The sequence below is a fragment of the Dromaius novaehollandiae genome, chromosome 1 (assembly GCF_036370855.1).
Source record: "Dromaius novaehollandiae isolate bDroNov1 chromosome 1, bDroNov1.hap1, whole genome shotgun sequence".
Lineage (NCBI taxonomy): Eukaryota > Metazoa > Chordata > Aves > Casuariiformes > Dromaiidae > Dromaius > Dromaius novaehollandiae.
This window is the reverse complement of record NC_088098.1, coordinates 103,758,742-104,047,099: the sequence shown is the minus strand read 5'-3', so window position 1 is coordinate 104,047,099 and position 288,358 is coordinate 103,758,742. Positions and strand designations below refer to the sequence as shown.

Sequence of the window (288,358 nt, the reverse complement as noted above, 5' to 3'; positions counted from 1 at the left end):
CTGAACCCTGAAAAAAGATCTTCAACAGAAATGACTCTTTGCAACTCATTTTGAACCTGTAGTAAGTCTAATTACTTGATGTGCTTGTATGACAAAGGAGCATGCTGTAGTAGCAATACCATGGGATTCTGAAACTCCAGGAACATCTTTCAGATCTTAGTGACTTAGTTAAAGCGACCAGCTCATGAAGTAGAAAATAATTAAAATTCCAGGCAGATGCATTAGGGCGGAGAGAGAAGAGAGGGAAAGAATGAAAACTCTACCAAACAAATAACTAGATATCTAAATGGGAAAATAGACTGTAGAATGATGCCCAGTACTTATGCATCGAAGGCTGCCTAAGATATAGGTAAATGATAACAGGAATATACAGAACAGTACATATACCTTCAAGCAGGCATCTCAGCCTGGGCACAGTGACAGCTGCAGCAAATCCTCTAGTTGTGCAGGGAATGAGATGGCCATTATTGGTAGCCAAGAAATCAGAACAGATATTAACAGATATGGCCAGGTAGATCTCTCTCTCTTTCTCTCCAATTTTCATTATCAGGCCAAAAATCTGTCTTGCTGCTTCGCATGGTAAAACAGGGAGAGGATTTCAACCCGGTACATTAAATGGTGTTTTTCAGCCTGTTGATCATGGACTGCTGGTGGCTTATAAAACACCAGAAGGTGGTCTGTGAAATGCCTGCGAAATTAACCCTGCCCTGATACATTTTCATACATAGAAGCAAAGAAACATGCAAAACAGGGACAAATAAAAGTAAGTGAATATTCAAACTTCTGCATTATGTTTGCTTAGTTATAAGTGAACAGTGTGGAAAACTTGAAATATAGGTGTTTTCCAAAAGGTAAGCTAGTCTCCAGATTAAAAAACAGGAATAAAATATGAGGCATAATATTGTCCTTAAATGATGTCTTGTAGACTCACTGACTTCAGGTCTGGCAAGTGTCTGACAAACTATCTTCTCTCCAAGAAAAATGATCCAAAGAAAACCTTCCAAAAGTACCCCTCTCGTTAAAGTTTGCATTACCCTGCACTGCTGCACTCACATTTCACTGTCTGAGATAAGTGGAAATACAGTCTTTGCCCATGCAAAACTCCCATTGAAATCCACAGATGTTATTCTTAGTGGATTCAGAATTTGGGCTTCAGAAAATTAATTCTGGTGCAAAGCAACATGGACAAAATATGAATTAATCATTGACTGAAACTGACAGATTGTTTTTCTCCCCTCAGCTTAATCCCTGAAAGACCAAGTTGTTCCATTCCATTTCCTAATGGGCAGGTATCCAGATCGCAAACAAAAACTCATCATAATTAGTGCTGGCATTTTCACTGTTAACCTAAGCAAAGATCCAGAAGAGTAAAGCAAGTACGCAGGCCATGCTGAAGGCAGTCAGAGACCCTTCCAGAACATGGATGGAGTGTATCAAACAGAAAAATCTATGCTTACTTGTTCCTTCCCTTTCCAAAAAATTTTACGTTCCTAAGCATAGTACTTTTATTGGGAGACTACATGGATTAATGTGCAGAAATGGCTTTTAGAACTTCTCACATTCTCTATGGAAGTGCTTTTGGCCATGTGAGTTCGTGCCTCTGTCCTTCAGTTGCTCCCTCTCTGAAAAAGGACGTTAGTACTTAACCAACTTTAAGATCCCAGATGAAGAGCCATTTGAGAACAAAATGTTACTGTTTTCAGAGACAAAAAACTTGTTTAATATCTTCATTGATTTCCAGTAGGACACTTGCCTTTTACTAGGTTATTTTCATCATTAATATTTAATTACTGTTGGTAAGCAAACAACATATGACAGACAGGGAAAAACAACAGAAAATTCATGGATGGAACCCCTCAGTGGTTCTGAAACTTACAAGACGTATATACAAATAAACAAACTTTGCATGCAATGAAATCTAAAAGCATTTAAAGAAAATGCCAAAGCACCCTTCCTTCTTTCCCCCAACACACAGAACTCAAAGCACAAGTCAACAGTAGCATCTGTTCTTTACACTCTGGAAATGAAATCTGTTCCAGAAAAAGCTAAGGATACTTTGGCTGTTAAAAGGATTTTTTTTTCCAGTTACTTACAAAGTAGCAGAAGAGAGAAAACTGGAAATAGAGGCTGAGCTCTGTACTTCAGTCATATTTGAGACATACATTTCAGGTTGTATGCTCAGAAACATCAGCAAGATTGAAACTGTAGTTTCAAAAACTGCTGGGCTCATGGGAGAAGAGTTCCCATGGAAGTAGCATAAAGCTGTATTTTCAAATGCTGCAAATCCACTAGCTTTACATGAAGAAGCTGCAGCTACAAGCCCAGCAGCAGGGCCCCTACAAGTAGAAGAGGCCTTTAGAGTGCCTCTCTGTACACCTCTTAGGAGCTTGGCTGCTTTGTTTTCTTTTCCTCGGCCTCTGCTCCTCTTAACAGTGAGAAGGCAGCAAGTGGAGAAGATGAATACCGCCCACACAAGGTATTGTGTTCCAAAGCTACCATAATTTCACACCATTTGAGGTGAAGAGAAATGTTTTTTGGATTATTATTTTTTTAATTGTACTCTGTCAATGCCTTTCCTCCTTGGCAACACGGTGCTGTAGCTGACACTGACAGGGCAGTCCCTCTTTGAATGGTGAGTCATATCCATGCGGAGAGGATCAACATTGCTTTTGGAGAATCTACTAACATGTCTCTCAAAAGAATCAAAGTACTTTGTCTCTCCAGTAAGGTTTCACATACTTCACAATGCTTTCTCTTTTTTTCACCACTTTGCTTATTTCCTTCAATATTATTTACCTTGACTTCTTGTTCATTATTTCCATGAAAAAACTTCCATAGCACTCCTTTCTTAAGCTCCTTTCAAAGGTTCTCTTCACTGTATTCTTAGCTTCAATTAGGAAAATTTCCCTTTCTACATGTCTAGAAGTCTATCTACATTTTCTGTTTTCTAGAAATGAAATGCTCTTTCCTGTACCTTAGAACGTGAGCATGATGGTGGAACTGAGCAAAAGAACCCCCCCCCCCCCACAGATTTACCCCCTTCATTCTTATACAAATTATTTTTCTTAAATAATCAGCTTCAATACTATAATGATTTTCTCTTGAGTGAGTCTCCTTGAATTTTATGTATATGTGGGGGAGATGAATGACATCCGTTTTTATAGAAAAAGCTAGTAAGGTGAAAAAGCTAGTTAGGTAAATCTTCCAAGCTGAATTTTTTTCTTCAGCTGCTACTCACATCTGATGTATCTCTTTATTTTCCAAAATTAATCATCTTTGTAAGATGAAAAAAGGGAGTGGGTTTCTGCCTTTGTCTTGTTAAAAATGTGCTTATTAAGCTAGAAGACACATTAGTTTTCAGCACACTTGCAGCCTTCAAAATGCCCGGGTCTGGATATGCTGACTGCTAAGTTTGTTTAGCACCACATTAGTTGCCTTTACTTGTCAGGTCATGTCCTAGCAGGCCATCCTCTATAAACAGGAATAATCCTGCAGAGAAGTGTGTAACAGTTGATGCCAGATAATAAGCCTGCAGAATAACTTGTCACTCTTTATTTAATGAAAAGTAAGCTATACTGCCTCAAAATTAATCCTGATTTAATACCCGCAGCTGAAATCAAGACCAGTGTCAGCAACAGGTGTCTATCTGCAATCTTCTTCTGTGTGGGGCATAACAAAAAAAACAAAACAAATACAGTTAACTTCTCCATTTTGGAGTTTTGGAACTAGAGATTTTAAAAAAACAATTTTTCATTCTCTTGGAGGAGGAACGCAATGTTTATTCTTTCACTGCTCTCTTCATAAGCAGATTATCCTTGCTGGCTTCCCTCTCCAATTATGTGATTTTTTGCCCAACAGGCAACTAAGCCCTGTTTACATACCACAACCTTTAACCCTTCACTCAGTTCTTACTCTTTCCACAGTTTCCAGGGAAACAGCAGGTTACTCCAGGGCTTCCCATTAGACTGGTGACTCCAGCAGCCCATATGGTTCTGTAGCTATTTTAGAGTAACATTTCAGGAAAAGAACACATTTTTTATATATTTCTATCACAATAGCATGAGGGAGGAGTGTTGGTAGTAGTTTATAGGACTGGATTTTCTCTTACTGCTCTGCTAAAGCTTTCCTCACACTGTTGGACATTTCAGGTGAATGAATAAGAATTATTTATGTGTTTATTTTTGTTTCTATAGTTACGGCTTGTGGTAAAGACATGCTTCAATTTGGAGCGCCTCTTGCAGACCTCTCGACTGTTTGGCAGAATTGCCATACTCCAGGTATAGGTGCAATTCTTCAAGATGAAAGCTGAGTTTTCCTTACCCATAAGTGTGCCCCTTCCCACTTGAGAAGAAAAAAACACCTGTTATTTATCATAGTCTTTGGCTTACAAGTGCAGTCACTTCCCATATAATGGAACAAAGTTTGCACATTAGTGTTTTCTCAAAAAATAAAAGTGGTTTAAAATGCTGAGTACAAAAATAGAAGAAAACATTCTTCTGTCTATATTTTATAACTTATATTTTATATTGTACTTTTTGTTGTAGTCAACTATATTGAATAATAAATTAATTCAGAAGTACATGAAGTCAAATAAAACAAACTTTCTAAAGAGGAGTTTTTCACCGAAGCATCAAAAGTCTTTGCAAGATGCTTAATTGCTTCTTCTTTCACGTTTCTTGATGTTACCGTGTCTTTCAAGGGACTTATTTGTCAAATCTTTTTCAGACAACAATTTCATCCTGTCACAATGGCAAAGATATGTTCTGGCCTCTGGTTCCTATTGCACTAGTAATTTGGCTTGGTATCCTACACCGATACAAAACACTACATTCAAAGCATAAACAGCATGGTCAACGATGCAAAATCGTATGTGCATCTAGGAAGGAGAAGTCCCTTTCTGAGAAGAGCAGTTTTCACATCTGGTAGCATGAAATTCAGTTATGTATACTACTGATGCACACTGTCTTACAACTGTGACTTACCTGCAACAGAGAGTATATGTAAGTGTTCCCATCCAAAAAAAAAAAAAATTAAATTTATCCTACACCACTGAATACTACAAGATGACTATATGCTTTGTCAAAGACTATTTCCTCTCCTGCATTAAAAAGCACTGTGTTTCAAATTCACTCTCCTATGCAACAGGAAAAAACAGGAGGAGTTGAATAGTCCTTTCAAAAATGAAACTGCTTCAGTCAAGGTATAATCTAAGCCTCTTCCCTTTCTAGTCCAAGAATGCAGGATCTTATCCTTCACAAATACACTTGTCAAAGCCTCTGCTTCTCATTCTTTTACAATGGGTAGCACTGACTAAAAAAAGAACCATCATCCTCTGTTGAAACCTAGGATATAGTCTTGATCACATTGGTAAATATATCATGAATAATATCAGCTCACTGGCTTGTTAATATTCAGATTTTGGGGCAGAAATAATTTTGTCCTCCTTGTGATTGTTACTTTCTGTAGACATCTCCTACGCTGTTTTACTTGCCTTCAAGCAGCAAAACACACTGCTGGTTATTCATTTCCAACAAGCTCTTTGTGTCTAAACAAGCTGAGGTTGTATTTTGTTCGTTATATGACAGGTGTGTAAGTGCTACATGCTCAGGATGCAGGTATATCAATACCTGTCATTTTCCTTTATCTGCCTTTAATTATCTATGGTCTCAGAATCTGCACTGATTCAGTTTTGCTGCCTACCTTGAAACAGCAGCACATATTTTCCTTAGTCTGGTCGCCAACAGAAAGGAAAATATCCACCTTCCTAGCTCTCTAAAGACATTTTTAACAAGGCTGAACACATACTGAGCCATTTTTCTTGAGAGCTGTTTGTGACTAGTTAAGTTGCAGCAGTGACAGGACCAAACCCTTCTGGACTTTCCAAGTCATAGCTCTTAAGACAAACAGCTACTAATCACTGCTCCTTAGGATATACTGAAAACAGACACCAAAGTCAAGTAGAAAGTGCTATTTCCTCAACTCCTGGCAGGATAAATAGATGTACAGGTCAAGTAGCATCAATATTGTCATCTCTGTAGTCATGAAGAGGCCTGCCCAAATGCATGGAGGAACTGGAGACTGCAGAAGCCTAGAGTATACAGGTTTGTTCATTACTGTAGGAAGCAGGAGGCAATGTTCATTAGCTCATGGAGGCTTCACCAAGTAAAGGTCAGGTGTCTTCACCAAGGCAGTCACCTCACAGATTACCATTTGACTGGTAAAATGGAAGCCTTATCCTTAAGTAAGCAGGTTATTTCTTTAGTGGGGACAGATTAAAGGAAACAGACTTTGGATCTGGAAATGACAGATTAGGTTGGTTTAAATCTCCAAAACAAGTTTTACTTAGGTAGGAGAAGTTTTAGAAAGGTAGAAAAGTGAACACGATGCTTTTGTGTCTGCTAACATTTTTCTTAACTGCATACTTAAATTGTAGATTTGTAAAATGCTTAGTAAAAGAAGGCACAAATGCCAGTTTCTGTCTCTCTAGATGCTATTGTAAATAACATCAGCAGCAGCCAGGGACTGTCTCATAATCATTCTGTTTATTACATTAACAAGGTGATCCAACGATATTGCTTCCTGCCCTGCTTTTATGACAAAATTGCATTCAATTTTTCAGTATTTAGCTAAATCAAATCTAGGAGCATTCATGTAATCCTGAAGGAAGTTACTAATTTTATAGACTCCTCCCCAAGGAATTAACATATTACTTTAAATTATGCAAATCCTTTGCAATTCCTACCCACATTTTGCTGAGTATGTAAACTATGGGTAATACGCATCTCATACTTGGATCTTCTTTCCATACATCTGCAAATGGTTACTAGAAACTCACTGATTCTGAAATGCAACACAGTTAGGTTCTGCTTCTGAGCAATAAGTACAATATAATACAATGCAGAAGGTTGCGTAATAGCTTGCTACTGGTGAAGAATTGTGAATGGCAAATTATCTCTTTTGTGGGAAACCCAAACAAACCTTAGCAAAAACTTACAGGAATGTATTTTTGTTTGGCTTTGGTTGAGAATCAGAACTTTATCCTACTGCATTTGGATAAGGAAGTCTGTCTGAAAAGCCCAGTTCACTGGATCGAATAGAGACATGGGGCCCCCACACTTTAGTTCACACACAGTATAGGCGAATGGACCACATCAACCTATCTGGCAATAGGCAGATATGGTTTTAATTCAAACTGTGCCTCTCTGGCTGTAGGTTCAGATTCTGTGGAGAAAAAAAAAGAAAAAAGTGTTTTATTAATAGCTGATTAATATGAGTCATTTTATAGCATGATCTGTGCAATCAAAACCGCTGCAGAGTTTCTACCTTAAATGGTTGGAAAAATCTCCCCCGTCTCTTAATATACCTTGATCCGCAAAGTTATAGCATGCCAAGATAGCAATGCATAACCAAAAGAATGCAGATCATTTCTCTTAGGCTATGTTTTGTTTTACTTCTGTTCAGTCACTAGGGAAATACAGACATTTCAAAATACTTTTTTCTGCAAATCTTTCAAACACTGTTTTGTAATAGAAAAACAAGCTTTAAATGTGGACTCTTTCATAAGTTACATGACATTCTGATTATTCCTATTTTGATGTAATTACTCCTTCTATTTATGCTGCAAACCACCAACAGTGAAAATTATGAATTACATATTTGATTATAAAATTCAGAATTGGCATCTGCTCAGATTAATTTTTTTTGGCTCAAATGCAAGCATGTGAGCTAACCATTTATTTCAGTATTCACACATTTATTCAGTATTCAGTGTAAGAAAAAAAGAGAAAAAAAGAACCCCCCCCACACTTGAATTATGAAATGATCACCAAGCTATCAACCCAGATTTTAGCACTAGAGGATTCTTCTGTGCTGCGTTCCTGTCACTGCACAGACAGCAATGAAAACAGGCACAAGGATGTACTTTTTCACAATGCAAAAAAGAATTTTCTCAAATGGATAGCCCTTTTTTTAGCTTTTTTTTTTTTTTTTTTTTTTTTTGATAATGAAAGGCAACATCAGACTGAAAGTTTATTTTATAATGATATGTAAAGCTCTGCTCACAAATCTCTGGAACTTTGGATTTCTCATGCCATCCACCTCATTACAGATACAATCAGTACTACTGAAAACACAACCAAAACTTCCACATGTTTCCAGGACAACTCACGTTCTCAAAAAAGACACTGTTGGCCTTGCTAGCACATGGCCTTGCTAACAATAATTTCTGCTAAATTAATTATTCTGCTGACCTCTAAAATTGTTTGCTTATGTTTTCCCTTTAATGCACTACTACTGGTGAGTTTATTAAATGCGAATTAAATCAATTAACAGTCCCACCCTGCTGCCTAGAAGAAATATACTTCTATGGTCAGTACTACAACAGTATGGTATACTACTATTTTGTCAGTATCTTAAATAGGCATATTTCTGAAGCAAAAGACACTGTAAGGAGCAATGTGAACAAACTCATTTACCCCTCTTTAATATCATGCTGCATGTATTTATAGAGAAAGAGATTAAAAAAGAACAACATTATTCAAGAGTAAAACAAGTGAAAAAGCTGAACTACTGCTAAGGCATGCTGATCTATGTTCCCTGACATGGGGTTTAATTCAAATTATAACTATGTTTCTGTTACAGTTGATACACAGAACAGAGGAACTGACGTGTTAGGAGCCAGCCCTTCCACAGTTGCCTTCTGAGCTGGGCCACCAAGTGGTTGCGTGACTGGTCAAGCCAAGAAACAGGACTCTATCTATGCTTGGGTAAAATAGACAGTTGATGTTTTCCAGACAATTCCACATCCATCAGGGTATGGGAGAGGAAATAAAATCTCAATGTTAAAAGATTGTTACAGTCACAGAGTCAGGTGCTCAAAATCACAAAATGCTAGAATTCATGGAAATGTCATGCAACCTTAACTTTATGTGGTATAATACCACGTTCAGTTACACGCTTATACACTATTTTTCCACAACGTCTCTGCTCTCGTAAGTGCACAGAATATAAGTTAGTTACACACTGAGCACCTGTGGAAAAATTTGGTTTTCTCCTCACATTTCTTCCTTTGCCTTATTTACTGCAAAGTCCTCTGAATAGGAAAGTGGTTTCCCTTAGTTTCTTAAGTGCTTTGGGAGCTTTTGCTAAAGTTCTCTCCCTGAAAACGTAAGTTTCAGTCCAGTTTGGCATTAAATGCCAGGCTTGTTCTAACACATATTATAAAAGCAGTACTATTTTATGGTTTGGCTGGGGCAGTTTTTTTGCTTAAAATACCATAGCAAACAATCTTACCTAGGTAGGCTGAATGGCTTCTAAACATCATTGTTACGCACAGGTGGCAGGAATTATTCTTACCCCTTTACTGTAGATTATAACAGCTCTGTAGCGTTCTCAGTTTCATTTTTTTCTCTTATTTCTACACAGAGGTTTTTTAAACATATCTTCTGGCTAAGATGCTAAATTGGCTATGTTGCCTACTTCTCTACACTTAAAGACTATTTTAATAAGAATATTTTAAAGAACATTACTCAGGATTTAAATAGTGTGAATACAGAAGTGCTAGACTTTGCTGAGTATCTTATCCCTAGTAAGTGTCAAGCACAACATATTGTATGATTGGGGCAGGGGGAGGTACAGTGAGAAGGAGGAGAATATTTATGCAGTGTTTCAGAATATCAGGCTTCGTTTTTCTGCAGATCTTAAGGCTGCTACTGCTGTAGCTAAGAATTTTTTGGTCTTCTCATTAAAAGAAAAATAGCCGAGCCTTGTACTCCCAGATAGGTCTCCATGACAGCCATGCTATATTTTCATGCCTTTTATTGCTGCATATTCTTCTACTTTCAGCAGAGTTGAGGCGCTGCCCTTGCACCTCTCCGCAAGGGAGAAGGTGGTCTGCATTGAGGAGCCTGCTCCTTTGACAATTCAGTGTATGGCCATAGACATTCCAGAAAGCCAGGAAAGAGAAAGGATTGAAAGCCACCAGACTCGTTGCTGTACCATGCTAAAGACATGAGATGTGTCTGGGAGATCACAGGAGAAAGTAAGGATTGGAAAGCAGAAGGACAGACGAGCTGATACTGTGTTGCATCCCCAAAAGATCAAGAGATTGTAGCCCACTTCAAAAGATCACATAGGAGAAGCTCCTCTCACTCACGCATATATATGAGGACTGCATTTGAAGCTCCAGCTTTACTAGTTTTGCTAGGAAAGACTGCAGGCTATCTTGTGGCTGTTTTTTTCAGCCTCTTAAAAACAAATCTATGGTTTGAGTATTTCCTTCTTGTGCCAGAATTTTGACTCCATCGTTCTACACAGCCTGCATATATATTCATATAGATACTTACTGAACAAGCTTTCTTTCTGTACTACATATAGAAAATAATGCTTAAACCTATGGCAGGAGACACAACATGCCCCAGGGATGAAGTCAGAGAGGCTGAGCTATGTCAAAATCTTTACAGGCCAATTCTAAACAGATGTTTAAGTGCCTAAAGATACAGACATACAGACAATACAAGTAGGAGCCATGTGTGTCTAAAAAAAAAGACTGGAAGAAGAAAACAAGTTAGTCCACTAAAGTTAATTAGTGAACAAAACAAACCACCAACAACAAAAAAACTCAAAAAACCTGTCTTTGATTTACAAACAAATCTCCCTTTCCTGTCATTCAAGGGCCTGATAAAGCACCAGGCCAGTGAAAAAAATTCTCTCTTCTTGAGAATGTTGTCCTCCTACATAAAATCAGTGACATTGCACAAATGATTTGTTTTGGAGAGAAAAAAAGACAGGTAGAAACAGCAATCTTTAATCATAGAAATCCTATGTAAGTGGTTGTAACATCCTGAGTAAAAAAATTCTTTCAAGGATCTCCCAAAAAAATAACTTTATAAACATCATGAGTTACCTTCATGTCATTGATGAAAGGGTAACATATTATGGAATGATATGTTTGCTTTGAAGGTACAGATCACATTATGTAATTATGATCTTTGCTATTATTAAGGAAAACATCTTAGAACCCCTGTGCTTCTATATGGTCAAAACATATACCATCTCTGTGCACCTCAGAAACCCCAATGACTTATACCATGAGAAAGAACCACTTGCCTTGGACAAAGGATGACAAAAAAAGGCACAATTCTAAATTCCAAAGAGAATTAGTTGCTGAATGGCTGAATTAATAATCTCATAAACTAAAGACACCAATAACATACAACTGCAAAATACTCATGCTTGCACCATTTCCTCTGAGCACAGACCTTGACATCAATGGTGTTCTGCCTGCATGTTTCTAAGAAATAGACCTGTAAAGGAGAAGATGGGTCAGAGAATGAAAGGTAGATTACGGGTTACCCGATTGCAGCAGAGTGGGAAGACACACTCTGCTTTTCCTCATTCTGAGCAAAGGGGACCACGATGACTCTGTGATCCATTCAGAATATTTCCTCTCTTTCCTTTCCTGAGGCACTGTGTGGATTACCCCAACCCCAGGTTTGCTTTACCACTGTGGAGCTAGAACAGGAAAGGAGGAGATGCAATGCTTGCAAAGGGCTCCTTGGGAGTTCAAGGATTTGTGCCTGAGTCCTCCACCCCCAAGCAGCTACTGCCCCTTGAGGGCGCTTAGGGATGTTGCATATCTTCCTATCTAGCAGTTTTCAGGCTTAACAGCCAGTCAGGCAAGCAGAGCTGACATACACTGGAAAAGAAATGTTAATTAGATTCAATTTCCATGTAACAAAGGTTCCAGATGAGAAAGTTCCCGTACCTGCTATTGTCATGGCAGCCACCCCAGATTCTCCTTAAAGCTGACCCTCTGCAGCAAATCACCTATAGAGCACTTGCCCCACTGCAACTGTGGGCCATTCATGTGATTTTCTGCCTCAGTCACATTCAAGTGATTTTAGCAGTAAAATAAATTCTTTTTTTCAGAGCTGACCTTTTGGCAAATGATTCTGTACTCACTGTCCTCCTCTCATTAGCTAAAAGAATCACCTGCAGATGATATATCTGTATATTATGCTTTTATTCCAGGTGAACTTATTATTCTTCTACTTTGTTATGACATGACAGTTACCTATGCATAATGTATAGTTTCAAGATCTGCCTTTTATTCAGGAATCCACAGACACCTGTGGCTGTCACTTTCCTGTCCAGTTGTCAGGATGCTCTATTTGAAATGCAAAAGATATTTGAGCTTGTCTTTAAGAGTAGTTGGTAAGGAAGGATTCCTTAAAAATGTAAAGAGCAAAAGCTGCAAACAGCTAGAGGAGCCCAAAAGAGAAAAGAGGAAAAAGGAATTTGAGATGCTGATTGGTGCTTGGCCCCAGTCATGACAAGAAAATTTCAACCTATTGGAGAAATGAATGATGAACCTAGATGGTTCTAGGATGAAGTTGCATTTCTGGCAACCAGTTTCATACTTTCACACATGCATTCCTGAGTTTGCTCCACAGATTTAAGTATTTCTTCACCCAGGTCTGTACTACACTGGCTGCTGCAGTCTGGTTACCTTCCTCCACAAGCCTGATCCTGCTTTACACTTTCATACTGATGGATGCCCCAATCAAAATCATTCAGCAACAAAAGTAAGTTTTTCTTAGCAACAGTTTCCAGGCAATATTTGCGATCCAAACCCACCACAGAGACATTTTTTCAACTTGAATCAAAGGAATCACCAAACCTATCAATCAAGACACTTAATAGAAACCATGGTGAAAATCTCTCAGTCTCTCTGCCCTAACAACTGTAGCTCTCTTGGAGAAAAATTTTAACAGTGAGGCAAACAGGAAAGTAAATTTGCAGCACAGAAGGCCAGAGAACATACATTCAGTGGCCAGTGTCTGCCAGACAACCTGGGAAAAACACACAGATGTATTAGAAAACAGCAGCTCAGACAGGGAGAATGGAAGCTTTGAGCTGAGCCTTGGAAGGGCAGGATTCTTGATGTTAAAAAGTTCCCAGAGGATCTTAAACTACGTGTTTCCTGACATTTCCTTTCAAATACAAAGAGAAGAAATATTAAAAAAAATAGTGTGGCTACGGATACAAAACCCCAAAATACTGATGAAGAGAGCTAGAAGAGGAAATTTTGAGCTCAAGACCAAAGGGTTGTCAAGAAGAACAAGTTTCTTTATTCACATGGTAGGATAAGGGATAGGGAGAGGAAGTGCCTTTTTTTCAATCAGCCAGCTTTTATGTTTTTCATCTTTTTTTCAAACAAACCTAAATATGCTGAACACCAGCAATATAATACTAAAGCATTTATGATGAGACAGAGATATAATCACCATATACCAACACAGTCAAGTGAAATTGATCCCATTCTGAGCAAAAGATTTCTAATTGTTTTTAAACACAGTTGTGACAACAGAAAAATGTCACTGAAATGACTATAGTAGAGCTGGCACAAACATGATGATCTCCTTACACCACCTCCTGCTCTGTTTATGAATAGAGTAGTGTTGAAAGACAAGCTGGGAGGTGGGATGAGGGTCACTAGTGCAGTTTGAGGGGCAGCCAGTCAACTGCACAACCACACTTGTTTATGCTAGTAACCTTACCACAGATAAACAAATAAATGCTTAGAATTACACACAGACCTAAGCAGCACAGTTAACAGTAAAGACCCATGGGACATCATGCATCAAAGACCAGGCCGGAGGTGCATAACTGACATGAGCGGGCAGACCACCAAGACTTCACCACAGCAACACAAGATGCATTTAATATCCACTTTCCCCCTCCAAATACACTTCCTCTCCTGCATCTTCCACTCCCCACATCCCCAGGGCTCCATCCTGTCCTACCCATCATCACACATCTCCCTTACTCTCCTCTAAGAAATGTAATCTTGATTTTTCTTCTGGAAGAATTCTGCTTCAGGACGAGCTCCAGTGTAAGACTGGATTAAAGGAAGAAAAATTGAACATTTCAGACTGGGATACATGCACCCAGTGACTGATAAAAACATTTAACCTAAAACCTAAGATGAGAGCTTACCATCTGAAAGCAATTGAGGAGAAGGACCTGAGTGTCCTAAGGAATCAAAGACTGGCTCTGAGTCACATAATGGAGCTGTGAACAAGGCAGATCCTAGCATACATCAAGGACTATATGAGTGAAGGACTAACCAAGGACTTTTTTTCAGTGAAGGCAGGAAAACAGTGATACATTTCTAAAGCAGTAGACAAGACCTTAACTCTGGGGCAACACTTGTCACTCACATTTAAGAAAGATGAATTCAAGCAGGTAGGGGAAAGGGTTTGTAAGAAGATCTAAATAAAAAGTAGTAATAAAAAACTCATTCCAGAAGAGGCTAGACCAGTTTGGTCTGTTAGGCCGAACAAACTTAACAGTACTTGAAACCTCTAATGCTGCCAGCCAGAAAACCTTAGCTCTGATTTAGGCAATAACAACAAAGATCAACAAGAAGTGTGAGAATTCCAGGTCCAGTTGATATAAGGAGCTGGCCCTCACGTGCCCGTTGCATGGACTCAGCCTATGCTAATTGCAAGACAGAAACATGTCAGGTAATTTACCTTCTAGGTTATCTGCCAGAGTTGTTCCAGAACTGAGCACAAAGAAGTACTCATTTGCTGCAGATACAAGCTTCCTCGCAATAAACAACATAATCACAACAATATTTTAAGCAACACTGAAGAAATAAATTTAAGTTCATTTTAAATAATAGCCATCTATGAAGAAAAGAAACTTCTATATAGAGAGAGGAGCATAATCAAAAATAGCAGGAAAAAATCTGGGAAATGACAGTGCAAAGCGGGTAAATACAGTATAAAAAGACTCATTAGATTTGTATTCCTATTTTTCTCCAGGGTGAGGACCAGCCCAAGGAAGAACCATAATAACACAGATAATAGATTACACCGCAGTCCTCTCTTGCTATTCGTGTTTGTACCTTTACAGCAATGACTTATTTAACCTTTATAGCAATAACTTATATCTCTGGCTGCCATTATGTTCAATGACCTAGTTTCCTCACAAATTTCAGTGTAACTAGTCAGAACTTAATGAAGTTAGATATGTATAATTGGCTGCATTTCATTTGATTCACTTGAGGATCAAGGACTGTTGGAAGAAATGGGGTCCACCTGACCAAATGGCAAAAAAAGCATCTTTTCCAGCAGGCTGGCTAGCCTGGTCAGGAGAACTTTAGGCTAAGAATGACGGGGAGGGAGACGACAATCCACAGACAAGGGAGGAAATGGTGAACTGGGTTGGCAAGCCAGATATGCAGAGTAATGTGGAAAAGGAAGACCTTGAAAAGAAAAAAAACAGGGCTGAAGGGAGCCCGCCTCAAGCATATGCACACAAATAAGGGAATGCCTAGAGGACGGCATTATGGAGGAAGCTCTCATCTGGGACATTAGCATGACTGGATGCATCTCTGAAGTGCCTTTAAAGTAATGCATACTGCATGTGGCACAAACAAGAGGAATTAGAGGTCCTATTGCAATCACAGGGCTACAGTCTCACTGAGGTCACAGAGATATGGTGGGATAGCTCACATAACAGGAATGCCGCCATAGATGGGTACAGGCTGTTTAGAAAAGGCAGGGCAGGAAGACAAGGAGGGAGAGTCATGAATTATGTGAGAGAGCAGTGGGAATCCGTGGAGCTCTGCCTAAGGATGAGTAATGAGCCAGTTGAGACCTTCAGGGTCAGGATTAGCAGGCGGACCAACGTGAGTTGACATTGTGATGGGTGTCTGCTAGAGACCACCTGGTCAGGAAGAGGTAGATGAGGCATTTTTAACCACCTCGATATCTGCTGGAGGGACAACACAGCAGGGCACAAGCAATCCAGCATGTTTCTGGAGAGCACTGATGAAAACTTCCCGGCACAGGTGACTGAGGAGTTGACAAGAGGAGACACTCTGCTGGGCCTTATATCTAAAAACAAGGAAGAACTGGTCAGGGATGTGAAGGTCAGGGGCAGCCTTGGCTGCAGTGACTATGAGATGGTGAAGTTCAGGGTCCCAAGATAAGTAAACAAAACAAAATGCAAGATCACAACCCCAGATTTCAGGAGAGCAGACTTTGACCTGTTCAGAGATCTGCCTGGAAGATCTTATCCCATGGGATACAGCCTTGGAGAGAAGAGGGGTGCAGGAGAACGAGTTCATCTTCAAGGATCACTTCCTGCAAGCTCAAGAATGGTCCATCCCCACATGCAGGATGTCAAGCAGTGGCAGAAGGAGCCCTGCATGGATGAACAAGTTGCTCCTGACAAAACTCAATCATAAAAAAAAAGCATGCAAGAGATGGAAGCAGGGACAGGTGACCAAGAAGGAATATAGAGACACTGTCACTAAGGGGTGGGAGTTCAGAAAGCCAAAGTTCACCAGGAGTTGAATCTGGTGAGGGATGTGAAAGGCAACAAGAAAGGCTTCTACAGGTATGTATGGGAAAGTGCAGAAGAATGTCGAGGAGATAGACGATGGAAGCTAGCCAGACCATTCTGTGGGAAAAGGAGCATCAACAGGGCTTGTTGACCCATAGGCATGTAGTTGAGCCTGTGCCAGGGTGGCACTGCACCTGGGCTTTGAATCAAGAATAACAATGAGCTCAACATGCTTACTGCGCATGTGTATAGTACATAAAAACTTCATCTAGTGCCCCCCACCCCCACCCCGGTGTTCCTCACCCTGGATCGACGCTCAGCGGTGCCAGGGATCCCCCGCTTCATTATTGCCTTGATCGGGAAAACGCCGGGGAACCCCCGTTCAGACGCAGAGGTAATAAATGCTCCATATCGACCATCGTATGCCTTGTGTTTGTGTATCCGTCCTTGCCGGGAATCCAGGCGGTGCCCCCGCCTCACCCTTACATTTGGCGTAGTCGGCAGGATACACAAACAATGCCATGGCTGAGGAGAGCGAAGGGGGAAGGCGAGAGTCAAGAAGGGACTGCTCACCTGCGGCTGCCAGGATGGCCCCAGACTGAGCCATGGGGGCCAGCAGCAGCATTGCTTGCCATGCTGGCAGTCCCCGAGGACTGGCCAGAGTTGGCACAGGGGGAAAATGTTACCCCAAAGGCGGTTGAATCTCCTTTACAGGTTATGCCCTTCCACGGCGCTTTGGGAACAGCTTGGAAGCTGGCCAGATGATTAGGGTGGGCGCTGTTGACAGGCATTTGAGCCTTAGATAACAAGGTATTGTCTTTGCAGCAACGAGTAAAGGATCTGGAGAAGGAGACTGGAGATTTACATGATGCAAAGGCGGTAGCACAGGAGTTGATTATGACCCAAACTGAAAAGAGTCAGGAATTAACCCACAGGGTAGAGCAATTAGCTTTGCAGATGGCTAATAAGCGCTGCGGGTGTTATGGGAAGATGCCCGCTACTGTTTCTCAGGTGCGGGCAATTATAACTCGACCCTCCTGGGACCCAGAGGGGTGAGATGGCAATATTTGGAGTACTTCATCTGACTCGGAGATTGAATTTGCATTAGAAGGAGAGCTGACTACTCCCCAGGTCTGACCTCTTGTGCAATTGAAGGGGGGAGAGACAAATAGATAGGGATACTGTAGTCAAGGATTTATATGCCAAAAGAGTTATGTGAGTTTTTAACTACTTTCCAGCAGCAGCCCAGGGAGTCTTTGTTAGCCTGGTTAGTGAGAGCATGGCATGCAGGTGCTGGATCGCTTACTCTTGTAAGAGAGGAGCTGAATTTAATGAGCCCCTTATCAACTGATGCCGAACTACAATATTATCTTACCCAATTAACTTCTGCACGGGATGGGGCAGGAAATGTTATTGTAGCTCCAACATTATATCAATGGTTGTGCGCCGCTGTGGTAGGTGCTTACCCATCCACAGGTGAGTAAGCCGCTACAGTGGGGGCTTTGGTAAACAATATAAGGAATTTTGCACTTGATAGTCAACCGGATACTAAGCAAGTGAGAGCAGTTCAGAATTCCAAGACGAGAAGATTGGCAGGGACTACTAAACTGAGTGGAAAGCTAACGAGGTGACAGATGTGGACTGATTTGCTGCAGGTAGGGGTATTCCATGATGAGATAAATGGTCTTTCTAATGCTGACCTATTTAAGCAGCAGTTACCTGGTAATCAGCAATATCAGACACAGCCTACTGCCCCACCCGCTCCAGCCACAGCGTGGAAATTGCCAGCCAAAAAGACAATAAGGGGGAGGCAGGTCCCCTGCAACGTGAACATCTGTTGCGGCTTGGCATCCAGGGGACCAAAGCCCTTATGCACCCCTGCGAATTCGCTGGTGCTCTGGAGGAGAAATTGCTGTGCTTGCTTTAGTAGATACTGGGGCAGAAGTTACCATACTACATAGTGCAGTAGCTCCAGGGAGGCCACTATCCGTATAAGTGGGTTGGAAGGATCGGTCACCCCAGCGGTACAGGCAGTAGTTACGTTAATAATAGTAATCACCCCAGTTTTATTAGCACCAATTTGTGAGTACCTCTTGGGGATCGATGTGTTACGGGGCAGAGATATTCAGACCCTACAGGAGCAGGGGTGGGCTGTAAACCCTGAGAAGGTACAGGGGCCGGACATCAGTGTGCAATTCTTAGGGATAGTCTGGAGGCAGCAGACGAAAGCTATCCCTGAGAAAGTGCGCAATACTATACAACAATACCCTGTTACCACTGCTGTAAAACAGCTACAAGCTTTTGGGGTTCTGGCGGACCTTTATACCCCACTTAGCATATTTAATGTGGCCACTACAGCGTCTGACCAAAAATAAGGGTAGCCAGTGGCAATGGACTAAAGAGCAGCAGCAAGCCTTTGACCTGTGCAAGGAGGCGGTGGTCCAACGTTCCAAGCTATTAACTCCATATGAGGGACAACCTTTTGAGATGGAGGTAACAGTTATGGGGGATATGATGTCTTGGGGGTTGTGGCAGCAATGTGCCCATGCAAGGTGGGAACCTATAGGTTTCTGGTCCCGTTCCCTGCAAGGGACCACAGCAAATTACACACCTCTGGAAAAACAGCTTTTGGCTGTGGTGTGGGCTTTGCTCCCCCAATAGACCCATTACCTGTCCAAGAGGCCCCTCCTTTTGGGACATTATCTCCTGAGTGAGTACAAGCCAAACCGACCCAAGCAATCCCTGCTCGGGTATCTGTAATGGAAGGGGAGGTATTGCCCCCCAGGTACTCGCCTCCGGGGAGGTAGAATTCTGTACATCTGAGCAATTTAGGATTACTGAACAAAGAGTTATAAGCTTACATTTAAGACCTGACTGCCCTTCACAGTGTGTATGGCTGATTACACCTTTGATACCTGTTAAAATAGCCCCACTCTTATTGACTTCTTCTCAAGATTTGTCGTTCCAGGTATCTGCATCTGTGCCAGTAAATATTCCACAGGGAGCACCCATACTGCGAGGAATCCTGATCCACACTGCCGCAGTGCCCCAAGTTCAGCAAACACCCTCAGTGCACTCTTTAGCCAGCGTGTGGATACTAACTCCTCAAAAGGAAAAATAACGTGGCACTGTTTTAGCAGATGGTCCAGGAGCCACTGCTCTAGTTCTTCCTGATGGCGATACCATGCCTTTCTATCTTCCCATCAACAGGTTACCATGCTGGCATCTTACTGCGCATGTGTATAGTACATAAAAACTTCATCTAGTGCCCCTCCCCAGTGTTCCTCACCCTGGACCAATGCTCAGCAGTGCCAGGGATCCCCTGCTCCATTATTGCCTCAATCGGGAAAACACAGGGGAACCCCCATTCAGACGCAGAGGTAATAAATTCTCCATATCAACCATCGTATGCCTTGTGTTTGTGTATCCGTCCCTGCTGGGAGTCCAGGCAGTGTCCCCGCCTCACCTTTACAAGGTATATCAGCAGTAAAATGAAAACTAGGGAAGCTGTGGGCCTGCTGCTGAATGGAGCAGAGACCCTAGTGGCAAAGGACACAGAAGACAGGTACTTAGTGCCTTCTTCACCTTAGTCTTTACTAGTAGAACTGGCCTTCAGCAATTCCAGGCCCCTGAGGCCAGTGGGAAAGTCTGGGACAAGGATGACTTACCCTTTGTGGAGGAGAATCAGTTTAGGGGGATACTTAAACAAACTGAACATACACAAGTCCATAGGCCTTGACAGGATGCACCCATGAGTGCTGAGGGAGCTGGCTGATGCTACTGCAAGGCTGCTCTCAATTATCTTTGAAAGGTCATAGCAATCAGGAGAAGTTCCTGAAGACTGGAAGAAAGCAAATGTCACCCCTGTCTTGTGGGAGGTCAGGAAGAAGGATCCAGGGACCTACAGGCTAGTCAGCCTCTCCTTGATCCCTGGAAAGGTGATGGACCCTAATAATCCTGAAAACCATTTCTAAACATATGAAGGACAAGAAGGTGATTAGTATGGATTTACAAAGGGGAGATGATGTTTGACCAACTGGATGACTGGCTTAGGGGACAAGAGGAGAGCTGTGGATGTTGTCTACCTTGATTTTAGCGATGCTTTCAACACAGCATTTCACAACATCCTCATAGACAAGCTGATGACTAAGACAGACAGTGAGGTGGATTGAAAACAGGCTGAACTACCAGGCTCAAAGGGTTGTGATAGCAGCATGATGTTCAACTGGAGGGTAGTCACCTGCAGTGTAGCCCAAGGGTCAATAGCAGGGCCAATACTGTTTAGCATCTCCATTACTGACATGGATGATGGAACACAGTACACCCTCAGCAGGTTGGCAGATAATACATGACTGGGAGAAGTGGCTGATAGATCAGATGGTTGTGCTGTCCTTCAGAAGGACATAAACAGGCTGGAGAAATCAGCCCACAGGAACCTCATGAAGTTCAGCAAAAGGAAATGCCAAGTCCTCTATCTGGGGAGGAATAACCCCATGCACCTGTAAGAGTTGGGAACCAGCCAGCTGAAGAGCAGCTTTGCAATGAAGGACGTGGGGGTCCTGATGAAGAAGTTGACGATGGGCCAGTAATGTGCCATCATGGCAAAGGTGGCCAAAGGCATCCAGGGCTGCATTAGGAAGAGTGTCGCAAGCAGATTGAGGAAGGTGATCCTTTCCCTCTACTAAGCACCAGTGAGGCCTTATCTGGAGTGCTGGGTCCACTTCTGCAGTCCCTAGTACAAGAGAGACATAGACCTACTAGAGCAAGTCCAGTGAAGGGCCATAAGGATGATTAGAGGAGTGGAACACCTGATGCAAGGAGAGGCTGAGAAAGCTAGGATTGTTTAGCCTGAAGAAGAGAAGGCTCAGCAGGGACGTTATCAACATATATAAATACCTCACAAGGAGGAAATAAAGACAGAGGCAAACTCTTCTCTGTGGTATGCAGTGGAAGGATAGGAGGCAATGAGCACAAATTGAAATACAGGAAATTCCATTTAAAGAAAAAGAATAATAAAAAACTAAACGGAATAAGAAAAAATAAGAAATAAGAATAAGGAAACAACATAATAAGAAAAAGCTTTTTTTACTATCAGGGTGGTCAAACACTGGAACAGATTACTGAGAGACACTGGAGAGTCTCCATTTTTGGAGATATTCAAAACCCAACTGAACACATCACTGACCAACCTGCTCTAGTTGTCCCTAGTTTGAGCAGGGGTGTTGGACTGAACAATCCAAACAATCCTGAAGATCCTTTCCAACCTCAGCAATTCTGTGAGTAGCCAACAGAAGCCAGACCAGGGAGGCTTACAGCCAGTAAGGATAGCAGGGAGGAAGCAGCATTGTTTACTGCGAAGGACAGGTACAAGAGGTAGAGGCATAGACTGCACGAGACCAAGTTTAGATCAGATATTAAAACACAGTTCCCATCCAACCAAATAATAAGACTCTGAAACAACCTTATAGGTGAGATAAAGGGAGAAAAACAATTATTTGTTTAAGATAGAGCTTGACTAATTTAAGCTAGGTACTAGCTGAGTACTTATTTTGCAAAGGAGCAATAGCTATTTTTGCTTTAGCAGTTTGTATGGTGCAGTGTGGCAGGCAGGACCTCTGTAAGACTGCAAGTGAGTCTTTCCATCTGGACTGGGCCAGCAAGGACCAGTGCCCTTGGCAGCTGCAAACAAAGCCTCTTAGTATGCTCTGTAGACAGTCAGACACTCAGCTCAGCACCCATATCCAGGCCAATTGATATCTGTGTCTTTATCATAGACTAGCAAAACACAGAGGATCAAGGAGTAGACAGTGTTGAACAGTGGTACATGATTTTACATCAACACCTCTTGCAATATAGTAAATATCACCTAAAAAACAATGAGCAATCAATTCTGTTCTAAAGGCAACTCTTCAAAGTGGGAGTGTACCCTGATACCCTCATGACAGGCCATCAATAGAAACAGTGCAGTGTAAACTGCCTGCCACCTATCCCAGAGAATGCATACACTGAGATGGCGGGCAGCTTCAGGCAGAGGCCAAAAAGAGTATGGGAAAGTAATAGAAATGAGTCAGAAAAATGGCACAAATAAAAACAACACTATATTCCCTGAGGAACCTAAAGTGACCCTTCAGTTGTATGGAAGCCAGCAAGGAACTGAAAGGTAGCAAAGAGAAGTGGAGATCCTACCTGACTCTTTATATGGCACACTCTCTATATGGCTGTGGCGGACAGATGAGTGAACTTTTGCCTTAAACATTTCTTGGTACATAAGGTGCAAGCAAACCAAAACCCCGAACAAGCCATCTGTTCCCAGCGGAAACAGGACTGAGCTGCTGCGACCCCTGAAATGGTCTCCCTGCGACCATTCGGGACACACCGAGCCTGCGCTGAACCGGACCACGATCGGACAGAGACTTTGGGACCTGGACTGCAAATTACTGCCGCTTAGCACAACTTTTATAAAACTTGCTTAGCATGAGTAGCTAAATTTGCTGAAGCCTTAGGCCGCACTCCCTAGTTCAGTGAGAAAGGGCCCCAGAGCTGGTGCAGACTGGAAAGATAAGGGAGTTACAAGCAGTTTGCATCCCTATGCTTCACACTCCGGGAGGGAGGGTGTCAAGGCTTTGAAATAAGGCCTGCTTGGGCGCCAGGACCCTGGGAAACAAAGCCTCCCCTCACTGCTGAAACAGTGTTAATTAGGGGGGGGTCTGGATTATATCCTCTTCGTCGGGACCTTGGAAGATAACACCTACTGTCACTGCTGGGGCAGTGCTAATTGCTGGAACAACACCTGTTTGTCAGGGCCCTGAGAAAGAAGGGCAGAACCCGAGGAATCAAAACACATTTGTCAGCAGAAACCGCAACAGTAAAGATAAGGGAGAAAAGCAGCCTGCCTGGGAACAATGATGAGACCCAATAGGGAGCAGGAGACCCCAGACCCAAAAATTACTATTGGTCTGAACTACCACGTGAGGGGTGGGAAACTTAATTTGAAAAAGCTATAATTGCCCAGGGATTTCTTTGTTCAGGGTCCCTCTTTGGAGGCACCCAACTCGAGCTGTAACTACTGCACGCGTGTCATTACAATTTATTTATTTAATTTGCCTTGATTTGGCTCCGAACTTTTCAGCGGGAACCTAGGGTCAGACCCTGCTCGAGTTGTAATTACTGCACGCGCATCGCTAAAATTTACACCCAGGGTGAAGAGGACCAACGGGACGCCGCTGGATCCACGGGTGGTGATATCTCTTTCTCTCTCCCCCTTTTCTCTCTCTCTCTTTCTCTCTCTTTTCCCCTTTGCCTTTCCACACCTTTTCTCCCCACTCCGTGGAAAATAAACTTAAAAGGTTGTACGATATTTGACCGGTTTTAGGGTCTTAATCTCGTCCTTGGGATCGTAACGACCCCCCCCCCCCCCCCGATATTGGATCGGGACAATGGCTGACATTGCAAAAGTCCTTGATGATCCCAAGAGCTTTCTACTGGTGCCCACCAAGCTCACTAATATGCTAGGGGATGGGGTGGTGGTGAGGAACGCTACCTTGTTTGGTTCCTTTTTCCATATGCTAGTGTTTGGAGTGTGTCAGATGCACTTCATAAGCAGGTCTTCTAGTTTGATTTCATCTGAAAGGAATGTAGCTCACATACCTTGAGATATGAACCAAAGTGCAGTAGGTGTGGAAGACTGGAAGATTAACTTCAAAAGTATGCTACTGCTTCAAACTGAAATGTTAGTGTGGAGGCATCCACTGATTATGAGGATCCATCTAAGGCTTACATTCCTCCTAGAAATGGTCTGATTTTGAAGAGCCAAATACCTTCAGCTTCTACAAACCTTTTGTTTTACTGGTGCTGAATGTTTCTAAAACATCAAACCCTTTCTATCAAACAATGATTTTTTAGGGACTGAGTTTAAAACTATAGCCATTATGAAAAAAATATTTGGAACATACACAAACATGAGAATTTCTGAAGTTTCCCTCTTATCTCTGATTAAGCGTGATATCAGTATATTGTATCTACTGCCACAGTTCCCCATTAGAGACACTGCTCGCACATTAAACAAAACAAAAGAAAGTAACTGGAAACTGCAAATAAACTACATTGTGGTGAATTTACTCTCTTATGTCCACACATGCACATTAAAGCATTACCTCCCTGCTGCTGGAGTGAATATTATTTCGTTAGCACACAAAATTATTATATAATACATTTCTTGAAGTAAATTCACATAACTATCTAGCTTCTCAGATATTTCCAAGATCAGAGTCCCTGAGATTTAACCCTTTGTCTAGGTTCTTAAAAATCACAGCAAGACTCCAGTTACTATGTTGTTATTGTAACTTTCTGTTAATTTTACTCTTCCTTCTATTATACTTCTAAGAGACTATCTTGCAAGCATCTCTTTATATGTAGATAAGCATTTTGATGTTTAGATGGATGCAAAAGGAAAGTAATTAACAGGTTTAGCTGTAGAAGGGGAAGGCTTTTAGGGTCCTTGAATACTTCAGCATGGTTACTACAGCATGAGTTAAGACAATCTGGTAGAAATCGTGGTAGTGGACTACAGAACTGAACCAGTCCAGTTCAGGAGACCCTCTCCAGTCCTGTGCCTTGCTAATGTAAGGAACACAGCTGCAAGAATGTCTTTTTGAAGTAACGCAAGAATAATCAGAGAATCAGCTAAAAAGGCATTTAATGTCTGCCTTCTTTGTGAAACTACTTATTCTTCTCTTAGCACACCCTCATGAAAATACAGGCTTAATTGTTTATCCAGAAAGGAAAGATTAACACTGTATGGGTTTGCAGCTAGCAAAGTCTGAGTTTTACCAGCAAATAAATCAGTATCTTAATTCTCTTTATACTTTAACTAAGCCATAAAACGCAGATTTTGCCTATCCCTACAAGATCCTACAGGATTTATTTTAAATCTTTTCAAAATTTAGCTGTCCATAAAGCATGGAAAATGCATTGTTATTTTAACTGAGAGCATAAGCTTTTTTTTTCTTTTTGGTTAAAAAAAAAAGAATCAGGAGTATAAGGAAAAAAGCTTTTTTGGTAATTTCCAATTATATACATAAGAATTATTTACCACATTATCTGAAATTCACCATCACTCAGACAAAATATCAGGTTAATTTAATCACTGATATGCTCAGATAGGAGTTGTTGTGTGTCCTGTTATTCTTTAATAAGAAATTCCCACATCATAGGAATGAATCACAGAGAATGCTAGATTTAGGAAAAGTTATTTCATTATAAGACACAGGAAAGTGATAAACAAGCGTTAGTTTATATCTTCTACCTGGAACAGTATTTGTGGCCAACCTAGGGAAGAAAAATTACTATTTTCAGTTTGGCTGCCATGGTAACATGAAATGGTCCAATTTATTGCAGTTATCACAAATACTATTAATCCTAGGGATAACGATGGGGTGGCAATGAGCCATACCAAGCAGGATTATTTTCTCTGAGTTTCTGTCTAAGGGATTTGGGAAGAAATACAATAGCCAGTACTGAAAATGATAGCTGAGTCTCGTCAGTGAAAAATGAGTTAAAACCAAAATGCTAAGCAAGTTCTTTGTTCATATTGCTATGCTGACTGTCACTGATCATTGAAAAGGTGAGATAGAAGTCTGCTTGCTTTTGGTAGATGGAAACGAGTTGAGATTACTGTAGTTTCTCTTGCTGCTTAAGTACATAAAGAAACAGTTTTCCCAGCCTATAAGCTAGGTTCCAGGCATGTTCTTGCTTCCCATCAGGACAAGTGAGACCTTTTTAAACTTTCTTCTGCCACCTCCCCTTAAATTTTGAAAGGGAGAACATACCAATTTATATACCCTCACTCCCTCAAATACTAAGAAACCCAACCACACACCCAGATATTTGCGATAGGAGTTCTCTTTTTTTAGAATCATAGATAATTTAGGTTGAAAGGGCCTCTGGAGATCACCCAGTCATACCTCATGATCAAAGCAGGACTAACTTCAAAGTTGCACCAAGCTGCTCAGCCTCGTCCAGTTAAATCTTCAATACCTTCAAGGGCGGAGATGCGACAGCCTCCCTGAGCATCTGCTCCTGCATTTGACCTTCCTCAGGAGAATTCCTCCCCACCCCTCACCATCTCCACTTGGAATTTTCTTTGTGCAGCTCGTGAATGTCACCTCCTCTCCTTCCAGCACCTGCCACTGAGAAGTCTACGGTCATCTTCTCTGTAACACCCCTCAGGTAGCTGAAGGCAGCAGTTAAATGCCTTTTGAGCCCTCTGTTCTTCAAGATTTAGAAATCCAGTCTCAGAGCCCTGAGGGCACTAATGGGCCTCACTGGCCCTGCCCAGCCTCCCCTGGGACCTTTGCTCTGGCCCAAGTCCCCATTTCAGCCCAGCCCAGGGCTGTCAGTCCCTGCCCCAGTGACACTGTAGTGGAGCTGGACTCCAGCCCTCTCCCTGGCTCTGCCTCCTGGATAGACCTCAGACCTATGCTTGCAGCTGGGCCTCCAGCCCTGTCTCCAGTCCCATCTCCTTTGGCTCCTGGCTGGACCCCTAGATCCTCCCAGCCCTGGTTCACCCCCTTGGCCTGCCTGGGGCTCTGATGGACCCTGTTAGCAGCACTTGGTTCAGACCCTGTGGGGCTGTGCCCCTTTGGTGAAGCTCAGCTTGCACAGTGGTCACCCTTGGCTCCTAGCTCGTCCTCCTTTGTGAAGCAGCCTGGCTCTTGCTGCTCCCCAGCATGCGGATCTCTCAGCTTCACATGAAAACTTCAGTACATACATCTGTGTGTACATACATAATCCAGAATCAGGCTGAGTGTATGATTTAGTCTACAGTTTTCCATTTTTCCAGTAATAGGTGTAAATTGCTGCAATTAAAATCAGCTGATGCCTATTACAGGAACTGTCTCTCTTACATATATATGTATACCCTGCCCTTGCAAAACTTTTCCAAACAAATCTTATCAAAACACTGTGTTCTCGTAATTCCTTCCACTATACTGACATTTGTGGAGAGGAAAAAAACAAAAATACAGAAAAACACACTGAGGCAAAAAGACCTCTCTACTTCCCCTTCACTTGAGAGAAAGGCACTGTGTTTATTACTATGTTGCTAAAATGAGAGTTTCCAATACTGTTCATACAAGCAGTCTCTGACCAGTAGTAGCCTAAGATATTTTATTGACTCAAGAAAAAATTTAAGAAACACTTCAAGATAACTATCCTTATGGTAGATTGTTTTCGCGCTACATATAAAAGAGGTGTAATGATAAGAAAATTACTGCAAGATGTGTATTATCCAGGATAAAGTGAAAGTACAGTCATTATCAGAAGTCAAGTCTTGTAAGTAGCATGCTGTGCTCTTAAAGCCAGCAATATTATAGACTGCGGGAAACATAATTTATACCTTCTGCCCCATTACATTACAGAGCAGCAGAAACGTATACCTCAGAATTTGTAGGATCAGCTGAGGCACCTGTTAGCAGACCTTAGAAATTTCATCTCGAGACCCAGAGACAGCCCTCAAATCTCCGAGTAGAGATCTCAGCACTGCAGAGTACCTTCCTGACCAAGAAAGCTGCAATTTTCCAGGCACATAGCTATGGTGGGAGGCTCTCCCATCAGGCCTCTCCAACGTAAGAGTCACTGCCTCACTCCATATTCCCACTCCTTCATTTCGCACAGAAGGAAAAGTTCACTGGGGCCTTTGGAACCTGCTTCTCCCTGACATGTTGTCCCTTTTATGTGCAATCCACACAGAACCTCCTTTTCTTGAAGTCCTTGGTTGATGAAAGGTCTTTCATCATTGTTTCTTTGTTTAGCTACAAGTTAACTTAATTTGTCAGATGTCCCAGAGCTATGAGAGCTGAGCAGTATAAACAAAGAAGCAAAGAAACAAAAAGCATCCCAAAAGATAAGGAACAATTACAAACTGATGCATAAGGTAGGTATGTTTTACAGTCACTAATTAAGTGTACGATGCTTCCCAAGCGTAATACACAGGTTTACTATAGAATTATGCATTATCAGCATACATCATTGAATTAGTAGAATCATACATATTCAAGTATTTCAGTGTTAGGCTAATGATGCACTTGCAAAGTAAGCACTATATCCTCTGCAAGTGCATCATTAGCCTAACACTGAAATACTTGAATATGTATGATTCTACTAATTCAATGATGTTATTACCTGTTACCTGTAAAGAGTCAACGAGTTAAAAAAAAAAAAAAAAAAAAATAGCCAGAAACTAGCAGATGCATGAAGTCAAATTGAAGCAGTTAAGAGCACTCTACTGTTTGGAATGAGATATTCTTATGTTAATGATTCAGAATAGTGAAAAACTGTACAAAAATGGAAACATTATTCTAATACTGAAAAATAAAACATAGAAATGAAACTGCAAAAAGTTGGCACAAGAAATGAAAAAGATTCCTGTGAGGTATATTTTGACTTCTTATTAAACAGCAGAATTGATTAACTGTCTTTGAACAGATTATGTACTACAATCTCAATGTGAACAAAAATTTGTAGGGGGCAGTTGGAATTAAAAGATTTAACTGAAAATTCTAATAGAGATAATTGTTTTGTAAATAATTCACATTAACTGAAGGCTTTCCAAAGGTTAATAGTTACCATTAAGAGGTGATAATGAAGTAGGCATTTGTCACAATTTAATTTACCTTTAGAAAGTTATCTGGTGTTTAGGATTATAAAAAAAATCATACCCTCAAGACAAAAGGGGGATTACCAGCAGGTAAGCTTGCAGGAGGACATTTATCATTCAAAATTTTTAAAGAATTAATGAAAGATGATGCATTTCTACTAACTTTATATTACTTAATACTAGAGTTTAAATGACTTCAAATGCTAGGACATTTGTAGTATATATTTATGTCTGATTTCAACCAAAGCATTTCCTTTTCAGTCACCTGAAATAAAATGAAGCAAAAAATAAAGTGGTAGGTAGTAGCAGTTTTCTTTTCACCCTCAGTACTCACACTGAATGGAGAAGAATGTTAACTTGGGAGAAAGGGAAGTAGTCTGAACCAGAAATGACAGAACCACCAATCCTGTAATACCTCATATAAAAGCAGTTAAGCAATTTTCTTAGGAAGTGGAAACAGTAGTTTAAATCTGCTTATAGAAGGGGGTACTGAATATTAGTATTCCTCGTTATCCCTTATTAGGTGTGCCCTAAACCTTCAACTTCCAGTAAACTCATCTTTCCTAATTGAGACTGCTTGATAAGCATAACCTAAATTAATAGGTAGTTTTGTAATAGCTAAAGACTATGCTTTGCTGCTGCTAAGACTATTAGCTGAAAGAGAAGTTCCCAGCTCGATCTACAATGTTTATATGTACTTATGCAAATACACATCTGCAGAGCTTACATAAAAAGCCTTACATTTTTATGATAAGATTTTCTAAAGATTTGCAAATCTTTTCTTTTCCTTATGACCAACAATTTAAATCATTGGGACTGGTGCTATCCATATCATGTTGCTGCCTCAGGTTGAATTTTGGAGTGCAAATTTTCTCAAAAAAAAAAAAAAAAAAAGAGAGAGAGAGAGAAGAGGAGGAGTCAGACAATTTAGAAATAAAATCAGGAGAAAACAGTTGCAATTCTTTTAATAAGGATAAAATAATCTTTAATCAAAAAGCTCTCATATCTCCTTTAAAGCCATTTGAAACTTGGCCAGAAGAAAGGAGTATGCCCTCTGATGTTGGAAACATGCCATTGTTCAAATTTGGCAAATTATATGGCTTTCAAAACTCTCAAGCCATACGTATTAGACACTGTGAAAACAGAAGCTCATTTTCAGAAGCACCCAGCTGCACTAGACATGCTCCAGCCGTTCAGAGAATTTGCAGGCTGCCCTTTTTGCTATCCCGCAGCACAGTGAGCAGGGCCAAAGGGGACGGGCAGGTTTTTCCTATAACCTTTACAGATTTGGAAGCAGATGAAAGAACACGAATGTCATCTTATGTTGTTGATAAGCCCGCCATTTTTGAACCCCCACACTGCATGGAAAAAGGATGCCTTACTTTCATGAAGAGAGGAAGGATGGCAGAGCAGACGGATGGAAAAAAAACTGAAGACACATTGGTCTAGCCAAGGAGACAAAGCATGACATAGGTGGCTTAGGAAAGAGCCAGGTCGCCTGAGACACAGAAGGTGGGATTAATTTCACCTAGCTTTAGATGTTCAGCTGTGAGTTATTCACCCCTTTTTCTGAGGCAGGTGCTAGAATGCAAATCTACTGATATATTTTAGACATCATCTGTGGGAGATCAGTCTCATCCTACAGTCCTCTATTTCTTTCTGTTGACTATGCAAAGGAGCCCAGTGTTACGAGCTCAGATGTAAATGTCCACATTGCAAATGCCTACATTTAGTTAGACAGTCCTTTTTGGAGGAGGCAGGGCAGAGTGCTATGAGTTAAAATTAGGATTCTTACTCAACAGAAGAAGGCTAGGACTGGGAGCTTGGGGCAATAAAAGCAAGCTAGTTGAGAGAGTTTCTATTTTTTGATTGCTCAGCCTGAAATCAAAATCTCATTTGAGAGTAAAAAATATCACTGAGAGTATATAGAAGCTGCATTGTGAATATGAGAAATGTTATTTAGTAGTAACATCACTCAAGAAAGGCATCCTCAAGCAGGTACTGAAATCTAGCTGCATTTCTAATGTAATCTTCCATTTTTTCAGGCCCTCCTCTGTCAGACCGAGGCAGTATAACTTCCTCAACTCACCCCAGAGATGTGGAGAGGCTTTGTTCACGTCCGTGGCCAGTAATTCTCAGGGGAAGTTTCCAAAGCAGAGTTTGAACACTCTATGATAAATAAATCACTGAGCTATTTTTCATATGGCAGTAGTGGTCATTAAGCAAATACTCTCTAGTTTGAGCACTGAATAAGCTAGGAGTCCGATGGGTAAAAGATAACATATAATCATATAACTGAGGGTTATCATGATATACATATACCAGGAGTAAAAAAAAAAAAAAAAAAAAAAAAAAAAAAAAAAAAAAAGCATTTTCACATTTTCAGTGCATCTGTCTTCCTCTCCTTTTTTGGACCTAAGCTATTCACTGAAAATGTGAACAGTTTCATGTCTACAGAACTCTTCTCCAATGAATTACGATCTAATGAAAAAATTTCACCCAACTCTAATGATTCAAATTATAAGAGTCCACCACTAAGCCCTCTAAACAAAATACAGACAAGGTGGCTTCACTGATGGCCAATCAGATTAAATAGAATAATTTTTCCTTTCTCACAATGCTACATACTCCTATTAAATGGAGGTTAGCATATTTTAAAAACCTTGGCAGGAGAAACGGGGAGGAAAGGCACACTTGTTACAGTGTAAGAAAGGAGAGATTTCATTGTGCTTGAAGTGTTCTTTTTCCGAGGATGAGAGTTATGTAAGTTCTATTTGAGCTACAGGTGGAAACAAGATAGTGACACAGTTTTAGAGGCCTTTTCCTCCACAAACATTTAAAGGAGGTAGACTCGGTAGCTGCCTCCTAGCATCTGAGTTATTGACCAGCATTGAAGAGGGACAGGAGTAAAAGGAGATTAAAAAAAAAAATCTGATCACAGGTTACACAGATGTTCTCTCAGAAGCAAAGAAACTCCAGTTGATATCAATGGTGGTAAAATGTGGGTAATCGGATCAAGACATAGCCATTTATACTTCACCTAAATCTAAGATTACTTCAGCATGAGCACATCTCTAGTTGCTTTCTGCAAACCCTGCAACAGAAATTGCCATAAAATACCTACCTACCGTCTTCCTGTTCAGTGTTTAACTCTACCAACAAATACTATAAGAAGTGATGGTATTTGGTACTCTCAGCTCCTAGTCACTGCTTATATGGTAAGGACTAAGCTAACAGTTTCCTAAATGCTACAGGGGCTACAAAACCATGCAAGTGATAATTCAGTGGAGTAGTCTGTCATCACATCTAAGTGTTTATACATAGCCAAGAGGAGAACAAATTAACAAATTGTTTGCAAATGCTAATAGCTGCATCTGATTGATTTTGCTTAGCAGAAACTGTATCCTATCCCTTAAGTCAATGTGACTGCAAAATAAAATTTACTGCCACTTCAACATGTAAAATGCAGAACTTTTCTGTCTTCCCATTGTGATTCTACATTAAAAAAAATATTATCATAGAATCAGAATGCCTCATAGATATTGATATTTACTATTAAAAATGTTGCTACTGAGTTATGAATTCTCTTGATAGAGCTTACAGGAGTTGGATAATATTACTGCTAATATATTATCTAAATAACTCTATTAGAATGCTAATGTTTACATATCCTGCAATATACTTGTATGGGATCCTGGTAAAAAGCTCAGATCAGGACAAAAGCAAGAAGTCAGGCTATTTGTTCATGGCATCACATTCTAAGATTACTTAAATTATTGAAATAGATTTTCATATTTACAGATAACATTGTATAACTCAAGATTAAGAAAAGGGCTCAGAATTGATGGGACTAAATAGAAAAAAGACTGGATTCTATTTAGCTTTTCTCTGACGTTCTCTTTGCCATTTTAGATATAGCTTTGACATAGCAAAGTTTTCCCCTCAAATTTGCTGCCATCTCAGACAAATGCAAGATAATTCTGCTAAAATTATTATTGGTCTATGAAGCAGGTCAGGCCCCACACACTTCAGTTAACTAAGTCCATAATAGACCTTTCATGAAGTGACTAGTCTTTTATGATTCCTACTAGTTGGAAAGGGGAGATCTTTAATTTCTGCTAATGTAGTGATATTCCCTCTTTTATTGGAATTAGTCTTATGAAATGCTCTTTTGAGATTCTGGTTTCAGACGCAAACACTGAATCCAAGAATGATTCAGATGAACACTATCTTCCTTCTATCTTTCAAGTCCAGGAACTAAAATGCAATTTCAGTGGTTGAAAGGTCAACATATTTGGATCCTCCAAAACCTTTTACAAAAAATACAGCTACTTAAAACTGTTTACCAGACTTGAACACACTTTTCCCAAAGGAAAAAATAAGTCACAGACCATGTGATATCTAAGCTTCATTATACAAGAAGTTACTACTGACTTTCAGATAAACACCATTTTCTCCCCTCACTAATAAATACAAATCTCTGTCAGGTATGTTATATTCTCTATTAAGCCATTACTCTACACTGTTTATACACATCTTAAGTGGTTCTGCAACCTTCATATATTTAGAGTCAAACTGGCTTTATATAACAGAACACATTGGCCTCAGAGACGTGAACTTCAGCCAGATTATCGAGTGTACTAAAGTTATTGAATAGCATAACTGAGCAAATCACTTACCCTACACTATTTCATTAATTTATTAGCAGCAATTAGGACACAAACCAACTGCATAATTTAGTATAAGCTGACTAATTGCCAGCACTCTTGAGGAACATGGAAGCACCTCATTATAAAGACCATTAAGAACAAAATCTATTGCATGTACTTTAGGATAAATTTTCCTTCTGTTTCAGCCCTACACATTTCTTTTCTTTAACATTAGCCAAATCCTATTTCTTCTAGAGTTCTTGTATGTATGACTAAAAACAAATTATTCATTAAACATTATTGAAAATGAAATTTTGAAATGAAACAAAAAATTATTCATGTAAAACCTCTGGTCTAACCTCTTCAATCTATGCTCCTACAAAGGTATCTTCAGTCGTTTTATCTGCCAACATACCACTACATTTTTCCCCCTTTCCTTTACTATTCCTGTTTGACAAGCAGATGAGACTTTCCATGGATAGAGGCTTCTTTGTTTATGTATAGACATAAATCATGACAATGGACTGAATGTGCAATATATACAGTAATTTCAGTTTTGCTAATCCTGAAATAAATAACTGTATAGTTTATGTTGCCATATGCCAAGACTTGAACATTACAAAAGCCTCCAAGTTCTCTTCTCGCTGTAGGTACAAACAGTAAAAGTTATGAGGAAAGTTAATTTAACTTTGATTAAATTAACCAGTAAATTCAGACTAGAAAGCCCCTCTTCATTAGCACAGCTACAGTCAGTGTCTTAGTGCCAATATGCTAGGTCAGTACCAGGCAATTGCTGGCTATATGATATACAAGGGACAGATTTTTTTTTTTTTTTTTTTTACAAACCTGGATTAGCTCCTAGAATACCCTCTAGGCTAAAAGAGGTGGGTGGGAAATAACAGAAGAAACTTCTTGAAGTGACCCAGTTAAAATCATGCCCAAAGGGAATGTTAAAAGCTCTATAGGGGATCATTTTGGAAGCAATTGCAGCAATTGAAGAAGCTACTGCTCACAGCTGTTTTCAACCACCCCACTGCTAAGCTGCATCAGCAGATTACAAAATAACTCCATGTCACTTCATTCAGAATCAGATGGATTTGCTCAAATCACTGTGACTTGAACTACCCCCTCTGACCTTGGACTGCTGTAGACCAAGAGTGCTCATACAATCTGCAAACACAGCTCCGCAGAGGGGTGGGATTTGTATCAGGTGGGGAACTTCTTCAGTGGCTACAGCTAGAGCCTCAAGAAAACATCTGTCTGTCCCATCAAGATCAAATGAATCTGACATCCCTTGTCCTCAGGAATGAAGCAAGCCTAAAAACCAAAAAAGAAAAATCTATAGTCCATATTTCTTTACATTCCTCCCTCACCTCCACCCTCCCCCTGCCTTTTTTTTTAAGTGCTAGTTTACTTGTGCTGTATTAATGATTACAGTTAGGTTCACCTGAGGTCTGAATGGATTTGTTTAGGACATTCTTTAAGTGATCAGTAACTAACTGATACCTGGGCAAGTAATATACTGTCAAGGGTTTGTCTCTTGACAGGGTTCTTAATGCTAACAAAGATATTCCTGCTTGTTCAAGAGAAACTCTTCCAAATGACAGATGAACAGGATTTGACCTAATATTAATATAGTATCTTCCATTTTTGTCCTTCTGAAAACAAGAGATTTTGTATAAGAATATTGAGGAACACTGGCTATGCAGATAAATTTTTCTGTTTTACCTGCAATCTCAATCTTTCTCTTCATGCTGTTTCTAGCAAGGCTCTTAGCGTACTTTCCCTCGATAGATTACTTTTTCCCTCTAGTACTTCATATAGCAAAGCTATATATGGCCAATAATCCAGGCCAATTTGTTATGCCTTATTTAGCTGCATAAAATACATCTTGCGCATCATTTAATAGTATGTTTTATTTATGCAAGAATGCTTCATTGAGATTCGAAAAAAGCGAATTAACAAGCTGCAAGCAGTCATTGGCATACAAAATGCTATAATTTTGTCTCAATCTTCCTTTCAAATAAGAAGTATTAGCAAAAGCCCAAGTTGCAGTTTCACAGATCTTTAAAGAGCTAGATCCTGCTTGCTTTGCTCTCAAACAAGTATTACCTAACAAAATTCACAGGGTTACTTAACTGAGGAAATTGAATGTGAATCAGCTGTAGTTCATATAAATGAGGCACCCCATTCTTTTTTTTTCACTGTCACATTACTGACTGCAACAGCACTTTCATTACATCGATGTATGCTGTAGGAGCCATCATAATTTTGTTTAAAGCATTTTATCAGAGTCCTATTATTAAACACAGTAGTCTTCAGGCATAATTAATGAAAGGGAAAAAGAATATGCATTGAAAAATTTTGCAAGAAATTTCCACCAAATGGTACCACAAGTGTAATTTTGCATCCTAAATTAATGAACTGTTTAGTTTTACTCTAATTTTGAAAAACTGATTTCAATTTTGTGAAAGAAGGAAACACTTAGGGTCTAGCATTTACATTTATCATCTCAGTGCAGAAAAGGACATTCGGGCATATGAAGACCAGGTCTGTCTTACTGAATCTTTAGAACTCTACAGTAAAGGTAAATTCAAATACTTCCTATTTTCACACCCATATCATACTTCCTTGCAGCTAAGTTTGTGTGCGTACGTGCACATGTCTGTTTAAAATCTGATTCAACTTCAAGAAAATCCTCTGAGGTAACAGTCTTGGGGTCTTACATACCGAAGAGTTACAATAAATAAAATCTTTTCTCTTTGCAGTGTTCTTGTATTCAACAGCATCTGACTTCTAGATTAATAACACCAGCAAAGTTTCTTGATCATCCAACAGACTGGTTTGGTCACGGGTCAAGAGTAATAATACTCATCAATTGTTACAATAAATGGACTGTTTGTCTATGAGAAAATCTTGTGTTGCATCTACTACCATATGTGCCATAAGAGTTTTGAAAACAAGTCATGGAAAATCTTTAATTCTTCAAAAGGTCTCACTGAAGTAAAAGGCAATAAGAGTATTACAGAATGAAGGCAATATCCTAATAAGCACCAGTCATCCCCTCTCACACACCTTTTTCCATTCCAATTAATAAGCTTATTAGTAATTCATACATTCTTGTGAGAATGGACACCATAGAGATTTTCCTCAATAACTGGCCCATGATTAACTCCTACTCTAAAGGTGACTATTGGAGTTAAGAGAACTATAAAACAACACAAAATAAAGTTCACTGCATTGCTGTGGGAGAATTTAATTCTGATTTTTCTACTTTTTCCTTCACCACATTCCCTGCCTCCCACCCCTGAATCTTTTGAAGACCAGATTAGTTAAAAAATACTGTTTAATTTTAAATTGCTGAATTTAAGCTTCAGGTAGTATTTCCTAAAGAGGAAGAAGGTGTCCCTGCATGGGCCAAGAAATGCTGATGGAGCATAGAGAAAAGGAGGAAGAGCATATTACGACACACTGATCACAAAATGGGGAAATTATTGGAAAGGACACACTGGTCCTGAAATGCTGACCTTTCCAGAAATGCTGACCTTGAAGTCTAACCCCAAAAAAACAAGGAAGAACATAAAAAATAAGAGGAGGAGTTTAAGAGCTTGATGTGGGGGAACCCTGCCACAAAACACAACCATCAACCCTCAAAATAAGTTTTTGAAATTTGATTTAAAACAGATACTTCTCCATTCATAATCCAAAGACAGTAGGAATTTTCATATGCACATACACGAGGTGACTGGGATCACCATGGTAATACACCCAACTGAGACACTCAGTGAAAAGGAATGGACCATGAGCATTAATTAGATGAAACCAGAAGGATGATTTTATGACCATCTTGTCTCCAGCTGAAAATCAGTAAAGCCACTGATAGCTGCTTAATTTTTAGATTTTGCTCAAGTCTCACAGGAGTCAGCAAACCATAAGCTTAGTACATTTAGTGAAGTTAGCATCTACATCCAGAACAGTTTCACTAGGTTTTCATGTATAAAAATTCACCTTCCTGGTTACTCTTTGCTCCACTGCAGAAAGCTGATTTTCCATCATAGATGCATAATTATTCAGCTAATAACAAGAAAATACTTAGTACACATTACTGATCTCAATGCAAAGCCTCACAGTACTGCACCTTCCCTCACCTTAAACTCTTGGAATATCATATTTTTCTACAGCCATAGTTACCTACTTGCCCTTGCTGTAGTCATTTATATAAAACATCTGGCATTAGGAAAAACAGGTGACCACTGATTAACGGTTCATTGGCTCATACTTTCAGCAAGCCTTTTCTTCAGTAATGAAAGTTATTCACAGGCTTCTAGCTGTCTCTTCAGCTGTTACAGAAAACAGTTTTCAGTGTTATTTCTTGGCCGCTAAGAACTGCAAAAATAATAAAGCTTCGACAATTATTTTCTATATTATTTTTTAAAGAGAATATTATGTTAAATGACTAGCTAAAGTTATCCTGTAAATGCTGGAGTGAAAGGTAGGTTCTTCAGATTTTCATATACTCTTAGATTAAAATCACTTGCTCCTTAAACCATTTTCTTTTCTCTTCTTTTCTACATCCTATAGACAGAAATTAAGCTTCTGGGCTCTGAAAGCACAATTTGTGCAGTTAACAATACATTGCCATATACTTACCTTTCCTGTATGTATATATAGGCATGTGTTAGGGTGAGGAGGGTGTTAAGTATTTTGGAAGATAGTATTTCAAAATGAACTTGAAGATAAGCAGATGACATTTCAAATGCTAGGGCACTACCCCTAGCTATTGCATTGTGATATTTTTATCTACAAGTGATTGATTTCAGAAAATACCAAGTCTCCTGAAGACTATTAACTTACAGCATCATGTTGCCAGTCTTTGGACTTTAAATAGAGGATGAGCTGAACACAGAATTTAGTTTCAGATCTGAATCAGTACAGGTACTGACTTCAGGCTACAGGAAAGACATCCAGATTTTACAAACTGCTCTGGCAGATCCTTCCCGGCAATGCACACACATCACTTTTTTGTTTGTTTGTTTTGGCCAGGGGATAAAATAATATTTGAACACTGTGGAGTTCAGATTAAAAGAAAAAAAAAGAAAGAACCACATTTGTAAGTATTATGTTTGGCCATTTTTCTTTTCTGTATTCTCCTAATCAGAGGCCTTCCCCCTCCCCCCAAGAAGGGAAATTTTCCCCCCAGTCTCTCCTCTTGTACACAGCAAAGACAGTGATCTCTGGATATCACAGGCCCATGCTTTCTCCACAAGTAAATGGATTCTTCAACAACTATCAAAACCTAAAAACAATCCCAAACTTGGGATCAAGTGCCATGGAGCCTCCATTGCAAGCTGTTGTATTCCATTTGTACAGTCCTTTTCATTACAAAGTGCATTTGGAAATAGCTCTCAGGGTTTAACTTTGTAACAAGACAAGATGTAGTATTCAGCTCTTCTGATGAAGCAACCTCGTAATTACTTAAAGGCTCTTCCTCCTCCCCAGCCCCCCTCTATATACTTATCAACTCCCTCAGGTATTTGTAGTCACTTTGAGTTTCATTTTACCATAGCAATACAATTGCTTCAGATCTCATTGTCAAAACTCCAGGTATGTTTTCTTTGGTTTATCCTAGTGCATATATGTGGAGATGTTTTTCTAGATCTATGATCCGTTCAAGAGGAAAGTTATATTTGTACTATACAAGAGACAATCTCTTGTAGAGATTGGTCCATAAGAAAATAAAACCCCAAATAAAACCCAAAAGCTGAGAATAAGATATTCTGAAGGCTACACTAAAAAGCATAGAAATACATAAATTCTGAAGTAGAATTGGTTTCAATACCCATAATCAATATTTTGCCTCATTTTCTTGGCATGAATCAATTGCAATCTCAAGCCATACTGCTCCTGGTTCAGACACATATAGACACAAAAGTGGTTAGAGATTTTTTTTTTTTCATCTCAGCTTCTGATCCACAGATCACTCTTGATAACATGCGGCTCTCACTTCAGTTCCCTCTCCCACTGCCCTTGCCAGCTTTACCTGCACCTATTAGATGTCCAACGACACTGAGGTTCCAGTGACACCAGACTCCCCAGACTCTCTAGGCATGTTGGCAAAACATGGTGAAAGCGGGGAGCAAGCTTACAGTGGGTGATCTTTGTCTCCCAAGACATAAAAAAGAGCATGCTATCTGCTCTTCAGACTTCTGCCTTCCCAGACCAGCCCCAATCAAATTCTTTTCCAATAATCCCAGAAAATCAATTAGCTGCAAAAATTATTACCTTAATACTAATAGCTGCAGGGAATATCACAGCTTAAACTTGGAGAAAAGCCTGTTCTATAATTGAAAGTTTTCACCTGAACTACTTGATTGATTTTTTCCAAAGAATTTAATAGCAAAACCAGTCTTCTCATACACAAAACACATTATCTGGAGAGAAAAAAACAAAACAAAACTTTTCATTAAAACTCCTTCCTTCATATGCTTTTTTTCTTCTATTAGAAGAAAGAGGGATGATAAGGAATGCCAAGGAGAAAACAAACTCTCTTCCTTCCCTCCCCACTTGGATAACTGATTTGATTTTTCAAATTAAATGGAAACAGTGATGTAGTACAGCTTTCAAGATGTGATGAATATTTGGAAAACTTAAACTTAACCATAAGCTACTTTCACAGAGACTCAAAGATCACCCCAATTCTGGCCTATTGAATGAGCCAATTCATCAGACTGCTTATACACACACTTAACAGTAAGCAAAGAAACAGCCCTATGCAATCAAACTGTTTTTTTCAGAATAAGAGTAATCAAACTTTAGAGGGTTTTTTTTTTTTAGGGAAAAAATGGCATAAATTTTGAATAAGTGCTTCCATTTTGTTTAATACTAAGTTAAAAATCAAGCATTTTGTTTTAACCAATGTCTTGGCAGAGGACAGATGAAACCAATTTCTGTGCTTGTATTAGTCAGGTTAAGCTAGAACAGCCATCACAGAGGTGTCCTCTGTTATCACCAGACAGAACACTATTTGCAGCTTTCTGTTTTCTCTTTGGTGCAGAACCTGCTTTGCAGCAGTACAAATGCCTACCGTAGGAATTACATTATTGTAGTTAATTTGATGCAAGTGGATTTCTGATCAGAACTGCAAGTTTACTCTTCCTTTGCTCAGTGTTTTCTTGTCATAGATATTTATCAAGTACAATACAATTTGCATATGGACAGAACCAAAAAAGAAACCCAACAGGTCTTTGCTTTCAGATGTTTAAGCCTCTACATATGGCATGCAGACTATTAAAGGCAAATATCTGGCTTACATATAGCCATGTGCAAATCACTATCTTTTTTCCCATTCACCACTGTCAGCCACTAGGTGGTAATGTTCACTCTGCGGACATTACAAAAGAAAGACAAACCATAGGTGACATTCAAATAAGTTCTGTCCTCACTTACACTGGTGCAACCATGTAGTACCCAGAACTGAATTTGCCTTCATTTCTTTCATATCAACAATTTTATTTATTAACTGTACTGTGCTCTGCTTTATCCTAAGTCATAATTGAGCACAGAGAAGTGTGGCATGGGCCTGTCATGCATCGTTGCATCATACATCATCATGCAAACATGGCTGTTTCTCCTCATAGGTCTACACTACCCCAGAAGGAACTTGACCCACCAGAGACTGATTTTCTGCAGTGGCGATGTTCTAACAGGGCAGCTGCATGCTGTGTTGGCACCACTGAAGTTGATATAACGTATTTTCCTTGATTTCTATATGACATTAGAGCTAAGAGCTCATTTAGAAATGGGTGCAGTTTTTCTGCTCCCAGTAAGTTCAGAGTTTATGGTTTGCTAATAAAACATTACACAGAAGTTACAATGAAAAGCATACAGAAGAGGTCATACCTATTACACACTGAATTTAATGAAAACAATACTTCTCTTTGCATCCATATTCTTCTGTCCATTGAAGTATTTATGAGCAAACATGACAAAAAAAAGGAAGAAAAATGTATTCCAATATAAAATTCATATGCTTCAAAAATTACATAGAATGAAGATGAATATGGAAATATTAAGAGCACAAGACTGAAAAAGTAAGGCTCAGTTTCCATCCTAGTTATCAAGTCAGAGTATCTTCCTGATATTATCATTTCCCCTCTTCTCGCACCCGTCTTATGAAGTAGAAGAAAGGAGGTAACAGCCATAGTTACTTGCAACATTCTGTTCTTTTCCAGGGAAGGTGGAGGAACAGGGAAGAAAGGAAGATAAAATCATGTTTCCAGTTTGGCAGGGGCAGCAATTTAAATGAAAATATTTGTTAGGCTGATTGCAAGGGAAAAGAAAAAAAGTAAAGAACCTGGCTACGCTATTTTAGGGAGTATTTCCCGAAAGGCCTGCCACCCAAGCATTAGGTCTATGCCTGATTCAGAGCAGAGACACGAAGCTAAACCTCTCAACACATTGCAGGATGTCCTGCCTACAAGATCAGCAAGTCAGTCTCCCCTGCTCTCTGTGTTCGAATTATTGAATATTTGGAGGGCCAAACTGGAAAAGCTTCAGATAGCATGGATGTAAAACAGACAGGACTCACTCAGGAGGTAGGAGTTTGAACTTACTACTGTAAAACTAAAACAAGATGTGCATTAGGCAATGGCCACTCACTTCCAATCACCCTCATTGAAACCAATGGGAGTTTTCCTATGAGAAGGGACAGTCAGAAGTTGGACCAAAATAGTTCTCCATATTTCTGCTTAAGAAAAAGAAAAGTCACCACAGGAAGAGTAATTTTTTCCCCCCACTTCTAGCATCTAGTCCTCTTAAAAGCAGACAATACTTTGAGCAATCTGGAATTCTTGCAGAGGTGGCATTTTTACATAGTATTTCTATTTACTTCAGACCAAAACAGCATAAAACTTAAGAGGAGCCTGAATTCAATACACACTTGTATTCTGTATAAAGACATTCACAGTTATGCCTTGAACTGGAACTTATTATAGAAATCGTAACATAACACATGAAAATAACATTAAAGTTACAAAAGAATAGAGTTCAAGGTATTTTGTTAGATTTTTCTTTCTGAAGTTCCAATACAAAAGAGTCGTTAATATTGTGTTGATCTGTTATATGAAATAAAGTTTCATCTTAATGCATATATCCCTCAGGGACATTGAAAGTAGCAGGAAGCACTGAAACTGAAGAGAGGTCAACAATAAAGCTACTTTATCAAGGCAACATTTTCTTTAAAGAGCTTACACACATGGTTTTTAAGATGGCATTTCTTCTTCAAAGGTATCTTACAAATAGTGAGAACCTTAAAGAGGATAATATGCTTGAACACTAAGCAGCATGAACATAATGTAACCATGTCTATGGCTAGTTTAATCAAACTGGATCTCTCTTCCTGCTTTAACAAAGAAATAAAGTGATGTTAAAATTTTGGTAAATGCTTCAATAATTGATTACTAGAGAGACATTAATGAAAAAATCAAGAATTTTAGAAATTCTTTATGAATTTAAGAGAAAAGATTTGAAGGCATATATTGCCAAGCATCTATTTAAAAGAATAATGTTAACTATCAGGTAATTCTGATGATGATTTATGCAGGAAGGAACTGGGTTCCTGTAAGGCCTACCTGGTTAAGACTTCATAGCTTGTCATGATGATTTTTTTTTGATTCAAACAAATAGAAGTTTTCACTTATTAAGTAAAGAGACAATGAAGCCTTGTGACTGGAACATGGATCATAAGAATAGGCAGTTTTGACATCAAGAATTTTCATGAAACACTAATACAGTCACTACAGTTCTTAGGGGCTTTGTTAAAAAAAATGTGAGGGGGTTGTGACCCTAGCAGTGTTGCCAATATTAAAGGTGATCTGTTTAATCTGATAATAAATCAATCATATATATATAACAATAACAAATCGTATTTAAAAAGTAAATATATATATATATATATATACAGTAAATTCAAATGTACTGTAGCAAAGTTTGGATTTTCAAAGGGTACCATTACAAAATAGTTTTTAGCATTTTCCTCAAGGTTTAAACTTCTGTTAAACATCCTTTAACATATGTTGGTCATTTTACTCTAGCAGGCAAAGCAATAAAGAAAGAAAAATTCACTAAAAAAAATTCACCAAATTCACTAACAGTATGTTATCTCCCTCATAGCTCTAAGGGTACACTTAGTTTTTAATAAGAAAGAATATTACTTTGACATCTTGGTTTATGTCTGCAACTTTCTTTAGCACTTTTAGCGTGACAGATTCAGTCCTGGGAAAACAAACAAAAAAACAGTTAATTCATGGTGTCTAATCCCTGGGATAAGCCCTATGCAAGGAAGCTCGCAATGAGATACCCAGTCTCTCTGATGCTGAGAAACACACAGCTTCAGTGCTGGGAATTTCTCAGTTTGAGAGTGCAGCAGCAGGATGTGTTCTCAGTAGCACCTTATAGCTCATCCAACTGCTTTCTGGCTGAGGAATATTTTACAGCAAAACAGCCCGTACATCTGGCTACACCAGTGTAAATGCTCAAATAATGGTATACCTCCCTAACTGAAAAAACAACAGTCTCAAGATTTGATCTGGCATCTAAGTTATTACTCAGAGAAGAGTTAGCTTACTTAGTTACACAGACTTTTGGAGCTTATCTGCCACTGTAGCTTTCCAGAGAGAGGTCTAATAACTCTCTACGCCTTGCTGATTTCTTATTATATTCCTTCTCACGGTTATTGGTTGCCCATAATTGACTGCTACATTCAGATCCGATTTGATCGGTACCTTTATTGTCTGAGAAGACTTTGCTCACAGGATGATGGGTTCAGGAGAAAACACCTGACAGCGCCTTATGCTCTGCCAACGAGGGAAGTGATTGCAAACAAAGGCCAAACCTGATACACAACCCAAAGCTCAGCTTCCATTCAGTAAAGTCCCTACCGCGCCTGTGGTCACGTGTTAAAGCACAAGACGTGCTGCAGAGGCAGAGCTTTAAAATAAGATGGTAATGGAACAGCTTTTCAACCCTCAAATTTTAGGCTGCGGGGGGACCATGAGGCACCCCATCCCCAGCCAGCCCCATCCCGCAGCCACAGTGAGGGGAGCCGGGATGGGGAACACGACTGGCGGCGGCCGCAGTCTGGCCACCGTCAAGTGCCAACGCAGTTTTCCACATACTAGCAGGATTTGCCCTATCGTATTATCCAATAAGCTGGTTTGAGAAAACTTTGAAGTTTTTGCACTTTATTCTGTCCGAGCACACTGACTGGTGCAGGTGCCACGTAAAGGTGCCTTGCTTCCAAATGAAGCCAGGACATGACCCTAAATTAAAATCCAAAGTCAGTGTTGTCACAGGATATATACAGAACAAACTGAATACAAGCTGACAAATTAAAGGACAAGAAAAATGAATAAAGTACCATTTGTCACTGCCAGCCCTGCTGTCACCGATGCTCTCTTCAGAACAGACCTGATTGAAATGTCAGACTAATCAAATGATCTAGATGGCCTCACAGTTAAGAAATATTTGTCATTTATAACCAAATCAATTAAAGAGTAGGTGTGCAGCAACTTTACCTCAAAGAGGGCTACACGAAAGCTACTTTAAAAATAACTAAGAGGCCATCCAACCAGCAACACTGAAGACACTTCAAGTGGTAACACAATCTTTTCTTCGTTCATACAGCTGTGTTTAAAGCGAGGCTATCCTGTCTTCAACAACTACAGCTCATTAAAAAGTTTCCAAGCTTTTCTTTGAAAAGCAGAGACATTTCACTCAGATTTATTATCTCCCATTGTATGTTTAGCTCTCAAATCTCTACTTCATGCAGAGGTCTATGTTCAAATACCTCCAATTGTTTCCTACTCTCCTCTTTTCGTGATCCACCACACTGTGTGCCATTTCACTCTGCCCCTTTCCTCACCCCCAAAAAGTTTCAGTCTTTCTGTCCCATCATCTTTGGAGCTCACAAGCTTGCAAAAGTCCAAAACCAACATACAGTTGCATACCTGTTGTACTATATTTGGTCATAAGGGGTTATTTAAACAAATAATTGTACAGGTTGTATTGTGTTTTTATAAATGAAATAAATCAAAAGTTAATTAAATGAAATGCATCAGTTAGCTTCAACACTGAAGGAGAATCTCTTGTTTTGCAAGTTAGCGACCCCAAAGCAGAAAGACTGCTGTTGCCGGAGATAAATACATACATAGTTCTGTATTAGGTTATAATCTAAGCTACATTTACCAAGGAGCAAACATGGTGTGATTGTTATTATACATTTTCATGTGCTCCATTTAATTCTTTAGATATGCTGTGAAACTCTGCTACTCAAGTAAGATCAACCAAGATAAGTAACTCTAAGGAAAAAAAAGAAGTGTCAGTCTGAGAAGGCACTTCCTTGTGCAAGAAATTCTGAAGACCCTCTCACCACAGCGTCTATATGAGCTGTGCAAGTAAAGTAGCAGCATACAGCAGATTAGGTGAGGTTTTTAAATCTTGGATTCAAATACTGGATTATGCTTATATCCATTCTTTTTTTCCTGATGGCTAATGCTTAGAGCAATAGCCTGATATAAACTGAGGCCAATAGCACAGGTTATTTATACAGTAATCTCATAGACCTTTCATGTTAAAGCAAGCTCCATTAGTTCAGTCAAATCCCACAAAAGCTATGCTACATTATGTCATGTCATAGTGTGACAGGGCATAAAGTTACACAAATTACATTTATAGAAGTGCTCACTAGCAGCCATTCAGTTAAGTGAATGTCAACATTTCTTTCCCAGGTATAAGGGCCCTGAGAGCATCCCCATGGCTGTGGGGGAACGCTGCTCCATAGCACTGTGCTGCAAGGAGGCCACTGCCACTGGGTCTGATCTCAACTCAGATCTCCGCCAGGAGCAGCTTTCAGCTACCGGTCCCGTGCTTGGCCCCACCAGGCTGGGCCCCAGCCTGGCCTGCAAGGTCCCCCAGCCTGCCCGACACCTGGACCAGGGCTGCCCCAGCTGGCCCAGGTGCCCTGCTCCCTCTCGGGCAGTGGGATGGACCCAGGGAGCCACCAGCCCTCACTGCACCCTGACACCAGAAACCTCAATATTCACAAATGTACAACAAATTCTGTAAAATTAGTACTTGACAGAAACTTGGCATCTGATACAGAAGCTTGACGGCGGCGGGGGGGGGGGGGTTGTTGGTTTTTTTTTAATTTATATGCTCAAGAAAATTAGAAAGTCTGTCACTTACATCTTATACCATGTTCAGATGAGCAGACACTTACTGGCCAAAATTATCTCAGTCCAATCAAATTATTTAAAGCATCAATTCTCAGCACTGCAGATTAGATTAGTAACTGACTGGAAAAATTGCAGTCAGTTTTGTGTTGGCAAACCACAATAATATGAGTGGAGGAAAACTTTGCAGGATAACACAGTTATCCCAGTTACACAAATACACACACCTAATGCCCATCTTGGGTAACTTCCAAGACATTTTTCAGAAAACTAGTCCTTTTTTATTTTTTTCTGACAACTATTATTTCACAGAATCAATGCATTTTGATGAAAAGTGTCTGTGAAAGTAACATAAGAAAGTAACATGAGAAGAGAACAATAGCCTGGGTGTTCATCTGTTAGGCAGAAGGGACCCAGCCTAAAGCCCCTCCGCAGCTAGCTTTAGCCCAGAGACTAGAACATAAAACCTCCAATCCTAGGCTAGAGCAGGAGTAGGCTGGAGAGTCACTCTCTTATTTTGTCCCAATGAATAAATGCTGGCAACAATTCAAATCTGCCCAGATTGACTCCAAACACTGCGTTATGCCAGGTGAGAGCCTTGTTACTGGGGACATGCAGCTGTCAAGCAGCTCAAGTGTAGCACACTTAAATGACTGGATGTTTTCTGGTCTCTGTGTATGCAGCATTGCTCTCTGGAACAGCAAAGAAATTCCTCTGTAGAAGCAATCTGTACAGAGAAGAAACTGATATAGAAGCAATGGACATTGCTTTAGATGGAAACAGGTTAATATTATGACCTTTTCCAAAATAACTTTCTACTGCACTGGCACTGCTATACATGCCATAGGAGCTGGCTCAGGTATTCAGCCACATCCAGGACTTCCATTTCTCCTGGAGGATGTAAGACCAAATGTCGTGTAGGAAAAAGCATACAGACTTGGGGAGGCAAAAGCCTGGCAGCAATCAGGTACTGGAGCTGGGGAACCTGCTCTGGGACAATGAAGGGAATGGAGCAGGGCAAGGCCCTCAAGGAAAGTTTTGGTATGCGTTCTTGTAGAGAGTGGGGGAATCCGGCCACAGGTGGCATACCTGCTGGCTCCGTGTGCTGCTTCTCCAACACTTCTGATCGCTCAAGCTGCTCTTTTTTGTGCTGTCACAACAGAAGAGTCTGTATGAGCACATGGCATAAAACAGAGCCCCCTGCTCATATAAGCCTCTGCCATCTATAATCCTTCTGCACTGTAAATTACTGTGACCTCCAAAGAGAACATGCTGTGGACCAGCAGAAGCCCTTAAACTATTTCCTTCCCTCTTCTGTTCTGCTTAGCTGTAGACATGCATCAAGCCTGCAGATTAAGCACTGCAGAAATATTTCTGAATGCCATGGCATGCTCCAGAAATAAAGGCAGCCACTATCTACCTGCCACGCTGCCATCCTGCCTGTATTTGCATTGGGCCTCTCTCTGCATCACTATATCACAGGAGAAAGGGAAGACAGATGCCAAATGATGAGAAATTTCAAATACATTTTCCCACTGAGCCAATGCATTCCCTCTGGTTTTAATCTAAAATTTTTGTCCACTGCTGGGTGTTTAAACTACACAGAGATTTGGTTGTGGGTGCTTATGAATCTTCTTCACTTCTATTCCCTCCTGCCTCCTTCTCCTGAGAAGAACTGAACACAAAAGTTAAATGGGTGCAGTATCATTTATTTCCTTCAGTGGCAAATATGCAGACCAATCCTACTCCATGTTATAAACAATGAAAATTAGAAGGTCATCTGTTCAGCATTGCAATAATGCACAGAAATTTTTTTGTCCTTCCAGGAACTTGATATTCTGAAATGGATTTTTAATGTGACACTTCAATTTATTAATCCTATGACACTGTATTGATAGGAAAAAAAATAGATGGAAGCTTAATTAACTCATTTATTTAAATATAAGCCAGCCTTCCTGTTTATTTGCTATCACTGCACTGAAAGAGGAAACCTTTCTTTTTGATCCTGGTCTGAGTGGCTTCCTCAAGTAAAACAATGTTACAGGCTGCATTAAGCTGACAAAGAGCTCCATTAAATTGATGCTGAGGAACCTACTTCAAATTATGAAGGGCAAATTAGTTGAGCTAGCAGCTACTTCTACAGAAACAAGCCACAGTCAGCTGCAGGTACTTGCACAGCAACTGTGAGCCTCTATGCCTCATGCAGTCAGTCCCTCACCAAGCACTGCTGGCCTAGGAAAGCAAATAGAAAATGGTTCCCTGCTATTTTGAAAGTAAAGTCACAATAATCATGCACACACATGCTGCTTCAAAGGAAGTTTCCTTAAGAAGTTTCATACAAAGCAGTCTTCCTCTATGAAAAGTGGGGGAGGAGGAGAGGTTGGAAGGGTTTGTTTGTTGCTTTTTCAATAAAACAGGAAGGAATGGAACAAATGCAATACTTATAAGCTATCCCCACAAGGTTCCAGGAAAACAGATCTAGCTGTAATATCAAACACTATGGTTAGCTTTCGCACTCCAGATAAAGTTGAAAATGGAGGAATGAGCCATGAGCTGGCTCAAGCCCAGCTTCAAAAGTATCACACTTTCCCATCTGTAATCTTCCCTCTATCTTCCATTGCATGGCCTGTTTTGGCATAGACCGTTGTCTGCGATCACAAATTACATCCTGAAATAACCAACATTTGCACCATAGACAACATCCTAACTCCGAGGCTTCATCTGTGCTTTTTGCTCCATAAAAGTATTAAAAAAAACCCTGCAACTTCTTGGAAGTTCTCCTTCTCTGAACATAATGTTCTTTTTCTCTCTGTTTACATTGCATCTTTCTATTTTGGCCCAGCTTAGAGTAGCTTAGAGACCCCTTCATTCCAAAATGGTGAATCCTGCTTGTAAGAGCTCTGGGCAGAGAGAACTTGAATAGGGTTTGAATGTAAAGGGATTATTTTCTAGGCAAGTATAAAGAGACTTTATATGTGTATATCTTTACAGAATACGCACAGCCTTTATAATAAATGCTCAAGGGCTTTTTGGAGTAATTCTTGCATAGTTACCAAGAACTGAAAAGTACATATTGCAGAAAACCTTCTCGTTTGTTAAAAACCATTAAATTCCAATCTTCCATGCATTCATAGTGTAGACAGCTTGTGTCACAGGGAACCAGAAGCATTTGACTTGGCACTTCAGTTCCAGAGGCTGCAGAGCAGATACGGAAGAGGGGCAGAGGGAAAACTGAAAAAACAGAGCAATAACATTTGCAAGTGCATGTAAAACCAATTGCTTCCAAGAACAGGTAGAGATTCCTGTTATGAAAAGTATTTTTCATCCTACTTTTCTGTATTAACTAATAATAAGTGATGAGATGCTTTTAAATAATAGTCTGAGTTGTCTGCCACAGAGGTTTGTAACATCAAAGAACAAACAGCCAATAATAGTCACACTATTCACACTACACTGTATGCTTGCATACTTGCATTTTTATTCACACAGCTTGCATCAACTCAGAAACCATGTTCTCTTTATCATCTATCACTTAAAGCAGAAAAATCACTTTGTGGTCAGCAGCAGTATAAAACAGTTCAAATTTTACTGGGGAAACATAATTGTGTATCTGATCAAAACTATATATTTGACAGTAAAAATCTTTTAAGACCCAAGTATTTTTTACCAAAAAGGGCGTGTGCATACACATGTCTACATATATGCACACACATATATACAAAACAAATCTTTCCTCCTCCCCATATATTTATATTTTACAAAATATTCTTTACAGAGTAATATTATTTTAAGCAGAAGAAAGTTCAAGTAATATCTCAACAGAACAAAAGTTGTCTTAGAAGAATAAGCTCACATGTTCACACAGAGCTAGCTGTATTCATCACTTACACCAAATCGAAGTCCTAACATTCAACAAGGCAGTCAGACATAACATAAATGATTAAGAATGGGACCAAGGTAAGGTAATACAAACAAAATTCACAAAGTGATGAATTTAAAATGCCAAAATGGCAAGTACAGACTGGAGGAGACAAAGCTAAGCTCAGCCCTGGTTTAACTTCACTGACTTCAACTACATCTCCACAGAATAGGTCATACGCAGGCACAACATTAATTTAAAATTCGACTTATCTCCCTCCCCCCTTATGACTTTAAGCGTACTGAGTCTATTACTGTAAAATGAAGTATTTGGCTCAACTGATGTTAAGGAACAAAGACATGCTAGTAGATTTGGAACAAAAATACATACCTACAGAGTTTGACACATGATCTATAGCCCTCATTTCACCTTATTGTAGGATTTGTTTCCATATAAAAAAAGGTTTGAAATCTTAAAGAAGAAGATATATAATTGTCAGGTCAGGCAATACTGTATTTTAAAAATATATGCAAGTTTATATCTTTCAGACAGTTTCTAACAAGATACAAGCAAACATCCAAATAAATCTTCATGCAAGCACCTAAATATGGTTATTCAATACACAGACATAAAATGCATTGCAGGCTACTGGTTGGTGATTACTGAAGTTTCAACTACTTCATTTGTCTCCTGCAGGAGCATAATAAAAGTCTTGTAGCATTAGGATGTGTGGATAACCTCGTGCTCAAGCCTTTCATCTAATGATCCAAGTACAATAATGTACTTATGGAGACATGTTCCAAAATGTCCATTTGTCAAATAACAGGCTGTCAATCAATGTATTTATATTCCCCTCATGACATATCAGTGGCAGTTTTATAGAGAGAAATGTCAGTAGAAGGAAGGCACCCAGTTAAGACAGAATTTTAAGGCAGAGCAAACATTAACAAGGGAAAGACATAGGATCACGGAGGTCACATATCAACAAGATGCTTGCAGAAGCTACAAAATTCAAGAACACTATTTCCTTATTAGTGAAAACGTCCATGAATAAGCAGAAGAGATAGCCTTCTTTTCTGGAAGGGGAGGGAGGAGAAATTATTTTCCAGAGCTTGCCTGAAATACTGTACCGTTTAATGACAATTAGTGAAGCCACGTAAAATGCCTATTCAAAAAGCTTGTGAAGGAGTGAGGCACGTGATCTTTTGAAGGCACAGAAATAAACGCTGTGACTAAGCTTACACTCCAGTAAGTAACACACATTCATTTGCAAAACAATTTGGTCAGAGTCGTGTTGTATACAGTCAATGAAGTTTTTTCCTATCATCTCACTTTCCACAAATGGCGATTATATGCAACATTCAAATGCTCAAAAATGAACAAAATTTCCATTCTTTCTACTGGCAAGAACAACTTGATCTGCTCCCTCTTCCACATGAAGAGTCATCTCCAATGTCATTGACCATCAAGATTACATTTAAGAGAGGGCAATCATTTGAGCTCTGCCACATTTCATAATACAAGGCCAGAACAGAAGGTTATTATATTAGAACACAATAGCTTTAGTTGATCTCCAATAAAGAAAAATATTTCCCCGTAGATTTTTTTTGTTAATTTGTGGAAGCCACCAAAGTGTTACTGAGGGAAAGAGTTGTGAAAGATAAAGGATGAGTAAGTTTCCAAACATTTCTCTGTAGCTCTCCCCCAAGCAAAAGGAATGTAAAGACATCAGGGCAGCCCAAGTGCTTACTACCAACTTGGCAAAAAAATTCCGTATGAAGCACCTTTGCTATTAAGCAATTTACACTTCTATTGTAAGTTTCTTTCACTGCTCATAATTAAAGGTTAGGCTGCTAGTTTACTTAGTGTGGTGATCTAATATAAAGTCGTTGTAACCACAAGTCACACAAATCAAATGTATCATCCAACATGTATGCACAAAGCAAAGCCAGTAGAAAGATGCAAATATCCCTTAAAAATATCTTACATTTAAATAGTATAAGGTTTCATTTTAATAGTTAATTTCCAATATCTGAAAAAACATGTAAAGGTATCACAGTAATAAAGCTATCAAGATAATCACTCAAGAACTGAAATAAATTCAACTAACGATTTCAAGCAGCAGCTTTTCTCTTCTGTTGATAAGGTCTGTCCCCCTACTCGTAGCAATGAAAGAGGGCTAGTAAGCACTTTTGCACTTGAAATTCAGCCACCTTTACGAGACAGTTCTGTTGTGTAAAGCCCTTGTAAGACTAGCTCCTAAAACGCCACAAACACCACTTATTCTAACTGAAAAGAGACGCTGCAAGTTCAGGAAAGTATATTTCATTTGATATTTTCAGGAACTATGGCAGTCAAGAGAGTCACTTATTTCTTATCCTCTGCTTCTGAAATTCTGTAGCTTCCCTGTCACAAAATACATTCCTCAAAGTACCTTTGTAGAATTTGCCAGCAATTTTCTAAGACCTCTTTTCAGAAAGTAAAATGCTTGTGTATACAGCATGTGCATGTGTATTTTAGGAAATAAAATAAATGCCTGCAATTTTTATGGTTTTATGAATTTAATCTGATAAGGTTGGGTTGAAGATAGTATGGAGGAGTAACATTACTCTCAAATCTCAACGTTTTCAGTGGATAAGACAGATGATTGCGTGTGGTGGTATTTTAAGATATCACAAAGATACTGTAAACTAACTCTTGTCAAGAGAAATAGACTAAAGATCTCCAGATTATGAAGTGCTTCTGCATATATTTACAAATGCCAAGACTCTTCACAAAAAAGGTAATTGTATTTCTGAATTTAAATAACGCCTAGGAAATATTTGCATAGTAAGTTTTACTCCAAGATAGAAAATAAAGCTTCATTTCCATGGGTATCTACTTATTCTAGAATTCAACTATACGAATTGATATATTTTTTAAATGACCAATCAAGGAATAAAGAAGGTGCAAGAAAACACTGTTCTCTCTTCTTCTTTGGATGTTGGTATCATATTTCCAAGACCATTCACAAAACAAGTCCTGGCTTCCAATTTCAGTCCAGGATTAATTGTTGTATAATTTCTATGGTGTCATACAGGGACTTTGTGCAGCCTATAGGACAAATGCTTAGATCATTAAAAAGTAACTCCAGTTCCTTTTTGTAAGTCATGCGAACAAAACCAAATACTAGTGGAACCATTACCTTCTTCCAGGTGGCTGATATGATTAGCCATGCACATTTTTGGAGCTGCTGCTAATTACTGTAAATTTGGAGTAGTAGGTATTCTCAGTCAAGCTGTTGTTTTCCAGTAATCTTTCATCACTTTTGGTACACAAAACCTGCCCAGCTAAAACCAATAACAGTATTTTACCAAGGAAAAAAAAAAAGCTTTAAAACTGCAGGTGCTAGATCTGCAGCTCAGAGATAAATTAGACACTCTTGCTTGCTTAGTAAGAAGTGTGGGGTTTGTTTTAAGTTTATTTTCCTCCCACATGCTGACATGAATACTTAAAAAGATATCTTAAGCTGCACAATAATTAGGTCAAAATGTTGCCCGTATTAGAATGCAGGGAGATACCAGTTAAAGGCATAAGAGACATATTATACAACAAGCCAAACTTGAGAAAATGGCTGAAACATGAATCCACTTGCAGCTTTCAAGTCCCAAAAGGTATTCAGATGCCGTAGCAAAAGGAGCCCACGGGAGCAGCCAGATTGCATAGAAAATACCCCTGTTACGCTTGATTTCATACAGGTAACGCTGAACTGTATAATAATGCTATACAGTTATACACAAGCCTATCTTGCAAAAAAGGCATGCACGAGAGATTACAGCTCTTCCCTCACAGTCCCCAGAACTGCTTTTCCCTTTGGGCCAAAGGGTCTGTGGCGGCCCAGGAGGACATGCCGAACGACTGGGGTCCATTTAAACAGCAAGCAGGAGACGGTCACCCTGTCCAGCAAGCGCTTCTGAACAACATGCAGTTTTTAAATGCCTTCAAAAACAAGTGCTGTGTAACAAAAATTGCTTCCTCCTGGTATGAAGAGAATCAAGCTGTTCGAGCAATGAGGAAAGTCAAGCTTCAATATCATTACTTATATGGCAAAAATACAAAAATCTACAGAGAACGGCAGGAAAGTGCAAAGAATACTCAGTGCACAGAGGTATCTTTGAAAGGGTCATCTTTTCATGTTTATACTTCAATAATGAGTCATAACGATATCACAAATCGGTTTTGTATATCAGAAGTTTGCCTCAGCTTTCAAATCTGTCACATTACCTGAGCAACAAACAGCTGCCTACAGATTGTTATCAATTAAAACATGCACAGCATGGGGAAAACACACTACAGGTGGCAGGGGAAGACTGCTTCCAAGGTAATTTACAGTAATTAAACTAATTTTAAAATGTCATTTTCTTCAAAGCATTTCAATAAAAATATTTATGGTGGCTTTAACAGTGTAACACTGATACGCATTTTTTCACAAACTAAATCATATTGACCAGAGCGAAGGATGTCCTGGGGTGCAGTTTGCCTCCCACCGAGTGACTTGTGGAATCTTTTCAGTGTTTCTCCTACACGTCCTGCCAAGCAGCCCAGATTTCTAGCAATCTACCCTACTCCAATCTACTTGTCAGTGAAGGATTTTACTAGCTTGCCACCTCAGAGAGGAGCTGAGCTGCACCCTACATTTCTGTTTTCCTTTGACGAGTCCATAACTAGGTGCAGCCTGTGCGGAAGCAGGAACAGCGAGGAACAGATACTCAGCATGGAGATGCGTGAACTTGGTATACCTGCTTGGCACACTGCTTACCTGACAACCACAGGAGCAGGAGTGAGACAGCAGAGCTTGCTCGTGCAGATGAATATTGACCTGAGCCTCTTAAAGCATTACCCCCTCCCCCCCCCCCAGCAGAAAGTAGACTAGAAAAACAGGGAAAAGGGAAGAAAAAGCCTCAATGCAAAGGAACTGGTTTTGAGAATCTCTCATTTAAGTGCTCTGTTTGGAAGAAACTCCATTTTCAGACAGCCTTCCTAAGTATAAGGGCAATATATGATCAATACTGTCTTTAGAAATTCATGCCTCTAACTTTATCCACCCAATTAGGCTCATCTCTACTGCTCATGAAAGAAATGTAAAGGGAGCAAGGATAACTGAAGATGCACAAAAACAAGCAGCCAAGTAGTGGCCGCAGATCCTATATAACTGCCCCCCACCCCCCATTGAGAGAAAAGGTTCTTATATGAGTTAATATGCTAAAACTTGCCAGAGAACCCCAGTGTAAGAAATACCTCCCCAAAGCCTACCCATAGGAAAAGCCTCAAATTGGGAATCTGCAGTTACTCATTTCAACTATTTCCTCATTTCTGCTTCTCAGACAGGTACTTGACAATGCAGAGGGAGAGAGGGAGACAGCTTCAACACAGTATGCTCACACACTGCCTGAACACTAACATTTTGTTATTTCCCAATGCACACCTTCTATTCCCCTTGTTACTGGAACAGCGTAGTAATGCTGTAAGCCATCATCTCCCCCCCTCCCTTTTTTAAGGCATTATCTGCAACTACATTACTAATTCAATAGAAAGCAGGTGGTAGCTCTGAAGTTAATAAGAATGGAAGATAAGCAATATTTTATTTTCAGATTAAGAATTCCCTAGAGAAATGACAACTTCATAAAGTCACTCGCAAAAACAGACTCTATCAATCTGCAGACACAGCCCAAAACCTGAGCGCAATTATATTACCTTGTTGGAACTACTAGCACAAAGCACTGGTTCAAATGGTAATCAAATAATCACAAGCCAAATGCAAAGGGAATCTTCTTTGTGCATCAACAGAAAATGAGATTCTAGGAAACAAAGTTCACGTAAAATGATTTACAAGAGAAAAACCTAAATGAACATTAGTCCTACAGTAGCTATTCATATTTCTGAGGCTTTCCTCACTAATACTAGAAAGTTTATTGCACTTAAGCTCTTTTACCAATTTTGTTACATACGGAGGAACTGACAGTTCATCAGAAATTGTTTCCAAAGACAAATGCAAACTACATTGGAAGACAAAATAACAGACAGTTTTAAATGACAGAAGTTCAGTTGCACCTGACTGCCCCTTTCCATGCTGCAACAGCTTCTTTTGGGTCCAACATGCAAGTACATGATTCTTACACTTACAACACCTGAGAAACTCCGGAGTTAATGCAAAGCCCCATTCAACTTCTGCCGACTTTGAAGTCATCATGCCACCATTCTGTTAGTGTATGCCCTAAAAATTCATTGAATTTAAGTTTTTGAATCTCTTAAAAGAGTAAGCCTATCCCACTATTGGATTGTATATTACAAAAAAAAGTCAGAGAAATAAACCTCAATGTAACAGACAGGGCAACTATTAGGAACAAAAATGCACCATACATAAAATTCCTCCTGGAGTCACTAACTTCAGTTATTAAAAAAAAAAAACTTTGAAAGTACATCTTTGTGCTTATCTTGTAGACTAATTCTTGGGAGAGGGAAGAAGAGAGAAAACTTAACTGTTATTCTGAAAAGCACTTTGGTGGCAATGAAGTGCTTCTAATTAATGGTATAATGAGCTTATTGCAGTTTTCATAACAGCATGAACATTATTGCATCCAGGTTTAAGCCCAAGAAATAAAAATATGTAAAATGTTTCCAAACAGGAAATTCAGGTAGGCAGAAAGCAGCTGTTCAAACCACAGAGATGTTATATTAAATCAGTTCTTACTTCTGTTGACAAAGTTAAGATAGCTATGACAAATCAGAAATAGAGAAGACCTCAGTTTTACAGCCCATTTAAAAAAGCATAAGACAGACAAACAGAACACTTCATTCACCCCAAAATGACCCAAAGAAACTCGATATCTGTTGAATTGCCATTAACATTCCCTGAAGTTCCCCCAAGTAACTCAGAGGCATGCTCTTATCTTATACTGGGTCTAACTGATCTTGCTTAGTTTTAAAAAAAGTAATAATAATAAAAAAAATCTGATCTGCCAATATAGATGGAACCTGCCCTGTTTTTGCTCTAAGTTGAAAACCACAGATAAAGAGAAATTTTATACTAATACCTCTTCAAAGATCTGGTAAGCCTAAGCAATATGGAAGAAACAGAATTCTGCCTTCAGATGTCTGGATAGGAAATTATCAGCTATAAGGGCAATCATATCCATCAGTCCTACAGCTGTATTTGGTCCAGTAGCACAGTGTTTCACACAATATATGAGCAATTCACTAAGCTTTTGGATTAAGCCTGGATATGAAGTCTCACCTTCTGGCTTCCAAAAAGGCTTCCAAAAATGCATGAACTGTATGCATTCACTGTTTCATTTTGGTTGGCTTTAAAATATGGCATAATTCTCCTTCAATTAAATGTAACCAATGCTTTGTTCTCAGTGCAGATAGACCACGTATTTAGAACAGCCAGTTCTTGCATGCTTCTGTCAGCTGTTATTCTCAGATATGGTATTACATACTCACTTTGCATGCTGAAGAAAGAAGAATAACAACACATTTGTATTCTGCTGCTTCAGACTCTGTGAAATAGGACAGAAATGGCTCCAATGGAAGGCTGCGACAGAGTTTAGCCAGCATCAATGGAACTAGCAGCTTCTCAGAAGACCTGTTCTCTTTCCCAAGGTCTGGCGTGTGTTCAGCTTGCCAGAAGGCTCCAGCATTTCCGCTAGATCTGACCCAGAAGTTTTTACTCGTGCATGCAAGCAGCTCAGACCCCTCCTGGCTGCTCCTTGCCCCCTCATGCTAATCCCATCCAAAACCAACTGATGTCTTTAGCACAGCCCCTTTATTCACATCTTGGTGACAGTTCAGAAACATGACTGCATCCACTGTCACAAGGCTCTTGCCTTTTACCCGTCCACACACTTAACATGCCATAGGGAGGTTGTGGTATATAAGACCAGACCAAAGCTGCTAATTCCAGAGCAGCCTAGTACAACCTAAGTAGTATTCAATGATTTAGGTAGATCTATGGTCTACATACCACCCATTCAAGTTCTCAAAAATGATTTTACCCTCAAAGTAGGAAAGAATTATTTCCATATGGGAAACTGAGGCTTGCACTAGACTAAGCAGGCTTCTTAAGATTGGTGGTCAAACTGGCAACAGAGCACAGGATTACGGAGTTCTGCCCCAGCGCTTTAGCTACGTGGCTCTTCTTTCCTTATCTCAATTCTTATTTCTATTTGCTACATGACAGCCCTGCAGTGTCATGTTAAGCTGACAGTGTGTATGTAGTGCCACAGAAAGTTTCCAGAGTCTTTTCTTTCCCCTTTTGGTATCCATCTCATCCTCTCTCTCACTGTTCATGTATTCCATGACTTATGCCACCTTTAGATTTAAACAGTTAGCCCTATACAGACAGAACAGAAGGCCTATATCTTACACTTCTTCACAGAGGGTATTAAACACACATACAAAATAGCCTGTGACCAAAAAAAAAAAAAAAAAGACTGTTACTATCTAATAATGTGATCTAATCATGCTTGAGCCGCAAAACTGTGACTTCTCATGAAAACTAACAGTGCACTTTCCAACATATCTTTACCCAGTAAAGCATCACTGAACTTTGAGACAGTACTCCATGCCTCAGATTTCAGAAGACCAAGGCCCAAAATAGTTTTTCTCTGAAAGTTGTGAAAAAGTCTCTGTGTTCTGCCAGTGAAAACAGGCTCTCAGAGAAGACTCAGCAAGTTTCATTTCATTACGTTAAGCCTCTTAGAGGAAGAGATTTAGAAGTGTTACCTTCTTGCCCTAGTATCTTCTGCTATATGGCTGTTCCCTAGGAAGTAGCTACAAATACTACAGTGCAGCTGCTTGACTTGTCACAACACCCTTCCCCTGTTGTCTCATTAAGTTACAGATGGGTCTATTAGAAACAAAATGGACAAGATGGGCCAAAACAAAGAAAGAATGGAGGAAACACATTGAGAAAGCTAGGAGTCAACATTTTTGCTTTCAACCTAACTATTTTTAAATGAACCATGGCATGATAAGTGAGCTTCAGTGGCCTTTAATATTTAGGCATAATCTTTATTTCCCTCATACTCACCTGGAGCAATATCTGGAAAATGTCATTCTAGTTTAGAACAGCAAATAACTTTAGGCTTATCAAAATGGGCATCTAAGTACAAGAAACTACCATCTGGCACTCTATTAGTGTTATAGTATGTGGCTTCTAGTGTTTCACACCCCTTTTTCATACCCTCTAGGATCTGCTGTGAGTTAAGTACAGTTTCGGAAGGTGCAGCTCTACTGGGACTCTCGCATACACTGATATTTGTATACAAGAGTCGTTTAAGAATCAAAGAAGGCTCACTAGAAATGTATTTTTAAATTGATTTTGCAATGACAGAATTGTGAATATCCCAAATTACTATGAGCAGGGCTCTGTCTCTTCACAGTCAAAAACTTCAATTTCCAATGAACAGGAAATGGCAACAGAAAGCTGAGACAAAGCAAGGAGCTGACAAAATCTACAATTTTTTTCTTGTTTTAGGAGGCATCCAGCTTCAAAAATAGTGCAGGCAAACAGTAAGCAAACAAAAGGAATTACAGTCACTGAGTATCAGCTGTTTTGTGATGAAACAGTAAGAAACAGACACCTGAGGGGCAGTTGCTACAGTGCTTTTTGATACTGTCAAAGACAGGCTACAGTCAGTATTAGTCATGACTAGATGAGCAGCTATTCTCAGGCTGAATGTACCCTGCAAGAACGATAGTCTAATCACACTGGCTTTAGCTGAATTCCCAGCTCAAGTAATAAAGTCCTTTCAGTACCTCAGCAACCAGCTCAACTTTATTCCAAATAACCTTTTTGCTGCACTCAGCTTGCATTTCAAATATTGTAACAAATGTTCCCCATGACTAGGCTTATAGTTTCAGCCAGTATTATCAATAAAGAAATGACCTCATATTTAAGATAGCTGTTCCTTATTCCATCCCTTTTCATAATACACCCTTTTAGCGTACTTCGCAAAACTATGGCAATTATTTGTTGCTGTAATTTGAAAACAATTGTTTAATCATCATATGAAGTGGGACACACAGGGCCTTGAAAATAATATAACCTATGACCTATACCAAAAAAAATGTGAAATAACCCATGAAAGCTTATTTTACAACACATTCTACAGCAGGAAAGCATTAGACAATTAAGTCAAATGGCATTCTTAGTAGATTTAATCAATATCCACACTCGGTTATCCAGAAAGTTTAAAGGTTTGGGGGCTTTTTGTTTGTTTTTGCTTAATGCTTTTTTTAGTAAAAGCCACAACTACACACTGAAAAGCTGACACACAATGTCATTTTTTGCTCAAATGAGTGCAAAAATCTCTTAGGTACATCATCATTATTTCAGTCACACTTGGAAGAATTTCTCACTTTCTTAACTAGTTTCTTACCAGTTACTCAGTAAAGCCACAGTCCCAAGCACATGCTAAAATGAAATTCAGTAAAAACCTCACAATAAAAAGATTACCTATTAGTCACTGTGTGTTAAAAACAATCCCTGATAAGACCTAACATTTACCATTTTTGCCCCTTGGAGTTGACCTCACATCAAGTAGTGAACAAAAGTCCACGTTATTTCATGTCTGTTCAGCAAACAAGGAGCCCAGAGCTCTACTGGCCCCACAAGACCATTATCCACACACATGTGTGAACCATTACGAGTGTCATTAATTAGCATCGCTCCTGGCAGGCACAGGGTAGTACCCTGGAACCACAGAAACCAGGCTGAGCTTCAACTACCCCTTCACATTTTGATGAAACCCCTTAGGCCATGACTGACACATTTAGTGTTACAACAGTCAGAAAATACAACTGTCATTTGTCAAAGTATGCAGATACTATGGGTGAACAGAAGAATTTACAGTTTAGCGCTACCTGAATCAAAATTGTTCACAGACAACTGCCACCATTCATTTGCAAAGGAAATAAATCAAAAGGACAACTCATTGAAATATTAACTGCTACAAGGAATAGCACAAAAGGAAGCTAAGTCCCTTGAAAAGAGAAGAAAAAGAATATCTGATGCATAGTTACTGCAGCTGAAGTGCCTAACAAACAAGAAAACTTATCTGTTAAAGTTTAGCTCGTGCCTCGCTGAGGTTACTCCAAGAATGGATGTGGCAAAGTGTGTGCCAGCGAGATTTCCTCTGACACAGCTCAAGCTGTGGCAGGGCAGAACACTCCTTTCAACTGAAAAACATTTTGGATGTATTTTAGGAGCTCTGGTTCACAGGGCAAGGCTATCTGGAGCAAACTAATACCACTCAGTAGTTACTTACACAGTGAACATTCCTGAAATTTTCCAGAAAGCATTTGGCCAAAGATCCCACAAAATCCTCCCTGGAATCAACACAACAAAATTTGGCTTGAGAACAGGGGACAATGACTAAGCGCTTATCAAAATTCGTGCCCAGTAGCAACAGAAGTGGCCAATTTGTGCCAGTTTACCACATCACTCTTCTACATGATCTGCAGTGAAAATAACATCAGAGAAGAATCATTGCAGAGCTTACGAAAGGGAATACAACACAAAAAGATTTATTCTGAATGCAGTTAGAGCGGGGATGGTGGTTCAGTAACCTGGACAGGAATGGAGAGAAGAACTGCCGCAAACAAAACCTGAAAACCAGGAAAACGGTTTCATACTTCTTCCCAAATGCCATCAGCACTACAGAAAACAAAATGCACTTAAATACTAAGCACAAACAAAAAAACCCTACATTAAATGAAACCACAGCAATCAAACCTTTTTTCTACACAACTAAGCAGAGCTAATCAAAACAGTAGCATACAATCCTGAGTGCATGTTACTCCTTGCTATCATTAAAATGAGGCACACCGAACAGCAAACCATCTTGCATAAGTAGTGGCTTAAATAAGATATAAATAACAGAGCATATGCTGTTTTTCAACCAACCACCCAGCACTTCAGTGCAGTTTCTCTTTCATCTTATGGGTGAATAGCAATTATTTCCAGCACAGTGGGCCCACCATCAGAAGCTATTGAATATGCTTCAGCCTCCGTCTCTCTGAAAACAGATTAGCTTGTATTCTCACAGTATAAACATTAGTTTCATGATTTTATATCAGCCAAAATTGATTTGGTGCTTCCTGGACCACCAAGAGAGGAAAGATTCCTTTTCCCTCCCCACATCATCAAAACAAAATAAGCTCTACGATCTCATTAGCTTGGCCTGAACCATTTGCACTTTTTTCTTTGTAGAACTAAAGCCTTAATTTTAAGTGCCAGCTAGCATGAAACGACCACCATGATGGTCAGCGTAGCCCCGTCCCTATGCTAGTCCCGCACTGACACAGCCTTCCCCTGGGCAGCCCAGCACACTGCAGCAGCCACAGCCAGCAACAGCTGAGAAAGGAGAGTATTCCTTAGCCTTTCCATGGCCATCATAAAGTGTATAAATCATCCCACGGCGACAGAGTGACTTGGCAAGACAAAGACTTATTCTCAGATCTTTCAACAGCATCTGACTCTGTGCAAGAATCCAAAGTTTTCATTTCAAAGGTAAAGTGGGCATTAGAGCCAATGGCATTTGTAAGAAGGTAAAGATGAGGCACCATGGCATTATGGTTAAAATCAAACTTCTAAGATGCAATTGACAGTTCATTTGAAATACGGCGCATGCTTAGAAAGAGGCAGCATTTCATTCATCCTGGATTATTTTAGAGCTTACATAGTTATAAATCCATAAGAAAGTGAAAAAACAGTCTTAAAATAACTTTAACAATGTAATTGTTACAATCTTGTAAGCAAAAATTAAATGGATAGGTTTGATTTCTCCTTTCCTTCATCTTTTATTACAAAAAAAAAAAAAGTTCTCTAAGCAGGAGCAGACAATAGCACCTGGACTTTACAGAAGTCCAATTCCTTGCTTTACTGTGGCCAGATATCACTTAATGTAGCCTTAACTTTTATGGTAATTCTAGATCAGGCTATTGGGTATAAATTTTCCCATCATGTTTCAGAAAAAAGTATTCCATCATTTACCTCAATCTGTATGTCATTCATAGTAGGAGCTCAGCTACACTGTCAAATTATGTCAGCCATGTTACCGGCTGTCAGCTGAGCTCACATAAATTCTGGCAAAGAGTTTTTAGTCCCTTTTTTGCCTATAGTGCTCTCCACTTGTATTGGAATGAAATCTGTCTAAAAAAATGAAGCAACTAGAGAATATATTTCTGTTCCTTCCTCTCCATGTCATTCTTCCTTGAAACGAGTGAAATGATGAATAAAAGAAATGGTAGCTACCTATATTCTGCCCTGTAGGACTAGCCCCCCTCCACAGCAAGAAGCCAGAAGAGAAATTTTGAATTGGCTCATGTCAGTGACCTGCATCACTATAGTGATAAATAAACTTTTATGATGTCTCTAGACCCTGAACAGCAGTTGGAAAGCAATACTTGCTCACTATATGATTTCTATTCAAAGTGAAAACCAAGAATCTAGGCTGCTTGTAGGGAAAGCAAGATACAGTATAAAAAACAGGAACTGTCCAATACAAAGTGAGCACTTAGCTGCTCTATTGAATAGATTTAAAAAGAAACACTAGTTCTTTTACCTATAAAAGATTTCAGGAATTCTTGAAGACTGGCCAAATTCAATGAGTTCATAATCTTTTCCCACCAACATTCCACTGGTAAATAGAGTGTTTGAGAGAAGAATTAACCTGCAGCCTAACCCAATTCACCAGGTTTCAGAAAGTCTCTTCATAAAAATCTAAAATATTTTGCCTCCATATAGAGAAACAATAGGTAGAAATCAACATAATTTAAGAACACATAAGGGCAAATGGCAAATTGGTCAATGAGCTGACAACCCTTGAAAAGGAAAAAAATGTTTGTAGGAGTAAACAGGTACAGAAAAAGTTGAACAGATGAGGTCTTTCTTTGCTTTCTAAAGCACTCTCCAGGATGCCATGACCCCTTAATCTTACTACTCATCTCTGCCTCACCTTATTCTGTCCCATCTCCCCCTTCCCTTAATGCCCTTCTTCTCTCTCCCGCACCTTTCCACCATGACTTGCAATCTCAAAGTGTTGTAGAGAGGAAGAGCGCACAGCCTTGCATGACCCATGCTAAGCTGTCTCCCTCCTGGGACAGGAGCTAGTTAAGCAACGTATCAGAAACATGTCCTCTCAAACACCCTAGGACAACAAAGCCATGCTTTATAAGCATGGCTTAAAATGTGGCCAGCACAGGACACTTGCAGACCAGGCATAGGTCGAGACCTATGCACCACTGTCTGTGTCTCATCACCCTCAGTCTCCAGCACAGATAGGATCCAGCTGCACCACAACCAGCCTTCCACACCTCATGGTCTATATCCAAAGTCTACTTCCCAAGATGGATTGGGCAGTTTAATTTTTAACCATTATTCAAAAAGGACTCTTGGGGAACTGACTGAAGTGAGCAGTGAGAAGTGTTTAACCACCCACAGAGAAAGTTTCTCTCTGCCAGGGTGTGATTGCACACTTCAGGTTTGGTCCTTGCTTCCAGGCACTATGAGACCTCTTTTAAAAAAGTAATGCCAGCAGACAGGATATCCATTGCCAACCAGACGTTTTTGCAACCTAATTTAAAGATATCTGCAAACCAGTCATCTAGCAACCTATTACACAAATTAAAAACTTTATCAAATAATTGCATTAGCTTCATCCCTCTGAGCAGCCACATGCAAATTATCATAAGGAGCAGTGTTTGCACAGCAAAAATTAAACAACATTGAAGCTAGTTATCTTTCTAGCTAATAACAAATTCCAGTTCTAAACCACAAACTGCTATCCTTCTTGCAACTTGGTGCAACTGGAACAATATGACTGACAGCTGTCAAGAATTTTTTTTTTCAGAAAAGCTTCAAAGAACCATTCCTTAACACCTCTCATCTCCAAAATCATCTTATTTACATATAGTTAAACTATATATTGTTTATGAATTAACTCAGAATAGTGCACAATTTTAGTAGTTTAGCATACTTTAATTTTCATCTGCATCACAATATAGCTTGCTATTTACAATTGTATTTGCTACAGATAATGTGCAGACACTCATCTTTGGGTGGGGGGGTGGGGGGGGAGGGAAGTAGTACTTTCATTTCCCAGGCACAATTCTTTAGCATTTTAAAATGAAAACAAGGTAACACAGAAAACCAGACAGCTCAAGAATAATACTCCAGAGAATCCAAATCTAGCATGCCACATAGAGCAAACTATTCATCAAGACAAATTCCTCCAGATTCAGGCAAACAGCATCAATTACTATCATGCATAATCACTTGTCTGATTTTTCTATCCATTAGACACGTGGAGGACAAACTATGTCTCAATTTGTCTGTGAGGGATTTGGGAATATTTAATCCCTTATTTTATGAATTAAATACCACATTAAACGCCTAAGGAGGTCCTTCAAAATACAGTGCTACAGAGTCATTCTGAGGCTCAGAGGCTAGTAGTTTCCTTGCAGAAAAGGAGTCAAATTTGTTATTCTTCATCCATTAAGAGAAGAATGGAAACAGCACCAATACTGATACTTGAGCTTCACACACTGGAAGATGCAACAGCCTGAAAATGACATGCTCGTTCCTGCTCCCAGTGATCAAAGTGCCAACAACGCCTACGTTGTCCGAAAAGTGGATTTGTTGCCCGGTGTGCAATAAGACAATAATTACACACTCAGGAGAGACATTTGCTTATTTATTTCAGAGTTGCGCAAGCCTGGGTGCTCGGTGGTTTCCCACAAATCAAGCACACCCCTCCAACTTTTCAAGTAGCATTTATACAAACAAATTGCCAGGTTTGCAATTTTCCCTTTTACACTGATTGGTTAGTGATTTCTTCATTCCCCAGGTCCCACCCCTGTCTCTCAAGGTCCTGACGAGGAGGAGATAGTAATTCCAGCAATTAACACTGCCCCAGCAGGGACAGTAGGTGTTATCTCCCAAGGTCCTGACGAGGGGGAGATAGTCCAGACCCCTTAATTAACATTGTTTCAGCAGCGAGAGGAGGCTTTGTTTCCCAAGGTCCTGGCGCCCAAGCAGGCCTTATTTCAAAGCCTTGATAGCCTCCCTTTCGGAGTGTGGGGCACAGGAATGCAGACTGCTTGTAACTCCCTTATCTTTCCAGCCTGCACCAGCTCTGGGGCCCTTTCTTACTGAACTAGGAGTGCGGCCTAAGGCTTCAGCAAATTTAGCTACTGATGCTAAGCAAGTTTTATCTAAGTGACTACCTCTAGACAGCTTCAGTTCAATAATTTACAGTTCGAGTCCCAAGGTCTTCAGTTAAGGATTAGCAGTTATATGAATGACACATATCTTAGATACATCTCCAGGGCAACATTTCTGTCTTTTGGCCAAGTCATTTATACCATGGTTCTTGGTACTTAATGGCAGACAACAGGGCTCGTCAGCAACTCCAACAAAATCACAATTTTTCCACAAAACAGCAATTCTTACCTTTTAACTGAATGTCGTGGAGTGTGACAATAAGCATATGACTAAAGCACTCCATCTGAAATTTAACTTAGCCAGCAATAAAGAACATGACATTAGAGAAAAGGAGAGAATAAAACAGTAGAGCATGTGGTATGCAGTATCTGCAGTTTACATGAGGTACTAGAAAGTTGCATGCAAATTAATGTCAAATGAAACCACACCCAAAGCATTTTGCTTCAAACTCAGGAAACGAGAGTTCATCGGCTTTTCTGCGAAGAAAAAACAATTCATATTTCCAAACAATATTTTTAATATGCTACCTTGTAAAGGTCGAAGTTTTCATCTCAATTTCAGAAGAAAAGCATTTGCAATACTGGAACTTCCAGTCAAATAAAAAAATAGAGCTTTTAATTCACTATATTTCAAATTATTGCATATACCACATGTAAGACCAGAATAAACAGCAACAGAATTGATTCAGTGCTTAAAAGTCAGTTTGAATGGGTTACCCCCTGCCCATAGTTTACCTGGCTTGATATACATAACAGCTGCAAAATATCTGTCTTGTGAAAACTAAAAAGCATATAAGATCGGAAGGCAGGAGCAGAATCTGAATATGAAGTGGTCAAACAGGTCTCTAAAAACCATAGCTACTGCCTTTAGGCAAGATCCATCCTGATTCTTGGCCAGCAGAAGAAAATAGAGACAGACTGAGAGGAGAAACATGTACAGATTTTCAGACAGGCCAAGACAGACATCATCCATAATGTTAGTTTATTATTTGCTAACTTAACAAGTCTACTCTCATTTCCTCATGCACCTGTGGGAGCTATCATATGTTACTTCATTGAATATATTAAGAGTTGCCACAGCAATGAAAAACCTATCGACTTTAACCTAAAAATTTGAGCACCTTGTGGAAAGCTTCAGGAAACAAATACTGTTGCATTTCTGCTGTGATCAGCAAATGACGCTATTTTATATCTCATTTCAAAAATCATACTTTGAAAGCCAAAAACCAGAAAGCAACTACCAATTTTGTGAACGAGCTCTATTATGAGCTGTGACATTAACAACAAACATGAACGTAATATAATTTCTAATACATGTTCCATCACATCCTGAAGGAGATGGTACCATGTTGTGGCACTGAAACTACGACAGCCATGTTTTCAAATTTTGCTTTTCTTTTGGTGATTTTCTGTAAGAATACACAGTAATACTATTTCCACATACTGATATCACTGAGATCACAAATGGACTGCAAGAAATATAGTCACATACGTGGGTGATTTATCAGGCTTTTGTATTCTTCATGGGTTACAGTCCTTCACAGTTATTTTCTTGCCACAGATAGCATACCTCGAGCTAATGTTTTCAGTTCATCAAATATGCATATCAATCATTTTTCTTTTCTCAAAAAAATCCTTCAGTTTTTAGTATTAAGTGCCAGAGGTGATGGCAACTACCTATTCCCAACCGACCATAACAGACTGATGGTTTTGATTGAACCTTCCCTTGGAAGGAGAGAATTTTCCCTTTTTGAGCTATTTACTAGAAGGAAAGGTGCAATAAAATGGCCTAACTAGTACCTTGCCATCGATGGATTAAAGAGTGCGCGCGCACACAAGTGTTAAGAAGACAAGGAAAAGTTTTATGCAGTGCAATTACTTCAAAGTTAGAGTGACTGTGATTAAAAGAGAATTTTTCCTATCATTGTGTAGAAGGTTCAGTTCCTTAAGATTACACTAATGGAATAATTCAGCTTGGATAAATTGGAAATTTATACTACAGCTGCCTACAGTTAGCTCTCAACTTACTGTTATTAGGTTATAGTATTTTTAGTAGGTCATGGCTGGAGACTAAAGGCAGGAAGAGGCAAAATAGTCAGGTGTCTTAGCTTCTGAAAGAAAGATAAATCCTTGGATCTTTTTCTTAATACGGACACCAGCTAGAAAAAAAATCACAATGTTTTATGGTCTTTGAGTCAGGAATCATGTGGTATTAGACTCTAGGCTTTAACACAAACTGATTTGAATTAGTAGATCTAGGGAGTATGTGCAATTAATCAGTAAATTATTCATAGAGTCATGAACAGCTGCTCTGTAGGATTAAGACATGATCCATGATATTTATAGAACTATTATGTCTAGGCCTGCTTAAACTATTGGTAAATATTGCAAGTGAAACAACTATTGGAAAGCTGCAGAAAGACTTCATGTGGGGACCCTATCCTAAGCCTTCTTTAAAATATTAAGGCCTCATTCAACTATGAACTGGTAAACATTACTGGGAACTTAAAAAAAGTTCTGGATAACAGCTATAATATTGCTAAACTGGTGTGTTTTTAAGTTTTCACTCAGAACAGAGACAGATGATATAGCAGAAGTAATTCAGCTCATATGAAGCATTAATATTAAGACACAAAAATGCCTGTGATGAATGAAACTTATAATACCATTAGCAGCTGTGTTTTGCCTTCATTCTATTAAGATGACTGTTTCCCAGAGACTGATCTAATAAAACATATACACAATATCTGTTTATCCTTCAATTTGAAGAGGCTCTAAGCTCTAAGCTGTCACTGTCTTACTGAAAAGGAAGAAAATTTGAATAAGTGTTGATGGACAAAATATGGTTTTCTATGTTTAGAAATATTCTACAAATGTTTTACTTGTAGATAATATTGGCCAGAATCATTTATAGATTTTAGCTTGTACATCAGCTATATAATGCCTTTGCATTACAAAGGTATTATCCATTTTTGGACGACACACATTTTCATGTGACAATGGAGATAGCTATGATTCTGAAACATTACCAGACCAATTGCCTAGTTTTCATACGGCATGAGTTATCGCGTTCTTTTAAAATTTTAAAAAAAAAAATCCAAAGATGTTTCTGGGAATATATATTGGGTGTTTTTTGGTTGGTTTGTTTGTTTTTTTCCTTAGTTAAATGAAAGTTTTTGCATAGCAGCCTTCTGGGTATGGCTGAAAAGTAATTCTCCCACTACTTGTTCAATCTTATACACAAGTGTCCATATGTTTGAGCCAATTGTCAGAACAAGACTAAAATAAGGATTCAGTCTTAGGGTGTGTTATGACAACGTAATAGTGCTTGGAGAAAAAGAAAAAAAAACTTAAAAAACAAAACAAAAAACCAAAACACCTCATGGCAATTCTCCTTTTGGGGGGGAAAAAAAAAAAGAAAAAACACCATAAAAAAAGATTAGTAAAAAATTTTGGTGAATTTTGAGTTACTATAAAATGATGACAAAGAAATGGTTAGCATACTGAAGTTTTCATACCAATCTTAGCATCTTTACAGAAATCTTTAAAAAAAAGTGCCAGTGACATCAGTGATAGTGAAGATACTTATTCTTGAAGGACTTATCGAAATGTCACTATAAAAGCATTCAAAGTAAAATAGGATCATTTTAATATATCAGAGGTAGCTGCTGTACCACAGACCAAATGAATTTAGTTCAACTATAAACAGAATCCCTGATAAATCTTTACATAACAGCATGCCTGTTTACCCTAAGCCATCAATTACTCTTCCTTCTGCTATATTGTACGCCAAAACTACCTTTTCTTCTACTGCTATGGGAACATACATTGACAAATACACATAGAAAATAACAGTCAGTGATAAATGAAGAGCAAAAACGACCCACATAAAACAGCTCTCCCCATTCTTCTGTTTCCACATTTGTTTCCACTACAGTAATTTCCTATGTTTTTCCACTGTCTAGAATACTATCATTTATTTTTATTTGATGAACCAATTCAAAGCTCATTGACATGCAAAACTAAATCACAGTTTAATCAATTCTGATTTAAACACAGATTTTGCCATCCTTAAATCACACTGAATTAATATATATTAAAATTATTTCCAATGATATCAATATAACTGAAGGAGGAAGAATGTGGACTTCAGATATTATTACTAATATATTCACTTTATTAAGACATTTACATCATTAATACATAAAGGATATCACATGTGGGTTTGAAGTTTTTTTCTTCTGAACAGTATTTTGAACATTTAGGGCCAGATTTATGCTAAATCAGCCTCAGTCTATAGTAAGTTTGATACAAAATTATTTACAGATCTCTTCATCATCCAGCCTCCTATGTAGTAGGGAACCATGTCAGCATACTTACCAGCTTTAAGTATTTAATTGCAAAACAGCAGAAGTGAATTTGGTTATTTGCCATCAACAACAAAAGGGAGATCCCCACTTAATGGGATTTCAGCCAGTATTGGTGTTATCTATACTGCAAATCTAGCTAAAATGCATGAAATGCATTTGTTGGATTGATCAAAAATAAAGCTACCAAGTCACTAACTTTTTTATTCGATTCATACTCCCTTTTTCTCCTTTCACTGAGGTTTGTGATTAAGTAGCGGAAAGTTTAGCTACCTCTTGAGGGCTGAATTTGTCCCAAAGCTTCTCTTCCCATCAAAGACCAGCCACTGACAGTTACAAAAACCAAAGCAACTTATCCACAGATAGCAATTAGTCATCTTCAAAGCCAGAGAATATATGCAGTTAGCCTGGATTCCTTGTACGACCTGTGCCTCTCCCATTTCGAGGCAAATCAATTCTAGTAAATGTGGGCAGGTTAGTGCCTTAGCTAGAACCCAGAAATGTAAAGTGGCCCAAAATGGAAAGGGCTTCCATAGGTAAAAGAGACGTTACTTCTATTTATGCAGTCCACCGTTGAGGACTTCAGATTATCTAAGCTAAGCACTGGGTCTAGCCTCCTGACACAACACTAGCAAGGCCTGAAAGCTGGTCTAAGCTATATTAACTCAGAGAAACCATTACAAAAGACAGGAAGTGCTAGAACAGGAGGAAGGCTTTTCATCTCATATTTTGGAAGCTAAATGTTCATCCTAATCCATCTGCAACGTTTTGTTCTTTCCTCAGATTTAAGGAGCAAAGTTGAAGAAAGTACTGAAACTCTTCAAGCTAATTGTGTGTCTGTCTCTCCTTTTTTTTTTTTTTTTTAATCAGGTTTAGTTGGTAAGCACTTACTCTCTGCCACTACGTTTAGGCAGGCGAAAGGTGAGCACTTTGCATTACTGTGTTGTAAGAACAGAGTCCAACCTAGGTTTATGGGCCTGCAAACTAAAGTAAAAAGCAGTTTGCTAATTGTGATGGAGATTTGGAAGGACTTAGCTAGCCTGAAGTTATCTGAATATTTATAATACATTTTAAACTCAACTTCTGAGTCCTGCGATCCAAACAAGAACTATCCTGCACAGCAGAAAGCAAGAAGCCAAAGTTTCTGTGAGAATTAGATAGCATCATCCCACATAATGAAGGAAAAGGTGAAATACCTTTTAATCTTAACCTTCTTGGAGGCCTCAATAGCCTTCCAGTATTTCTCTTTTTTTCCTCATTAGAGATGCATCTGACACACTGTCTGGCCTGAATAGTCTCTAATTATGAATCAAAGATAAGAATACTAAGATTATGGGAGCCATAATACTTCTTTCTTGGAATAACAGCTCAAGTTTATATACCATCTGTGCTACATCTTCTATCCTTTTTCCATTCTTATTTAAAGTTTTATGTGGCTACTTTAGGCCTTGCTATGTCAATTAACAACATAGCCAGCTATTTAAATGCTCTGTCTGGACCTTATAAAGTGAAAGCATCTACAAATTATCTATACCAATATTATTTTTCTCCTCAAGACTTTTTTCCTTACAAATCCAAATTTAAAAAGAAAAAGTTCCTTGCTTCAAGATACTTCTGAGACAATGTAAGAGTAAAGCCAGCTTTGAGGATAGAAAGAAAGAGAGGAGGGTTGTTTGAAGAAAAAGAATACTACTTTCATTATTACAAGACTAGACAGTCCGAAGTGCTACTACAAGATTCTGCAGAGCCATCTTCCAAGCTTTCTCATGCACAGAAACACCGACTACTCTAACAAGCTTCTATTCATACCTCTATTTCATCATGTCATTTTAAACAGATATGGTCAAAAACATTTAAGGCAAAAGGTTTTCATTCAAAAATAACAGTTTAAGAAGCTGTAACTTTTCATAGAAGCAGAAATTTCAGTGAAATCTTCCAGAAATGCATACCTTATTGATTGTCCAGTGCAGAATTTCTGACACAAAAGAGGGTCTTCTTTGGCTGTAGGAGACTCAGTAGTAACTTCTTGCTTTTCCTTGTTCAAACAAGATATCAGACTATGAAAGCAGTCTGCTGAAGGTTCATCTGTTTACACACACACAAAAAAAAACTTAAACAGGAAAAATAGTAAGAAAACAAAGAAAAAACAGGCCATCTCAAAAGTATTCACTGGATATAAAAACAAGTTTCTTTTCACTGTCTAATCATAATTATGGAAGAGATTTCTACTTAGGAATGAGAAGTCAGTTGCCAGTTGCATAGAAATACATGAGTACATCCTGACCCTCATTTTTTTTAATAATATACCAAAAAATTTATGACTGCTGTGTGTTTTAATATATCGGAAAAATTTGTCCTTCATTCTTTTCATTCCTTTGTCTTCTTTAACCACTTGCTCCTGAAGTATGCTAGTGGACCCAGTACTACCACAAAGAAATTCTGCCAGTCCAGATGTTACTGCTACAGTGAGTACAATCAATTATTTTAATACTGCTTTCATCCATGCGAATAATGGCTCTAGGCAAGTCAGCAGCCAGAACAAGCATGAACTATAAGACAGCCAAACCGTCGGGTCACACAGAGTGGCTGAAACTTTTAACTGCATTTACAAGTACACTATGCCTCCAGACTTCTCATAGCATCTCTCTGGAAATGAAAGTCAGCAGGCCTAAAACTTTATCCTTTACAAAAATGAGTCCTGCAGCAGTGCCACAAGAAAGGGGGAAGATGGACATGGTACCCTTGGGGCCCCAGTGATGTCTTTGGTTGGCTAGAATATGCAATCATGTAGCTCAGCTACAAGGAAACAGCAAAAGGAAAGGTTTCTCCCTTATTTAATGTTTGTCTTGAGCCTAGCAAAGACCTGGCAAAGCACAGCAATAGGTTGCCCCACCCCAGAAGACAATCCTGTGTTTTATGCCTGGGAATTTGGTGTATGAGCGAAACTACTATTACCAGAGATAGGTGTGAAGAATAAATAAATCCTTGAAGGGAGACATAGACATTCTCAGCTCAGGTTAAGAGAAATATAAAGACACAGAAGAAGAAGAAAAAAATCCCACAAAGACCCAGCCTTTTTGCTGTAACACCCCACTATGGCTCTTCAGCTAATTCAGTTGAAATTGAACTCCCTTTTTGCCCACACCTTGAAGAGGTACCAAGCAGTGACATGACAAAGTGTTTCCTGAACAAGCCAGCATTTATTAATCAATACATTAATCAATCAAAGGGAATACAGCAATTAAAGATCTTTGTGTAAAGATAGACAAGTGAACCTTAACTCATTCACACTGACATATGGGTTGGCAGCAGCATAAGATCTGCTTTTCCAAAGTCTTCTGGATCCAGGAGTTAGTCATACACTTTACATAAGGTTCTGTAAGCCTCCCCAGCATATTCAACTTCTGTGATATTTGAAGACCTGCCTCAGCGCCTTGGATTCTCTGATCCACCTGTGAAGAATGTCTGCAGGTTGCCTCCTGCAAATGGAACATTTCATTTGCATTGTCCATCTTTTCAAGATATTCTCACATGAACAGCTTTGCCCAATTATTTCTGTACATCATCTATGCAGAACAAGCCAAAGCACTGACAAGTCTACGGCTAGTTACACATGCACTCATCTTCCATGAGGCAAGAAAATCACAGTAGAAATGAAAATTCTTAAGTCCTAACCACTTTCCCTCCCCAAACCATGACAGTTACTAAAGGGAAATAACTTTTGGCATAGTAAAACAACTGCTTCACAAAGCAGCCTATTTTGTATCAGAAAAAATTACTTTGCATTTCACATCACTCAAAATGCAGGAGTAACTTCAAAATTTGTGTGCAAGATGACTTTTGAGCAAGTGTCCTCTGGCCTTCAGAAATTCCAGGCCCCAGAGTGCAGGGAGGAAATCTGGAGGAAGGAAGGCTTTCCCTTGGTGGAGGAGGATCAAGTTAGGGATCACTTCAGTAAACTGAACATACACAAATCTGTGGGCCCTCACGGGATACACCCACAAGTGCTTAGGGAGCTGCCTGATATTGCAAGGCCACACTCAATCATCTTTGACAGGTCATACAGACAGGCAGAAGTGGACCAAAAGGTCCTGAGGACCAAAAGAAAGGTAATATCACTTCAATTTTCACAAAAGACAAGGAGGAGGACCCAGGGAACTACAGGCTAGCCAGCTTCACCTCAATCCCTGGGAAGACAATGGAGCAACTCACCCTGGATACCATTTCCAGGCACAAGAAGGACAAGGTGGTGGTCAGGAGCAGTTAGCATGGATTGACCAAGGGGAAATCATGCTTAACCAACATGATAGCCTTCTATGATGGAAAGACTGTCTGGATAGAAGAGGGGAGAAGAGTAGATGTTGTCTACTTTGACTTCAAAAAAGCTTAACACAGTCTCCCATAACATTCTCATAAGCCAGCTGAGCAGACAGGGAGGTAGACTGAAAACTGGCTGAATGACAAAGCTCAAGGGGTTGTGATTAGTGGCGCAAATTCTAGTTGGAGGCCAGTAACTAGTGGTGTACTCCAGGGCTTGATACTGGGGACAGTACTGTTCAACTTATTCATCCATGACCTGGATGACAGGACAGAGTGCATCCTCAGCCAGTTTGCCTATGATACAAAACTCTGAGGAACGGCTGATATACCAGGTGGTTGTCCTACCATTCAGAGAGACATAGACAGGCTGGAGAAATGGGTAGAGGAAAACCTCACAAAGTTGAATAAAGAGAAGTGCAGAGTACTGCACTTGGGGAGAAATAACCCCATGCACTGGTACAAACTGGGGGATGACCTGCTGGAAAGCAGCTCTACAGAGAAGGACAACAAGATGACCATGAGCCACCAATGTGCCCTGCAGCAAAGGCAGCCAATAGTATCCTGAGCTGCACTAGGCAGAGCATTGCCAGCAGGTCAGGGGAGGTGATCCTTCCCCTCTGCTCAGCACTGTGTCCAGTTCTAGGCTCCCCCGTATGGGGCAGAGGGGCAGAGGGCTACTGAAAGCAAGTCCAGTGAAGGGCTACCTTGATGAGTAAGGGACTGGAACATCTCTCATATGATGAAAGACTGAAAGAGCTGGACCTGGTCAGCCTAGAGAAGAAAAGGCTCAAGGGGCGATCTTATCAATATGTAGTAACATCTGAAGGGAGAGCATAAAGCATATGGAGCCAGATTCTTTTCAGTGGTACCCAGTGACAGGACAAGAGGCAATGGACACAAACTGAAATGCAGGAAGCTCTGTCTGAACATAAGGAAAAACATTTTTCCTGGGAGGGTGACTGAGCTCTGGAACGGGTTGCCCAGAGAGGCTCTGGAGTCTCCTTCCTTGGATATATTCAAAACCTAACTGGACACAGTCCTGGGCAGACAGCTCTGTGTGACCCTGCTTGAAAAGGCAGGTCAGACCAGATGATCTCTAAAGGTCCCTTTCAACCGCAACCATTCTGTGATGACCTTGTACTTTGGAAGCCATGTTGTTATAGGAATAGCTCATAACTTGCTGTTCACAGTACTCTAGTCAGAGGATTGTGCCAATAGCTAGTGACCCAGCCAATGCTGCACAAGCAGAATCAACCCTCATAGCACTGTTACCTGCATGGTTCTACAAACAATAAATATAATATCCTTAAAATCATTATGAAGAATATTATTCACCTATTTATAAAGATAAATAATTGAACTCTGCATGCTTAAATCATTAGCTAGTATAATTCTGAGCTCATTGCTGCAATATTAAGACCTACAAAACCTCTTGTAAGGAAGAAAGGATCATACAGAAATAGTGGTGGTTTTTGTTTTGTTTTGTTTTTTTAAATTAACAGCATGAGCAGCACAGCAGGTGAATTATGGTACAAAAACAGCCTGGAAGGTCCAGACAAGTGAATTTCACAGTGATGAAATTAGCTAGCCATCCTGACAGATGGGAGCAAGAAGGATATGCATCAGGATGTTAATTATGCAATTCTGTCAGTGACTTTGTCAAGTTTAATCTTTTCAGTTGCCATTCTCCATAGCCTTTGTGGCAAGACCACTCCATCTGTCTGGATCACTGGAATTATCAGAAATATTCTTTTTTATTGAGTGCAGCTTAATTAGACAAATATAAACAGACATGGAGAACTCCAGGTTGAACAGACAAATTGCAAGAAAACAGATAAGCAATTTTCTAGAAGACAGACACAAATCAGTCTTAGAGCTTTTGATACCATGGGAGTGCAGAAACCAAAACTGACACCCAAAACCAAATTACCAGGTACAGCAGTAACAGTCAGTAAAATGTGTGTGTGTGTGTGTGTGTGTGTGTGTGTGTGTGTGTGTGTGTGTGTGTGTATATATATAAATATTTATACACACACACACACACACACACACACACACACACACACACACACAGAGTTAGACCACATAGCTTAACGCAAAGATAGAAACAGCTTTTTTTAAGCTGCACTCTGTGGAAAAGTATCTTCTGACTGCGGTACCCACTAAATTCCTACATTTTTCCTGCTAAATCCTCATTTAAATAAGTAGAAAGCACAACAAGAACAATACCAATGCAAACATGTATATCCTGTAATTATAAACGGTCTAAGAAAATACATGGTTTTTGCAAGCAAGACAAAGTTCGGTTTAAAAGTGATTTGGAAGTACACAGATTCACATTGCCACAAAATCTGTAAAGTGTATATTAGAATACAGCATGCTTTTCAACTGGTAAACTCCGACTCAAGCATTCTGTGGGTTCGCATTAAGTCCTTCAAGATCAAAATGAGATTAGCCTCACACCTGAAACAGCATTTCTAACATTGGCATAACATTTGCTCCTAAACATGAACTACAGTCCTTAAAGATAAGGCCGGAACAGACTGTACCAGCAGTATCTAACCTTTTGTGCAAGGCAGGCTGCATAGCCTTTTAACAGACAGACAGAAGTGCTCCTACCAAACCTGTACCTGGGGGTCCTGTGAGCTGCTTGACCAGTGTGACAGCATTCCCCGTTATGTGACACACGTGTGCACAGCTGTGAGACTGAATGTGAATGGGTCCCTACCTGCATGACCCCACATGCAAGCCTCATCAGGGTAAACAGGTCCCCCATGACAAGGGACTCCTCAACTTTGCCTGAGGACTGGACGCACATCCAGGCTGCTGACAAAGCAGCCCAGGGCTCTCGGGACAGCAGCAAGTGTGGGTTGAAATAAGGTTTAAGGCAGGTCATATCCCAGGCAAGAAGATGGGGGCCTTTCTGTTTTTAATTAACTGTCTTCATGGCTTATCAGAAGAGAGATTTGTTATAGAACGCAGTTTCTGCCTAGTAGAAGATGAGCTCCATCCAGCAAGAGCTTCTAGGAAATTCCACATAACAGCCATCAGGTGATTTGCCACACTTTTTCCCCCATCAAAAACCAGCCTGTGAAGCAGTCTGAAGAGCAGACTTTAGCAGTAAGCTAGCCAAATAAACTTTTGTAATAAGGATAAAGGGTTACAGAAAGTCTGTACAGGAATAAAACTCAGTCACAAGCACCATTCCAATTAACTAAGGCAGTGAATAACTTCACTCCATGATTCAAAAATTGTATTTCCACAGGCAGTCAGAACATCACTTATCACTTTAACAGAAGAAACAGCAATAGCTTTACCATATTATTTAGACTAAAACAGGTTGTAAGTAGTTTTGTAGGTACTGTTGTGATGTCAGACAGGAACTGATAGCCAGGCTGAACCTCATAACACTGAGGACATCCCAAATTTTGAGTACAGTTGCATAACAGGACCCTGAGTCAGCTAGAGCTATCTGGACTTATCCAGACCAAAAGCACCCCCAAAACCCACCTGAATCTTAACTAAAAACATTGTGTTTTGTCAATAAAAATATCAATATGCTCACAGGCAACCCCCTGTTCCCACATGGCATGCCATCGGCTTCCTGAGCTGCACTAAACCCCAGCTGGTGTCTTCCCTTTGCAGGGGCTCCCAGTCACTCCACTGGGACCCAGCCTGCCTCCTCATCCCCATAACTGCATGGCACCTGTGAGGGCCACCCTATCCATGTCCCCCCCGTCCCTGGCTGCAACCCTGCCCACCCCACAGCTCCACCACAGAAAGCGTTCTCTCACCCACAGCCTCCTGCCTGCACCCAGTCAGCCCACTTGAAAGACCAAAAACTAAAACCAAGAGCCCACAACCAATGGCCAGTTGTCTGGACAAAGTCTGTTCATCTACCTCTCTGCAGCTCTGGGGGAAAACGTGGACAAGACTCCGCACCAGCCTTGGGTGTTGCCCAGTGGTGGCAGGCTCTGTACAAGTGTATCCTTTCAGCAGGTGGCATCAACGTCTGGAGAGTCTGTACAACCTGGCACATGGTCAAAGCCCTCTGCCAAAACAGCTGGCAAGAGTAAATAAGAATAAAGTTTAGTCATCCAGAACAGTCCACAGACAGTAAACAGAGGAGCATGTTTTCACAAAAGCTCCTGAGGGCTGCTCAGATGCTTGCTCTTCTCCTAACCTATATGATGGAGGGAGAAAATAAATAAATAAATAAATAAAACCCAAAAAACTACCCTCCCCCAATTTTACGTGAGGGTCTGATCCCTCTGCCCAAATCTTTACCATATTTCCATACTTCTAGTGTGCTGCAAAAAATACCTACCTGCTGCTATTTGGTGAAACACATGGTAGGCACCAAATGCCTTTCTCCCACAGTTGGCACATGCTCACCCCCTGGTCTCACACAGGTGCCAGCACAAGCAGGAAGAGGACAGGAGAGAACGGGCCAAGCCAGCGTGGTACCTACAGTGGGGAAGGGGGACAGGAGAGCTTGCTACTCTTGACACTGCCATTGAAGAAGGGGAAGGCTATAGCCTTCTCTGAGAGGAACGCTGGGTTCATTTTCAGGACCATGGGCCTTCCTCCTCAGTCAGCAGCAGCCATCCATTCCTTACAAGAGCCAAGCCATATGGCTGGACATCATTCAGTACTTGTTTTTTCTTAGCTAGACAGAAAACCGTGTTCCAGTGCTAGCTATCAACTAAAACGTTTTTATCACCTTGTTATGCAGTTTCTTCTGTACCATGTGCCACTACCAACTGATCTGAAGGTTTCGGAATTCAGTAGATACGCATCAACGGTGTTAGATAGAGTTGGGCTTATACCACTTATACCAAATGGTTTCTTAACAAAATTCAAACTCTTCAGAGCACTTGTTTGGACTAATCACTTCAAGCTCAAATTGACTTGGAAATAATTTGATGAAAATGACTGCAACTATATATTCATTTTAGAATTTGAAAAAAAAATGATCTTTATGCGTGCCCAGAAAATACCATCTTTGCCTCAGCATAAGAATACTTGGTACAAGCAACATTTTGGTGAAGTTAAGATGTTTGAACTGGAAAGGTTTCCCCTTAGCTATAGTCAAACCAGTGGCAAATGAATGGCAAACTACACAGAGTCAACTGTTCCAAAACAGTGGTATAGAAACAGCTATAGAAGCAGCAGCATTCTCTGTACCATTCCATGTTACTGTCAGAATTAATTACTATCAGTGAATGTTTTTTTATATTTCATCAAAAAGCAGGCAGGATGTTCACCTACTCTTGCTTCATCCACAACTCAGCCATTGGCCCTTCAAATAGACAAGAGGATTTGTAGTGTTACCAGAAGTGACAGCATGGCTTCAACGGCCCATCACATCACACAGAAAGCGAGTTAAGGCGATAGTTATTGATGTTAATATCTTATCCACAACCTGCAATCAATGAATCATTTTGAGTATATGTTCAGCTCTGTAACATTCCCTCTTTTTGTCATAAGAACATATCAAGAACATATCTGTTTCCACAGATCTAGTATGTCACATTTCTTAATATTCTGTACTGAACTAACAAGGGTCAGTAGTACAACATCAGTGAGTAGCACTGAGTCAGCAGCAAGATAATTTAAAAAAAAGTTAAATAAATAAGATTTTTCCCCCAAAAATTTTATTATATCTCTGGTACTCTTTCTTCCTTCTACCTGCATCACACCAGGTACATACACACACACACACACACACACACACACACACACGTACGTGTATACAGACAAAAGAGCATATCAAATAGAAATGCTACTCAGCTTTTTCAGAGTGGTATGATAATCTTAAAAAACTTTAAGTACTCTCTCCCTTTTGTCAGTGGGAATCCACCCAACATCACTTCTGATTTCTATCCCACATAAGAAAAATTCTGGCAGAACTGATCAGTGACCTCAGCAGGGAACCTTTGGTTTCAGATATAAGAGAAAGAATCATATTTTTCAGCACAGAATTTGAGGAACAGAAGTTTCTTATTTCTTAGCTCTTCAGAGAAAAATCTCAGTGGAACATCTGGAAACCACAGCTGAAACTACATGTTTAATACTTAAGCAATTAACTTTAAAACCTGTGCTCAGTTTAGTGCCTAAAGTGAAATAAGGGGGAACAACTGCCTTGCTAAAGGGTGAGTAATGTTATTAGAATGGATAAGCAGCAGGACAGGATTTTTTGTACAAAACTTATTTGCTACCTTGCTAGCATCGAACACTTTTTCAACAAATTTTTCTCTTCCACTCTGATGTTTTTTTTTCCTTTGGAGTTCCCCACTAACAATTGTTGTTATTGCAAAGCACTGTCTGTTACCTTAAGTCCATTAAGAATAAAACCCTTTGCCTTGGTTAATTCTTTTCTTATACCCACCTTATATGAGAATTCTTAAAAACCTTTCCCTTGTCTGACATCCTCCTACCACTCCTAGGAGGAGGAAAAAATCCCCTACTCAGCCACACATCCAGCAAGTACTACCTCCAGAGACAGATTTCTCAGTAGATTAAATATTTCCCCAATGCCAAATAAACAGTCAAGAAAATATGAAAGGAAAAAAGATATTTCTACAACAACCTCTAATATCCCTCCTCCCTTACATGTCCAGTTTTACTAGACCTACTGAGCTGAACCACTAAAAAAAAAAAAGTGAGAAGCCAAGAACTTTTTTTTAATGTTTTTATCGGCTAAAACAAATGCATTCAATCACTTGCAGTAGAACATGCAGTTAAAAAAAGGAAAGCAGTCCTATTTATGGTACTAGCAGGCATGACATGCTACAGAAATGCCTCAGTGATGAAGAGAATTGAAGGGTTAAAAACTTCAATTTTTGCCGTTTTCATTGCAACCTTTTATTGCCCTTTTTCACAATTTTACCATGAACACCACAAAAGAGTGACCACCTTCCTCTCTGCACCTTTATGAAGATGTGAAAATGAATCTCATGACATTCCTTTGATACACAATTTTTCATCTTTTGAAGAAAAATGCTGCTAAATTCACAATGACTAGCCTGAACGCATTGGGCAGGATCAGAACAAATGCTGATGTCTAACAGTGACAATCGCCTTAGGTTCCCTTTTCAGTCAATGCAGCAAAATAGGCATTCACAGGGCATGAGTCATCTAATTCCTAGCATCTATTAGGGCTAAAATAGGTCAGACAAATCATGACCTAAAAGCACTGGCTAGAGCTCAAAGACATCAAAATGCTGCAGAAGTACGATGATAAATAAGATGAAAACTGCCCTTTCTGACTGAAGCACAGTATAGGGTATGACTAGTAGTCCAGTGTTCTTTGCATGGGGCTCTTCCTATACTCTTCATGCTTGGTCCAGACTTCTCACTGTATAAGCCTTTGGGGAGGGAGGAAAGGATTAAGACCATTCAGTGGTTTCCCTCTTTTGATATTAATGATTTAGACCATAAAGAAAGAAACTTTACACTTACAACTGTGTAATTCAGTAGCATTGAGAGATGCTCTGAGGAACCTTTTCTGTTGAAGCTGAGCATTTTAACCCTGTGTTTTCATTCCCTTATGGTGTATATATAAGCACACATCACAGCCAGTCCATCTCCGTTTGGAACTGCAGGAAGGCAGTGTTGGACTTCACTGCCAGACTGACTCAAAAGTGATGCTCAGCAATCGAGAGCTCACTCGAGTGCTCAGTACTACAGCTCTCTCGTTAAAAGATATTCTACTTGCATTCAGTTATTTTAGTAGAATGTATCAAAAAATCCTGAGGACAGGAAAACCACAGAACTCTTTCAAAGCTGTTTCTGAAGCACGAATATCAACCCTGGGTGCTGCAGTGCTCGTATATTTTAAGTCTGTGCAATGCAAAGAGTTAGTGGTATCTGTTTGTAGAAAACTATAAATTAAGAACTCTGAAAGGAAATGTGTTTTTGCCTGCTAATCTTTTATAGATCTCACTGCAAGTATAACGGGATAGAACCTGCTCTGCACAGTAAGTCAGGCCAAAACTAAAGTCTACTCTCCCCTTCATCAATTCCTTCCAACTAATTCCAGCGAGGAACAGTGTTTTCCCAGCTGTAGCTTAAATGGAGAAATCACAGAAACTGTGATTTCAAGCACTATGAAGTTGAAAGCTGGCAAGTCTAGTTTGATCTTCAACTTTTGCACTGCTGAAATACAGGGCCAGCTTAAGTGATCAAATATCTGGCTTTAAAATCTCCCAGGGTGGACTAAGGAGATAAGGCCAGCAATTCTTTTGTTAACAGCTCACAGACAGGAGCATAAGTCTCTGTTGGATGAAGTTGCATGGAACATTGCACATGAAGTTACTGATATTCCTGTAATTAAGTATACTTGGTTGTAACACAAGAAATCACCCTTGAAGTTGTACAAATCCTGAGCATTCAAAACCGCAGCTTGACTTCGGGGAATGGAGAACAGAGGATCAATGGTTTTGGCAAAAACAGCACCCCCCAAAAAATGTGTTTGATTCAACAGTCACAAAAACAGAAGCACCTGAAATAAGCACTAATTTGAAAGGTCTGGCTACAAAGCTGAGCAAACATAATCCAGATGTAACAAAAGTACTCCTGATGTTCTGTAACTGAAGGAAACAGAAGGGCATCAATCCCTCTGGCTGTCGGCTTCTAGGTCAGCAACTTCAACTGAGATGAGATGATGGGGGTAAGTCATTTGGGCTGAACATTTTGCTTTTAATTCAATGCTTCCTGCCTTCATGCCCCTCAGAAAGCTTCTGAAAGAGCTCTCAAAACTCTTTTTGAAGCATTCCACCTTATTTGTGGCTGGTGCAAAGTGCAGCAAGCCATGCGAGACAGCAAGTGATTAGAAACATACAAAAATTCTGTCTGAAACAGATTATTTTATTTTCATGTCTGTGATAGACTATGTGAATGATAAGTCTCAAACTCTGAAATATTATCAAATTTGGTTTTATCCTATAAGCTTCCCACCAGAAAAAAAGCTATAGAAACCGTGTGATGTTTCAGTGTCTTTACCCATAAATTACACCAACTCGGTAAAGTTAAAAAAGTGGGATCAATACCTAATGCTTTCTACACAGCAGAGTGGAAGCGACAGGAGAAATGTCTGCAGAATACCTATTTAAAGAGTTTTTAAAAGCTTGTCTTTCATCATGTTAAGCACAGCAGTCTCAGAGATATTATCCCTCTTCACTTTCCTACAACATTACCTTGTTATACATTCTGATGAGCAGTCATGTTTTAAAACTTCACTTGGCACACGTCAAAGAAAAAAATAAGATATTAGAGTAGTCAGAAGCATTAAGACTTTGGCACCTGGGAGATGAATTTTAATCCATTTGACTTCAGAAGTTGTAGTCTGCACTTACAGTTTCAAGAAGTACATGACTTGGCTGTGCTGGTGGGTAAACATGGCACGTAAGTCACTGTAGAAAAAGCGCTTCTCTCTACAGCCATAATCTGCCTATACCTTTGCAACAAAGCAAAAGACAAAAAAACCCACCACTTTCACAAGTGAGCGTGCTACTGTACATCAGAAACACACCCAAGGAAAACAAAGCCCTGGAAACTCAGTGGTGTCTGTTGTGACAAAGAGTTAAAGGCAAGGTATTTCAGCATCTGTATAAGGTTGAGTGCAGTGTGATTTGGAGTGGGAAGGAAGAAGGGCAGAGCACACTGGGAGCCAGGGAATAGGGTGGAGAACCTGAGATTAGGCAGGGTGAGAGTGTGGGACAGGAGCAAGAAAAACAAGGCTCAGAAAAAGCAGAAGATCCATGGCTACTAGAAATGAAGAGCCATTGCAGTAATTAAAGTATTATTCTGGAGCTCAGGAGATGTATTTTGTCTGTCATACCACAGATTTCTTACACAATTGCAGCAAACTACTGTTTCATCTATCTCGAGTGCCTATCTGTAAGGCTGAAACAGCCTTTCTTCATTTTACATGGGTGTTGCGCAGATACATGTTAACCGCAAGTGGTTCAGATGCTGCCACCAGGAAGGCAGCTGTGTCATAACAATCCTGTGCTTGGCCGTAGAACATGAACTGCAGACCACAGTTCCCAAATTGTACCATTCTTCCATAACTTGCAAATACTGGTGAACCCCACTGGCAAGGTGCATGTCCTCCCTAATTAACAAGGAATCTGGTCACTCAGTGAAAGCCTTTGATTACTAACAGTTAGCTTTATTCATTCACACAGGAGATTACTTAACACTGGGATCACCAGAGTTTCTGATAATCTACTGGGGTTTTTTTGATGGATGGGCCAATGCATAGGATGGGGCTGCTCAGGGATGAAGCACCGTCATGTAACAAAGGAAGCCTTTTGCGTAGGAGCTCTGCAGCAACTGCAGCCAAAGGGAGACAAGCTTTGAACTTACAAAGTGTGCTTTAACCTAGCGCCCTGTGCTGCAGACACAAAGAGCAGAGTTTTCATATCTCCGTTTAGACATTCAAAATGGGTGGTTATTTTTGACCCTGACTCTTCTGCCTCTCTGTTCCTCTTAAGTAAAACGGGGACACACTCCTTTTCCCTTCACAGGGCACCATGAAAATAGGTGTGTTAACACTGAAAAAAGCTTCTAAAGATACCACAGCAAAAAATCACTACAGAAAAAAACATTATTATAGCAAATGCTTTGTAGTCGGATCAGAATTTGGATGACACTAAGTGGATAAAGCACAGGACCACTGTAAAATATAGAATGCTAATCATAGACTAATATCAGCTAGCTTTTAATGCTATCCATCTTGCAACTGCACATGAGGCAAGGATCTTAGGGAGAAATAATACGTGACCTCATAATTAAAAATTATCCTAACATATGCACATGAGGGAGCTGAAATAGTGTTGTATTTAAAGAGCCAGGAGAAAAACTAAACAAATTGCATTAAGAGACTTGGGAAAGTTTGGGATGACTTGTCCAAAGACATAGTGCTGAAATCCAAATAGAAACCTTTCCCTTTTCTCACTATCTTTAAGTATTATTCCCTATTGGGGACAGGATCCTGGGTTAAATACGCCATTATTCTAATCAATCATAGAAATTCCTATATTTTAAGAGTCAATTGCAATATTTTCAACATAGTTTCTTTTCACTAAGGTTCGGCTCATCCAGAATAGCTTTCATTACCTGTTGGAAAACAGGTATCTGGCCACCTTGGAGATAAGAAAGCAAATGTAAAACTCTGGCCTTTTGAATGGAAAGGATAGAATTTGTTAAGACACCAGAAGGATCTGTATTAAATTCCAGTGCAAAGAAACACTGAAGTTTAAATGCAGAAAAACTATCACCACATGAAAACATAATTCCCAAGTTAGCTTTCACTATATTTCTATTCTATCTCATCAGACACTTAGAAAGTCTCAACTATCAATCAGATGTTTAGATATTAAACATCTATGGATGTTAAATATCTAGAGGAATTAAAATTTCCATAAGGTATGGTCCACATTCTGCCTGTAACATGACTAAATGGACATTTAATTTCAAAAGGTTTTTCCCACCAATTTCCACTTTCACAACACCCTAATGAGAAAGTAGTGAGAGAGAATTGGGGAAAAAATACTTGTACTCTTAGTATTTTATGCAATGGTTAAGAAAATATCATAATAAGGGGATTGCTGAACACTCATTTCTTGCCTTGCCTAAGTGTAACAGAGCCAGATACAGTTCCTTTGAAATTCTGACCAGTCTCTCCATACTGCATCCCAGCAGACAGATTTCTTACCAGCATGGTGGGGCAGCTGAGGTTCAAAATAAGACAGGCTAGCCCAGGGGAAAAGAAAAGAAAAAAAAAACCCAAACCCCAAACCATCCAAACAAAAGCAAACAACCCCCCCCCCCCCCCCCCGCCACCACCCCCAGTATCTCTAAGTCAGACGCTGGTGACGTTCAAACACCAGAAGCTGCCAATAGAAATCTCTCCGAACAGTGATCCCTAGTCCTGAAGCCAAATGGTTTAAAGTGGACACATCCACATTGCCTAGCATGGATCTTGGGTTCTCCTTTGGACTCCTTATGGTGCCTTGAGATAATTATCACTTTTGTGTTGGGGAAGGGGACAGAGAGGAAAGGAATTTGGTCAGATATCCAAAATAGTATGAGGCCTGTGCTGCAGCCCACTAGGTGAGATGTGGGTTTTTGGTTTTTTGTTTTTTGGGGTTTTTTTGCACCAGACGGAAGGTGTGCAACTCATACCTGTTCAGGTATGGCACAGGAGCATGTGAAGATGCAAAGCTGGATGGATATGAAGTGCCAGAGGAGGGTGTAGAGCAGAAGGACCCAAGGGTGGTGGCAAGTCTTACCCAGACATCTCTTTGGAGCCATCCCTGAAGCCATCCCAGAACCGTGCTCATATGTGTCTCTGAAAGAACCAGTTGAGGCTCTCAATCCTGGGAGCTGTCTGACACCTCTGCAGTGTGACCACCATAGGTTCAAAGCTCAGATTCACTCCCTGGCTTTCTTGTATACAGAGATGAAAATAAACCCTTTGTTAATCAGTCTTTTCTGGACAGCTTCCTTTGGAGAAGCATATTTCTAACCCCTCCTCATCCCCACTGGTTCAAAAACCTCTGTGAACCAAGCCAGTTGCTTTCTGAAGTCCTCTAGATGTCTGTATGCTCATTACCAGGAACACTTTCATAAGGTATAAAGAAGTCTCACAGTGTTTTTAGGGCATGCAAAGAAATCTAGCATCCATGAGAATAGAAAAGTTCATGCAGAATAGGAGAACAGTATTCAGTGACCAAAAAAAAAAAATCTCGACAACAAAAATAAACTAACCAACCTTTAAGTAACTATCAATATCAAATATACACACTTCTTCCATGCAAAGAATAGTTCAGATTTACATCTCACAGAAGTCAACTGAAAAGTCAATTTCAAATATAAGAACATTTAAGAAATTCTCATCTTATCAAAATGAAGTGCAATACTAAAGCAGGTAGGTAGTTATGATGTGAACTTTTTACTTCATCTCTGAAGTATAGCTGACATTTATTCTTCCAGTGTTTGCTCTACATTGGTCAGGGCTTAGAAGTAAGTTCATTAGAAGTATAAGAAACCTCTATTTATGGTCAGAAGTAAGCAGAGTTGCTAGGAAACAAAGCTGGGATTATGATGTACACTTTGACAGCTGGAAGAAATAATGGAAGTCCAAGCACAGCAATTAAGGAACTGAATAAAAGACAATGGAAGTGGGCATCTCTTCCATATTTAGCACCCTGTAGATTAACGAGATGTATGGTATAGTCAAATTCTTGTATGTTATGCTGAAAAGCTATCCTGAGGTAATAAACTTATGAGAAATTTTCAGACAACTAGTTGTCCCTTATGCCCTGCATAGAGTAACTAAGATATTTACAGATTAACAGGAAGTCGTCAGGTGCAATTTAAGACCTCATCAGCTGAAAGTGGCTGAATAGGATCAAAATTCAAGTGCAGCCATAGATGGCTGTGAACAGCTAGTGTGGTGCAACCCTAGGAAAGGCATATCTGAGAAATACATCAGGCAATCAGAAGGATGTATTACACTGGTATGAGGCATTGGTAGGACCTCATCTTTAACATTACAGAGTCATTGATGCTCTGAATTAATTCAGAAGGCACAGACACGTGTAGGAAACATCCCTTTATTAAAACAAACAGCATTATGAGAACAAGAGTCCAACAGCCATGTTATATATATGTGTGTGCATGTGTACATCAATGGTTCTAACTCCAGAAGGTTTTCTAAGCAAGATTTCAGCTCTGATCTACAGGACAGTTTTTCACACTTTGATATTGTGCTGCCTCCAAAGACCTCAGATGTTTCATTTTGCATTGGAAGACTAAGACGTTGGCTCATTTAGCCATTCAAAATAAGCCTGGAAAGTAGATCAAATATAGAGAGCAAAGCATAAGGTACAATGGGACAGAATATCTTACCTCAGATCTGATATAGGACACCCAGGGTTGTAATTCAATCCTTAAACAGACCTCTATGGCCACTGAGCTAACCAGATTCATGAGTAGGTGCTCACCTGAGGCATATTAATACAGAGAGAAACCCCCTTTCCTATTTTGCAGTTGCTGCATACTTGGCTTTCCCCCTACCTACCCACAGCCACTTGGAAAGAAGGAAAGTCCTCCTTAGACACAAGAACAACCCTTACCACCTATCAGCCTATCTGTGGGTGAGCAGCCCTCTGATCCCAAAACAGCCACAGCCACACAGGGCTGCAGCATGCTGAAGGCAGTCAGAAGATTTTGACTTCTGTCCTCCTGCCCCCAACGGAAGGCACAGCCCCCCTCGCCCCTGCTCCTTCCCTCTCCTCCAGCACAGAGCTTCAATTAAAGCCACACAGAGCCAACATACTTCTGTCCTGTGACACTTCCAGGTGGACATGGGCAAGCTGCATCTATCCTGTTCCTCCAGACACATAGCTGTTACACACAATGAAGGGGCAGGCCTTGTGCTGTTTTCTGCTTCTGTCCAAGAACAGTCTTGTTAATATTTCTGTTTTCATCAGCCCTAAATCACAACCATCAAATGTCATGCCATATTTACACTGTTTCCAGAGTCTGTCCACAGTGACAAACAACCAAAAAGGGAATGTGCAGGTTAAGTAGGCCTCCTTCACAATCCATTTCATAATAAGTATTAACATTAATACCCACTAGAGGCATATAAGAAAAAGACTGGTGAAACACACAGTATCAGCAGTGAGGACAGCTAGCACCAGAACCACAGCTCATCTTTCTCAGGCAGGCTGTACAAATACTCAGTGTTCACTACAGGATCTAAGAAAAACACACCATTCAGTGTTTTTCCTCTGTGCCTCCCTCCAGACAGAGAAACACTTATATTATCTAACCCAGTGCAATGTCATGTAGCGAATGACATTCATCAAGCTCTGAGGTTTCACTGACAGAAAAAAGCATAGGAAAATAAGCGTGAAGCTGCTCACCCCAAATCCAAACCCATCCTCTGATGTTCTGCCACCAGATGCATCAGAGGAACATGCGGGCATGCTTGGCATGGTGACATAATGTCCTCACGGCATTTCCTCCGCTTATGAGAAACTGGCTCCTATCCTGCAACACTTGCACCTTTCTCAGACATTTACGCCAGCACTTTTCACTCCCCACACAGGTGAGTGAGCTCAGTTACAAATCATGCATGGAAAGTGAGGGGAGGAGGGGTAGGGACAGAAACAGAGCATAGGCTGCTCTGGATTCCTTCCAAAGGGTGTCAAAAGCTAGTTTCACATATACAGACGTTTTACAGAAAATCCCTAATCGGGACTGCAAATATTTTTGTTATTTAAATGCCTTGCTCTAGGAACCTTATAAGGCAGAGCTGGTTATCAGTAGGTCTAAGAACGCTGTTGCTGCTCATGAAATTTCTTGCTTATATTTTTAGACCACCAGTGTTATAACAATCCTATTAGTATTCTTTGCAAATCCTGCTAACAGCTCTGTTAGTGTCTATGTACATTTTGCAGTGCTGGTCTGACCAAAAAAGTTGAATTCTCCTCAGGCATGACTATAACAAACATTTATCTTAGAGGAGAGGTTGTTTTGTCAGTATCTTTGTGGTACATTCTTGACTGCACTGAAATCCAACACTGCCAAGTAAAATCTGTCATTTAAAAGGATACATGATGCCTCACCATGGGGGCATGGCAGGGCTGCCCTCCTGTTCAATAGGCAAACTTCAAAGTTCCCAGAGTTTGTAGAAATTCAGAATTGATACGCTGACCCCTCAGCTGACATATCAGCCCTTGGAAATATCAGATGTGGTGCAAAGATCAGGTTTAAAATCAAATTTAAACGAAGTTTGCTGATATCACATCAAGATTTTGGATACTGAGCAGTATCTACAGAATATACTCATGATAGGTCTGTAAAGCTCCACCTTACAAAGCATTAAGTTTCTGAAGCTTGACACTGAAATAAGTCAAAAGCTGACGGGAGTATTCTAGCACATACATAATAAAATGCTTTTCCACTGTTTCATGTCTATGACATTTTTCAAAGAATGACACCATCAACAAGCAAGAGAACAGAGACAAAGGAGAAAAGTTGATTATGGACTTTCTCCACATCTTAGCTCTTACTCCCTCACTTAGCAAGATCATCTGTAGGATGTCCAGATGGATGGCTGGGAGCTCTGCAGGGAATTATATGACAGAGAAGTGCCCCTGCAGAGGGTCACCCGCCCAGCACAAAAGTTGGGGCCTCATCTCCCCCATTTCAGTGCAAGAGCTGCAAGTTCCCAGGGCTGCTTTTTAATATAGAGATACATTGAGAACCTTGTGCTTTCTACAGAAGGTCATCTGCTGCTAAAACCTGGGACCAGAAAGCATCTCAAGGGCTGTAAAACCAAAGTCCAAATGTTGCAGCCATTCCTGTTGATTCAGGACACACAGCTGATTTTTCATGTAGCACAGTTAACCCTTTTGTAAACAGTGGATACCCTAACATGCATATAGTTGTTACTTGCTAATCAAGATATCTGGTAAAAATCATTTCATATTTTAAAACCCTAAACAAAAAATTTCTAAAAAACGCGCACAGTTCACAAACTGGAACAAGACAATTCCTGCTGTATTAAGCCTTTGGTAGCCAGGCATATCCGAATAGGAACAGTACAAGCAAAGTTTCCATTGATTATACCTTGTGCAGAGAACTAAATTGATGGCCTCTTCCTCAAACATCACTGCTTTGGCTCTGAATAATAAGTCATTCTTGTGAGCAATGGAAAAATCCCTGCTGAAAGAGAAAGATTTTGGAAGAAATTATCTCATTTAGTTCTAATTCACTGTCTGCAGCCAAGCAGAATCAGGGTAGAGACATCTGCAGGTGTCAAGTCAAGCACTAACTCAATATGTGCTTTGGATAAAATCCTAGCAGGCTGTTCTGGGACACTCAGAGTGGCGACTAAAAGCTGCACTTTTTTAAGAAAAAGTATCCGAAGTGAGCGAATCCAAGATGCTGGTCTGCCACTACCAGAGAACTGTTTTGTTTTTTTTAGCGTGACCATTCTTCCAATGCAGCCACCTGCAGGATGCCAATGAACGAAGCTTCATTTTAGCACTATAATCATTTTGCAGATGGCTGAGGAGAGTGTGGATCAAGGCCATGCTACTGGATGAAACCTCAAGGCCACATTAATTATTGTTTGCCATTTATACTGGCTCCGTGCTTAAAAGCTATAAAGCCCAGATTGTTCCCTCTCCACATGCATGCTCTGACCCTTTAAGATGAAATAACTTAGCAATTCTCAGGACTGATTAGTCGGGTGCTGAGTCAATTAAGCATGCCTCATTTTCATTATTAGATATGATTGAATACTCCATTTATTCATTATACAGACTGCCAAGGTCATTATAGGTATTCTGAATGTAGTCTTCTCTAGCAGGAGATACACTTCAAACAAAGATACAAGTTTATTTATCCACCTTGTATATATACAAAAGCACCACATATACACACAAAAAACAAAAAACCCACTAGCATTCTCTATTAGCTTGTATACTGAACAGTTTTCCTCAAAAGGATGGTTCTCTGTTGCATTACCCTTAAGAAGGCTTCAGACAGTATGTGCTACTATCGACATTGTAAATATTACTGTTTCTTAGCTTATGGTCACATTTTGTCAGATTTGCAAAGATCAGCACTGAACTAGTGCCCATGTTAATCAGCTCCATCTACACTGCATGCTGTAGAGCACAGCAGAGATAACAGCAACCAATGCTAAACAGAGATCAAGGGACCCTCACCACAGCACACCTGGGACACAGGGCACCCTTCCAGGAAGCAGTGGGCCAGAGCGCAAGGCCAGCTCCAAGCTGAGGCCTTTCACATCTGAAGCAAATATTCTAGATGCTGGGATAGAGTCTACATCTTGCTTTTACTTTGTGTGTAGTCTGTTGAAAGCCCCGACAGACAAAGTCAAAACGTTCCACTACACTGGGCAACTCACTTCAGTGCATTTTATTTTTAAGCTCAAAGCTCCCCTCCACCCCCAGATATGAATCTGCATTAGATTTTCAGTAGAACACCACAAAACAAGCAGAAAACCTATTTTCTTTAAAAGGAATTTCCCATTCCTACTTTGAGCCTGCTAAAACACAATGCAAGGTACTAGACCTTAGAATTTCACTGTGAATTAGGAAACACATGCCAGGTCTATCTTCAAAGATAAATTTTGAAGCTTCCCAAAGTTTCTGAAACAATGTCAGACCTATCAATTTTGCCAAACTCAAGTACATTTGACTGGAAGTCCTCAAAAGCTGAAAAATGAGTCAAGACTTCCACCATAGTAAATGTCTTTTTCTATGGAGTCATTAGCAACCAGGTAGCAGTAGAGCCTGGTATGTTACTTCAGATATTGGCATAATGCTCTCTCCCTTTTCTTACTTTCTCCATCCCTCCCATGAAACCCATACGTATACATACACACTCCACATGTCCTATTAAAACACTGATACAAAACTGGGACCTCTGCAGTTAGGGATGCAGGATGTGCCTCCTGTTGTCTTTTCCCACAGTTCATTGCAAATTCAATCAATTCAGATGGACTTAAGTTTATCTGAAATTAAGGTTGCCATAATGCAAACAAGAAATATATCCCTCAGCCAAAAGAAAAGGGTGTCCAAGAGTGTTTTAATAGAAGCTAGGCACCAAAGCACTTCTGACACCGTGAGCTTAAGTGGCACAGAAAGTGTTAGAGGATAAATCAAGATCTGTGAACAGGATCCTCATTACTGAATCCTGTCTGCCTCCTCATTATCAGTATATAAATAAAACTCTGGAATTTCATATACTTCTAAATCCATGATTATCAGTGAATTTTCATATACCAGCATGGGTCCCTTTAACTAAGGCTTTTGATATTTGATGAGGCAGATGTTGGAGGAAATACTGTTGTAATGATTTATCCATCAACTCAATGGCATATTAAATAAAGAATAAAGAGCATGCAACTATAATTGAGGGATGAAAATCATTCATAAATGAAATATGATAGCAAATCGAAGTCATATATTTGTGCAGCTGTAAGACTCCCATAATGGAAAAATAGCTATCTGTATCTTATTTCACTGTTGCATTCAAATATTTTGCAGCTAGAATTTAATGTTTTTAATCTCAAGAAAAAAAATGACACTTATTTCCTCCACGTGTGGAAGCTCAACCAGAGAGAGATAAGTCTGATAATTTTCAGAGATCATCAACTCTTCAGCAGTATTTTCACTTGAGATTTCAGTCTGCGGCATTGCTAAGACAGAAACAGATCCAGATTTGATTTGAGATTTTTCCTGAATTTGCATTAGTTTATATTGTGTGTACCAGTCTATTTCATACAATGCTGTATAGGCATGGTATTTAAAATGGAATTTTGATCCACCAACATTATAGTTTTAGGCTATAAGCTGGCACAATACAGAAAAAAAAACAGAAAAGAGAAAGAGCAGAATGGTATTTGAACACCTTGTGTCAGTCTCCAAACTTTCCCATGTAAGGAGAGATCACAGGACCTGCAATGTTTTATCAGCTCCCTCTGCTTGTTCATTGTGAAGTCAAGTAGACTGACAGCTTGACACCAGATATTCTCCAGGAGGGTGAAGCCAGTTGACAAAAAGTCAGAGTCTCATCTGTCTTTACTGCTTCTCAGCTGCCCTTGTCAGTGTTTTATCTGTCTGCAGTTGCAGCTGTTAGAGTTTTGTGATTTATAGGTACTGCATCATCTCCTGAATTATAGTGATAAAGTGACATCCAGTTTGTGATTTGAGTAGTTTCCTGTGCTGGCTCACAGTATGATCAAGACAAATCTCTGTTTTTATGAGAACAGTAGAAAAAAAATTGAGAAGCAAATTCAGGGTTGGGCATACTACGATCAGATGCACATAGATAATAAAGAGCACATTCAAATTAATGCTGGGCTGAGCTACAAATCTATGATCCTATGTGATCAGTGAAGCACACAAAGGGTGACTCAGGACACCCCAGGAGTATAACCTTCTTCATTGACAATGCAGGGAGCCATAGCTCTTCATTCTAGGGTTCTAATTTAGATGTTTAAAGGTGGACTTTGGGTATTCATGCCGTCCAAGTGATAAAATAAGGTCACTGGCAGTTGTCTGCTTATCACTTAGTATGCAAAAGTACAAGCAGCCTAGCAGACTTGAAGAACAAAATTCAGTCCTGGCACAAATGGAATGAACGTTAATTGAGATCAGTAAGAAATTCATTTGCTTACTGCAAGGCTAGCTTCAGTTCTATGAAGACAAGGCCATCACGCCATTCAGCTCAGAAAATGCTTATCTCCTATCTTCTAGTCAGATGTCTTTTGGCAAGCCTCTTCCAATATTCAAATGGCAACCCCCTTTTGCCTTTTCCAGTCTTGTGGAAAGGGGACTGTTCAAGATCTAAGGCTATTCTGAGCTATATTGTTACACTCGGGAAAGTTCTTTGCACAAAAAAGTTGTAATTCCTGAACACCAAACCCATGCTGTTCTTACCTTTAAATATGGCAACAAAGTCAGGTAAAGCACTTCTGCATGAGACCATGGTTGTCCTGCACCTATCAGCTTCCATGGTATTGGCATTTACTTCTTCCAGGCTCACCAAGGTACATCTCAATGCCATCGGAGAAAACCTGAATAAGAGAATTCTAATATTAGACTTCTTGAATTTTCACAACAGTTGCAGCATTTCATCCTGGTTTTGTCTTCACTGAAACTTGCATCAGAAAACTCAGACAGAAAGAATGAAGTGAAATAGAAGTCCCCTGGCATGAAACAATAAACTGACCTATACCTTGGCATTCAAAATAGAAAGGAAATGTGTCCTTCTACTCTACACTGAATTGGCAAGACAATACTCAGACTAAAGCTTAATCTATGTAGTCTAGCCAAAAAGATGGATGAAGACTCAAGATTTGATCACATTGTCTACCTGAGCAAAAGAATTTTGGCAGTAAAGAGCTCTTTGATTCACCAGATAAAAGCATACCTTCCAACAGCTAAAAACAGAAGGCAGTAAGTTCATGTTATAATGAAGGTGCTTACTTTTGAAAGTGAAGATAATTAACTAGCAAGACATCTGGTTTAGGGATGTAGCTTTCTTTCTCTAATATTTTTTAAGCCAACATGAGACATCCTCTAGAAACTGTGATGCTGTTGCAGGAATCATCCAACAAGTGTCTATAGTTTGTTCGATGCAGGAAGATATTCATTTTATATGTTTTAAATAGCTATATTTAACATATCATGTTATCACCTTTTCTTGGGACTGCTTACCAGAACATCTATATGCAGCAATATTACTTCTGTTTTCTAGAGATGAGATTTGCTTCAATCTTCTTCAAATATATATATACCAATGACTACTTTCTCAAGGCGTGGCAACCAAAAAGAAGACTGTTGAAGCTTTCCTCCCTAATATGCCTGTCAAAGGTCACAGCTAGAGTTTTAAAAACACACTATACATAAAAAACAAACCCCTCCCCACACACACCATACCACCATGATCAGATTATCATGGGAAAAAGCTAGGCTTTTAGTTTAGAGCACATGATACCTCAGACGGCGTGTGCATCCTCACCTCTAAGGTCCCACTGTAAGTGTCAGAAGGTTTATCCTTCTTTCACCAAGGGCTAGGCTATCCCAAATTACCTTACATTCCCCTGAAGGAACATGCACAATTTACCTCACAGGAACTTTCTGCAACTGGCTAGAACCTAAGATGATTCAGCACCCAACTTTCTTGGGTTCCACTGAAAAGTCACAGTGGAATCAAAAACAGACAGAACATCTATGTCTACTGGACTTCTGTAATCAGACTCTCAAAAACAGTCAGCATTTTTGGTTCTGTGAGCTGCAAGATAGATTTCCCTCAATTAACTACATTTTCTCCTAGTGAGCTCTTTGCAAAAATATCTGATGAGTTCCTTTATATGTGCCTTCTTGCTTTCTCACAAAGAGCTTTTTGGTAAAATCCAACTTGTCTTTTAATCAAAACCCAACCTGTATTTTAATCAAAAATTGACTGAAAAGAAGCTACCTAACTTTGCCCAGCAAATGTCACAAAGTACTAGCATTAGGAACAGGCCATCAGGCAAATGAGGTACAATCCTATGAAACAAAATACACAGTAAAGAATTAGAGGCAGTTTTTAGCAGTATGGTAGCACTGACAAAGCTGTAGATCAGAATCGATGGTAAGACTTCAAAAGAGCACTAATATGCTCCTATTATCTGCTGCTGGCAAGATTCAGTAACAGCCTGGGAGGGGGAGGAACAGAGAGAGAAAAATGAAAGGCATCACCAAAATAAAGTGTTACATAAGGACAAAGCACTATTAAACCAAGTACAGGTGGGAATACAAATTAAGAGTTTCTGGATCCCAGCTGAGCCCACTAAAACATGCTGTTTCTAGAGGACAGACACCTGGCAGATTTAGAGTCCTCAAGTATAAGCTATTGAGCAAAAGTAGCGTTATTTAGCATGTGCCTCAAGTAAGAGCACCATCGTGATGCCTAGAAACGCAACCATCCAACATTTTAGAATAACTGACCAGTTGTGGTTTCTTGATAGTTTTTAGAAGTTTAGTCAAGGCTTGAACAGCCTCTGCTGGAGTTTCAGTGATATACTGTTTCAGCACAGCAGCAAGGAAATGAAATCTAGAAATGGCAAGATGAAACAGAACTTCTTCTCCATTTTCCTCTTCTGAGCCAGCCAGATCCATGCTAGCTACAATCAGGAAGACCACCATCCCTAAGGAAGGCCACCATCCCCAGTCTACAGAGAAAGGAGGCAAAGCTCTCTGCACAGCAACTCCTAAGCAACCTGCAAAAACCCAAGTAGAAATTTGCTCTTAGCTTCTAATTCTCTAGCTGGTCCATTAAGCTGCAGCCATGATCCTGCCCAGCTTTGGGGGAACATGCTACAGGAAGGAAGCTTGCATAGACTGACCTACCTTCTTCTGCAGGTCTTGAGACCTCCCCTTTCTCACTGGGCACAGTGTACTCTCTCCCGTTCATAAAGCACTAAATGGAATTTAAATCAGTAAATAACATTTCCTTTTTCCTGTGTTTGTGCAGGAGGAAAGTCAGCCCTAGATGAAAAGAGCAAGACTGTCTCCATCCTGCACAAGTTATTTCCAAATGGAAGTGAATACATGAAGCAACAAGACCACATTTTTCCTGAACAGTACAGGAAGTCAGTGCAGCAGTTTGCATAGCACATCAAGGAAGAAAATGTTTTCAGTAGAACAAGCAGGAAATCAGGTGTGCAAGCAGTGCTCTTGACTACAGCATTGTGTAAAAGCATCTCAGCTGGATCAGGTAGCAGAAGTAGTAAAGCTGCTATGGCTAACTAGGATTAACTAACTGAGCTTTGTTAAATAAGCTAGCTGTGCTAAGTTAAGCAAACATCCCATAACACCACAATCAAAAACTTCCACAGTGTCTAATGCCTAAGTCTAGGATATGCTTCAGTTGAAAGTATAAGAGCCTGCATGTAGCAATTCGAAGCAACTTCACTAGTAAAATGCACGTCTATCTCCTTTCTCCTTCTTGCTCTCTGGTGAAAGTGTATCTCACCACTAGGGAAAGGAGGAGGAGGAGGAGGGGGAAAAAAAACACCCCCACACTGCAGTAATCCAACCCCTATTCATGCTATGTAACTTGCATGTAAGTTATCTTTGCCTTACCAAGATAAAACAGGAAATATATTTTCTAATAGATTAAAAAATGTTGTCTCTATATACTTCATTAATGTTTTCAAAACAGAAGTGTTTTTAAAGATCTCAAAATATTTTTAGGGCTGAAGACAAAAATCAAAGGTTTAGCATGTTCAACACCACAGTAAGATAAGGATCTTAACCTCGCTGGGTTTGAGATGCAAATCTTAATATGGTGGATAGATTTTGAAGGGACCAAGGAGGGAGATTATGGTTTGTTTAGGCAAATAAAATACTCAAAAGATTACAGATAAGTAGAGAGCTTCTGCTTTAAAAAGTAGTAATTTAATTCTCTCTTCAAGAAAGTGTATTTTAAAAGTGATCCAACATTCAAAGATAGTTGTCACTTTTTCTGCATTAAGATGAATATTTGGTAAGGTCAACAGGAAGAAAAGATCTGACAGCACACAGAAAGAAGTGCCAATTTAAAATACGCAGTCAATTTCAAAATATTAATTGAGCAAGGACCTAGCTCTCCCCTTAAAAGCTCCCAGCTCCCTCCTTCTCCAGTGAGGGTAACATTGAACCTCAAGCATATGCAGTGTTTTAGCATGTGTAACTAGATAAAAAGACTCAAAATCTTACTAACATATTCACAGAATATAGCCAAAACCTCTTAGCAGTTAAATCAGGTTCCAACCATTAAGTACATTATCATAAATATTCTAACTTGGTTCAGTTCCGTCATGTGTTGCTTTATATTTTAAGGTGTTTTTCTAACAAAGCAATTTTCTACTACCTCTCCCTAGATAGCTCCTTCCAAGATCCAGCTTATTGAGGATGTACGTTCTGAAGCTAGGTATTCTAAAATAAAAATAATGTTTACTTTCTTCACTGATCCTCTTGCACTTGATGCTGTGATCCACTTTTGTCCTCTCTCTCCTCCGAAAGAGGAGCAATGAGAAGCAATTTATTACTGACAGCTGTTTCAGTACTGATGATTGTCCTGTACTTAGAACAATACAGTCTTATTACATTGTATTTGTTTATTAAACTGTAAGTTTAACTCTCTGTGAACGTAATCAACATTTACACGGATAATTGTGCTATTTATATTAAAAGCATTTACCATCCAGGGAGCAGTCTTCCATCTCAGTTTCATCTACAGAATCCCATCTCCATTTAATGTTTTTAATTTTTTTAATTTTTAATTGCTGCCCTCATTATTGTATTTTCACACAGTTTTTCCCCCTCATTCTGAGCCTTTCACCAATAAGTCTACTTTTTTTTTCTTTTTTTTTTTTTTTTTACGTAAAGCATCAGGCCACATACCAGACCATTTATGACAGGACCCAGCATGAGCCAGAGGTTTGATATGGATATGCCTACATCTTTCTCCTACAGGTAGCTCTCTAAAGAACAAGGAGACTTTCAAACTCAGAAAGATGACTCAAAAAACAAACAAACAAAAGAACAACCACAGATTTTCTTGGCATATAAAAAGCCTAGATTTCATTTTAATATTAAACTATGTCAGACAGAACAGAAATAAAGTTTCCGCACAACTTTCTCCCCATTATGTCCTTGCAAGCTGGCCCGTGCTTCCAGTCTTTGTTTCTGTGCCTTTGGCTGGTTTCTGAGCCCTACCTATTCTCCTCCACTCCCCCAGGAGGTCTCCGTCCGCTGAAGGTTTCCTCAGCTCACTTCCCCCCCTCTACCTTGGCAACTCTTTGCCCAAGCCACCTGACCCCAGCAACCTGCCCTCCCAGCCCATCTCCAACCACACATGCTTTAAAATTGCTTCCTCTCCTGAAGATGCTCTGTCAGTTCCCAGGCCATGCAACCTCCACCCTTGCTAAAGGGCCTTCCTCCTTCTGCTCAAAGTGCAGCAAAATGAAATCCAGACCAAATGGGTCTCCTCTGCTACCCTCACCTTTTTTTGAGTGGTCATCAGTATGTCATGGCAACAGGATTAACAACACACACAGCCCCCTTTTCCCCGTTTGGATGAACACCCATGAAGTGCACCATGGCTGTCTGTCTCCCTGTGGCGTCCCACAATCCAACCATGTAACCCAAAGTGACAGACCTCCTCCCACCCCTTTTGACACAGACTGCCCCTCACGTTGCAGCTCTGCCTCTGTAGACCCCCTGCCTGAGCCTCAGCAGGCATCCAGGCCTGGTCTCCCTTCCTAAGGAAGGTTTTCTGTGTAGCAGCAGGAATCTTCCAAAGCAGGAAAGAGCAAGAGGCTTTCAAAATAAGCCACCTGCCTGTCTACCTAGGCTTTGAATCTTGCATTTTGCTACAGAGCAAGTCTGAGACAGAGCCTTGCTCTTAGCTTCTAAGGAGGGAGGGAACCCACCGCTCAGCTCCCCAGGGAGGCCCAGCCCTCTCCCATGCCTGGGAGCCAGCCTGGCTCTCAGGGAAGCCCAGCTCAGGCTGATGAGGCAGTGCCTGCCAGAGCAATCTGCAGCAAACAGGGTCTTTCTCTGGCACCAGCAGCCAGGGTCTTAACTGGAAACTGCTAAGTAGTTATGAGAAAGTACCAGCTCCTCCCTTATTTCTACTACCCAGACTGATCTGTTCTGGAGAAAGCTCTACCTGATGCACAGCTTAGGAGGACCAAGCAAGCAGCAGGTCCTGAAACACTGTGAAAGGCCATCAGATTTTTGACTCAAATGCAAATTTAATCTCATTGTTGAAGCTAACCTTTCAAATTTCATTTAAAAAAAAACTGCTGTCTTTTCAGTATGAGAGCGCCTCAGTAACAAGCTATTTTTAAAAGGGATGCATAGTTAGAAATACAGACAATAGGCTTCCTTATCCATCTCCACACCTCCTTGCTCAGCTCCTTCAGAGTCAGCTACAGGCCTGAGTATACATGCTTTATCCTGACAAACACTCATTGGAGATATTGCTGAAAGGTACAGAGCTATAAGGTTGTTCCTTCTAAGAAAACTAGCATTCTCTCCAGGTTTCAAGAATTAAATGTGTTTCCTCCTAGGCCAGTAACACTTGCAAACTGCAAACACAGCTATTTTCAGCATGCGTCCTGAAGAGAATATGGTCACATTTCTTCACAAGAATTATTGGGCATAGTGGGAAGGAGAAAGCAGCACCATATGGACATAGACAGCTATTAATCTCCCAATTCAGTATTGCAGGAACAAAAGTAACAAAATTGGGATAGACTTTAACTAAATTTGCATGGATGCATCAGTCCAAAAATGAACACCAATAAGAAAATAGCTGTAAGAAATAGCCATCTGGGGACTGCAAGTATCCTTGAATTCAATTTTTGTCTCAGACATGATAGCAGAGGCAGTCATTGTCAATTTTGTTATTGTGGGGAAGATTCCCTCCTCCACCACACTGTATTACTGTGATCCTTCGGTCTAGGAAAGGAAGACCAACAGTGTCCTCTCACTGTTCTGCACTCTGATGTGGAACCAACACCAGAGTTTGCAAAGCAGCCTGGCGGTTTCCAGCCCATACCACCTCCCTACCTTTAAAATAAAGGGAAATGACCAAGTATGATACCAGGTCCAGTTTTCTTAATGACTGAGCATGGCTCAGATCAGAAATAAGTTTAGTTTAGGCTTTTAAAAATTCACAGAAACATCCTGCCTTCCCCGTATTTTATAACTAGCCAGTTCTGTAAAATCTTTCTCTGTTCCTGGTTCGTAGTCGCAGGATGCCCTGGTAATGAAATAAGCGATGCTGCATTTTGGGATAATTTCAATCAATGAGAAGCACAATGAAGAGCTAGGCAAGTGAGAGGAGGAGTTTTCAGCAATGTTTAGTTTAAACTTATAGCTCCCCACTTAAATTCAGATTTCTTGCTTTAGAGTTCACCTTTTAGACACATAGTGGCTTAAGGGAATTTCAAATCAAAGCCACCCCATGTGCCTTTTAAGTGGCACTGAATCAAGAAACGTGAAGATAATCTGAAACACTTAAAGACAGAATATTCTATCTGTGACTATTTTTATTTTGCTGAGGATGACTCTCCTTAAGCTTGTTCTCTAAACTAAGGATACCATCTTCAAACACTTCCCTGTTAGGGTAAAAAGGGAAGGTCCTTCTGAAATAGTTTCCCTTTGCTTTTTTCCTCGCAATACTTCAGGATATGAATGGAATTGCTCTCTTAAAAAGGTTAAGTTGCTTATTTTAAAGTGTTTCCTATGCCACTTGCAGGAAATTTTCTATTCACAGTAAGATTCTCGCATTGACATCAACCAGGACAACCTCATCCTTGTGATAGTCTTATGTCAATCTTAATCTAATATATTTCAGAGCAGCCTTCATAGCAGTATCCAGCTGGTACTTTAAAACTGGAAAAGAACTGGAGAATAATTGCTCTGACAGGTATCCTTCTGACCACACACTCCTCCCACCCCAAAAGTCACAAAGGAAACGGAAGAGCAACATTCACAGTAGATGCATACACCTGCTGGGAAGTGCAGCAATACCGCACGCACAACTGCCAATGTAGCCCAGTAAGAATGGAGGATAGAGAAATTTCCATACAAAAACCCTTTCAAAATAGAAGATGCAACATACGATTCTCCACAAGGAGGGAAAAATTGCTCTCACAGAACCAAAGCATTTCCCTTCAATCATTAGGTGTCAGCCAGCAGATTCCTACTGAAGCCCAGAAAGCCACTGGCTGCCCTGAACCCAGAGCCAGATGTTTGATAGGTCTGGAAGGGTCTTGACAGAAACACAATATCTTTAATCTGATTTGCCAAAAAATCCAAAGGCCTCGCTCTAAAGGAGCAGAAGTAGTGCTGAAAAACATTGTTTCATACCATTCACTGACACACCACGAGACAGACTTGATCTCTATTATTTCTATCTTCCATGAATCAAAAGAGCATTTTCCTGGCATTAAAAGTGTGAAAGGGCATCTGAAGAGAGAAAATAGTGCTTTTACCAAATCAGTAACATTTTCCTCTCCCCAGTGTATCTACCTAACCCGAACTGACGTTTTCTGAAATATCAAATATATATTTTCATATTAGCTAAATGTCTTGGGTTTTAGCTAGAGATAGTGAGATAAAAAGAAAGTAAGGTTGACTCAACAGCAATATTGGCATGGAAAATTAACGTGTGTACAATTAGATATTTTTTAGAAATCTGGTGATGAGAGTAAAACAGACCCTCCTGTCTTCCCATCACTGGATCTCATGCACAGTTCTTAGAAAATATGATAGACAAGGCAATTTAAGGTCAGAATATACCTGCTCACGGAATTATGCTCTGGAGATCCCTCATTTGGTCTCTGACACCATGGCTAAAGCAGCAGCCATTACAGATGCATTTCTGTGCAATCTTACATTAAAGGCATTTTTTCAGAATATACTTCCAGCCATTGACTGAATCCAGTAGATGTGCATTTTATCATACTCACCAATGTTGTATAAAGGCACAATACAGAGGGAGGGGGATGAGAAATAGCATAAAAGGAAAATTTACAAAAGTGAAAGATATTTCTACACGAAAGGATTACCTTTGCCCTGGCAAATTGTTCATGCCTACAATTTCCCTCAAGCCGGAAAATGACAGATTTCAATCTACTTTCAGTGCCACAGAAGGCAAGTCAAGTAGCCACAACATTCCTTCCCCTAACACTCTAGGCCCAATTTTAGTACTAAAGTTTAAGATGTCAGGTAGAAACAAAGTGCTAGTTATGGAGGAGATTAAAAAGGAAGGAAAAGAGTGAGAAAGAGGAACTATCCTTACAGATTTAGCTAAATTGACATCTTTCACTTGTTTTGAAGTTATTTAGATTACCGGGTGACTACAATGATGGGCTGCTCATATACTGAGTAAAAAGGTCCAGGGAACTTGCATCAAAATCACAGTAAGAGTATTAAATAGCACTTTAATCTTCACACCTATTCTAACCACCATCTTTGAAGGTTATTAGGGACATTAAAATGACATTGACATTTATGTTATGAATAAATTGAACACGTGAATTTCTTCAATTGCCATTCATTTCGCTCATCATTGCAATTGCAACTAAGAGTGCTGCATATTGTTAAAAAAGTAAGATCCCACGCTCAGCTGAGTTACATGTTGAAGACATTTCCTTCCTATCCTGAATTTCAACAGACCACATTTAAACATCAGGGAACATTGCTTTCTTTAAAAGAAATTAGTCTCTCTGCCCCTCTCTATCATTTTTCCCCATCCCCCTCCTCCCCCTGCCCCAAGGATAAACAAAAATTACAGATGCCTTGATGCTGATTTAAGAAGCTCAAAGTTACCCTAACAACCCTGGTCAAACTCAGACATTAGCCACTGAATTTCCAAATGCCTTTATTACTTTAGCTGAATGATCTATAACAGCAGGCAATATAGGGTCAGTATTTGCCCACCAATACCACAAGGATATGGCAAGGGATACCACTGCAAGGCAACAGTCGCTTTTGGGTAGGGAGCAGGTACTGGAAGATCAAAAACAAGGGCTGAAGATTCATCAACTACTTGTTTCTGTAGGTCTGCATGACATTTTAGGCTAATGACTCGCTGTGCTTGGAACTGAAGAGATGGATGCACCCTACATAAGTGTCCTGCAAGTTACCAAGAGAATCAGACACATGGAGGTTTTTCCATTTTCCTGTGTTTCATTAGCTACTACAGCTGGATCCCATTCTCTCAGGGCAGTCTTTATTGCTACTGGAAGTCAAATGAATAACCAGGGTTGTTTGTGTCCAGACCAGTCCTGTTTCAAAGAAGCTGGAGAGCAACTTTTAAAAAACGCTTATTGTTGGTTTCCTTCCTTTTCCTACCATACTAATATTGCAGTAGTGCAAGCCAACCCTTTACCAGAATGATGCACTTCCATCGTACATGAAACTCTCCCAACTGTATATACTGTGCACTGTAGGAAGTGTTTTATTATAAGTTTGCTATGTGTCACAGAATAATATTAAAACACGATTTTGCAGAATAGTCAATGCCATTAAGGTACAACTGTTTCCACTAACAGATTATGGAGTTTTAACTTCACTTAAGGGATCTGGAAAAGCATAAAAGTAGTCCTCCAGGAAACAAGGCTATGCATTTTGTAAGAGAAAAAACACCAAATGACAATGTAAAACCTTGATGCAAGACATTTTTGTGCAAAAAAGAATTAAGTTTCCCTGGAACTTTGGAACAATTAAATTTTGTTCCTCCCCCACCCACCCCCACACACATGCTTTTACAAGACTGGGGATCTGTAAGGCCTTCTAAGAGCAGGGCCATAAATATAACCATTATCTAGGTCTTCAACTGAGGGGCTACATAAGCAAGCTGATTTCACATGCTACATTTTATTTGTGGAGTGGATAACTTAATGGTATGAGGCTTACTAAAGGCAGGAGGCAGCAGAAAAATAAATAAATAAATAAAAATCCCTCAGTGCTCTGGGAACCCACCAGCAAGAAGTGAACAAGGTAGCACAGCACCCTGCAGAAAGCCAGGGGGAGTGCAGAGTTTCAAAACTTGGTCCTTGTTCTTGTGAGCCTTTGTCTTCTCCACCAAAAACACACACACCATTTTGCTTCTCTTCCATCTGGGACAAAAAACTGCAAAGTCAGCAGGAATGACTCAGTGACTATAGTTCTCAGGAGGCAAGTTTCCGCCTTTGATGCCTTTTATTTTTTTAATATTCCAGGGTGAAATGATATCTTTGAAAACAGACATAGGGACCCACCTGCTGTTGAAATTGAGTTGGAAGGTCCTGAAGGTGGTCCCTGTTAAGGGGCAGGGAGGAGACCACCACAAGTCTTACCTCCAGAGACAGTAACAATAGGATTGTGTTATTAATTTTGATAGAGTTTCTCTCCTGTCCTGAGCTGTCTCTATCTCATGTTTTACATAGCAACAAGGTCTCACTTCTACAGAACTACTGTGCTGCAGCAAGAGACAGCAGGCTGAAGTAATTAAATTCCAGTGTAGGTGCACAAAGATAACAAATCTGTGCAATGTTTCAAGTAAACGAAGACGACATGATGCTGAAACAGAGTTACAATAAGCAGTCTCATCTTTTCAAATGCTGTTGTACAAACAAAGAAAACCAAAGCATATTAAGCATCAGAAAAGAGCACTTTGTTCCTTACCCAGCTTTCATTATGTGACTAAATATCAACTTCCTGTTTCCTCCAACTCTGAGGGACAGAGTGATGTAGTTTGTAGGCAAGATAGTGAAACTGTTTCCAAAGTAGCCGCAAAAGCATTTTCCCAGGGATCTCAGCCTCCTGGCACATCTTGGAGACGTGATCATCTCCCCTGTGTTTGGGAGTGGGTAGAAAGTGTGTCCTATCCCCAACAGCTAAGACATAGGACAACAGCAGCATTAGGGAAGAAGATGGGACAAAGTTACCTGGAGAAGAAGAGGAAGGAAAACAGAGCAGGGAGAAACCTGGCTTGGAGGGAGGGGGCTGTGGGGATCTGGGCTGAAGGAAGCAATGCAGCAGTGCCCAAAACACGTGGGGATGGGACAGTGAGGAAGTGGGATCAAAGCACAGCCAGTAGGTAAAGATCCTGGCAGGCTAGAGGGGGCAGTATGAATCAGAAATGGGACACTGCTGGAATCAAGAGTGAAAATGGAGAGGGGTCGAAAAAAGGCCCTGAATAGGAGGGAGTAGAGAGGAAGGTCCTTCACTGGAGGAGCTGTAGCAGGAGACACCCCCAAGAGGGACCCTGCAATAAGGGGGGGGGGGGGGGGGGAAGGAAGGTAGGCCTGCAGAGGAAAGGAGAGCACAGGAGCACTGCCAGGGAGCTGCGTGCTGCTGCAGCCTGCATGACATAGGGACAAGCACCGAGCAGTTGCAGGAGGCATTGCCAGGGTGTTGCAAGAGTGACACTGTCTTCTGTTAAATCAGTCGCCTGAATACGGGTGGTCTGCTGTGCCACAGGCACTGGCAGTCTTGCACAGGGATGGCACCTGCCCGAGTCACTTGTTCATCCACAGGACAGGAGGTTTTGTTTAAGTGATCATTTACAGGCCCATGAATTCTCCTGCTGGGTACATCAGCACACAGCCTCCATTCCTACACTGCTCTTTTTCATTTTTCATATATTCCTCCCCTTCCTCTTCCTACTGCTGCTCTTACCTGAGCTTGCGAAGTCCATTAGCTGTACTTGTCTAGCCTAGCCTCCCCTAATTGAGCTTGCTCAGTTTCGGTTGTCACAATGAAGATAAACATCCCTGATGTTTGACGATGACAAGAGATTCAAGCTTAGTGGTGTTGAAACCAAGCAGTACAGTCTCTCCTCAAAAACAGGATACAAGAGAGAAGAGGGGAAAAAAAAAAAAAAAACCACACACACACACCCCCTTCCTGTTGCACAAAGATTTCCAAAACCCTCTGTAGACACAGTGCTGAATCACCTCAACATGTAACATAGTTACTGGAGACAATTCTTGTCATACACTATTGACATGCTACACAGCATTCACACTCTCTAAACAAGATATCCTAGCACAAATTTGTTTGTTATCCAGTTGAACTTTAACTTTCAAATTCTTTAAGAGAGCTTGGAGGAAAGTGGTCAGAATGCCTCTTAATGGGCTATAAAGTGGTATGAAGTATTATTTGTACAGTGATTTGCTAAACATTTACTTTCTGCTAAAAAAAAAAATAAATCACAGCCACCAGAGCCAGGCAAAACCTAGACAGGGGGGCCTTGTGAATACATAATTTGTAATTCTGCCAGAGCATGTCGATTAATAGAAAAAGCAACAGGAGCTATTTACAAAGCTTAGGATTCCTGATGCATAAAATCCATCTTTGCAAGATGCACCATAAATCATTCTTTCAATACAAAACTGCAGAAAAGCAAGCAAACTAGCATTTGGTAGAGGTTAAATAGTTAACAGGCTCTGTCTCTCAACAGATCACTGTGACAATGGGATATTTGTATCAATTTTAGATCAGGCAACAGTCACTCAAATATCAGTAGCAATAACTGCCAAGAGCTTATCAGGAAAATAAGATGATACAAAATAATATGGCCTTTTAGCTTGTTTTTACTGATATGAGGGATAAGTATACAGATTTATATAAAACATATACATACAGACACATATGATGTGACAAGCATAAAAACAACCATACTAGATGTAAACATAAAAGTTCCCCAGCCTCGCAGCCCATCTCTAGTAGCAGCCAACAATTTTCCAGGGAAGAGTACAAGAACAGGGCATGCCTGTAGCTGTGCTGCTGCAGAGCACCCTCCTGGCACCAGAGGCGTGTGGTGCACAGACCCTCCGAACAGTGCTGGTGGTGTTTGCATTTTATACTCCTTAGCAGTCCCTCTCCACCACCACCATGAATTCTTCCAGCTTCTAGTATCTAGTTTCCTGCAGCAAGGAGTTATGCAGCTTAACAGGCAGACTTCTACTCAAGTATCTCTTGTTTAATATGCAAAGGTCTTGAAGGTTTTTCAGTACTTCCCCAAATCAGATTATCCCTTCAGATGAAAGGCTCTTTATGGAGTTCAGATCTGCAGATACTGACACTCTGAATTTACACATTAACTCCACTGCTCTTAAAGGCACACGCACACTCCTGCTGCAGTGTCTCTAGGCCTTGCACAAGTGTTCAACACACTTGAAATTTCATGTTTTGGAGTGGAAGGGGTGTACGTAGAGGGGAAGCTTCAGTACAAGTTACCTAGTATCTCCCTTCTGGCTTCCAGCCTTGATTGTCTGGACTTTACCTCCATAACAACCTCATCCCACATCTTGTCACCTCCAGAAAGTCAAGAACTACGCAGCACAGCAAATAATGCCATTTTGTATTCAAGACCCACATCGCACAGAACAGCAACGCTTGCCACTAAATGGTGCCAGGGTAAGAGACCTCTCTAGTTCTGCTTCTCCATTAGATCCGGAGGAAACACCACACGTCAGATGAGATGCCACCTGGGGCTTCTGGGGCTTTGTTTTCTTGCTGTTATTTTTTCCCCAGGACACAAAGTATTCATTGCTGAGGATTCTTTTGCTTTAGGCTTATCAAGTGAAAAATCCTCTTTTGTGTCTTCTGAAGGAGAGGGAGGGTTGTGCTAAAGTAAGCAACCAGATGTTCTGTGGTATTCCCATTCCTGTGAAGAGTCTTGACACCTTGTTAAAGCACCCGGGCACTTTAAAAGCAAATAACAATGCGTCCATAAATTAGAAAGTCTATGCACTATTACCATCTACTACAAGCAACATAAGTGAATTATTTCAGCTCAGTAGAGCTGCAACATGCTTAGCATGCTCATCTAGTCTCAAGGTTATAATATACCCTACCCATTTTATAGAATAAATTGCATAACTAAACACCTTCTTCACTGCTGAGACAGCTGTACCATGGCTTAGGAAATTTAGCAATAATATTCTAGTGAAAGCCTGCTTTCTAACAGGTTAAAAAGGTTTCTATTTCTAATTGCTTCACAGTTTAATTTCAAGATGTAGAAACACATACTCCCCCACATTTTATAAAAATCCTGCTTCTAGTGGAGCAGGGTACGAGTCAGAAACACTGTTTTCGCTAGCAGGGGCTCCCTAAAGCAGAGAAGCGCGCTCGCCCCAGGCTGGCTGGCTCAGCCCCTGTGCTGATGGCTGGCACACCGAGGTGGCTGTCTTTCCCAGGAAGGATGAGCGTCAGGGCCGTGGGGCACTCTCCCTGCCCTTGCCTGCCCCTTACCACCATCACCCACACACTGTGGCTAGTGCGCCAGCAACATGAGGGAGCAGGGACCAGGCATGAGGGACGCTGCTTGCCCATGCCAGAAGCTAAAAGGGAAGCCGCACCAGAAAGGGGAGAGGTTGTGCATCAGTCTTTTCAGATATTGTGTTTCAGCCTGGCTTTTATTGTCCTTGTTTCTCCACAAATTCCCCCCCCCCCCAGCCTTGTCCTCCTGATGAAGTGTCCCAAGCCCTCAGCTACCTGTGAAGAGGGGAGCAGACCTCTGCACTCACAAAACCAGCATTTAATGGCCATCCAGCCACTCTCTCCACTCAATCAAGAGAATATTGATTCAGCCCTGCAGTGAAAGCCAGTCCTCTTGGCCAACTCTTGCTTCTTAAAGGGTTAAGCTATTTTCACAGCCTCCGCAAGTAAGCCTTATGAAGATGGCTCAAACCAGACCTATCTTTCACAATGCTGTCCACTAAGTGAGTGGCAGCAAGTAAAGTGAAACTCATTATAAATGGATGGTTGGTCTTAAACAGCTTTCAGCTGCACTATGAAAACAATTTATATTTATGTTAAAGAAACATCTTCAGTGAATTTCATTAGGAACTGAGTTCACATCACGAGAAGTCAGTGTGTTTATACACAGCATTACAGATTGTTATTCTGATTTCATAGGTAAAAGCGTAGGTCATATGGATTAATACTGCTGCCCCAACAATATTAGTACTACAGAAGTAGTTAACTATCACCTAAAGATTTACCCTTATCTCCTTTTCTTCGCTCTCTGGAACAACCTCTGCAGTATCATGCACATATTACATACATATCAGAACAGCAGACATCTGCATGATTAAGGAGACTGCATTGCTCAGAATACCAATTCCTAACCAGCTCAGAATCATGAAATAAAAATAAAAATTTTTTTGTGCAGACATGAAGAGAAGCTTTAATAGAAGTAGATATTTAATGTCGCTGTTTATTGTGTGGCAGAAATGTTCATGTGCTACTGAATAATTTAATTCTTTGATACAGTTTTCAGAAACAAGGACAATTGAATCTGAGGACAGATGCGGCAAGAATCTTGTTTGTCAGTATCTAAAGCAACAAGAAAAACTGTTTTTGTTATGTAGGAGAATATTGTTAACTAGCATAGTTCTCACACAGGTAGAACACAAAAGAAAAGCCAGAGAGTGCCCTAATTGTAGTCACAACACTCGCCTGTTTTCAAGGCCTTATGTTCTCTGCTATGATATTGGCTTTATTTAAAACTGATAAAATGGTATCTGCCCAAAAACACCCACATGGTATCTCCAGAAGTAAGCTGCGCGTTAAATCTTCTCTGGCATTAAACCAAACGAAAAGCCAACGTACAAATATTTCTGGGTTACCTTTTTTTCCCATAACCTTTAAAAATAATACCTGTAAGAATATTCTTCACCATTTTGTAACGACATTGGCCATACTGAACAGCAGCTCCCAGATAGCATTTTTTATGCCATTTACCACCACATCTCTAAATTTATTAAAAAGCAATCAAGACCTTCATGTTTTTCCACTGAGTGGTCTCAGCTATGTTTAGCATTATTAGCCACAAGGAACCTGGCTTGATTTTACCGGGGGGGCGGGGGGGGGGAAGAGTTATCAGATGCCTGCAGTTTTCAACCGAGCTTAAGCAGCTCACTGAGTCCTCACTAATTCAGCAGACTTGAGGAGTAGCAGGAGTAAGCATTCAGCCACTTTGCTCCTGGAAATAGGGTTTAAATGTGAAGCTACAGGTGCCAGGTCACTTTGCAGATGTTTTGCAAGTCACTAGAGTTCTGAAACAGCCACAGCTCCCAGCACACAAAGCCACTGTTTCTCCCTTGTGGTCCTCACCTACAGTTTAAGAACACATCTGGGAATGTGAATACATCTGCTACTCTGCTTCGTCAAATCCTGCTTTTCACTCCCTGTATCAAGTTATGCTCCTCCTCCAGCTGTCCTCATCTGTTGCCCAATAACAACTACCTGCATAACTATTAGAGCTGTTCTGTACTCACAAGTGCAGGGGAGAAAAGCATTAATACTTCTCTTGCCTAGCAATTCAACTTCCCTAGCAATAGACTTTATCCATTTTCAATCTTTCTTCAGTGGTTCTTTCTATTCATCTTGTCTTCAGGAAACGCACGCCTCCTAACAGGAATTTTCCATAGCACTAATTATTTTTGGTTTCTACCACCTCCATTTCTACTGCCTTGTCTGAAGCAGGCTGGCTAAGAGTGCACATTGCTTTCCAGGTGGTTGCACACCATGTTGAGAATGACATTAAGTATTATTTCCTCTCTTCCTTCCTCCACCCACTAGTAATTTCTGGTTCTTAATGACAGAAAGCCTTTTTCCTTCAGGGACTGCAGTTAATTTTGAAGTTAGCAAAGTGGTATGTGAAAGGCTGACACTATTTCTTCTGCTGTACATTACCTTGCATATATCAGCAATCAGTTTCACCTACCATGTGTTACACAGCTGCCTTGTTTTGCCAGGTCCCAGTGAAACTCCTTAGTACAGCACACGTCTGCATTATTTAGAAGCAAACAGGATGTCACAAGCTTCAAGGAGCTGATCATGCACTATCTCAAAGCAGAGCCAGTATTTTCTTTAATGTGCCTGAGAAGCCTTCTTGCTCTCATAGCCTGCCTCCTTTTACACTCCTCCTGGACCTGCTCTGTATCAGTTTCACTAGCTTATTTCTCCACTTCTCAGAGAGGATGATGGGCAGAAGACAGACACCAAAGTAGGACTGATCAGCAGAACACAAGCCCATTAATAACGGCACACTCATGAATACAGTGCCTCCAGGAACATGCAGATGCGCCTTTCAGCCTGAAGAATATCAAAATCCCTCAGTCCAATTTGAGGGCAGAAGATAGTCTGTGTAGATTCAAGGGCACTTCTACCTCTTTTCCAAAGCTCAGAGGCCCTCTCCTCATATGTATGACTGCAAACTTGATCCCTAGATATAATTCCAATATACCAACTTCCTCCCATGTTTCCCTTTTGAGGAGCAATCTCTGATCAATCAGTTTCAATGCACCCGTTAGCCCATCTTCAAATGTCATTCAATTGCAAAAATAAGCAGTCAGTAGATGACCAGATCCACTGAAACCAATGAAGCTTTCTGGAAAATATGGTACTGTTGAAGGTGACTCAAGGTGGCACACAGCTGGACACTTACTGCTATTTTTAATAATCTCTGTGTTTGACTACTTGGACCAGAGCTACCAAAAAAAAAGACAGTGAGAAGTCTGCCTGGTCAAATCCAAGCTAGATCTCTCCAAGAAAATTCCTTCTTCAAGGTACCATGTGCCAGCCATCTAGTAATAACAATGTGAAGAAACAAGACATATACTCATGTAAAAAGAACAAAGTAAAGGTGTTGCAAGAAAAAAAAAATGGGAAAACTAAGGCAAGAAAACACTTCTGCCAGATGACTCAGGAATTCAAACATTTGCTAAGAAAATACTTGAAAAGAAATGCCAAGAGGTGGGGGGAGAGCTGTAAAATAACGCACTTACCAAAAGGGAAACAACCAGAAGTACAAGCTAGCAGAAAATACAAATAAGCTTTCTTTAAAATGAATTGTACATGCCTCAGTAGCACAGCTAGCAGAATGAAGACAAATACATTCTGATCTCTAGTGAGGGTCATTTGACAACACTAGAAAGAAAAAGACCTAGCACACCAAAAAAGCAAGCTGCTTCTGAAAGGAAAAAAGCTTCTTAAGACTATAAAATGAATTCAGGACAACCACTTAAAATGGTTGAGATTTAAAATGCCTCAGAAGTGAGAAAGTCCATTAAAAAAAGTTTGAAAAGCTTCTTCAACACCCTGACATTTAAAATAAGACAAGGTACTCTTCGAACACGTCTATCATGAGACAAGGAACTCTTATTTCTAAGTAATTTGTATATTAACTAATTATATAATTTCATATAAATTATGCTTTTATATTATTTCTATCAATAGTTTTGGAAATAATATAATTTTGTAAATTTTACAAATATAATAAAATATTATTTACTTATAAAATAATTTGTACATATATCCTAAATTTGGAAAGAGGGGGGAGAGGCATAGCTGTAAGTGTGGGACCCAAGCACCGCGAACAGTTTATTTGGATGGAACAGGTACAAAACATTATTTTAGTAGCCCAACTGTAGAAGCCAACAGTATTAAGACTGCACTGGGGTTCAAGGCCAGAGTTACCTTGCAAGGTGGTTTTCTTCAATCTGGTTTTTTTTGTGATTACATTCAGGCATTTCCTTAGGCATTTCTATGATAAAGACTACATGTGAACACCACCATATTAAATACTTCACCTTCCACCCTTGCAGGGAACACCAAGTCAGTACAAGCATGAAGACTCTGTTAAGTACAGTGAAATGGATCATTGCACATAGATTCTCATTTCCAATGGTTATCTGGCCTTCTTATAAAAGCATCAGTGGTATCTGTATTTCAGAGAAAGAATACGATCCAGGATTCCTCTTTGTGCTATAGATGGCTTTCTTCTGCTATGAAGTAGGTTACTTTTCCCCCCTTTAGGGTGAAAACTAATAGTTGTGAGGAAAAAAGAAAGTGTCAATTCCACAAAAACAATTGTGGCTTCTTCATTTCTTTGGACCATGTCAAGAGAAGAACTGTTTTTGTTAAGTAGTATTTCTTGGAAGATTTTTTTTCTTTTTAACTTACCTCCCAATAACCAGCATTTTGAATAAAACTATTTTAATATTAAGCAACAAAAAGTCATCCAAAAATGAAGGTTGAGGAGCAAGTTCTTAAATTCCACATTCTCCTCTGAGCTCTCTGGCACTCTTCTTTTGTAATGCCGAAACATCCCCATGACAACAACTATCACTCAGATGAAGAATGGTATTCCATGCGTTTTCGACCACCACTTAATCCAGCTTAGCATCTATACTGACACGTCCTCCACGTCCTGGCATCACCAACATCTCAAAGTGTCATTTGCAACCTTGCTGCTCAGAGAAGTTCTGTCTCAGTTCAATTGCTGTTGCCAAGATTTAATACATCTCAAATGCTTGTATTGCCTTCTGATGCAACCTTAAGGAAGGAACAAGTCCTTTTCCTCCCACAAGCAGAAGCAATGAACAAACACCTCAAGATAAGCAGCCAGGTCAAGTGTCTAAAGAACAACAACAAAAAAAAATCCCAGATGCTGAAGCCACAAAGTATCCGCTCTACAGCTGTGGAATCTCTCCCTAGGGTTTCATTGAAATTCAATTGCTTGGCAAAAGCAAGGAGACAGGACAGATTCTGCTGCTTTTGCTACAGCTAATCACATTCTAGAAGAGAAGCCAAAAAAAGAGTATCAGATAGGAAAAAAATTCCCAGATGATGATAAAACTGAAGTCTTGTACATTTTAGCCAGGAGATACTCTTACTCTTGAAGAATTAGTCTTCAAACCAGCAGACACATCCATGAATACCTGAGACAAATTTGTAAGGAACCATCAACTGCCAACCATATAGACCCAGACCACCCTATCAAGGCAGCTTAGGGGCTAGCTGCTCCAAGAGTCACAGATCTTCCTCTCAACAAAAAGCCACCAAATTCCCTGCAGAACCACAGCCAGGCAGTGCCAAACTCCTTGGGACAGCGATCCTCAGAGCACTTTTGACTGGCTCGCTCTGTCTGTACAGGATACATTCATTTATACCAGATTAGAGTGGTAAGGCCAGTTGTTTTTAAAGAAAAGTGTGCAGAAGCCATGTCTCCTGAAAGCGAGACCTGTTTTTAATGGGAACATTCTTCTCAAGTAAATTGGAACTTAAATTGGAAAACACTTCAAGACTCAGATATTTCTCCTTTTCTTGTTTTGGCTAGAAAAAAACGAGATTCTTCTCCCTGGGCTCAGTGAATATTTACTTATACAAAGCAGCACAGTAAGAACAGAGACAGAGATGCCGGCTGCGTAACATCTGGTAACATGGTGTACAAAGCATACCGGCCTACTAATTCTCAGTGTCTGCCTGCTGTTATTACCCGCTTTTCTCAAAGGGGGGTCAAAAAGGAATCATATAACTTGTCCAAAAGGAGGGAAGGCCAAGGTTCTGCTGTTTTACAAGAAAGATGTTTCACTGCAAAACTACCCTTCTTTCCTCATGAAGAGCCCTTCTAAGAGCAATACTGGAGATGTGCCAAGGACACGAAAACACTAGTCATTCTCTCAGAAAAGCTTCAGTTTGGAGAAAAGTCATGGAGTATAAAGAAAAACAAAGATAAGGCCACATAACTAGCTGAAATACTACACAGCTGCATGAAAGCATCAGAAGTGATGCTATGACAAACACCATATACAAAGAGATAATAGCAACAGTCAAAAAAAATATCACTAAAGTGAGAAAAGCCTCTCACCAGCACGGGTACAGACCCAGCTTTCTGAGCAAGCTTTGGTCTGAGCACCCCAATCACACATTATGAATACAAACTGTGGCAGAACATAACAGTAAGACAGCAAAATAATCTTTTGAGAAACAAGCATGAACAAAATTAAATTTGCTTAGAGATGTCAGAAAAGGTTTGCTTGTTTCAGGAACACCCAGCATTAGCTGTTAGAATACTGGCAAGTTGCTTCTCAAATGTACTTCCACATAACAGCTGCTGGTATCTGCCTACAGAAGCACAGCTCTCATCTGGTGTTTTAGTTGACACTGTATTAGGCTCTACAGCCGAGAGCAATCAAGCCTTCTGAAACAGTAATACAGAAAAGTTAGTGGTGTTTTAAAGCCCAAGTCATTACTACCTGCTTATCAGTACTGCAATAAAGCTGCAAGATCTTGAGGTATCTTGACCTTGCAGAAAAATTCCATCTCTATTTGGGGCTTTGCCAAAATAACCTGGGAGGACACCTGGAGAAGCATCTTTGCTTGATGTTAACTTTAGATGTCAGCTCTGTTTTATCCTGAGAGATGGTGGAAGAGTCACAGTCGGAACAGGCAAGGTATCAGCACACTTGATAATACAAAAATAGCTTTGTCAGGTAACCGCTACTTGTCAGCCATCTTCAAATCCGTAATACCCTTTTGACTCTTACAGTGCCTTGCATGCAAACAGTCTGAGGTCCTCCACTCACTAACCCCTCCTCCTGTGATAGGTAATGTATAAAAGCATCCATCTTACAATAATTTACAGTACCATTGTTCTTCTGCATGCCAGGATCCCACGTTAAAACAAAAGACGTCACTGAACCTTCCTTACATTCAGATGTAAAGAGAAAGATTTCAGTGTCCTGAAACCAGTTTGCATTCCTATCACAGCTGTAAGAATCAGGTTAATAACAAATGGACTGAAATACAGAGCAGAAAGCTTTGGTGTAGATTATGTTTATCTGGAAATTAAGTGGAAAGATGAGAAACTCCCCCACACCCAAACCCCCCAAATATTATAGGATTCAATACCATCTTTTAAGCTAGAAAACTATTTATCAGGGTAACAGACACATGCTGAAATGGTTGTTGGGTATTTGTAATGGACAGGTAGAAAATGTATTCAGTTTTCCAAAGCCTGCAGCAATAATGAGCTCAGTTTTTGGTACTTTAAATAGAATTCGCTGCCCACATTTCAGTTGAAATGCATTAAGAATACCTTCCAGAATAAAATTGTGGAACAGTGTTAGGAAGCACAAAAAACATACCACAGATATTTGCTGAGATAAATTGAGTGAACTGCCTAGCTTTGAAAGGCCTGATTTATTGAATTGCAACTAGAAATTTCAGTCAAGTATCTTCTTGCTATAGTTGGCAGAAACTAAACTACAGTTCAACCACATGAAATAATGAACAGTGCAATGCATTAACATTAGCATTAACATCTTTCATGTTTGGTCAATTAAAAATCCTTAGAAACCATTTATTAGCTCACCTCCCATCTTAATTAGCTATTCTAGAAATGGTGTCAGACCAAAAGAAAGAAAAATAAAATAAATCTCATTGCAGAGGCTACTGAGCACTGCAAAACTCAACTCTGGCTTATATCACTCAAGAATTGTTAGCAACCAAGAAGTCCCATAGAAGGCTGCATCATTCCAGCACATTAACTCACCAGCACCTTTTGCAAAAAAACCTAAACATTGACATGTAAAACTATGCAATCACTTATGAAGCAGGGATAAAAATAGGCAGGGGAGAAGTCTTGGTCATGTAATTGTTGTGGGCATGTGCATATGGCATGCTGCAGGTGCACTAGATAGACAGAAAAGGACCCGAGATACAGAATGATTAGTCTTGGAATATCCCCTTTAACATGTCCTCCACTTGTGGGATTGAATGTTCTCTTGACCCAAATCACCTCTACAAATCTCCAGAGACAAAACAATTAAGAACTGCACAGTACTGAATCTGCTTGTTTCCCCTCAAAGAAATGCAACTCCATATCCTGCACAAGTTGCTGGGATTTGAAACTGAGCTCGCCAGCATACCCTGCCTTACTCTGCTTGCTTCTGTTTTTGGCAGCATACCTATCTCTCCTAGTCTAACCAGGAAAATAGTAGTTGAAAGACAAAAAGAAAAAATAAATCTTTTTGGTAAAAAAACAAAAAATAAATAAAAACAGAACTAGCAGCATGCCTGTTTTTAAGATGAATTGATTTGATCTTCTACTACTCAGAACCATTATAAGAAAACAATTTTCAGCTGCACTGCTTGTCTGCTTGCTCTAAATTTTTGGAGATGAGAGGGAAGAAAGACAAGGAAAACACACAGAATACTTGAACTGTCTGTGCCCTGACACTGAAGGCACTTTGCATTTTTACAATGAGCTGGTCTTTGTACCTTCTGACCATTCTTATAGATAGCACTTAAAATAAGTGCAAGATAGAGGTCTCCAATCCACTCTAAGGCACATTTTCACATTATGCCCATTGCAATAGTGTAATCCTCAGATAATGAAAATCATGCACAACAGCTGAAAGTCCAGATCCTAGAAGATTTGCAATTTTGTAATCAAATGCAAACTATGAAGGGTTAACTCAGTGGCAGTTGCCTAGTCCACATTGAGCATCAGAGCAGAGTTCGAACTCAGCCCTGCATTTCAAGCTACTAGTGGCAAGTATACTGTTTCAAAAAGGATCAAAGTGGCTCTCACCCAGCAGTAATGAAGTCACAGACATTAAGATAGTTATCTAATGCTTACCTGAAAATACAGTATTTATGTTTACATATCAGAAACCTTGGCCATCTCCTGCTATACAATAAACCTTTTAATGATCCTGTTAACAGCAAGAGGCAAGATTCTTCACATTTAACTTCAGACTGGATGCATAAATCCCAGAGGGCCAAGCTAGACTCTCCTTGTAGCCAGCTGATGGAGAGAATTATGTGTCTCTAGGGAAGAATTCATCCTGTCCTAAGATGAATATCCAAGTTTCCCGAAACATCCTTAGAAGCCGTGAGTCTCTCTGTTGACTCCAAAAGCAGCCCTGACAACTAACAGGCCAGACACATAACTCTAGATGACCTAACTGGGAAGACTGATCATGTGTGAAGGTAGGATTGACCTCAAGAGTGGAGTGGCCCATGGGGCTGGCCTGCTGCAGTCCCTGCCCTGAGGGCATACAAGGCAAGCCTGCTGCTAACATGACTTCCCCATGTTATCATGCTATAGCAGGGGCAAAAATGATATTAGACCATCGGCAAGAGAACTCTAGCTTTTGACACAGTCCAGATGCTAAGCCACATAGGCAGCATTTTGTTCACCTCCCCACAGAACATGCTGTACTAATTACTATGAGCAGGTCACTGCCCAGGATACAGCTGCAGTTAACAGTTCTGCTAAGCAGAGCTGTCTCCAGCCTGCTGAGCAGCAGGATGCACACTGAAAGTGATACGTTGTTGAGTGGCTCCAGAATCATACATGAAGTCAAAATAATAGCAATCCTATTTGTAGGCCTATTCAGAAATGACCTTTGAATTGCAGACTCAGTAACCCTCCGGTTCATGAATTACTCCAGGTTCATGGAATTACACAGTACATCTGTCTTAAGGTACCTTGTAAGTAGAGGGCCTGTTATGACAGTCAGAAAATGTTGCCTCTAAAGTCGTAACTCTTGGAAAGATAGCCTGATTTTCTTCTCGCTTGAGGTTCATAAAGCCAGAAACCTTAACCTGTCTGCCCAGCTACAGTAAGAAGGTAGCTCAGCTTGCACAGCAAAAAGAAAACAATCACTTCAGGTGACAACACACTGAATTTTATTGAGAGCACAATAAATATAGCATACAACGAACATTAAAATATGCAATTCCTTTGTCATCAGCTTTCCCAAGCAAGGAACTGTTGCAACAGTTTCAGACCATAATCCATTAACTGCAGTTCTGCATCAGGAAATCCAGTAGTTCTGTATAGGCAAACAATGATTTTCCTGGACTACGGTGCTCTTCAGAATTGCATCCAGCAATCTTGGCTCCAAATACAGCGAGAGTTTTGACAGCTTGGTGGGAGGACAGATTCTACTCTTTCTTCAAGTACCAGATAAGCAGACAAAAATTAAGAGGACTTGCTCAGTAATTAAATAGTGGTGGGAGAGGAGAGAGGGAAGAAAAAGCTTCCTCTCCTCCGCCTCTCCCCCCCCCCCTCCCCCCAGCCATACTGAGAGCTGCACTAGCAAGCAGCAGCTGTAGGGCTTATTCTGCAGTCACTCACTTCTGGAAGGCCCTTGCAGGGTACCCAATTCAGGGAAAGAGTCACTGCTTGTTAGGCCTAAAGCCTTGACTACATACTTAGGATTGTAAGCATGGCAACTCCACATCCTGTCTGCGTGGCTTTCAGCAATCTGCACGTTAAGTATCAGGGAGATACTGCAAAGTATACTGCAAGCATTGAACTAGCCATCTAGCCATTTCACATAGTGAAGTGATTATCCTCTTTATCTTGGAATACATTTATCTGCTACCCTCATCTCTCTTCAATAAAAGTGAAGTAGTCTTGTTTTGCAGCAAGAGCTTTTTTTCCAAGAATATGCAGCTTGAACTCATTTACAGAGTACTTTAAGAAGTGCATCAGCAACAGCGTGCTCTGGACACGCTCAAGTTGATAACTACTGCACACACCACTAAGTGATTCTAGATCTTGTTGCTGGAAACAAGTCATTTTGCAGTCCACATCATTAGCTCCCCCAAAGTACGATTCAGTTAACATGCAGCAGAGTGCCTATGTCCACTGTAACAGAGGGAAAATTATAGTGCATGTGCTATGGTAGCCAAAGAATCACCATTTCACTATAACAGTATTTCATTTTAAGGCACAACCAGAACTTTCCTTGCTTTGTGCTCACTCCCTCTTTAATGCTTGTCTCTTTATGTTACACCAGTCTTATCATTACACTTGCAAACCACTATTTTGCTATTTTCAGTTTGAAAGTATAGCAAGCTTAAATGGCTATCTACATCTAAAACCTTCAGTCACTGGAGTTTCAGATACTTTTTACATGACTCAGTCTTAATACTTCAAGCAGGATTTAGTTTATTCACTTGTATCTTGAAAGATCATTTCTCTGACCAGCATCACTCAGATCAGAGCTCTATCTTAACCTGCTGGGGGAGGGTGGGAGAGAGAGAGCGAAAAAAACCACACATTTTTCTTCCAGAGTCTGTTTCCTCCCCCTGCCCCTCTCATTCTGCTCTTCCCTTGCTTGCTTAGCTTACCATAATGAAGCTGCAAACACCACATGGGGAATTTGATTAAAGTCATACCTGTTACCAGATTACTGCTGTTATATTTTTCCATAATATAGCAGAATTTTCCAAAAAACAACAAGAAATTTACTTGTGCTCTCTACAGAGGCTAGCCAAGAATCCAAACAAGTAGATAGCAGGGACCTACTAAAGGAAGGGCAATGAAGCAGGCAATGATGTGCTCTTCCCACGACACTTAAGGAGGAAGCAAGTATTCAATATCTTCTTGCCTGAGACTGTCAGCACTGCGTGCAGTTGCTGGAAGACATTTCTTTGTTTCTCGGAGTCCGTCTTTTGCTCATTTAGCTGACACTGTTTTCTTCTCAACAAGGCAGTAGTCAGAACTTCAGCCCTGTGCATACTTCCTTTCTTCCTGAGGCTATATATATAAAATAGCCAAGCTCCTTTTTAGGTTTTGCTGCGGAGGAGGGGAAAAGCTTTTTTTAATTTTTCCTTGCTTGAGGAGAAGGCAATCTGACCAACCTCCTGAGAAGAATAAGAGTAATCTGTAGACACAGAGATACTGAAAGTGAACTTGGCTCTACAACTTCATGGTAAAATGAGGATGCAGAGTACTGATAGGATTCAGTACCTTTAAAATAGCCCTGCTCTATATAATCAGCCAGAAGTTATCTAAATTTCACTGGTGTATGTCTTCAGGAAATTCAAGAAACAGTAACATTTCAAGCTACTGCAAAAGCACAAATCAAAGCACATGCAATTCACCAATCTCTTATGCATCCAAATATCAACGGGAGGAAGGCTGGCTTTAACTGATGAAACACTACAAAATACAGCAATAAGGAAAGATTCATGTTTAGTCTGTCAAGCTAATGAAAAACTAAATGAAGCTGTTGACCGTGACAACTTCCGATGACCTTGACAAATTCTGATTTTTTAAATATTTTATCCAAACATCTTTGAAATGTCATTATTTTCAAGTTTAGCTACATTAATCCTGCAAATATCTTCAAATTTACAGTTTAAAAACACTTTTTCCAAGCAAGTTACAGTACCTCCGATGACTGCAGAGGTTCATTTCAGGAGGAGTCTTGCTATATAATAGCCTTGAGACCAGTTGCACAAATCAAGTCAGAAAGCCTTATTTGTAGCTCCCGTTCTATAAGAACAGTTACAGTTTAAGGTTAGACAGAGACCTAGCAATACAGTACTACCCCAAGCAATATAAAGAGATGAGGTAACAAGTGACAGTACAGTATCTGTCCTGGCAATGTATACAGTGACGACAGTTACTAAACCTGATGAATGCGCAAAAAAACTACACACACAAACCACCACACACACACCAGGAGGTAGAGTCATGCATAAGATTTTCCTTATTCTGATAGCCCAGACGGTTCAAGTCACATTAAATCAAACAAAGGGCACAGCTTTCTTTTTCTTTATAAAAAACAGGATAATAGTTGGGGTTCATAAAACCATCATGAAACTCAAGATCACTGTGTCTCTGGACTTACCCTACATTGTAACAGCTTTCCAAGAGTACTATTTCTCAAAAGGCTTTCAATGACATGAATTAAGGGAAGTGGCAGGGGGAAGGAGGCCACTAACGGAAAACTTGTAATTTAAGACAGCAAGTCAAAAGCGTTCTTAGCCCAAGCCAGAAGTATTTCCATTCACATGGACCATTCACTATGGTGGCCTAAATTGTAGTTCAGGTCAGATGCTTTCATCCTCCTCCTCCTCCTCTCTGGGCAGAGTCCTCAAGAGACCTGCCCTCCCTCTGACACTTGTAGCTTTGAGGATACCAGAGGCCCACCGTAGCTCCCAGGTCATGCATTACAGGACATGCAATTAAATTACAGTCCAGGATTCAGAGAAGAATGAGAACACAGGGTTTATAAAGTTACCGTGAGACATCAAGGTTTTGGTCAAAATACTGCATGCTGTTTTTAAGGTGAAGTGTTTGGAACTTTGTTTTCCAATTAGAAGCTGAATACCTCAAAATATTCAGTCAAAAAAAAAAATCAGTCAAAAAGAAAAAAACACTCCCAGTTCTTGAAAGAGTGACATATGAACTCACTTTTGGTTACAGGCAAGATTTCTACAAACAATCCAGGGATGGAAACTTACTGCATGTGGGGAGAAGAAACAGCAGCACGACAGCCACACAGATACTCTGCAAAACTCCTGCTAGTATTTATACATTTTTTTCCCCCGTGGTACAAAGCATGCGCTCCTGTTGGCAGTTTTAGGACTTTCCTCCTAAGGCAGCATACGCATCAGCCTGTGCTCTGTCATCATGGCCTGGATCAATAAACTCTGCTTCTGCTCTTGCACTCTGAACGTAGATTCTCCACAAGCAGCGTTGAAGTTTTGCCTCCCCTCAGTGAGTTATTTTGCAGCTCACATCAGCTTGCTGCAGAGCAGTCTATGCAGCAAAGAGCTGTTTTTGAATTTTGGGAAAGAAGGAAAACTTTACAGCTTAAATTTTATGATTCATAGATTTACTTGCAGGATTAGTGGATCCCTAGGGTGTAATTTTTTAATTTTTTTTAAGTCTATCAGAACTGCAGCCTCCTCCTTGCTCAAATAAATTACTGCCAACTCACCTTCTTCCTATAAATCTAACTGCTACCTTGAAGTAAATGTACTTTGTAATGTTTTAATTATCAAATTAGCAGATTTTAGAAACCTCTTGCATACTGAATATTTTACACACACAAGTCAGCATGCCACATGACAAAGAGGAGGGGAGGAGCCCGAGACATTTGGCATAAGCTTCAGGCTCAAGAAGACATGAGCACAAATTTAGTTCCATTATATCAACACAAATTTCAAAATCATATGTAAACCAACTGCAAGCCAAGGCAAAGTAGAAGCCAGATACTCACAGGCCAATTTCTAGGTAAATTCTGTAGGACTAGACTTTGCCAGAAGGTCCCCCACACTTTACCAGGGAAAGACTTTCTACTCTCCGACATTTCCCCGCCACATCTTTTAGAAGGACTGCGTGAATGATACCGTAGAAGATGACTAGTCATTTTTTAATCTGCATGAAGAAATGTTTAGAATAATCCAGAAGCAAAACAATATTTTTAAAGAACTAAGCAAGCAGTGTTTCTGAGTAACTCCCAAGACAAGCAGCCAATGAAGCAGCTCCAGGCACTGTATCAGAAGGCAAGCTTGTCGATGGAAAAAGTGGATTCTACGCGTATCCTGGAAACAGCTTCTTCCCCCACTGAGGGAAGAGAAATGGAATTACAGAACCCACCACACGTAGTCATTTGCTCCATATGCCAGACTGGCTGAGCTGGGCAGCAAGATTCATTTCCCTTCAGCAAGAGCACGAGGAAGCTACTGGAAGCAGAGCCCTGATCATGCTTTCAGATGCCCCAGTAGTGACCGAAGAGCAGACAACCACAGAAAGAAGAAACAGATGCTGACTTTGCACCACTCGCAGTTATGCTTCCTATACAGGTCTCAAACCAACTCTTCTAGCAGCTGGCAGATGACATCCAACAGGACATGATACAAAATATCCTAGGTCAAGAGACATGCTATCACATATCAGAAGACCACTCATCAGGGCAGAGTGTGACCCAAGAAATCAAGTTCTCCATGGGTACTGCTCAATCAGCCAATTCCATGGCTACAACTACCAGAACAAGTTTACAGGAAGTGTGACCATTTACACCACAGATATATGTCTCACAGTTGTAATGCAAATCACAGACACATTGCCCAGTTACAGATCTCACAGTGCATTGTTAGTGGCTGGTGTTAACTGAGACAGGACAACTACTGCCTCCACCATAAAAACTTTCACAACTTCAGCTGTTAAGGCAGATGAGTCACATCCTTTCCCACATCATGTCCAACTAGCACATATCAGATTCAGTGTTAGTGAAATCCCAGTTTCAGTCATGACACATCTGGAAGAAAACTGTAGACTCGCATGAAAAGGGCAGCAGTAACTAGGCAAACTGGTGGGACTCCCATGTTCTTATATAGGATCATTCACGCCTGCAGCTTGCATATCTTGGTCTTTTAAGACAAAGGTATCCAAGATACAGCTGGAATTCTAATGCTTTTTTTTTTTCCTTCCATCTGGGGATTGGAATCCACACACCATTTCCCCCTGTTTTTTCCTGAGAAGTTATCTGCATCTGGCATAGAGGTGTACTTTAGTTCCTGCTGGCTAAGTAAAATGAGTTACCCTCAGAGGCCTGATTCACCACTTCAATCAACAAACCAAGTCCCCAAATGACCAGATACCAGATCCTTCCCTAGGCAGCAAATAAAAGAAAAATATTAATTACCATGAGCTTCCATTCAAGTTGTCCATGCTTTGAAGAGCCCTGTTGGTCGATGGACAGACTTGAACATAATTTTTTTTAAAAAGATGCACACCAACACAGGGAGAGAGAAGATTCAGCCTTCCCTTCCACAAAAAAGTTGCTGGTTAAGCAAAAAGGAAGATGTTACTATCTCCCTTCTAACAATATTCGCATCAGAACAACAGCAAATATCACATTTCTGTGAACACAATTTCTGGTGAGTACCATTTTGGGGTTTTGTTCCCACCTTCCCACAAACATATCACAAATCCATGCTAAGAACATGTCATTAGGAACAGGGACAAAAGGCATGGAAAAGTCTGGTCAGTTCCACATCTCTTGCAATAAATTGGTAGTTAATAAATGTATACTAATTGTTCACATATGCCTACTTGTCCACTTGAATGCAAGTAGACACTTGCTTCATACTATTGCTATGGATAAGCCATATCTACCTCTTCAACTTTGAAGTGTCACAGCAACTTCAAACGTCCGAAATACAGGGATAGCTCTCTCTGTTTAATAACAGCATCTTTTGTAAAAAAAAGTTCATATTCCCTCCTCCATTCATGAGCCGTACAGGTAAAGTTGAACAAGTAGTACTTATTTGACTAACTACCAGCAAGCACCACCATCTCTGATGGGTGCCTTCATACAGTTGTCTTCTCCCAGCTTGTGGCACAAGAGGAGGTGCAATGTGAACCAACAATCTTCCTTGTTCTCTTCCAAAAGAGAAGTCACCATTGGAACTCTCCAGGGGAATCTTGCTCAGCAACTGCAAAGGTGTACCACCTTGAGCAAGAGTACATGGATCTGGGCCTGAGCCAAGTGCATCACCAGCTAACAATGCTTAGAAGTTGCTATGACACAAATATGGCATTTCAAGACCTCAGACTTTCAACACTGTATCAGTATTTTCCTTTCACATCATGTAGGCTTGTAATTTCCAGGAGCTTTTCTTTCTGTCTTTTCTCTCTAACCACAATCCTTGCCATGTCTCCAGAGATTATACAGAAGAATAACCCACATGGTGGTAGTCTCATGTGCCTGGGGAACAGATAGGGTTAGGACAGCAGACCTGTCCCCCTCCCTCACCAAGGAGAAATCCGTCCAGGGAGGCACTTGTGACAGGCAGATATCCATGGGCTAAATGCAGAATCCGCTTTTTTTGGCACCATCACTTTCTCTGCAGAAATACAGGCTTCCATTAAGACAATACATGGCAGTATACTCTACCTGGGGTCACTGTCCCATGTCATTGAGGCAGGCATCCATTCACACCTAGGCCAGAGACTCACCACAGTCAGGAGCATTTAGAAACCAATGTGTCTTCAGAAGCCCCACACTTCTCAGGGGAGGAGACTGGTAGTAGAGAGACTTCACCAACAGACTTAACAGCTCAGTCTCCCCCAGCCTATATACAATCTCCTCGCTGACATACACTTATGCCACAGTTGGAGTCTGTGACATAGTCAAGGTCTGTGACATAGTCTTCCTGCAGAGTCTTGGTGCAGGAGAGAATGTCCTTATATTGCAACGGGTACTCCACATTGTAATTGCATCCTGTGTTTTAAATATGAAAAACACCGAAGAAAAGGACCTCACAAAGCTTATTTGTCATGGTGTACGTATACCACAGACAGCAAGGACAAGGCATTTACCATTATTTATGCATTCTAGTATTCATTATTCTTGAGTATTAATTTAAATATAGATCAATAAACACAAGTGTAGAGATGGAAAATCTTTATATCTTTTGGTTGAGAAAAATCATACAGGCAAGATTTAATATGAAAAAAATAAGGTTGCGTGAACAAGAACTGAATTTTGGTTTTGGTAGTTTCAGGTTCAGCTGATTATTCCCCATCCCCTCTTTAAAAAAACAGAAAAAACTTCTGCACTATGCTGCCTTTTCATTTTACAAGTGAATCTAGAAAACAATGCCAAAAACGTGTAAGTGGAAAGGCTCTTCACCCCTTACCACCTTCCAGGTGGATCAGGACTTCTACAAATGAGCTTTCCAGACAGATAGCTTTCCCAGTTGTTGCTCTTTAAATGAAAGTTTGAACTTCGGGGCTCTTTACCCAGTATTTACCCAGTAAATAAAACCTTGAGATTTTTCCTATAATTAGTTTAAGTTCCACAAATAAAGTATTTTTCTTGACATGTAAAACATCATTTTCACTGAAATCAGTAGCTGAACTCCCACTCACTTCAGTAAAATCTGGATAGACAAGGGTGTGTGTTATTAGTCTAATTACATACAGTATAATCACGCTAATGAATTTGACATCTTGAGACTGAAAAGTACAGATTGAAGCATGTGCTGTTGACAAACGTAAAAAAACATGAGGGCATCAAACAAAATACTGTATACAGAATGCAGCACTTAAAAGGCAATTTTATTATTTTCAGAAGGAACTACTAGAGAAATCTTCCAAAAGTAGTTTACTGAAGAGAAATCTCTTTTTCATTTTCTTCATTGAGGTAGAATTAAGTTCTAATTCAGTCATTTTCTAGAAAAAGCTTTCCAAAATATATTAGAAATATAGTTCATATGCATACAAGGACATTGATGAACATTGTACTAGGAGACATATAAAAGTTCATGAAATGTTTAAGTTCAGAAGTTGTGCAGTAAATTGAGAGCAAGCAAAGCATTTCTTGTTCTAGGCAAACACGTTCTGAATTTTTATTACCAATTAGCTCAAATTTCAACAGTCACTTTAACTATTTAAAGTTGGTCTTTCCAAGGCATTTCATAATGCACATAATACTGATCACAGAGCAATAAGTTTTTCTTAGAAGCTAGAAACACCAACTGAATTGTCCCCTCCTAAACTCATCTAAGCTTCATTCCTTCTCAAGGCGGCAATGAATCCTTAAAATTCAGTACAAAAATAAAGTCCAAATGATTTATGCAGTTAGTGTCCAATCCTCACAAATAGAGCTAAGTCTTTTTAAGCATATAGCTGAACATATTTAAGAGAAAGAGACCTTAAACCTCCTAATTCAGATGCAGAAAAGATTCTGGTTCACCTCTTCCCACTTTATGCAAGTTTAACTCACTATCATCCCTCTACATAAGTCAATAATTCTTTCAGTTCTTGAAGTAAACTAATTATAATTCAAAGATAACCTAAGGATGCAAAGTGAACTTCAATCTTAACAATTAATGTTGTTATTCAACCTTCATAAACAGCACATTTTAATTAGCAAAAAGGTATCCTTCTATCTCTGGAAGTTATCACTACTACTGTGTGCAAAACTGACACACTAAAAAAAACCCTAGTCTTTTCATTTCCTTGGAAGGACGTTTTTGTCAGCACTGCTACCTTATTACACTGAAAAGGTGTCAGACAGACATCAATGCTACACTGATCAAGTCTCTCAACATTACTCTTAACAAAGAAAGTGTTATGTAGTTATGTGAAAACAGAGACCAGTGCTCTCACCTCAATGAGGCTTTACATCCTTTACACCCACACTGAAGTACAAATATTTTGTGTACTGTTATTTTGTAATGGAGGGTGGGGGTAAAACTTGTCTAAACTGATAAGCATTTTCTGTCCAGAACACCTGGGTTCAGATACACAAGCTGTGTCACCAAAACCACCAAAACAGACTGGGGCAGGAATCCTAGGGATCATACACCTTTTCTATAGATAGAAAAAGCATACCTTGCATTGTTTGGAAGAAGCCCATAACAAAATTTGAAGAAATATTGGTGATCTCTGAGCCATGCATTCACGTCATGACAATACTCCACAATTCTTTTCATTGCATTCAGAATCAATGGAGAGCTCTGCTTATAGTTTATTGGTGCCATGTGGCTAGTGGGGGTATTGGCAGGTTTGCAGAAACAAAACTTAATAGCCAAACACGCCATAACAAATTCCATCTCATCTTGCTTTGTCTTGTGAAAACTTCAAGCCCATTTCATTATTCACGTGTATTTCCCCCAATTAATCTTATATTTATCCACAATGATTTTTAGAAGCATCTGTGGCTGAGATCAACGCTACATGCAGTAGATGAGCAACACTGCACAGAGAACAGTCTGTGTTGTGAACTAAGTAAGATGCTTCTCGTCATACATGAGTCACAAAGCAAGTTACGTATGTCAGAGTCGGTGAACGTTCTGAGAGCACACAAAGGACAAGAAAGGGACTCAGAGCTCCATCAGCAGATGGAAAACAACAAGGTTATGAAGTGCTCACCAATTACTTGGGGACTGAGGTTTAAAGTCTCTTGACCATTTCAGAGCTGGAGTTACATACCAAGGCGAGACTTGAACATTTGGAGAACACAGGTTTACAAGACATTTTTTGCCAAGAATCTGTGTTCTTGCAAACAATTTCAGCTAACCATTTCTTCTGCATACAAAAGGAGGCAAATTCTCCCCAAAGTGCAAAAAAAAAAAAAAAAAAAAAAGCTGATTTATATTTGCAGTACTTCATTAATAAACCAGAAGGGAAGAATTTTCGATGTTTCTTAGCAAGGCAGGAGTATTTTGTACAGATATCATTGCAGCACTTCTCAGGATATTGTGCCAAACATGAAAAATTAAAAGCACTGCATTCACACCTTCTTAAAACCCTTTATGAAGGTCTAAATTTATCAAGATGAAAACTCTGGCACAGGTTTCTCTTGTTTTATAGCATTGCTAACACTCCTTTGTCACCACTTACAGAACTTCGTGCCAGTTCCAGAGCTGGCTTAAATAGAAACCATTTTGCTGCACGTGCCAAGGAGAAATAGATAATCGCTGCTACCATGCAATAGTTTTGTTTGCAGTGCATCTCAGCAGTTCAGAGCTACAATTTTGCCCTTGGTCCATGTACTGAAGAGAAGGAGGCTTATGCCATCAGGATTGGTAACTGGCCAATTCTTCATAATAGATAACATTTTCTAGTAATTAACCAATCATTCATAATAAATCACATTGTCTTTTCGTTACTGCGATTTCAATTCTCTCTCTCCAGTCTTTTAATACAGGGCTGTGTGTTCACGTCTAAGCACAAGATGGTAGAAGGGGAGAAAGAATGAAAAGGGAAACGTGAGTGAGTAAGGGAATGTGGAGAGCAGAAAGGAGAAAGGAGCTAGTATGAGAGAACAAGTTAAATAAGTATCTTACATGTCCGTCTTTTGATCAGAATTACCCTGTGTTCAAGGTTAGAACTTTTTGTTCATTATTCCAGGAAGATTTTAAGAAGCACGCAGATTCTTTCAGTAGAAAAACTGAAAGCTAAAGCTATAATTATTTCTTTTACCAAACAATATTATCCTGGGAAGCTCAATGTACAAATTCAGTTTAAAATATGTAGAAACAACCGAAGATACGTAAACACAGAAATAATTCAAACTTTCCTCAGTAACAACACTTAAAATTCTTAATCTGTGGTCTCCAGTTGAATTTAGAAAGAAGTTACAGCTTTTCCTTTCCTCCCTCCTTTTTGATCTTTAATCAGATCAACGAGCTCTATTTGCACTGCTCAAGAACAATAAATAAATCTGATGGTAAAAAAAATCATTACGTTAATTGTTCATCATTGGTAACAGTTCACAGCATCCAAAGTAACATTTACCTATATAAGATGCTCCTCACTGTAGAGCTAATCCAAGATCTTCCTTAGCTGTTGTGCCTAGCTCATTCCTTCTCCCAGAGAAACCTTGTTCTAGGTAGAAGGGTGCTTCAAATCTGGACTAGTTGGGCCAGTTCAAGGTATACAGCATACTTATATTCTACCTTTACCTTTGTTATCAGGCCACCAACATAATGCTAGAAGTCCTTCAACACTTTCCCATTACTTTGTCCTTTTAGGTACATGGATGAAGAATTCAACATATTTGCTGGCAACAAATTACAAAGCAATTCATTGCGCCAAGAATCATTCGAAAAGGTCCCAAAACTCTTCACATGACTGATGACAAATGCTGGATATGCCTTTGTAACCTCTCTGATCTGAATAAAAGCCACATTCACAGTGAAATGACACCAGTGCTAAGGACATCTTCCCCACAGTTGATAGCTCATAATATAAACAGATAGGGAGAAAGCAGTAGAAGAGAAAAGATTAATTCAATTTCCATTAGACTTCAGTCATAGAACAAGTTGTTACTACTAATGGAAGAGGACCAAGATCTTTCACAGCTACAAAAAATTAAGTTGACCAGTGAAGGTACATCAATGAATACCAGGAAAATATTACTTAATATGCTGTTTCTAACCAAGAAAGAAAACTATAATGTAAACATAAGACAATGAGTTCACATGCATGTAGATCTGAAGACAAGAGCCTCAGAGCCACTCAAGAGATCTGAATACGTAAAACCCATTACAATAATTATAAAGAAAGGTATCCAAATCTCTTAGGTAGCTCTATGGGGTTTTTGTGCTCAGGGGCAAGATTCCAGCTCACTGCACCAGTACACACAGCTAAAAAACAATGTTCATATCCATGCAAATTAGGCTACAGTCACCAAGCATCAAAAAAACCTTCAAACAAAAGTGTGCCAACACTAGGCTCTCACCACAGTGAAAACTTCTGTCTCTCCACACATACACATAAGAACATTGGAGAGGCGCACTCTAAGAATTTAGTTCCAAAAAAAAACATCCCAAACAGGCAGGCAGAACAACAATAAAAAAAACTAAAAAAACATTATATTTTTGTTATAATTGCAATTCTAAACATTTTCAGTAAGTCATTGCCAACAGAATTGAAACATTAAATTTTACATGTTTTGAATCTTGAGGTATCAACGAAAGAACAATAGAGTCTTAAAGGACTGGCTTCATTTATAAGTGACATGGTGTGGCGGAGAGATGAATGAATTTTTTGCCTTAAACATTTCTTGGTGCATGGGGTGCAGGCAGGCCACAACCCTGAACAAGCCATCTGTCCCTGGCGGAAACAGGACTGAGCTGCTGCGACCCCCCCCGAGATGGTCTCCCTGCAACCACCCAGGACACACCGAGCCTGCACTGAACAAGACCACAATTGGGCAGAGACTTTGGGATCTGGACTGTAAATTATTGTCCGTTTTTAGCACAACTTCTATAAAACCTGCTTGGCATGAGTGGCTAAATTTGCTGAAGCCTTAGGCCGCACTCCCTAGTACAGTGAGTAAGGGCCCCAGAGCTGGTGCAGGCAGGAATGATAAGGGAGTTACCAGCAATTTGCATTCCTGTGCACTACTGAAACAGTGCTAATTGCTGGAGTTACCACCTTCTTTGTCAGGACCTTGAGAGCTAATGGCTGGACCCAAGAATGGAGACACACCTGTCAGCAGAAACGGCAACAGCAAACGGCCTACCTAGGGACAGTGATGAGACCCAATAAGGAGCAGGAGACCCCAGACCCAAATATTACTATTGGTCTGAACTACCACGTGAGGGGTGGGAAAACTTAATTTGAAAAAGCTATAATTGCCCAGGGTTTTCTTTGTTTGGTCCCTCTCGCTCCCTCTCTCGGCCCTCGTCCATCGCTCCTCATCCCTCGTCGGAGGCACCCACCTTGAGCTGCGATTCCAACGGAGTCAGCGGAACATCATCGGCTTTGGAGTGGTGGTAGCTAGCTTCCTCTCTCCTTTTCCAACTTTCTCTATCTTTACCCCTTACTCTTGTTCCCTTTTTCCCTTCACCTCCCCTTCGCCTTCCCCCCACACACACACCTTTTCTCCCCACTTCGTGGAAAATAAAGTTAAAAGGTTGTACGATATTTGACCGGTTTTAGCGTCTTAATCTCATCCTTGGGATCATAATGAAACCCTCCCGATATTGGACTGGGACACATGGCAGCATGCGCTGTATACTTGCAACAATACTGGTGTTCTAGGAGTAACCTTTTTCTTTCAACCAATACCCTGGCTACTGTAAGTCAGCTTAAAATTCATTAAAGCTACCATAATATTCTTGTGCATAGATACTGATGAACAGTGAAGTTTCGAATGCACCTAACAACCTGCACATATGGAAACACCAGTTTGATTTTTCCAAGGAAGATTGGCAGAGCATGAAAAGATGTAAATCAACACAGTCTCTCAGCTAACTATAAATCCTTTAGCTTAATGGTAATTACAACAAACAAATCTGAGGCTACCCATGATTTCACAGCAGTCTTTTGCTAGAGATGACAGTCTCTCGAAATACTCCTGTAAGCTTGCATTAACCAACTCTTACAAAATTTCTATTCAGTCTTCCTCACAAAAAGTGACAAATGGCCCAATAATATACCAGTGTAGGAAATAGATATTAATATATGAGCCATTCTGTCCAATGGCTTAAGTTGCAGCTTGAACTTTAAAGAAGCTGAGGGCTCGAGCTTTCAGGTCAAGTAGTAATTCTTCCTAGTTAAAAAACAAGCACAGAAATCTATGTTGACTTCACACTACTTTAGCCTTCAGGAGCTTGATACAGTTTTTAAATCAACATCACCAAGCACAGGTAAGCCCCATCTTCCTCCATTTTACACAGCTGCTTATCATCCTACTTGTATTTCCATGAGTTAAAGATTCACATTCAAGTGAATTACAATGCAAGGGTTTAGGCAATCCTATAAAAACACCTCTGTTTCCCATCCCCTACCTCCAAATACCTAGGGAAAAGTAAAACACAATGGCTGAAATGGGTGGGTATATGATGGCTAGACATACCAGCGCTTTTCAAATTATTCAGTCCAAACATCAGTGGTTCAGAAAACAACAGGAATGAACAGATTTCATACCAGGAGTTTTCTCACCACCACCACAAGCACTGCCTACAAACAAAGAAACAATATCTTCCTAGGCTAGGGAGAAAAATTGCTAGTGCTTGGCTCTCTAGATGTTGTGTGACCCTTGGCATTGTAAGGAGTAAAAACCCAAAAGCTCTTGCAGACAGCTGCATTTATTTCGTATAGAATTAGTGACCCCAGCCCACTTCACAGCTGATACGGAAAGTGATATAGCTGCTGTTTCCACTATCATGACTGCAGCTGGTGACCTTGCCTTGATTTGAAAAACCGATTGCACTTTCTCAAACTTTTCTGCACTGTGATTTAATCCTCGACTTAGAAGGAGATACCATGTTACATCTCTGCATGATAACTTTCACATCTAGACATCGGATAGGTCTTTTTTCATAACCAAACCAGCTATAGATTCAATAAGCAGCTGTTGAGTGCATGTATAATGTGCATGGGTTGCAGAGAATTTAGGAAGCTCACAGAAAGCACGTCCTTGAATGCAAAGCCCACTCCATGGAAGATAAAAAAGTGAAAGCTTTCTATGTCCATTTAAGGCACCAAAGACACTTCAGATACAGGCCAGCACACTAGACGAAATTAGGAATATGCAACTGAATGGCACAGAACACTTAGCTATTTGAAATAATGTCTGGTGGTTTTTTTGCTGAACCTCATCAATGTGGCGAGTTCACCCATTTGATGATGACAGAAGTTTGGCAGACTTTTCTTCATGGTCATCATGCACATTCAAAAGAGCTACAAAAAAGAAATGTGGGCATAAACTATGGGCTGATGTAAAATCCAATTTTAAAAAATCTCTCTTGTTATACCTTGATTACTGTGGCCATTGCATTGATCCCCCCTTCTTCCCCCCCCCCCCCCCCCCAGCCCCTAGTTTCCTTACAGAGTGTATAGGAAGGTGGCAGTCATTCATTGCCTTATTCCCTTGCAAACAGATTCCAGCACAGCCTGACATGTTTCGTTAGTGCTCCCTCCGTTATCAAGGGGAAACGACCTGGTGTCTCTGGAAACAGCATGCTTCAAGTTTTCAGGGACCAACTAGTAATGAATTACCTCAAATTAGTAACTGAAGGTTTGAAGTTTCTTAACAGAAGAAAGCTGATCAAACTGCTCAGTAAAGTCATCAGTAAAAGGGATCCTCACTAGCAATCTACTGCATCATTCTGGAGTTTTAGCTTTCATCACCCTAATGCAAAGTATTCAGGCATTGTATATGCACTAGTATATTGGCATTATATATCCGAAAGCATTAATGAACATATTTAACAAACATCTTTCATTTGGAGCTGAAAATAATGTCGAAGAGGTTCCAGTTTCCAAGGCCTCCTAAGCCATAGTACTGACCAACAGAGAAACTTCCCCTTTCTTTGTCAGTGAGAGAAACAACCAAATCCAAGTCTTCCAAAAGGACATAGGAGTGCCCCTTCAGCAAATCCCATACTAAGACCTGTCCTCAGAGGAGTCCATTAAACAAATACTTGTCCAGAGCAACCAATACTCAGAGTTTTCACACAGGTTATAAAGAAACCATGTTAATTCAATGCAGTCAGAATATTTGAATCTGAAACTCTTTAACAGGAATAACTGCAGGTCTGAGTTGAAGAAATGAGGAGGAGGAAGGGCACTGCACAACCACACAGCTTTTCCAGCAGCTAGAGCTGGCACAGAGTTTGCCAGTTGGTACCAAGACAACATGCAGTAGGCTTAACTACCCCCGGCAAAGCCTCACCACCACAGGGAGCAACTACTACTACTGCAGGTGGTTCTGTCTTCCCAATTTTGACTAGAAATTTCATCCAGGACCCCAGAAATTGTTCCTAAGTAAGTCCTGGCAGAACAGGCACCTTCCCAAGAGAAATATTTCCTTTGGAAGTTTGCTGCTGCTGTTTCAAAACACCCCATTCTCATGTGGCCAGCAGGCCCCACTAAAAACAGTAGATGCCGTGACAGCTTCTTACTACGCTTTTGTAAGAAGTGGAAAGCTGGGCCATCGGTCTCATAAATAATATTCCCTATGCTGTGAGAATTACACACGAAGCTCCTTTTATTACAAAAGTCTTCTCCACAAAAATTGCCAGAGTGTTTTAGAACTCCGATCCGCACCCATTAAAATGATTTTCCCCCCTTTTTGTCAATCCCCCTCAGTGGTCAGTTTAAGTGGGTTTCACAGCACTGATCTCCTTTAAAGTCTCAGCTTTACAAGTGATTCAATGTTAGGGAGGGGATCAAAATGCTGCCTGAAGTATTCGTGCTGCTTATTTGTCACAGCTTGAAATTGGGCTGGGACACAAAGCATTTCAGACCTTGTACAAATCCTCCACTTGGATTATTTATAGCCTGTGGATGCATATTCAGGAACCCATCATAAATTATCACTAAAGTGATAAATCTGCCTTTAACTACTATGAGCTTCCCCATCTCCTTGTGCTCTTTGATACTATTTTCAATTGTTATTTGGGTTTACAGTGGAAATAAAACAGTATCTTTTCAATAATACAGTCGGATTGAACATTCATGGTGCTGAGATGCCTTTGTGATATCCTTACCTAGGCGCTGTGAAACAGAGACTATTCCACATTTGCTGTGAATGGATATAACATGTATCAGTTGAAAACCAACACGCATTTCATTGTGACTAATTAAATTTAGATTTACAAGTAGCAAAGGTCTACAGCATATTCCTACCCATGGCAGAAAAATCTACTTTCTCGACATCCTCTTCTGTACTTGCACACAACATCGTTGTTACCAGAGTTTAAGTCTTTCCCTTCTCTTAAGGCTGCAACTCTTCAAGTTTCTACAGGTGTCCATTTTACTTTCCCTCTCCTAGTGGTTTGTCTCTTTACTCGTGAAATTCCTTAAAGGCAAAAGGAAGCAGTTAGATCCTTGTTACTAGTTCCCTCCCCCCACTTCATGCACAGCACGCAGAGCCATTTTTTCTGGAAATATCCACACCTTAAAAAGAAAAAAGTCAAAACCCCCTAGAGTGCAGTATTTCTTTGATTTATCACAAACATCTGTATATCAAATATCATCTGTCTTCACTGGCGAGACCCTTCCCTCCTTCTGAAGAGGTCATAAATACTGCACTGCAAGCTGTATATGTTGTGATTATTACTTGGAAAAAAAATATACAACACAGTACCTTCCCTTTTCTCAAGTGACTATCAAATTGCAGCCAACTGCAATTAACAGAGAGACCAGGGACAAAGCAGAAGTGCTTATTCAGCAAGCAAGATAGTGCACAAATTAAAGGGATTCTGTGTGCTTTTCAGTGAGGATTTTGGTTGCAGTTTTAGCAATGCGCTATTTCTGCCAATACTATTCTTGAATTACAGATTTTTCCACAGATTTACAAGAAACACACACATAGCAAAAGGAGCAAGGATGAAGCCAGCATTTTATTATTTGGAAACTGCCAGGCTTCATACACACTACTAATAAAAAATAAAAAGAAAAAAACCCCATACCACATGCTCCAGTGAAAGTTAAGACAGTCAAAAATAACACTATTCATTTCCCCAGAGAACAACTAAAGTGAAGGAAGCTTTCCTGCCTGTTTCTTCCCCAAGGCATCTCCCTCGCCCTGCCTCAGCTCAGGCAGCCTTTAGTCCTTCTCCTCAGGGCTATGCCACAGCAGCACGCAACACCCTAGACCACAGGCTGAGGTTCACTGAGGTTTCGGTCATAGCTAACACAACAGCACTTACCTTCTGAAGGAAAAATGGTACACTGGCTACTAACGGTCTTTTGCCTTTGTCTGAAAGCTGCTTAAAAATTTTTTTGTCTTCCTTTTCTCTTAAGGAAGACTTGTTTTGCTTCTCCCACATCACAACACCAAGCTCTGGCTTTGTAACCAGTGATACACAAGTGAATCATGCATATCACTTTCCTCTTCTCCTTCACATATTGTGCACGTGCACACCATGCAAGGAATATTATGATCCAAGCCCATCTTCATAGTCCCATGGCAGAAGAGAGGGAAGAGACAGGAGAAGAATTCCTCACAGCATAAGTTTTTATTCGCTAAGCAAGAATGCAGGGGCAGACTGCTAACTGATTTGCTAAATCCCCAAACCCCTACACAGATATTTGCACTGCAGTTTCCAGGGGAAATCCTCCTGCACACATGCGCGCGCACGCACACACACACCCAATAGCCCCAGTACAGTTTGTTCTTTCACTGGGCAGATTAGAGGCTGGGATTATTACTAGATGTTTCCAACAAACTGCTTGTTAGTCAAGAATTAACCAGGAATGTTACCCAACATATTTTTTTTCTGAAATACATTTCTCTTTAACTTGTCACCTTCTAAAGATGATTTGTTTGCCTCTCTTACTTATCCTCTTGTAGAAAGGATATTTATGATCCCGGATGATGGTTACTCCTATTTCTGTGGTTTATGGTCATGTTATATTGCCTATCTACAAAAATAAAAGAATACTCCTTGTTTAATAACATCTTTCTTATACTGGAAAAGAAAGCTTCCATTTAGACTACTGTCACTAGACTAGGGAAATACTATATGTAGCGGCTGTCAATGTAGTCTAAAATATTTTCTCTTTGAAAACTTTTTCCAAGTCTAAAAGAAGAAGAGTAGAATTATTTCCCAAAAGATTATGCAAGATATTAAAAAAGTCATTAGCAAAACCTAGGACCTTGCAATTATTGCAACTTACCACCAAACTGCACCAGAAGCAAAACATAGAAATATGCTTCTTACAGACAGCATTAGAACTTGGACCATTTTAAAGCATTTAGAGTATCACACAGATCAGTGATAAAAAAAGCTAGTGGTAGTAGGCAACACAAGCGACACCAGTTGTACACAATGAAGAAACATCTCCAGGCTGCAGGCATAAGTTCCAAGTTCTGTGCAAGCTGCTTCATTTTGGTCATATTTCCCTAGGAATGTATTTTTTTTTTTTTTTAAGTCAGATATTAGCTCTGGTTTACACTGCAACAACAACTAAGCAATTCATATAAATAAGATGGCAGCCATACAGAAAAATGGATTCGCATTGTTAATTAAAAGTCAATTTGCACTGTCAAAAATCTTTCATAACACTTCAAAATTGCCATAAATTGTACCCACACATTATGCTTTGCCTAGTGCTTTATCTATTCTTCCTTAAGTTGTTTTAAGAAACTTTAGCTACAGCAAGGTTACCGATCGCTAAGAATTGTATGTACCTGGGTTGGGGGGAAAAAAGACAGTATTTAACAACCAATTACGACCCTGGACAAGAATGATACAGAAAATCATGGTAAAGATTGACTAAACAAACTGTAACTACCATCTCTACCCAAACTGCCAGCACCTCCAGCTCCAGAAGACAGTCAGCTTCCTAAAGTGAAAATCCTCTCCTCTCCAAAATCCTCAGGCCAATTCAATGGATCATCTGACATTTATTCTGTGCTGCATTGTATAATTCATTTTCTCCAACTGAAAGGCAGTTGAAAAGACCACTAGAGACTGTGGGGCAGCTCCCCCAAAATTAAGTTCTTTCCAGCTCTTTCAGGGGATAAAAGCAAATCAGGGTAGTTATTTTTCACCTAAACATTAATATGCATCAAGTGCTCTTTGGCTGTTAACAGTGCTTCTCCTGCAGAGGGAGAACAGTGGCTGTGAGGGGCTGGTTGCTTTTCTAAAGGGCAGGCAGACACCCACGTCCAGCTTTGCATCGCTAGATACCAAGCCTAATAAGATCCCCGTTAACTGAAAAGAATCAGGGCTCCCAACTGTAGCATACTTTTGGGGAAGGAGTCAAAATATTTATCATTCCTGTCAGCAGCCAGAGACTTGTGTAACAACCACTCCAAGAAGTAGCTATGTAGTACCGAGGTCCCTTGCTGGATTTGTAGTGAAAGTATATAAAGTCTTACTTGTAACATTAAAAAAAAAAAAAAAAAAAAAAGTCTTGACCATTTTACATACAGCAAGATGTTGGTATGAAAGTATGTTGGAACAGCACACAGGAATTGGATGTAGACATGATACATCAATAATTGCAGATACAAAATAAAAAGTAAGACCACTTTTCTGTTAAAAAAGGCTACTAGCAGTGCATATTCCAGGAAAAATGCTTAAAGCAAGTAGTGTAACTCGCATGTAACTATATTTTCAGGGAAAAGCTGTTGCAAGGAATTATTTTTCACTCCTATGGGGGTGTGGGGGAATTGAAGTTATTTGCAGCAATGTAAGCAGAACAAATTGGAAAAAAATGCACTGTATTTTATGGGTTATAAACCTTTGGCAATGGCCTGTTTTTACAGAGGTACTGTTAATATGTTCAGCATTATTTTGTACTGAAAGAGTCACTTTTCTATTTCCAGACTTCATAAAAAGCTATGCAAAAAACATCCTCTAGTTCATCAGAAATAGGTACTGAATTATAAGTGCAACACATAAATTTCATGCAGCATTCCATTTATCTGGGGCTTTTCTGAAATTAAACTGCTCTTGAACATTATGATTTCAGCCACCATTCCAGCATATTTTATTCTTGTAAAGAAGTTTTAGTGCCAACTGAGTCAAGAAAAAATACAAACAATTATCAAGCAGTCATATTATTGCTCAAAGGCATTAGAAGTAGCTGACTTACTTAGAACTAGTGGAAACAGAGCACACTGTATTCTCACTGCCTTTCCCCACTTCTCACCCTTCAAGAAAAGGGGTTTATAAAAAGAGTATAACCATAATAAACTTGTATAGTTACAGTCATCCCTGCACAGTCTCTTATGACCTTTACATAAGAAAATGGCATGTTTATCAAAACATTTTTTTTCTGATCCGAGTTTGGGGCACAGTATTTTGACCCATATTGCAAGGATCTTGGGATAAAGTTATTAGCTTCTGATAAACTAAAAATGAAAGTGCATGCTCAATATGGAAGTTTTATATTTGCAGTGTAAATTTGCAAAGTCAAAGGAACAAATCCCAAAGATGCTTTGCATAATCTCACACATACTCTCAACAGCTAATATCTTTTAGTATCCAGAATAGATGCAGCCTTTGGATAGAGTGTAGAGACCCAACAGCAATCTCTAGCATTTACTACTTAATGAGCTTTATATCAAATAATTAGCGTGAGATGCTTCCCACATGTTTTGCATGTGTGTATGCATGCTAAGACTTTTCAGCTTAATATTCAGTATAAATACAGCACCAAATCATGAGGTTTATAAGAGTTCTTCTTGGATATAAGACAGATCACCATCTATATACTATACACAGCACACCTTCAAGATCAGCATATACTAGTCCTTCAAGAAAGCATAAAGGAAAGTCAGCTTTGAACTACTGGGAGAGCAGGAAGAATCAAACACGTACTACAAAAAGCTACTTTAGACTACAAAAGTCTCCCAGGTACAATCTCTCAGCAATACTTAAAAGGTTCTTCAGAACAGCACTTTGTTTTTCCAACCTTTTATTAGAGAAAGAAAAAGAGGGGAGAGTTATGAAAGGATAGCTTTGCTCAGGAAATTAAGTGGGGAAATAGGCTAGTGCTGATAGATTTGTATCAGCAGTGGCATTCCAAGTTTTCCTGTAAGCCTTCATTAGCCACAAGTGATTACACAGGAGGTGAACCAAGTACTCTTGTCCATCCTCTAGTTCTCCTCACTAAAATATCTGATAAAGTATCAAAATACTCTAAGAAAAAAATCTAGATGAAATCTAGCCCATTCATAGTCCCCACCACTACCATAGGATTTTAATAAGCTAAAACATACATCTTTTAGCTTAACACAGAGAAAGAAAAAGAAAAGCATAAGACATAAACATAGGAAAAAGTCTTTTCAGACCAAAGCATTTGAACATCTTAATTCTAAACATTTGTTTCCAAATAAATAGCAAAATATAATTTCACATACTTAAAACCATTCTCAGATTAAGCTTCATCTCTGCAGAGCAGCAGAACTAATCCACTCTGTTTTATAGTCCATTAAAGGCCATGCTAGCCATTAATAGCAAGATCTTTGCAATGAAGCTAGATATTCCACATAAGATAGGGCTACACCATAAGGTACAACATTCATAACACACATCAAAATGACCATTACTTTGTGTCTTAAAACAGCTTTGAGCATCACACTATGGTGATATGGCAGTAACTAGTATCAGCAAAGCCCCCCACACCTGCTGCTGTGCAAGCAACCCCTAGGTAAGACTGGAGCTTGGCATCCCACAAGACAACCTGTACAGAGGTAGGAGCTCAGTCTATTTAAGAACAACCCAGTCAGTCAAGTGCAATAAACATATCCCTGGGCTTTTCAGTTTCAAATAGAATTTTAAAAACATGAATCAAATGAGCAGAAAGCAAAAAGGCTCAGAGAAGTCTGACAAAACCCTAAATTTTTTAACCTAAATTAAACATTATCTTGTGCATTGCTTTACTTTTTAATCAATCAGAAGCATGCACAAAGGTCTCTTTAAGAGGACCAGTAGGACCCATTTAGTGCCAGGCTGGATTAGACATTTCTAAATACCATTCTGGATTTAGGAAGATAAGGGAAGAGGAGCAGGATTTTTCAGAGAGAAGTTCTGCAGTCTTGGTGGAAGTCAGCAGCAGTGGCAAATACTAAGCTAGCTATAGGTGAGGTCTTGTAGGTCTTATTCAGGCAAAATTCAACACAGATGCCCACAGGAGTGTGTAAGAGCCCTCACAGCAAAGGATGCTGGATTTGATGCAGTAGTTAGATTTAACTAGAACAAATGCACCATTCAGCCATGTGGAAGACACATTTTCCTTCAATCAGTTAGCTATTGCCAGTTTATTGCTTGGCTCTCTTTTTCTTGTCCTTCTCCAGCAGGGACCCTAAGTGCATTTTGAATGAGACTATACACATATTTCCTCTGCTCTTCCTGGTGACTGATATCATGACTTTTTCTTTCCTATGTAAAAGAGATCTAACTGCTCAAAAGATTTAGGTTGCTAGGCCTGCTTTTTTACACCAGGGTAGAGGGAAAGTTACTCACTTTAGGAATCTCTCATTAGTTTAGAAAACAGCTCCAAGCTGACAAAGACTGTACTTGTCAATGAAAATGACGGTGCCCCACAGACTTTAGTAGAAGATTTTTAACAGATCTGGGCCAGAACAAAATCAGCCAGCTCGTTGAGACAACCCCCTTGGGCAAAGACCACAGACATTTATTATCAGAATAATTCTGGTAGCCTATTAGCAGGGAATGAAGCTATTAGTTTTCAGATCCGGAGTCTGACTGAGCAAAATGCTCTGAAGACATTCAAAGAGAAAGTTTTAACCTTAGGAGGTATAGTGGGACATACTTGACCTCCGGAAATGAGTGTTGCTTATGTATGTTCATTCCCAACGATTTTGAAATGTCTGTATTTGAATTTGAAGGTGTCAAGGCACAGCCTCCTAGTACTGATAACATAGGAGGGAAAACTCTTCCTCATTTTAAGTAGGTAGGAATTTCCTTTACTCCGTCCTGCACAGTTCTCCTGACCTCAGCCCATATGGCACATCATGTATTTTTTACCTTTATCATTATTAGATTGCATTGAATCTTCCCTCTAGAAAAATGTAACAAAATTGTTTAGGTAAATATGAGCCTCAAGAGCTGAGAAAGCCTAGAAAAAGTTACCTCACCTGTCAGTACTTTTTTTTTCTCTTTTATGCCTTTTTGCTGTCTTATCTAACTAGTTTGGAAGAAGGGATTGTCTCCTACTAACTGCATCTGCCATCCCAAACACCATGGAGCCTCTGGCTTTTATCAACGTCTCAAAGTGCAATTTTAAGAGAAATAATTCTAACAAGAAAGGCAGGAAATACAGAAATAAAAAAAAGATAATGTACAAAAAGGACAGAAACAGAAAAATACAGAAATGACACAATATGGCAAGAAAAAAAAAAAACAAACACCCGAAAAACAAACAGAAGAGAAGCACATTGGAGAGAAGGCAATGTCTGGAAAAATTAGGAGAAAGTGCATTAAAATGAAACAAGGCAGAAACTAGACCACATTCTTTTCTTCCACTAAAAGAGCTTCAGATTGTGTTGAAGTGGAATGAAATATATTTTCTCTCAACTGAATGCTGGTTATTCTTCTTCAGAGCTGAACACTGTTATTGGCACTTTGGCATTTATTTAATGCTTTTCTTTAGCCGTTTTCTGAAGTTATCCCCATGCCACTGAGTTTTTTATCAACACTGACAGATCTCTAGAAGCACTAGTAACATCAATAGTTCACATGGTCAGTATTTATGCAAGGCATTTCTCTTTGGGGAAAAAGAGATACTCATTTTTTTTCATTACTAAGCTAAGTTCTGAAGTTGTTGTTTATATTACTGTTTTATACCCTACAGAAAGCCTTTTATCTTGAGGTATCATTTATATTCTAATGATTTTCTGAATAATGACACTATTACCTAGCTGTAAGCATACTGTATACTGTTGTGCTATGTAATTAGCATTTTGCCTTTTGCTAATCAAACCCATACCTTTCCAGTCTCATACTGCTCTGAGGATATCAGTCTGGGTGTACACATGTGTGCATGTGTGATCATGGCAGCTGACAGAACAGCAGCACCCAGCCAAGTGGAAAATACCATTTCCAGCAAATAAAAATAAGCATTCCCAGAGACAACAATCTGCCTGAAGAAGGAATCTGATAAATGTAGTTACCTAGAAATTTACCAGCGATGATAATCAGAATTTCTCTAGTGGCTCTCCTCTAGTGGTTTCCTCAAACCCTTATGTTCTTTGTTATGGTTAAGAATAGATTTGATACTTAATGAGGGCTGAGATAGCCACCTAATCCCTTATGCAGTTGTCACTTCGGATGAAGGTTTGTATTCCACAGTCTCTAGACTTCAGGGAAAATATGCAGGACATCTGCACTTCTGGAGGAAGGAGTATGGACTTTGCTGGCTTCTGTAGACTATTTGGTTATATGAGCATACACACTGATGTATGCTGGCTTGAAGAATCCTAACACCTGAGGTTGTACTGAAAGCCCAATCAATAACCGGAGTAGAAAATACTACTGCATTATAAAGTGTTACTGTATTACAAAGCGTAAGGGAGAGAGATTAAATTTGGCCCTCATATAATCTAGTTATAAATCAGGATATCAGCATCCAAGGAGTCTTGTTCTCCCTTTCAGCTGTGTCCCGTATTCAGTTTTCACTCTCAGAAAACTCTCTAATGAATTTTTTATGGTATATGATAAAAAGCCTCATGTTTTCTTTCCCCCTGACTTCCTGTTTCATTGCTCTTTTCCTGTTATCCCTCATGGGATAACATTCATGCTTTTCAAAGTGTCCTTTTCATTCCTCAGTGCATCTCCTCTTCCTCTCTCTCTCTTCATGGAAGTTGTGGCATCTCATTCCTCCTTCTTCCAGGAGGGAGCCTTGGCCACTTAGCTCTCCATTTTCATTTAGAGAAGGGTAATCCACCATGACCAGCCCCATATATCATCCTAAATCTGCTGTGGGGCATGCTTGAGCTTAATTTGATGGCATTTGTGATGAGGGTAAATTTGAATATGTGGAGCATATTACTTATGGAGGGTAAATATTTTCACATTTTTCCTGTCTAGATACACAGCAACAAGATAGGCGCATTTCATTTAGCAAAAATAATCAGCTGTTTTCCTAAATAATGATCTTCATTCTCACTTAATAGTCAAACTGAAGAGTTGAAATTGTTTTAATTAAAGGATGGGAACAACTGGCCTGATTTTGAGAGGTGCTGAGCACCTGGTATTCCAAACCTCAGACGATCTGTCACTGCCAGGGCTGAACGTCTCCTCTGACCCTCACTGAGGGCCTAGCACAGCACGTTAGAGTGACGGCTGCATATGACAAAATCTACGAGGCTGAAATCTTTTTTGCCTGTACACAGGAATATAAACAATAACATCATAACTCCTGTCATCTAACCAAAGTTAACCTGGCAGCCTCACATGAAATTTTGTCCCAAATGTGTAGACCTTTACAGCAAAGCAGAAAAGGCAAGAACGGTGAGGAGAAAGCCCCTAGGTCATCCCAGGAACCTGCAGCAACCCCAAAAGGTGGCTCTGACGCCAAATACCAGCAACTGCACTGTAGGTTCAGCAATCTCCTGACCTCTCCCGTCCCAAGCCATCCTTTGAGCCTCCTCGCACATCTTGTGTCCAGGGGGGCTCTGACCTTGGGGAAAGCGGGGTCCATTGCCACCATAGCTGCATAAACCTCACTAAAATCCCTTTTTGTTGTTTTATCTTCAGAGCGACATGCAGTGATGGCGTAAGACAACAGAGGTAACCAGGAGGTAAGGGATAACAACAGAAGCAGTAAATACCGAGTTACAACCTGTAGCAGCTTGTTACAACACATAACTAGTTTCCACACTGGCTTTTCTTTTGGGAGTGGGGGCAGTAGCTTTACTGATGCACAAACACTTCACAGACCTCTCACACCCTTGGGCACCAGCACTTAAGCCTGAGTGACCAATTTGCTGGTTATCCCTAAGGTCGCAGATGTCAGCATGCAGCAACTCAGGCTGAGCCTGCCAAGGGGCACGTAGCAGAAATCAACAAAGGTCCTTTGCAAAGTAACAGCGATTTTTGTGTTTGTTTGGTTCCCACTATCTAATAAATAAACATTCTTGTCTTCTTAGTGTTATCTTGGTAATGGATAGCCCAGAGTGTTCTTATCTGGCACAATACTGTTCTCACGCTTCCAGTATTTTATGTGCATGCACAGACACACACACGCTAGTCCCTACTTCAAAATTTTCTGCTGAGATCCTCACAACTAAAAAGGAATTAGAATAGCTATCAGCTATGTCTATATGGCAAATTTTAATTCCTCCTCACCCTGCAGTGGATTTGCCCTAGTTACAGCGCCTCCAAGACACAGCCCTGGCCTGTGCTCTTCTCTGAGCTCTGCCTGGGTGTCGCGGCCCAAAGGGAGTCGTTCAGGACGACCTCCCTCCCCTTGGGGCCGAATGACCAAGTTCATGATGCCCCTGGACTGAATTAAGGTGAAACGACACCAGCCAACCAATTTTAAGATTTATTAAGGAATCAACTAACTAGACACGTCCCATGTCACACGTTTAGGGAAAAATGAGGAAAAGGAGAAGACAGAGAGAGAGAGAGACAGACAGACAGACAGACAGATATCACCACCCGTGGATCCAGCAGCGTCCCGTTGGTCCTTTTCTCTTGGGAGTCTCGGCAGCGGGGGGGGGGGAGGGGGGGGGGCACCGGCAGGAAGCTCCCGTCTGGTTCCACTGACTCCACTCGAGTTCCTCAGTCATCGCAAGCAAGCCCCCCCCCCCCCCCCCCCCCCCCCCCCCAATTCACGCCGTCTGCAGTTTTTATAGGTTCTTGCCCCACCTCCGGGAGGTGCTTCCTCACTTCCAATGCAGATTAACTGTCATGCGCAGTCCGCCCTCTCAGAACCTTCCAGAAACGGGCTGGGGCATCTGGGGGTCTCCTGCTCATGCACAGATGGCAAATGAGTACGTGCGGTTCGTGCCCTAGAGATGACCTTCTGCCCTTTTCGCGCCCCCTTTTACCTCGTGCAGATGCACGAGGTTGTTTACCCCGCGCACAGCTCCCGGGGGCGCCAGTGCGGCAATGCCCGACGCGCCTTGGCAGCAGCGGCTTAGCAGCAGCAGCAGCAGCAGCAGCATTGAGACAAAGCTGCATGTAGAGAACCGGTCCTCTACGCTGGGCACCACCACCGAGCGCTAGCTGCCGCAGGCCTAATACAACACCAGTGAGTTCAGCAGTTAAACAGCATAGGCCATGCTCAGGTCCGTGCCCTGGTCCTGCCTAGTTTAATGGTAAAGAAGGAGCCTTGCAAGCCTGCACAGGCATACCCTGAACTGAGAGGGGAGAAGGCAGCTGTGGCTACCTACTAACTTCCTAATCCATCCTCAGCACAAAAGCCAAAGTTTTGCCATATTATTCACACACATGCTACGTGTCCTTACCAGAGCAAAGGTCCACTATTATCTTTCTGGTCTCAGACTAATGCCTGGCAAGGAAGAAGCGTATGAGGAAAAAAACAGCGCTCCCACATGGCTAAGACTGCGGAGAAGATGCAGGCCGAGAAAAAGGACAGGCTGTCAGCAAACCCCAGGCAACAGATTTACTTTAGTGAATGGGAAAGGATGAAGCAGCATAGAACAATTGACGCTGCTTCACATCCCTGCAACACTCAGAAAGAAAATACAGTCTGTAAGCACGGGATTTCCTCACAGGAGACCTAAATTATCCATTTCATTTGTTGCACAAAGCAGGGGGTCAAATGTGCTGAAAAAGCCCAGTGGTCTTCCGAGGTGCTGACTCTCCTGTGTCCAGAAGGGAAAGCTTGCAAAGGACAGCAGCTTCCAGACCGGCTGCAATCTTTGTTCCAATTTGTTCTGCTATGCTGGCATGGAGGAGAGTTTGCAGAAAGAAAAGAGAGGGAAGAAGAGAAAAGCAACCTAGACTTCATGGCTTGATACTGGAATGTCACATAGCAAGGTAAGCCAGGAATCCTCCACCCTGTCTCCTCCCCCCCAGCTTTATCCACCAGCTCATTTTCCCCTATCACTCAGCCCTGTGGAGGGGAGCTGAGACCCAGGTGAGGGGTCATTAGCTGCCACCTACAGCAAATAAGTAGCTCCATAACTCATGCCTCTTCCCTGGGCTCTGCACATGTCACAGGGCTGCTGCTTTTTTGATCCCCCCCAAAGTGAAAAATGCAAAGAGCTAAGTAAGGCTGCCTTTTGAAGTAGAGAATGACTGTGATTCATGTCAATCTTCCACAGCCTTAGTGGAGTCTTTGGATCCAGATTTTCCTGTTTAAAGTAGTTTATACACTAAAATGGACAGAAATCCCTGCTGGGGTTCTCTTGACTTCCTAAGTCTCCTGACCTACTTAGAGAAGTATCTCTGGACACATTTCTGAGATGCTGGCAACTAACTCTGTCAGCTCAAGGGAGAAGATGGGACTAGCATCATCACAGGTGATGAGCATTGTTTGGAAACAAAAAAAAGGGAATGTAATCTTGAGTACAAGGAACACAGGTTTGGGGGGTTTTTTGGTTGGTTTGTTCCTTTCTTTTTGTTAAGGACACTTCACTCTGGATCATGAGTCTCTGAGAAAAGGACTGAAACACATGCAGTTATGTCACAAAAATGGCCAAAAATGGCCAATTTTTTAACTGCTTGCTATTTATCATTCAAATAATCCCTTATTATTATTTGTTTTGTCATAGTGTCTTGAAGTCCAAGTCCAGGATCAAGACTTTAATGAGAAAAGCCCTGTGGAAACTCAGGACAGAAAGATTGTCTCAAAAATCTTGAAATCTAAGTACATAAAAAATGTGGACATTATAGTAACTGTAATGACCATCTATGCAGCTAGTACCTCTTCTTTGGCCTAATAATTTTTTGAATACAAGGGATGGAATAGCTTTAGATAGTTTACTTGAGTTTACTAAAGCACATATCACTAAAGCTAAGTAAAACTTTTCCACAGTTGCTTGACTTTCAGTGTGACATACACTTTTTTAAAAAAGAAGTTTAAAAAAACAAGAAGTACTTTTTTCATAAGCCCAGTGGTTTAGTTCTGCTGTAGAACAGCTTGCTGCAGGGATATTGTGGATACCAGAAGTATTAAAGTGTTCAAAAAGTGACTGTAGACATCCATGTAAAAAAGATCCCTGAAGGTGATTACATACACAGGTACAGCTAGAATTTCACACTTAGTCCCTAAGCTTCAGCAGGTTGAGAGGGCATATCAAGACAAGGATCACTCTGTATTTGCCTGGCTCTCTTATATTCTTATTCTAAATTCCCACTGCCAGCTCTTTTCAGAGAGAAGGTAATGGACTTAGAAGGACCTACCTGACCTAGGATGACTGTTCCTGCCTAAAAGAACACAACAAAAAATACACCTTGAAAAAACAAGCTTTAAGTTGCTACCTATTATAATTAAAAGAGAAAAGCCTCCTCTTGCTGTCATCAAAGCTATTGCTATGGAACATACCAGCTGGTCAAGATGCCATCGCACTGAAGAGGGGGCAGCTTTGCCCAGAAATGCACGCTCTCAAGATGAGCCACAGTTTAACAAAACCAAAAGAATATGCAAAGCATGAAGTAGCAATAACCAGTTCCCAAGTGTTATGTGACCATCACACCATTGGAAGCAAAGGATCCCAAGGAAATATTTGAAGGAGGAACCGGAGTGATTACTTGCTTGCACCGTGACAGCCCATGCCTTTGCACACTGTTTTGAGAATTACTAGAAAGTTTCTGTACCCATCAATGTCACTCAAGCATTTTTACCTAGGAGAAAATCTTTTTAAAAGGTTTATAAGCACTGCAGAAAATCATGTACTAAATTGTCAGTTCTAGAGAGGCGCTTCACATCCCCCTTGGAGTGACTGTAATGGCATCAATCTGAGGCCAGAAGCAGATCACAGAGCAAACACAGGTTAATCATAAACAGACAACTCTATTTACCAGGAGCAACGGACAGAGCAGGACTGTTTTTCTTCACCTGTGCTATCTCTAAGGTCACTTGCACTATAACTAAAACTTCATTCATCAAATCAAACAATAGCAGGAGATGTACTTGACTGGGAGTGGAGGGAGGAGAAGACTGTATTTGCTAATGCCAAACTCTGCAAAAGAAAAAACTTTTTCAGCTCATATAAACTGGAATTTAAAAAGCCTGCAGAAGACGAGCCCTAAGCAACACCTCAGACAGGGCCTGGCACACAGCGAGTGATCCAGGGAGACTGTCTCTGATAAGACTGATGAAACTACAATATGCCTGTGTGTGATGCAGGTAATTGTTGGAGCTGCTCTCTTTGTGAGTAGCTACTTTGCCTTTCAGAATAACCAAAGGTGCAAATGAACTTCTAGCACCTTCAGCTTTTTAAAACATTTGTGGCATAAAAGCTTGCAATGATGTCAGGAGGCTGATTTCACTGAAACACATACTTAGTTTGCCTCAGAAATGAAGACGCATGTAATCACCGGTCCAAGTGAACAACAAACATCGTAAGCTGAAAGAAGGAGTATATAGAAGTTACCAATTAGTACCCAGTGTCACATAGTATGAAGGCAAAATGTGCGTGAGGAAAATGAATTGCACACAACATGAGCACATAAAGTGGAGCGCAAAGCACTGTTCACAGATAGGTCCCCTGCATGGTACTCAGTCTCCTCTCCTGGAAGCAACCATGGGGCTTTGCTGACCACAGAGGCCCGGTGCTGGGCACTGGGATGTGAGGGAGAGAGCAAAACCATGCAATGTGGGGGACAACACTGGTCCAAGCAGAGAGCAAGCATCAGCTTTGGACAGTCCTGAAATGAGTATCAGTGTAGAAAGCCTTCACATTTTCTTACCTAGCCCCTAGACACACAGGGGGAAAATGATACTGCAGCAAATGGCAGGTACAGGGCCAGCGCCAGGGTCTACCTGAAGGTGCAAAATGGGCGCGTGACTTGGTGGGTGGCATGGTTAAGCAGTGGCTGTGGCTCAGCCCTGGGACAGCAGGTCCGGTACTTCTCCGACCCATCTGAGGAATGGCAAGGTATCACTAACTTCAAAACCTTGTCATCCAAAGATACTGCTCTGCCAGCTGCTCTTTTGTTGTTGCAGAACTGCTGAGCACATACTTCTCCACCTCTCCACCACATTACATGCAGCCTGGCAGCTCTTTCTCCCAACCTAGTCATAACATTTCAGAGGATGGTAACAGTCTCCTCCAAGAGCAGGTACTTTGGAGGAGCCAAAATGCCACAGAATATGGATGCTTAATATAGATCCTCCCCACCTTTCCCCACCTTGGGCAAAAGGCCTAGACTGAAACAATTAAGAAGACAGAGAAGCAATCCTTCCATCCAAATTTGGGGATACATTAGGGCCTCCCCGGGACCTCATGCTTTTCCTCCCAGTTGGTGTCTGACTCAGAGATTCAGGAAGGCGGCCCAAGTGCCGGGCAGCACCAACAGGGCGGGGGGCCATCTGCTCAGCAGAGGGCCGAGGTGGTGGGACTCCGTGCAGGATGTTGGGGTTCGCCTGGGTGGGCATCACCCCGCCGGGTAGCTCGGGGCATCTGTCCATGCTTGGCGTCGCCTCTTGCCCACCCAGCTCGGTGCCATCCGCTCCCCTAATGCCGTGGGCAGGGAGCGAGCAGCGGGTGCCTGGGGCGCACGCCCCACGCAGCCTCCCCGCGGCCGGGCACGGCGGGCCCCCGGGGGCGGCACCGGCCCGCCGGGCGGTGGCGGCGGGTGGGGAGCCGGGGCCGGGCTGAGCCGCGCCGCCCCCAGGCGACCTCCCACGGCGGCGCCGCCGCCACCGCCACCGCCTCCGCCCCGCTCCGCTCCGCCCCGGCCGGGCCCGCTCCGCCCCGCCCCGCTCCGCCGGCGCCGCGGCTCCCGGGACGCGTGCAACTTGCGCGGCCGGCGCAGGGGACGGGGAGCGCGGGCCGCGCCGCCAGCAGCCCGCGGGCGAGATCCGCTGCCGGGGCGGCGCGGCGGCGCCGCCCGCACCGCGCCAGCGGAGTTTTGCCGGCCGGCTTGTGCCTCCCCCTTCCCCGAACCTTTCTTTTTTTTTCTTTTTTTATTCTTTTTTTTTTGTGTGCCCAGACGTGGCGGGGGCAGTCGTGGCTGCCTCGGGAAGTGGTTTCCTCTCGGCGGAGCCGCGCGGCGCGGGGAGCTGCACGGCGGCGGGGGCTGCGCCGCTGCTGCCCGCCGCGAGCTGGGAGCGCCCGGCGGCCCCGGCGCTGCCCTTCGTCCTCTGGCCGCCGCGCCGATGCTCACGGACCAGTCCTCCTTAACACGGCTCCCGACGTGCCTAAAAAAAAAAAAAAAAAAAAAAAAAAGCCCCCCTTGGATAATTAAAACGGTAAATCTAGCTTACTTTTCATTATCTTTCTCGTTGCGTGTTTATATGTGTAGATATTTATGGCTTATCTAGCTTCGTTTTATCATCCTTTTGGGTTTCGTTAATTAGCTTCTCTTGCGCTATTCGAAAACTTGAAATATTATTGGGGTTGGTAACAGCAGGACTCAGTTTCTGCTTCATCCTAAAGTTGGTCAAAGGAATGAAAATCTTCCTAGTTCATACTGGTCTTGCAAATATATTTACTTATTTTTGTTAGCTTGAATGTAGATCAGATTTCATGTGGCAGCATCTCTTTGATCTAGCTTTCTCTTAGGTTAATTTTTGTCGATGTCATCTAATACAGCATAGATATGTGTATGCTATGCACATGTAATCCTGTATGCTGATTGATTTTCTATACTATCATTCACATCTGAAAATCCAAGTAGAGTTTTAATCTTTTCAGTTCTGTTTTCATCCTAATTCAATTTGTGGGTCCTGTCAAGGCAAGGTCACCAAAACCAATCAAGTGGTATTTCTCAGCACTGTGGTTATTTATTTTTAATTTAAGTAACAGCAACATGCTACTGTTTGTATAGCTTGTATAATTTCTATAGCTTCTTAATCCAGCAGGCTTTTGTTTGGGAGGTTACTAATTGCATACAGTGACTGTTGTGGTTGGATGTCTTATGAGACTGGGCAACACCAGGCTTTCTGCACATTACGAAAACCAAGTTTTAGGAGATTACATGTCTTTGCCTTATTATATACCATGATTTCATAAACTTTTGTGGTCTTTCGTGTTAACTGTTCGTGCACTTGGAGTACTAACCGACCAGACATTTACCTGAGGAAAGCAAGAATGTGCTGTCAGTTAAAAAATGCCTGTGCATACATGGAGAAAAGACTGCTGCCTTCTCATAAGATGCAGGAAAAGGAAAGCATTAGTTGCATAGCTGGTAAGAATGACTGACCTGAACTTTGTTCCAAAATATGAGCCAAACTCTTCCAAGTTTAACTCAGAAAAAAACTTAGCTTAGTGCAGACACTATAGTGCTTAACTTCTCAGAAAGGAAAGAAACAAAATCAATTAAGAGAAGTCATTCATGTATTGATCTAGCTACCTGCCTGTACATGCATGTGCATGAATACCTGCACAAACACATATACCAACGTGCGAGCGGCCAAGCAAAGGACTTGTGATTCCAGGTTTTGAGCCACAGAGGACTAGAAACAATGGTGGGGAAAGGCAGAAGGGAAGAGGTTTACATCACTTAACCTTGCTCACACATTTTAGGGACCTAAGCTTGGAGGCTAGTTTCTATAGTCAAAGAGGAAAGATGGGACCCTGAGTGCCCTTCAGAGCACTTAGTATAGGCTTCTGCTCTAAATTGCTGCATGCTGTGATTACACCTCTATTTGAATTAATCTGACAGCTTATGCTGACCCATCGTTTATCTCATTATTGTGGAAAATAGAGAATAATTCAGGATAGAATATGCATTAGTTGTTTACTTTTATTCTGCTAAATGTTAAGATTTGTTGACCCAAGAGGTAAATATTTTCCTTAAGGGATAAAGGTTATCTTTGCTCACAAACATAAGAGCTGCTGCATGCCAACAACTCACACTATCTTTCTGCAGCATTACATTAAGAGGGAAAATGGAAGTAGAGGGCATTGTTTCTCCTGCACATAGGAGGCAAGTGGAAACCACCTCTGAGAGGCTGCGTGGTTAAGTGGCTGGTCAACAATGTTACTCAAAGCATTAATACCTCCAGGGAATATTACGGTCCGAACATTACAGAAGGGGCAGCAGGGACGTTTACATCAGGTTGTTTTAAGGTACCACTTATAAGGATACTGCTCTTGATACCCCTGCCTTCTGTCTCTTCAGTTTACCAAACATTCTCAGGCATGATAGCAATTCATCTGAAAAGCACATCCCTTTTTTGGCATGATTTCTGCCAAAAGTCCAGCAAGACCAATTTATCATAAATATCTGAAAGTTTCTTCATTTTGATTGTGGAGACTGAAGTGTTGGTACTGTCAAAAGAAAAAAAATTGTAATCAACCCCAAGTCATTATGAAATTTTAATACAATAACTAAAACAGAGTTTTAAGTAAGTCAGAAATTCTGCTTGCTTAGGAAGAGATTAATTGAGCCTCTGTTGTTTTTATTTTTCCCAGAAATTTTTGCATCTGCAGTCCACACTACCTTCAGTGAAAGCTGCAGATATGCAAGTCCGGACTTCCTCATTCTCCCTTCCTTCCCTTCTGCTACCTGGCCTTTTATCCAGACAGCAAATGAAAGGGCTAGCTGAACTCACTCAGGCAAGAGGCACTCACTGCTTGCACAATCTGACTTTTCAATATGAAGATTTCACTAGAGCTGGGGTTTCAGACAAACAAGACTCCTACTGCGCATGACATCTCTCAGATGCTTATGGCATTTTGTGCCAATTCCACAGCTGACAGTGACGTACCACTGTTTTAGTGTTGAAGTGGATACAAGTAATTAAAATTCAGATTTCTTTCATAACTTATTGATACATAACTGTTGGAAGTTACAGTTGAAGTTATTTGAACAGAAAGAGTAGCAATTTTTTCCCCAATTTCTTTAGACTATTCAATGGAAAAAAAAAAAAACAACCCTCATCTACTGCCAGATTCAGTGGCTTGCGCTTGGTATTAGCATTTTACTCCAAAATAGGGAGAAAAACTAGATAGCTTCAAAATGAAAAAGAAACTGACTTGAGTACTTGAAACCAATTTTAATAACTTTGTCTTTTAAATAATTACATCTCCACTTGTGGGTGTCCGTGTAACCTGTGGGATAACTATAGAAACTGTTGGATGCAACTTGTACTACAGCATTCCAAGTGATTGATGTGAGGTATAGAATATAATGCATTTTCAGTATTTGATAGGTTGTATCTCTTTGCATTTGTGCATTTTTTTTTTAATGTTATACTCCTGCCTCTAGGATAGCTGTATAATTTATGGTTACAAACAAAGGTTAGAGACACTCTAATTCAAGCTTCAATTGTTATGGCAATTTTATAGGAATGCTCATTTACTTTGTTATAGCATTTAGCAAGAAAGATAGGTCAATGTGATCCATTATCCTGCAACCACTGTGTGAAGAAGTGATTCTATCAAAAATATTTGCCCTGGTTATATTTTTTTGCAAATTATATATATGAGACATAATGTTGCCCTCTACTACTAAGTAGTGTTTGCAATTGTAATAAAATTGCAGAAATTCCTATACAAGGACAAAGCAAAGTATTTTTTCAGCTGACACTTGATATCCATGGTGGGACAGTTGCACATGGCAATTGCTCCTGTCAGACAAGTGAGTCCTTCAGTATACAGACTTTACATTTTAATTAAAACAAGGGCATATTTCAGAAAATGTTGGGAATATATATAATGTATATGCAACTTCAAGTGCTACTTTCATGATGGTCCTCACAAATCAGTGGCAGAGTAAGAGAAGGGAACTGGTGGTCATTTCCTTTAAATTCTCTTCATACCTTCAGTCTTCCTTCAGTTCCCTGAGGAAGAAAACACACATGTGAGTATGGTAAAGTATGCAGACCGAGATCTCAAAACTTGATTGTCAGCACCACAAAAGCCCCGACCACAGGACTCCTAAGTCTCTGTCTTCATCCACAAATAAGAGATTTTCTACAAAGTACTCCTTATAATCTTGCCTTTAGAAAAACTACATCAGAGTACAAGCAAGTAGCTTTGTTGAATACAGTTAAATATTGTTTCTTACTGCCAAAATGCAAGCAGAATTTTGAAAGTTTTGTTTCGAAGGGCAAGCAGAGCCAGTTGAAGACAGGATTTATCACAGTGAAGAAATGGCCACCTGTATTAAATTCTTTGATTAGTACTCCTGAGAGATGATCTACCATCAGCTTGGGCCTAATTCACTGTGCTTTGCAAGAAAGCATTACTCTACCATGTTCAATGGCAGTGTGACTGTTTGAGGCTTTGACTGATCTGGTCCTTTGTTTGTGATGGAAAATACAAACAAAAGTTTGATAAAGAGGTGGTAAAGCACCCAAAAAGGACTTAGAAAGTCAGCTGGCCCACTAGCAAACACAGCAATTATCCCTCAGGTGCTAAATGGTTAAAAAGTCACTCCCTGCCACAGGGAATATTGGACTACACAGATAGTGACAGTCTTGAAGAAATAAGCTGTGGGGTGCAATAAGGGGCTAAGGTGATCTGTCTGCTTGTACATGTATGTGTGTGTGTATGTACATATACCTGCATAAACACACATACCAGCTTGATAGTGTCCAGATACACCAACTGAAATGAGTACAAAGTTACCAAGAATTATGGAGGAACATAGGGTTGTGACCTGCTAGAGAAAGAGGAAAGGAGGGCAGAAAGGAAAAACAAAAAAAGACAAGACAGGAAATCCACCCTATAGCTTTTACCTTAGCACTCCTTTCAGTCACAGAAAGATCAGATCCAGACATGGATTTTGGACAGATTAGATGAGAAGAAATAAACTGGCTTACCTAACCAAGAAGAGCTCCTACTTGTGCAGCAAGGAGAGGTGATTAGAGTTTGATGGATGTTTTGTGATCAAGCAGAAACAGGAATTCCTCCAAAGGATACTCTGTGCCCGTTGAAGTGTCGTTGCATTTGGCAGCTTTCTCCTGACTTGATCAGAACTCCTCATCTCTGCAGCTACAAATCATAATCAAAAGTATAACAATTGTAGAAACTTTTGACCTCCAAAATAGTGTTTATTCACTCCTTACTGTGTTCAGAACTGCATAGTCATGTCTGCAATAACAATTCTGGGCAAGCAGACAACAGTTGGATATTCCTCCCCTTTTTTCACAATGGTGGGAATAAACATTCATATTAATCAAATTTCACTCCTTTTCCCCATAACAGCACTTATTTCTCAGAGCTGACAGGAGTTTATTCCTACAGCAGCAGAACGAGGAGAGCAGAGAAGCTGGCTCTGGTCTTTTTTATGGATGGGAATGACAAATACTCCCTCCTTATTGCTTCCTACCTCTGACAGAGGACACAATGGTCCATGAATCATTCCTAGGGTCAGCAGAATAGCACAGCTGCAGACCTAATGTTGCATGTTGTCCCTTCCCACCTTCTCCCAGTCTTTCCCACGCAGTCTCACCATCTCTCTTACCTCACAGCAGCTGGACTGCAAATGAGACGCTCTCATCCTCAGCCATCTGAGTTCCTGGTCTTTTGACTTCCTGGGTTGCTACGGATTGCACTCACCAAAAATGCACTGACACTGCCCTGACTGTAAAACTATCCATGTGGACAGCAAGAATAGTTGTATTGGTTGTTTCTCCCTAGGTGGGAAGCCAGTGTACATAATGGTTATAGTAGGGCTACTGCAATATATGGAAAACAAGCATTTTCCAGCTCTAAGTGTAGATGATTTCTGTATCATAATCATATTAGTAAGGCTCCAGATGCATACATTCAGACCATAATTGGATCTCTTGTTGAAGAAGTGATCCTGCCTCTGGAAGAAAAGTAAAAATGTTCCTGGCTTTTTATCTGTGCACAAACACCATTGATTTTTTTTAGCATCAAATCTATTCAGTTCATTTGTACTAAGCGTAAGACTATCTGTGAAGTTTAATGTGGGGGGAAAAATAGCTATCAGTACCGATTCTCTTGTCCTTAACTTTGTGCTAGATTATAAAAGATCAGAAGAGCTTGGACAAACCACTTTAGTAGGCGGTGCCGGAGCCCACAGAGTAGCAGTTTCCCAGCTCGCAGCAGTGATTATACTTCGCTGAGTCACTGGAGAGAAGCAGGACAAAGAACTGTAACAAAGAGGTCTATTATCAAAGAATGATCTCTGACGGAAATTTCAAGCTGTGGTTTATTGGTATCTCAACCACTAGAGGATGTAGGCAAGTTTGGACCACATCCAGTATTGTTTACAGATGCAGGTCAATCAGTTATGATAGTATTTCTCTCCAGCTGGTATAATAACTCCTAGTAAGTGCAAGACAATCTTCTAACATTGCCGCAGACGCAAAGCAGGAAATGTGGCTTAGATGGAACTATTAGGAGAGCGTACCGCTGGCTGGAAAACCTTACTTGGAAAATAGGTATCAATAACTCATTATTACAACTACTGACAAGTTACAAGGCTTGTACCACTCATGGTTGTCCAAGAGACTCTCCTGAATACTGTTTAATGTTTTCATTAATAGTTTAATATCAGCTAATTTAATTATTCATAAATAGTTTAGCTGAGGGAATAACTTGTGCACTTGGTAAATGCGTAGGAGATACAAGGTTGGGGAGGAATGCATATAGGTTGAACAGTTGAATTAGAATTATAAATTTGTTTTAGAAACTTAATTTAAGAAATGTAATTCAACAGAACAAGTCCTGAGGATTACATTCAGGTAGTAACAACCAAGAATGCAAATATAAGATGAGGAATGACTGACCAGGCAGAGAGGTCTATCCCAGTATATGCTAACGATATCAGAGGGTTCATTCATGTTCAGATCATTGTAAGCTCCCAATTCTTGTTGGAGAAATGCTACATAGCCATCTGCTCAGCCTTCTGAATTTGGGCATGCCAAGGAACAGCAAGAGTGAGGCTGCTCCACAAGGAGGGGACAAGCCAGGAGCCAAGGGTGACCTCAGCGCAGGCCACGCCTCGCTGACGGGGCACAGCCCCACAGGGTCCGAGCCAGGTGCTGGTAACAGGGTCCATCGACAGCCCCAGGCACGGTGGGAGGATGAACCAGAGCTGGAAGGATCCGGGGTCCATCCAGGAGCCAACAGAGATGGGGCCAGGGACAGGGGTGGAGACCCAGCTGCAGCCTGGGTTCAAGGTCCATCCAGGAGGCACAGATTAGACCAATTTGTCAAAATCTTTTTGAATTCTTTTCCTGGCTTGTGGCATACACACAGTCATCCTGAACTTCGTGCTGTTTGCAAAGGCAATAAATGCATTCTTTGGTTCCATTATCCAAGCTTGTAAGGCGAATACAGATTTGGATCCGACCCAGAAAGGACCCTAGCACAACATAATCCACTTGTCCTTTCATTTGACCAGGAACCATGGATACCTACTTCCTAGGTATGGTTGCCAGGCTGTTTTAGATATCTCCTGAAGTGGTTTCACCTAGATCACATCTCACTGGCCTGCTCATGAGGAAGCCATGAAAGACAGTGTGAGAAGCTTTACAAAAGTTAATATGCATAAATCTGCTGCTTCTCCTTTATCCATAAGACCTGGTTCCTGCTCCGGTAGGAAATTATGAGGGAGATATGAGAAATACAACTAAAAATACATTAAAAAAATCCAAATCTAGCTGAGGAAACAAGGAAACAAAATATTTTTCCACCAAAGAGAACAAGGAAGGCAAACTCTTAGAAGGTTAATATAATTTTGGTCTTTGTAAAAGTTGCATTCTAGGGAAATAACTTCCATTCTGTCCTCCCTAATGTGTGCATCTACATAAACAATATTCTACACTGGACTTGCCCCAACATAATGGTATCATTACCATCACTTCTGCACAAAAAAAAAGAAAATTACATTGGGGTTATAAATTAAGCTCATTCTCAGTCTGCCTTTTAGTGAAGGCTTTTAATTTTTTTTCTTCCAGCCAATCCTCACTCTTCTCAAGGACTATACTGTGGGACTTGTTATGAAATTACCTGAAGAATTAACAGTTGCCAGTGGCAAAAGAGGCCTCTGCTGTTTTGGAAAAGATAAATGCGTATTTTCATTCGCCTAGACAAAATGCCTAGGATCATTATTGAGGGTCTTTTTTTCCATTTTAGTTAATATTTTAGGATGTTTATATTTAGAATAAAAACTATTTTCTATTAATAATGAGGATCTGTGGATGCGTCTATACTCTAACTTCCCTGATTTGCTCTTAAGTCCCTATCTCCTGATTGTCCAAATTGCATCAGTGTTAGTTAGCTCCTGGACCCAGTTTTGGGGCAAACTAACGAGTCTCCTCCAAGACTAAAGAAAGATGCCTTAAGTGAAGACTCTGCTAATGACTCTCTATACTGGCAGCAAGTACTTTTATGTGGTGGGCTATCCAGATTCCTAAGTAAAAGTAAAGAGTGGGAGCTTTCCAAAAGCTGACAGTTTTTCTGGAAAAGAGTTGCTCTTTGGTGAAGCAGTTGCACAGTCTCTAGTGAGCAAAGCACAGTGTCTGAGCTATGTATATATTATATCGTGACATTATTTAATATTCATATTGGAATTCTCCATTCACTGAAGCCATCTAAAAACCAAAAGTGTCATCTACATTTAGCTATGTAATCTTTAATCAGCAGCAACAGCTGTCTGTCTGTATATATATTTTTTAAGTTTACTCATTAAACTGTTATGTGTAGATAAGATGCTAAACCTGTAACAGATGACACCAGTAGGAGAAACAAGCACTAAAAGGGAAACCACTTACTTTCTTTAACATTCATATGGCATTCCAAGAAGCTGCAGCTACACACACATGCACACACACACACACACACAAATGCGTACACGCACACACACACACACACACAGAGACAAGTGCAGGTTCACCATGATGGTATACCTTAATTATCTCTTTTCAGTGCATTTATGTTTTATTCTTGTGCTCCAGTAACAAGTTTGCTGCTCATTAGCCTCATCCTTGATCTTGCACTTATTTATTCATTCTCCTAGCAGTTTGTTAGGCTACAGTTACTTCTTGTTACATATAGCCATGTGTAAGAAATAAGCAGACCACATTTAGTCATTTCAAACTGCTAAATCTCTCTAAGAGAACAAAGAAAAGGGGCACACAGCTGGACTGCAACTTCACCTGTTTTTAATGTACAGAAGTTGGATTTGAAAAAGGCACCAGAAAAGTGTGGAAAATATGAATGAGAAAAAACAGATGGTAGATTTATAGTGAGATTCCTGGGGCTTTTTTAGATATCATCCCCCATGAGCAGCTGCTGTCTCAGTGGTACACATCACTGGTTACGTGGAAGATTTCTGTCTAAAGCGCAACATGTTTAATTTCAGAAAAAGTCATTAATTTCTAACTTCGAAAGTCTCTAAAGCATGTCAATCATTAATGACAACTGCAGGAATTCTGAATGCTGCAATAACTTAATCTTTAAAAAGAAAAGAGGAAACTACATCTTACAAATGTTCAGCATTCTGCCATGAACAGTAATTCTGAATATTTGAACACAGTTCCCTTCTTGGACACTGGTGGGAAAAGGGAAGAAGGTGTAAGAAAAGGCTAGGTTATGAAACCAACTGGGACAGCAAGGAAAAAGAGAGTGGGAGGAGCTGTCACTCACAAGAGCCCTCAGACTCCATTGACTAGGTAAGAGAATTTGTTCAGGTTCAAAATGTGAAATGTGTGTTGTCACTTGAAAAAAAGAGTAGAACCAGGTAGTTTCAAAAACACTTTCTGCCCCCACCCAGCATCACAATATTACATGCTTTAGTAGTGAATTTTATCCATTCATTTCTTCCTGAACCACTGGTTGGTAGTGGTGCTCTTGCACCCTGCTGCTGACAAAAATCACTCATGTGTCTAGTGCAATAAATGGGCAGAAAAGGATGCAGCGTTTAACTCTCTCCTTTGTTAAACTAGAGCATGTCCCAGCCTGTGTGCAATGGGGAACCGCTGCAGGGCTACGTGGTGAGTTAAGGGCAACATCAAATGAGCTTCTTTAATCAAGTATTCATACAACTTCCCGTATTTAACCTTGTACTTCTGCAAGTGTTCAAAGCCTAGTCTTGCAGTTAAAACTATTAGCTCCATGTGTTTGTGAGGGAGATTCAAGGAAAAGTCACATCAAAAGCAGAAAGCACAGAAAAGAAGCAAAATCATCAAAACTGCCTGGACTCAACCACTATCTCTAACCAGAGGCAAAGGAAGATGCTAGGGCAGCAGACTACGATGAACAGGGGAATGAGCATGCGCCTGCTGCCTGCTTTGCTTATGTTGGTGCTTTGTTAAATCAGAGTTTCTGCTATGAGCCAGAGCACATGCAATCAAGGAGAGCAGCTACTGCTGAGAGAAGAGGTCTCCAGGACCTGCAAACCCAACACATTAGGGCTCTGCCTGTATCATCTCCTCTGTTTGAACCATTTCTGCCACAGGAGCAGCCTAGCCTCTCACCCCTGTGGCAGCAAAATTCACTTCTGCCTTTATTGCTGAGAAGATTTGACCTGGCTAGGTGAATTCTTTTCAGTTTCTACCATTTTTTTTCAGCACAAGTAATAAGGCAAGTGTATGCAGCACAGTAATAGCAGGTAGTTACGTGGCAGCACTGCTATGTGAATGCAGCTCCACAGTGTGTCAAGTCTGAAGCTTTTTTTTTTTTTTTTTGACAGAGGGAAGGTTGGTTTTGATTACCCTATGCCTGTAAGTCATGGATGTACCCCAAACTTCCTGGCATCTTCCTACTCTGACATTGCACTTTGACATTAAGATTTATATTCTCTGTTGAACAGTTTGCATTATATGTATACACACACACACTTGCAGCATAAGCAAGTCCAACATTTATGATACATAGTTGGAGAGTGCAGCTGTTCCCATGCCTTTCTCAGTTGTTTAATGAACTCAGCATCATTTTGTTAAAACACATAAACATTTACCTGCATTCGTGTCTGGAGAGCTAACCCTGAAGAACAACTGTGACTGATGGATCTGGGGAAGAAAAAGTTTGTTGTGAGCCATAAATTCACCAAAATAATGCAATTTAAAGAGATAAAAATATTTTTGAATACACCCGAATAGTTTTGCCAAAACAAATTTTGACAAAACATTTCTGAGCACAGAGTTTTAACAGTGTTGATATGGCAGTAAAGGAAGAAAGTCACAAAAGGATTGCAGTAATTCTTTTTTCCTGATAATTCAGTGATTAGAAAGCACTTTCAGGCCTAATGTCTTGCTCTTCAGAGATTCCTATCTTGCAGTTTCAAGGAAAATGTTCTAGCCTCACATGCAGCAGAGAAGGATTTTGGTCTCCGGCTCTCCTGCTGTTGCAAGCAATTTTTAAATAGGCTTGGAGCCACATAACAGCGGCAACAATGGCTTTCTAAGCAGGTTGTTAGCTCACTCTTTGAGGTATAGCCGACCTTGGTTTGAAGCACCTTTTTCCTCATTTAAGTAGAGGGACTGAAATGGGCTTTGGTTAGAAACTGTGAGGGCAAAGTAGGAAGAAATCAGCACTTTGTGTCGCTAGGTATGCAGTCACCTGCACTTTGAAATGCTGGGCGCAGGCAGAGCTGACCTCTGCTGGAGTAAAAGTGAACAAAAAGAAAATCAGGAGACAGAGCAGTCAACATTTTTGAACTTATATCCAAACGAGGACAGAAACATCTATTTGACAGACTCCTCCTTTCTTTTCAAATATGTATTTGCAGATAATCCGAATGAAATTAAGCTTTCTCAAGACCTATTTGTGAAGACTATCTCATGTAACACGAAAAACAAGGCAAAAGCAATGCACTAGAAGCATGTTGTCTTTGTTGCATACATGTTAATCACTTGCAAGAAACAGCTATATCTGGTGTATTTATACATATCCTGAGAGAAGAGAGTCAGTTCTGATTCTCTTTGGCAAATGCTTTCCACTAAAGATCCAGGCTGAGATGCTTCTCTTCCACAAAGTACTTACGTGGTCACTAATACCGTAGCATCTCCTGTTTTTTACCCACAGCCTGTGAGATACAGAAGTAGCTGTTGAGTTCATTTTTTTTGATTCAGAGAGGGGGCAGACACCAGCCTACGGACAAACGCAGGGACAGTACAATAGAGCAGGGAGTTTGCCTCTCGTCTTTCCCAAGTAATAGAGTGATGATGCTGACTGACTTCTCAGACCACTGAAAAGTGGATATTAGCTTGTAATAGTCCAAGTGAACAATCTAGTGGTTTAGAAATTGCTTTCCTCTCCCTCGGTCAGAAGATTCACAAGAACAGGCTTTATGTAGAAATATTAGAAAAACAGATTTTGCCAGAATTTATCAACAGTCCCATGATCTTGATATGGAAATGGGATTAAAATGGAGAGGGGTGAGAAAGCAAGTGGTATATTTCTCTCCTGGATGCATCTGTCTGCTGAAATCCCACTTCTAGCATGTAACAGAGAGACATGTAACCAAGCAGGAGAGGGAGGAAAAAGTACATAGATCTTTACTTTTTAATAATAGTGTGAGGCACCATGGTGGAGGTGGCACAAGAGTCTAGATAGGCTCCACGCTGTTGCATTGAATTTTAAAGTTAATGGGAGACTGACAGAGAGACAAGTTGAAAATATATTGTAGGATGAATGTGTATTTTCACAAGAAGGAGCACTGTGAACCCTCAGGAGCTGATGTAACTCATCAGAGCCTGCTTCTCTCATAAATTCAAGTCTGACTTTTTTTCTGCTAATTCTTTTTATAAAATCAATAGTTCAAAATGTGACATTTATTCTAGGCATGGGCAACTCTTGTGTACTGTTAACTGTAACTGAGAACTACTTTTGCAACGTCATCATTTTGTGATGTCTGTTCTACTTACTCTACACCTGTGACCTCTAACTGATTTTTACTTTCTTATTGTGTAGAATTCTTCGGCAATAATCTAGCACAGAGCTTTTTGTGTGTTAAGCCCAAACACATTTACCTTCTGTAAAATCATTCATTTAATCCAGAAAAGCATCTATCATTTACAGAAATGATAAAATTACATGGTCAGCCTGAAAATTAAGCCATTTATTTAAAGACGTTTGCTCTTGTACAGCTGAAGGTATGAGTCACTGATCTCAGACCTCTATGCATTGCAAGGATATTAGGAGTACAAACATTAAAATTTAAATAAATTGAAGTAATTAAAGAAGACAGGAAATAAAGACTTATTCATCCTGATTGTAACAGAAAGCATCTGTGTGGTAATGGAAAAAGATCTTGCCCCTCACGTTCCCTGTTACAACAACACCTGTCAAGCAAATGTTTTCCCCTTTTTAGGCACTGAAGGAGTCAGTGAGAGTAAAGTGCAAGAAGCATTGCCCCTGTTTTCAGTAACTAAGAACTTGGTGCCCTGTGTCTTTTTGTCAGACTTGCCTCTTCCTGCCTACAACTGTTGCCAACTCTGGAACAGCTGAGCTGGAATAAAGAAATACCCCAGAGGACTGGAGAGCCCCTGTGGATAGATCTATTCTTCTTTTCAGCCCGCACCTACCTCCCTGCTAGGGAAGAAAAGGTAATTTTGATTGAGAATGGAGAGAGGGAAAGAAGGGGAGACATATCTTCCTTTCTTTGTATCTCCAATTCCTTCTAAAACTATCCTGAAAGTAAAATTGAGTCTTTCTTCTGCCCCTATAGTGGAGGGAACTACAAGCATCTGTCCTCGCCTCTCCCATTTGGTGCCTTTGTGAGTGAGCAGTGTTACCCCCCACTTTCAGGCAAGTGCCTCATCTCCAACATCTAGAGGAGAGCCGCTCATACATTGCAATAATCTGGCTGAGATTCAATCCAATTTAGATCAAAGCGATGATAATGGGCTCAAGGAAGGAGCTAAAGTGGTAATTCAGATGCTTCTGACTTTTGAAAGGTTAGCCAGCTATCTATTCTTTACTTTTTTTTTTTGTCTGCAGTTTAGATTCCCAGTTACATCTAAGTACTCAGTGACTACATCTGGGGTTTTTTTGTGTACACGCATTTGTCTTTTTTTATTTTGTTTTATATATATGTGATTGAAGGAACCAATGGGAGGTAGAGGAAGCATCCCCGTCAGAACTAGGGAAATACATGAACAAAAAATATTATAAATATTATAATATAAAAATATTATGCTTTTCAAGTTCCCTAGCATGAAAGAAGGAGGCTGTACCACAGTCTGTGACTCTAGGCTATATATGGACATTCACTGTAAAAGCTAAACCTTATCTGAACAGACCATCCTATTGTTAACATGGCACCTCTGCAGCACATACACAAGCTGCCAACAACATTTTATGACCTGTGCTGACTGCAGCATTGTTTGCGAGGGGAGTTTTGAAAGCAGGTGGCTTGACTCAGAGGGCAGGGTACAGCCACACTGTCCAAGGAACTGCCTCTCTCCTTGCACCACGCTGAGGAAACCAATCTCATGAGAGTATGAAAGCTGCTGCTACCTCCTGCGAGAGGAGAGCACAAGCTGCATGCAGGCTGTGAGGGACCTGCCGATTCTGGAGTTTCCTCCCCTGCCTTGTTACTCTAGAAGTTGTGCAACTTCCTTGTCAACATCGGCAAGTTAGCTTCAGGGTATTTTGGGTGGTTCTTCCCTGGCAAAACTGGAGGAGCCAGCCTGTGTTCTGTGATAATGCCTAGTGATTGCTTGTCTGGAGCAGGGAAACAGCAAAGTCAGTTTTTAGCTGGTGGAAATTTTAATGGATTGCAAAGGTTCATCGCTTAGTCTCCCTGTGTCTCACTTTCTTCACCCAGAGGGCAAGGTGAGTAGAAAGATAACTATATTAAAAAGTGAGAGGTACTTGAACTCCGCAAAAATGAGGGCCATACATACATTACTCGGATTGACAGATCCTGTGATGAGCTTCCCTGTGGCTTCTAGTTCCAGGTTATTCAGTCTGTGATCCTAGTAAGAGAACATACAAAAGAACTGCAAATCAGTCTTAAGCAGGGCATGCAGTTTTGGAGGCCTCCATACAACAGATGTGTCTGATTTCTTACATAGCCAGGAATAACTTTAAAGAATGAGAGCTAGCGAATGGTGATTCAGTCTTACCGCTCTTCCTTCCCAGCAGTGCGGCACAAGAAGTTCACAGCTAGATCTGCAGATTTTTGTGAGACTTCCGTCTTCTCTGCATGGAGCAATGTTGACTCACTCACTGGTGATTTTCAATATTATCAATTTCATTTCATCACTGAAATGTTGACACACAGGTTAGAATTATAAAATTAAAACCGCATACATCATATTGCTTAGTGTAGAGACTCACAAGTTCTTTGAGCAGGGAAACTTTTGAAGCTTGCTTTTCTGTAGTGCTTGTTCCCCCAAAAGTTTTTATTCCTTCTGTTCCCTCATATGGATTCTCTAATGCCTGATAATACAGTTGAACCCATGCTGTGGCCTTCCCATTAGGAGAGGCTTGCCTTATGTCTGCTTGGCAGCATGTTTTCATGACAGGTACAGGAACCTTTGATCTCTCTGGCAAATGTAGTTAAAACGGGGCAATAAGTTCAAAAGGAACTCATGCAAACTGACAGACAACATGACCTTGTAAGCACCATTTCCCTAGAAAGCTGGATTAAAAGACTAATGGCTTGTTGTGTGGTGGGCTAATTCAACCCTCCCCTCATGTCATTTCACAAAAAGAGGTGAGACAATATTTTCTGGACAAAGTTAATTAGCAGAGTTTCACTAAGAGGGGAAGCTGATTCTACAAATTTTATTGCATTAGTAGGGTCTAGAAGAATGACAACCTAATGTCCTTACACAAGCAGAAAAAAAGACTTTAAAAGTACCTTTTTTATTGTTGGGGACTTTCTTTGTCAGGGACTCCCACTGAAAGACGTCTCCTTTGAAATAATTTCAAAATCATTATCTCTTCAGGGTTGTTTTGACCAACATCACAGCAACATCATAGAAATCTCCCATAGCCCGTTTTCTTATTGGAATTTTTATTCTTTGTGGTTATCAGCTGTGTTCCCATGACAATTCCTGTACTCACACATCCCAGAATTAGCTCCTAACATGTCCCAGCTTGATGGCACATCAAGCCCACTCAGTGCTGTGGAAATTACATGTACGCAGTAGGCTCTAAATGTATGGGGAAAGGAAAGTCTCTGATTTGGGTATTAAGACTTTTATGTGTGTATAGGTGATTGAAATATGGGAGAAGGAAGGGACAGATGGGAGTGGAAGAAGTAGAAGATGGTTAGGTTTATTCTTTATTTTTTTTTTCTTTCAAAATGCCTCATGTCCATATGATAAAATTCGTATAATTAGTGTATACTTTTAGTGAAATGAAATATTTGCTTGAAATTGGGTTATCAATTTAACTTCCTACTCAGTTGATACGGAAACCAATTGAATGTATCTCTATTTTGAATTAACTTTTCTGCAGTATTCCCATTCTTCATTGCATTCTCCGCTTATCTGGATCTCCCTACTGCTATGAGGTGATGCTGACTGGGTGTCATTTCCACTTTAAATACTGTTGCATAGACAGATATATTCCAGCTGCAGAATGACATAGTTTTCTCAAGGTTGCAACATCAAAACCTGAGCAAATCCAAGCAGTCATTTGATTTAAAAAAAAAAAAAAGAAAGAAAGTTCAGTGCTCAGTACTAGCTGCCAGCATACCCTACTAGATCTGATGGTATACAAACAGCAGGGCCACTGGCTGAGAGGGACGCATCTGGATACTCCACCACTGCACGCTAAGTAAGGACCATTGACACAAAAGCTCCAGGCAGATGCTGGTTCAGCTCCAAACAGCCCTGGTGCTTTGCTAGGAAGGCTGCTACCACGCTCCTGTGTTTTGTGGCCAGCTCCAATGGTTCTCAGCCAAGGCACAATGAATTTGAGCCAGGACTCCAGCCAGAGCTTTGAGGACAACCAAAGTTGCTAGTAGAATGTGTTCAACTCTAACATAGCTAACTAGAGAGCTGCTAGCTCACTTTTTTCTCCTGACAGTTGAAGTTTACAGATGAAAGCTGTTCTGAGGCTTCCTGGCCACTTTTGCCCCCAGCCTCTTCTCAGGAAGGTATCCGGACTTGAAAAGTAAAGCTCTTCAACATGTGTCAGTCAGAAAACAGCATACTATCTCACCATCTGTTATAACAGCATTTTTTTCTCTCTCAATGCTTTTTACTCCTTTTTCAAAATTTGCCCTCTGGCATGGTCCAAATGACATAACAGTATTAACCAGTGAACAAAGTACCTTGGGACACTTACATCTGTGGAATATCAAAAAACCTCTTTCCTCCCAAGTAACCACCTTTTCTCACTCAGTATGATGGCACCGTTAGAGTTAAAAAACAAACTCATTATAATGCAGACATGGTTACCACGATAGCATATATAGGATAAAATGCAATTGAGATAGTACTTTGCTTCACAGTTTGAAGAGTGCTCTGTTCTTTCAGCTACCTATACCTTTTATGAGGTAGATTACCCAAAGTAAGATATTTAAAGATGCATAGAGATTTTAAGGTATTCAGTTTGCTTTAATCACAGTTTCAGCACTATTAATGCTTCATGTTCAGAACAGTTATTGCAGAAGTCTATTTATTTTTGCTATGCAGTTTGTGCAAACCTTCAGATGATATAAAACCAAATTTAAAGTGAAGAAAATACAAACATTCAAAGGCAAGAGGGTCTTTCTAGGGGTCTCACCTATAAAAGTAATATTGCCTCCCATTCTTGCAGCATCTCTGCAAGAATCTTTCTAATAAATAACATTACTGCCTATTGTGCAAACTGCCATTGACATTTTAACACTACCCTTTTCGTTCTTTGGTGACAGACCTCATGGTCACATCAACCCCCCTGTGCAAGGATAGCCAGTGGATCTGTATGAGTCACTAGTCTTTTCTCTGCTTCTCAACACTCGCCCCAACAACCCTCCGTCAACTCAAAATTGTAACAGGACCCTGCATGTCCCTGCACAGAATGAAGGGGTGGTGGATGGCACTGCCCTGCTTGCCTCCAGGCTGAGCCCTGGGCGAGACCATAAAAGTGGAATTCCAAGAGCGAGGGGAAAACATTGCCTTATTGTTGCCATGGAGATGGGAATTAGCACAATAACTATTTTGTTCTGTTTCAAAGCTCCCCGGTCTCCTAGTTTTGCTCCCCCCCCCCCCCCCCCCCCAATCACTTCCATCCTTTCTCAGCAGCAGCCTAGAATACCTGACAAACTTCTGGGTTAAGAATTGGAAAGTGAGCAGCAGAATTTGTAAGGACCAAAATCTGGTCAGGGACCACAACAGGGAGCAGGGGGGAAATCAAGGGATGGTCTTGAAGGAAGAGGAAACGATAAAGAAGGTTGAAGGTTGTAAGAGGCGGGGAGCTGCAGAAAGCTCCTGGTGATGACACACAAACAGGCAGATACTGGAAAATCCTTTGGTAGCGTATGCTACCCTCTGCCCTTCCTTGGTGAACTTCTGCCCCTCATGGAGAGGGAGGCACAGTGCTGTACACCACTCAGCGGTGAATACCACAACTGCTATCCTCCCTGCTGTACGAAAAGCCTCTAACTTCTCTACAGCACTGAGAGAAGAAACAAAGCTTGCAGGAGGCAAATGCAACACCATGCTTCTTTCTGAGAAGAGCAAAAACCTGTATGAATTTGATCATTTTGAGCACAGTTTTCCTCATCCATGCTGTTGTATTCAATTGTGGCATTTCTGGGATGGTTTATGTTCCAGTGCCCTAAAGTTTGCACCACTTATGTATGAATTGCTGACATCAGTTCAACACGCTTTCATAAAAACACACGTGCTGTAAACAGAATACAGTGCCCTTCCACAGAAATATTGGAAAAGCATTAAAAAGAGGTAATAAAAGGTCATTTGAGCCTGTAGATGAAAATTAGGAGGACAAAGCATTTCTGATCCACCAGGCGTGACAGACAACAGCAGTTTCTTGAGAAAGCTTCACCAGCTGTGAGCCTTCCAAACAGGCCTGCGGAAATCACAGGAAATGTTAAATGCTGTCCGAGTCTACAGCCCTGGGGGGATCACAGTGTGGGTGCCTGGAGGCTACCTGCAACCTCCCTGCAGTTGAACACTACCCGTATCCTCCTGCCATTTGAAGCTCATTTAGGCCAGGCAAGGTTCACCAAAATCACCCCTTTGATTTCCTTTTCCTTTGTCCCAAACAACATAGCCCCGGATTCTTACACCCACCCAGCCGCATGACTGTGGATGTCGACAGTGTCATCTCTGTGGTGATGGCTATGGATGGGGATCTCCCTGAGCCACATTCCTCCTCTGCAGGGGGACGGCAATTTGAAAGAGGGCCTAGCTTGCAAGAGACACGCAAACGATACAACCGCCCCATTGACTCCCCGCTTGTCTTCAGTCCCAGCATTCCCAGAGCTTCTTGTATGGCTTTTAACTGAGCTTTGACAAAAAAAAAAAAAAAAAATACTTACAGCCCCACAGTGGGAGAGCGCACTATGAGACTACCATTTGGTGTGGTGCTGTGATGCCAAAGACTCAGGGCTGTACAGTTGCACAGGTTTAGAAGGAAAGTGAGAAATGACCAATTTTATCTATTAGTTACTGTGCAAAAATTAGCAAATAAAACTGCAACTTTAATAAGTTGCTCTTGGAGGCAAGCCTTCAAAAGCAAGAAAATGCATGTCTTCCTTTCCAGAGTTTAAAGAGGAGGGAGAGTCTTCACTCATTCATGGTTCTATACAACATATTTTGTGGGAGACAGGGAAAGAAGTCCAAAAGCAGAACAAGATTCATTGCAGCTCTCAATCCAATAGTAATTCTACTCCAACCGTCTCACTTCCCTCCCCTTTCTCCAGCCTTGCAAAGGGAAAACACCTTCACACTATAAATCCTATGTCTGTTACGTCTGAAGATTCATTCCCCTGTCTTTTTGTTGAAGATCTAGGTTTTTTAGTACAGCACATGTAAGGAAACACATTTCTGAGAAAACGTAAAACCAGGCATTGAACATAGACAGAAAATCTGCTCTTTCACGTTCAGGTAGTTCAGGAGACATTCATCCCAAATCAACCTTTGATTTAATCTTTCTCTTCTCTAGTCAACAAAGCAACTGACTGCCTTCTTATATGCTTACTATTATAAAGTTATCTTAGTAGCAAATCAATTTAAACTTGAAACTCAGATGCACTATAGAATGTCTGAAGTCTGGAAATGCAGGAATCACCGGGGTGGGTGACAACTGTTGTTAGTAATCCCACTCCCAGAAAACCTTGTTTCTTTTTATAAAATGGAATAAATGAAATTATGACAATTAACCTCACTATCTTAAACTGACAAAACAGCAGGAATGGGAGAAGCCGCAGAGTGTGTTTCAGGCTCACCTGCCAAAAGAACTGTACATGAAAATGTCATTGTGACATTCCAAAATTAGTGAAGAGATTTGCCCAGTAGCTGTTTAGCTGGCAAAGAGACTTACTTGTTTAACCCCTATGGGTGCAGTAACTTTGGGCACAACTTGAAATCATCCCTGTTTCTACTGCAATTTCCTGTTATGCTTTTGAAAGACCAGCTGATGAAATCCTTTAGTCTGTGAACCTTAAAAAGAGAGAACAGACTAAAAATTGATCTTTCTTGCTATTGTACCCTAACCTTTCAGGATTTCTAAGAAGTTTTGTCTTTAGGATGATTTGCTTGTCTTTATCCCTAGACTTTTATCTAGGTTACAATCTTTTAATAACAGTATGCAATCATGTTTTTCTTCAGGGTTCACTTCACAGATGAAACATATGAATGATTAAGTTACTTCAATTATCAGTCACACTGAAAGTCAATGGAATTTAAATATTTAAACTACAAAGATGCTTTTGGAAGATGCTATAGTAGGAAAGGGTCGTTGGGTCATCTAGATATCATTTGCATCCAGATGACCTCACTAAGATCTGTTTAGTTTTGCAAGGATGATTAATTTCATTTTCTCCCTAACATCATGAATGGTACTGATCACTTCACCTAATTTTGTTCAATGATGGTATTAGCTAGTTGGTTTCATGATGTGAATAAAATTTAGCCAGAGGTCTCAAGAACTTGTTCATCATCCACTATTAATAAAGCTTACTACACAAGTTTCTTTTTCTATCTTTTTTTAAGCCTGAGAACAATATGGACAGTGTCAAGGTGTGGGGAACCACACCTTTAGGAGGCTTTAGCAGGGCCAGTTGGACTAGTTGCTATATCATAAAATAACTCAAACTGATCACAGCAGCTGTCTTTATATGCAGAGCCATGCCTGGCTCTTTGGCTCTGAACAATAACTGAATGACAAACAGCAGCTTGTCAGGGTACTCCATCTCACCTGTTTTAGCTTTGTCCTATACAAAACACACGCATTCAAGTCCTTGGCCTCTACAAAGAATGCCATCCAATGGTTAGTCAAAAACGCTGTGGTGATGTAAAAAATAGCAGCTGAGAAATCAAGACTAAGTGATGCTACTCCAGTTCTTGAGCAGGCATAGTCATGTCATACCATGCAATGGAGAGCTGCTAGATGGTAACAACTGCTTTGTCTCTTCCAAGCAGGGCAGTGCACTTAGCAAAATGAGTTAAGCCTTTTATACATAATGGCACACAGGGCATAAAGTATTGCTGGGGTCTAGTCACTGTCATGTAAAAACCACACATGTTGCAGCAAGTGCTGTGCTTTGATTGCAGTCTCTCTTTTTATTTATTCTTTAAGCCCATTTTCATTTCCTTTGTGCTTGCCTTTTAAGCTTTGATCGCACGGCTGTACAGCTAAAGGCACCTGAGAAACAGATTGCTAGGCAACAGATGCTGCAAAGGACAGCTTCCCCTCCCTTAGCACTGCAATGGCAATAGAGACCTTACCGTGCTTGAAGTTATCTGTTTCAAAATATTCAAGACAAAAGCGGCTTCCTGTTATGAAGGCAGACAGGTGAAGCAAGAAATGATTTTGAAAGTAGGAGTTAAAAATAAACAGCAATAGGAAAAAGAGACAATTCAAGAAAATGAAAGAAAAATAATGGGAAGCAACAAAAGACAACAAAAATAAGGAGCTGTTACGAAAAAGGTGGGAGCAGGTTGAGAATATGAGAAAGAAATTGCTAAAACGCAGGCACAATGGAAATTTGAAAACTTGCTAGGTGTGATAGCATAAAAATATGTATAAGTTTAACTCAGTGTCATTCTTACAAAAGTTTATCTATTTTTAAAATTCTTTTGCATGTTCATTTTATACCATTGTAGCAAATACTCTGTCTACCTTAAGGAAAGTGACCTTACTGTTGTGTTCCTCTGGGGAATCAGCAAAGAGAGAACTTTGCATCATTTCTAGCTCCATCCACAGATGCCATCCATGGAGTGACTTGAAAAGCTTCATTTCATCACCCTTTGGGAGAGAATGCAGAGAGATATGTGATCACTGCCCCAAGCTGCATAAATCTTTATAGAACAGAAATCTGTACTTTGCCCAGCATATAACCTGGAAGCCAAGGTATAAATGCAAAATGGCATATATTTAGCAATGCTTAGAAAGCAAAAGGTTGCATTTGGCTAATGGGAGCTTCCTTTAGGTTAACAAAAATAAGCTGCTAAAGTAAGCTGATCTGGAGGTTGTGAAGCATAGTACAGCAGCGCATTCAGAAAATGTGCTTTCCTGGTTTAAATACTTACTTTGCTGTTTTAAAATTGTAAATAGGCTAACCCAGTAGGATGAACAGTGGCAATGAAAACAGATACTGGGAATGCAGAACCAACAGGAAAGTACTGAGCAGCAAAGAAAACTGAGCGTTAGAGATGAGGAAATAGAGCAATAAAGTGAGGATCAGACTTTACAAAGGATATTAAAACAAACAAGAAAAAAATGGAGTTGCTATGCAGAAAGGACAGGATAGGGATTAAAGATAATCTAGGCACAGCCTAAAAACTAAGTAAATACTCTGCCTCACATTTCAATCAGGGAGATGAGGTTCAGCACAAAACAAAAGGCAGAATAGCTAATGAGAATCAGGTTAGGGAAATTGCTAAGGTGCTTATTTGGTCTTTTGAGACCAAATAACCTTCATAACAGAATTCTGAAAGAACAGGACACAAAATTTCATGTAGTGTAGCTAGTACATTCAATAACTCTGCCAGGTCAATGTGATCTTAAACAGCTATGGAATTGCAAAGAGGTTGCTGAAAGACTGTTTTAGACCACCAAAATTATAGCTGAGAAACAGATAGGGGTGCTACCTCTAAACATATCATTGAGGTACATAGCAGAAAAGGAAAAAAAAAATTAGCTAAAGGGCAAAGTGGGTATAAACTGACCACAAAATGAGAAGAAGGTTTCTAACCATCAGTGCAATGAGGTTTTGGAACAATCTTCCCATGAGAGTCATTGGCACTAAACTAGTTTAGAAATGGAGATAGATCCATTTGGAAATAGGATTCAGTGATAAATTTGCCTGAGGAAGCTAGAAGGGAGACTGTTTCTAGTCCTTTAGTCTGTCCATTTCTCTCTAATCAAGTCCCTGTGATACTCCATGGTTTCCTAGACATTTCCCTGTGCCTGTTAGGCAGTATTCCACCACGCAGTAACAATCTCCTGCTGTGTTCCTGCTTGCAGTCCGCTCAGTTACCATCCATCTTGTATACTTTGCACTCCGCAGCAAACAGGGTACGTGTATTCTCTCATAAAGCAAAGTTTTCTGTCAGGCTGATGTAGCGTGCACTTTTCCAGCTCTGTCAGTTGTTCCTTGAGCTGAGAAAGCAGTGGAGAAGTCGTGTCCTGCCTGCTCTAACCATGGTTGAAATTCCCAGATGGTTCTCCACTCATATAATCAGCTGCATCCACGCAGCCTGGAAAGGAGAAACACTTAAAGAAAAGCAGCCAAATATTTCCCCTCAATCCATTACTTTAAAAGTAAACATTTAACAGAGCTTATGCAGAGTCCTTCAGAGCTAAACCAAACTACTGACAGTGTTGAAATATAACGATAGAAAGGAAGGCACAAGTCTTCTCTTTTTAAATAATTGCTTGTATGCTTTTCAAGTTTGGAGTATATAGGATATTTCTTCCACAGGTTTAGGTAAACCATAAGTATAGGTTTTGTTCATGCCAGCTTCAGCCAGCTTTTTGCCACTGACACATCACCTTGGTAAATCTCTTATGTCTGCTTCAATGTATCTGTTTACAATATGTTTGAGAAGTGAGCCATATATTTTAAAGTTCCTTATTTATAAGTCTCACAAAAGTCTAAGAGGAAAAGGATTCTGGAAATAAAGAGCAATGTTAACTACTTTATTTTTGGAAACCAGGAGTGAAGTGCCAATTACTCCACAGTAGTCTGAAAGCATAATTCCCTCATCCCTTACCAGCTAAGGTTACTATATGCATGTGTCTGCATGATGACACGAACTTTTAACGCATATACTCATTTTTACTAATTATTTTGAATGCCAAGCCATCTTTTTCTTCTAAGTTCATTTCCACTGTGTAAAGGATAGATTTAAACCCAGTTTAATCCAGTTCAATCCATTTTTTGCCATGCCATTTTCTTGCATGTTTATTATTTTAGTGCATATTATGTCTTCATTACTTCTGAATGTATCTTATGAAGTAGCAATTACAAATATATATCATAAATTTCAATTCTGCAATTTCTCCTTTTAGTCAATTTTAATTTCCTTCCTTCTTGAAAGCACGCAAACACAAAAAAAATCTATAGAACAAATACGAATTTCATTTGTACTCCATATCCCAGTCACCAAAGACATTTCATAGCTAAGCTATATTTATTTTTAAGACCAATTCCTTTTTCTATTGAATCTTCTTAATGTATTTTGCCTTTATAACAATTAATATGTAGTTATGCAATTCAATTTGATGACATCTTTTTTTTTCCAAAGTTGGAAATAAAATTTGCTAGCATGCTTTTTATCAGCCTCAAAACACCAGTTTGAGTTATTTGAGCAGCATTTGAAAAACCTGTAGAAACCAGAGTTAATAAAAGAGACAAGAAAACTGGGGATTCTGTGAAGCCCAGGAGACTCCTTGCTCTGCTTCCCCCCAGCTGAAGTGGGGAAGGGGTCTGCGGGGATGCCAGGGCACCGTTACACTTACATCGACATGGAGGACAACTAGCAATATGAAGGTTGAGGGTTTTTTGTCGTTTGAGGTTTTGAGGGGTTGTTTGTTTATATTTGCAGCCTCCACATGAAGTTCTGCCTGCCTATGCAAGACCAATTTTTCAAAAAGAAAAAACATTGTTTTAACTAGAAGACTCTTATATCCATCTGATTAAGAAAAATATATATATATCAGTCTTAAATGAGGCTGCTTCACAGACATTAGCCCACGTCTGCCACAGCTGCTTTTTCCTGCAATTCTGTTTCATAGAAGGGATGGGCTGGTTGGCAACAGGGTTTTTCTTTTGCTTTTTGCAGAGATGGCTGGACCAGACTGTCCTGTTCTAAACAGATTTAGCTTGATCACAAGGAAACCTTCTGGAGAAGGTGGTAGGGCTTTTTTCTTCCATATAAATGATAGTTCTGCCTGTAAAGTGGCTGTAAAAGAAGCAGGCAGGAACTCTGTAAGTGATTGTCTGGCAGTTATTTACATGTCAAGTTACATGTCATCTGCAAGTTAAACTTGTTTTGTTTTCCCGAATCTGCCAGCTCTACCAGCTCCAGCTGACTATCGAAACTTTCTTCTCATGCATAATTACCTTTAATGAAGAATCCTCTGGCCAGATTGATTCACTGACACCTGTGTCTTTTGTTTCATGTCAGCATTTTTTGCAAAGCCGGTACGGACAAGAAACGTAACAAACAATTCTGATGCACAAGAAAATATTGAATCTGGTTCCCTGTCAGCACATTTCTCTACTAGGCCAGTGCTCCAAAGAAAGCAGTTATAACATCAGCTTTAAAAGTAAGCTAGTAGCTATGACTTTGAATACACATAAATAACATATCAGGTAGGCAGCAATTTTGCATCAGAGTGGGAGACGTTAGGAAAAGTCTCTTCTCAGCGAAACTTTTGAAGAGCCTGGGACTGAGTGCTGCTGTTCTCCCCATTTATTTCACTCTGTCCTTTGCTGTATACTTGTAGCACCTTCAGTTTACCCAATCCCATCAAAACATTTTCCAGGACCAAGAATTTTTTTAGGTCTTGGGAAAAGATAGTTAGATAATTAAAGATATAGTATGTATTTTAGTGCCTAAGTGTCCTGCCTTTGTTTTCCTTTGCTTTTGGTCTCAGAAAAGTGGAATGTTTTGTATGTGCATAGCTAAGTAAATAGCATCAGCTGAATGCAGGTGGGCTGTTCTATATTTAACACAAAAAGCAGTTATTTTAAATCGAAAGCAAGAAACTGATAATTACCATTTGAAGAATGAAAAAATATATTTTATAAATGTATTTTTTACAAATACATTTTACCACATGATATTTGCTTTACAACCAAACTAGAGGCCCAAATGCCAAAGTTAATTTAATTTGAAACAGGCTGGGACTCTGTGCCCATCTCATTCCAATACTCAAATACACTTCAGTAGGAGTGAACTGATTTCCCTCCCTTCTTTGTTCATATAGAGTAACATACACCAGTAACTGCAATCAATATCTACTGCTGTTGTACCACTATCTGCTTTTCATAATGATTCATAAAAATCAAATTACCCACCATTCCTCTAGTAGTGAGGAAGCACCCATATATGCCACTCTGATGGAAGACAGCTATGCCACATGTGAGGTTTGAGAGACACCTCAGCTGTAGCCACTCACACAAAAAAAGCCAGCGAGTCCTTTATGCCCAGGTGAGGCTGCTTTCAGCGGCAGATGAAAGTGTCTTCCCTACTTCTCCAGATGTGTGGATTGTTCAGCTTAGTGCTTCTTTACAGAAGAAAATATCAAAGTAAAGACAGTGATAAATATTTCCAACTGCAGCCAAATCAATATCTTCAGACAAAGATGAAGTGCTTAAAATATGTTTGCACAACATTGCATCTTTCAGCATTGCATCGCTGTGTTAGAAGTGATATACACACTAGTGTAAGCACTGTAGAACTTTATAAATATACTCTAAGGTGAAATTGTCAGTTCATAGCAAATAATACTAACATAGCAAATAGAAGATTGTTCAAAACAGACAGATTGTTATTTACAGCTGTGCCAGATGGGAGAGTTTGAAAAAATGTTTAGCTGCTCTTTAGTTAAGATTTAAAATATATTCTTCAACATCCTTGAATATTTTTAAATTGGGGAGACTTTTCTTCCTTATCTCTGAAGGAAATTTATCTACAAAATTGTTATGTCCCTGCTGTCATATATAATTACATGTGCCTGTAAACAAAAGACAAATTGCCAGACAAACAGAAAACTGTTGCTGGAGCTTACATAGCAGAAACATTAAATATTAATAAATGAATACATCAATTTTAGTACAGACTGACTGAACTTTGGGAGAGACTTATTTATTGAAAGACGTTATTTGAACTTGTTATTTACACTGCACTATACATTTGGGGGCAGCACTGCCATCTGTGTGTCTAATTCTGATAAACACTCAATAACAAAACCTTTAAGGATAGGACATTGAGGTGGTGGTTTTGATTCAGTGTTATCTTCACATTTGGAGACTGTAAGTCCAGTGCAGCTCTCTGCTGTTTTCTCCCATCCTTTTGCATCCTCCTCTAAGAAATTTAAAGTCATTTTAACAACTTCAATTTGATTGTAGCAGAACAGCTGAGCTGATGGCGGAAGAGACACCATAGCATGCGGAGCTGGACAGAGCTTAACTCTAAAGGGAGCATTAGTTTTTCTAGAAAGACGAAAGCAACCAGTAAAACGTGATTGCAATGTCCTCATCAGACCTCTGGCAAACCACTAGATAGCTAGCTCATACTTGAGCAGCAAGATATACTGTTTTACAAGCCTTTAATGATTTTGTTAACAGTGTGCATGTACAGGCCATGCAGCTGGTGAATATTCCTGGGAAGATATCCTTTTTTTCCCCCCTACTCTAAAACAAGCATGCAGAATAAAGCAGCTGCAATGTATAATTATCTTCCATTGCCTCTTGGATATGATTCAGCTCGGATCTGCAGAGAGATCTCTGGGGATGGCAAGACTTCAGTCTGTGGGCTATCTGCTAAGACTTCTAGCAGTGCTATCAGTTGGTTTCTGAGGTACAGCCTTTTATCCACTGAAATCTGGAGAAAACTAATCCCCCCCCCCCCCCACTGAAACAGTCACTGTTAGTCTGGGCTGGATTTGAAGCAGTATCCTAAAGTATTAGTTCCTTCTTCCCCATTCCCTACAGCATAAGAACAGGAGAAACACATGGAGAAAGGAGGAGATGCAAGGGATTTAGCTTGTCTTCCACTGTCAAGCAGTAAAAAGAGGAGGTACTACAAAAGATGAGCATACAAATATTCTCCCCTCTTCACCTAATCATCCCCTTCCACATGCTTACTCCCCACTTACACCCAAAACAGAGAGAAGAGAGACAAAGAGAGGAAGAAAGATGCAAAGACAGCGCCTCTAATTTGGGGGAGGAGAGGGAGAATGCCTATGGCCGGGCAGCTGGCGCACACCCCAGATGTGAGCCAATGGCTCTCCTTTTGGGCCACGTGGGCCAACAAGTGCGAGCTGACCCACGCTCAAACATCTCAGGGCTGGCTCAGCCTAGGTGCCCTCAGCCACGTCTGTAGAACCAGGGACCGCTGCTGGCCTTGAGGCCAAGCAGCACAGTGCCAAGGGCCGAGTCCCTTCCCTGCAGGCTTGTCTGTGGAAAACTACATGAAACAGAACCGAGAAACAAGCTAACCACTAGGCAGAATGGATGATAGGAGGCCCAGTGCTCAAGTTTGCTCTGTGGTCACCTTTTACTTAAGGACTAACAGCAGACTTAGCATGTTATAGACTCTGGACCACATATGGTACCCAAGACATGATTTTTGCATTTAGCTTTATGGTTCAGAAAGCCTGAAATAACAAGAGTCTCTGTCCACAAGAGCAGGGGCTGTAATGTGTAACGCTGAGGGTGGCACAAGGCACACTGGGCCTGCTGGGGTGGTGCTAGGAGTGCCCCAGGCACAGGGGCCATACCCAGAACAAGCTGTATCCTTCTTGTCTGTCCACGCCAAGCCCATGAGTGACCTCTCCTGTCACCTCAGCTCCTCTTGGCCAGCTCACCTGAGAAAGAAGGCCGAGAGCAAACTAGTATGTGCACAGCCAAAGAGACAGCATCAGTGCACTATTTGCCTAAACGCTACTTCTTCTCCACTGCCTCCAGTTCTGTCCTGACACCCTCCTGTTTGGCTGCCAGCTATGCTACCATGAAAGCCTCTGCCTTCAAATCTGCTGCCATGTAGTTCTTGGTGTTGTCCAAGCCTCCCATATTCAAAGAGGAAGATAAAGCAATTTTTTTTTTTAGATCCACTCTAACACATAAATACAGTGTATCAAATGCATAAATAAAAGTCCTAAGAGTTTCATGTTGATGTACCCCAGCTTACCTTTTTCTCATGGCATTGCCTTAAGTATGAATTTCAGTACGCAAGCAGAACAGGATCTCTGAATTTCTACTGGCATTTTATATAGTATGCCTTTCATACACAAGTTGTCACTGAACAAACAGGCAGTTTGGGTATATGTCTAGGAACACTAGACAAAAACTTGGCCTAACCTTTTATTTTACCAAATAGTTTGGATATATTCACTATTTTATTAGCTGTTAAATCACGTAGCCTACACACTATTTCTACTATTATGAGCTGGACTCCTAAACTGCAAGACTGCCAGTAAGGGGAAAGCAATGTTCTTCATACTTTGTCACTTCTGGTTTATCATGGGTGGGCTGTGGCACTGCTTCTGATGTTTCTTGTATTCACCTATAGCTCCTGCATCTGCAGTTTGGCCTATGCTTGTCCTAGTCTTCACACAGACAAGAAGAAATGTAAATTGGGCTAACATTTCAAACTTGCAACCAAAAGTGGTAGTGTTTTTTTGTTTGTTTTGTTTTAATATTGTATTAATGAAAGTAATCTTTACCACTCTGGAAGAAGGTAAGGTCAAATAATGCAGTGCTCCAGCTCAAGGAATTTAAGATAAATAATTCTTCTCTTGTATTTTACAATCAGATTAGCTCTGATTTTAAGAACTTGGTGTATCAAACCAGACAATAGTCTTTTTTTTTTGCAATAATAGTTGTTTCAGTCAGTAAATGGTAGGAGTGTTAACGCCTTGGGTCTATATCCAAATGACTTTGACTTTTTCAGTCCCTTTTTGGCACTTCAATAAATGAAGAGGGAAATGAAGAATGGGGACCAAAAAGAAAAAAGCCCTCAGAGACCTGAAAGCTGGGTTTATGTTCTCTTGTTCTCATTTAAAAATTAAACTTGAAAGATGATTATCCCGTAATATGGTAGTTTCAGATTTGGCACAGTGCTATCCGAGTACTGTGAATAGATCAAGAAAGGTCTATATGCTGTTAGAGTACCCACTTGAGATGTAGCCTAACTAAATAATGTAGATTCTGTATTTTCATTTAACATACACTTTTGGAAAGAATACATCATTAAGGAATATACGTCTTCCAGGACTGTGGAAACTACAGCAATTCACACTATCGTAAGCCTTCAGGAACAAAAGAAAAAAAGAAAAAGTCTCCTAAAAGATCTTGTTTCTAGAGGCTCCTAGCTGGCCAGAAGAGCTGCTGCTGAGCACAAGTCTTTACTTTCTACTGGCCAGAGCTGCAAAGGTCTACCCCAGCCTCAGCCCATGCCATAAACTCTCAGGTATTTGACTGCCATGGAAGGGGTCAGGCAAAGTCCTTGCAAATAATATGAGTTACCTAGCACCTCCACTGCCAGGTGGGTTTTAGACTATACATCTACATGCATTATCCTTGATGAATTGCCCCATCCCCATGTGCTCAGCAGAAAAAAAAAAATCAGCTTAGCAGGTGAGGTTTGCCAAGTGGTTTGGTCAATCCCCTTTAAAGCACACCAGATTTATCTAGCTAGGTTGAAAATAGCTATGGTTGATGAATTACTATCTTTTGTGTGAAGATCATAGACTATCTTCCATAAACACATTTCTTTTAGGAAGTGACATCAATTGGTACTATTGCTTTAGGCAAGATTTGTCTCATTAACTTTGATGCCAGTGTCTGAACAGGTCATCCTATACTCTCTTCATAGCTGATGGAGAGAAAGAGACACAACGTGCAACTCCTCCTACCCGTTTCAGGCATTTTATTTTCAGGTGCAAAGCACTGTACCCTAGAAGGGCTGTTGAATATAAAAGGAAGGCAGAAAACTGGTTTATAGTTGTCTGCATTACAGATGTCTACATTTAACCAAATTAACCACTTCCCTGGAATTTTACAGACCATATTGATGAGTTTAACGTCATTACAAGTAGAAACTGCATCTCTTCTGTAAAATGGGTGGATTAAAGTGGTTTAAAGTGATGCTCCACCCAGTAATATGTCTGATTTGAAAGGCTCTCTTGAGTTCACTGAGCAAAGCAACTTTTTCCACAGTAAAAGTATTCTCAGACACAGGGTTAGCTGACCTGGGACACTGAAAGCAGGATGGAGGTCTTTGTAGCTGATTCACAGAATATTTATTTACCCTAAACACTTTGGAAAAAAAGAACAACAAAAAAAAACGTATTTCAAGGAAGCACTGAGCACTACATTGAGCATAATGGAAGTCTAGCTGTTTGTGGATGTGAAAAACTTTAATTTTATTATTCTCTTCAAGACGTAAAGATTGCTCACCCATGCTGCTGTCTGTGATTTTTTTAGCTTGCAGCCTACAAGAATAATTAGTTGTTCATCAACCAAGATGCATATATGATATATCCCAAGGATGATTGTATTGCTGCTATAGTGCCTTTCAACCAAGAAGTTTCTGACATCTAACATTTGTTCAATCTCATCTCTTTATTGCTTAGCTTCCATGCTAATGAACAAATAGTCTTTACTTCTATCACCCTTTCAAAAGCCCTGTGAGAAATTCTTCAGTCACTAAACAGCTCCTGCTTTGCATTTCTTTTCATTTCAAGCATTTCACCTCAGCACTTTAGACATCAATTTTGTATGCAGCAAGTTATTCTCTAGCTTTCTGTGAATCTGAATTTGTAATGCTTCAGTATAATTCTTGGATTTTCAGATGAACTCTTCTAAAGGCTTTGTTTGACTGTTAACCTCAGCTGCATACCTCCTCCTAGTATCAACGCCTCTACACGTAGGTGTCCCAGTGGTAGCAATGGTGCTGTTTAGTTGGTGCTATTTTTGATCATCAAAACACTTCACAAACCTTGTCTTCAGAGATTGCATGGGTAAGACTTTAGAGTATCATCAGTGCCTTTTATCACAAGAATACTGAGGCAAGTAAGTGGCATAAAGCTACTGAAGAGCAAAAGGTTATGGTTAGACCTCACATGCCTGTACAGCCAGACTCTGTTTGAACCTTTCTTTCCTTGCCAAGGCTCTGCTTTGGCGATGTAAGTCAGATGTAATAATGATCCCTTTCCACAGTAGTTTTAAATTATGTAGCTGTCAGTGCAGAATTTTTGTGCATCTGGCAAAAAAAAAAAAAAAAAAAAAAAGAAAAAAAAAGAAAAAAGAAAAAAAAAAAAAAAAGAAGAAAAGAAAGAGCATCATCTATTTGCCCAGCCTTACCCCCTATCCTATAACCTTTTCAGCATCCCTTGCAGTTTGATATTCCTTGAGTAAGTAGAGATTTATATGCAGTCTGCAAGCTTATCAGATGTAGGTTTGTGGGAGCTGTGGATTGTAGTTTTCTGTAATTTATCACTATCAGGGAATAGAATAGTGACCTTTGTCTGACTGGAACTGATCTACTTTAAACACTGACTGGGAATAATTTCAAGTCTTTCCAGTTAAATTATAGCTGTGTTGTGCTCAGTGGTGCCATTTGTACACCCAGCCTCTCTTTCCTTATAAATAACAGATTATCTGAAAAATAAATATTCTAGTTATCAATAAGACATGAGAGTAATGGCAGGGATATTTTTACTACAAAGCTATAGTAAAACTTTGAGATCATGATGTGCATATGAGCACTTGGAGTGATTCTTTTAAAGAATTGTGTTGTTTTTTAAAGCATCTACTCAAAAGACACATTATTTATCAATCAGTGTTTGTATAATAGGAATCCATTTGTCTTATAGTATTTCTGCTAAATTCAAAATTGTACTTGTTTGGGCTTTTATACATTTTTGCATACATAAAATAGTATTAGAAGCTTTTGCGTACTGAAGTTTTGTCCATCTTCAATTATCTTAGTTCTGCATATTCTGTTTTATTTGGAACATTAATCAACAATAGCGAGTATGGCAACTGAGGCCTTGTCAGGACTTTCCCAGCTGTTGTAATCAAGATCACCAACCTGTGTGAACCACCTTCTTAGTATTTCACTTTCTGGTTAGCATTTTAGTCTTTATTTGTGGCTTGGGAAGGTTTTTTGAGGGGGGAGCAATGTTATTTGATCAGTGAAAGAGAATTTTCTTTTTGCTTAGATATAACCTTGCAGAATGGTGCCTGATATGACTGGAGCTGTTAAGTGTTACGGCAATACCAATAGGTAATAACATGTTCTCATGATAGAACTGAGAAGGCATTTTACAGTGTAGGAGATGGAGTTGTATGATTAGGGCTCAATAACAAGAATTCTTACTATTTCCATGGGATTTATCTACTGGAGGTGGCTAAAAGGCAGAAGGTCAGGATGCAGTGGTCAAAAAGATGATGGCTGGGAGCTGTTAGTGCGATGCAGTTGTGGGAAAAAGACTAATGACATCTTATGATGCATAAGGCAAGATAGTTTTGGAATAGGAAAAGAAGCTTTTGTGCTATTGAAAGGTTTTAGTGAGGTATTATTTGGACTACTTTTTTGGGGTCATTTACCTTGTGGAAAAATTAATATAAACTGGAAAGGATACAGAGGAAGATTAGAAAGACGATTAAGGGAATGGATTATTCAGCAAAGAGATTACAGGAGTTCATTTTGTCTCACCAAACAAAATTGAGAGGGTGAAAAAGGGAAGGTGAGAGAAGAGCTGTTTCAAAGATAACATCGGTCAAAGCTCAAGTAAATATAAATTGGTGGTGAATGAACTGAAATGGGAGGTCGGAGTGGGACCTCCCATTGTGAGCAGAGAGTTTAAAAAACAAAAACAAAACAAAACCTTCATAACCCTATCATCATGAAGCTTTGGATCAGCCTTCCAGAGAAAGTCGCTAGGACAGGGAATGCACAGTGTTTTAAATAAGGCTCAATCACCTTATGCAGGGAATTATGTACCTGCAAGAACTTCTACAGACAGAAAGTTAAGCATGTACCTGCAAGAACTTCTACAGACAGAAAGTTAAGCATGTGCTACAAGCCCTTGAATAGCAGATGCGCTGGTACAAGCAAGAAAGTTTACTTGCATGATATTTATATTGTATTAAACCTGGGGGTTTTTTTGGTTTTTTTTTTTTTTTTGCTACCTGTAAAGAGTGACAGGGGAATTCTTCTTGCCTAGGATACATCATTTGGCTCCTGAGTTTTTCTTCTCCTTTCCCTGCATCTTGTCAGATTAAGGCTATAGTATCTTTCAGTGTTTAACTTTACTGCCACAACATTGGCCCCATCAATTGGCTGTGGCTAGAGACAGGTTGCAAGCAGTGCATGCCAGCTCACCTACCAGCGCACCATTCTCAGCACTAGGGCAACGATTCCTCTTCACTTCCCAGGCTAAGCCAAACCACCTCAGCCCAAACTGAAAACAGCAGAAGACAAGCCAACAAAAAAAGACAGTCCATTACTTTTAGCATGAGGCACAATTTTAGTACCTCTGGACAATTTGCTTATTAAATTATTGCTATCGAAAGTACTTAGGCACTTTCATGATACTCTTATCTATGGCTTTTGTTATTTTACTCTATGGCCTGTATTTATAACAGAACATTATCAAGCAATTTGTTCTGGACTGCTTGCAAACATGCAAAGTGGATGTTTTGCAGACCCTCTGAATCAGACACCAGCAGTCCAATAGCCTCTTAATGCAGGAGACTGGTATAAGCCTACCAAACCATTAATAACACTTAAGAAGTTTAATTCTGTAAACCAAATAATTGTATACACACAACATATGTTTATGTGAGTGCTCTGAAACAGCAGTTTGAATTCTTCCGAAGCTGAGAGTATTTACCTTAGGCAGGAACATTTTTCAAGCTCTGCTTGAAGTAATTGGCAGCAAGCCCTGCAGGGCTTACTCTGCAAATTAGTTTGCTAAAACACAGTAAAATGCCCAAATCAATTTCCTAACACTCTTCCAGGCAACAGTCTGTCTTTAACACCTCCACCTTAACCAGCAGTCCTGGATGACAACAGTAAACTCTAAAGGCTGGCCTGCTTATACTTATGATAACACATTCAAATACTTACTGTACAGTAGTTATCTCAGAGGGTTTCTCCCTCCCCACAGGGAGGCTGCATGCTGGCTTTAGCTTCTCCTCTCATTCAGCTGGGAAACTTTCCCCCCACAACAGCTGGCTCCCAAAGAGCACCTACCTTTACCTCACCACCTCCCCTGCCCTCCCAGCTCCCTCCATCACCATTGCACTCCCCTGACATAAAAAAAGGACCAAACTGGCTCAGCTGGGGATGGTCCCACCCTATCATGTTCCCTACCTAAGCCAACCACCCTGGGCATGAGCAAAAGCATTCAGCATGTTATTTTATGACGCCATTAATCATTGCAGTTGTTTTTACTGAGCAAAACATCTTGCAAAATCAGTAGGCAGCAATGCTAGCTATTATCATGCGTTTCATCTGCAGTGACAAGGCAATATGGCCTAACTCCAGCTTCCCTGTAGTTCATTTATTGCAGATATCACAGCTGTGATTTTCAAGAGTGGCCTTGGTGGCTGGAACATGCCGCTGACAAAAATAATATGTGAACTGTAAGTTCAGTGTCCTAGCCAGCTTTAAAGATGAATTCATCTTCTGGTTATGTGCACTGAGAGCTAAGACTTCTACTTTTAATTTTATGTTAAAAAAAATGCATACTGAGAAACAAAGGGAAACTTCTGGGGATGTATGCAGGAGGATTCCTTCCCAAAACAGGATCAAACCAGAAATGAAACCACCTTGCATGCAAATACAGCAATAAATTCTGCAAAAGGGCAGAATCAGCATGCTGATTGAAAGCATGCTAAAAAAAAAAGCTGTATCCCTCATTTAATAATAGCTTTTCACTACAATTTTGAAAAGTGCGATCTCCTCTAGCCATGCATTACTTTTAAAGTGTTTTAAAACATGTAGTGGAAACTCCAGGTGTGGGAGGTATAATATAAGCTATCAAGAACAATAGAGAGATAGATACAAATCAAAACAGAAAGCAAAAATGACCTCTTTCATCATTTACATAGGGTTGTAGTACCTTACAGTTTCTCATAAATACCAGTCCCTGTACCTCAGAGATTAGTTTTCTTCATAGAATAGTATTTTTAGAGGCAATCACATACCAGTTAGTATTAATCAATATCATGAAAGATGAAAAGCCATACAGGAAACAACTCTCTGGGGTGAAAAATGGTGTGACATCAGTTCTCTAAAGCATGTCTGCTTAATAGGTAGAATCACTGTCATATCTAAACTCCTCACAACCGCCATTCTATCGGCATCCACACACAGTCTTTTGTAAACTGGAAAATGGGATACAAGAGATGTAATGGCTTTTGCAAGGTGCCGCGGCTTTGTGGGTTTTTCCAGTAAAGTTGGAAATTGAATCATCTAATGCTTTAAACATAAGACCAACTTTCCCCTGAGGACAGCAGATGTCCTTAAAATAGTGAACTACAGAGCACTTTCCTGTTGTTCAAGAAGAGTTGGTTCGAGTCTATGAGGAAGACATTTTAAAATACTAATTTTTAATACTTTGCTACTGGTGACACAGCTTCATGCCTCCCCCCCCCCCCGCCTCTGGACTGTGCTGCTATAAAATGAAATGCAGCTGCTTAGGTGGGCTTTTGGTACATTCCAGTCAGTCCAAAAAGCAACCACCTGCCTATACAGAGCTGCAGCTCCTACAGATATACACTGATGCTCAACCTGTTGTTCAGACTTCTTAGGAGTTTAGCAGCTGGGCTCTGAACAATGGTTTTAAATAAACAGCTACAGGGATTTGGACTATGCTGCCCAATAGATCACCTGTTATGTCTGTTTCTGGTCACATTTGACTTTGACTATCGCACAGAGACAGGATGAGAGGCAATGGGCACAAACTGAAACACAGGAAGCTCCATCTGAACATGAGGGAAAACTTTGCTGTGAGGGTGACTGAGCACTGGAACAGGTTGCCCAGAGAGGCTGTGGAGTCTGCTTCCTTGGAGACATTCCAGAGCTGTTTGGGCACAATCCTGAGCCAAGTGCTCTAGGTGACCCTCCTTGAGCAGGGGGTTGGACTAGATGGTCTCCAGACGTCTCCTCCAACCTCAGCCATTCTGTGAGTCTGTGAGATCACAAAGTGTGTTCAAGCGAGAGACTTTAAAGGAAGTTGTGAGCTAGAGCCCTTCAGCTCTAAATTGTGCTTTCCCACAGCCACATCCTGGAGATCTACATGGTCCCCACACACTGCAAGTGTGTCCCTGGTGCATTCTCATCAGAATAAAAGAGGGATTTTGAAAATGAGGTAGGAGAATGAAGGATAAAATACCTACAGATCATAATTGACAGTAACAGTTACGAAGGAGGTGAAGCAGGATCTTTGTTAAGGGAATTAGAGCCACCAGCAAGCCTGGAGCTAACATCAGGCAAGTAATGCCCAGGTAGAAAAGGCACCTTGAACTGACAACGAGTGTCACAGCCCTGAGCCCAGGCAGCCAAACCCCTGGTGGGGAGAGATTGTAGAGCCTGCTGGTGCACTAGGGCCCTGACAGAGAGTTTGACCCTTCTCTGGATAGAAAGGCAGGTAAGGGAGAGCAAGGCGAGAGAGGGAACCAGTTAGCATAAAGACATGTATTAGAACTGGGTGATAAGATGAAACAGTTTATTCAGAGAAGAGGAGAGGATGGTTGAACAGCATGTGCAGAAAAAAAAGATAATTATGCAAAAAAAAAAGGTAATTATGCAAAAAAACCAATTATGCAAAAAAAAAAGAAGAAGAAGAAGAAGAAAGGGGAAGTATGCTTCCACACATTCCAGTGTTCCAGTCCAAAAAAACTAATTTGTTAGAAGTGGAGCATCAATCAGCAGGCTGGATGGTAGATGGAGTGAGAAAGCAATGAGGAAGAGGAGGGAGAGAAATAATAATAACGAAGAGAAGCAGCAACTAATGGGATAAGTTTCAGTGAAAATGAGCCTAAAGAGCTAAAATTTCCTGTCATATAGAGGTCTAACTGGGTGCTTAGGAGAGTGGCGGCTGACATAGGCAAAATCTGATATCAAATGTGGATTTTGTGTATTGTCCAAAAGTTGCAGAAGCCTCATCCTAAAGAAAGTGTACTTAAACAGAAATAATCTTATACTAATTTCTTCTCATCACACTCTGGAACCTTCAAAAGAAATTCAGGAAGGAATTTTTTAAAGTCACAACAGAAGTAAATATTCATATCATTAAAATGTGACTCTTTTAAACAGCTGTCACTTCAGTTTCTTCTGACTTGCTAAATCCAAAGAAGAGTGTGAAATGGAATATAAAACTCTAGAGAGGAAGAGCTCTTTGCTAATAGATCATTTAAACTAGGAACTTCTTCCAAGATGCCACTTCAACATTATGTGGTCCCAGTCACTCAATAGAGTGCCAGGAATGAAGGACCTTTCTATTAATAGATATCCTTCCAGACTATGCGAATACCTGAAACACTGAAAAGCATTTATTTATGTTTCTATATTTTACAATGTAACAAACAAAAGCCTTCCCTGGTTTCTAGGTCTTAGGCAACAATTTTCTTCCAGTTTTGTAAGGCGATCTGAAAATCTCTCCTGTGGATGCTCTAGTGAGCCTGCAGAGCAGAGTAACAAACGTTGGGCCTCATTCACAGCTGTGTAATCCTGTTGACTCCTGAAGAGTAATGACACATACAATGGAGATCAAAAGTACTTACAGAAAGAGGCTCAGATCCCTAGAGACAAATGAACAGGAGAAGAAATGCTTTGAGGTGTGAAACAGCCAAAAGTACCACTACAAAAACTACACCATGGCAAAGTCTGATAGGGTTTGGGTTTTGGCATTAATGAAGAGGTTAAACAGTCAGAAGGAATCTTGTTAAACACCTGCTCCTCATGTTTCCTGCTGTTGCATCCAAATGTTCCTTAAATTCTGTTCTTTCCTGAATTAGTTTTCAAGTTGCAATATCGTTTCACCTTCACGCTCAGTATCTTGCTTCTCCCTTTTGTTCTCCCAGAAGCAACTCCATCTTTACTGAGGGCCCTGTTTTTATTGGTGGGTCACTCCTTTGCTTATATAAATACACATATATATTATGTATTTTATAGTTCTTTACACATTTTCTTCATAATCTGTAGTAGCTGGTTACCTCTTTAACACAGTCCTGCTATTCTTGCGAATGATGACGATCAATATCCGGACATTTGAAGACACACAACATGAAAGTATTACTGTAAACCCCTCAGGACAAAAGCTACCTCTAAAAAGATCTCCACTGTGTTTTCTCTTCTGCTAAAAAGCTCCAGAGAAAAAGAGGCTGCAGCATGCTCAAGATGTTAAAGGTGGCTGAGTCCTCTAAGCAGATATCAGAGCATTTACTATAACCATAAGAGAAAGCTGTAGCTCGTACTGTGCTCAGCTTCTGAGAGGACATGCTTTGAGTCAGGGTGTACCCTGAAGGCAGAAAGGAGGGCAGAGATGAAAGGAGAAGCCCTAGGAAATTGCATCTGGCTTTTGTCTCTTCCCTCACACTTTTCTCCCACGCTGCTCCCTTCTGCTCATTTCTTCTCTCCCTGCTCCTATTACCCTCCCTGGAAAGCTCTGTTCTTACTGGCAGTATCTGGGATTCACCCCTGCTTGCACCTACCCTCTTCCCAGTCCTTCCTGCACAGCTGGAACCAGCTTTTCTTTCTATTTTATCAATAACCCTTTACTTACCCTGCCATGCAAGCCTTTTAGGAGACAGCTGTAAACAGAACTATTCAACACCCGTTTCCACACTCCTTAACTGTAATCCTAGCCTGAAGAGAGGCCTAAACCAGACTGCAGTGACATCTCCATCCTGCAAAAGCACCCATAAACTGGTGGCTTCTGTCAGTAGGAGTCCTAAAGGTCTTGTAGGATCCAGCAATAAATCTTAGTCTTCAGATCAACATCAGCTTTAGGCGTGTGCTAAGTTGGCAGTAAAATTTACAGCTCAGCTTCCAAGTCTGCCAGTGTCGGGGCCCTGGAAATCCCACTGGATTGCTACAGCCAAAGCAGGGTCAGGATGCACGGAGAATCACTGGCCTTGCTCCCATTTTCCACACAACAGCCAAGGCAGCAAGTGGGACCCTCCCATCCCACCTTTCTCCATCCTAGCACTATCCTTGCTCTCTGCCTCCTTCTCCCATGTCTGAACCAGACCTGACCTTCATCCCTGAGACTGAAAATTTCAACTTTGCCTATGCTACTGACAAGCCTTGAGCCAATCCTTTCTCAAATATTACTGTCTTTAGTACTAAGTAAGGTTTAAACCACTGCAGAGACTCTTCCCCCAGCATGAACATTGCCTGGCACTACTATCCAGATCCAGATCCAGATCCAGATACATGGGTCTTGTGATATTTAGGAATAAACCTAGCTCCTCAGGCTCTTTAGACATGAAACATAAACCCAGTACCAGTATTAACCATATCCTTAGCAGTATGCACAGCAATCCATGGTTAATCATAAGCCATTCATTTCAGGTTCAGCATTCAACCAAACTCTTGTCCTACAGGTTCCAGCAGTAACCGCCTCTCTTTAACCCTGCCTTTTCTCATGTCCTAAACATAATCCTAATCCTCAGCATAAGTTTATCCATACCCCAGCAATCCATGCTCATCCCAGTGTTTACTAGAATGAATTGATTCTGCCAGCAGCCCCTTTCATTACTACTTGTTGTATCTAACAATAATACAGCTCTTTCTGATCCTCCTGTTTGGCACCGTAATTCTAGCCCAAGTGCAAACCTTAGTGTTAGCAACAATTTAGCAGTCATTGCCTGTCCGAGAGTTAATGATGAGGTATTTGCTCTAATAAGAATACCCTCTATCCTTCAGTTAAGGGCCTTGCAAGAATCAGCAATAAAACTTTTTCTTGCTATTTCAGATAGCAGTTGCAGAGCCAGCCCTAATCTCAGCTGTGTTTGGAGGTCTATTTCTATTCCAGTAACCACTAATCATTTCTAATTTAATCTGGGGAAGAGGGGCAGTGTTCCTGTGAGTATCAATATAAATCATGCCAATGTAGACTTAGCAGGACACTACAAAAACCTACCTGTCCAGACCCTGAGCTCTCCACCTCCCTGAGTGGGAGCCAATATTTGATCCAAACTAATTACTCACCACTGCCAGAACAACTCTGTACATCCTGGTCCTTCAGGCATTGAAAAAATCCCCTGAAATACCTCATTGAAAATATACATAACTGTTTACCATTCACCATATTCAGAAATATTTCTCCTCCTCAGTCCTCCTCCTCATCCTACTGCCCTTCAGGAATCCAGTGACAGATTTTGCTCTGCAGTTCTTCAGCTCCTGAGTGTAGCCTGAAACATAATACAGTGATCCATGCCTGTCACAATACAGTGTTAGCCAAGGATAGTCACTCCTAGCAGCACCAGCCCTCATCCATGCAAGATTCAACAATAAACTTTTTATTCTTTTCTATCAAAAATCTAAACAAACCCCAGAACTTTTTCACTGATACCTGCTTTCCCTAAAAGTCACCCCTTAGTCTAACAACTTCTACCCAGCCACAACTAAAAAGAAGAAATCTTCCCTTTTCTGCCACCTTGGTCTAGTTCTGCTGATGTCACAGAATACAGTTCTGAACCTCTTTCTCACACCATAATCCTAGTCCAAACTCATTTGAGAACCTTAAGCTTAAACAATAACCTTTAAGCATCTCCAAACTTATCATGGGCAATTTGCTCCTGCCAGTAGTAGCCCTCATCCTGGCCACACAGACCTCACATGATCCAACAATACAGCTTGCTCTTCAAATTCTCTCATACAGAGCCCTAAAACTAATCCAAACCTTAATCTTTACCCTAGAACCAACTGTATTACCTCCCCTCAGCATTGCCTATGCAATTTCTAGTCAGGACATTTATCCTAAAGCTCATCTTATCCTAAAGCTCATCTTATCCCCATCTTTAACCCTAACATCTACTCTTCACCTTACTGCCTCCAGAGCTAAAATAATCTCCCCAGAGCTGACCTCCAGCTTTTGGCTCTTCTTGGCACTTATAGACATTATATTTTCAATCAAAATCCTTCTTTTTAGCCCTGGGCACATCACTCCTTACCATAATACCAGCCTTACTAGAGACCATTGCGGACTTCAGAAAGAACCATGGTTTCTGCCCTCTCCACCTGTATTCTGTTCCCAACGTACCTGCAATATCAGTTAGGCACCTGACTTCCTGAAGCGCAGGATGGCACCCCTGTCTTGTATTGGCAGGAGTCAGTGGCTTCAGCTAAACTCAGGTTTAGTAATGGCTACATTGAAGCTAGCATTTTGGACAACAGGGCCTGACAAGGTGTGTGTCTTGCTGGCCCTGCAGGGCCTGTAGGGGAGGAGCTGGGAGAGTGGGTGAAGCTCTGCTGCTCATTTCTGGTCCTGTCTCAGCCTGTGTGGTGCCAGCCTGTGGCATGGCATTACAAAAGAGGCCAAGAAACTAAGCTCTTCACCCCCTGCAGATTTGAATCCTCACCATAAACCCAGCCCTTACATACCACTTCCTGCATCATAATTAAGCAAAAATCATTTCCCTCTGCTAACTCTAGCCCTCATTTTAATCCAAGCAGGCGTGCAGGCTTGCAATAAGCTGAGGTGCTCAGTTCCACTGTCTCAGATGCTGACCCTAACATCAGCTGTAATTCTCATCTTATCTCACCTCCCATGCCTTCATCAGAACTAGTAATAAGCCCTTCACCACTGATAGCTCCTGTCCTTATCCCACCTATGAAGTTTGCTCTGCAGCCTGAATTTCACCAAAGTCTAACCAAAACCTAAACCTTATCTTAACCTAGAATTGCTTTCTGTCTCAAGCTAACCACAGGTCATTCTGAACCTGCTGAAAGCAGCCCTCATCTTATTCTGCAAAGATCCAGCAAGATGTCATTTTTCTCCAGCTCTTTCAGCCTCCAGGCTAATGTTGAACCTCAGCTTCAGGCACTGATCCCATCTTAACAAAATATTAACCACACATCGTTCAGGGGCTCCTCCACACAATGGAGACTGAGGCAGTGCTGAGAGTCAGGGATGGAAAAACACTGTCTTAATCTTCAGAGTGAAGAGACCCTGATATAAGAAGTGTATGTCAGTACACTGACTTTCATACATCATGGCCATTAGATTTTCTTCTCCTTCAGCTTGCCACTCAGGGACTGTCTATGTCAGCCCTTTGGCTTTTCTACCAATTTAAGAGCCATTTGGTATCTTCAGCTCCCAGGCTTCAGCTCAAGATCTGACTTGTTTTGATCTGTTTTTTTCCAGAGCAATTTCTAAGGATTGGCTGTTGTCTGGTTCTAACTCTGATAATGCTTAATAATCTCGATGGGCCACTGTGTACAAGCCTACCCTGCGGCTGCATTGGTGCACTCTCTTTTTCATGCCTCTTGCCCTGGCAAAGTAGCTCAAGAAGAAAAAGCCCAGTGGTGTAGGGGAAGCTCTTGGTTCACCTCACTCTTTTCTAGGAAAATAAGAAAGAACCCATTTTGGTTGGTCTGCTCTGTGAAACAGTCCCCACAAACAGAGTAGATGCTGACAGAAATGGAGATGACAGCACTGCTAGGAGCAATCCCAGAGGAGTCTCAGTCTTCAAAGGAAAGACCCCAGGGCTAGCATCAAACCTCCTTTGCATAACATGAGGTGAGCTAAGGAGGCAGTGACTACCGTCACACATTTCCAAGCTTTGACAGGTGCCATGTTGGCTGAAACAGGTTTCAAACAACAGGCCCCATCTTTAAATGCTAGAATCATTCCTGTTTAAATTTCCTTGCTTAGGGGATTTGCTATTGTAAGACTGTTGACCTGAAATGTGACAAATAAAAGAGAAAAGCAGTGCTACATTAGCATTCTCCTTTTGACTAGCCAGGCTTGCAGTCCTTCCTTAACTCTTCGGTCTGGAAAATACAACATTCGGTCAAACCTTATTACTTCTGGCCTAAGTATTCTGTACCATGCTCCAACTTCAGAAACTATTTTAAGGCTGGGAGAAGGTTTTCCAGAAAGGGAAAAATTACTTGTGATTGACAAGTAAACAGTTGTGTCTTCAGAAGCAAAGGAGGAGGATATGAGCTTGAGATTTAAGAGAGAAAAATAATGAGATGAAACGCTTCTTTGCCTTTTCATTATATATCGAGTTTTCCTAAATATGTTTTTCTCTGTTGGAGTCTGAATATGAAACTGCAAGATGGTCTGCATGCTGCTCTGTTATTTCACAGCTTTCATCAGAAATTTTGCAGCATCAAGTCTTGGCTTCAAATTCTTTAACTGTCTATAAATGACAGTGGAAAATTTATGGTGGAGTGAGTGCAAAAGGATTCTCATAAAAATATAAAAGAAAATATTCTCTTCCTCCCCAAAAATATGCTCTATAGGCACTTAGTATTTTCAGTATAAAATTGGTTCAGCTAATCTACATGAACACTGTGTTCTTAAAATCGATTGTATTTTCCCATTTTAAAATGTTCTGATTTTGAAAACTGATTTTCCAGCTACCTGTACATTCCTGCAGTTTGTAATTTAAAGGGATACTGATGACAATGAAGAATTTGTTTTCTGTGTGCTGGAAAAGAATGTGGAATCCTGTTTCAATTATGGTTAAACAGACTTGCCTACCTTAATCTCCTCCACTGAAAATGCATGCCTCATTCAAGCCTCCTGTACTTACTTACCTAATCTTTTACTCATTAATAATACATGTCAGAAAATACTATGTCACTAGTGAGGGAAGAACATCTACCACTTTGTGAGAAATTGCATGGATTCTTCCATTAACAAATCAACAGATTTACTCTTTTCTTAAAGAAAGAAAGTGTGTTTAATTCTTACTACCTATAGCATGTAGCTTATTCAAGAGAGATATTTAAATACAGTAAGTTTTAGGTCTTAACATTTTCTAACAAGGTGACAGCACCTCTGTAGGACTTGTAGTCTGATCAGTCTCCCTCTCCTCTCTGTCCTTACTGTTAGATGCTCAGTTTCTCAGGTGTATTTTTTATGGTAAATTGGTGAGATACAGCTTGAAATTCCCAACTCTTCTGTAATATACATCTGTTCTACAGAACTGGAAAGTTTATGCTAAAATGTTCAGCTGCAAAAGCATCAGCCTGAACCTGAATTATAGACTGGAGTGACTGAATTGTAGACTAGAGTTATAGACTGGAGTGACTCATTAGTACATGATGGACTAGCTTTGCGCAATCAACTCTTTCCTGCATTAAGCAGCTCTGGGGGAAAAGGTGTGTAGCCGGAAGGGAGGGTAGGTGTCTGGTTTTGGTTTTTTTCCAGAGGAGCACACAGGCGCCAGTCCAGCAATCCCACTCCCACCAGTGAGGCCAATACAGCCATAGGAACACCACCAACTTCTGTGCAGTTCACTGTTACTTGTGTGAGGATCTGCTGATGTGGATCCAGCTGCTGTGCCAGCATCCTAATCTGGGAGTCTGAAGTTAACTGAGTTATGTTTCATATACACAAGACTCAGGGAACTTCCCACATTTAGGGAATTTGGTTTTCTTTTTACTGCAATGACAATAGTGTCAATCATACCTGGTGAAAACATGTATTTTATTGTAAGTCCCACATGAAGGCTAAGCTATGGGGACATTTTTACCAGTTTGACTTAGTTTGGGCAAAGGTTTTCCGTTATCATAGGAATCTTCCTTGCTTATGTATTGACTTCCATTTCATATTAGTATGTGGTTTCGTATATAGTGAGGTAAACTCAGCCTTCTTCATGTGGGAAAAACCTTCAGTATAATCAGTTAATAAATCCCTCGCTCTGTCATTCACTTTTCCTTGGGATCTGTCAAGACAGGCTCAAATGTGCATAGGTACCCCCAGCTACTCTAGGAAGCAAAAAAAAAATTTCTCTAGAGAGACTCACACCTCCAGCTGATCTGACGACTGTGTGTGTGTTTGTTTAAACAGAGAGACATTGGATGGTGTGCAACTGACCATCCTTAATATTAGAAAGTTATCAGATTTCTGATCCATAGTGAAGGAGTACATAGGCGGCAGTTTCATGTCTTTCCACAGAGAACTGGTAACAGATAGTGGGATATCTCAGCTGTCACAGGTGAGGTGACCCACAGGCACTGGAGCAAATGAGAAATAACGTAGTTTTTACTCACAGCAAAAGGCCAGCCTTCAAGAATCTGCTGCCTCTGGTTAGAGGATGGAGGGATGAATGTTTGTGTCTACCTGAGAATAAATAATAGCAGCAATGGTCTGTGACTTACACTGGAATATAGCAATTCCCCTGCCAGATCAGCTTTTGTAACTCAGCTTTTATGTAAAACAGGCAGAACACTAAGTCAGCCACTCTAGGTTGGAGAAGGATAAGGAAGAAGGAGATATTTTATATATTTGGCACTAGAAATTGAACTGCATGGTTTTTGAGCCCTAGCACATCATCTTTTAAACCGAACCATACTGTGAAGCATAGGCATTTTTACTAGGTGGAAAAATTGTGTGTGTTTTAGTACATGTTTAGGCTAAAAACTTTGGAAAGCTTGTCCTTAAAAACATTTTAATCCAGGCAAAATACAGGCATCTTCACTTAAATCTATAATTTCTCTATTATTTCTCTCCTCAGTGTAAAGCAAAGATGGATATTTCTCACTTCACTGTCTTCTAGAGAAAAACATAGTTTTGTGCAATTTTCAGGTACAGAACAAAAGTAACTAAAGCACAAAACTTTCAAAATTCCCTGACTTAAATAGCATTGAAAACTAATTTCTTCATAAAAGAAGTCCTAGTTTTTCCTTACATAATTACAAACTTCTCTGCGATATTCTCAAATGCATCAACAAGGAAACACTCTTTATGTAGAAATTTAAAAACTGATTCGTCACTGCATATAAAAAGAATGCACTTGAGATGTAAGGTCAGACAGGCTGGTGGCTCATTTTGCTAAACTGCTGCAGTGTTTGGATATAGCTTCACTTTGCAGTCCTGGAACAAACTGTAATTCAGCAGAATGGAGAGCAGTTCTTTGACTGCACATCACCATTAAACAAGTCTTAAAGAGGAGATGTTCAATACCTCTGAAAGTTGCATCCTTGGAGCTGTACATATCAGGTCCCCAGAATCCCCAGTCAATTTTGAAAATATTGAGTATAGCTCAAGGTTCTTAGGTTACCTGAACCACATCTTTTTTTTACAACAGAATTTGCCCTTACAAATACGCACTTTGTGTTAATCTGTGTGAGGTGTGGTGATGGTTCGTTCTGGTATATTCTTGCAACTTTGAGAAAACTCTACTGAGAAACTGATTTGGCTGTGGGGCAGCTTTTACTCTAGTTCCATTCTGCTTAAGCATTCCTCCCTGTTTCTCCCTGGCCGTCACTTGCTCCATTTTCCTTCAGTGCCAACCCAGCATTGCTGACAAAACAGATCAAGGAATGATGGAAATTTTCTAGGCTTAGAGTGGCTGAAGCCGTTTATCCTCAAAAAATACTTCCAAATGGAGTGAACCCAATCAGTGAAAGATGACAGAAACACTTCCCAAGACCATTTGTGTTAGGTCTACAGAGTGTCTGTCTGCCTCCTCCGGAAAACAAATATCATCATCAATGCCTTTAGCTGGCCCCAACTCTACCTAGCTCCTTTTTAAGCCCCACACAGGAAACTTTCCCCACAAGCTATCTGGACAGCAGCACCTGCATGGGGAAGAAGGAGGTAAAGAAGCTGAGCAGGTTTCTGTACGGCACTGTGGTGCCCAGTACCCCAAACTCTGATAGTAAGATGAACTAACAGAAAAGATATCTGCCTCCAGATCAGTTGCCAAGCCACTGACAGAAGTTTGCAGCAAGATTTCCTTTCCTTTTCCAAGAACTTTCTCTATATTAAGCGCAGCATCGCTAACAGCTATACATTAAAACAGAGGCACCATTCCAGGAAAGTTTGAACTACACAACCTCTTTGGTTAAACAGTACTATATAGGACTTAAATTCTGTCCGCTTTAAAGACATGCGTTATTGATAAGTAAGACATTGCTCTATTGAAGACACAGATGGTAAATTTACTGTAGCTTTTACACCAGTCAAGAAATGGCACATAAATAAAACCTTGGCCCTCTCCTCAGGAAGAGTTTCTTGTCAGTTAATCCCTGGTTTCCCTTACTAGAAGTGCTCTGAGTAAGTAAATGATCAAAGAAAATCTAAGTCATTTTAATAACTCTGCTTTCATAGAGGAGATACTCGGGTACATCGAGAATTCAGATGACCGAGAACTAGAATGTCACATCAACAACTCTATTTAACATAACTGAAACTTTTCACTTAAATTTGAGGAGACTGAGGCATTTAATCCTTTCCTTTACTAAAACCACAAGTTTCTTTCTAGAGAGCCTAGAAATAAAAACATTTTCTTCACTCAGAATGAAAGTCCAAAATTTGGTATGGTAGAAACACACAGAGGAGTTGAACTTTGCTTACAACATTGTTCACAGGTTGACAAGGAGGTAAGTTTGCTACATGGTTTTTCTTTACTTTTATTAGTTAAGAGAGAACTTAAAAATCATCCTTTCTCCTTAAAAAATGAAGTTAAAACTCTTCTTCAGTCTTAATCAAGAAGCTGTTCTTTCCAGTTTCCTGATATGTCAAGGTTGGATAGAAAAGTCCTGAAAATTGCAACAAAACTGTGTGGTATTCATTAGATGTCTGAGGTAATTAAAAACCTTCTGGCTTAGCCTTGACATTTTTTGAAACTGCTGAATCACCTTTTTGTATTGTCACAAAGCCTGAAGAAAGTAGGCTTTGAAAGAAAAGAACCTGTTTTAAGAGCAGATGAACTGGCACTTATGTTAACTTCTTTACTCCATTTATCTAATTTACTGAGGAACGATACATCCAAAGAATTACGACACTGACTACTTGGCCTTGCTGATTTTGTCTTACCTTGTTAGTTTTCAACCCATCAAAGAATGTAAGGGCTAATATAAAGTGTCCTTCTGGTAGTTCATGGCCTCACATGGGAGTGTTTAAGCTTTTTATTATATAACATTTGTCTTTACGAGAGAAAGTTCTCTCAGTCATGGTTAATAAATGCCTGGAAGCCTAAATTGTTATAAATGTGTATCCATTACTTCGATTTGTGTTTCGTAATTGATTCATCCTGAGGCAAAACAGGGGGAAATGCATGCTAACATAATTTTGTTCTAACGGTATTTAAGTTTTGTAATTCTTTAAACGAATTAGTTAATTGCTACCCACTGTTGACATTAGGTAACAGTAATGTCTGCAGATGTTTAGGACTTGTATATGTAACGATTACTATCTCCATACTCACAGGAAGCACTCTTATGGTATATGTGAAGATACGATGACAGTACTCAGAAGTTTACAGTCTAAAAAAACCCAACAAACATTTTGTGGAGAAAAATAAAATTCCACAATTATAATTTTTTTTTGAGTTTAAAAATGACTCCTATTTGCAATTTCTCCTTCTCTTTTGCTTCACTTTGTGTAGTCCACATGATAGCAATGGATCATTAGGAATAATGTACAGTCAGTCCTTCAGCATGTTCAAAAAAGAACAAATTTTCTCTTGCTGTAAGATGACGACAGATGTGGAACCCAGGCTAACTTCCCAGCGCAGCAGAGGTAGAAGTAGAGCATCCAGGCAGCCAGAGCCAAGACAGGTGGGGAAATCTTGTCTTTCTGCTCCTCCTGCCAATCCCTGCTTTAAATCCGCATCTGCAATTAGTGATGACATGCTCTATCCTCTTCATACAAGCTGTCTGATGATTGTTATTTCACATGGGAAATAGAAGGGGAAGAAAAGCTCAGATGGAACAAAACTCATTCTTTCTCACAAAAGCATTCAGTAACAAAGAAAGAACAAAAAGCCAGAAAATATGCTATGCAGGAAGATTTGTTTTCAACTAAATATCTTCAGAAAAACAAGTGTTTTTTCAATTAATTGCTACTCTTTTATGGGCTTGAGATCTTGTTTGAGAGTGCAATTTTTATGCCTGCAAAATTAATTGCATACGAAAGTAGTGGCGCCTCTGAGCTGATAGTATTCTCTTTACGTAGTAAAAGAAACAGTGGTAATCATCAGATTTGGTTCTGCAGTTCCATGGTATCCTAAAAATTGTCAGTAAAAAATTACTCACAAAGGAGACCATCCTATTTAACCATTCATTTGCTGTTAATTGTTCATTTTTGCTGCCTTCTTTCTCACCTCAAAAGTTTCATTTAATTTCAAGGCAATCAACATTTGAAAGAGATCATTGATTTAAACACAGATGATATCACATAACATTGCATCCTCAGCTTCAACCTCGGCAATACTTTTTGTGGTCCAGATAGATATCTATTATTAGTATTATTATGCCTATATCAGGTATAGGCATTTTGAGAATATTTCTTTTTCCTTCATTTAAGGCAGGGAGTTTATGACATTTGAGCATAGGCTCTTCCTTCCTATTCTGTGCATTTGCCCTCTGGTCATTGTCAACCCCTGAAGTGAGAATAATGAATTCCTCTTTATTGTACTGTCAGTGTGCTGTCATTACTGTGGATTTTTTCTTCTCCTGGAAGGCTGTTTTGTAAGTTATTTTTAAAAAGCTATGCCACATGCATGTTTGGGGTTTATAGGACGGTATTGATCCATCGTTTTCTGGCATTTTCAATGCAGTCACTATGAATTAAAAGAAAAAGAGAATTCTCAACTAATTAAGGACGTCCAGCCATTCTGGGAAGTATTATCTACTTCAGACTCTTTGCTCCTTTTGTAAACAAACTCAGCTAAAGATCACAGATTGATTTCTGTTTGCCTTTGCGCTAAGGCTGTCATTTTCTTTATGCCACCTCCAGTTCCTGCTGGCTTTTGAGAAGACAAAACCCTTGTATGCGACTCTGAACTTGGGTCTTCTGCACTATAGTGAATAGTGCTGCCAGCTGAGCTTTTAAAACAGCTGTCAGATTCATGTAAAGTTGATTTTTTCCCATAATAATCTTAGCACAAGATACCATTTAAAAAGTCTTATTTAGCATCCTCCACAGAGTAAGAAAATCGCTTTTAGTCTTGCCATGGAATTATTGCAGATGCTATTTTTAACAACAAAGAACCGTGCCTTTGTATTGCACACATTTCAAAGGACTTTCCCCATTGTTTTGCACAAGACCAGAGCCCTCATAATATCAATGTTTCTGCTAAGAAAAAAAGAGAAGGAACTGATAATTCTACTTTTTAGTTATTAGCAGACTTCAGACTGAGATTATAAATATTAAGATGTGAAGCAAGAGAAGTCTCAGGCTTGAGAAGCTATGGAAGTAAAGAACATGCTTCAGAGATGGAGGCAGGTGCAGAAATATTCTGCTGGACTATCTAAACGTAGTTGCTGCCATGCACAAATTAGGATTATTGGAATTTTGAGCAAATGGGAAATGATTTTATGCTGGATAAGAAGAGGCTTAGATCATGTTTAGAAATGTTGGGTCCCAATGTGAACAAGACAAGCCTGCTCATCTGTTAAAACCTTGGCTTCTGTGTATTAAACAACAAAACATCGAGTTCATAGGATTTTGGCATGGAGGATTTCCTAATTTTTTCTCTATGCCTAGTGAGGTCCTGCCACAACAAAAAATACCTTAGTTGTAAACTGCTTATCAATGGTTCCCAAAGTCCTTATTTAAGCAGTTCTGTAACGATTTCCTCTCTGTTCTCAGTTTATAGGAATCACTATTCCAGAAATAGCCGTAGTTACTGATTGAATACTACCTTTTTTATTGGCTGTTTGTGGAAAACGAAAAGAAATCACATCTAGGATGAACTTCACCCGCTGGCTAGGCTGGATTCTTCTGGAGATGTTCATTCAGTAAATGTGCCCTGCACTCCAGGAAATGTGCTGAACCTCTAGGTGCCTATCCCAGGATATTTACTTTCTAATTAAGCTGAAAATGATGGGCAGCAAAAGAATTACATCCACACTGTTATATCATCAACCGGGATTCCCACATCTGCTTGCCCATCCAGACAAGGTCTTTACAAAGAGTTTGCAGGCAGTCTGCAAAACTGCCTGCTCAGAAATGCCTGGCAGCCCACTAGGCTAGATCGCAAGGCACTAATAGTGATCTAAGCACCCAGGTGGTCTCCAGGCACTTCAGAGGACTCACCATCTCAATTTGGATGAGAATGAGGTCACTGGATAGTGGTGCCAACTGGGAAATTCTCAGCTACATAAGCACACATACTTTTGCACTAGAGGATCAGCAGAGAAAAAAGCAGTGCATTTAGGAAGTGCTTGACTGCAGAGAGCTGGCTGTGTGCAATAAAAAGTTAAGGAGGGTGAAAATATGAGGATGCCAAAGCTAGAATGAAAGGAGGATGAGGAAAGGATAGCCTGTAGAGGGAAGGCCTGTAAGAAAAGGCCCTAGATTTTGACTAGGACAGAGGCTTTTATTTGTATTTAAAAAAAAGAGAGAAAAAAAAAGAAAAAGAAATCTCTGAGGTGGGTAAGCACAACCTTGAAGTTCTGATGACCATAAATTCTTACCTTGGAGTGAAATGTATCTTATAAGGCCTCAAAGAGGAATTAGAGCCCAGCTTCCCCTCTTTCCAGCCCTTAAGATAAGCTCTGAAAGATGGAAATCCTTTTGAGTATTTTAAGAAGGCCCTAAAATCATAGCATCCCTAGTACATTCTTGCATTCTCATCCAGAACATCATCCTGCCAAGGGGTTCTCTACCTCAGCCCTGATCAGTTGTTGCTAAGCACCCCTTGCGTGCTTAATGATATACAGTTGAGTACATCATTGCTCACATCTTCAGTACTGTGTATTCCTGTAGCAGCTCATGAGGGGTTTTACCTTTGGTCCTTTCTGGCCTTGCTGAGAAGTAGAGAATTCTCAATCCCAAAGGAAAGAGGTGACAGAGAGAGAGCACGGGCACTCATCCTACTATTTAAACTCTACTATTACTGCCAATAAGGTACATGTTGTAGATTACTTTTCTGTACTGAGGAGACTAGTTTTTAAAATATTTCATAAGTTTTACATATACTAGTGGTGTATATAAAAATGTTAACAGCTTTTACTTGCCCGTGGTTTTTCAACATATAAGGACTAATGTTAAAATTCAAGATTTGCTGGGTACCTCCATGGCATTCCATCAGGCTGCTATTCTTCCTTTAGTGATAAAGATATCTGAACTGCCCAAAACTTGCTGGCAACCACAAGAAACTATGCCACTGACTACCCAAACCTAGGCCACAATAGCATGTAAATGTTACAATAAGTAGGTCTAAAACCATCTTAATAATTTACCCCAGAAAGCTTTATGCTGTGAGAACTCATCTGGTATCAAGTCACAGTCAAATGTTAGTGGAATTATATTCTGGATAAATTACCATTTTATTTGACCATGTGTGAAAAAATATTTGTTTTATTCTTTTTTCCAGGAAATCAATGATCTTTCCTTATTTCTTTTGTCAGTTTGTCCTTTCTTTTGTTCATTTGTCTTGCTGATATTTCTTCTGCTTTGAAAGAAGAACTGCCTTTGATATTTTTTACATTTGAAGCATATTAGCTATTTTATATTTAAAATTAAACCAGCCTTTTCTTGACAAAGAGCTATATTTCTGTTTTTTGCAGTGCATATTTCCAGTATATTGCTTCTTTAGGCAGTTGCTTATTGAGAGCCACTGTTCTCTGGAAAAAAAAAAAACTTTTATATTTTGATAAAGCAAGAAACAATGCCTTGCAGTTCCGAGAACACACACTCTGGCACATTCACATCCTCTGCTTAATAATATGAGGCCTAATACTGCAAAATGCCAAGTGCCCAGGACTCCCACTACAGTCAGTGGGAACTGAGAATATCCAGCACCTCACAGGATGCACTTAGGTGCTAAAGGCATATGATACTCACACTAGACCTGCTGGCTTTGCTAGCCAGTGTACACTTCCTCCTCTTCCCTTTACTGACCTTCAGAAAAGTCCAAATCAGATTTTTCTATTTCCTGAGCTCCTCAAGTGTCAAATCCTGCAAGGTGTTTACTGGTCATTAGCCCACCATTCTGGAGAATTTCACATGTTACCATCTGTGTTCTTATATGAACTCTGTGCGATTTTCCTGACACTAACCAGTAAACCTTTAAAGAATCATCACCAGTTAGCTGAAGAAATCTTGCAAATTATAGATTTGAACTTTTGAAAGATTCTTTCATCTCTGAAATAGAGATCTTTCATTGTCACTTAAAGAGTCAATCTAGATTTATGACCTTTTGCTTTATAGTAGGTGCCATGTAGTGTCCAGTATTGCTAAGGGTGAATTAATTCCTACTTCGATTCTGATCCCTGGGCTTCACAGCAGTCCCTAACATGGAAGATCGTGAGTTGCTTTTTGCACTCATATGTAGAGAATCCATAGGTGGGTTTATGAGGGATATACCTCATTTAAGGGTAATCAAATCCATTTAATTGTGTCTTCCACAGGGCATCTGCAAAGCACTTCAAATAGAGAGTTCTGTTGAGCCTGCTCTGTGGGATTAACCTTTCTGTAAAGTACTGCTTTAAAGCAGATGAAGAAGTAGGAGACAAACTTAGCCAGGTGAGAGTTGAACTACAGAGTTATTGCAGGGCTTGACTGGGCAAAACGAGAACACAGTGGGCAACAGAAAGCTGTAGACCTGCTAGGGAAGAGGAGTCAGAAAGGAGAATCAGTATGAAAAAAGAGGGCAATGGATGAGGGAGGGATGACTGTGTAAAAGCACAGAATGTACCACACCGCCTACAAGGATCAGGCATTGCAGGAGACACTCATACACTGCAGTCCCAGACCCAACTAACCTTTTCTGCAGCCTTGCATATTTAAACACTTAACACCCACTTCAATGAAGGGAAAAAAAACAATGAGGATAATAAAACGCTTCATTTCACAGGTAGATTTTAAAGATCTAACCTTTGTAGTACACTTTGAAGATGAAAAGCACAGCACTGCTCATTATTTTGCTTAACCAAATTTCTCAGTGCCTAAGCTGAACCCCTAAATCTTTTGAAGTTAACTCATCAAAAAGACATATTGTGAGAAGATTAGTCACTTCTGTGTTGGCCTGTAGTAATTTCATGACACGGCATACTTGTTTTTATTTCCCTGTTTGCCACATGCAGTTTTGCAAAGTAACTTTTCCCATATCACATAAATGTAGTTTCTGAATGACAAACAAAAAAAATCAAACCTCCGATTCCCTGTTTCTCATAATGATTCAAATGCAATAGCTTAATGATAGCATCTCATAAAGCACTTAAAACTGGCTTAAATGCAACAATATTTAAAAATAAAAGGGTGAAACCTCATGCAACTGTGTCAGGAGATAAAACTGCCTTTTAATATTGAGACATCTGCAAAATGAAGTATCAAGAAACAAATTAAAATCTTCAGCAGCTAATTGTCTGAACAAATGCACATTAAATGTGATTGCTCATAAATGTACCTGAAAATTACATATACTCAGAGGGAGTGAAGAAATGCACCACTGTTTGATGTTCCAAGAAATTCTTCTTGGGATATTTAATCTCATTATTTTCATGCTACAGAAAGACATGGAGCCTACTGACAAGTTTAATGTTTTCATGTGTTAGGTACTCCTCGCACTCACTACTATCTATAGAAGTTCAGAGTGCTAGTATCTCTCAGGACTATGCCTACCCTCTTGGTGTCTGAAAGAGCTGGCAAAGCACTCTTTAAAATTCCTATTCACAGCAAGACAAGACTCCTGTGCTTATAGCAGCTGAATAATCATCTAACTGATACATGGCAAAACACAGAAATTTCAGTGAAAAATGGGTCAGAATTCAGAAAAATTTCAGCTTTTACAGACATCTGACCCCATGAAGAACATGTACAGATAGGCAAAGATTGTATAATTTTGTACTTATCCTTTTGACTGGGGGCTTCACCTTAGCCAGCAATTCTTCCCAACTGCCAAATTAGGGGATGAACAAACAAAGTACTGGAGGTGCATGCTAAATGGGAGCCCTTCTGACTTGTGACCTCAGCCCACTGCTGTCAAATTTATCTTTTAAAAGAGGGATAAAGAATGCATCAGGAATCAAAAGAATGCATCAGGAATCAAGAGAAATTCATTACAGCTAGAAGGCAGAGTAACCATCAAGACTGCAGGAAAACAGCAAGGCAAAAGATGCTGTTTGTCTCCAAAAAAAAAGAATTACAGCCTGTGAGTTGTGTACTAGCCTGTGTGAAATGCTTACTCTGCTCCATATTGGAGTCAGCTATGAAAGTCAGCAACTTCCAAATCAACTGCAGGTGGGAGATGCAGCTGCTCTCAGCACAGCTGTGCTCACAATAGAGAAAAGGAGGAGTTTTTCTCTGTACCTGGGAAGTTCAGTGGATTCAGGTATGGAGAAATGCTTGGTCTGAAAGCTTCTCTCTTCTATGTTCCCTTTTTCCTAAACATAGCTTTTCTCTTACTATTTTTCAAGAGAAATCTTGGATATTCATTAATCCTAATATAATACCTAAGATAACGTCATAGAGGGATCTTGACAGCTGGAAATTACCTGATGGGAGAAAATGGAAGGAGAAGGATAAACAGGGCTTTTTTTTTCATGGAAATGGGTTTGCTGGTTGTATGCTAGTTTTAAAAAGACAGTGACAGACTGTCAGCTTAAAGACAACAGGTCTTGACAGCATATTTAGCGCACTGAATGCTTTTTAACGTTTTGTGTTATATAAAGCACTTTTAAACCATCTGTGCACCATCAGCAAAAGCCTGCTCTGTCCCAGGCAAAATCTTTTGTGTTTTCTTAGTTATGGGAGTCAATCGAGCCAGATATCAGAATTACAAAACCTGTCTCTGGCTGGAGATACACAAAGTGTCAGCTTCTCCTGTAAGCCCTCTCTGTATTCCTAACTTCCCACAGTCTGTCAAGAGAATCAGCACAGCTCAGTAGGCAGCCAGGGATGCTGGAGAGCATCAAATGGGTGTTATTTTTATGTTAATGCCACTTTTTGTTTAATACTGGGTCGACTCACTGAAGGAAAAAACAACATAAGCTGTGAAGGAAAAGAGAATGTAACTGAAAGGTTAGTGTGTGTCTCATTAGCACTTGTTATAGTCTGGAGAAGGTAAAATACTTTAATGAGGAAAACAAAGAATGCACGTCTTCAAACGTTTCTTCTAAAAACAGACTATATAAGGGCAATTGATTTCTAAGATAGATATAGTTAACACATACACTATCTGCAAATTAAAGACAGTCCAGATTAAATAGAGGCCAGGATGGAAAATAGAAAGCAGGGTTTCTTGATTAAATCAAATTGCCTTCTTCAAGTGGTGGTGTTTGTCATTATTAAATAATTATATGTTTCTTCATGCTGGAAGATGGGCAGTCATTAATACTCTTACTTACATAAGTAAAACAGAGGATTATTCCTTATACCTCCCTCAGGCCCAGTTTTTGTGTACTACAAATCTAGAAAGGTCCTGTACATCTATAGCAATGTACAAATAGCTGAGTTGTCTCAGTTAGTTTTCTTTGATTTCTCAGTTTTAAAAAATAAAGATATCTGAAAAGAGTAAAACAGCCTTTGAGGTAGAGAGCCATAAATACAGTCTCTGCTTTCCATATTGCTGACTTTGAGGCTCAATACTTTTTTCATTATCATCACTGTTTCATGGATTTTTCTTATTTTAATGAATTTCTGTGTTCAGGCACATATCTATTTTCTTGGCTATCTTGCTTTGTTATTCTGATGAAAGCAGTCATCTAATTTAAAATATTAAAATTAAAAATAGCACATGAAAGTTATCTGAAAGACATTGTTTTGGCAGTAGGCACAAATCGAAATGCAACTGTCTAAATACTTGACTGTATATTTTAATAGAAGATTTTGAGTAAAGTTTAGGCATGGAGGGGAAAAGTACTTATCAGCATTTACCATTTAAGTTCTTAGAGTGTTTGTAGACCAGACTTACACATCCTATTCATATATTTCTTACATCTCAGTAAGGTCAAGACTGAAGCTAGTTCAAGCAGACCAGTTAGCTTTTGAAGTCCCTGTCCTTGGAATACATTACAGCAGCAGTATTCCAAAAGGATAACTTGCTTTCAAATCTTTTCTCTGATGCGTAAAGCACCTTCAGCATCAGGTAGGCACATATTATGCCACTTCCTCTTTTACTATCCATGCAAATATTCACAATCTATTTGTGTGTGAATCCACTCAGATCTTTTTTCCTTTGTGGTCTCATGGGGCACTCATTATCACTTATGCTGAGAGTGGTCCATAACAAAACATGCTAAAAGGTCTCTTCACAGGGAGACACAGCAGTCACCAAGCTGCCCAAATTATATTTGGGTTTACTTTCAGTTTTGAATCTTGCTGTTTTTTTCTCAACTCAGTTCAGTGCAATTGATGGTACTTTTCTGAAAGTCCCATGAATAGGGGCCCGAGCATCCTGCAGGATCGCACTGACTGACAAACTCACAGGATAGGGTTTCATCTGTAGCTCAGCTGAGGATATGTCAAGGAGTTTCACTCCTGCAGTGCTCCACATAGCTCAACCCTTAGCTCTTCAGAGCTTATATGCTCTTTCCTCCCCAACCTCCTGGCAGCCACCTCAATCCAGTGACCTTTGCAATGCCGCAGAGGTTGCACAGACCTCTCTAAGACTAAGAGCCATGGTAACGCATCCTGAATGGTTATGAAGCCAGTAAGTCATTTGGGCTCACAGAATCTTCTAAAATATTCAGTAAGATTCTCTGATACCTTAGTTCTTCCCAAAGAGCAATACAATGCAAATTTTAAGTGTTAATCTATCAAGCTCATATATTGCTGCTCTTGTACAGACAGCAAGGATGCTCTGAAATGGCAAGGTTGTGAAGTACTTTGTTTCACTCTTAACAAACACAAGCCCCTTAGCAAGATGGAGACGTAAGCTTACCATCTCATTGTGTAATTCATTCAGAAATAATATGCAGCTTTTCTTTTTTTTTAACTGGCTTTGTATTTGACCACCGTTACTTGCCTGCTGACCGCCTTTTTGTTTTATGGCAGTCTGTCAAACTGAAAGCCAGCAAAATAATGTTCCCTATTTATAGATGGCTCAGCTAAAACAATTTCTGCAATCTGTAGACATCAACAAAGCTGGTAGGTATATGTTTTTCCTCAACACTGAACTACAGTCCATTCCAAATTCTTGGCCACCTGGTTTTTACTCTGTTCCTGTTCACTGACTTCTGTATTTGCACTATTTCAACATATACATTGATCTTTAGTCTTCTGACAGCTTAACAAGAAGTCATCAAAGTTAAGCTTTAGAAATGGAAAACTGAAATGCAGATAGGTCTTACCTGCAGATGGGCTTCATTCTGACCTATTATTTGCCTCCTTTAATATAAAATAATAGCATGAACAGACCATCTTTTCTTCAAGTATTTAGGACTTTCCCTGATATACGCTCAAAGCTTAACAGTCTTTGCTACATTTGGAAGGACTGATAATTTAGACATTATTTTCCTTTCACGTAATACACAGTTCATTTAAAGAGTTTTATCAAATTTCTACCTGTTAAATTTGACTTTGAGATTATTTTCATCATACTGGAACATTCTAACTTGAAGCTAACAAAGTCTCTGAGATGATACACTTCAATGAGAAATTTCGTGTGTTTGGTACAGTTCTGAGGAGGAAGAAAAGAACCCTTCAGAAGATTATGCTTAATGACATTTCTACAAGACATCTGAAAAGCTGACCTTTGCCAATTGCTTCTTTATCATGTAGTGCAAGAAATAGATTACTGCTCTAGGTTAAAGCTGAAGTACACTCTATCAGCTGAAATCATGCAAGTAATAATTCTACTGAAGTCAGTGAACTCCAGGGAGGATAATTTTAGCTGTGAATGAATAGGGTCATTTAAACTTGAGTTGAGGGAAGGTAAATTAGGTAAGTTACTGCTGTTTTTGTAAAATATGTACACTTATAATAATTGGGGAGAAATTGCTCAGAATTTTAAAATGTTTCCAAAAATAAGGGTAATTATTGCTGTGTTTGATAAGTTTTTGTCCAATGTAGACATGATAGTGTCATCACCTAAGCATAGTTAGTTGAATTAAACTAAAATCTGCTCTTGCAGACAGGGTTAGTAGAGCAGTGCTCAGCAGATTTCCTTCTGAAAGGGTCAGCAGACAACCACTCGAATTTGGGATTTTACTCAGGGCCTAAGAAATTTTAAGACAGATCTTTTCTGTTGCACTGTGCTCTACTTCAGAGAATAGAAATCTCTGTTCTTTTCTATAACACCTCCAATGTTGGATTCTTAAGATACATCACAACTCTTCTAAGTTAGAATCTATTCCTGCTGACTAACTGAATAATGCTTACAAATTTCCCAATAGAAAGTTGTAAGAAATCTCTTATCATTCTCAGTCAAAGCTTAGACAGTTGACAGCTGCAAATTTAGGGTAGGATTCACCTGACCAAAGATAGATATGGGTACCTGAGCCAATCACTCCAGGCTTCCTTTCTCAGAAAGGGAGAGAAACAGCCCCCACTTGCAGGATGTGAGTCATCTGGTTCAACAGCCCATGTCTAAAATAGGTCATCAGAATCTCACCTCAGTATTTACTTCACTTCTTTGTCCTCAAAGAGTGCTTAAGGTGCCAAAGGGTGCCTGTCTACCACAGATAAAAGTATCATGTTGCAGACACCTAAAAGGAGATGAGATGAAAATCACCAAAGGTCGCTGGAATATTTAGAGAACTCAAGAGGTTTATTTCCCTGGACACAAACTCCTCCAGGGAACTTCCTCACCTAGCTGGAGTGGGCAACTCCGAGAAGCACTATGGTTCCTAAGAAACATAGTGTGAAAATGTAAAAAACAACCCAAAGTTTAAATACATAGACCGAATCAACATATGGAAATAACTTTTGCTATCTCTCCAGTGCCTGGGAATAGATAACATTATCTGTTGAAGGAAAACTGGTAAACTTTACTTAGGCAAGTAAGAAATCCATGTGTTTTTCTGGATGATATCTCAAAATACCTGTTGTATACTTCCAGAGTCCTCACAGTAGCTGTTTTTAGAAAGGTCTCTGTTGATGTAAGCCTCATCTCTCATGACAGCTAAGGGCTATAAACCATAAAAACAAAGTTTATATGTAAGTGCTGTCCTGAAAGAGTGGGTCTAGCATTAGAAATTTCTCCCCTAGCATCTTTTAGGTCCTTGGAAAGAAAGATCAATACCTCCATAGTGGAAAAATGCATGGCAGCCAATTGAAAATATTACTTATTCCAAATCATACCAGTTTCTCAATATAACTGTAACCGCTAGCAGCTCTTAATGATTAATCTGCTAATATAGTGTTGTTTGACAAAGCAGGATACTTCAGAGTCACGCTGTTGACAAACTAGAGATGATGCAGCACCTAAGAGACTGCTGATGATTTGGAGATGGGAGGACTGAATAAAATGCACTGCCTTGTATTTTTGTTGTGAGTAAACAGCAACTTAGCACTGACAGTCTTTGCAGAATTTATTTTCCAAAATCTATCAAGTCTCTGCCAAGCCTGTTTATATTGTGATTTTTTTTCGGACATTCAAGTTTTAACGAGCTTTCACAAAGATGTTAAGGTTGTGCCTTTTACCAGCAGGATTATTCCATTTCAAAGCCTATTAGAATTCCTTAATGAATAAGAATATTCACAAATGCTTTGTATGAGCAAAAACAATTATAAAGATGATTTAACTTTTCAATGGCTGCTTCTGGAAAAATGGCTTCTGGAAAAATGACTAAAATCTATTTCCGAGAAATGTTTCTCCCTTCTATTCCCACTTTAAGAAAAAATAACCCAAGGCAGACTGAAAAAGTCCACCAGCTGTTTCAGGTTAGCAAACACTACTGAAATAGCCCTGAAAACAGGGCTTTAGAATGGGGATTGTCATACAATCTTAATTAGATCTCTGCCTACTCCTACACCAAATGGAAATAAAGATTTAATTTTCTACTTGTTAAGATCATAAAGGGGCTTGCCATTTACTTGACCAGGCAAAAATTGTCCAGTTTTCTGAGGACAGTTGTAAGAGTGTATAGTATTTCCATCATTTTGGAAGAGGACTTTTTTTTAATTACAAATATTCATGCTGCTGGGGAATCAGACATATTATCCCTTCAACTGTGTCAAAAGCGCTAGCAGCAGGATAGAAAAAACTAACAAAACAGAATCTGTGTGCTTCAAATATAATCATGTATTATGATTAAAACAAATTGTATCACTAAGCAGTTTACATTTTTGTTATTGTAACTTACAAAAAGGAAACTGAAACTTACAACAATGCTATATTTGATCCTGAAGAGACATTAAACCCATATTCAACCCCCCTTGCTTTCAGTTATCTTGATCACTGTCTCCAAAAAATAATTTGCTGATTTTAGTAATTAGCAGTTGTTGCACCAATCCATTATATAAAATAAGGAAGCAGCTGAGAAACCTGGTGTGGATTAAGGCGGAGAGTTAAAATAACAGAAACTGACCATTTAGCAATAACGCTGATGCAAGATGCTGACGTTCTGCTTAGGCAGATGGATTTTGAACTAATCCATGAAAAGAAAAGATTTCACAGTTTTTCTGCCCTTGCTCACAAGACATGTTGCCATTTCAGGATTTGTCTTTTTCCCTTGCTGCTTTCAAAAAGCACAAACATGAACCCAAACCTTGAAAATCTGCAATTTCTGTTTCAAAGGGAGAAAATGGATGCATGATTTGGAGTCTACAGACGTATGTAATAAATAGAATCTAACTCTCAGCATGCCCCTGTAACTAAGCGATTCTATCCAATAGCTTAATGAATTGCTACACTGCATAAACCATGATTATATCTGAGGAACAAGAGCAGAAATATGAAGGTCTATGCACTACATTGTATAGAATTATCCTGGACTGGTTATTTGTTCTTAATTGTGTTATTACAGTAGTGCACAGAAACCCATCTTGTACAGAACGTAGGGTAGCAAATGATCCTTTCTGAAGAGAGCTTTTAGGCAAAATGAAGGCTATTCACAAAAATATTTGTGAAAATAACTGTGGTCCCAGACAAACTGTACCAGTTTAACTAAAATCCTTTAGAAACTCGTTTAGTTATGCCAGGCAACTGAAATGCACTTACATGGGAATTTAATAGTTTACATCTGCCTTCTGTCAAATGCACCTTAAGCTGTAAACTTGCATCCCTGAAATTTTTTGGCAAGCAACTGTTTGATCTCATACATATCTTCCATTAGCCAGAGGTCCCTGGGCCATATGTAATGACTTGAAGCTGACTAAGCAGTGTGGCTCCGATCCCTTTGGAAACAGGATGGCTGATGGCGTTTACTAAGAACAACCTCATTTCAGTGTGAAAAGCAAGTAGAGCAGCATAGCTTTTGCTGACAGTGAGCTATGGCTTCAGCCTGCATTTGCATTAAAGGCAAAAAACAGAAGAAAAGCTCAGTGGCTGCTGGCATGATGAGCAGGTTTAAAACTGCATATGCAAAACTACCCAAGTAACTGTTATACCTCAGCAGTTGACTGTGCTGGTAGGGGACTGATCAATTTAAAATCCCTTTTCCATCCCTGTCCCCACTGGATTTTCTCTCTCTCTCTTTTTTTTTTTTTTTTTTTTTTTTTTTTTGTCTCACTTCAGACCTCTGACCACCAGGATGGGAACTTATTCCCCACAGACATATCTGTTTCCCAGCCTTTCCAGCTTTCCCTTGTCCTTCCATCCTAGTAGTTCTGACAGATTTTTCCAATTGCAATGATAATTAGACTAAGCAGAGACCTAGGGGATGCACAGGAAAGTAGAATTACTTTTCAAGGTGCTGGCAAACTGGAATAAATCAAATAGTAGTCCTCATTTATGACCTATTCTGCCTAGATTTTGAAAAACAATGACCAGGAGATAGCAAAGATTTCCTTCCAGCAAGAATATCAGCTCTGCACCTTCATCAGCTTCTGTCCCCATCCAAAGCACAGAAAAAAACTTTGTAGATATCTACAGCATGGATTTGAAGGAATCCCATGCTCTCCTCACTTTACTTGCAGTGTCTGGAAAAGAGAGCAAGGCCAAGTGAGAGTTTGCGTTTGGGCTTTGGGCTCATCATTGCTGTTGCCAATTCTAGGTAGCTGGATTATGGTCACTTGCAGTTGGGCTATGTACCCTTGGGTTTACTATCAGAATTATAGCATATAGCCCTACCTATTTCAAACAAATTATCCTTTTAACCTGTAAAATATTGGAGAAACATGTTTCCTGATACCTTCAAAATTGAAATGATAGAAAGAGATAGTGCCACAGTTTAGCAGTTTATTCTACAAAAGGGAAAATTATTAATTTGGGGGAAAGGAAAATAGAGGAAAATCCATGTTCCTCAGCTTATCTTAAATTCTAATTATGAAAATGCACAGCATATAGAAGAAAACCTAAGGAAGTCAAAGCTAACTAGAGACTTTTTACATCTTGAACTTGACTAAAGTATCAGGCTAACTTGGTTAGCCTAACTTGGTAACCAGGCTAAGTTGACCCCTGTGTCCTTGTGAGAGGTGTGTTGACTTCTCATTCTGTTATTCGTTCATTCATTAGGAGGCACACAAAGTGACTGATGTTAAGTGACAGCCTTTGTATCCCCGTATGGTATGAGTTCCAGCATCACAGTGTTATCCTATAAAATTCAACAGTGATTCTCCCTCTCACTTATTCTCAACCAAGAAAAGGTAAAGTTTAAACCAGAGGCAAGGGAAACAAATGGTGATGCTGATGAATGGAAATGACAGAGGCGTCTGGCTAACCACGCTGCAGAAATAATCACTAAGTGGGAAACTACTACGTTTGTCACAGTTGTGTGATTACAATTTGCAGGTGATACTTCTGAGTTCTCAACTGCAGCTATGCTTTTCGTTTTCATACTTTAGAAAATGCTGCTGGATTCAGTCTTTTATCATCCCAAACCATATCATTTGTTTGTTGCAGAACTATTCAACGAGACAGAGGAAGATGTTTCAGCCTGGTTCTCCAAGGCTAAAAGCTTCAGTCTACTAACTATCTGGCAAAATCTTTTTAGCTTGAATACAAGGATCCCACTACACTGAGTATAACACTATCTATCTCTGTTAAGTCCTTTATATTTCACTGCTAGGAACCGACAGAAATAAGGTCTTCCATGTTCCTGTGCAGACTCTTTTCAGTGACACACAACTAACATGCCTATACTGGGTCAGACCTTTGCGGCAGTCTCTAAACACAGTCCTAGAGAACTGTCCTAATCAAAATGGCTCAAAAATTCCTGAGCTGGAGGTTACGTATAGAGCCATCACATTCAATAGTAGTGTTGCAGCTTTATCTATGAGAATGCCACCATCCTTTTTCAATCCATTTATATTGTTGACTGCTACAACATCCGGTGGCAATGAATACTGCAGTTTCAATAACTTTATAGCCAGCATCTCATGAATTCTGTAATAGGACATGCAATCTGTCCTTTGTTATTAATGATATGCTTGCAGATACTTCCACTGCTTCCAGGGGAATTTCTCTGTAATTTATCTTTCATAGCTAAAGCAAGAACTAGTTACTTTTGCCCCATCACCTGAGAACGCAGTATATTGAGTGAGAAAACTAGAGGAGAGCATTTTGCTTCTGCATTTCATCACTAAACAGTTCTAAATGAATTTGCTTATCTTCAAATAATCCAATCAGTAGTGGAAATTAAAATTCATAAACTTTATCCAAGTTTATGATTCTTCTTTGCTGTGATAAACATCTGGAACCAGCCAGTACAGTTACAATCTTGGAAGTTATACATAAAATACATTTTTAATATTTTAAGCATAAGTCCATCACAACAATATGAATTTTATTTAAAGCAACTTGTATTTTGAAATCTTTTGCTTAGACTACATTCCAACTGACATTTTAACACTGAAAAAAACTATTTGGCTATACTTTAAAAAAAATACAAAAAGTAACTTTCTCAAAAAAGCTTTGAGAATGTTTAAGACCAGGTCAGAAGTCTAGCATGAACTCATTATTTGCTTCAAAACAGTTTCTTTGGAAGTAATGGGACAGAAAGAAATTAAAAGTCCCTTTAGATTTTACTCAGGAGAGATACTCTTTTATAGGTCTTTGACTCTAAACTTTTAACAGCTAAAATTAGCTTTGCATTATTGAAAAGGATAATGAACCCTCCTTACTATTTTAAGGGACAATATAGTAAATACTGATTAGTTTTAACACATTAGGTTTACAGCAGAAACTTTTCTTAAATCATATTAGTTTGTGTCCAAGAATGATGTCATGCTTTCTTTCAGCTTCACTATTTCCCAGTTTTACAGACATTTCTGTCAGCTTCAGTAATTTATTTCAAAACTTATTAATAATACATATATATACACAAACCTTTATATGCATATTATTTTAGAGCACTACAATTAAAAATAAACCTTCTCTTTCTAAAAATAGACTTTCTCTTTCTCTCCTGCTGCCTCTCAGACAATTTCCTTCTCCAGTAAAAACAGCCTTGTATCAGATAAATCCTGTTATGTATTTGCTGTGGATGTAATAATCATAATATAATTTCTTGTGGCTGCCTCTCTTTCTCTGCACTTATAATGAGATTGTGACATAAGAGGCGTGCAATTTTTACAATATCAGAAAAGTGTACAGGAACATGGTGATTTTATAGTGCTGTAAAATCTGTGTCCTTTTCCCAGGATTTTCTAGACTGCAATATTCAGCTTCATATAATCAAAAAACAAACACATAATTTGTCTGATGGTGATAAGAACGGGAATGATGTAAAATGATCACTATGTGCATTATATGTAAAGTGAATATTTTTTGTTTTGGCTGGTTTAATTTTTTTAAGTCATCCTTACACTGTTCACTGTTGGAAGGACAACTGTATGTCACTGTGGAAATTTTTAAGCCCCTGCCATGCCAGACAGCCTGCCTGTCCAACACCCAGAATATACTGTTTATTCCCAAGGCTCAGATTTATTTCTTAATTAAATCTTGACAGTTAAATTGTAGTTTATGGAAACAGTCTATGGTCCTTTGTGAACTTGTGTCCGTGCATATCAAAAAGGCACTTGGCCAGATGGGTTTTTTTTACAGTTCAGTCAGGTATGCCTTGAAAGCGTTATTATGAAGGATAAGTGGTAGCTATTTGTATTATAAGTACATTACGTATTGCAGGATATCTCTGAGATGAAATACAGAGCTTCTCAGGGGGCCCACAGAGCTGTGAAGCACAATCATAATGTTTGCTATTTTGTTCTGCTGTGAAAACGCACAGTTTACTTAGACACCAAGTTATTTTTCTGATCCACTTCCCTTGATATCAGTAGCGTCTTAACCAACCCATGTAGCCAGTTGTTATTATTACAGTTTTCTTTAATCCACTTCTATGACCTACATTCACTCCTCATCTGCTTTTTAGTGTTTCACTTATAAATAGACATGAAATGCTACTGTTTGACTTCAAGCTTATGTTAATAGATAGCACCACCCACTCCTACTAAAGAGAAATACTATTTTTCATCATCTTACAAGTTTAGAACCATAATTAAGATAAATGTGAAGTACCCTTTAAACATCTCAGTGCAAAGCCATGCACATGTCAGAAGTGCTCTTATTAACATCTTTGTAATAATTATTTTCTTATTCCTTATAGTCACAGAGGTAATTTTCACTAATGAAACAGAGTTAGCATTGCTTTTAAAGGAAAGTGTGACAAAGACAATCTCCATCTTGATTTGAAATTCTGTTTTGATTTGGAGCACTAACAGTCATGACCTTGCTTTCCCTGTGCTTTTTCCTATACAAAATCAAGTACATTAGTAAGAGTGTAAGAGCAGGGATGATAAGCCAGTCTTTACTAGCATGTGAAAACCAAAGGCAAATGCTTTGAACTTCTACAGGGGTAGGAAATACAGGACCTCAGTCAAAAAATGCCAGTAGAGGCTGATGTGCAAATTAACATGGAGGCCCCTTAAGGGACAGCAGGAATCCCCATTCTAATTTAAGATATTCTACAGGGCAATACGTCATTTTCCACACAGAATGAGTTAACATCTTTCATCTTGAAAAAGAAAACATTACATTTGTAGAATAGGCACCTGAAGCTACCTCTAAACTGTCTCTGCAGAGCACACCAAGGAAAAAAGCCTGACTCCAGCAAACTGGTCTTGTACCCAACACTGCTCAGAGCTAGTATCCTTTGGAGCACAGTGGTCCACACACATGCACACGCACACACAGTTTGGTGATAACTGACTACATTCATGGAAAGAAATCCATGGAAGATTGTTGCATGGCCAGAGGCCATCCTGACTCAGGAGGCTCCTGACAGGGCAGGAGAAGATGTTGTGGACTGGGACAGTTCTTGAGGAAAGTGTTAGCTGCACTTCCTTCATTCTTAAGCTTTTCCCTAAGCATACACTTTTGCACACTCTTCTGCCCCTTAGTTCTTATCATCCATTTATTCGTCAGGGCCGAAAACTGACACAAAGATAGCCATGGTGATAATTGCTTGCAGGTCAACAGCTAAAATAAGTTGATGCTTTAAGAAGGCACAGTTAATCATGGCAACTCATTTTACTCATAGATCCATAGTCAGCACAAGAGCTGAAGTCAACAAGCTCTGCAGGTCTGAGCAATGGATCAGTCTCCTGTGTGCTTCCCACAGAGTCACTGCCATGAACTGTGCTCCTTCCTACTTCAATGCAGGCATCACTGTAAACAGTGTCAAGCTTAGCACTGGCAGCACTAGTTTCTTTGAGATTTTTTTTTTGTGCTGGTGTTGCTGGAGCTACGATCCACGGCCAAAGCAATCTTTGGTTTGAGCCTATATGCCCTCTTGGATATTCTCCTTCAGGCTATTAGCCCTTGTGGCATCAGTATGTAGCTATATATTATTCTTGTCTTGCTTTTTAGGTAAAAGTTAGGAATGTGAAAAGCCACATCACAGCCTGCCAGAGTACTGTTTTTATACTGTGACCCTGATGCTCCTGTTACACGACTGTGGTATATCATGAGAGTACATAAAGAATTTGAGTATGCACAGTCTGCTGGGCTACTGTGGGAGGGGGCCAAACACGGTGTCACCTCGTGGCTGGAGCAGACTCTGGCGTAAACTGTCCTGGCTTCTGGATTTGGGTTTCCTGTCAGAAATTGGCTCATGCTGAAAGGGAGCCAATTTCAGTATGTGCACGGTATTGATAATAAGAAGATCAAAGCCCTGGAGTAGAACATGAAGCAAAGAGACAACGTGTAAAGGCAGCATATCCTCAAGACAAAAGGGCAAAAGGGTGAGCGAAAACATGGCAGAATAGGCTGTATGAGACATAACAGTTCACAACCTGCCAAAGCTTTTGATAAGTCTCCTATCCAGGAGAGAATGACAGAAGCTGCTTTTATATATTGCTCTTTGTGGACAGAGTTTGGGAAAGGCGTATTAGAGAATATTAGAAATGCAACACAAAGCTCAGAGGAAGGGCTCTCCCCTGCAGCTGATGTGTAACGATGATAAAGGCAAGCAGCATCCATCATGTCTGTGGGTAAGATAGAATTAAACAGAACAATTGTGTTTCTCAGAAAAGTTTCAATAGATTTTATAAATAGTAGCCCACTAGTTAAATAAAAATAATAAATGTCCCTTCTGAATCAAATTAGTTTTTTTCCCAGGATCCTTAATAATGTAGTAGTAATATCATATAATAGGATATTAACATCTATGCTTGTAAATTATAAGAAAAGGAGACTTTAAAAAATACATTTTAGATACAGTGAAGTTCCAATTTAAACCATAAACTTCCATCAATAAGTATAACTACAAGCAATAGCATTCAAGAAGTTTATCTAAACTAGCAGGCTGATATTTGTAGATGCAAGGTCATTAGAACATCTTCAGAATGATCTCTTGATTAAAAGTGGCATAAACTGAAGGACAACTTAATTTATTCTTTGACACTGAACAAAGAAGGTTCCTGTTGCTCTGAACACCCAAAGTGAAGATTCCGAAAGGAATCCGTTAAGAGTGAAAATATTTCTTGCAAATCTCATCGTCCTAATCTTAGCACAGTAGCTTTTTACATATTAAGGTTTTGCTACTTGACCAGTAAAAAAATCATCACTTTGCAAAAACGCACCAGTACAGCCAGCCATGCACAGGCAACTTTTTTAGACTTATTTGGGAAGGTAAGTCTTGGTTTGTATGCATATGTGTACATGCAGAGCATGCAATAAAGATCCTTTGTGACTGGCTTTGTTGTACAGTCTTTCGCTGGACCATCCTTTGTTATTTTTTCCATGGGACTCTGCCACACTTATTGGTCAAAGGAACCATGCCCACTGAGCGGGCAGATACTTTTCTTTTCCCTGACTAATTTTTCAATCTCTGTGCCTCATTGATCATGCATTAGAATTGCTCCCTTTCTCCTGGCTTTTTCCAGGGGTGCTCATCACCATAGACCTCTTCAGACACACGTAGTGAATGCATCTTCCCCAAACCCTTGTGAGGCTGTTGCGTTGCTCTCCCTTTGAACACAGAAACAAAAAAATTGCCACCAGCATCTAGTAATTGTAGGATCCCAGCTTGAGGAGAGTGTAGCCTTATTTTCCAGGGATTTCAGCACTGTGCAGCACTATTTTTACCTAGAGAAGCCACCTCATGGATGTCAGTTATTCAAAGCGCTTATCACTTCTGCAAATCAAACACAGGCTCCCACAAGTCAAGCAGTGCAGAATACACAGAGGAGAAGAGCTTTGCTTAACTGATTTCAGAGAGTTCTTACGTGATATTAGGGAAGAAAGAGGGATAAAATTCATTTTGTTAGGACCAGAGGCAAATGCCTAATCCTGAAATCTCTCTTTTCTTATCTCATTTATTACGTACGCTTTGACTCTGTAACAAATGAGGCAGAAGTCTGATAAACAACTTCCTTCTCTATAAAATTTTGACTCATACACTGTCTTAAGGCTGCACAAGCAACCTTACACCTGGTGTTTTCTCTCAGTGTAGTCATTTTGCAGAATCTTCTTCCCTTCAAAAACAACACGAAAGAAACCCCCTGCAACATCCATCACCTATCATTATCTTGACACACTGGCTCAATATCCTCAGATCATTACCACAGGCTCCTTTCACTGAGCTAACACAGCACAAGAAAGCACTTTAAGTTGTTAATATCTCTGGGCCAGCTACTAACAGAAGATGAAGTGCACGTTTTGTCAGTGGGTGCCACAGCTTTTGGCAGATGGGAAAAAAACATAGAGATGGTGGGTGCCGGGATTGTTTTCTAGCGTCACAGAACAAGTACTCTAACAGGTACCTCTCCTCCTCTCCACCACTTTCTCTCTTCACACAGGTCTGCCCTCAGCACTTTCCCAAGAAGATACATCGTTCATACCAGGATGACTGTGAGTCTTCTTCATCACTGACAGTTCCCATCCCCCTCCTCACAAAGTTTTGAAGTCTTTCTCAGTCAAACCGCTGCAAGAATTGTAGTAGTGGCAAAATCATACATTTTTCCTTAACCTCCTTCCCTGCAACAGCCCAGCCATTCTAATTCATCCCACTACAATTCATCCTGAGGCAAAGATTCAGCATGAAAATTTGGTTTTTGCAAAGCTACAGGCAGTCCAAAACCACATCTTACAGTGGAAAATATGGGGATAATTTTAGGTATTATCACTTGAATTAATTTCATGATGATTACATTCATCTCCAAGGTAGGAAGAAACAATTCTGTTTTTCTTTCCATTCCTCACTAGCAAACCTGGAGATTCAATAATGTCATGCAACATATTGCATTATGACAGCAGAGTGCTGATATGTTCTGTACCAGCATTTGTCATTTTAGGTGTGGGATGGTTTTTTTCAATACACACAACAACACTTTAAAATATTTCCCTAAATTAGATCTTTTACCTTCTGTTATACAAATCCAAATTCTACTCCTCCATACAGGAGCATTCAAGATAAATGGAGCCATTACCAACAATAACAGAGATATTTTGTAGGAAATGAAAAGTCCCATGAAAACCAACAGGATGCAGAATAAAGATGCTGTATTCTGTTGCATGTATAATATTAGAAATGCCAGTCTGACCAGTTGTTTTTAATTAAACTAGGGAAAAGCAAGATTATCAGGATAAATACAGCAGTGTTCCATGCTCTGTTCTGGAATGTGTACACTCAAAACTAAAATGCTTCCTCCATTTGCAGTGGCAGGTCATCCATTCCTCTCAAACAGGACTATTAATTAGACCTATGGGTAACAGAACTAAAGCAATACAAAAACAAAATTTTACACTCAACTTCAAAGTTATCCTCACATTTGGAAGGAAAATGTTTACAATCCAGCTAATGCTGTTATTTTAATCTCTTGCTCTATGTGCTTTTAATGAACAGTGTTCAGGCTATGAATACATTTTGAAGAAATAATAATCTAGAATATTGTGCATTTATCATTTTCCCCTGCCCAGAACTGCTGGTATAATTGCAGTACTTCTACATGTTTCCAAGTTGGTTCTTATAAGTGATTTCCAAAATCAGACATGCCCTCAGTGGGACTAAGATGCTGGCAGACAGCAGCAGTGATTGTGAAAGTCATTTTGGAACATAAAATAGTGATGGTAGTATTGTATAGTTTCTATCATTACATTTGCCTCTTTATGTTGATTGGCTAAAATGCAATTTATTAGAATCATCTACTCAAAGCTTCCTTATTGTGTTTCCTTAATTTCTAGTGCAGTTTACTTCTTGCTTTCTTCTTCAAGCTATTGCCACTAGTCCTTCATATAGCACTGGCATATTTTGTTTGCGTTTATATGCAACTTGTTATGACCTGTAGAATTGCAGAAAATTACCACTTAAAGAGGTTAGGCAACAAACTTTGCTTTTAAAACTATGGTTTCACATTTTCCTTAAAATAGCCATACTTCTTTTTTTTTTTTTAACCTTCCTTGAAGGTCCACAGTGTTAAGTGAACTTCAAGTCCTGGTCTGGTATGATGGTCCAAGCAGTACATAGAAAGTTGCTTTCCTCTGGTAAACAGATTGTGGGTTATAGGCCACCTCTGACAATTAGGCCTTAAATCAAAAGCTTTCTTGGCATATTGGAGAAATAGCCAAATTAAAAAGAGATAGCAATTGTCCTTACAGAATTTCAAAGAACTATGTTTAGGTAGAAATAATAATAATAATAAAATCAGCTGCATAAAACAGGATAGAGAATGACTGGCTGAGCAGCAGTTCTGCAGAGAAGGACCTGTGAGATCACAAGCAGGGCATGAGTCAGCGATACCATGCACTGAAGAAGAAAAAACCCCCACTGTACTGTAATACATAAAACAGGAGTATAACAAAGCATTGGGAAAAAAAAAAAACTGTTTTGTTCTGCTCAGCACTAATAAGGCTTCATCTGGACTGCTGTACCCACTTCTGAACACTGCACTTTCAGAGGGATAGGCACTAATTGAAAAGCACCCAGAAAGAACAAGGAAAAAACCTAAAGATCTAGAATATGTGGCCTAAGAGGAAAGATCAAAAAAATTAAGCTCTTTATCCTAAGCAAGGAAAGCAGAGAGGAACCATGTTTGAAAGTCTAAAGGTAGCTGCAGTGCAGGAGGGAATAAAACACTCTTTGTGCCCACTCAGTACACAGCATGAAGGCTTACATGGCAACAAGGGAGGTTTAGCTTAAAATTTTGTGACTGTGTTGGAAGACTGTGCCTAGGAATTGTTTAATTTCTATTGCTGGTGGGCCTTAAGCGAGAGAAAGGTAATTATTTGTCAGATGTGGCAATAACATTGGGGTAGTGGGACAGTCAAAATTACTGCTCAAACCTATTTTTTTGAGGAAAATACAATACATTACTGCCTTGCACACCCTACTTTCATAAAACTTATTTTGCCTACACAGAAGCTTAAAAGTGGGACTGGCATAACCAAGTGTTTGACAGGCCCAAACAAGAGGATTTAAGGGCAAGTTATTTTTGAATTTTATTTTTTGTCACCAACACAGACTCTCTTTGGATAGTTCTTTCAACGTGTTTATTTAGAGTCACCATTTTTAACAGGGATTAAAAAAAAAAGTGAAACTCAACTTGTAGTCCTCAAAAGTCTTATTATTGCTCATTTTTGCAAACTCAATAAATACTCAGATCTTTTATTAAAAAAAAAAAAAACTTATCCAGCATGCATTTATTTTATCTGCTTCATGACTTCTTTTTGACTTTCTCTCTAAGACTCTTTACATTTAGTAAATTGTCTGGAGGACAAAACATCCTCTGTAGTTTACCAAAGTGTAATAAACTACTTACCTATCAGTACAAGAATGCTAATGAAGGCAGCAGGAGACATTTCAAAGTAAGGGCCTGTTATCAGTTGTAAGAGAACATAATTGCGCACTTGGGAGGCAGTAACTTCTTAATTACAGTCCTCTTGGGAGTAGGAGGAATCAAAGTGTTAGCATGTCTGGAAGGGACTTGACAGAAGTAGCCAAAGTGGCCTAATCCTCTCAGAGCAGAAAACACTTGCTCTGTACTCCAGAAATCTCCCAGCCTTCTTTAGGCACTCTGTAATTAAGTATTTAAAAACTAAATGCTTAGTTACAGCACTTCTCTGCCTCTGCTATTCTATCAGCCTCATCACTTAAATCACCAGCATGGGTAACCAGCACAGATTTCTACGTCGTACCCCGTGCACACTCTGTTTTCAGCCGAGGGGGATGGGACAGGACTTGGAGTCAGGGACAGCAAATCTTAGAATTCAGCTATTGCTTTCAGTGTGACTGGGAGCAAACCATGCATGTCTGCACACTCCAAGCTTCTAGGCACCTCAGCTGAATCTGCACTGGTATCACTGGAAAACTTTCTGCTGGAAGCTGGAAAATGGTTCTAGAATTACATTTTTAAAAAATAGGGCCTGGGTGTGGGAAAGGACTTATGCTTGAGAACAATGTTAAAACACGTGCTAATTTTATTTATTCCAAAATCTCATCCAAGTTTAAAAAGGACTGAAAAACACTGCTGCATCAGGACACATGACCAACTAAAAAATGGGAATATCCACACAACATCTGAACTGAGTCGTTTAAAAAGAATGCAACTACTCGTTCTTCAACTATCAATCAATCTGTAGCTTATGGCACTTAAAACGAGCACTTCCTGTAGTCATGTTTTTTCATAATTGTCTATGCTTGCTTTTCTTGCACCCTCCTCCTTACTAGCTAACCCTAATTCCTGTCAAAACCAGGCTCTTGACCTTGAAAGAGAAAACACTGATAAAACCAAAGGTGGTTTCCTTTACAAAGCAGTATGAAGCTGCTACCTAATCTGGCTGAACAGCACAGTGCTGTCCAGCCATCTGGACACCAACAGTCCAGAGACCACTCTGTGACCAACATGTATAGGTTATCTTCAATACATATCCGTTTTACAGAGGGAAATAATTCAAGAAACTTTCAGGGTTATCAACCCTAAGTTCTCTTTCATACAGCAGACTACCACACCCATGACTGCAAGTTACCACTAACTATATCAGAGATATCCTTTAACATCTGGCTTGAGTGAGCTCACCCACAACCAACACAGGTTGGACAATAAGCAAACTGCAAGTCTAGGCATCTCTTTGCAGTGAGCATTAGAAATTTTGTATAAAGAAAGAAACAAGGATGATGCACTGTAGAACAAATTAAGCATTCTCTTTGAAAATGGTAATCTATAATTTTGGAAAACTAAATGTTTGCAGACAGCCTTATCAAACTTCCACTGAACTTTGGCATTAGAAACAGATCCTGTATGAGCCCGGTGTCTCCTTAATACAGCCACAGCACAGCAATTCATGAAGGAAGAAGCAGGGGAGGAGGATGAGCTAATTTAGTTCTGAATCCCACTGATGAGAATGTCATCCTCACTCCCCCTCTGCAGTGAGCTTTTCATATAGCTGCATCCAGGACAGTCAGGGGCTGAAAAGGGAAATCACTACAGCTAGAGAGAACCAGTCAGTCACTCAGCAGGCTAGTGCCCTTTTGCTGCCCCTTCCCTTAGTAGTAGTTGACTTTTTTCTCTGTAAAATATTTTCCCTTTAACCTAGTCCTAGTCTGGCTTGACATAGAGTGTGTTTGATTTTATAGAAGGAAGGACAGAATAAGCCATGTTAGTTTAATATTGTAAGTTTTGGTGGAAAAGCTATATCAAAGCAAAAGATTTTTGTGGTTTCCCAGAATACAACCATATTTTGAGTTTGTCTGGTTTCTTTCAAGTAGTTTGCTTAACAGACCATTGCCCTCGGTTGAATATGTGTTTTGCTGTGAATCCTGTAGGCAACACCAGCCAGAATATGCTGCATATACTTATAATCACTTAGCACATACTGCTTTCTCTACTGTAAGCACCAGTGTAAGAGTACTCTGTGTCCATTTTCCCATCAGGTAGAACAGCTGTTTTCACCTTGGGATCTGTTGACCTTTACATATCCATGGACTTCTAACAGATCTACTGAAAGCTATTGCGGGGACGGGGGGGAATAAAGGTTGTTGGAGCATGATATCAGAATTGTCATATGGAGACCTGCATCTCTACTGGATGATTCTTTATGGTTGGGAAAAAAACTTTGAAAGCCACTGTAGAAGCTAAATTCACCTAAATGATATCTGCAAGGTCAATAGCAAAATGCACATATCCTTTGAAAAACACCATCAGAATAAAGCAGAGAATATGCAGAGGAACTTATCCATTGGGGTTTTAGTATCTAATATATTAAAATGGGCAGTCTGAAGAAAATCTAGGAAAATTTGTGGATATCTGTAGTTAATATGACATAGAGGGAAGGTTAACAAGAAAAACACAAAATAGGTTAACTGGCCAGAAGTTATTCCATTTACAAATAATGAAACCTTAATGCAGAAAAAAAGGCATGAGGACAAGCCAGCATTTTATGCTAAGCAATTACTAATGCATCAACAGTCTGAACATTAAGTTAAAGTCCTATAATGAGGCTAACAGTCTGTGGAGCTGCTTCAGTCATGAGACTGTTCTCTGCCTAATATGTGCCATAACTATTAAAAGATGAAACACAGTATTTGGAATGCAGAACTAGACACAAAGCAGAAGAACATCATAGCAAACAAAGCTCTGTCCTATTCAGATGTGGGCACTGCATAGCAGGATAAAAAGGAAAGACAATTGCAGTCTCTTTATATGGCCCGCTGTCCTAACTCTAAAAAGCTAATGCAGATATCCCAGAGAAGGAGCATCGTCTCTTTACAGGGAAGACCAACAAAACACAACACTAGATTAGGAAAGCAATCTGCCATCATTCCCTCTGATGTTAATAGACAGAGAAATATTCCTCTTGAGAGTAAATCAGAGCAGAAACTTACTTGTAAGTGCTCTGGATTACTCTCTAGGATACTAAATTAGGAGGAGGAATAGCTGATATGACAAAAGGCATAATTTCAATCCAAAGGGACTTGACCGTAAGCCTGAGGACTGGGCAAACAAATACTGTGGAGTTCAACATGGAAAAGTGCAAAGCTCTGCACCTGCAGAATAACTCCATGCATCTGTAAAGGCTGCTGATTAGCAGCCCTCCTGAAAAGGACTTGAGCATTATGGTGGATGCCAGATTAATATGAGCCAACACTGCACTCTCATCACAGATAAGACTAACTAGACTATGTTAAGAGAAGCAAGGCCAACAGATTGAGGAAAGTTGTTATTCCCTCTGGTCAGCCCTGATAAAGCTGCACTTGGAGTACCTCATCCAGTTTTGAGATGAGAGATGCATTCAAGAATGATATGGAGAAACTGGAGATGGTCCAGGCACTAAGATGGTCAGGGCATACGGTACATGGCTCGTATTGAGACGCTGAGGAAGTGGGATTTATTTAGTCTTGTGAATAAGGGATGATCTCATAGTGCCTATAACTACTTGAAGGGAAGTTACAAAGACAACAGAGCCATGGCTGACCAAGTCTAACATCGGCAATAGTCCAGCTACAAACAGCAGGTTGGACTGCATGACTTCCAGCCATCCCTTCCAACCGAGAGCTCTGTGATTCTGTCAGTCTCCCCCAAAACCCCTCTGTCGACTGGTTTAGGGAGACAAGTGTCCCTGTACAGAATGGGCTCTGTGAAGGAACCTCTTTTTCTAAGCCTGCAGGAGAACACAAAGCCACAAAACTCTTTGGCCTTTCTATGGGTTGTATATGTTAGAAAGAAAAGCTCACTGTGCTCTTTCCTGTTTCCCATAACCCATTAATATTACAAACAATGCTTCGAAGTAAGCATCTGTAGGATCAGACTTAGATCTTACCCCCAAAAAAAAAAGAAAAAAAGAAAGGAAAAAAAAAAGAAAGCTTTTGAAAATAAAGTGGTATGGAATAAAGATATTTATCAGCTACATTAACAATCTCCAGACAATAAGAAACTTAATGGCAAAAGTAAAATAAAGCAGTAAATTTTAAGGTGTTTATTGCAGGCTGGGGAACAAACTAAGCATGGGGGATTGTTAACAAGACAGAACTAGACTTCACATGACTGGTAACAGTAGGTCTCAGACAAGTGTTTGGCAGTATTTTTTTATCTTTTTCAATAGTGAAATAACTTATTTAAATGAGATACAGGATTTTAACTAGAACTGTATGTCCGCTATGGGAGGGAAAAACTACATACTTAATAGTAAAGCAATCTGAATACATGCCCAGAATTCAAAAATATATTTTTGTTAGAGATTTTCTTTAACACATATTCAAAGGTTGATTTAGCATGGTCCTCTCTTACATCCATATTTTTGCATTTCTTGAATAATATCAGAAATAGAAATATTGCAAAATAGTCAGAAAAGGTATTTGAAGGTATTTGGCTAAGCCCGAAGCAAGAATTATAGAACTAGGCATTCCACAGACAACTTGTTATTTGAGCAAGTTTTGCAAGAGACTTAGATACTATTCACTGGGTAAACATCCAAAATTGCCAAGACTTATCTGAACAGAACTGCTTTGTGATCAACACAACACTAACCATCCATATTGCATCTAGGGACTAGCTCAAGCATGGCTTAGGCCACAGATGAAATAATACATATCCCTTTCCTCACTTGAACATCTCTCTTGGGAGCAGTGTGGTATAGAGATTTTATCAGAAAGACTGAAACAGCTCAAGAAGCAAAGAAAGGAACGAGTTAGAAAGGCCATTCATATAAACACAGCTAAACTCAGTTTTAAAATCCTCAGAAGGATCAACATTCACTTCTGAAATGCAGACCCTCTCTCTCCCAAGAGCACATTCTGCCGGAGGGGATTTCAGTAGTACAGCATTCCTGCTTCTAGTACTGTGAAGTAGACAACATTTCTGAGTAACATTTCAGTAGACCACAGGAGAGTACTTCTGCCCTGTACAGTGGTATGGAGCAAATGAGAAGTGGCTTTAGTTGCTTGTTTGATATTCCAGTACAGGCAATAAGATGGGAATCAACTCAGTTTGTAGTGACAAAATTAGAAATGGGTAGCCATACTTGCTTGAATTTACACCAGTAGAGCCAGTAATTTAAAGGAGAAACTGAACAGGGAGTTATAAAGAGATTGTCTTCATCCTTCAAAAACTTGGTTTATAAATGATAGTTGATTTGCAGCAACTCAACAGGCAAGAGATGGAAAGTTTAATCCCCAATAATAGGGTTTAACAGTGCTGTTTCTTGTGAAAGAAAGTACAAATTACAAGTGACAAGGAAAGGACTCCAAGGTGAGAATGGCAATTCATATTTTTAATTGGGGCAGGATAGGAGAGGGAAACAAGGGGCCTGGGTATGGTGGGGGCATTGCAGTGCCTGGGGAAAAGCAGCATGCAAACCCAAAAGGGCCTCCTGCCAGACCAAAGTCAAAATATGTCACACTATAAACACAGACAAACATTAAAAACAGTGAATGAATGCCTGCAGAATATATACACTGGAGTTCTGGATTATACATGTTAACATATAAAACAACATTTACTTTTCTAAATAATTTCACGTGGTTAATCTACTGCTATAGTATAATTCTGATATCTGTTAAGATTTATGGAGAGACCACTGCAGGCAAAAAGAATCAAAAATGCCACTGATGAACTTTTAAACTCCAGTGAATCAGAGGGAGAAAATTAGAAGCGGCAAGAGAAGTTTCTAACAACCACAAAGTAATCACTTCAAGAAAGGAAAGTAATACATAATATTTCTCCATCTTTATACTCAGTGCATAGGAAATAGATTTTTATTTAATACACAGAAGGATTAATACAAAGACCTCGACTCTTCTTCTGAGTCCTAAGGGTGTTAGAGACAAAAACATTAATTTTGCCATCAGTAAATAAGTCAATACCCTAAATAATTCAATCATCGAGACAAGCCTGTAGCTAAAAATGTCACCACAGACAACCAGTGGTGACAATGAGCAGAATTCTCTTTTCTTTTTCTTCCGAGAGTTTCCCCCTATAAATGTCAGGTGGTGTGCATCATTGTGTTATACACAGATAATTTGTCTAACTCAGGAAATATGTATGTCTTGATACAGATGATAAAATTCCGGCCATGACCATCCCTTCAATACAGAAGGAAAGAGTGTTCCGATACAGGATGCGTTGAGCTATAAATTTTCATACCCTATGATGAACAATGATGCATTATGACCAGAACTGAGACCTAGATCCTACCCTTAATCTATAAGCATGACTACTGACATCATTTCTGAAAGGCTTATCTGGCCTTTGTGAAATTACATGGCAATATTTCTGCTGATCAGTGATGAAGCATCAAAAGCATCACAAAGACATAAGTCTTAGTAGAAGTCCTCTAAGCTAGCTACTGATTTACTGACTACAGAGGGACTGATACTAACAGAAGCAGGTCGGTATGGAATGATGGGAATTCTGCAGAAGCCTGGACCTTCATACAAGAGCAGAAGCCTGGGAATAGTTTAGTAAGCACACAGAACATGAAGCCAATGCAGGACAGATAAACCACCAAGCTAGCCCAGCTGTGTTCCATAAACCCAAACTAACAGCAGAAAAAGTACAAAAAGTTTGAAGTTTCTTTCTTGTGACAAGTTAAAGAAGAATTCAGCCTTCACCTTCCCCTGGTCATGGAAAATGCAGGTCAGCTCTCTCTTTCCTCTCTTGCTCCTTCTCTACAGGTGAAATGAGGAGTAGCCAAGGATAATACGGGCTGTAGGCCTTGCAGCAGACAGACAAAGTTGTAGCTGGTGCTAGAAATGCTTTTCAAGCTGGAAGCCTCCTATCTGCCAGTCTCTCATGATCCCTTGCCTACAAGAGCTAGAAGAAAGGCTTGTTGTGACACAAAAGCAGAAGGGAGACAATTTTAAAGTTATATGCCTGCTTATCACTTTAATTTTGTTGCGTTTCTGGCTTTGTCACAACTTCGCTGTTACTCTGTAATAAACCACAATTTTGCAAGAATTGACATACAAAGTCAAAGTTCCTGTTTTAACAGACTGTTTAGTGGATGAAAAGACTGAGGCAATACTCTGGAGCTAAACACTGCACCCCATGCTTCTTTAGACACCTGTAATTACTACTGAATCAGCATGAGGGGATGGTTAACTCAATGGCTAAGAGTAACTACAACAGCTACAGTGATCAAGTGGCTAGTTGTTTGGGGAGCTGTACTAGAAAGCAAAAAGGTTCAAAAGGACTGCACATCTGCCTGTCCTTTCCCTGTTTTGCAAATGCATTAAAATGTAGCCCCTTTATTTTGCAAGGCAGGTAGTATATATCCTTGTAGCACATTGTTGCCACATGCCTTTAATGATAAAGCACAAGTAATCACCCATTGTCATGAGTATCACAAATTTCATGAATATCATGAAAACCATCTTACCTATGGCTTAACATATTAATAAATAGATTCATTTTATGCAACCTCCTCTTTTGTTACCTTTTGATACTTAGATGTAAATAATCTCTACTTAGCTCCTGTTAGAACCAATATAGTATTCCCTTAAGCTGGGGAAGTTCTCTTAGGGATTTTCCTTTTTAGTCAGGGCAAAAGTGTTCTTTTAAGTAAGCAGATAATCTGAAAAAGAAATAGAGGCTTCCTCAGGGAACCACAAATGAAAAAAACTAAGTTGTGAAAGCAGTTTGTTTCATTTTTACTTAACATGAAATGAAACACTCCAAGCAGTGTTGAAAACAGTAATTAACTTTCATCTTCATGTAATATCAGTGACATTTCTCACCACAGCATGCAGAGTGTTGAAAATGCTGTTGCTTATCATACTGAACTTGTTTACAACCAGACAATCACAGGTGAAGGAAAGAGAGCGAGAAATGCCAAAAGACAGCCACGTTCCCCATCAAATTCAGTAAGAATAGATGAATGACAGCAGGAGGCACTGCCCACACACGTGGCCGTGTCTGGCTGACAAAGAAGCTGAAAGGCAAATGATGTTGCAGCACCTGCCAACTCTTAGCAATAATTTTTTTGCAAACAAAAGAGATCTCTCCTAAAAGGCAGCATGTGAGAAAAAGCTCTGGAGAATTAGAAAGAAAGTGTTTTAAACACATTCCCTCTTCATCTGTGCTTTTTTATTTTGGCAGTATTTCTGCATTCCTTTGTCAGCAGTGACTTTTAACTGCAAAGGTAGGTAAGCTTCTGACCAAATTCCTAGATGCTTCCAACCCATTCCCCTTGCTCTGAGGGAGGGATTGAACTGACAGAAGGAAGAACAAGCACAAGTGAGCAGATTTTTTAAGGCCACATTTTAACAAAAAAACACTATAAATGAGCACCTAGGGAGATATTAGACTCCAGTACATAAAAAGCACATACAATAGCTGGGCTGGATCTCAGCGTCAGTCCGGCAGCTCAGCATTAACAGGAGAAGGGAACACAGCCTGCTGAACTTGGTGGGTTACTGGGCCAGCACTAACTTTCTGAGTTGATGCTGTGTGCTTATGCTAGAATCTGATGGGAAACTACTCAAGTACTTTGAAATCCTGGTAAGCTCAATTGTAGCTGTTTCTAACAGGAGCTACTTTCAGAAAAACGCTAGGTGAATAACAATATATTGTAAAAGTCACCCTACTGGAATATTTTAAGGATCTTCTATGAATCAAGCAGTTGCGGATAGCACATCAAATTTTTTTAGGGTCCAAATGTTAGAAACATCCTGGCCCCAATTTCAGTTACCTATTCTCTTGCTTCCAACACATCCTATGTATAGACCCATACTAGACATCAATGTTTTTGTATAAAATCTGTACAACTGGAATGAACTACATTCATGTTGTAGATAATAGATAATATAATACACATAATAGATAGCTGTGCATTGTGTATTTGTCCCTCCTTGTGGAGAAGGGCATAAGTTTATGTGCCAAGAGATTACACGAATCCCTTCTTTTGCCTTTACAGCCTTGAATATACTAGACTGTAATCACATATACATACTTTCAAATAATAATCGTAATCCTTGAAACAATGATAAATATTGTCAATAACAGCTCTAAAGGCAATACTTCCAGGAAAGATTTCCAACTTTGACAAGATTTCCTAAGATCTACAGCTACAAGTTCAGATACAAAATACAGTTAATAATGTTCTCCTAGAACTTTTCTCTAAGATAATTTACTCCTTTGAGTCCCTGTGGAATAGCATCCAAATCCTTCACAAAACACTCAAGCTTCTCAAAGCCTCCAGACTGCTGGAAAAAACACTGCAATAGTAGTTGGCAATGTTTATAGCTTTATGCAACTTTAGTCCTCTTCTTCATTGGGAGCTTTCAGACTCGGTTATTAAAAACCTGGCAAAATTCCAAGCATAGTCTTTTTAACACCCCCAGGTGACTCAGGAGTTTCTTCCCAGCTAATTTCTTTCCTGGCTCTCCTCTCATTGCAAACTTCTTCTTTCCTTCCTTTGAAGTCTTGGTGTTCAACTATGAAAAGAATAATGCTTCCTGCAGGTGCCTCACCAGGCTGTCCCCTATAGAAACTGCTATCACTAACCTCAATGTCACCCATATTTAGGAGCTGGATGATTCTTGTCCACCAAGCCTATGAACATCTGCGTGGTTAGAGCACATTTAAAAGCACTATTCCCAAAACAGAAATTCTGTATCCTCTACATTGTCCCTTGCCTTATTTATGCCACTTCCATACCGCACTACAAGCACACTGGTTACTATAATTTCAGTAAGGATTTCACAGGTTTCATTGTAGGAGGTTCTGTTCTGAGCTGACTGCTAAATAGAATGCAAGCATCTGGCAGCAACAAATTTTATTGTGTTTATCCCTCTACTAGTGTTTGAGCAGGGGCAGGAGACATATGTGAGATTGTGTTGACCTTTTTAACCATCTAGAAAACAGACACCAACTACATGGTCAGATGAAGCAATCCATGGAGAAGGTTGTTTGATTCCTGAAAGGAAGCAATTCTTTGGGAAGGGAATCATTCATTTGTATCTTAGAGAAAACACTAATTCTGCCACAGCCAGTGGGCAGAGAAAAGGAGGAGGCTGAAATATAACTCCCTGCTATAGGTCTGCCAAACAATCCCTACAGCCCATCTGCCTGGAGTACTGCACTCCAAGTACAATGAGTTGGTGAAGCCAGCCACCTCGCTTGCAAGACCTAGGCCAGCAAATCCTCCTCGTTATTCACAAACGCAGTCAGCCCTGGACCTCATGGCCAAAGCATATTTGTGGTTTCCAGGCCAGCAAGCAGAGCACCTTCCAGGGCTGTGAGGAACCCCTGGAGGGTTCGCCTTAGATTGGTGAAGAGTTTGAATTCCTGTGGTGCTTCTTCCTCCCCCAAATTCATTGTTGTCCAAAGCGCATTTAATGACGTATCACACAAGTCTCAGAAAAGTTTTTGTTCATCAGCTGGATCATCAATGCGTGAGGCTCTGAAGCCAGGGAAAGCTGCCTCCAATCTCCTACCAGTGAAACCCTTCCTGAGGGTAGACTGAGAGCGCCACATTGGTTTTTGTCCACTTCATGGCTCTAAATCAGAATAACCTGCTCTCCAGCTAGAGCAAAAATAAAAAGCAGCTTAGAGATGGGGGGATAGGGGGAGGGTAAAAACCAAACACCCCATCACAAGTCAAGGGTTCTGGAGCTGGGCCAGTCTATTTTGTGTCTGATGCATTCAGTCTTGATTCTCCTTCAAGCATCTTAATTCAGAATGGCGATGCTCTTACTGTAACCAGACTGATAACAGAGCCTTTCAAAGCTGTCACTAAGACATCACAGTGATGCTCCATCTGCCTCTCAGCTGAGTTTTTAAGGGACACCACCCACTCCAAGGGATGTATCAGTCTTTGTAAATTGAGAGCAAGACACATCCACTTCAGAAACCATGCCCTGTACTCCTCACAGTCTGTGGTGTTCCTGGTGGAGAAATTTCCTACTGCAGGTGTAGGTGGTTAGAGACCCTATCACTGTTTAATGGGCTCGGAATAGGACATTTTGTAACATTCTATAAGAGTTGTTTAGGATATTTTCAGTAGCAGTGACTTAGAGTCAGGGACATTAGGGAACAGATTTATTTCAAAAAAGGAAAAAAAGCTGCCAGATTCAGCAGAACACACAAATTGGGGGGGGGGGGGGTACACTGCTCTTTATATTCCATTACCAACAGTTTTTAAAGCCAAAAGACTTTCTCTTCTTTAAAAGAAGATCATTGTGTGCTTTACAGAACTGAAGCGATTACCCTGCCACCCTGCCATTTCTTGTAGAACATGGTGGGGCGAGTGTGTCAGGTTGTTCCCAGCCTGAAGTTAAACACAAATGCTTCTAGGAGGTGGTAAATCTAAAACCTCAGGGTGGGGGGGGGGGGGGGGGGAATCACCCCGAGGGGGACAGGTGCAAGTACATATTGGGGAATCCTTCTAAGCAACAAGCAGGTGCCAGTTTCAGTATTTAGGAGAGTTTGGAAAAGAAGAGATCCCCAGGAAGCTGGATCTTGTAGAACAGGCTGTGGTCTGCAGCAAGAGAAAAAAAAAGATGCTTGGAGCATCTCTCCCTTTTGGCAACATCCTTATTCTTTGCAATAACTCCTAAGAGGAGTGACAGAAGGGGAGTGTCTCAGCCTTCACGCTGAGACAGCACTTTCCAAGAAAGTTTCCTTGGTCCTTTCACTGCACCACAGGTGCACAACCACTAAAAATGTTACCTTCTAACTAGGAGCAGGAAAAGTTACTGCTATCAACCAAATGAAAGGCCAGCTTGGGAAAAAAGACAAGAAGAAAAGAATGTTCTCATAATTCAAGTCATTAAGCACGTCAGAATATCCACTAGAAAGTCCTCCTCTGCTCCCTTCATCTCTTTTTGAAGGTAGATTTTATGTTTCGCACTCCTGCTGATGTAAACACATCTGCTGGAAAACATTCAATAGGCAGGTTAGAGTGCTGCTGAGAGCAAACAGGAATTTCACAAGCAAAGCACAGGTTGAGGGGAAGAAGAGCTAAAGGTCTGTGCTGTGCTCTTTCCCGTCCATTTGCTGTGGGAGGTAGGACAAGGCATTTAGCCTTTCTATAATTCCATTTTGTTTGAAAGAACAGGGTATAATATTAAACTCTCTGACACTGAGAGTTAGTTTGTAAAGGGCTTTAAGATCACATAATAGAAAGCTTTATGGAAGTAAAAAGTCAGACTGTCATTATTTCTTAATCGACATTTATATTGTCAATGGATGGACAGTAATACTGGCAGATCCTCACACCAAATAGTAGTAATTTCATCCATTTCAACAAAATGGGACAAAATATATGTTCCTGAAGAGAAGAGCGATATCTGTCACACAGAGTATGGGGAACATATTTGTTCCATTTCGGGCTATGAAAGCATAGAAGCAGTGAGAAAGTGCAAGATCACTGACAATAGATTGCCATTCATCACAGCACGCTGTTTATGAGCTGAAATGAGTATTTTCAAGATGCTAGCAGCATCATGTAAATTTACTTCAGAGAGCCCTCAAATTTGAGAGCCTCACAGTAGGCCATTTCAGGATAGACAGTCTGCTTATTTAAAGCAATTGAGTTTTGTCAGGATTAATGATATTTGACAAATCTGAGTCTGAAAGATATGAGTCATTATTGCTGTTTAGTCCTAGAAATAAAGCTGTCTATAAGTCTAATGTTGAACAAGTACATTATGCTCTCATGCACAGTACATGTTTGTTTACAGTAACTGCAAGAAATTAATAGACAGAGTACTAAGCTTTACTGTGGCCTTAGGCTTCTGGAAATCAATAGTGCAAAATTAGATTTGTCATGTAATGAATTAGATGTTAATTGCAAGTTCTCCAAGACACAGGTGCCAAAGCAATGGCATCCTCCAGACGGCATGTCCGCAGCACTTGGATCACAAGTCTGCCCCTTGAATCCCCTTAGGATTCCTCAGGTTCACCCAAACTCAGAAGCAGCACAGGAGAGGTACAGCACCACTAAACACAGCAGCTGACTGTGTTTGGCTTAGGCTCCCAAGTCCACAGGGTTCCCATCCCACAGGGTTCCTGCGCAGCATCTGCTGTACTTTGGTGAAGCTACTTTCTCCTCAGTCAACTTCATCGAAAAAAATTCCATCACTAACCCCTTTCCCTGCAAGGAGAGGAGTTGGTGCAGACTTTCCTTACACCCTTGCCACACAACAAGAATTAACAATGAACACAGCAGAGCAGGACCAAATCAAAACCCTTCCATGCAGGACAGCTGGGAGATGCTGAGACTGAGAAAAAGGTCGTGATGCTCACCTGCTTTATCTAGAGAGGCCCTTGAGCAAGTCAAATGACAGATTGCTGTGCCCTGAGGAGAGTTTGGGTGCTGCCTTGCTGTAAAGCACATTCTTCCCCGTCAGGGTAGAGGTGGATATTTTGTTGATTTTATAGTGGCTATCAGACTCCATGGGAAGGAAAAGGAACACTAAATCTTTGCCCTAGTCTCTCACATAAACCTAGCTTTCCCATTAATTAATGTGCTAGCATGTAGGTTCCCTACCCACAATTTTTAAGGCATGACGGGCCAGAAAGGTCCTTTTAAATGAGAAGGGCAGCACAGAAGTAGCAAACTAACAATTCTCTGACTGTAGCTTCTGAGAGAGCTCTCCATCTGTAACATTACAAAGTGCATTCACCTGGCCAGATAACATTTTATAGTGAATTACTCTTGGCAGGTCTTCTGTCTAGGTAGCCCGAAGATTAATTATCAGAAAGCGAAAGCAGCAAAAGCCTCTTCATATATATATATTTTTAATCAGTCTGTGGTTCTTGAAGAATATACGTTTATTAAAGGATGCTGGTCTGGTCCAGAAAGCTCTGTGAGAACATCAATTGGCCCTACATTCATTTGCAGTAGGGTCTAGTCCCACATAAACAGATTTGTTCCTGCAATCTAGGTTTTATTTTCGTATCACCTTTTAATCTTGAATATAAAAAACAAATTTCATAAACGTACTGCTTAACTGCCAAACATCTGTACACGGCATGAACTGCCACATGTAGCCATGAACTGAATTTTGCATCTGCAGAGTACATTCAAAGCCTCCATTTTCTTAAATATCATTTCAACAGGCTATTTGTACAGGTCATTCTTTCTCTGCAGTAGCTGGGCTTTCACTGTTCTAATAAATAGCTTCTGCCAGAAGGAGTTTGCTTTCAGCTGGCCTCTGCAACACAAGGTACCAACCAAAAAAGCAGAGCAGAAACTTACGCTGTTCTATGCACCAGGCACTTTCTACCCAGCTGCTATTACCCCCGCCATACTAGCACACCCTACCGTGATAAATAAATATTAGCGACAAAAAGCATTCAGAAGTATCTTTCTTGCTACCTGTTCTTTCGTAATGCACTTACTAGCTGTATATATGAAGGTTTGAATATCCTAGACTATTTGCAGCTGCCAAAAGTGTTTCTTACAGAGTCCTTTTTCTTATGGAGCACATTGTTTCGTATTACCAAAATTATCTTCTGAACCACATCAATTAGCATAGCTTTATAGTCTGGGTTTGTAAACCATGATTATTTGCAAGTTTTTTCATTTTTATCAAAACTGTCTTGAAAAGATGCAAGTGTAATTCTTTTCATTAAAAAAAAGCTGCCCTTTGCTTAAAGCCAAAACAAATTTCAGCTACATTCTCTTTGAAGGCCATATGTAACAGCTGATGCCCAAGTCAGTCATGTTCCTTTTCTAGGCAAAGCAGATCAGAATCTGATCTTCTATAAGAAAACATAGGGACACATTTCTCCTTATATTACTCTGAGATATTTAAATTTATGGAAAGCTATTTGTGACAACCATCAATGGCTTCCTAGAACTGGTACACATTGCATCCAGCAAAGAATAGCATTACTATGGCAACTGTCTCATCACATTTCAAAAATCGGTGAACAAGAGGCACTCATCACTTTCAATATTTTTTATTTCCTCAGTAGTACCTTCTGTCTTCATTCACCTAACTCCTTATTACCAAGTTAGGAAAAGGACACTTTCCAGTTAAGAACTGTAGAAGTTGTTGGCTGCTTGGCCATTTGGCCAGCAAAGCTTTGAACTGACAGTGCCAGGAGATCTGGGTTATATTCTTGTTTCTGCTGCTGACCCACAGCAAGACACAGACAGGTATAACCTTATGTATTGGCATTTGCCTAAGACATCAGACTGCCAATGATAACAAAATGAGCACAGTCCATTTTGTCAATGCCAGAAGCCTTTAAGACAAAACTAACCACCACCACCATCACCCCAGGCTGGCTGCTACCACCAGCCACACCAAGGGAGGGTAAAGGGGTCTGGCACAAGCAGCACACATGACCCATCCAGCATCAGAGATGCCGTCATCCCTGCCCTGATGGAAGCCATCTCGAGTCCTTTGGCTTTCCAATCCAGCTCAATTCCTCCCCCTGCATCTCCTTTCACCCTTAAGGCAGCATTAGTCACGTTTTTTCCCACGCTTCAGAGAAGATCTGAGCCAGCTTTGCGATGCCATAAGTAGTTTGCCCATCTCTGAATCCTGAATCATACCTTTGCCACAAGAGATTACAGAAAGGCATCGTTCCTATTTGTGCTGCTCTTCTAAATGCTTAACTTTAGCGTGCCTCAGGTAACAAAGAAGAAATTACCACATGAAAATTGGAGTTTGGGGACTATGAAGGGCTCGGGCAAACTAGGTTTTGGGAAGAACTACACAACAGCAGCGTCTGCGGTGAGACTGGCTTTCATGTTCCAGGCTTCCATATTTGTGCCTGTCTTTGGTGAGACAGCAATGATCTGAGTGCAGAGTCAAGCTGCTCAAATTTTAGAGGTTCTGAGGAAGAAACACACTGCTTAATTTTAGCAAGCAAAGCTGTCTCTGCAGTCAGGAGAGGCCTGGAAATCTGTCATGTTTTTTCGAAAAGGCTACTTTAATATCCTCAGATGGAGGAAAAATATTTTTAAAGAACTACTCAAAAACACTTCAGTCACCTTTGAAAAGGACTATAAACAATTACATCTACTCATTCTGCACCTTAAAACTGGCTATCATGGAAAAGAAAGGAAAACAGTATGATTCAACCATTTTGGATCCTTTTTGAAAAATATTCAAACTTCTACTGTCTCTAAGATTGAAATTTGTCAGTAACAACCCCCACATTTCTTTATGTTTTGTTCAAAACACAAAATAGGTAATTTCTCATGTTAAGGAAACTCTGCAAATCTTTTGAAGAAAGACCAGCTTCTGCTTTCTTTCATTTTCTTTTGTTCAAGTTCTAGATAGGGTCAGTGTCTTCAGACATAGAAATGCCACATTGATTTGCTCTACATATCAGTGTGCACTGGGATGGAGCTTGCTTTCTCTCACCTGCTTCCCTGTCCCAAACACCCCATACTGTTGGCTAGAGATGTCCAGAACAAAATTGTGTTTAGGAGAAACTGATAGTGTTTCCTAGGTAAAACTCCTAGCCATAATCAGGTGGATTTTCCAAGGCATAGGGTTAGCAATTCTGTATTGCCAATGGGCCCACATATACCTTGTATACAACTCTGTGGAGTCAGGAAGTGAACTCTCAGTCTTCAACAAATATACTCTAGAAATAGAAATTGTGCCCCATAGTTAATTTGTTGTGTACTTTATGAGGTCTACTTGCACTTGGCTTACTCGGCTTATTACTGAAAATGTCACTTAAAAATAGTTATTTTAAACATTTCCATTAGATACCTAATGGATCACATAAACCAGCAGTCCAACAAATTAAAAAAAATTCATCAAGCCAGTAAAACATGCTTGCTTAGCAAATTTCTCTCCTGATTTTTTCTTAAGGATCACTTACTTTATATATGCATACAAAGTCTTTCTAATAATCTCCCTCTCTGCATCATTTAGCATTAGCTGAATGTAAGTTTGTATTTGTTATATCAATAAAATTGCCCATACTTCAATACTTTCTAACCAAAATTAATGCAATAAGTCATGTAACTGCTGCTGTAAAAACAGCTATATATTTATTTAAAAAATGCAAATATTTATTGTTGAGCTACTACTGCTTCATGCTGTAGCATTATATTAATCAGCAGCTTCTTTGTACAGATGAGTTTTACAGAATCCAAAATAAAATTGATAAGATTATGGCAGAATTGATGTTCTGTTGACAAGCCAATGTCATTATTGCAGAACTGACATGATTATTTCAGAAAAACTTGCTCAGCTGCTCCGCACTGTAGTTTCTCAGAGGGGACTCTAGAGGTCCGTCCCCCCCCAGAGGAATATGTCCAAGGTTGTCCCTCCAGTGTGGTTAGATGTCACTCACTCAATCGTTAGTTCCTGAGGATAGCCAGCATTGAGAAAGTTTTATAAAGGAGCTAAGGAGCTTGAGGAAGAGTCAAACAGGAGATGGTACCTAGGTGCAATGGGGTGGACAAAGCTACAGTAAAACATGAAGCTTTCTATGTTGCTGGGTGCACAAGCCTTAGAAATCCAGGCCAGTCATGCTTTCTAAAATACAATATAACTGCAGAGTGACTAGTAAAGTTCCCATTACCCTAATACGATACTGTGATTGCAGTGCAGGAGCTTCAAGACAACTATATATTGGAGCAATTTGGGGACTTTCAGATAATTGGGTAGAGGCATTCATTGTATTACATGAAAATGAAGAAAAGTCTACTGTTTACCAGTATTATCAAAATTGCTACAAACCAGAAAATATTTATATGCCTTCTATTAAAAAAAATGCGTTCTGCCACCCTAGTAGTCATATCCTTTAAATCCCAATCTCTAAATCAAAGGAAAGAGAAGAAAATTGCAGTAAATTGTCACACTGTGTTTTGAGACTATGCACAAGACAGCACTAATCTGCTGATGAGGGGATGAAAATCTGATGAGTCTTTTCAAGGTAGATGTTTTTTTCAACAATCCCCCTTTATGCTGGTAAAATGGCTAATAAAATCTTGAATCTGACAGGAAACTTTAAACCTATCAGTTGGACATTTCCTGATGAGAAAGTTGTAACATATTTCTGGGTGAACTGAGGACTAAAGTTATGTAAAATATTGCTTGTTCTGATACATTTTACAGAGATTCAAGAAAATCAGTTTAACTGTATCTGATAATACCAGGAAACCAGTCTAGGAACATACAATACCAAAAATAACTTTCCATGATTGATTGATTAAAAAAAATGCTAAGAACAAAAACGCTACTTCAAATAAATACAGATTAAGCAATAAAATCCCTTTAAGCCTGTTGCAAGAAGTACCACTTTAGATCAGATAGATTGTAAAGACGGAGAAAGACATGGTGTGTCAGCTTCCTATAATTGGGCCTGAACCAGTATCAGTCAGAGCTGTCATTTTAAAATAACAGCACAAAGGAGCTCCTCCGAATTATTCATGTATCACTAAGGAGGAAGGATGTGAAAGTTATTTGAAATAACTATTAACACCAGCACTAGAAGAGTGAGTTAACGGCTGCCCACGTTGTGAGATGGCCTGGAGCCCAGCACGCCAGACCCTGCTGAGGCTCCCACCAGCCGCGAAGCACTGCCCTGGGAAAGCCCGGGCCGAGCGGTAGCAGTGGCTGCTGGTGCCACCAAAGGAACAGGCACCTCCTCACACCCCCAGTCTGGTCCAGGACACACCAGAAAATGTGAGTGGGAAACACCAGATCAAAGCAAAGTCATGGAGCAAATGCTTCACAGTTGAAGTTCCCTGCTTTCCAATGCCCAGATCTCCCTAGTGATCCCCAGCACTCACACATCTGCTGCAACTTCCTTTGAGAGAAACTTCTTTCATTCCAAAGGAAATCCATTAAAATACTGAGACTTTTCACTTAAGGCACCTTCTAATTGAAGGTATCAATATTTAAAGCTTCTGCCTTCTAAGGCTCATTGTTTTCTGCACAACGTGAAAAGGCACTCACAATTCATTGTCTTTATAATGTGTCATATTGATTTAAAAAAATGATTTAGCAGTTTGTAGTTTCATCTCCTTGAAATCAGAAATGATTATATGGTTTAGTATTGGGAAATAGCCAGACTTTGCTGGGTTAGACACCTGCCCTCAGCACACACCACTGTCCGTGGCATATTTTAAAAAGGTGTGCTCAAGCATATAAATCCTTTCAGATTTTAATTACACTGCTGTAGACTCACTAAAAATTCTTGTAGTTTTGTATATTGGGTCATTGCCTCACATCTGAGCTTTTTAAAATTCTCAATTATGAGAAACTGATAATTATAAACAGGAAAAAATCAAAGCGGCACCATACAGCATTTTCGAATTAGAAGAAAGGAGGAGGAGAAGGGAAGTTTTAATGTCAAAAGGATTACAGGAAAGCTCCTACCTTACAAGCAAGGCATTACACAGACAGACTGAAATGAGATGAAGCCTTAGTTTCCTATTGCCTCTCTACTGCATTCCCTTTTATAAGGATGGGGAGGTAACTGATGAGCCCCTATGGGATAAATTCCCCAAGAGAAGTGATCCCGATAGAAACGTTACGTCAAATTTACCTGTACCCTGTCTTGATTTAGAAACAACTCAAGGGATGGACTTATCCTGAAAAATACTTCTTGCATGCCCTTCCTATATGCTGGTTATCTTCATTGATGTACCCTTGCAAGGTGGGATTAAAACCTGACATCCCTATAGCTTTTAGGCAGTTCTACAACCTCTGCTTCTTGGACCATTGTGTAACAGTGCTATTAATGTGATAAACTTGCTGTTTGAAAATCATTTGCCAACTTTTTACTATTGGTGTCTTGGGTGGGATTCATTTCCTCTGAGTCTGGAGGTCCCTATTGCAGATGTTTATAACTGAATTAGTCTTCCAAAGCTCCCTTTGTAATTGGGTGGGAGAGAAATAGGCACTTTCAGGCATGATTCATCTGACCCAACTGAAACATCTACTTCAGGATGAGAATAATTGTACCCTACAGATGCCTGTTTCACTGTGTAGGGTGACAATTCAGGTTAGATGGCTGCATTTAGTCAAACAAATTCCACCACTTGTGTTTTAAAGTGCTATTATTCCCTATCCCCTACCCCCTTACCCCGCTTCGAGAGTGTGCTACTGAAACCTTATACAGTAACAAGGGGACAATTTACATGGTGGTATACTAAAGAATTCACCCTCTGAAGAACTGCTCTCATTTCGAGAGAGCACTTCTCAACAGAAGGAAATCATCACTTTGCTTTAATTAATGAGGCTGATTGTGTGTACTAAAATGGTCTTCCTCCATTTTCCACCCTCATGTTCAATAATTTGACTGAATACTTCATGCTCTTAGGTGCCTATCTCAATTTGAAACATTCTCTCAATGGCACTTGTAGCTAATTGATTTGTTTTAATTTACTTCAGCTTGGGATTTTTTTTAGGTTCTGAATGTAGAAGGCCTTCCTGTGAGAAGAGCTTCTGCAAGCTTCTCCAGGGAGCTTTCAAGCCATAATTCACAGGCAAAGAGGGAATGGGAGAACACTACGATGTCTCCAGCTGTGCTAGACATGTACAGGTCAGCCATCATTCTCACCCATTTCCAGAGTGATTAAATTTAATCCCTTTGACCAGTGCAGACAAGAAGGCAAGGCACTGATTTAAGCTTGCCCTTTTGTGATTTATAACATGGGTGGCTGCTATAGCCATTTCGCTAAAGCTTTTAAATGAGAATTTTCCAGAGGGAACACAGGGTGGTCACTTTGGGAACTAGCTGACCTTTCTAGTGCCAAACCCTATGTTGTACTTAGTGTTATTAATACAAAGACAGACTCAGCTATGTTTTATTCCATCCATATATTATGCAAAGTACCACTGTGTTAGAATAAATACTAACTGTGGATTTCCTCACTATCAGGAGTTTATGTCTAAAGATAGTTTTCCTGGCTAGGATAAAGCCTTTCTTTCCTTGCTGTATCTGGATTGTGCACCTATTTTTATGTATGAGGGATTCATTGGTCTACCTTCTGGGCTCTAGCCTATGTATTCACCCTTGGTGCAAACAGAAATCATAGCCAAAAGGGCTTGATGTATGAAGACTGCCGGTTCCTTTTACTTCCTCTTACTTTTAATCCTTCATCCAGCTTCTGCCAAGAAAGACACGCTTACTCAGTTTGAAGCATGGAGATAAAGCTCAGCCTAAGAGGAGAAGTGCTAATGTTAAGTGCGCTTTAAGCCTGCAACCCGCACATACTGCTCCACTTTTCCTTTCTGAATTTCACGTGCATAGCTGACTTGCTGAGGCACCAAAGTGCACTAAGGATAACACCAGATCCCTTTGCAGCCCATCTGTAAACACGTGGGATAGATAGCCTGCCCCAGAACAACACGGATGATGACACAGATGATGCCTCCTCTGGCACTGGGTCATCTGCCATCCCTGGTACAAAAGCTCTTTTGCTGGTCCCACTGATTTCAAATGATACCTCTTGCCAATAGCACTGAAATCAAAAGTATGACATGGTTTAGCTTCGGCCACCCCAAATGGAAGGAAGACTGGCTTTTTAGCAAGGCACTAAGCTAACTTGACAAGGAGTAGGAGAACTTGGCCCTTTGAATCACAGGGATTTTGAGCTGCCCTTCTGTTGCTGGAAAAATGATTTTCTTACTAGAGTGAAAAAGACCTAGAGAGAAATCTTATAAGCAATATTCTTCATGAGTACATCTTTGGGATAGATCTTTTTAAGTAAAAGACTTTCAACCTGTACCTCTGCCTCAGCTACAAGAAATCCCAAGAACCCTCTTCTGTCTTTTTTTTATTATTATTTTTTATTTAAATACATTGAGTAGTACTTACTCAAAGAATTTTTCCACTGGTTTTACTCAGAGATGAATTTACATCTGTTGGCTGCCTAAATTGTCTTTGACCTGTTAACCACCTTGAATCATCTTGTTGCACTTGGAACGAAGAAAATTACTGCAGCCTGATCTAAGGCACAATGAATGTTTTCATTTGCCATGGCTGAATTATACACTTAGAAGTTTAAGGCACATAAACTTAGATGGCCCTTCCTCAGGGGAGACGCATTTTGGCAGGGTGATTGTAATGGGTCAACTAACAGGCTCAGCATTCGATTTCAATCCACCCTGCACATCCATCAAGCTCCTAAGCACCAGTGATTTAGGAGAGCATGCATTCCCTAACTGCCTTAACAGATGGCTAGGAAGCAAAGTGCTTGCACCTAAACCCTAGCTTGTACCTTCAAAAACTCATTTATATCCATCCAGCTACAGTTCCATACCTGAGTGAAATCATGTTTAACAATTGCTTCAAGGTGAAAAACATTAAATGCAAAGTACCATCAAGAACGATAAGTCATTCTTAATGTCCTTATCTTAAAGAGCTCTTCAGCAACCTCACTGCCCATTTCCATGTCTGTCCAGTTCTCCAGACTTAATAAACTGCCCAGTATTTTTAGTATTCCCACCTATATTCCTAAAACCAACATTATACTTTTTCCATCAAAAAGCCTGAAGAAGTCCAAGTAAGAGCTAACAGAGGGATTTGTAACCTTTCAGTGCACCTGTTGTGTCTGCAGGCAGGCTTTGTTTCTGCCTTGTGGTTCAGAAGTACTGGACTTGAAAAGCAAATCTCCTTCTACCCAGGAGATACACCAGGACTGATTTATTGCCGAGTTCACTGCTGCAGATTTAACGGACAGTGCTCATTGTCCAGGCTACTTGCAGAGTGTACAGAGATGGGCATGGGAAATGCAACCAACTCGCTGCAACCAATTGGTCCCAATGGGGAAAGAAATCCAGATGTCAGCATTTGGTCAAATTGCACAGAGAGACATCCTAAAGGCTGTACAAAAGACAGGCCTGAGCATAGGGCTGGGATCTAGAAATCGCAACCTGTCCTCAAGGATGGAGAGTGACTCAAAATGATGAATGTGCCACTTTAGCAAAAGGAAAGTACTTAACCACCTCTTCTAGAGCATTAGCCAACCATTTGTACATTGCTTTGCAGTCAAAGCAAAAGCCAGAAATTTTGCCTTAGCTTCATTAGTTGCTGTGTTCCTATTATACAAGGAGGGAAATGACAGGGCAGGGGGGATATTCATCTTTTCTCCTTGAACATACTCACTCTGCTGCTAGTATTACCAAACATCTGAAAGGTTACTAAAAAAACAATAAACATGTAATGCACCTTTAGCAATCCAGACACAGGGAAAGTCTGGGTAAGTGAAGCGGTATGTAAGTAGGTGAATTTCACTCATTATTATTATTATTACCATAGTTCTGTGTACTGAAAGAAGTGATGCATCTCCTTTACGGAGGAGGTCTATCTCATTAACTACGTTTTTACAGATTGGCAAATTGCAGCAGTGCCTAAAGGAACAGGGGTACCATTAAGCCTAGGGACTGAATATATAATCAAGCAAATAAATACAGTTCCTGACAGTGTTTGCAATAAGACACAGATGGGCATAGCAGATGAGGGAAATGCTATTAAATGATGGATAATTCTGTTAAATCTTTAAATTCGAAGTATTTAAGTATAAATTACTTCCTAAGAGCAAGGCTGATTCTCAACTGTTTTAAATATTTAACCAACTGCTTTTTAAAGATATGCAAAAGGTCAACTATATGTTAAAGGCTTTCTCAAGAAATTGGTGCATGAGGTTCTTTATCCTGCTTTGTGGAAGCTAGGAAGTTTTTAATGAGTTGTTTTCTGATCATAAGCAGAGCTTCAGGAAAAGTAAGCAATTGATTCTATGCCTTTTAGCTAAAGTTAATAAATACAGGCAGTCCTGGTTGTTTTTTAAAACTCTCCCATATATGATTATAGCAATAGCACTAGAAACTTCTTTATAGACAGTAAGACAGAATTTTAAACCACACAAAACTCGGCCCAAAAGGAGGCATTGAGATTCCTCAGCCTCTACCACCTGAATCATTAATTCTTTAGCATCTATAGCATACACAGAGGAATAAAAATACCCTTACTGAAGAGGATATAGAATTTGAATGTGCCTTTAATGTTGTGATCAAATGGTTGTAAAGGGCAATAGACTTTTAAATGAAAAGGAAAGGATTGAAAAGGTACAGCATGAATTGCACAGACTGACATTTTTACTATAGTCAGAAGAAAGTTCATGTGCTCATCAGCCTCTTTTTTGCTAGATAAATGATCCAAATATTGCTTCTCCCAGGGGTCTCAAGCAACATTTGTGACATTCTTAAAGGCAGTTACTTTTTCCTCTGCCTGCTTTGAGACCGCACATATAAATACTTAATAGCACAGTTTATGAAAACTTTTCAAAGACAATTGCCTTTCGCCCAACACACCTTTTGCTGGTTTTACATAACTGCTTTTAAGGCACGAGTGCAGTAATCATCATCTACAGCAAACTAAGAATAAGAAGAAGATCTATTCCCATATGGAAGTCATCTTGATTTATAACCCACCTTTACTGCAAACTTGCAATGCAGCCAATGCATGTAGCTGAAGAAACTTAGAAAAATAACCATATTATTATTCTTATAAAATTAAAGTGGAACATATAGTTGCAGTCAAAAAGCAAATACTTCAGCTTTAGTGTCAGACTGGGAAATAATTTTGTCTTGCCATGGAATGAGCAAATGAAAAGGTCCCTCATACCACTGATTTCTTAAATGCATAATGTCTCTTCTCAAACGGTTACACTGCAAACTTTTACTTGTTAGCACAATACCTTTCAGTGAAGCAGCAATGAAGCAGCTGAGCTTCCTTCTAAGGCGTGCATCTTACCCGCACAATAATTCAAGAGAACACATTCAGAACAGCTGAATAAAAGGTCACAAGCACCTCTAGTCTTCTTTTACATGTTAGCAAAAGAAGAATCACTAAGACAGCCACTACTTGTATTTTGAAGATCAGTCAGTACCCTTATCAAGGATATTCTGCAACATCCCTCAAGGGAGCAAAAGATTTTTACTGACATTAGGCTGAAAAAGAATTTGCATCATTAAAAAAATGATCAATCGGTTCTTTCCTTAAAACTTGGACATCCAGACAGGGAAAAAAATTTATGACATTGTCAAAGGCACAGTGCAAAAAGCCACAGTTGGAATGCATCTATTTTCCTAGCTAGAACAAAATTTCTGGGGAAAGAGAACTGAGAGGTAAACACCTTGTGTTCAAAAAGCCCAATAAGCCTGATGAACAAAAACCCCATCTCAGTGCTTACTCCAGAGATTTAGCTATCCCACAAGAAGGAGGTGAGAGAAGAAGAGAAATAAGGATCTGCTGCTTTCCAGAACACAGCTGCTAACAGCAGTTCCCCAAGGCTCCAGCTGTTCAGCTCAGGTTTGTTTCAGAGAACAAAACTTGTAATAATCACTTGTCTCTACAAGGCTATCTTGAGCAATGTGCAAGCATTTGACCATGCCAACATCTGTAAATACTGAGCATCACTATTTTAGAGTTATTCTGCAGCATGACTTTCCAGGGATCATTAGTGTCATTCCATACCATGGTATCCAAGCAGCCTTTGATGAAGTTAAATGGTTTATATTAAATTGGCCCCCAGTCAGACTACAGGAAGAACAATTTCAAGTTGAAACAGATTGCTTTCTTGCCTAAGCATATCTTATTCCTTACCTCAATTCCTGGACTATCTGCCTAGCTGACAGTTTCTAATGTATTTTTGATGCACAGGTACCGATATGTCCATTTTACACATAGGGAGCTGAGGCATAGAGAAACTTAAGTCATACACCCAAGGTCTCCTGGTACCTTTGCAGTCACAAAGGAACAGAGGGAACCCTACCACCGTGCTTGGCACTAACTGCTGGACTTTGTGGGGTGTGTGGTGTCCCAGCTCATCCAGAGGTGGCAAGCAGACCCACTGCTGCAGAACAGAGAGAAATCAGCTGGCAGAGGCATGAGGGTGCCTGCACACCTGCTCGTTCTGCTTTGTCCTGCTCGCTCCAGCATACAACAGGGAATCTTCCAAAAGAGTTTTGCCAGGGACATCAACTCCTGCTAGCAGGAGCTGAATAACAATCTCTCGGGTTTAAACTAGACCATTTCTTTCTTAAGTCTAAAGAGGCACATTTTACCCCTGTTCCCTGAACTGGGTAGAGGCAAGCCAGCAAAAAGGGGGTCCGAGTCTTCTATGTGTGGAGGCAAATGCTTTCACCACGCTCTACACACATGACTCCAGCTTCACAAAGGAGCTGCAATACTGCTTCAAGTGAAATGGATACCAATTTACATTTAATAATATAAATTTAATGTAGAAATAAGTAATTCATAAATAAATAAAACAATTTAATATACTCAGCTTATATTTACATTTCTCTCCCTGAACCATAGACAGGAGGACAACCTTCCTAAGAAAGGATCTGGGGGCATAGCTTACCACACCATCATTACAGGATATCTGTAATAAACCCACATTGTCAGTTGTTTACAACATTACTACATTGGGTGACACACAAGGCCAGATCCATCCACCAGGAAAGTGTGCACTGAAAAGAGGGCTGTGTGCCCAAATGAAGACAGTTTAGCCAGCAAGGCAGCTATCCTCCCCAAGATGACTTATATACTGCCCAGAGAGTGAACAGTGTCTCTCGAACTTACAACTGCATGTCATTCTATGGGGCATAAATAGATCTTTTTTGAAGTATGAAGCCTCTACTGAGGAGAAGCCCCAAAATGATGCAGGAAGGGTGCTATTCAAGGGCACAGTGGTGGCTCATTTTTTTCTCTAGTTAGTTTTCTATGCTGCCAATGGAAAACTACCACCAACTCCATCATTCCTGCTGGATGTTGCAGCAAAAATAAAGCATCATCTGCCTAAAGACTCTCCCCATCCACCTTTGACACTCCTCACTACAGGAAAAATTACAATTTTCTGTTAATCACCACAGAAGTGACAAGCCAACATAAAAGCACTAGATATAAAGAAAACAGATCATGTCAGGTACCCCTTTATCTAAATTAAAATTTTTTTCTGTTTCAATGTAATAAGCAGCATAAACCTACTGATCCCATTAAATGCAGCTGAAACAGATCTTATGGATCTGCAACCCTTTCCATCATAATATAAGGTTAATCTAATGATCCTGTATCATATTTGATGATTATCTGAAATCAAATTTTATTTTTCTTTTTTGTCAGGCTAGGTTTTGCTTTGCTTCTTACTTCAGGGCCCATTTGCAGTTACTTTCCATGTTATGTATCATCTCCAACTTATTTATAGGAGAGAACTTCATGGCATTTAAAGGTCTACAACCTTTCTCCACTGCTAGCCAAAAATAATAATGAGAAGTAAGAACTGAATAATAGTGAGAAGTGAGAACTTCAGTACATTTGAACATTTCCCCTCTATCTCAAATCATATGCTTTCAGAAAGCTCCTATGCTCTTTATTATAGCATTTTTAAACTTAAAATTTGGATTTAAACTAGTTGACACACAAATGGTTATGCCTGTGAGTTATCTTCCATGCAGTGCCAAGTGCTTTCCAGTGCATTCAGAGCACTGACAGTCAATCAATCCTGTGGCCAGACCAGATCATGCTGGAGTAATCAAAAACAAAATAAATATAGGTGTACTCTGAATAAAATGTTATTACTGACAGCAGATTCAAAGATTTTAGGACAAAATTAGCTGCACTAATATGTCTCCTAATAAAAAAAAAAATCAGTATTGGAAGCAGAGAGAACAAAGTGACTAGAATAAATTACTCACAGGAGGAAAACACTGTGACTGTTTGCCTTGGTCTAACGCAAACCATTTGAATTATCAGAAAGGACAGTAGATGCTGCAGCAGAGGTCAAGCAGCAACAAACTTGAGAACTGCAGCTAACGGTGTTGGAATTTCTCACCCCCAAAACGTAGGAGGTAAACACTCGCCAAAGGGAGAGAGCTTTAACAGTAAAGAAAACATACTTCCTCGCTTCACATGTTGGCAACTACATTAATTTTATTTGTTCCAGCAGCTTTTCCTAATGTAGCAAGTCGTTAAGCAGATCTCAAGGGCTCTGAAAAGGAGCCGCATTTTGGAGGAGGAAGAGAGCATGCATCACTCCTTTGCACGCCCCTAAGGAAAGGCAGTGGAGGGAGTCCGACAACAGATGTAGCGAGTTTCCTGCCCCTATAGAAGCCAAAATTCTCATTGGAGCCATAAACATCAAATATCCACAAACTTTCTCTCCTATTTTTGAAGCTGTTCAAAAGAAAAAAAAAGTAGTGCTTGCTCCAAAGAAACCATGGAGAAATCCTTAGGACTTCAAACTTCAAACACTGGAGAGGGAGCCCAAGTGTTTATCATAAGACTGAAGTTTTGGGGCAGGCACTGCAGCGGGTTTAGCTCTGTGGTCTCTCAGCATTTGCTGCATGACATATACAATTCACATATGCACAAGAACATATCATAATGGTGTAGTGATATAGCTGGATAGATGATATAAACTTGTATAATCAGACAATGATTTGGCTATTTTGCCTCAGACTTGCTAGTTTTACTTAAAGCTATAGATCCTGAGGTTGACTGACTAGTGAGAGCTCTCGCTACGTATCTATATCTTTTTAAGAAAGCCTCTACATCCTGGAACTATGGGAGGAAACATTTCAAATATAATACCTAGCTACATCCTAAAGACTGTGAATCAAGAAACAAAGAGGGAAAAGCATCTCACAATGTAATACCATGATGCAGTGGCTAAAAATGGGAAAAACTGAAATTAGAAAAAGAAACAAGGGACTACATAGATATGGCAAATTGTGTGAATCTGTTAATTGCTCCTTTCCGGAGGAGCTAATATTAAAACATTTTTCAGCTTCAAAGAGAAAAGATCAGCTTTAAATATTAAGGAAACTTATTTTTCAATAATGACTTCTTACAATATGAAACACAGAAGCAATGGGCAAAAATAGGATGTTTTCTGTATGCGTGTGTGTTTACATATATATATCCTTTTACGCACATATATATAAGGGCATGCAATATGAAACCATATAATACATTTTTAATTACTTGTCAGAAGTATATTACTAAGTATATTATTAAGAGAATTCTTCATAAATTTCAGCAGCTTTACCAGGGTAAAACTGCAACAAAATTCTAGTGGAGAGCTTCAAAGTTATAAATGCAATTGGGTCTTTTCCAATCTCCTTTCATGCTAGAGTTCATAGCTCAATCCTCCACCTTCCTGGTGTGAAAGGTAGATTGTAAGCGCTCAACGGGAAGGAACTTGGCGTTTCTGAAAGTGCTAAGCACAATGGTGCTCTGATACATAAACGAGCCAGATCACATAGAAGCAATGACTTGCCTTTGATATTTCCAGGCCTTTGAAGATCAGTACAACAATCATTTCCCTCTGTCCTTCACCATTCCTTTTTACCATGTTATTTTATGAAAGGACTTCCTATTTTCCTTATTTCTCCCAGAAACTATAGGGACCATAGATAGCATACCATTGCTGAAAATACACTGATGGTTTCTGAACTCTTCTGAAGCAGTTCAGTACCAATGTGCTTTCTAGGCATTTGGGCAATTAGAGACAATCAGTTTAATGTTTTTCTTCACCACCAAACAAATATTACACATTGTCACCTGATCCGCAAAATTTTTATAAGCAGGTGCTATAAAACACCTTTTATTAAACAGCCTTGTGAAATGTTTTGAAATATGTTGCAAGAATATACCAACATTTCAAGGAAACCTTCCTTTCACATCATATAAAAATACAAATTTCATTTTCTTAAAATATGATTTAAGAAGAAAACTAAGCTACTAAAATTATCACTTATTTATGCTAGTACTCTAGTCTAACTCTAAACGATAGTTTTGCTCTACCCTTTTGAAGTTACATACTTTTCTCTCCTACTTACAAAACAAAGAGCTGGAGCGCTGTCTACAAGCATCCCTAGCATAAAGTAATATCTCAACTTCTCTGCATTTTTGAAGGTTTTCGTAATTGCAAAGTTATGTTTTAAAAGATCTTAGAATGTCAACATCAATAGATTTTCAAGAGGAAAAAAAAACAACAGTACAAAACCTTTGAAATTTTGTTTGAAATACTTTCTTAGAATTATTATTTTAAAAGTCTTAGAAGCTTTACCAATGTGAAGTTTTATGGGTCACTTGAAGCAGGCTAATCTTAGAAAATTGCTGTCTGTGCAGAATCTCTGGGACAACAATGAAGTTGTTTTTCACAGTTAATTCTGAATCATCAGCTTAAATTTTAAGTAGTCATTCAGAGTCATCTGTGCTTTATGTCAAGTGTCACAACTATGTTAGAATGATGCAAAGGAAAAAGCTGTGTGTGACAGTCTGTTATTTTCCTATCAGAAATGAGAATGAGTTCACAAAGTGTTAGAGAGCTTACGACCTCACTTAGTAATCAAAGTGTCTGCAACAGGGAATCTGACAAACCCAGGAAAGTTCCTAGAGAAGATAAATACTATTTCTGTATTTGGTGCTCGGACACATTTTAACAATCCTGCTGCTACTAGCATTCTTGAAAGTGTTGTATAACTAAAAATATGTCCAAGGCAAAAGGCTTCCAAGAATTATCCCATGAGCGGTGATGCCAGCTGACCACAGAGCCAGCCATCCCCCAACAAAACCTGGTGCAGAGATCCGTCTTGACTTCAGGCAAGCCAGTTCAAGACAATCTGCCAGCTGGACATGGCTTCACCTCACCTGCTCCCCTCATCATCTCAGCATCTCTGAGCTGCACCAAGCAAACATACCAGCTTGCTCAGAGACAGCTCCAACATCCCAAATGCAAACTTCTACTGCACCACACAGACATGCTATTTGGCATCCTGGTTCTTCAAAGAAATTAGTGTATTTGCATACATTTAATCTGATTCAGCAGCTATGTGCGATATATATGTACGCAAGTACTATGAGGGAAGTACTTCAGCACCCCTCCTCCCTACCCGTTCCCCTTCCTTTAGTTCTCCTTCCTCTCCCCAGCTTTCCCTTTTGATGTACTCTTACTGCCTCCCTTATCTCCTTAGCTCTCCTTCCTACACTTTTGATTTTATACAGGCTGTCCCAGCACTTTTCAAATACTGGTACTTTTAAAGGGGGGTCACATTATAATGTAATAGTAAATGGAAGCAGAGAGAAGCATGCTAAAGAGTTGCAGAGCATCTTGAAACTGTGAAAAGGAAGAAAGCTGAAGCCCAGTGTGCACTAGGAAAGCTTTGCCAACATAGCTGCATCCCAGGTCCTCACACACAGATGGTTTATGCAGGCCTGGAACAAATGCTTTTTTGCCACTAGAACTTATGCTAATTCACTGAGTGAATTATATTATTCTGGCTAAAACATTTAATTGTGTGAATGCTAGGGTTTAAATTCATTTTAAAAAATGGAAAAGCATACAAAAGCAACAAAAGAGGGCTTCCAAGGTACCAAGGGCCCACACCCCAAGAGTTACAATCCCCAGATACATGCTTTCCACATCCTCGCAGAGAGCCTGACCAAAAAAGTTACCTGCCAACGCCCCAGCTAACGCTCTGCTCCTGCACAGGAGAAAGCACCTACAAGAACAGCTGTTTGTTACGCCTTACCAGCACAGTGGCACGCCACGCAGAGTACCCCACATGTCCTATCATTTTTAGGACAGACCAGTTTGAAAACACAGAATCTGGATTTTGGAAAGACAGCCCCCAACCTAAGTGTTCACAGGTGGTGATCAATCTTAGCAGAATCACCGTAAAAATAAAACTGCAATGCTAGTTAGGAAGCATCAGAGTGCCAGCTGTATAAGTACACCTCCCTGCCACTGCACTATGTGAACTCTACCTAAGTCTATGCTTTCCTATGAAGGAGGCTGATAGTTTGCTTCTCTGCAGTTTGACACAGTACCACATTGTGTGGTTTTTGAGTCCATTGCAAGCAGTCCAGCCACAGCAAGTCCAAGCTAGTCTGATTTGGGGATAGTACAGTTACCCCTTCTAAAATGATCTCAAGCTGGGAAAGTGCCCAGAAGGTATCTGACAACTCCAACACAGGACCCTCCCATGCAAGTACTTCAGATGCACTTAAGATTTCTCCTCTCTTCCGCCTGCTCATTCAGAGCCCTACCTGTGCTCTCAAAGTTCACTTTTTCCATTTTAATCTTTTGCATAACAGTTTTGAGAAGGATTTTGTGCTTTGCAGACCTTAGTGAGCTGACCCCTCAGAGCCCAGGCTTGCTGGATCCTGGGAGGCTGCAGTCTGCCAGCATTTCGGACTGGACACACTCAGTTGGGCCATTCCCTGACTGTGTGGCCTCCTCCATGTGGTGCTGGCAGCAGGAGTTTGAGCTTGCCCTTCCCCTCCTCCTGCCACTTACTCTCTCCAGAGCTTCTGTTGTCCATGGATGGAGACTTCAGGGCAAGGCAGCCGGACATTCTCTGGCTGAACAGCATTATCTGAAGGAAAAGCATTCCTCAAAACTGAAGTCACTTCCCAGGGATGCATTACTTTGAGAAAGCTTTTGATAAGTTCTGCCTGGTTTTCTGATGGCAAGTAGGTTCTTTCTTGTGATCTTTCCCAAGGAGACTAGAAAAACATTTCAAATTCTTCTTCCACTAAAAGTTGAGGATTTTAATATTCCTCCTGCTTCCAAAACCCACCAACTTTAAGGAATGAGTTCCTTTGTTTTACTTAAAATATTTCCTAGACTACACATGGATCATTCAGATGAAACAGCCTGGATTATCTCCATTACATCTGATAAAGCGAGTATCAGTACGCTGCTGTTCTATACAAATCCAATGCAGAGTTTACTATCTGATAGACCTATTCCATCACATACAGCAACAATACCTAGAGAAAGATCTTCAATCTATGAGATAATCTGACTAGGACTACAATAAAAAACACATGGCACAATGGGGGGGGGGGGGAAGTACACAGCAAGACACTGGTAAGTATGCAGTAAGAGATTCTTTGTGAAAGTGTCACACAGCCTTCAAACACTGGAATAACATGCACTGGCAAAGGGCAGAGATAAGATTGTAGATTCTGTGAATTTTGGCATCTCTCTAATTGTAAGTGACTTTTATTGTTCTTGTTTCATACAGACCCCCTGCTGCAGAGGAGAGCACCAACGTGGCAGCTTTCACTTCTGTTCCACCAAACGCTTCCAAGAGCAGTTTTCTCTCAGAGCTGTTCTCCTGGTAAGCATATAGAAAAAAAAAAAAAAAAAAACAAAAACAAAAACCTACTGTTGGCCCAGGTGATAGCCTGAAAATGACGTTTTCTTATTTTATAGACTAAAATAGAGGCCTTTTTCAGCCATATATTTGAATATAGTTTGTTTTGTTACTGTCAAGGAGTAAACAGGACAGTTTCTTCCAGATGAATGAAAGCTTTCGCAGTTTATATGAAACCAACCTCTCTAGCACTACTGGAAAAGGTAGAAGCAACAGTTTAGAGGATCAGAAACTCCTGCGAGCTCAGAGCATCACATATAACTAGCTGAATCAGGGCAAACTCCCAAAGAACTAGGACAAAGGTATACACGTTGTCTCAGAAGTCAGGTAATACAGAAGACATTCCATCATAATTTTTTCCCCCAGACTGTTTACGTTTACAGCCCTTTAGGAGACTTTTTCAAGGTGAACCCCCTCTTGTAGGAGGTTTTCAGAGGTAGGTGTATCAGTGATAAAGATCTGTGACTTAGCACTTTGCATGCATGTGTTTTCAGAGGGCTGACAAAAACATTTGCACCTGAAGCATAAGGATGAGTGGGAAGCGGGAGAAACAAGACTGCATTTTATTACAGTTCGAAGGAAGGAAAACTCTCAACCTCCTTGTTCCAAACACCACTTTGTAATACCTACAAGTTTCAAGCCCTTACCTGAAAGGTGCTGTTTTGAAACATAAGCAAAGCTGTTCTGCATTTTCACCTCTCTATACAAATTTAGTTGATAATCATGAAAGCAAGCCACTCCTGCACAGTATGAGGCTAGTTGTACAGATTAGATATAGAGATGGGTGAATAATTACTTCTCTGATTCACTAGAATGAAAAACTTGAAACAAAGCAAAACAAAAAAAATCTTCCTTTTTCTTCAACAGAACTGAAAAAAATTTTTTTAAATCAATACAGAAAATTTTGGGTTGAATGGAATGTTTCAGGCCCTTAAATGCCCTAAATAATAATTTGGGCCCTTAAAGGCCCTAAATAAAAGATGAGTGGCCAGGGAATGGGCCCAGGAAGTATGTGGCATGCTCATGACATGGAGGGTCCACATGTAGATCCCGACTGCCCGTCCAAGGGGACGCACACCTCAAAGGACCAGACGTTGACCACATAGTTACACGGGACTCCCTTTGGCCAACTTCATAAAATTCTTGCCATCACAAAGAAACTTCTTTTGCTCAGTGAAGAGCTCACACAGGGATATAGGATGTCTAGACTCTGCTCTGTTTCTCAGATACTTATTCACACAGCTCAGAACATGATCAGTAGAAGAGATAGCATGAAACAGCGCCCACAGGTGCTGTTGTTCAGGGCTGGCTCTCCAGGCCTTGTCCTCTGGGGCTCTTTCCCACCATACAGAACGTAAGCGGCAACTATCCAGACCACTGGCCTGAGAGGCCTGAACTGCAGAGGCCTGATTTAATTAATTACAAAAATAAACGACTGGCATCTCCTCTGGCAGTGTTATGAACACAGGTCTGAATTCTTCCCTTTCTCCAGCCAAACTGATCAAATTCAGAACAGACTCACTGACCAGTTACCCAACAACCAAAGCTGTATTTGGAGGGCATGTTTATGCTTTATGTAAGCCAGTCTGTCATACCATAGACCACAGCATTCTTGCTGCTCCTCCTCCCCCCTTCCCAGAGGGCTGGCTGAGAAGCTGGCTCGCCTTTCCCCCCTCCTCAGCTAGATTAAAACAGATGGCAGAGGGACATGAAATAAAGAGCAAGCACAAATGAGTGACTAATTTTCCAAAAGGAGAAAAAAAAAAATCTCAACTTCAACACTAGAAGCAGCAAGGAATGCATAATTACTTTCTGAACATCATTCTTCCATATAAGCAAATGCAGCAGTTGCTACAGATATGATGACAATAAGCAGGGGAGATATCCTCCAGGCAAGCTTGACAAGCCGCAGAGGGCTACACTGCAGTCCAACAGATCTAACTAGAGAACATGGCAAACACATAAAAGAGCACATCGCAGATTAGCCCCACCTGCGTAGCAACCCTGCCTCCCAGATGGGTTTTGCTGAGTGCTCTGCTCACAGTTACCTGGCTGAGTTTAAGGCTAGCTCTAGTGGTACATCTCCAGGAGCTGCCAGCAACACCTTTGAATTGAGGGGCGGAAAGGAGCTGCCCCTGTGTGATAGAGGTGCAAGAATCTCCATTACATGGGATTGTCATGTTGGGGATTGAAGAGTCTTTTTGTTGCAGACTGGAAAATGTGGAGTCCTTGGAAATGCTCATGAAGTAATGAAGCAAGGACCACAGCCATCTGGAGGGAGATGTGCCAAAGGAGTCACAGCCATCACCCTGCAATTTGTACAGCCTCGATAAGAAACATGAAGGTGAGTTAATTACTCACCTAATTACAGAGAGAGGAAGACAGGAGCTATCTCAGTGCTTCACTCTGCCCCTTTACCAGAGATTCCTGCCTTCATTTGGGTCCTGAGGGAGTTGGTGCTTGCACCTCTCCTACAGCACCCAGCAGCACAGGGCAAGCTCACCTTCCCTGAGAGCCTGTGCAAGCCCTCAGACTTTGTGGTTCAGCTGCTTCAGTAGAAGCACAACCTCACCCCCAACCGCTGATTCTGCACCAAGGGCAAATATATGACAGAGCAGACACCTGGGGTGGTATCTTTCAGGGTTAAAGCTGTCAGAATTTGTCTATCATCTTCACCATTTAGGATTATTTCTGTTGGCTGAAAGAATTTAAAGAGCTGTCCAGAAAACTAGAAACAAGCCTCTTCTTTGTTTTGCCTGGCACAAAACATACTGCAGTGTTTCATTTTGCAAACACTAGGACTCTTAGACTGGTAACATAAATAAGAAAAATATCTAATGAAGATTTATTATACAACTTCTGTACCTTGAATTCAAGGCACAGAAATGGACTTTTCTTTGCCACTCTGTAACAAAGCAGAGCTCCTGTGCTCAGAGAAGAATGGATTTGTTCATCTCTAGCTGGAGGCACAGTATTCTCCAGGACTCTCGAATTTGTTTCCTTCATGTGTTATATTGACATTCAGTGCATGCTGCAAAGCCTGTCTGCTTACCCATGCTTCTCCTGAGAGGTTGCTTGCAAGACAGAATTCTGTATTATCTTTAGCTAATACTAGTTCAACGGATTTATCTGTGATTTTTTAGTTTTGGTCTGTGTTTCTAGAAATGGGTCTGCTGTGACCTTCTACAGGTGGTAACAGTAAGTAATTACAGTAAGCAGTTTCAAGCAGCAAAACCTAAACACCTTTAGAATTATTTGTCCACCTTTCCAATACATTTGAGGTCCAGATGTACTCAGTCCTATGGGCTGAGACAGTGCTACCCAAAACAGAGAAACCCAAGCATTATTTAAGCATGCACCTGTGACTGTTTGCCAACAGATGAAGATCTGGAAGGAAGGGGTTCCACTCTACCTCCTATTTAAGAAGCAGATATAGCTCTTAAAAGAGAAAAAAGTTAAGAAAGTAAGTTGTAAGCCATTTTAGAAGATCTTGCAATGCACCAAGATTTGAAAGCTTCAAAATTATGGCTTAGAAGGAGGAGGTACATCTACACAAAATACGCAGACAGCATAGGGCCACCTTGTGATTTCTGCTTTTCGCTTCAGACTGCCAATGGACATTTACTGTGAGTTCCAGGGACGGCATTGGCTGCCTTTGCTTTGCTGGTAACTCTCTTGTAAACGGAGCAGTCATCCCTGCCTTGCACCAGGTAGCTTCAACAGCCTTGGAAAGAATTATTGAGAGGAAAGAATCTAAGGACAGGACATCCAAGAGTCAAATGAAAGTGCTCCTCTCCTCTTCCTCACCTGTTGGGACTCTAGAGCTTGGGCTCAGCAAAATACATGTTTCCCCATCAGATCTGGTAGGAGTTAACACCCTTCTGTAGTAAATGAATCTGTATAAAGAGGGTGATTTCCTTCTACTCATATATAATGTGTTGGGTCACTATTAACCTACCTGTCATTAGCACATCACTTGATCGGTATCTAGAGACAGCCACATTGGGAAAGATTTTTATGAGTTCATAAATACTGTTTTTCAGAAGCAATTTTACTTCCTGTGCAATGCTGGTACTTATGACTACCCTACCCTTCTATGGTTATTTTAGTCTTATCTCTGTAAGTACCTGGCTAACCTGCACAGGAAATAGTTGTTAAAACAAGTTAGCTGAAAAGAGGCATAGGGTCTTCCCTTCGTCAGGAAGTTTGTAGGATCAGTTTCCACTGGAGCAAGAAGGCGATGCCTTTCTACCTGGCTTATGGATCAGTTTGGCCAAAAAAGCCAGGAACCCTGCTAACAGGTGAAATGCTTCATCATTGCAAGGCCAGCTGGAGCCTGTTTGAATGAGAGAGATGATCGGGATCGTTCTCTGCCACCTGCTCAATTTTGCATTTACTTAATGGCACATAAGGAATCAAGAGGACAGTCTGGCAGTGCAAAGACTGTTGTTGTCTGTAACATTTTAAATACTCATAGTTCAGTCAGATGCTCATTTTGCTTTTCTGAGCTCTGCTATTGTTTTTGATGGTATTTTAAACCAAAGACACATTCTGCTAAGGAATCTCCATGGACAAAAGAACAAGCAAACACCCCCCAGGACATCCAGAAAAAGTGTATTCAAAAGTAGTAGTCAAACTGTAATTGGCAAGTTTTCTCCCTGGCAGCACTTAAAGCCTTTTAAAACAAACCAGACACACACACACACACACACACACCAAGCAAACAAACAGTAGCTGGAAACTTCTAACCATTCAGTTTTCATTCATCGAAGTAAATTTACTGCAGAGAAATGGTCTCCAAGCTTTCCACGATTCCTTTTGAGACCCTATGTCAGGTATGCAGCCATGTGGAAAACACATCCATGCCCACACCACAGAGCAGAGGGATTATGCTTGCTCTATGAGGCCAGGACTCAAAAGACTCTCACAGATAACAGCAAAGTCCAAGCTGTAGTTATGCTAGTGTGCCCAGAGCACTTGGGGGCATCATCTGAAATTAGATTTTCCCCACACTAAACACATACAAGAGAGAATTCCTCCTGCTAAAGAGAAGGCAATATAACTATGCAAAGTGGGACAGCAGGAAAGCACCAGTGTAGCTATTTTACAGAGTGAACCAAACCACTTAAGTGAATTTACTCAAAAATTGACAATGGAAGCCTACCACAGAGAGGATTCAGGTCAGCTCTCTTGCATCCTAACCCACTGCACTATCTGCAGGATCATCCTTTATACTCCTAAAAGTAGTTCAATTGCTTGCTTAGGACAGAAGCCAGTGATGGCTACTGATTGAACCGAATTCAACTTAGCAAGAAGAAATACAGAATTAGTTCATCCTGAAGCAATCTAAAGAGAAAGAAGCAACAGATGCTGCCAGTCTTAAATGCTGCTAGCCTTTCAGCTTCTCATATTTATAAAACATATTTATAAAAAAATCTTTTAGCTAATGATCAGCCCAACAAACTTGCACAAATCACAGCCACAGTTAGCAAAGGCTACCCATCCTACCTGGACAGGAAAAACTCCAAACTTTGTGACTTGCAGTCCCACACAGCACAGGCATGGGATGGCTCTGTAACATCAGAGGGAGTCACCACTTTGGAGGGCAAATCTTGCTGCGGGGCTGCTGCCTCCCTTAGATGGAGCCATACTCCTTGGTCTGCCCAGCAGCCCCAGGATCAGCCCGGAGACCTGCTGCTGGAGCTCTGAAGAATGCCACATTCAGCAGCAGAGGATTTTAACACTCTGCGTAAAACAGAAGGGTATATTTCCAGAAGGGTATCATTAAAGAACAAGTTACGTGCCATGAACAGGAGACACCAACACGATGATCTGTCAAACAGTAGTACACTGAAGATTTGCTGTGGTAGTCTTCAGTCCTGTTGTGTTTCTGTGCTATCAGCCTTTATGAAATCAGACCATACAGGCCCATACTCTTTAGACCATACAGAGAAGCATAATCACTGCATATGGCAAGTAAGCACACTGCTGTCACTCTGCTTCTATAAAGAGTCTCCAAGTCATTGCAGTACTAAGGAAACCCACTTATTCCTACACACTAGCTCTATGAACTTACCCATACCATCTTCCTCACTCCATGGCCTCAAGCTCAATAATCTTTCAAAAGCTATTAATCAGATTTCATCATCTCCAAATTGTTTTTCACTTGCTTGCAATTAAGCACTGATATCCAAAGAGTACAAATTTATAAGATAATCAGCCACAGTGAGTGTCAAATATCACCAGTTGTTGACTATCATCAGAAATCTGAGTTTCTCCCATGAACTGTTTTTTCCATGTATTTATAGAAGCTCAAAAATGAAGATTTGTTTAGCAGGGGTTGAACATTCACCAGATAATACTATAGGTGCCTGTTCCATCTCTGGAAGACAGCTAGCTATAGACAAAAATATCTACAACCCAGCAATTACTGAGGATTCAGAAGGTTTTAAGGTGACACTGACATGCTGAAAGAGCTATTTTTATGCTAATGTGAAATATATTGCAAGTTTAGAGAGAGGGACAAAGAGAGAGAAAGGAAGACAGTACATGCATGCTGTAATCTGCTCATATATAACACACAGTTCCACTCAGTGATTGTGAATTTCACTGAGTAAAACATATTTACTTTCCTTGTCCTCCCATACAATCAAATGTTAACCAAGCAGTGCTGAAAACTTTTTTGTTGAATAGCCCAATAGCATATTAATTATTGCCCAGGTTGGGGGGGGGAGGGGAGAATCACACTGAATTAGTGAGCTGAGCTTGAGGTGACATACAACATGTAAGCATTTTTTTAAACCACGCTAGCACAATATAAAAAAGCTTTAATTATGTTAATGAGACTCTCTCTTTACTAAGAAAAATTATTTACTTATTTCCCTACATGCGGCATCCAATGCAACACAAGCGCAGTCCACTTCATTCCAGAATTGGTCAAAGAAACTGCCTTCTTATGGGTTCGTCATGTAGATCTTACACACACAAGAAATTGCAAGTCAAAAATCTCAAGAGGCTGAAACCTGGTAATTCTCAGTGTGAGAGAGTTACAAGCTCTGGTCCAAGAAGCAGGAAACTTGCACCTCAGTTACAGTCTGCAGAGAGCTTAGAAACCCTCTTTGATAAGAAAGTAGGGTGGAATTGTACATCCCCAGAACATAACTGAGAATTCATTTCATCATACCATTTAAGTATATTCTTGCTTTCTGTAGGGCCAAAGAGGAGTTGCACTGTTTCTGTAGAGACTGGCATCAGCAGTACAACTAGCATTCAAGTCCTGTGCAGTTTTCTATGGCAGCAACCACAGAATAGCAGAAGTTGAGGAGAAGTGATGTTCTCAAGCATCTCAAGTGTATGCGATATTTCAGTTAGAAAGTAAATCAACCCTTTGAAGCTTTAAAATATATTCAACTGTATCATTTTAGATCCACAGAAGAGGAGGCTCTAAAATTAAGCTTTCACTGCAAAACTGTTTCACCTCCAGTTTGTACTGCATTTTTTCTCCTTTCAGTTTTTTCCTGAAAATTGTGTCTCAGTTTAGAAAACTCATGCTTATCTATACACAAACAGGGATGCACTCACATACTGACAAGGGGAAAGGACTAGAGAAAGAGCACTACACCAACTTCCTGTAGATTAAAACTTCCAAAAGCGTTTACATTGCTTAGCAGAGTTGATAGGGGCCAGCCTAAAAGCAGTATTGGTACTTACGTTAGAATGGGACTACGTTAAGCAGCTTCAAAAAGCAACAATAATCTATTCAGAGTAAGCTTTAAGACAGAGGGCTCGCTCAGCACCACGGAGCAAACCCAGAGGCTATGCTGATGCTACTGCCCTGCGTGAGAACAGGGCTGCCTCCCCCTTGCCAGCACTGCGCAGCACCCTGCAGGGCTCCAGTTCAGGCTCCACTGCACCCTGCTCTCCTCTGCCACGCAAACATGCCCCTCCCCTCAGCACAACCAAGGAGAAAGAGGATACTCCTATTCTGGAGGCAGAGCACCTCACACGGAGTTCGCCAGGAAAGTCTCTGCTTGGAGCCAGGGTTGTTGCTGATGATAAATCTGAGGTTCCTGTAAGTTTGGGTGCATCTAGAATGACAATACTAAAGACTCCCTGGAGACTAAGGATGTGTTTTCTAAAGTGTTTTTACCTTTCCAACAGGTAACTTCTACAGATAAAGATCACCTTTAAAAGGGAACATGGATTTAATCAACTCAACTGAACAAAACACTACATCAGAAGAACTATTCAAATGGGTGACATCCAAGATCGTCATTTCCATTACCCTGTCTGTGCTTGCACTAATGACAACTGCCATCAATTCTCTTGTGATGACTGCAATAATTGTGACAAGAAAGCTCCACCATCCCGCCAACTATTTAATCTGCTCTCTTGCCGTGACTGATTTCCTTGTGGCAGTCCTAGTGATGCCCTTCAGCATCGTCTACATTGTAAAGGAGACCTGGATCATGGGGCAAGTAGTGTGCGACATTTGGCTGAGCGTGGACATTACTTGCTGCACATGTTCCATCTTGCATCTCTCTGCCATTGCTTTGGATCGGTACAGAGCAATCACGGATGCTGTGGAATATGCCAGGAAAAGGACACCTAAGCATGCTGGCATCATGATTGCAGTGGTATGGATCATATCCATTTTTATTTCCATGCCACCTTTATTTTGGCGGCACCAGACAACCAGCAGAGATGACGAATGCATCATCAAACACGATCACATTGTTTTTACCATTTACTCTACATTTGGCGCCTTCTACATCCCACTGGCCTTGATTTTGATCCTTTATTACAAGATATACAAGGCAGCAAAGACATTTCACAGAAGGAGCATCAGTCGGATTGTAAGGGAGGAGGTAAATGGACAAGTCCTTTTGGAGGCAAGTGAAAGAAGCACGAAACTTACTTCAATGCCCAGCATGGTAGAGAAGACATCAGATCCTCTGGTGGACTGTGATAAAATTAATATCACGCTACAAAGCCCCAGGTCTGAATCTAAGCCAGAGAAGTCCTGGAAAAAACAGAGAATCTCTAGCACAAGAGAGCGAAAGGCAGCAACTACTCTGGGTTTGATCCTGGGGGCATTTGTGATCTGCTGGCTCCCTTTTTTTGTAAAAGAAGTAGTTGTTAATACCTGTGAAAGATGTCACATTTCAGAAGACATGTCTAATTTCCTAGCATGGCTGGGGTATATCAATTCTCTTATTAATCCTCTAATCTACACAATCTTTAATGAAGATTTCAAAAAAGCCTTTCAGAAGCTTGTACGGTATAGGCAATATCTTTAAGAGCTTTTGTTCATATAAGGAGAACATACTCGTTTTTTTTTTTAACCTGTATAAATTTATATGACTGAAATGACATTTGTTGTATTTAAGGAAAAGCACCAAGACTCTGCATCTACATTATGACTCTTAACTTTTGTATCAGTAGTATTGGGAGCAAAAGTTGCCCAAGGTTTAAAGAAACAGATCATCTGGGATCAGTTTTGCTCTGGAAAAGGAGGTAGTGTATACTCGTTGAGGCCCTGATCCAGCTGGGATTTGCACAGCTGCCTAGCTTGAACCACACATGTATTTCCTTAAACATGAAAGAAATACTTGCACATTTGAAGTTATGCAGAACTATAAGTTCTGGCAGAATCAGAACCTATAAAGAAGCTCAGTGTTGAATTGCTCTTTAGACAGACCAAAGAAACAAAAAACAAGCAATCCTTAGTCACCAATGAAGTTCTAAGTAAAACCTTACACGTGCTTTGATCCCTATCACAAATCAGATTGAAAATATACCTTTGAATTAAGACTCCATTTTATTAGTTCAGCACAGGCCCGCACCACAGAGCCAAGCCATCCCCAGCCAAGAGAAAGAGCTTTGAAGGTATCTAGTACCACCCTCTACCAAAGAGCTGAGTGCAGTCACAGCTCCGCCTTCTCCATGGACACCTGCTCCCATAGAGGAAGGCATCTCTGCAGGATGCCCTTGCAGCCTCCAGCAGCAGGCCAGGCACTCAAGGGCTTTCAGGTTTTGTAGAGAGCCAGTGTCCTGTGCCCTCTGCCATTGCACATCTGGAGCAGACACGGATGTAGCCCCAAGGGAAACAGCCATACAGCTGGAGCACCTCCCATGGTTTGGGTGCATGTAGTGCCTGGTGTTCCAAGGCACTGCCTCAGCAGTGACATGACTCTAGCTTGTCAGGGCAGCTGGTCCACGTCAGTCTTTTCTCTACTGCCTCAATTGCTAGGGCTGTGCACCCTCTTTCCAGCCAAGAAAGAAAGCAGGGACTGAGCACAGTACTGGTAGCACAGGTTCCCTGAAAAGGCCCTGCAGCAGCTTCTCCAGTAAGGGCAGAGGAAGTCATCTCAGTCTGCAGTATATACCTGGGGAGGGGATCCTGTGGGATGCGCACTGGCTGGCACCTCCAGACCTTCCCCCAGAGCTTCTAGTCCTGTCCCCAATGCCAGCATTGAAAGAAGCTGGAACCCACCACTGCCATCCCTGGCCAGCTGATTTGGTTATAAACAGCCACAAAGAACAAGTCCTTTGGGGGGCTGCCTGTAAGCCTCAGAGACGGCACCTTAGCCAGTCTTGATCTGCGCACTCTGGATGCCAAACCACAGCACTAAGACATGGGGAAAACAGCCCTTGCCTCCAAACTAGATGTGCACCTTTACTAACATCTAAGGGTACTAGCAGGCCCCTGGGTGTTTACCCCCTAGTGCAGATGAGTAACTAAGAGCCACAACAGGACCCAGGGACATAATACTTAAAAAAAAATTAATACTTTGCACCAGGGTTTTGCACTTTGCAGGATAAATGGATTTAGGCTGTGTGTTTGCATTCATTGCCAGCCATTCGGTGCTATCTAACAGGCATAGGGACTCAGGGTCCTTATCAGAGCTACGAACTCCACTGTCAGCAGCAGCAGTCTCCTGCAAAGAGGCTCTTGTTTGGCATATGGGCCAGCAGCTTAGGGACAGCACAAGGAAGCTGAGATGTCAGATGACTGTACACACCCTTAGTTCAGGAAAGCTATTGCTGGTCTTTGCTGTTTTTCTTCCAGAAGGCTTTCAGCTTTTTGTACTAGACAAGAAAATCCAGAAAGAAGCCATCACCACTGTTTCTCTCTCCACCGCTCCCCTCCCTGTACTCCAAGCTCTGGAGTTTAATAATTTTTGTATTTTTCCCACTAGTTACCAGCTGACAAAACAGCTATCAGAGGCATTTCTTGCAACATGATGGGATTTGAAACTTGATATATTTAACTAACCTGTTTCTGCCACTTGAAACTTACTGTATTCTGCTTTCACATCAAGATCCAAATGAGATATTACTCAGGAGTACTAAAAACTGTGCTTTTGCTTTACTGTTGATTTTAACCCATCTGCGGATATAACAGAAGTCTTACTTGTCACGCAGCATACCTCTAGCTGAGCAGTAACACAGCTAAATCTTGAAGATGATAGGATGTGGCAGAATGGAATTCCGCTCATGCTCAGTGTAACCTAAAGCACTTCACCACCATCGCAGAGTACAGCCTCTGCAGCCCCCATGACCTCAGCAATGGCAGTATTATGCTGAAAGAAAATAATTTTGTAAACATCAGTACAGCTCTGCTTTCTCCAGAAAGAGCCATGGAATCCAGCTTTCCAACAGGACAGATTAGCAAAAGGCAGCAAAGAAAACCCCAGTGAAACATTTCAGTGGGAAGATCTCTGTTTCCCACATGCTTCCCAAATACCGACACATAAAATTGGATATCTATGGGAAAATTGGATATCTAGGAGCAGGACTTCCTCTCTCCCACTTTTTCCTTTATGATGGACAAAGAGTAGAATATACTGCTTTCCCTCTTACATCTAAGAAGTTTGACAATACCTTGTGAAAGCAAATTGGAAGGAAAAAAATAAGGGTTGCTTTTGAGGAGAAAACATGCTCAAGATACTCATATTTAAATAATAATGGATTAGACTCAAAGAATGAAACAATATGTAGATAAACAGAAAATAGCTGTCATTTATGCACTGTTAACAGTATTACACTCTGAATCTAATTAAGCTGCTAAATATTTCTCAAGATGCAGGGTTGTTTCTTTTGTATCCTTTTCACTGAGCTGTATCTGCTCATCCTTCAACACCCCGGCAGCGGAAGACGCAACTACAAAACCCAAGCTAACAAGCAGATAGTTATCCTATTAAAAGCACTTGCAGGTTGTGACCATGATTTCTTGGTGTCTGATTGCATCTCATCACTCATTCTCTAATAGATCCACTGTGCCAAACACTTTACCACACATCCCCACACAATATCATTTCATCTCTAGCATTTATATCATGCACGTGATGTGTTGGAGAAACCTTGATTTCCCCTTTCAATTGCATAAAGGTTAAGATTTCTGCACTCTCTCCTCACCACAAAGTACACAGGCACCCACTGGGGCTGCTCACTGTTAAAAGTCTATCACTGAATTCAAGGACTAAGAGAGAGACTGCAAGATTTTATGCATGAGAGATAAGATTTTTCACAAGTAGTTCTTTGTCCTGTCAGAGCTCATTCTCAGCAAACAGAAAAATTTATGCCCATTTCCTGACTGTACTTACCACAAGAATGCATGCGTGTGTGTGTCCATGCGCACATTTGGGGAGGAGGGCTTATAACCTTTGCTTTGCTCAAGGCTGCCTGGATCCCTATTTCTACTGCAGATGTCCTTCTGGTTGCTGTTTTCAGCCCACCCACCAGTTAATTTAGATTTAACATCTAGAGAACAGGATTTGGAGCAGCTGACCTGCTCCCTTTTCAGCTTTTACAGAAAATGACTCCTGAAGCATCTATGAACACTGTATCTAATTCAGGTGGATGCTTTTTGCTAACAGCAGGCAGTGAAATACACCTCAATTTTTCTTCCTCAGTTCTTTGCCTTTCCTTCCTGCCAGGTACTTTACTAGTGTCCTTCCTCTTGAGGACAACACATCCCTATAAAGGACATGGGGACGTGAATATACTTTTGTTTAGGCAATGCAGTCACATGATTGTACCACCCAGAAACACCCACCTCCTCCAAATGCGCTTTTGGCAGTCACTATCTTCAGCTGGTGCCTAATTATTCCTGGTGCCAGAGACATACACAGAAATAATTGCACCAAAGTATTTTCTCCAGTAGTTACAAACTCAGCACATTATTTCTAGGCGAATACACATTACTATTTGGCCTTTGCATTTCAGTTTTGCAGAAGGGACATAGAAAATAGCTACTGCAGCTATTGGAAAGAAGGGATTTTTTTTTTTTTTTTGAACTCTACACATCAAAGAGTAAATGATGCAAGAAAAGCATGAAGAGAATCTCATAGCAGCCTTGTAAGGATTAAGCATAAACACAGCACTCTTATCCTGGCCCATCTGTAAACGAGAGTTGTGCCAGTGCAGGAACGACTGTTCTCAAGTTGACAGCTAATGGGTCAGCAGTCATCCACTGGTCACATCAGTCAACCACAAGCACTCCAGTCCCCGAACAATAGATGGTACTAGCTGGTCTCTCAGGTATTGCTCTTCTGAAAAGTGCTGTTCTGCTACAGGCACAGTACTTCCAGTATCAGAACTGCTAAAAATGTCAGGAATGTAATGATATCTCCCCCCCTGCAAAATCCTGAAATGAATTAAACAGATTTTTTTTTTTCTTAGAGAAGGATTTTTCATGTGCCTTCTGGGGAGCCTACAACTCACCTGGGTCAGATTTTTCTAATTTTTCTCCTCAATCAGGAAGACTAAGCTTTTTTAAAAGCAATAAACTCTTATTTGATCTAGGCTTTCTAGACATCCTATGACAACTCTAGAGGTGAAAGCCTTTATGATACACAATTTGGCTAAGAAGAAAGGTTGCAGAGACTAAAACAGGTAGAAGTCAGCAGCACTGGCATGAACAGTCAAGGTTGCTGATTCAATTCAAAGCAGGCTTTCTGAGGTCAAATCCTTAACTCATAACAGACAGCAACAACTGAAAGCAACCTTATACCCTCAGAACTTAATAAGGCTGGAGTTTCCTAGAGTCTACTTCATGTTCCAATGAGTTACTATTTAAATATGAACTTTGCAACTCAGGAAAATTTCAGAGGGAAATATGTTCAGGTAAGAAAAAAATACTGTGCTTGATTAGTCAAACTACTTAGTACAAGTATATATTAAAAATCTTGGTCAAGACAGAGTAAAAAGTCAAAGAAGATGCGTATCGAGTAGTGTTATTTTTCATCCACTAGGAGTTCAAATCAATTGTATCCATACCTTAGGGCACATAAAATTAAACTACGGTTTTGAAGGTAAGAATTGTTACATAACAGATGAGCAGCATTAATAGAATTTGTTTCCTTTTCTACTTTAAAACAAGATAGCTTCTATACAAGCACAGTAATTTGTTTCTTTTCCTAAATTAAACTTTTTTCCATTCTTCCCATACAGTCATTGATTTGAAACTCAGCACAGCTTTTTTATTATTTGGGTTTAAAGAAGAAAAATATGTTTAATGCCACAAAAAGCACTAACTGCTAAGATAAAGCTAAGAACTATTAATCTTCCTGCTTTCAGTTTAGATCATGACTGGTAGTAGACGTTTAATGCAACAGCTAGCTCTCTGCTGGCAGCACTCCAAGATGCAAGAGCTGTGTCTAATTTTTATGACAGAAAGCATCTGCTGAGCAACTCACTTTTGGCCAAGCATGGGTTCCCTTGTTTCACAGTACAGAGCTGCATAAAATAGTCACAGCCATGAGATAAGAAATCAGCCAGTCTTAGATGCACTTCATTTCTTTCTAAACTAGCAGTCACTAGAAGATACCCTCTCCACAAACACACACAGTCGATCAGCAGGAGCAAAGCTGTGTCTCTACCCCCAGCAAAAACAACCAAAAGCTTTCACATCCACCTTGTTCCTTGGAGGTAACTAGGAACTTACTTGGGACCAGGTGGGCTCAGAACAGATCAGCACCTGATCAGGTGCAAGAAGAGATCTCTTCAAGGAGAATAGCACCAGCAGCAAGCTTAGTCAGCTCTACTTAGTAACAAAATGAAGAGCGGACCAGCATCTGGCCCATCTTCCCTGGGAGAAGTCTGAAAAGATATTAACAGTCCCTTAATATCAGTTCCTGAAGCTTATTTTCTATCCTAATTAAGCTGGGCTCTTCCAGCCCTTCTACCACGATTAGCAAGACAGTGCTGAATTCGCTCAACAGCTCTATGCTGGTCAATGCAGGGTTCACATGCTCTGTCATCACAATGCTCAGCTCTGAAGTTTGTGGCTCGCCTTTAGCTTGTGGAATTTCAAAGAAGCAGGAATTAAGATGGTAAAAATTCAAGTTAAGAGCTTTCAGGTTGTGGATTTCTCTTCCACATCTATTTTGACAGCAAGTATGCTCTGATCATTTAGAACCCAAACCACTTTTCCAAGCAAGATATATCTATAACAGATAAGCATGACCTTATTTTTTAGACACTAGCTTACCATTGGACTCAGTTTCTTAACTCATTGACAGCCTTTTGCATTTTGACAAAATTCTCTCATTTTATTTTCAAGGCGTAGAAGAAATATTAACTAATTGTCTGAAGGCAAGTAGATCTTTTTTCCATTTTACAGATACAAAACCAGAAGTCCAGGGAAGCAAGCGCTCAAGACCTGGGTGAGGTCCTGGGGTGCCACTCAGCACACTAAACAAGAGAAGGGAACAAAGAGTGTTTTCAAAGCTGGTGCTAGGCCATACCAGTGCTATGCAAGTAGCATGTGGTTCAAGCACTGCTACCGAAATTGCACTTTCAAAGGCAAGCACCATCATTTAGCCCCTTTTCCTGATGCTCAGGAACTTGGGAGACATGGCCACAGAGGAGTTAGAGGAAGCTTATCTCCACAACATTCACCTTCACTGAGTGCTTTTTTGCATCTGTAATTATAAAACCAATTACAGCACAGTTGTTCCTACAAATACTGCAGAGATTCAACAAGGCTTTACAAAGTCTGGCATACAGGCAGAGGGGAAGAGTTAGGGCAAAAAAAAAAAAACAAAAAAAAACCAGAGATAGCTAGAAAGGGTGGGGGAATCACATGCTGGAGTCTGAGGAAGAAAAGGAAAGCTCTGCAAAGAGGCTACAGAGCGAGGCAAATCAGAAAAGTGGATGCAGGAGGAGAACAGGGAGAGACAAAGGTTCAATAGTTTTCTCCTAAGAGTGGCAGGGAGCCTTGAAACCATCTTGCTTGAGCTCATGACAGCTCAGATCCAACTAACAGAGGTTCAAGCTCACTTTGAAGCTGCTGACACCTCCCAGGAGCTGAGCACAGAGACGGAGAGCAGGATGTTTTGCTGTCTCCGTCCCATACAGGGGCAGCACAGCGCTCTATGTCTGTGCACACAGGATCCTTCTGTTAGACCAGTGTGATGATGTTCATCAGCACCAGGCATGCACAGCCAGGAGGACTGAGGATTTGCAAGTACAGCATTTTTAAAGGCTACAAAAAGTAGGGAAAACTTTTGAGTAGTATTGGTGGACATCTTTTTAAATCTTTTAAGGGAGACTTCCCCTTGCTTTAGACATGGCCTAGGATATACACTCTGCTCTATGTTCCACAAATACAAGTTATGCAAAGTTTGACCACCACCATGTTTTCTGCTTCTCCTTGCTAAATACCCTGGTGTGTGCCAAGCCTCCCCCTATGTCTCCAGCTCACTGAATGTGGAGTTAAGCATTTTATGACTAATTCACTCTGCTGCTCCTCTTTTCTCTGTGACTGGAGAAGAATAGCAAAAAGCAATAGAAACACACTCCAAGCTCTAACCCTACAAACAAGACAGAAAAATAAAATGAAGAAGTTTAGATTCAACAGAAGATAAATCAAGTAGCGCTCCTCTGAACCATCCTTTCTACTCACTCTGCTCCACGGTCTGACTGTTCTCACCTACAACACTATGCACACCATGCACAAAGAATAAGAGTTACTTTCAGCAGAAGGTTTAATTTCATTTATTTTGTATAACTGGACAAAAGAGCTCATTTAAAGATCCTTTAGGGGGATAAGGAAGGTTATGAAGTGATAGCTGTTCTGCCTTCTCTTATCCTTTGCTGTACAAGGAAATTGATGGAGAAGAAACATTACAGACTAATGTGCAGGCAAGAAAACAGAGCACAGATGAAAGAACTGCCTGAGAGAAAGAGAAAAGCCAGAGCAGCAAAGCAGACTTTCACTGAGAACTGGAGTCAGCCCCCATTCCTCCTCTGGAGCACTTCCTTTCCAAAATAAACCCAAACCTGAAGCCTTACCACTAATGTGAACACAGGGCCATTTGCATCAGGCAACCACCAACTGTTGAAAAGCAGCCAAAGGGTATCCTGGGAGATTCACCGCACAGTCCAGAATGGGGAGCAGGTACAGGCTACATAGCAGGGTGCATTAGGAGGCTCTGACATACTGCTAAAGGTGGGAAAATCTCAAAGGGCAGAAGAGATCCACCTCAGCAGCTGAATGCTTCATGAAGTATGCAAGAGGGAGCCCAAACCTGCACCACACAGGATTTCCAGCTGCAATGTCCACATGGGCACAAAGCTCACGTGTTTCTCAGTGCAGTCACGCTCCTGCACGGCTATGGAGGAGCAAAGGAGAGAAAATCTAGAGCCCAGATCTGACAGGCAGGGCAGCAGCTTACTCCCTGCTGAAGGAACACCTGGACTCTGACAAGTCTGAGCCAGTGTGAAGTCCAAGCTAAAGTACATTTATTAAGCAGGCTTTGAAAATAAAAATCAATGTATCTGAGGGCTAGAAATCACATATTGCACAAACAAGGCATTTTGAAAGTATATAGGAGACAATTTTTAAATTGTTCTAATCATTCCAGGCCATTCATGCCTAAGGAGACTTGCTGCAATGCCAGAATTACAGTCATTGCCTGCGCACCAGAAATTGGAGCCATACTTCAGAGTAGTTTGTTCATGTGTCTGCAACGAGAGAGACCATGCTGAAAATAACTCCCTTTTCTCCATACTGAGGTCTCACAGGCAGGTAGCTCTGCTGATTATAACTGCCATATGGGATGGGTTGGGAGAGGGATTACAAAACCAGCTCATGAGTAAACCAAGTCTTTTGAGGCAAAACTAACCTCTTAAACATCATTCCTGTGAGTAATGGGGCTTCAGCACTGCCACATGTGTGTAAAACACCCGTACACCGTAGAAGTAAAAGCCCATATTGAGAAGACCCAGCTGGGTAAGCACTCCACAGATGTATACGATGCTACACAAACAAAAGCAGCCCCTCTCCTCCCTCCCACACCCCAAGACATGAGGGCTGTTGCCCATCTGCTCAGGGTGGCTGGCTCAGGGCTCCAGTGGTGCCTGGCTGTGTATGCCAGCCCGGCGGTTCCCCAGCAGCTCCAGGCACTGCTGCAGAATAGCGGCAGCACTGGGACAAGGAGAAAGGAGAAAATACCCCTTGGGAGTCCCTAGGACCTTTGCCCAAGGCAAAAGGGTAAGGGGCTTCATTCCTCATACACTGAAATGGCTCGCAAAGCTGTTAACGCCTCCAAAATGCAAGTGGGAAAAACTGATTGAGCCCTTCCATCAATAAAAAAAAATATCAAATTGGCCCCACAACACTTACAGCTCGCAACCCTCCCCAGCACAGCATGACACTGTTTCCCTCTGGGACAGCTGCCCCTGGTGTTGTCAGTGGATTAAATGTCCCCCCACCTGTCCCCAGCTCCTTCCCCCTGAGTAGCCAGGAGAACCCATGTACCAGGACCTAGGTCCCTGCTCACTAACAGCACTTTGCATTCTGCCTCATTTGAAGTATTTTCCTCCCACACGTGCCCTAGAGTCCCAAAAGGAAAACTCTACCTGTGACAAGAATCCATCTCTCTGAAAAAACACTAATCTATCAATTACTCCATGAATTTCAGCATCATATGTGGTGCAGGCCCTTGCCCTCACCAGGCCCCACCCTCTCCCCCTCCACAGCCATGGCAGTGACTGCATGGGTGCACCCTTGGATGAGGGTTATTTCCTAGCAGCAATAAGGGAAGAAGAGCCTGAACAGGTGGGAAACCTTCAGCATGGCACCTCTCGCCTTCCCTGCAAGAAATAATTGTTGTCAGCAGCACAGACCGCATACATCTGTCTACCTGCACTCCTGTTCATTAGGGCATGGCTGTTAATGACCAATGTCTAGTAATTTAGAGTCTTACTGCAACTAGTTACACACACACACACACACACACACACACACACACACACAGAGAGGAGTTTCAGTCTAGGGTTGGTTAACATGGGCAGCAACATAAGGAATCATTACCAGGAAAATAACCTATACACACAGCTGGTTAAAGATAAAGACTGCATGGATGGGAGAAGGGAAGAGTTGAAAGGTGGCTCTCCTTTGAGTTAATACACACTTTTGCAGCATGAAGCCTCTGGAACGACTGACTGCCAGAAGTCAAGCACTTAAGTTTTCCTAGGAAGGGGATGGAGACATGACATTTGGTCCCTCTCAGTGCTGCTTCAACTTTGAAGTAATTTATTTCTATATAATGTTTTCTTAGTTGAATGAAACTCTAGGGCATTTCAACTGAAGTTCACAAGTCTAAAGAGTTCAACAACTTTTCTGAGCCCTCCCAAGCAAAGGTCAAAAAAGACTGTCATTTGAAATTATGTGCAGAAACTTCTACACAGTGTGAAAATATGTGTAGGGGAAAAAAAACAAAACAGATCATTGGAGATCAGCTCCCCTGATAAATTCTAACAGTATAGATCTCAGTGACAAGTTAGAAGTTTCTAGGATCGTTTCTATAGAAGCTATTTCTTTCCCATGGTACGTTGTTTTTATTTCAGTTATTAAACTCTAAGGAGTCATTAGCAATACCAAGTACATTCAAAATAAAAAGTCAGCTCTCCATTTAAGGAAGTAATGGCATTAAGTATAATGACTGCTTTTGATTCAGCCTTGTCTGTGCTTACCGGAGTAGAGACTTCATTCACAGTTGCTGTTCACCACCTTGTGCTATTGCGCAGTACTGCAAAAAGTGACCAAAACTTCCTTGTTTCCAAAAGCTGTAACTCCTCTCATGTTGAGCTGGTGTAAAGGACAACGCACAGTGAAAAGCAATGGAGAATCAGGCTCTGAAACTCTGTACTGTCCCAATAACTGGAATCTCACTCCAGGGAAGAAAAATGATTCATGCTTCATCATAATCTGAGCCTCATTGCCTCCATATATTTGGTATATTTTTAAATTCTACCGAGAAGGTCCTTGGGTTTGGTGGCATTCTGGGCAATGGGCTTTGAATCATCCAGGTTCACAGAGCAGTGAGCACATAAGACAAACACATTCACAGGAATAGCAGCCCATGAGTTTGGAAGAGTTTTTGTTCCCTTGGTGCCGGCTTGCTGAGCTGCAGCTGGAGTACATGCTTCTGAGCTGATTTAAGAATGAATGGATGTACAATTACAGCCCAGGAGGTGAGCTCCATCAATAAATATTGTCTATCTGTGCTAACTGCCTGACACTCAGACAGCAACACACTCATGACATAGTTTTAGGATTTTTATGACTGGTCTTAACAGAGGGGGAGACAGATGGAGAAGAAGGATGGAAAGTAAAGAAAACAGACGCATTGAACTGCAGTAGCAACATGGAGACAGGGAGGAGGAAGTGTTGCAATGATCAGATCTCTCTGCTACGTTCCTGTCACGAGATCACACTGCAGAAGAGAAGAGAAATAAACTGAATAGTCTCCAATGTGACAGAGCCAGCACTTGAAGGAGGTCCTGGTTGGGGCTCACTAAGCCAGCTTTAAAAGAAAAGGATTGCAATCATCAAGAAAAAAAAAAAGCTGGGAGCGGATGTATGGATATAAGATCAGTGCAAGATGCAGGTACTGAATAGAGAAGTTTAAGTCTCAGAGTTTCCTGGAGCTCAGAAAAAGTAGAATAAGAAACAAGTATAGGCCACAGAAATAGGTATACACAAACAGAAAGCAGAAATGTCTCTAACTGTCCTTCCCAGATTTAGAAGCTGTCAAATATGAGGGATAAATGGCCAAAGCTCTTTTCTGAGCAAGAAGAGAATTCAGGAGGTAGAAAGACTTCCAAATTCCCTGACATTTTTCATGCCTAGGAATTTTCTCTCCTGCATTGCCTAATCATTGATTTATACCTGAGTGTTTGAGTTGGCCCTTCTTAGGTGTCCAGTTCCATTCTTGTTATTGGGAAAGTGAATCCCGCTTATGCTTTCCTCTTGCAGCTTGATTTTTTTTTTTTTTTTTTTTAATATAGGCAGCACAAGAGCCACTTAATCTACTCTGTGAAGTGGAAAGGAAAAGATGACAGATTTTCTGACTTGTGTGATTCTGTCAACATCTCTTCCCCTTTTTTTCTGTCCCATATGTTCTTTTTCACTGCCATACAAATGAAAAGTCACCAAACATGGAAACTTCTTTCCTTTTCCAAATTTTATTGAATTCTAAGGGGGAGAAAAATCAAACTAAAGACTACTTCAAATCTTTCATATGAAGTGAGGCCCGTTAGAGTTACTTATGCTGTATTTCCAAGGGAATACACACTGACAGTATGATCCCATCTCATTCCCTTCTGCTGCAGAATAGTATCACTGTGACGGAAGTAGGACTCAGGTACTTACAAATATTTAGACACCAAAAAGACAAGCTGGATCTAAATAGCTGAGAATTCACATTTTCAGTTGGCTTAGGGAGCTGTACAAACCATACCATCAGATTCAGCAGGGTCATAAGGTGGCACAAACCCCATTCTCCTCAATAGCCTAATAAAGCAGGGACAGGACTTTTTGGCAAAACAGTGCTCTTCACTATATTTAGCATTAGTTTGATGCAGCAGTATCACTGGGACTCCTTTTACTTGCAATATTTCAACATATAATCAGCAAATACAATGTAAAGTCCTTCCCCTTTTTCCCTACCGCAAAATATTTCTTTCTGTCACTGCATGTCATACCCACACAAATGTTCTAGCACAGGAGGCCTCCTTGCTCAGACATATCTCTTGCACTTTTGTTGCTGGCACAGGCAAGGAGATCAAATTATATCATCATCTCATTTTATATCTGTGATTTCCCTAAATGCCATCTCCTCTACATTAAGAGGGTATCTATCAAAAGCCCTAAGACCAAGTAAGGTGAGCTAGTGATCTAAGACAGGCAAGGGCAACAGATTCCCCAGAGCTGGGAAAAGGAAATGAAGACTCATGGTGAGTCAAAGAGCTGACCTGGCTTATAGCACCCCCAAAAGGAGTGAAAACCAAAATCCAGCACCTAGCAAGAGTACCTTGCCAACAAGCCACCCTCTGTTCAGCCCAGCTTGGGTCCCCTCTGCCTGCAGCTGCAGAAGGATATTGCAGCAACATGCCAGCTCTCAACTCTGCAGGCCTGAGGCCACTGTGGGCACTGGAAGGCCAGCCCACGCACACAGCTGGGGAAGCTGACAGGTTTTGTATCCCTGTAATATCTACACTTAAACACAAGCACTGCCTCCTATAAAGACTGCTGTCACTAAGCTGCTTTAAGGTGTGGGCACTTTTGCGCCTCATAAGGGCTTTTTAATGAAAAAAAAAAAAAATCCCCCACTGACCAATCAGTATGATTTTCCATTTGCTTAGCATCACACTGCTGTAACAACACAGAGCAGGCCACCATGAAGATGTGCTAAACAGCCCTGGTCTTTGTTGCCAGGAAGAGAAAATTTACAAAAAGAGCCATTGCCTTCTGTGTGCTACTTCCAGACCTGAGGCAGTCAGAGTTAGTTCATCATCTTAGTGATTTCATTTGCTAGCAGATCCTATATGGTGTGGAATTGAACCAGATCATCTGGCTATCTTCAAGCTGCATGATAGCTTTGCATACAGAAACCAGCACTGTACTCTCTTCAAAAGGAAGCCTTGGCATTTTCTGTATCAGCGGCTCCAGCTTTTCTCTGCTGGCCTCCATCAGCCACATGAGTTCAAATTGCAGGCTGAGATACAACATACTTGCAGTTAGCATTGGTTCTACATTGAGCACTGCCAGGAAAAAACTGCATAGAACTAACTGATATGCATTCCAAAGCTGCCATCAAAAGCAATGCGGCATTTCCTCAGCCAAAAGATTTTCATCAGCCAGCATTAACCGGCTGTCCTTCCCTTAAATCAAATCTTCTGATTCAAGTTTAACAGAGAGGCTATGGAACTGCCTCTGTGAAGCATATGGAGATATTCCCAAGTTAACTTTAGCCTAGTGAGATAGATTTCCGCTAGGTTCATCTAGAGATGATGGAGAGAAAGAGGTTCTTCAAGAGGTGGGCTCAGAATACCTAAAACAGGCTATGGAGATCAGCCTCAGAAGTCAAAAGTTACCTTCTCCATCACTTCCTGAGCAGACGGAGCATGAAACTTTAAACACTCCTTATAGCACACTTCAAGGGTGTGAAAGAAGACTGCTCTCTATGCCCTGTATCCCCTTCCCATTCTATTAAGTCTTTTAAAGAGTCTTTAAAAACCATGGCAACCTGTCAGGATGAAACCTGGGAAGGAAACTCTCAGCAACCAAAGTCAAATAATTTTTACATTCACCTTTAGCTCATTCCATGTGGCCTGTCTGTGAAACAACTGTTCCCTAGGGAACATGCCAGAAATATTCTGGCTCTACTAGTCTCTGCAAACAGACCATCAAAATGTGAGCTTTGTTGCCATTAGTTCAGGGATTTTTGTTCAAGCAGAGAAAGCAACTCCCACGACACTAAGCAATCTAACCCTACGCACATCCTGAACTCAGGTCTGCTTTCATGGCTCATGACTTTAAGAAAAGAAGCATAGCCTGAGACATGCCACAAAGAAGCTAATCCATAGTACAACTAAGCTTAGGTGAACTCCTGGTGCCTCTAAAAGTGGCAATATTCCCATTAACTACATTGGGATTTGAATACCATCCTGCGTTTCGGTGCAGTATGAAAACATAATTTGCTCTGCTTTTCTCTCACAGCAATTCTCTTTTCTGTGCTGGCTTGATGTGTCCATGTTTACCACTCTGAGCAGTCAAGGCAGAGAGCTGGATTTGACTTTAAGGTTTTGGCTTCTACTCACCAGGCAAGAAGGGTCATAAATTACTGAACGTAGTTAGACTAAAAATAGAGGAGAAACATCTGCCAGCCTGTGTCTTGTCCTGTGGACAGTGAAGGACAGGAAAGCAAAACATCTAGCCATCTGTCCCAGACATTCTTGGTTGAGGACCATTACTGTAGCTTGAAAGTTGCAAGGGGAAAAAGGGGGAGGGAGCAATCTAGCGACAAGGTCTGAATTTACTTCTTAAATTCAGCAGATTCATAACAATTCACAACACAAACACACTACTCTGATTCAGCAGAATAATAACAATTTGTCTCATTCTCTGTCTTGTGGCTTTGCCTGGCTTCTTTACCCTGGCATCTCTGTGGGATTGCCGGAGTGTGGGGAGACTGGACTATTGCTGTGCTTCACCACTGGTGTTTCACTCCTGTGGAAGCAGGGTACATATATTACAGCCTGGAAACAAAACAGCTCCAAGGCAATTCCCAAAAGCAATTTGGATCTCAGGTGAACTCAGTCTAACACAGCTGCACCAGATAACTTTGCTAGGCTCACCCTGAGACAACAAAATACTGCTGCCCTCAGCCATAAACTCTGATGTGGACAAAAGTAGGCCAAGCTTCTACTTTTGATCTCCAAGACAAATGTGTTTCATTCTTTGAGAAACTCCAGACAGAGAGGCATGTGGGTTCCTGGCAGACTGCTCCTAGCACATACAGTATGGCTGTTTCTGACGATGATGTATAAACACCCTGGTGCTTATACAACGCAGCACAAGTTGTGGCTCTGCTAGGCTGCAACTATGCTTCTCTTAATGAGGGGGAATGGGAAATGACTATTCACTGCCCAGAGTGCTGTTTAAAGGCTCCCAGCTCTGTAGAGAAGTGTGACCAGGAGTATCGCTTCTCCTGGCAATGCATCTTCTGGCCTGGCTGAATATATACTTACAGCATTGCTAAGTCACCCAAAATGTAGATACAAAAGAATCCTTCACTAATCCAGCAAAGGACCATGTTGCCCAGTTTCTGGAGATTTCAGACACAGTGGTGTTACAGAGATCACAAGTTTTTTTCCATATTTAATTTTAGACTGTCATTTCTGCTACCATTTCTCCCCTGCTCTTTCAGAGGTATATTTCAGTTTCTATTTCCTCCTTTCATACTGCTTCCCACTCGCTCATGCCCCAATCCTGTCGCCATGATCATCTCTTACATCACACATTGTACCACCAGCTTCTTCACAGGTAGTTTTTCAACTCACTGCTTTGCTCAGAGGAGTTTTACAGAGCACAAGAATGCCAGAGTCAGATATCTAGGTCCTACTTGCAGAGTGACTGCCCACAAATTCGTGTTTTTCTATTTCCACTTCTGCAAGTTTATCAAGAGATCAAAGTTAACATCTCACAGGTTTTTCAAGCGTAAACCAGGGAAGTACAGAAATCAAGATAATAGCATGTCCCCAAAAGACTAAAGAGTCCTTTCTAAAGAAAAAGGAACTAAAGAATAAGATGCTGGGGATAAACCAGATGCTTACCTGAATGACAACACTATCAGTCAGCAGTTTTCTCTGTCAGGTGGCTGTTTTGTCCAGAGGTGGCTGGGGAATTCCTTCCTTCCAGGCTGTTTCTTACTGAAGGCCATGTAAACCCAAAGATTTTAGTTAATGCCGTTTGTGGATAACCCTTCTTGCACAGTCTGTTGGTCCCTTGCAGCTATCTCCTTGCTGATCTAGTCATCTCGTATTGTTAAGTTGGTTAAATACATGACTAGGCCCAAAATATGGCAATCTAGCCACAAAACTCAATCAGCACAAGAACAATTAATTCAATACCTTATTTC

The 288,358-nt window shown here is 40.3% G+C and overlaps 1 protein-coding gene and 2 long non-coding RNA genes across 8 annotated transcripts; 1 reads left to right on the top strand and 2 right to left on the bottom strand.

Moving 5' to 3' along the window:
• The first annotated feature begins 154,216 nt into the window (after window positions 1–154,216).
• On the top strand, window positions 154,217–274,652 carry HTR1F (5-hydroxytryptamine receptor 1F). 6 transcript variants are annotated; one of them, XM_064523060.1, is made up of 6 exons: window positions 154,217–154,700; window positions 167,780–167,924; window positions 226,180–226,231; window positions 262,290–262,385; window positions 264,632–264,765; window positions 270,582–274,652. In XM_064523060.1, the coding sequence occupies exon 6, from the start codon at window positions 270,620–270,622 to the stop codon at window positions 271,718–271,720; it is 1,101 nt and encodes a 366-aa protein (XP_064379130.1). In that variant the 5' UTR covers window positions 154,217–154,700; window positions 167,780–167,924; window positions 226,180–226,231; window positions 262,290–262,385; window positions 264,632–264,765; window positions 270,582–270,619; the 3' UTR covers window positions 271,721–274,652. The 6 variants fall into 6 exon arrangements, with proteins under 6 accessions (XP_064379130.1, XP_025949150.1, XP_064379147.1 ...); XM_026093365.2 differs by lacking the exon at window positions 226,180–226,231; XM_064523077.1 differs by lacking the exon at window positions 264,632–264,765.
• LOC135330304 (uncharacterized) lies at window positions 157,847–160,517 on the bottom strand. Its single transcript, XR_010392248.1, has 3 exons — window positions 159,866–160,517; window positions 159,222–159,393; window positions 157,847–158,237 (listed from the first exon to the last, which is right to left on the bottom strand). It is a non-coding gene; the product is annotated as an uncharacterized LOC135330304 (long non-coding RNA).
• LOC135330305 (uncharacterized) lies at window positions 165,274–170,278 on the bottom strand. The gene is made up of 4 exons (XR_010392250.1): window positions 170,189–170,278; window positions 169,449–169,587; window positions 169,227–169,298; window positions 165,274–165,386 (listed from the first exon to the last, which is right to left on the bottom strand). It is a non-coding gene; the product is annotated as an uncharacterized LOC135330305 (long non-coding RNA).
• Window positions 274,653–288,358: the final 13,706 nt, after the last annotated feature.

Excerpts from the sequence above, each read along its gene's own strand:
- HTR1F (XM_064523083.1), top strand. The coding sequence starts at position 270,620 with ATGGATTTAATCAACTCAACTGAACAAAACACTACATCAGAAGAACTA.